Source organism: Chiroxiphia lanceolata, chromosome 1 (assembly GCF_009829145.1).
Source record: "Chiroxiphia lanceolata isolate bChiLan1 chromosome 1, bChiLan1.pri, whole genome shotgun sequence".
Taxonomy (NCBI): domain Eukaryota; kingdom Metazoa; phylum Chordata; class Aves; order Passeriformes; family Pipridae; genus Chiroxiphia; species Chiroxiphia lanceolata.
Window position 1 is genome coordinate 39,226,719 of NC_045637.1, and position 288,358 is coordinate 39,515,076.

The 288,358-nt window shown below is 39.3% G+C and overlaps 1 protein-coding gene and 1 long non-coding RNA gene across 7 annotated transcripts; one reads left to right on the forward strand and one right to left on the reverse strand.

Moving 5' to 3' along the window:
- Positions 1-4,771: 4,771 nt before the first annotated feature.
- On the reverse strand, positions 4,772-121,183 carry FAM110B (family with sequence similarity 110 member B). Of its 5 annotated transcripts, none has more exons than XM_032702653.1 (4): positions 121,094-121,183; positions 89,605-89,734; positions 22,694-22,760; positions 4,772-8,521 (listed from the first exon to the last, which is right to left on the reverse strand). In XM_032702653.1, the coding sequence occupies exon 4, from the start codon at positions 8,217-8,219 to the stop codon at positions 7,107-7,109; it is 1,113 nt and encodes a 370-aa protein (XP_032558544.1). In that variant the 5' UTR covers positions 8,220-8,521; positions 22,694-22,760; positions 89,605-89,734; positions 121,094-121,183; the 3' UTR covers positions 4,772-7,106. The 5 variants fall into 5 exon arrangements, with proteins under 5 accessions (XP_032558544.1, XP_032558553.1, XP_032558570.1 ...); XM_032702662.1 differs by lacking the exon at positions 121,094-121,183 and adding an exon at positions 120,357-120,655; XM_032702679.1 differs by lacking the exon at positions 22,694-22,760.
- Positions 121,184-121,395: 212 nt separating this feature from the next.
- Positions 121,396-124,512, forward strand: LOC116792100. 2 transcript variants are annotated; one of them, XR_004359001.1, is made up of 4 exons: positions 121,396-121,530; positions 121,948-122,070; positions 122,477-122,630; positions 123,378-124,512. It is a non-coding gene; the product is annotated as an uncharacterized LOC116792100 (long non-coding RNA). The 2 variants fall into 2 exon arrangements; XR_004359002.1 differs by lacking the exon at positions 122,477-122,630.
- The last annotated feature ends 163,846 nt before the right edge of the window (positions 124,513-288,358 follow it).

The following is a 288,358-nucleotide window of genomic DNA, read 5'->3' on the forward strand; positions in this document are numbered from 1 at the left end:
CCAGTGTCTCACCACCCTCACTGTAAAACATTTCTTCCAAATATCTAATCTGACTCTACCTTCTTTCAGATTAAAAACATTATGCCTTGTCCTATTGCTACCAGCCCTATTCTATTTGTGTTTATATAGCTATATATGCACACACACACACATTTCATTAGCTTCTTTGGCTCTGTTTGACTGTACAGAATTTGGGATGAAAAAAACCCCAAACCTGTAATTTCACTGCCAAATTCTCCACATTTGAACATAAACCATGTTCCTGAGTGCCACATCTACAAATCTTTTAAACATCTCCAGGGATGGTGACTGCCAAATCCCTCAGCAGCCTGTTCCAATGCTTCACAATCTTTTTTGGTGAAGATTTTCCTACTATCCAGTCTAAACCTTTCCTGGCACAACTTGAGGCTGTTTCCCCTTGTCCTGTCACTTGCTGCTTGGGAGAAGAGACTGCCCCCCACCTTGCTACAACATCCTTCCAGGTGATTGTAGAGAGTCATCAAGTACCACCTGAGCCTCCTTTTCTCCAGGCTAAACAGTCCCGGCTCCCTCAGCTGCTCCTCATCAGACTTGTGCTCCTTTACCAGATTCGTTGCCCTTCTCTGGACATGCTCCAGCACCTCAATATCTTTCCTGTAGAAAATTCACCAGATGGACACAAAACCATAAGCTTGCAGAAGGCATTTTCAGATGGGATGAGTGACTTCTGTGCCACATACATGTAAGCTGATATGCTCTGAGGTACGCAAAACAGGGATGAAGAAAATCAAGCCTTTGCCAAAACCCAATACTACAGTTTTCATGCAGACACATTAACCTGTACTTCCCCGTCTTATTTGTAGGCCAAAATTAATAAATAAGACTATGTTAATTTTCTATTGCCCCTCACAATCAATTTAAAATACAGGAAAAAACACCATTGCACAAAATTTTAGTAAAATTAAGTTTATATTCAGCAAAACACCATCCTATCCTAGTATTTAAGTCACTCCAAATCACTGCCTGTACATTTCTAAATGCTGTGTGCTCAGAGTAGCAAAGCTTTTACAGTTCAAAATAGCAAGACAGACTTCATAAAAGATTAATATACTTGAAAAGCAGGTCATTTATTAAAAGATTTTTTGAAAGCTTCCTTTCTTAAAAAGCAAAACTATCTGCCCACCTCCGCATCTCACCTGAAAATATTTGCATACACAGCTGTCCTTCAAATTTCAACCCTGTTTTCTTTCTTTGTTTTCATGTTTTAAGACATGAGTAGCAGGTATTTACTGAAACAGTAGCATGCTTCAGCAAGTGCTGCCTTCTTCCATACAGTGATTTATCCTGGCTCCCAGATACATGGATATCCTTTTCTCATACACAGGGTTGAACTGTTGGACCTTCAGCCCCAGGGCTGCATGAGATGGCAGTCTGGGGACTTCAGCTTTTAAACCTTCTCTTACCACAGTTGAAAGTCTCTTACAATAGCAGGTGAGGACAGGCTTTGCCCCTCCTGCATTTTCCACTGTACTCGTTTTTTATGAGTCTTTTTAGGCATTTGCTTTTTGACTGACTGCCTGGGAACTGTGCATGCAGTGCAAGTAGTCTGGATGTCACAGGTACAAGACACACAGCTACCCCGTTAACAAACAGCAGAAGGGAAATCAATAAATATTTCTTGGATAGTGGGCCTGTACCATTCTGTTCAGTGGAAATTATATGACCTTTGCATGCTGCAGTCCTCAAGACAGCATTTTACACGGAGCCAAAAAAATAGCAAGAGATATGGTAGAGCAAAAAATACAGACAATTTTGGACCAAGACATTGACATTTCAAGATATGCTCGACACCCTGCTCTTCACAAGTGTTTTCAGTTACTACATCTGCCTGAAGAACAACTCCTGTTTCATCTTGCCTGCAAATAGCATGACACCCTGCAAACTTGAAAAATAAGCCATTAAAAAGATTATTATCTGTTCAGGACATGGTAGCACAACTGTAGCCACAGACTTACTCTCTTGGTAACAGGCTGTCATGAATGTGGTGATTATAAAAGACAGAACAAGTTGGGGGAAAGTTGCTTTGGGAGGAGGTTAAGTGAGGAGAACATAACGACCTTGGTCATAAGCTTCAAAGAAAATATGATGAAAAAGCCAGACACCACAAGAGAAGGAACATGCAGAAAGGAAGAAGGAAGCTGGGAAAACTCAGAAAAGGCAAGACACCAAGAAGGTGGAGACGACTTGCTGTGCCAAAAGCAAGAAATAATAGCACAGATACCAGCACTCTTAATACTCTTGTCATTAAATCATCATGAAAATTACTTTAAATTTAGAAGAATGACATTTAAGAGACTAGTTTTTTGTTCTATAAATGACTGTTTTTTTTTTTTTTTTTAAAGTCACTAATTATTACTCAGTTTTGATGGGCAGCCACAACCAAATTCTTACGTGATCAAATGTAAAATATACTTGAAGGCTGTTCATACCTACCAGGGCAAGACAGATGGTGCAGTGTAGGTGTCTCCACTTTAGATTGCACTGCAGCCCAGGGGAGAACATCTGAGTATTAAACAGTAATGCAATAAGTGTAACAAATGGTAGGCTGCAGCTATTGATCACCATTTGGGCTTCCAGGGAGAAAAATAAAAGACATTCAGGGGTTAATACTTCTGACTGAAATGAGCTTATTTAGAGGTTCACTTAACAGATGCCATCATCAGGAGATAAAAGTCCTTACACTGAACAGACAATTTTAATGGCCTTTCCATTAAGCTATGGGTGACATATTTCAAAGGGCAGATTATTGGTGTCTTTCTGCTGACAGCAAGGAATGTCAGATGAATTCAGAATATCAGTGACTGTTTAAGCCTTGCTAACAAGGATTTTGATATAGAGTTATATTATAATTCAGGACAAAACACCTTGACCAATTTATTCTTCTGTATAGCACATTATGTCTGCATTTATATTCATCGCCAAAATAGGCAATGGACCCTTACTGTTCATAGGAACAAAGCTCCAGATGCTCTTATATTCTAAGCCTAATGTGCTCAGCTACTAGTGTGACACCATTAATCACACCGAACATGAGTTTTATAGCCTTGGAAAAATGGAACCTCCCAGATTTGTTAGACTACTCCGCTTAATAAAGTTTGTTATGAACAAGTCAGCTCTGAATACAACATACTAAATATTATCATCCCATAATCAAAAGATATCAGAAAGACTTTTTAAGGTTTAGTTCCCTTCCTATTCTCCCACAGACTGGAATTATTCAGCTCTGTACCGCAGAGCCCCATTAAGCACTTTGTTTTACATTGAATGACTGGAATCAAGTGCGTATGGCCTCCACGGATGGATAAGCTGCTGCAAAAAGAGGTAAGTCAGCAATACTGATTGGCTCTGTTGTCTGAGTGTGCCTTTTGATTTTTGAATTACTGCCAAACGCATCATCATTTTGTGTTTACCCTTCAAAAGCCCTCGGTCACTCAGATGGTGCATATGCTCACAGCAGAATGCACTCCCTTGCAGAAACAGTATTCAGAAAAAAGAGACAATTTCAGTACTTGAATTTGTTGAATGTAAATTTGTGGCACAGATCCTCTATCTCTCATCTTTCATGACATTGTTACTATACAATATGAAGTGATTAAAAGACCAGTTTTACTTTGATGCCCATCTCTTTCACTCAGACAAATGGTTTATCTCTGTGCAAAGCTGTATCTAGCTTTCGAAGTGTACTTGGCCACATCATTTTACTCTCCCATCCCCTCCCTGGCAAGTCAAAGTAACAGAACCACCATAAACCTCTGTGGTGGTTTCTTTTGTAATGCGTGTGAGTGGGAATTCATATTAATCACTGAAGACATACTGCATTTTTCTTCACTGCTGTAGTCAGGACTGCCACCACCAGGCTCAGTACCGGCTTTCACAGGACACCACAGACTTGAATCTCCCTCCAGAGCTGCAAAAAGAGCTGTTTCGTAGCTGTGAACACCTGCTGTGCACTTTGTACCTGGGTAAATGCCTGCTGGACACAGCAGAAACATGACCAGAACAGATCCCTGATGAAGCATCTGAGTTGGTTACAACTCCCCATGAATACAACATTAGCACTTGGGAATCTCCTAAGGCAGAGACAAATAACGGACTCTCTCGACATGACAGGATTACCTGTCTGCAAAGGCAAAATAGTTATTCCCATTTGAATACAAAAACAGATCAGATACCAATGATTTGGGTTTTACACAAATGTACAGGCAATAGCGAGAACATAAACAAATAAATCCTGTCTGCATAAATGGTAACAAAGTGACAAATGAAGGCAATTTTTACCTCCTTGTTCAAAGCCTTGTGAACATTTTGCAATCCTATGATTTCTATTATTGCACTCTCACCGGACTTGCAAGTTCAGCTGACTGTGAAGGTCCTGTAAAGTCTGTAGGTTCTCTGAAGTCTTATTCGTGTGAACATTGTAACAAGCAGCGACAGCAGAGGCAGAGCCTGTGCTGTTTCAAAGGTGCTGCCTAAGATCTCAGGTGAGGAAATGCTCTCTTACAGACAGCTCACAAGCCTAAACCCTTTGTGGATTAAAAGGAAATTAATTTGATTTCTCAAGAGCCTATGGTTTCCCAACAAACCTTGGGAAACCACTTCAGAATACTAGGATATGCTCTAATCCATTTTCTAGTTATAAAGGCTTCTTTATTACTGTTTTTGGCTGATAATACTTGAGATAGCATGTTTCTCATCATTCTTAAAACACTTGAGAGAGGACAATGTGAGTGCATTTTTTATTTTGGTTTTAACTTCTTTATTTCATTGCTGTACAGCTGCATTACACTTGGCTTTAATCCCTTAAGCATTATTTTCCTTGGCAAAATAGTCACTGAACTGAGTAGAACTTACTATTGGAAAAATATGCTTGAAAAACCAGTGTGATGTCAATGCCAACTGAAACCCATGGAGCTTGAAATGTCACAAATGTGCTTGTAGCTGAAATACAGAGCTCCTCATTTTTTTTGTCCAAGCTAGGAATGTTGTAAGTCTTAGGTTGTGAAGTCAACTGTAAAAATCATAGAATAGCCTCCTGAAACTGAATGTGTGCTTCCCCCCTTCATGAACAATCCTTTGGAGAACACTTATTTAAAACTGGATGCGGGATAATTCCATAGGCAACAAACAACTACATGGCTCCACTTCCAGTCTTGCCTGCATTAACTGTAGCTGTAAGAAGTTGGGCTACAGGCTTCTTAGAGAAAAGATAGAACCCGACTTTGTAAAATATCTTTAATATTCAAATATATAAATAAGCACTACTGAAGAATAATTCAGAAGACTGCAGTGATTCATTATGAACAGATGCTATAAACGGGAACAGTAACATTGCTAGGTAAGGAAGAAGCAAGCTATTTTAGGAGTCTTGAAAACCTCTTCTATTTCTTCAGACAGATCATGCTGCTATATAGTTATTTTATAAAAAATTATATTCTGAAAAGCACTTTAGTAAAAGAAACCTTTTACTGGAACTATTATTTAACCAAGACCTTCTACAGCACTAAAAGACACTGCAATTGAGTTCCTGATATAGCTTTAAGAATGGAAGGGGTCAAAAAAAGAACAAAAAACCTACCATACCTGCACCAGGAGCTATTTATTAGCATAACACTCTTCCTTTTAAAGATTTCGTAACAACTAAAGTATATACAAAGTCTTACAGCATTTACACAATAAAAAAGTTTCCTATTAGCTGATGTAGTATAAGGTAGTGCTGCAATTTACTTCAAAGCATGTATACAATAATAATGAAGCAGACCACTGTACTTTCAACTTCTCGACTACCACACCACCACTGTCAGTTGAAATGACAATGACAGTTCATTAAACCACTGGGAAGACACAGATTGTCAAAAGATTTGTAACAGGTTGATCTGCAGCACTAACCATGTTAAAGAGGTAAAAAAAAAAAAAAAAAAAGAAAAAAAGCTACATACTGTCATGTTTCTACACTTTCCTAGAGCTGTAACAAACCCTCACAGCCTTAGATATAACATATGCAAGACAACATAATCACATTTTTTCAGATATAGTTCAGCTACTGAGTGTATTTACTTCTGAATAGGAGGCGTTATATTGATATGGCTGTGTGTTTCCATTTTTGTTCATTAACTGTTCAAATAGGTCTACAAAAAAATTTAAAAGACAGCATGGAGTTTGTAGTCATGATGTGTTTTGACTAATAAAGGCATTCAATATCAGCTATAGGATCTAATTATTCCTGTCAAAAGTTTAAGACCAGGAATCTTTGAGTAAAAATTAAACCCACAAAATCCCACACCTGCGCCGTCTGTTCACTCTGACCTTCTTTAAGTTTTTCCAACAGGGATAATACAAAATCATTAAAAATGCTTCCACCAACCCAAATGCAAGACTCATTTAGTTTATGAGAGGTCAAGAAGATTCACTAGACTATTTCTGCTGTAAAACGGAGGGAGCTTACCTAGAAAAAAGAAACCTTTACAGAATAGTGTTTTACTACAAGTAGGGATATATAGTTTAACAATGATACATAATTTAAGAACATAGCATTCTTTGCCTTTTAGAAACAGCTTTCATGTGCCAATAACGCACTTCCTACAAGAGATAAGGCTGCTGTGCCTATCGTCATATGCCTAAACCTCTTTTTTTGGCCAACTTTGCTTTTCTTCCCCCCTCAGAGGGATTCTGTTTCAACTTAGAAACTAGTAACATCAGTTGACAATATCCGTATTAAGACAGAAAGTGACATATATAAAATCCACAAGGAACCACATAAATACCAAAGAAGTCATATAACCTTTCCATGTAAACACTTTGATTATACTGAAGCCCTAATCAGATTCTTGTCTTAAACTTTTGGCAGATAATGTGTATGCTCAGCCAGGCTTTGTAGTTAGTTATTGTTCAAGTGGAAGCCAGGTCAGCTCACATGTTGACAGGCATGCAACTTGGAAACATTGCACAACAAGCAACACAAAGAGATTTGAGAAGGGTACAAGACTTCAAGTAGACTTCACAACCCTTCACAAACTGAATATTCACAGACAAAGATACAGTCCTTGCTTTTTCTATGGTGGATTTCTCTCTCACACATGGGACACTTTCTGTGACTCTCTAGCTTGCTTGATGCTATATAACCACTTGATGATCCTGGCATTCCTTTCAATGGCTGAAATGCCGTATGGCACACGGTCATTGGCACTGTCATCATTTCTAAGGTCACTGTTGCTGTCCTGAGACTGTTCACAGTCTGAGCTAATCATGCTTGCACTGCGAAAGTTGAGGGATATAATATCAGAGTTAGCCCTTGCAAAGTTTTCCATCCCGAGGTTTTCAAGCTCTTCAGGATCCAGTCCGCAGTAGTTAAAGAATCGTTCAACATCTGCGTCAACGCGAAAGTATCGGTCACTTAAGTCTGATTTTGATCGCTGTAGGGAGGGTCTTCTACTAACTCCGCATCCAGACTCGACTGCCTCAATCTCTGGGGATTTCAGGGTGGCAATGGCAGCGATTTTGGGCTTTGGAGGCAGAGGTGGGGCTGAACTACTGCAAGGTATTGCTTTTAAGGGCTTTGCGCTAGTTACTTTCCTAATATCTGAAGAGCTGTGAGAGACATGCAAGAAAGTCTCTGCCGATTGATCTAGGAGCCTTCTGCTGACGTTGGAGCTGCTCTCCTGTGGGCTGCTACGACCCTGCGTGGGGTAAACCTTCAAAGATTCGGCGAATGAGTGTCGGTTCAGCTCTGTTGAATCAGCTCTGTGGGGTGGCCAATTTCGGGGACCGTGCTTATGCCCTGAACCTGAGCTGGAGCCTTCAGAGCTGTTGATGATGTTCTTCAAAATCTCAAGTTTCAGATTTTCCCTCTGGACGCCACTCTCAGTCTTTGCGTTGTTGCTGAAGACTTTCAAGGTGGGGCTTCCCAGTGCTCTCTTGGCCGCTGGACAGACCGGTGGCTTCGCCAGCACCGCCGGCTTCACAGGTTCCTGCTTGGCATTGATGACCTCCTGGCTCTTGACATATTTTGCCTTGTCGGCTTCTAGCCTCTCCACTGCGCTCAGTCTTTTTGGATTAGGCTCCGCCTGCCTGCGAAAATAGTCAGGTCCTTTGTTCAGGATGCGGAGAGGAACGGCGGATGTGAAAGTCACGGCAGGGCTGACCGGCTTCACCATGCTACCTGTCGGTAATGTTTCTGTAGGCATGTTTGGTGGTCTTTCCCCCGCAGCCGTTTTGGATTCTTCTCTGGGATCTCCTAAATGCACGGTGCAGAAACATGTACATTAAGCACAATGAATAGCCGATGAATCCTGGGATCTGAGCGTTAGCAGCAGTGCCTCATCTCACAGCTCATTAAATAACACTGCGTTTCTCTTTTAAAGGCAGTCTTTGTAGGGCAAGGGCACCCGACACAAGTCCGTATTAGTCTGCTCCGCTGACTCCTTTCTTCTCGCTGAAAGATGTGGGAGTCTCGCCGTTCCCTTTGCGCTCCGCTACCGGCAGTGATCTGAAATGCAGAATAACCAACCACACGTTAGTGAGAGTGCCTGACATCAGAGCGATAGCAACAGCCGCCTCCCGGCCCTCCTCTTCCACTGCTGGATGGGATGTGCTGCTGGCGCACAGCGGAGGCACAGTGCTCAGGGTGCCCAGGCCCTGCTCCCCCAAGCATCTTACAAGACATGTACTGCTTAATGTTTACACTCTCATTTAACAAAATTACACTGTAAAATAAAAAAAAAAAAATATTAAAAATTAGACCCTACAACAATACATCCATGCATTTCTAGAGGGAGAAAGGGAAGAAAAATGTGACAATTCGGAGACTTAGATCCATTTATCTCCTGATGGTCTGAGAAAGAGCACTTTCAGACTAATATATTCGGCTTTGATAAGTTGGTTTGTGAGCCTATTTTATCTCTAAAACCCAAACATTTTTCTCCTTACAGACAATGTACCCTATAAATCTCAGAAATTAATTGTATTTTCCCTATTCATTAAATACTTCAGAAAACTATCTGGTCTAAAATGCAGAGAGCAAACAGAGACATGTAACGTTTTACATGCAATGCACACCTTTCATCATTAATCTAATATTAAATCAACAACTAAAAAACAGGACATGCTGCTACAGCCACCAATGCCAGTTCAAAGTCTGTTTGAACATCAGTCCCCATAGCACCGGTGCTCCAGCAATAAAATAAGGCTTTTCAAGTTCTCATGATCACCTTACAGGCTTAACAGAACAACACAAAACTGCCTTGTTTTTTGATGAAAGATTCTGGGAACATGCAAAAACACTCCGTCTGCATTCGAAAAAAAAGAACTCGTCTTCAACATTTAGATTTAATCATTCAAGTTTTCTACCAAGCAGTAAGTACAAATGAAGATTACCTTCATCTAAATTATTTTAAGATTCTATCACTTAGATTGTCACAACAGTCTAAAATCCAAAATCATGGATGACATTACAAGTGCTGAAACAATTTTCCCTCCACAAGGTACTGAAGGGCACTTATCACAGAATCTACTTTTCAAGCAGTGATTTCGCTAATGGGTCTCATTTGTTTTATTATTGCCCCATTAATCTATGCTGCCCTTTTTAATATCCCATTTCTATTATCACTGTGTTCTTCAGGGAGAGAAAGAAAAGCAGCTGCTACTTCTTTACTCTATCCTAAGGAATGTAGAGCAGCATCCTTACCTGGGATGACTTGCTTTCGTGTGCACTGCCATCCTGTGTGTGCTCATCCATCAATACCCAACTTACTAATATAGCGTGTACATTGTTTTGACCAAAAGAAAAAAAAAATACCAAAAAATTTAAATTCCAGCTAAAGCTACATTAACAGTTAAAAGAAAACAACCTCAAGTACTGATGCCCAGAAATATATGATATAAACATTGAATATTCTCTCTGTATTATCCAAGGTCAAAGCAAGCAAATAGAATACACAAATGCCATAATGAGATTATAGGAAAAAGCTGAGCTTTCTCCTGAAGGCTCACTGTCACAAACATTCTTCAAATACAAACTAACACATTTAGGTGGGTGATAAACCAGACACAGATTCAGTGCAATTGAAAGGGTAGTGAAATGTTAATTAAGCTTCCCTTTCAATGTCGTTTTATAAATCCTAGTGCTAACTCCTCGGCAGTTTGACTTCCTGAATTTTAACTAAGTCTTTCTGAAAGAGAAAAAGCTTCCTTTCCTCATTTGAATCAACATATTTATTAGTACTGTTTTGAAATTAGGTATGAAATTTCCAAATCCGCTCAAGGCAATTCCAACATGCATCTGCACACACACATTTCTCTTCTGTACACACAAATCTTTCCACGTCACCAGCTCAAAGCTTGATGGCTAAGTGCCTATATAAATACTCTATTGGTGTGTATATTTAGTATTTCTACACTTGTGTGCAGAAATCAAATCTACATGAGAGCAGGGAGGAAGAAAACCCCATAAACAACCCGATTCTCTGTACTAAACACTGTCACTCAACTGAGTTAATACAACTTGAATAAGTGAGACCACTTTCTTGATGACTGTCATTAAGGGCCACCAAGGTCCTGCCCCAGAGGACAGCTGCCAACTCCATTATCCTCCTGGTGAGCAGCTCCACACACCACTACGGATCCTAGCTGGGCGAAACCAAGGCCCAGCCTGGAGCTGGGCCTGGAGTTGCTTTTGGAAGTCTTTGCCCAGCATTTAACAATTTCCTCGCTCTCGACAGCCCTGTTTAATTCCAGCAAGAATTGCTTAGAAGGCTAAGCATCCACGTTGGCTTCAACACCACACTTAAAAGGAAAAAAAAGAAGAAAAACAAACCCCACTGTGCATGCACGTTCATCCAAGAGAACAAGTGTGCTTGTTTGCAAGCACCTATGGGGTCAAGTGCCCCTAAGTCAATGGAAAGAAGCTGCAACTGGCAATGTGCTCCAGGAATGCCTAGAAAGAAAAGCAAAGACCTGGTGAGGAGCCAGGACAGAAATGTCCACCTGAGCCAGCACAGGGAGCCTGGGGTTACATGGCCAGACATGGAAGCTTTATACCTGTGGGGCTGGTGGTATAAATGAAAGAACATGCATCTATGAAAAGGGACTAACTTTTTGTGTATTGTTTAAATTGATCCATTTCACTGAAGTGCTGTATTTGAATGTCACCAGAAAGTTTATTCAGTACTCTAATCTCAGAGAGATAAAGATTATTAACCAAGTACAGTTAGAAAAGGAAGTGGGATGAAAGAGAGGTGGATGAATGCAAATTGCTAATGAAAAAACTTCTCCTGCCTGTGCTGGCTGCAGCATGATTCTGCTGCTAGCTAGGAAAGTCAGTTCAACTCCTACCAGCCTCTTTGCTGTCCATGGGTACCTGAAACACCACAGTGACATTAGAGGGGCTTGCTACTTATTAATTTCATTGGTAACGATAAAGGCTGAGCAGCAGCAGTACAGTGTAGTCTCAGGAATACAAAACTGTGCCACTTAGTTTCCAGTTGTGAAAATCATCATTGAAGCAAGAGGGGTATAGAAATGGCTTTCTTCTGGCTTAAACTCCAAAGAAACTCACTGCTTAGGCATCTGAATTCCCTGTTGGGTACATCTCTGGTACCAGTATTGCCCTGCAGAAATTCAAAGGCAAATAGGTTTTCTTCACCCACTCCCACTGTGTGAAATATACCTAGGGACCCAAGAAATGTTCCTTTTACTCTGTTTACATCCAAATGTCTGCTCTGTAGCTGTCATCCTTCTATGGACTGAATTGTGTTTTTCAGGATTCACTCTACATTTCCATTATTGCTCTTCCTTATAATAACTACTAGACTTAAGAGATTATTTAAAGAAAAAGACAAAAAACTTATGCACACATTAAACATAGTTCTTTTTAATACTATGCATACATTAATAAAATCTTTCTGACAGTTCTGACTAACTGAGTTCCTCTAGCATCCATTGAAGACCTGCTGAGTAGAATAAAAACAAAGTTTTAGGGTTTTAAAGCTGCATTTTCAGCCAGACAATTCAATTCAGGAATCATTTGAGACAGAGGTAGAGATTCAAAGCACTTAATTTTAGCACATTCTAGGTATTGTGCTCTAATCACTCTTAAGTTTGTCAGATATTCATATTTAAATAACCGATGCACTGTCTACATGATTTAGGGGAACATAACAGAGCCTAAAGCAGCAGTAGCTATACAACTAACATTAGCTACAAATAAATCCTCTATAAAATATTCTTTCCTTGATTTAAAGCCAAGACAGCAGGAGGAGATAAACTATGCAGAAACTTTGGAATTACAGGTCCATATATTCTAAATATGCAGTTTCTTAAAATGTACAAAAAATTTATGAGCTGACCTCATTCTGGCAAATATTTATTTCTAGCAGTATTATGAATGCAATATTATTGTACAATAACTGAGTTTATTTTTTCTCCCATACCTAAAACTGCATTCTAAACACAGACTGAATGATGCTAACCCACTTCCCTCCCCTGTTCTGTGCCCTGTTGCTCCTACACATTGGTCAAGTTTCAGCCAGTCTTTCCCTAAAAGTATCCACAGAAGAGCACTACTGCTATTTTGACAGTATTAAAGTTGCAAAAACAGCAGCAAAAAGCAACACGAAAATGAAACTAGTGAAATTTCTGTCCCCGGCCTCGGCGAGGACATAGCTTCACCTGACAAAGTTACAATGAACCTTGTATTCTTAATTCATCCCTCTGGGACAGCAGATGAAAGAATTGTACAAGAGGTAGGGTGAAGCACAGTGGATAAATATAATGAAGGCTGACAGCCTTTACTCTACTTTCCTTGATATTTAAAGGCCTGTGTCAATTTTATTTTCCAGGTGATAAAATATAACTACCACTACCTCAAGATGCACCATAAACATCACATAAATTCCAGCATAAGCAAGCAAGAAGTGATTGCAAAAGGACTCAAAGAGATCACGAAACAAAATTTGCACAGGAACATGGGACACAGATGGAAAATGTCTGGCTCTCCTAACAACTAGGTGCACTTCAGAAGTGCAGGTCACATTATGAAGATGCCAGTTTCTTAACAGTCACTGAAAAGCCTCTAAATGAGGGCATCACTGAGCTACTGGTCAAGGCACTAAGTTATACTAATGTGTATGCCTAAAATTGATACAAGTTCTTCTGTGGATAATTCTCATTGTAAACCTCACATATCTAAGCTTAAAAATACAGGTAAAGCCCAAGTAAACTTGGCTGAAACTGATATAAGGTTATCCATATCCAGAATGGCAGCAATATTTCATTTTTGAAGTCAATTTTAGATAAAGATGTGTATAGTGTGTAGACTTGGTCTCACATATTAATTGTCAAGATAAAGCACGAGGAGATGAAATAGTCTTTCAGATCTACCATGACTCAAAATACTAATGAAAGTGCCTATTTTCAACTCTGTTCCCCCCTAAAACATGAAACAGTGAACAGTAAGTGAAGAGCAATATCTGTTTGTTCAAGCAGACATTTAGGCCTTCAGAAGGTCATAAATAATGTGAACTACAGTGACCTAAAACCAAGAGTGGCAGAATTATGTAGACAAGGGAAACTTTCACCAAGTGGGAAGGTTAACAACTTTGGCAAAGGTGGCTACTTTTCAATGCTGATGTATTACTTCCAACCAAAAAACCCCAAACTACAACTAGCATTAACTTTGTATTAGTGTGCATAGATGAACATACAATGGGCTGATATATTTAAACTAATTCTGCTTTGCTCTTACATCATACTCAAAGACTTTTAAGACAAAACTCTCCATAAATAAAACAGTGACACCACTTAGCACTCTTTCTATTTCAATGTGCAGTGAAAATGATGAGGCTTAAAGCAGGATGGTGCCGTAACCAGAAATGCTAAAACTGTTGTTTTACAGAAATAGCTTCTGTAAAATCCATAGAGATACAAACATCTGGAAAGCAGGAAAGCAACCTAGCAGCTATACTTACATACTAGCTCTGTAATGTATGCCATCAGGAGCTGGATAGAGACGCCTCTTTGAAAGGAAAACCTTTAGAAAATATTTCGTTTCTTTCTAGTTCTGAAATCCATCACTGTTACATCTCCTACCCAGAAGCAATAATCAGCTCTCAGTGATACTTGCTTCTGGGTTAAATACTGCCCTGTAGATACCTGACACACATGAAAACTGGTTTCCTTCAACAGGCACAGACAGCTGCACAAATGCACAAGAAAGCTCAGAAACGAAATTTCCCTTTTTCCAACTAGACGATAAAAACCAATATAACACATCCTATTATTTAGAGTGATTATTACAGACTGTGTTTATAAAAGCTGTAGTGGAAACCAATTCTTTTTTCTTTGGACTCCTGTGTTGCTTACACCATATTGTAGTCTTTGCAAAAATTTCAGTCACTCATTTAAACAAAAAAATCAGGAAAGAGCCTAAAAAAGTATAATAAGGAATGTAATTTTTTATTAGGTTTGTAACTCTAGCCTTATGTGAATACTTTTATTTCAGTGTGCATTTTATGAGAGTGATGCTCTAAACACCTCTTGAAGCTTTAGAGGAAACATCCTTACTCTCTGTTCATCAGCCAGTGTCAATGGTCACAAGTCCAAACCATTTTTATCCTTTTAATTTTGCATCTCTCCATACCAACCATGTTTTAAGTTTATAGTCTCCTCCCTACAACAAGACCACAATTCCCAATTTATCCTGGGGTCTCCTAGGCCTATACAATTTTCCCAGGATCTCTTCTGCATTTTTAGAAATCAACACAACCCCCTTCTTCAATACAGGATCCCTGGACCTGGTGCTCTGTCACATTTCAGATGTTCATCAAACCCTGGGGTTCCTACTGTACCATGTCACAGCTGCTTGGTCCCTCCTCCCTAGAAAAAGGGGGACTTTTACTTCTCTGCTACTTCTTTACCTCCTCTTCAAACTGCTTCCCCATTGCACTATCCCGATTTGTAAGATGCAGTAACTCCTGCTCTGGTCTAGTTGAAGCAGCAGTGATATCTGCCTACACTTTTCCTTTCTTCTCTACTGATAGGAAAAGCTAGCACCTCATCTCTTTGTTCCTGGCAGCTGTCCTTCACAGCCATGCTTGGATTTGGCATCCTGGTAAACCACCTTTTTTCCCCACTGGTAATGTTTCCAATGTGTGGGGTAAAAAAAATTTAATTGGGGGTCACTGCTGCACACTGGGAGAAAACAGAGGGAGGCAGAACAACAAAATGATTTTAATTATGAAGCTCAGCAAAAATATTTTAAATGGAACACTACTCATTTTAGTTCCCATCTCAAATCCATGGTAATTCTTAACAAGTCCATTTTAAGAGTGAGATGTATTCTAAGCTAACCAAATCTTTGTGGCAATAGGTTCAGTAGAAATCATATGCACTTGTGAAGAAGGAAATAAAAATCTTCTACCTCAAAAATGCAGAGATACACCTTCAAAGCACTCTCCTTCTAGTATTACCACAGATACACTGTCTCATTAGCAGGATTTTCAGATTCCATACATCAGTCACCCACATGCCCCCCCCAACACTGTCAAGTCTGGTCCTCAACAACAGCATAAGTGTCATCAGTAACTAGGCAGCTGGGAAACAAATTCTGCAGCATCCTCACCAATATAATGATTACCATTAACTCACCTACAGAACATACATCTTGACAGCAGCATTTTCAAAATGCCAATTCTGAGCCATTTAACACACTGAGATAAATTAAACACAGTCCTAAATCCTTTAAATGAAAACTTCTATGAATGCTAAAGCACTCTACTGCAGCATACTTGTCACCACCAGTGCAGATACAGAATCAGACTTGGTCTTAACTTACACTACGAAGTAAGCCCTAAAACATTAATCACCTTGGCTTAAAAGAACTTCTGCATGTAAACGCTGAAATATTAAGAAATCAAGCCAGATTTAAATGGATAAAGTGAAAGTATGGATTTTCAAAATGAATGTTTATATTAAATGGTCTGTCTACCAAGACAGACTTGTAGCCAAAGACTTGATGACCCAAAACCAGAAGACTTCTGTAGGTTCACCTCCATAGCTACTGCAGCAAGGCAACATGACCTCCCTTGGATATTTGGCATTTTGCTTCATGCAAACCTATGAAAGCACCCTCAAGCTGAGTACTAAAAACTAATCAGCACTGAAATATGCACACCTAAAATGGCAGAATCTTTGGGAAAACAAAGTCTCTCTGTTCACCATTTAAGTGACAGCAGTGTTCATAAAATCTCGAGTATCTGATATTTAAGCTTGGATCTCACCTTGAAGCATATGTTCCTCTGCCAGTATTTTTTGCCTCAACTAATAAGTTGGGAAGCACTTCTGGGCTCTTCTGTCTGCATACAAGTCCCCAGCTATGTATGTCCTGAACATCATACCAAGTCAAAACCTGGACACCTTCCCCACGTCCCATATTTGACTTCCGTGGTTGCCCATCTCCCCTATTTATTTTCTATGGAAAGGAACGGTGAGAAATCTGGAATGAACTTAACCATGTAGGACAGAAGGGATGTTCAGGGGAAGAGGCCCATGGCGATGCCCTGCACACCCATGCCACCCAGCATAGGTGAAGTTCTTATTTCTACTAACAGACATGCACATAACTAAGACTGATAGTCACTCTCATGCTGCAGAGGAACCAGGGATTTCCTTGCCCAGCTTACTCATTCACACTATCTTACCCAGCAGGTACCTGCCAGCCCTAAAAATGAAGTCAGTGTTGCTGAGGATAACAAAGGAAACACTCTTCCTCCACTTGATTTTAGAGTGCAGACTAGAAGCAGCCCTCCAGGGCAGATACTTAAAGTACTAGGCTATACCTAGTATTATACAAATATCTCAAAGGTCAAGAGGATGGTGCCAGACTCTTTTCAGTGGTGCTCAGTAACAGGACGAAGAGCAATGGCCATAATCCAAAACACAAGAAGTTCCACTCAATATGAGAAAGAAATTCTTTACATTGAGGGGGGGCAGAGCACTGGAACAGGCTGCCCAGGGAGGTTGTGGAAATCTCCTTCTCTGGAGACATTCTAAATCCACCTGGACACGTTCTTGTGTAATCTGCTCTAGGTGACCTTTTCTTGGCAGAGGGGTTGGACTATACGATCTCCAGAGGTCCCTTCCAACTCCAGCAATTCTGTGATTCAGTATGCAGAGACAGTCCCTTCTCCAGCACTTCCTTTGAAAGGCTTCCACTTTGAAAGAAAAAGTATTTGCAAGCTTTCTTTAAATAAAGGAAAGAGTAAAAAAGACCACATAAGGTACTTGGCAAAGAAATTAGACTACTGACCCTGCTCCAGTGCAATTAAGTAATTTCTAGAAAGTAGGACATTTCAGCTGAAACAGGGAGACCAGTTTGGTTCTTCCTCGGGAGGTGGGAAACTTGCCCCAGAGCTTGGGGACTAAGGATTTGATCCAGTTTCTCATTTATCAGAAGAGTGCAGCAATCTCTAATTTTATGTACACAAATGCCGCTGCCAATTTATTCTTGTGGGAAAGGAAAAAATGTACCAGACTGTCATAAGAGGCCAAAAGCCCTGAAATCTCAAGTTGCCATGTTCAGACTTTTATTTATTGTCAAAACTTCTCTAAAATTGTTTACAATGAGAAATACATTAAAGGAACATAGTATCATAGCTAGGAACAGATTTTGTCTGAGAAATAACCATAAACCCACAAAGAAAACAGCAGTTAGACATTCACTTGCAGTTACTAACCCTGCAAAACTCCAGAAATGTTCAAATACATGAAGACCCAAAGTAAACAAATACAGTCCAGAAAAGAGAAACAATTCCAACAATTTATGTAGTGAAAAAACCAGCAACCATAAAGAGCTATTATAAATGGAAAAAACCATATCATACTTAAAATTTCCTTTCCTTTAGAAATTTAATTAGAAAGAGAATCTTTTAAAAATACTTATTTTCATAGTTTCAAAACAAAGCTTAATAGCACCTTTCTGAAGTTTCTTACATCTTCTGAAAACATATTTGAAAGAAACAGTGCCCAAGTATATGGAATATTTCTTATATTACTTGCCAAAATTTTACAAGCAAGAAACCAGAAAGTCATCTAGATTATAGATATTTAAATATTTTCTCTCCTAACAGCTTATCTTGTTACATGGAAAATTCTTTTTAATGAACTCTATACAGGAAAACAACTGTTTCATCTTCAGAAATAAATATTAAAATATAGCCAATTAATGTCTCTTACTGACATTAAGAACCTACAAGGCCACCTTTAATAGGTAGTACAGTAGGCACAATTGAAAAATGAGTATGGTAAAACCAGTACCTTTAGAAAAATGATAATGTTCAGCCAGGGCAGTACAATAGAGTGGCCTAATTCTGACAACTGCGGACTTTGAGCTGCTTTTCTGATTAGCTGTGGGATCTTTTTTGCCAAAGCTCTTTGTATTAAACAGCCTTTTTTGTAACATGAGCTATTACTGCAGTAAGGTCAGCATGGCTGTTTTAAAGTAATTTCTACAATCTAATTGCCCTGAGTTAACCATTTCTAAGCATTGAAACTTTACACACATGAAATATTGTACATTTTTTTTCTTAAATAAGTGTGCTATAAAAATTTTGACTATGTAAAAACAAATCAAGTCTTTAAAAACTAATAATTGGGAAAAAATCCAACAAAAACAAACCACACATGACTTACAGCAGTGTTCCAGGGCACTGCAACCTTCAGGACAACTCCATGAACGCTCTCTTATTTTTGACTGGTACAGCTATATTTTTCTCTAGAGAAGATGACATTTTCCCATAGCACAGAATAGTTCATTCCCCTTTCCTCCGGCCTCAAGACTAAAGATACATGGTGTTAGAAGTCAAGAAAGAAAACTGAGGGACTGCAAAGCACTACGTCTCAAAAACACGTCTGTATATTTAATACTACTTTAAGCTGATGGTTAAAAATACCAATTTTGGCTCTGAAACACAATGCAATTTAGGTCTTCTATGTTATGATGATGTTGCAATCAATGATATAGCTGTATAACTCAACGCAAGTGCTACACTGCATGTGCACAGCATGATCACACGCCTGCGTGTGTAACACCTCAGACTACCAGTATTTACTACAGTTGTTGAGGCAGAGATGTTAGAATACACTGAGTATATTTCCTTCTTGATTTCCATATGGGAAATATGTGCCCACAGAGCCCACATGTTAAAACCACAGATCTTCACAAACTGTTTGCAACCTATTTAACTGAAGATGAACATTCAGTTAGCTACTTGTTAATGGGCATCCAAACTTCTGTTTAATAGCCAAGTTTGACACTCGGAGTGTGTTTTTGTATTACTGTTTAAATTAATGACTCTTCACTAAAACAATGTTCTTAGAAAGTTGCATTTAAGAAATCAGACTCTTGAATAGTTTTTGCATATTTGTGGGGTCTGATGAAGTTATGATGGAAATTCTTCCTGACCACAAATTTTAAGAAACCACAAAACCCTCATTATCTTAAGGAAAACAAAAGCTGTATCAAGTCATGACCAGTGTATTTAATTAAATGAAGAGAGGAAGGCAGTGAAAGGAGAGTTAAGACATCCCAGTGCCAAGAAAATAAACAAACAAACAAACTAAAAACCCCTAAGACTGGAATTTAGAGTGTGTGGACAGACACAAGAAGAGCAAGAAATGGCAAGACATGGAGAGGTAGAGGAGAAATGCAATTACCAAGGAAGAGTAGAGAGGAAAAGGTGCTGGGAACAGAGAAAGGAGCACCAAATAGTGGGTTGGGAAGCAGGAGTAGATTACAAGGACAGAGAGGGATTACAGGAAAGTGGAAGAGACACCTCAAGGGCTTTTCCTTCCTCTCCTCTCTCACAGCTCATATATCCTGCAGGAGAAACAAAGCTGGCATGAAGATCCTCCTGAAGCAAAGTTCTTGCTAACCCAGACCACTTTAGGGTCGCAGCAAAGAGATACACCTCTCTGCTGCAGCCCCCGTGCCTGGGGTAGGTTGTCCACTGAGCCTAGAAGGCTGGTGGTGAAGGAGCTGGCAGTGGGGTGGTTGGCAGGAGGAGATCACAGAAGGATACCCGCCTCAGAGCCCTGTGCACTTTCAAGAGGAAAATGAATAGTGGAGTAAATGCAGCACACTTGGTAAATCCAGTTCTTTTTGGCAATGCTTCAGCTCCCTTTATGTGCTGATTGCATGATGAGATACACAATTGGTTTGTCCCTGGGGAGTCCTGAACTAGAGATGCTCTTGACCGCGTCCTCACAAGTGCCATAGACTACTGCTTAAAAAAACTGTTTTAACTATTCCTCCATTCCTACCCTCCCTTCCAGTATCAGACTACTCCATCATTGCTGTATATCCATTCTCCTCCAAGATTTGTGATACATAGCCACATCAACAGATCTCCCCTCTTTGTAAACGAAGATAAATCTCCAAACTGAAAATTAAATACACGATTGAGTATGACTGCCCAAAGTAACAAAAGAAATTTATTCCAAACCTAGAAATTGGACAGAGATATCCCAAACTTATAGCTACTGCTTTAACTTCTTGAGAGATGAGTATCAGCAAACTTTTTTAGTAGTTAACTGAACTAGAGTATCTCAGGGCTAAGCTGCCTAAGCCATAAAAATAATATGATGCAGCAACCAAGGTGCCAAGCCTCAAGTGAGGACACCTGATCTCCGTTTTTTCATCTGCTCATGCCTGCTGCATAAAGGCAACCTCTCCTGTCCAGCTGCCCTGCCAGCACACTATCCCCATTGCTGCTGGGGAACCACGTCCATCCATTGAAGACGTCCCTCGCTCACTAGCACCAGCTCATCACTGATCTGGACTGGTTCCGAGACATTCTTTAAAAGCTAATAAAAAGGGCTATGTCACTGCAGCCAGGACTGAATGCTGCTTTCATCATAAATCACAAATCCAATCTTTTCTGTTGGCAAACTGAGCAATATATTTCCAACAAAACTACAGACCTCCTGCAGCATCTGTATGAACACAAAACACTGAATCCCATTTCTAGGACGGTAGAAATAAATCCTATACAGAATGACATCAGGAAGGTAAAAATATGAAATGTGACTGTAAAATTAGTAGAGGTTAACTTGTGATCACAGAACCTAACACAGATCACTTACCAGGCTTTGAATGTTCCTCGTGTCAGCCCTTGGCACAGCTAAAATGGTTTTGCTGCCTTTAATTTTGTACTACAACATATCTGGAATTTCAAGTTCCTAATTTCCTCAGCTGACAGAAATGGCTTCTGAGATGATTTCTACATTCTGGGAACAGATTTTTACCCTTAAATTAGCCATGTGTACTCTCAGACTTAACATTTTTGTCTTTAAATAAAACAGCAGTGATAATTATTAATTTAAGACCCCACACGACACGATGCGAATTTACGTTCTCGAGCCAAGTATGGTGATTGAAAACAGATGAACACAAAACGCTTTCTACTGAGTGGAATTAAAACTAACTATTAGTGAAGTGTGTTGCTGATTTGACATATGACACATAAGACATTGATTACTGATTTTTCTCTTTGCTACAGTGAAATATCAGAAGTGCCCTATTGGTCTTTCAAGAATTGTACAACCATTGGTACAATGTGCTACATGTTCAGCTGGCATCCCCTCCTGCCCTTCTGGGTTTCAGCTGGTTTCCTTGTATTTACCAAGGATGAAGCTACTCTTTCCACTGGATGAGATACTGGATTTCCCCCTTTTCTTTAGGAGCTTTAGCGATGAATAAGATTTTAAGCTGTAATGCTCATCTCCTGCTCAGACCTTGAGATCAAGCTCAGCATGTTCTGGATGGACTTCTACCTGAGGACTGGAAGAAAGCAATCCAGCCTTCAAAAAGGCCAGGAGAGAGGACACAGGGAACTACCAGCCAGTCAGCCTCACCTTCATCCCTGGAAAGGTGATGAAGTGCCTCATTCTGGAGGTCATCTCTATCCACATGGATGACAAGAAGGTCATCAGGAGTAGTCAGCACGGATTCACTAAAGGCCCATCGTGGTTCCTTCCAACCTTACCCATTCTGTGATTCTCTGTGATTCCATGTTTTGAATGTAGTAGCAATAACCAAATAAATAACAAAAAGCTCTGAAGCACTAAGGCTACAAGTGCTCGCTTGAAGTGAAGGTCTCCTATACAAAAAGCTAATGCAATCTACTGAATGGAAAAATTGTAACCAAAGTACAGGTTGGGAATATGGGATGAGAAAAAGCCTGGTACTACTGGAATACTTCCAAAAAGGATTCAGATAAATAACAGGAATAAATAACAGCTCTGGAGGACTAAGGCTAGAAGTGTTCACTTACATTGGAGGTTTCCATCATAAAAAGCTAACACAACCTACTGAATGGTATGGCTGTAACTGAAGTACAGGTTGGGAATAGGGGGTGAGAAAAAGCCTGGAACTACTGGAGTACTTCCAAAAAGGATTCTGCAACACTGACACATAAGTTGCTGCATGACTGAGGCCAGCAAGAGCAAGCCTCAATCCTTCTGAAACAGTACTGAGCTATATATTTGCAGCTAATGAACAGAACATACTTCCCCAGACAGCAGAAGAAGACATGGTAAAGTCCTTCTGGAACTGCCCTCCTTTTATCAACCCCTGGGAAAAAGTGGCCATTTTAATTCAAAAAAGTACCTGCAAAAGCAGAATGCCAAACTCTTGTCCAAGCTCTGAACAGGGGAATGTACTGTTCCAGGGGATTCTGAAAAAAAGACAAGAAAACAAAATATGAAAAAAGGCATTAGAAAAACCAGAACACAACATAACAGTAACACTGAAGCTGCATACAGGTCAGTGTTGCTGTGATGTTGAAGGTCATGGAAACCACACACCAGGGTTGGTCCATGCCAGCAGAAGTGAGGGTAAGAAGTGCAAGGCAGCCACAACAGCAATCAGGATTATTTCACGTGAAAGATGAGATAAGTGATGAAATCAACGTGGCTGTGCACTGGAAAAAATCTACGAGCTGTGTAATAATAACAACTAATTAAAAAGTCATTTGGGAAATCTCAGAAAACAAGTTCACATACAACAGCATCTGAGGTGCAAGATAAATTGCATCCATGCTGTGGATCAATGTATAAATGTAAACAGGGTCAAATGTCTAAATGCAATTTTTAATTCACTTATGAAGGACAACACAAAATTCTGCATTTTAAGTTCTTGCTACAGATAAACAACCATTTTGTTTTGTTTTTTGCTATTTTCAAATGAAGAAGAGAGAAAATACTGTAAAGAAAAAAACCAAGCACTATTTTTATGACACAGCTTTAGTAGGGCATGGAATCAGTGTCAGCTACTTTGCAAGTAATAGAGAGAAAACATTAACATGTAAATGTTAGTGTTATTTCAGGGCAGCTGCTAGTTGATTTTGACATCAAAATATGGAATCTACAGTGATGATCTGTTTTTCCATATTCAGAGTTAAGGTCAAAGAGCAAAATATTTGTGTGCTTAAAAAACCTTCCACACCTCCCTGCTGGGAGAGGTGACAGGATATATTCCAAACTAATGACAACTAATGCCTACTATTTAATTTTTATAGGTCTACTAGGAATAGCTTATTCACTTTTTACAGAATCACAGAATTAGCTGAGTTGGAAGGATCAACGAAGATCATGAAGTCCAACCCTTAGCCCTGCACAGGACCATCTATTTGAAGTGATTATTGTATTAATGGGAGAACCATAGCGTTCAACTGGTGGCACAAAACTACAGAAAAAGTATAAATTTTGCTTTCTTTTTTTCTTAGTCCTCTTCCCCTTTCCTAAAGTACTTATTTTAGACAATGCTTTTTTAAACTATGGCAGTATCGTACTCCTTGCCAGTCAACCAATACATCTTTCATTTTATATGCAATACCTTCTCCTTTTTCTCTCCAAAATTATTAGCTCCTTTTTGAGGATTTAAACAAGATATTAAAACACACAGAAAAAAAATCCAAACATTTGTATTTTGTGTCACCTGCTAAAAATAGTTGTAAAAATAAGTCAGTATATTCACTTGGGAGGAAAACAGCTTTGCTGCAGAATGCAGCCTTTCTACACATCTTTTTATGTGCAAAAAGGCAGTGATGGAGTGAGGGAAGAAGCAGTTTTCCTCTCTGCTGTGAGGCTGATGACAGTCAGCAGAAGGGCAGAAATGCCAAGCTGAGGAAGACTCACCAGCACAATGGTTTTTAAGAGAACTCCAGAAAACAGACAACACATAAGGGCACGCACCAGAAAGTTCACTACTTCCCATACCAACAAGTATACAGTTTTATTTTTTTACTGAAACAAGTATACAGACATAAAAACTCACATACATGTAGTTTACTCCAATGCTAGTAATTCAAATAGACACATTTATGATATGACTCTCAGCATATGACTAACAAATAGTTATTGCATAGTGAACACTATACAGTGTATACTATGGTAAAAATGTATAGCCCATTGCATCTTCTAAGTGTTAGAAAGAGGTCATAGTAACAAAAGTGGAAGTATTAATACTGGAGTAGCTCTTGTACAGTGGGTTGCCACAATCCTCTGGTTCCACAATAAACAACTGCTTCAGGTCTCAAAGATTTCCTGAGAGAGTATTCATTTCACAGTATCCACTGTGAAATCACCAGGAAGGGACGCACTACATGGTCTTCACTGAACTTGTACCAGGACCCAGGACAGAAATGACTAAAGAAGATATACACACAAAACTCAAACAGATTAACGTTCTGCGGAGCTTTTCAGAGCATGACTGGTTTCAACATTCATGCTATGGAACAAAACACCAAAAATGCCATTTAGCAACTGCAAAAGGAGTGTGCACTGACAAAACTGTTAATGGATAAGGCTTATAGAGTAATGTGGGGTCAGACCAAGTACTACGAAAGTTCTTCAACATGTCAGCACAATATTCCTGGGATTATGCATCTCGTACATGGAACCATGAAGCACCACTGTGGAGAACCCTGTGAGGACTCATATCTCCACCAACAGGAGAGCAAATCCTTCCACAGGCAGCATGGGATTTTGTAGCTGCAGGATGAACAGCCCAAGGCAGAACCATATATTAACTGCACTGTTTCAAGTGGATGAACTGCTCTGGTAATAAATCTCCAGCAGCACTTCATCAGTCCAAGATAGTGACCTTCAGCAACACATTTCAGAGAAACTTCCTAATCAACCCAACACTTAACACAGCTGAGAGGGACCGAATACATTACAGTGACTATTTTTAAACATAAACATGCAACTGCAAGAAAAAGTAGAGAAAACAAAGAATGTAGCAAAAATTTCAGTGGAAGAACTTATCAGCATAACTAAAGGCACCAAATCCTCCTTTCCCAATTCAATACACTGTTTAGCATAAGAGATGTCATATAAATATTTCTCAAGTTCTAATCACTCATGTGAGTGTAATTCTAATGTCTTTAGAAAACCTTGTCCCTTTTGCAAGCACCATGCCAGACCCCTGATTCCCCCAGCTATCTACCTGTATGGCCCAGTCCTAACACAGAGCAACCCAGAAAGGCCACCACCAAGTTACACACATTTTTCTCCAAGAAAAGACAAAAGGAAGATGATAAATAAACAGGCTTTGCTTGTCCCACTCCTTATGTGGAATTTGCATTACAATATGTGGCCAGCCTTGCACTGGAAGAACCAACCTGGTTGGGATAAACCACTACCAAATGCCTGGCCTCCAAGAAGGCAACAGAACTTATGTCTGACAACTAATATAGTTGAGTTTTTGGTGCTTTTTAATTCTTTCTTGGACTTCTTTCTGGGGGTCCAGGATTTCATTTCTCCTGTAGATGTATGGTTCAGCTGAAAATACAGCAAGGTATGTTGCCATACAGTTTTATACTGTATGCAGAGTAGAGTTTGAAAATGTTTGTTAGCACATATGACCACTGAGAGCTCAGTGCTTCTTTCTGGTGCTCCCTGCAGGTAGGGTACAGTGGAGCACCCCTATCAGCATGGCTGCCATGGTGTGCCCTGACAGCGGTGCACAGTCACCATTCCATTTATTTCTCATTGCCACTCTTTCTTAGATCTTTGTTTCCATTTAAATAACTTAACAGGGCCAGCACCAGCAGATTCATGTCATGGAAACATAGTTTCAGTTTGGGTTGCAAGGGACCCTTAAGTTCTCTAGTTCCAACCATTCTACTATGGACAGGGACACCTTCTACTAGACCAGGTTGCTCAGAGCTCCATCCAACCTGCCTCACTTCTACAGGAAAGACTGGCCTCTACAGTACTTTCTTTTAGGAACAATAAGTGTTCCCACAGTGCTCCTCTTAAAAATCAACAAAAGATATGCTGATATAGTGCCAAAGACCTGGTAGATAAGATCTGTGCAAAGAACTGATTGGTCACTGGCTCCTACTAGACAGGTGAACGGAATATAGTTGAATTCTGGCTCCATAATGAATAATTAAAGCAACTGACCTTACCTTTTCAATTCTCTTTGGGGGGGAAAAAAAAAAAGAGAGAGAGAAAATAAAGAGAAAGAAAAAATAAAAAATACTTTCAACCATCTGAGATCTAAACCAGCACAAAGACAGCTGATGTCAAACTTCTCAACATTACAAAAATTCATGACGCTGAGCTGGTTTACTACCTGAGCTTCAGCTAGAAGCTTTAATCTCCTCTGTAAGGGCAGAAAATACCTAGCACCAGGACAGGAAGTACTCAAACCAAGGTAAGAAACTCTGGACTAGACACAGACTAAAAAAAATATTAACTTCTTCAATATTTTTCAAATGAACCAATTATATGGGTGTGAACCACCACATTCTCCTCTGAACTGACATTTCTCTTTAGTTATTTTTCTCTATAAAATCCCACACTCATTTAAATTTCTCTCCCAAAAATCTTTCTGGAATGCCTAGAAAAACACTCCACAATGGCTGGGCAGATGGCATACTGCAATGGCTCATTATCCTAATTTCAACAGTCTCTCTTTATCTGCTGGTGAAATCAAGGTCAAGTGAAAAACTTTAAAAACCACTATGAGATCTGAGGATCTTAAAATTAGGTTTGTAGCTAGATAAATTCTAAACATTTCTACCATTCTCAGATATGTATTTTTTTTATAATTTGGCAAGCAAAAGGATATGCAAACTGTTCAGGAAGGAGTGACGGCTCCTTTTCAAGACTGACTGACTTGAGGACATCCACATGCAGACTGGGTGCTGTCAGGACAGTTCTCCTTCCATCTGTGGTGCCAGAAGATTCTAGTAACATGACATGTTTAGAAGACTCATTAAGTAATATCTTAATATTGGGGTTGAGACCTTTAGAACTAAGAGTCATTGAAATGCAAGTGGAACATGCATAGCTACAGACAAGTAGTCCCTTTAGCTGGTCCCTTGTCATCTCAATATCCTTACAATAAAAAGCACCATGCTACAAGAAAAACAAACCTCTGAGTCTTGTGACTGACACTGCATATTCAAAATTTCAAAATCTCAGAGGAAGGTATGACCAACGTGTTTGCCCACGTAAGCAAGATCCCAGTGGGGAGTTTAAAACGGAGAAAGAGTCCAGTCTAACATCTGGACTTCTTCTTTGAGATGCATCTAATGAATGAAAGAGACATCTATCCCTCCTGGATACTATCAGCAGAGGGACATATCTCATAACAAATTCTCAAAGGCATTGTCAAAGACATATCTTCTTAAGCATCTCTTAACTCAGAAGCACGGTGTGCCCTGTGCCTGGGGTAAGCACACAGGCACCAAGGTGAGGATTCAGGGAGCATAATTGATTCTTCCTTTTTTTACTTGCTGGAAAACAGGGAGTTTGCTTCCTGAGCCAGAACCTCACTTCTCTTTAGATATCCACAACCTGAGAATTGCCAAAGTTTATCTCAGTTTAAACTCAGAGATATGAATCTTAATGAAGAATAATTAAAGCAAAGACTCTTTCCCCTTGATAATGGAAACTGAAACGAAAGAAAAATGCAATAAAATTATTATAAAACAATTCTCAGGAAGACAACATCATGCCAACTAAAAGCATCTTGCAGTCTGTCCTCCATATGAAATGCTAAAATATTTATACCTAAATATACTTTCCACAGCTGGTTTGCTTTTTGCCTTCATGCATGTTCAGAGAAGTCTTGTCCTTGGAACATTAAAATCACAGAAATACTACAACAGGAAAAGTGACAACCACACATGAAACTTTATTTGAACTATCTGGATGACAACAAATCTTAATTAGGAGACCACACACTGACATGTGCAGACACACAGAGAGGAATGCTGTGTGCCCACGCTGGTCAACCTCTAAATGAAGAGGAGAAGAAGCTCGAAGTTGCTGCTTGTGCTCTGGTGAGGAGTACACAGTGCATGTAATACAGCAGGAGGTTGGAACCACAAGTTGCACAACATAGGTTACTTACAACGTGTTTGCCATAACTGAAAACAAAAATTATGTTAAGTACCTCCCAAGCATTTCTTTCTTCATAAAAATATGAATCTCACTGCTTTTTTGAAAACAAAACTAAAACCCCAATATAACAGACGAGGAAAACAATACAAAACAAAACCCAAGACAGTTACAAAGCCACAGAAGAGAAACAGAAAATGTTTAAGTTAATAAAATTCAGTTCATCACTGACATTTGCCTGCATGAAACATGGGAAAATTTTGCTGGCTTTGGTACTGCCAGCATAAGGTGACTTAAAAGGTTTGATGGCTTATATGAAATACTCACATCTGGATGTGTCAGTGTCTTATCTCGCTCAAAATGTGTATCTGGTGTTTCCCATAAAGGAATCCTCTACTTCTCCATTTGCATAGCTGTGCTTTTTTGTGGGTTTTTCTTTCGGGTTTTTTGGGGTTTTTTTTTGGGGTATTTTTGTTATTGTATGTTGGTTTGGGGGGTTTTTTTTGAGTCTCACAATTATTACGAGTTACAAAAATTTGCACGTAACCTCTCATTCTGAGAGTTAACATTGAACAGATGTTTGAACACATGTAATTATATTCATCTTTGCCTAATATACCACAAAAGAAAAGCAATTTTTGAAATAAATAACTTAAAAGTTGGAGCAGTTAAACTGGAGCACATCTGATGTTTATTACCTGGCCCAACAGTTACCGTATATGTTAACAGATATAAAAACATTTTTATGAACAGATATACTTTTGCAAAATTTTTACCAAGAAAAGAAAGATGAAATTAGGTATTGAAAAAGTTAGGCTTCAATTTTTCATGCAAATGGTTAATTAAGCCTGAATTCAGAGATTCTGTGCATACTTTCAAGAGCTATTTAGCACCCAGAAGTCAAACTGAGATCATGACATAGGTGCTTGGTGTCTGTGAAGACCAAATTTAGCAATTCAAACTGGAATGTACAAAGTTAAAGACTGCCTTTTAAAAAATTAGAGTTCATGCACCTTTGCTATATGAAGAAGGCACCATGCAAGATGAAGGAATGCAGTCCATTCCTCCTCATATCCCTGACCCATCACCCTTGGTAGCAGATCACACGTGCCTATTACTAACACCTCTCGGTGAAGAGGAGGAGATGAAAATAGGACTTAGCTACATACGCGCTTCTAGTACCAAAAGAGGATTCTTGCTTCCTTTCTACAAAAGGATCTTTGATTTTATGCTGTTACCTAATTAAATTTCACTCTGCATACTAAGTTTTCTGATGTCTAGCTATTTTATGTTCAGCCCCAAATCAAAAGAGCACACACTCATAAATAACCCTTTCATTAAAAGAAACCAAACCAAAAGTTAAGGCAAGGTTTGTTGTATATAAAGATATCTCCCACTCTAGTTGTTTCCTCAGTTCAGCCAAGGAGAAGAGATCATGCACATAATCCTAACTAGGTCACAAACTCCACCTTTCTAATATTTTATGCATGCACCTTGTAAAGGGATGCACATTATGTCAAGTTCCAAAAGGAGCATCATGCTATGAGCAACAGCTTTTCAAGAGTGGTTCAATATTATGTTGAGATTACTTTATGGATGGAGAGACACATCCAATTTCTTTAGTCAGTGAGAAATAACAACATAAAATCAAGTAGTCAATCTCTTGACATACTACTTGCTTTAACTTACAGTCAATAGTTCCTTGATGAGTGTGTGGATTACCCCACAGGAATTCTCAAATATACCTGTACTGTCCAAAGTCTAAATTAGCCACACAGAATTCCTACATACATTAGACAATATTTAATGGTCAGCACATAAAAAAAGAGTTAAAAACCTACTGTTTCACACTGCATATTCTGAAAACCATAATGCTTTTAGAATATCTACACAGAAAAACTGTGTGTGAATTTTCAGCTGGGAGATAATGGCTATCTTCAAAAATTACATGAGAATTCATCAAGTGCCATAGCTCTCTGCTCATTAACCTGGATGTTTACAGTATGCCTTATCCTGTTTCTTAGGATCTTTATAATCTGATGTCTTCTTTCAGGCCAGTACTTGTTACATCTGATTCACTAAAATTCAGAAATTCTATCCTGAGATTTTCTTTTTTCTCTCCTGCAAGAAAATGTGAAATATCTATACCACATTCAGCATTGCTGAGAAAGAGAAGGGCCTTTGCAGAGGTTAAAAGCAGGCTCTGGGCACTGAGCCAGTCTGCAACTGTGCTTTGCCCTGCTAAACTGTGTTTGGATTTGCTGTAAGAGTATACAATATCTGTATACAGGCTCTTGAAATACCAGGGGAAACTTAATATTAAAAAAATAGGGAAGCAGCAGAAAAAACTATTTAAGAGCCATTTTTCCACTTCAATTGCTAACAGAATATGGTTTACACATAGAACCTTGACCTGCAGTAGCATTCACCTTTTTGGGTTGGACTGTTGCATTTGACTGCAAAATATTTAATTTTACTCCAGAAAACACATTTTAAGTTCTTCAAGAAAAAAGTCAGATCAAGACTTGTGGACAGTTGTAAAAATGAACAACACAATAGATAAAAGTAACAAAGTTAAGAATTAACAGTTATTTGTTGGGGTTTTTTTCCATTACCATACATAGATTTCGGTGTGACATCATACTATATGCAAGTGTCTGAAAATGTTACTTTCCGGGAGATGTTGCCCAAAAAGGTTGAAAAAGGGAGAGCTTAAGATCAGTTGACATGAAAAGAGGAACCAATCTCAGGGGTCTATTGAGGATGCAGAACAAGAAGGAGTTATTCCTGCAGACATGCTGCCTGGAGTGCTACAGGCTGCCCAGTGCCAGACCCACATTGACCCCCCAGAGCCAGCTGTAGGGCTGGAGCAGAGGAAGAGAGGGTGAGAATACTGTGTTTTTCAGCCCTGAAAAGAGAAAGTCACAGGGAGACCTATCCACTGTCTGCTACTGCCTGACAGGAGGGAACACAGACTGTCTGCAAAGGTACACAGAGAGGGAGGGGAGCCATTGGCCAGAGCTGCAACATAGGATATTCAGGCCTTATACAGAGAAAAAAGTCTTTATTCTCAGGGAGGTGAACAGTGAAACAGGAACCCAAAGAGTCTGCTGGACCTTCATCCTTGGAGATGCTCAAACTGTCCTGCACATGGCCCTGAGCAACCTGATCACACGGGACCCAGTCCAGTCAGCAGGTCACCTCTGGAAGTCCCCTCCAACCTGTATGATTTTCTGATCTCATCTTGCTACCTCTGTTTCAATGGCGCCAAAAGACAGTGTCTCTTTGCCTCACACTATCTTCAGCAGCAGATGATCCAGACATTGAAGGCAGAGTAATAAATAAGCACATGTTTAAATTCATCACCATATATATTGACCTCTTTCTATCTCTCCTTTTTTTCCATTCTTGAAAGACTGAGATATTTGCTTCTCAGTATGTACCAGGCATTTCCTCTGCTTTTCTGCTTTTTGCATCTCTCAGTGATTTACTTGTCAACAGCACACAAAACAGGAGGACTTGAGAAAATCAAGAAAACACAAGGAGGAGGAGAACAAGAACTACCTAGACAAAGAAAAGTATGATCTCTCCTTTTTAGCAGCAGGCACCTATAACATATTCATCAAGACAGTGAGTTAAGAGGCAGTGCTGTGCAGGACTCCTTTGTGTATACAGCATTACAGAATCAGTTCAAGAAAGGGATGAGAAGGTCAAAAGCTGCTAATGCCAGCATTTAACTGTCAGTAGGGGCTAAACAAGGGCTGATGGGCTGTGCCATTTTATGCAAGCCTGGTTGGCATGTTGTAATACTGCACACGGGCCCCAAATACACTGTACTCGAGATACAGGTATGCAGGGGTACACAGAGGAGACAGAACCAAGTGATGGGAATAACAAATATTGCTATTTAGAAACAAAGGAGATGTTCTCATGCCACAAAACATATACTAGGGAGGGAAATTGCTGAGGGGACCCCATAAAGTTCTGTGGTGCATATCACATTGACTGAACTAGCCAGCTCAATAATAATGATGTGATCTGCTCCTTGCAGCTCATGGAAGATCACGCTGAGGTAGAACGGTGCAATGATTTCATCAAAAGAAAATAGAGGACATGTAAGCAATCTTGAGTTAGACTAACTGTTTGGCTCTCCCTAACGTTTCTACTGACAGCACAAGCAAGAACATACAAATATTTGCAGTGATACAATTCAGTAGCAGTATTCCCAGCAGACACTGAGCAACAGAGATCACTGAATTAATTTTTTTCTGTTTAGTGAAAACAAATAATAGCATTATTAGAAACTGGCAGAGAACAAACAAACTAAAGCAACTCAGCAAACCCACACAGAAACTGGGCAATTAAACGCCCATTTTTCACAGCAAAGATGTCTGGAATCTCAACACTGTAAAACATGCAACACTCTCCCCCCATTCAATTTTCCTTAAATCAGCTCTTTTTCTTCAGTATTCCAATCAAACACAAACTACATTTTAAAAACATCCATTTTAAGAGATGAGCACAACTCCAAAATGAAGCTACTGAAATCAATGCACAACCACAACATGGTACTTTGTCACATGGCTCCCACGAGTTACTAAAGAAGCAAGTCCTCAGGGGCTTTGCGTCTTAAAGGTGTTCAGTGCAAGATCTCAGTCTGGATTTACAGCTATTTTACCTGCTAATTACCAATGCAGAGAAGCAAACTTTGCAATGTTAATATAATGTGCTCACCATCAAACCTCCAAATGGCTTCATACTGCAGATGATGTCCACGCTGGATGTAAGTCATGACACTACAAATGTGGTTTAAAGTTGGTGAGATTTCTAACCAGTGTCTCCACACCGCCAACAATCTCTTCTTTGGTTCATTTTCTCATCATGTTGTCCACATTGTCATTATTCAATGAGACTATTACAGCAGTATACCAGGAACCCGCTGAAAAGGAATACTTAGGAGGGTGGAAATGTTTTATTTTTAATATTTCCTATGAAAGAATAAATCTATATAGCTCCCACCACTGCACCTGTTCAGGATCCAAGCATTATTAACAACTGTTTTGATAAGGAACTTACTATTGTTTTTAGACAGTAAGAGGTAGTGCTAAGGATTAATAACATATATGTAATGTTTATTAATTTCTTAGTGACAATTTACTTCCACTTATAAGCTACACCTCAGCTACAAAGACAGTATAGTTGCCCTTCACTAGTCACCACAGCCACATTGCTTTCATCCTACAATCCCTCTATGAAAGCTCATGGTAAAGAAACACATGATCAATGTAAAACACTTCACTTCTGAACCGCTGTTTTATAAGTTATGGAAATGCTATGGAAATCACAATGTATTAACTGCAAAAGACTACACCTATACTGAATTCTCCTTCAGCCAACTGCATACCTGGTGGAGCCAAACACTACAGCAGCGATAGGTGAGGGGCAGCCAGAAGCAGAACATGCCCTCCCAGCCATTTCGGCTGGTCAGGATGCTGGTGGATGGCTCACCTGCTGGATGAAAGCAGCTTAGAGTAGGATCACTCTGGGAAGTGGCTGTGTGACAACAGCTCTCAGCACAGCCAACTGCTGGAGTGTTCGCTTTGCAAGGGTGCTCGCTGGTGTGACTAACTCTGGAGCAGGTCCCAGAAAGCAGGAGCAGAGAGGGGCAGGGCACCCCAGCCCAGCCCAGCGGAAGCGGAGGGTGCTGTTTGCACTGCAGGTCAGCTCCTGTTCCCCTGTCTGACAACGGCAAATATCTTTGTCACTTTGCAGTTCTGGGAACAGAATATCGTCTTGTGAAATTACATCGCTGTTTTAATACTGCCATTATTAGCATTGTCTTCAGACAATAAAATGTTCTGTTGCAGTTGCTGTAGGCTTGCAGCACTGAATACACACTGAGTCACCCCACTTTAATTTAAATGGCATAACTGTGTGAACACATGTTCTTTAGTTAAATCCGCACACCCCCAAAAGTAAAAATAAGCAGATCTCCAAGGAAGAATTCACTTTCTACACAATGCAAAAGCAATCCTTGCTGTGTGCTTCTACAACCTCAACAAACGTGACAAAAGGCTTAGTAAGACTACTCCTGTTTTCTAATCTTGTAGTAGACAAGTACACAAAGCCATCCCAAAACGATCATGCCATTAAAAACGTATGTGCCTAAACACGGCTTTATTCAGTGGCCTTCACAACTCAAGCAGAGATGGCACCCACAAGCAGTCACTCTGCATCACAATGCCGGCACAGAGAAGTTTCCACTCCCCTCCTTTCCCTTCAAATAAGAACAGTACCTCTCAAGAATAATCACTCAGATGCTTTCCCATCATATGTAATAACATACCCCCCAGTTACATTCAACCCCATTCACAGTAGAAGACATCCAGAAGATTTCAAGTTGGAACACGGGGAGAGTCTACTGCCCACACATTCACTCTTATCACAGGATTTGCTGTGCTGCCAATTCACCATGCACTGCTGATACCAGTGAACATAAAACCAAAGCAAACAACTGATCTGTGTTCAAACTTGTCTGTGCTTCTGCCCTGTAACTAAACCCTCCTAGGAACAGAAACTGCATCAAGTAAGAGTTTGCTTACTTTGAAATGAAACTACAGAGGGCACAGAGGGTTAAAATGAGCAAGCATTTTTTTTGTATTACACCTCTGAAACCATCCTCCACAGTCCTCCTCACACCAAAGCTGCACAGCTGCCTGCAGGCACATTATTTTACAATTCCTAAAACAAAACTTCCTATGTCTAATGTGTCTAACACACAATCAGATATACTCCAACCAGGTGCTATCATTATAAAAGGATTTTGCTGTCATGCATGCTCACAACATTGGGCACTTGAACAACTGTCCTGCCTGATAGAGCATGACTTCAGTACAATATGAATTCAAAGGATGCAAATTGAGGCAAATAAAGCATTCACACCACCAAACATACCTCAATGTCCTTCCTTTAGGAGGAGTCCTGATGTGCTCACCTGAAGTTCTTGTCCCTGTCTTCCTTCTTGGGAGAACTTCTTTTCCAGTCCAGTAATTCCTCACATACCAGAGCTAGGGAAAAGAAGTCCCCAGCTGCCCTAGCAGTTTTAAGCTCAAATTTGAAAACACAAACAATGCAGCATACAAAAGTGCTGAAGTGAAGGTCTAGCTATATAAAGAACTATACTAATAAAAAAGCCTGTTTTTTTACCACAGAGGATATCTAAATGGGACTTAGTTTCAGAAGTCCCCTTAGTTTTCAATTCTTCCCTCCCTACCTTGAAACAACAGCACTTAACGGAAAGAAAAGTTACTTTCTTGCCTAACTGTAAGGAAAGCTGTGGACTATAGCTTCTTAAATACCCAGAATGAAGGCAATACCTAAAAATCTGAAAAGACACTTTTATGCTCATGTTTGAATCCTTACACAAGTTGCTGCAAGTGCGTATAAAGAACAACAAAAGACATTAGATAAACAGCCAGCAGTCTTAAACTGTACTTAAGGTCATGTTGGAGGTGGATGGGAGGAGCTGACAGCTGGCCACCTCATCAGGGACAAAGGTCACAGGACATGCTATCCTTTGGAGCTGCTTTTATTCTATGCTGATTTCCCCTTCTTCTCCTGGCAGGTCTCATGTGCACCTGCGCAATGCAAGCCTGATTGTCAGTCCAAATGAGCCCAGCCCAGCCCACAGGGTCCCTCCCAGTGGCTGAATTAGAGACAAAACAACAGTGTGCCCTTGTCCAAAATGTGCATTGTCTGCCAGGGTTTGTGACTGCTGGGGCTCCTGTGGGTCTGCACAGCATAGTTTATGTGGTGGGCAGACTCAACAGCTTCCTCAATTCTCTCTTCTTCACCAAACAGCAAAAAAATCCAATGTGCCCTGTGCATGGAAACGGCACAGAATAGCAATGCTTAGGACACAGCCTGGTGAAGGAGGATAGCATGCTACTGCCACCAACCCCTGACCCTCAGAAAGTTTATTATACTTCACTTAGTAAACTAATGTGATCAAGCCCACAGATGCAGGGGAAGGAGAACAGCTGAGAGAAATTTGCAGGTCTTTGTTCCAGAGTCCCTCCTGCCCTTATGTTTATTGCTCTTGAATGGATTTCCTTTCTGCTGACAAGGCCATTGAAAGCCTTGCAGGTCACAGGTGGGCTGGTGTCACCCTTGTATGTGATATTCCACTCTTTCCAGATTAGACAAGGTAGCCAGAAACAACTACTTCAGTACTGAACACAACTAGCATGAATTACAAAGTTGCATGGGGATTGAGGGAAATGTTAATACAGTATTCCTGAGCCTAAGTTTTCACTGTTCTCACATCACTACTGCACAGAGAAGGGAGCAAGGTTTCTGGGAATGTTATGGTAGCCCTGCACTGCCCTGAACCACGATCACCTACATGGCAAAGTGCAGCACGCTGATTGAGGGCTAAATTCTCCTGTAACTTACCGCTGCTTATGCAGAATCAAGATGTATATTTTAGATCATGCTTCCAAACTGTTTGCATTTTCATAGTGTGTTGCCAAACAGGTGAATCCTTCAAACAACACTATGCAAAAACTACGTGAAACCTCAAAATTTCAGGTCAGACAATTTCCTCTCCTGCTTAAACTCAGGCATTTCAAACAAGGAGAGATGTGCAGTGCACAGGGGCAGTCCTCCAGAAAAGCCAACTTTCTGGGGCTTACAGCTTATCCTCTGTAGCTCATGGAAGGCTTATACTTAAACCATGTGAAAACGTTATCACTTATTATTACACTATATTTCATGCTCAATATTTATGCCCTTTTCTCCAGTGCCAAAAGCTCATGTTGATACCTTAAACTTTACTGTGCAGACACAAGACTTCTATGTCTGGGATGCCTTATTCTTTTTTCCTTTGCTTTCTTCCCCCTCCCCCCTCAGACATGAAGGTAAGCTTTAAGATTTATTACAAAATTCAAGAACAATGCAATTTTGGTGAAAAAAAAACCTAAGATGACAAAATACCCTGAGCATTAAAATATATTAAAAACACCAAATTTTTTATTTCATACATTCAATCCTAGAGTGATTTTTATTAGCCTACAGAACATTAGAGCCTTGTAAAGTCAGATTTACAACAGAACTTGAAACAGCCCCATCTATAGCCTATGAAGTGCTGTTATAACACAAACTTTAAAAGTGTCAAACTTCAGTGAATTATGAAACTTAGCACTTCGCCTCTTTTTAGCTGTAATCTTATATGAAAAGGGGCTATCACAAAAACTGCCTGCCCTTGTGCTGTAATATTTATTTATTTATTTATTATTTATTTATCTTACAGCTGTTATAAAAGTGACAAACCATACGCTAAATTGCTGATTTTGTGAACCTTTTCGAAAGCTTGAATTTCGCTACAAAATATAGGGTTAAAATATATGGATAAAAATATATGGATAAAAGCAAAAGGATAAGACAAAACAGGAATAAGTAGGTACATCAAAAAATCAGGGGTTTAAGCCTCATATTTTAAAATGTACGGGAGGCAACAGCCCACAAGAAAAATCTGTCAGAATCACCAATTTGGGGAGTATTTAAAATAAACAACTGCATATGCTTTTTTATTCTTTCTTCCTAGATTCTTTTAGTTTTCTGTAACTGCTCCAAGACTTCAGTAAAAACATAGAGTATGAATATATACCTGTTTTCCACAGTGCACAAAGTTGAACAACTACTGCTATTTCTGAAAAAAATCATGTCAGTAAATGTGCAAGACCTAAATACCTACGTGCATTTCTCTTTAAGTACATAGAAGCACAATAACTTGGGGTAACATCCCCCTAAATTGCTAAATAAATCTGTCAGTGCTACATTTTCACATTACATCAATGTCGCAGACTGCACCTTTCTCACGTGATGTCATGCATGCTTTGGAAGATAAATATATGCCATGCTGCCACTTCTTTAAAAGTTCACTCATGATCTTTTTTTTACTTTACCTTATTAATCCTTATAAAATAGCTTTTTCTCCCTGCTTGAATTCATTTACCTTCTTTCATTCACCATCTGTAGCTATAGTAGAAAATGAGTAACTGAAATGTCAAAATGTTGCCATTAATTTCAGTGTTGCAGGAGAAAGCTTAGAAGTTGAAAAGAGATAATTAGAATCATAGAATCATTAAGGTTAAAAAAAGACCTCTAAGATCAAGTCCAACCATTAATGCAGCACCACCATGTTCATCATACTAAGCTGTATCCCCAAGTGCCACATCCACGTGTCACACTTCAGGGATGGTGATTCCATCACTTCTCTGGGCAGCCTGTTCCAATTCTTGACCACCCTTTCAGTGAAGAGACTTTCCTGATACCCAATCTAAACCTTCCCGGGTGCAACTTGAGGCCATTTCTTCTTGTCCTACCACTTGTTACCTGGGAGAAGAGACTGACCCCCAGTTCACTTTCAGGTAGTTCCAGAAAGCAATAAGGTCCCCTTATTGAAGGGAGTCTCCTTTTCTCCAGGATAAACAACCCCAGCTCCCTCAGCCACTGCTCCTAAGACCTGTGATCCAGACTCTTCGCCCCATCCACTGCCCTCCTCCAGACTCTCTAATTGGAAATATTAACTTCTTTATATTACATATATGTGTATATGTAGTGAGATGATAATTTTAAGGAACTTGGGGGGACAACCTAAACGTTCCAAAATCTGCCACAGACCATTTTTGCTCACAGTATCAAAAGCCTTGGTGAGGTCGACAAAGGTTACATAGAGACCTTTGTTCTGTTCCCTACACTTCTCTTGTAGTTGTCTGAGAACAAATACCATGTCTGTGGTGCTCCTGTTGGCTCTGAAACGACATTTGACTTTCAGGTAGGATTCCTTCTGCTATGGTGGGTATTAGTCTGTTCAAGAGTATTCTTGCCAGGATTTTGCCTGCAATGGAGAGCAGAGTAATACCATGGTAGTTTGAGCAATCTGATTTAATTCCTTTCTTCTTATACAAAGTGATGATGACAGCATCACGAAGGTCTGATGGTAGTTCACCGAGCTCCCAACAGCGCACCACAAACTCGTGAAATTTGGTGTGGAGTGCAAGGCCCCCATGTTTCCAGACTTCGGGTGGAATTCCACCAACCCCAGCTGCCTTGCCGATTTTCACCTGCTGTATGGCCTTGAGGGTTTCTCCTAAAGGGGGGGCAGTATCCAATTCATACTTTACTGGTTGTTGTGTGATGGACTGAATCAGTCCAGCAGTTTAATTACCTAGGTAGCCTCATCTCCTTGGATGGTAAGATTGACGGAGAGATAGACAACAGGTTAGCAAAGGCATATAGTGCTTTTGGAAAACTCCACAAAAGAGTTTGGCGTAATAAACATTTGAAGAAAAGTACCAAAATCAGTGTTTACAGAGCCATAGTGCTGTCTACTCTCTTGTATGGTTCCGAATCATGGGTCATCTACCGCCACCACCTGCGTCTCCTAGGACGCTTCCATCAACGCTGCCTCCGCACAATCCTAAACATCCACTGGTCAGATTTTGTGACCAATACATCTGTTCTAGAGCAAGCAGCAGTCACAAGTATAGAGGTCATGTTGATGAGAACACAGCTGTGATGGGCAGGGCACGTCTCCAGGATGAAGGACCACCGCCTCCCTAAGAGCTTGCTTTATGGTGAACTTGCCACTGGCTGCCGCATGAGAGGAGCCCCGAAGAAAAGATACAAAGACACCCTGAAACAACATCTCAGCCTTGGCCATATTGATCACCATAACTGGTCTACTCTGGCCTCCAATCGGGAGGTCTGGAGACACACCATATATAATGCTGCTGTCTCCTTTGAGAACACATGCAGGATCACTCTTGAGCAGAAAAGGCAACGCAGAAAGAACCGTGTCTTGCAGAATACACCATCTAAGGAGTCTTTCTGCTGTGCCTTTTGCAATCGGACATGTCTATCTCGTATTGGCCTCATAAGCCACCAGCGTGCCTGTAACAAATGTGGATAGAGCCTTCCCAAATCCTCGTTCGCGAAGCCCAGCCATGAAATGATGTGTATATGTGTGTGTATGTTTATAGTATTTATTTATATATTTTGTTCTGAATGCCAAAAAAACCACTGCTTTCCTACCCTGCATACTTTTCCAATTCCCGCAGAGAAGGATGAAAATCCTAAGCAAATGTCACTGTTTATAATGCAAAATATTTTATACAGAGTAAACACAACCTACCTCATGGCAGGGGGAGATAAGAGTAAGTGGAAAATGTCAGAAATACTGTCAGAGATAGAGAGCAAACCTATTCATTAAAGAAATTATTTAGTTCCTAGATCAAAATACCAAAGAATAAAAATAATAATGATCACCATCCCCACAGATTACTAGGATTCAGAGAGAAGAAAAAAAAATCTCTTCTGGACTAACTAAAACTACAGGATATCAAATCTAGTCATCACATTTTGTGAAAACTTTTCAAATTTTCCTCATAATGCAAATTAAATCTCATTCTCCCCACACAAAGCCTTCTCTTTTAAGATATTTTTCTGGATCAGCTCCAAGGGAAGGGAGAAGTGCAGATGAGTTAAAACAAGTAACCCAACTTATCAAACCCACTGCAAGGCTGGATGCATATGGAAATGAAATGTATTCCCAAGCAGACAGACTAGATATGTCAGTATGTTTTTGCCATCTCTGATATAAAAATAGGTGTCAGCAAAAACCCAGTATAAATTCTTGCAAGCCCCTGCGGGAATGCTGCTGTTTTCCTCTGGATTGTTCAACCAGCACAACCACCCAGAAATTTCTCATAATCAAGGAAAAAAGGTGTGGGAGAGAACCCAACCCAAACCTTCACTTTTGTTGTGCTCAAAACCCTATCAAAACCCCAAAAATTCTCCAGATTAGTTAGACAGACCTTGCAAAAAACATTCCTGAGTTTTCACCACTGACCCAGGGTTTGTCCCTTGTCCAAGAGGGAAGGGCAGGATTCCTTCCCTGGGGTACTGGTGCCATCACTGGGCATCAGGAAAGAAGTCAGGAGCATTTTGTGGCCTAGAAGGAAACCAAAAAAAAATGTATCTGCTTTTAACAGCAAAAGCAACGCGAGGCATGCTCCTACAAGCTTCACCTTACTATTCCTCAGGAAAACCTCCCTGGCTTTTTCTGTTCTGTATTTTCCTGTGAGCAGGCATCACATTCGGCATGTGTGGAGGCTGTTGCTGAGTGTTCCTAAAACTCGCACTCCCACATCTCGGACGTGTGTGTCCCGGTTCATGCACACCTAAAAGACAGCGGCAAACTGTGGCAGCCGTGACCTGAAGGAAGCACCAAGCACCCTCTGAATCAATCTATGCAGACTGCACAGATGCTCTCCTCCAGCATCAGTGTGGGCAACAGCAAAACATACAATAAAAAAGGAGCTTTCTTAAAAAAATGAAACTAAAAAAACCCCAAACAATTAGAAATGCCTTTAGGCAGCTCTTAGTTTCTCCTCCCACCCAAAAAAAGCTAATGGGTTGCTTTTGTAATCTATTATTAATTTTAATATACATAAATATAGAAATTTCATGCCTGTTCTAGAAAATTAACAAATTGAACTGCTGAAACACACTCCAGCATATGACCAAAACACAACTTCTGCTTCACTCAAACTTCTCAATTACAACTTCTCTTTTTCTGCATTTCTTTCTCTTGCTTTCACTATTTCCCTCCATTTTGCCCCAGATTTCTAAACTCCAAATTTTAGTAAATTAAATTGGTGGAAATCTTGCTCCTCAACAAAATTTGTTCTTAGTCTGCAACTGCAGAAGACAGACAGGCTGCAGCCTGAGGACGCTGGATCAGCCACGGAGCACAGACCATTTTGAATTTAGGTCGCTCTGACCCCAGTGAACAGCAACGGTGTATTTTTCCACACTTAACTGTTTTCCTGCTGACCCGCATCCTGAACAAGACAACAGTCCCACTGCAATTTAAAGAACAAAGTCAGCATAGGAGACATTTTATGACAAATATGTCAGGAAATGGCAAAGTGATTAGGAAGAAGAATTCACTTTCCCAAAGTTTGCTGATGGAGACTGAAGTCCCAAACACTAAGACTGCATGAGGACACATCCTTTGGCTGTGTTTGCTGCCTGCATGACTGGGATACAAAGGGGGAACCGATGGCAGGCAGAAATTGTCACCATGTGAGGAAAAGCAGAGCTGAGCCAGCAGCACACATGATAAGAATTATCTCTGCTGGAGGCTTCTTGTTGCCGTGCCGGCACCTCGACCCAGCGCTGACAAACGCTGGGGGGGAGCTGGCACCGAGGCCAGACCTCCCTGGTGATAAATACAGCACTTGGGGCGCTGAGGCTGTCAAACCAGCAGACTACCCACCTTTCTGCAAAGCCAACCCTCCCACAGTCGAGAGAGTAAAACTCGAGTAGCTGCAGGAAGGTGAGAAATGTAGCTGGGTCCCATGTTAGTGGAAGGTGAAAGGGAGGAAGCCCTGACTCTTTTCCCTTGGGGCTCTGCTATTCCCTGGAGGGCTGGAGCTTGAGCTTCCCAGCACCCAGTCTCCTGCAGTGGCTGAAGCTGTCCCAGGCAGGGCAAGCTCCAACAGCTCCTTTACAACCACACCTACTCAAGCTGATTTCTAGCTGTCGGACTCAACATTTGTATTTTTTCAACTGTAGTTCTTAAAAAAAAATAAAAAAGGGATTATACACTTCACGCAACACAGTAACTAGTCTATTTATATAAAAGAATGGCTCTTGCACAACTGTGTGCACAACTGTTCAATTACACATGAATCCAGAGGGGAAAGGCTTAATGGATAGCAATTTTAGCTTGCCCCATAATTCTTATCCTGTTGGTTCAAAACTGCAGTGCTCCCCCATGGACACCCTCGAGCACAGGTAGCACGGGCAGTCCAAAGTAAGGTAATCTGGGAGGATTTTTTCCCACTGGCTATAGGCTTAGCCAAAGATTAACAGAGAGCTCACCAGAGAAGCAAAACCCACTGAATATTCACTAGCAAATAAAGCAGCCAAGCTTGCCGTAGAATCATTGCAAACAATTCACGAAGGGGAAAACCAATCTGGACGGGTCCTACTATGAGAAGGAACTTTGTTTTAACGAGTTTTGGATAAATGTTACTGGATGTTTTACCTGGAGCATGACCAGAAATAGCATGGCCAGCAAGATTAGGGTAATGATTGTCCCTCTGTACTTGGCACTGGTGAGGCCGCACCTCGAGTCTTGTATTCACTTTTGGGCACTACAAAAGAAGACACTGAGGTGCTGGAGAGTGTCCAGAGAAGGGCAACGAAGCTGGTGAAAGGTCTGAAGCACAAGTCCTGCGAGGAGCAGTTGAAGGAACTGGGGTTATTTAGCCTGGAGAAATGGAGGCTCAGAGAGGACCTTATTGCTCTCCACAACTGCCTGAAAGAAGATTCTAGAGAGGTGGGGGTTGGTCTCTTTTCCCAGGTAACAAGCAATAGGAAAAGAGGAAATGGCCTCAAGTCACATCACGGGTGGTTTAGATTGGACTTTAGGAAAAGTTTTTCCCCAAAAGCACGTGAACAGGCTGCCCGGGGAAATGCTTGAGTCACCATCCCTGGAGATACTTAAAACATGTGGAGATGTGGTCCTTAGGGACACATTAATGGTAGCTTTGGCAGCAGTAGGTTAAGGGTTGGACATCATGATATTAAATGTCCTTTCCAATCTAAAGGATTATCTGTTTTTCAATTTTAGAAAACAGAATAAGGTGATGTGTCAGAATAGATCCAATCTGGGGTAAAAAGAGCCCCCACACTTCATGTAAATGGACATACATTACATGAAAGACCTGAGAATGAAATTATAAAGGGAAGAAAAGCCAGTATCATCTTTGTATCATGCCAACAGAAAGCAGATCTGTCACAGTAAGTAAAGTTCATATTGTCTAATTTAGTTAATAGGTTTCTAGAGAAAGAGGAAAGTTCATTCATAGGACACAATTTTTTTTCACTGATGAGAGATCTGCAGGAAAATCAGAGAGACAGACAGTCTTCCCATAACTTTCATACATATAAAAGTCTAATAAGCAATTAGGAATTACAGACGTTAGGAAAAGCAGTTGATCCCTTCTCCAGTCCATTACCCAGACAACTGAAGATTATTCTCTACCATCTAATGGCTTGTAAGATCTAGTACTAGAGACCACAAGTGCTAGAGCCTTTTCCCAATTTCTGTAGCAGACCATTCTCTGGGTTTATGCATCTACGAAATGAGTACTTTTATGTTTTTCTCTGTTAACTCATGATTCTTGTCACATCACCTATGCTAAAAATTTCTTTTGTATTTCAATTTTATTTTGCCTTCAATTTAATTTCTCACATTTGTGCTTTTCTTCCCTGAAATCCTTCAAATATTGTTCATCTCCCACAGGGGATAAAGCATCTACAACTGTCTACAAGTCGCCTCTGCAGTATATACAGTTGGGTACCTTTACATAGCCAACAGCTGTAAGGCTCCATCCCATCGTATTTCAGACCCTTGATAGTAATATTCCCAAGTATTTTATGGCATTACTCTTTTTGAGGTTTCTCTATAATGTGCAATAGTTTTCTTTGGGATTAACTTTTGTACAGTTAATTACAGTTTTACATTTTGTTTCTGACCTCTTTAGATTCTTTTGAACTTTGAATATTTGTCTAGACATGTATTTTCAGCTCTTCATAATTCAAATGTCATTCAAACAGCATCTGAATCCCCTTCATATCATCAGCTTAGTTTAGAAAGTACAAAAATGAAGCCTTTTGGAGAGACAAAGCAGGACAAAGTTTTTCAAGAAACACGCACAGCTAAATCCTGTTTTATTACACTACTCATCAGATTACTTTTGCTGAAGCAATTTTGAGTGAAAGTCGTAAAATACTGGCAGAAATTATATATAACCTATTTTGAAGACAAAAACCCCCGACAACCCAGAATTAAAGTTATATAAGCTTAGACTGAACTTCTTTAATAAAGCAATGGGAAGCTGCAAACTGAAGAGAAAACATCACTAACAGATCCATGGATCAGAGATTATATTGCCATATTGGAGAAAAACAGATACGACAGAGACGCCAATCTACTGGGAATACTAAACAACTTTCGTGCTTAAAAAGCAAAAAAAATGCAGAAATTGATTCTTTATAGAGTTACAGCTAGGTTATTTTTAGCAGCCGGGGAGTTATTTTTTTATTTGCTAGTCTAAGAACAACAGTGCCTCCTGCAAACAAAATGCAGGAAGTCGGGGAAGAAAAAGAAACAGTTTGCACTGAAGATTGGAGCTTGGAAATGGAAGACTGTTTTCAATAATTTTTCTGCGGTAGATAAATATAGAAGAGAAAGGTGATGTAGGGACCATATGGCATGTTAATTCCAGTTGTGACAACAGCTCTGTTCTCTGTCTATCCCTTTGCTAGACTGCTAGAAAACACGCAACTTGTGTCACTGACACCAACTGCAAAACCCAGTCTCATCAGGCATGGCAAACGTTAATGTATAGGTAAATAAAAGCTTGGGGCACTGGAAACAAAAACTGTGAATGACCAGTCTTGCAAGCCATCTTTCTCCTAGTGGGGAGCATTGCTAAATGCACAAAGGACCACAGTAGTGACTTCTTAGGTGTTCACGGAAGTTAGGGTAAACCAAACAAAAATAACCCTGGAGCGAGGAGAAAACATGCAGCCTTTGAAAAAGAGCATAAAAGACAACAACAAAAAACCCCATCCAAACAACATGCTTGGAAAAGGAGTCTGGGACATTCTTCTATAAATCCAACCAGTCTGTACTGCACTAGCACAAAAAACCAAACCTTAAGTATCAAACATGGTGCTGGCACAGGAGCTGTGGGTAAGAGCACCCCACCTTTGTGGGAAGGGACAGCCCCAACAGCCCAGTGATTATACACCCACATCTTCCTTCCAGGTGAAGGGATGAGGAGAGGACAGGGCTGTCCTATACTGGCACTTCAAAAACAGGCCCACAAACAGCCTGCATCAGGATGCTGGGAGTGGGCATTTGGATATGGGGCATAGAAAGAAACAAAACAGCCTCTGTTTTCACATTCTGTACTACAGCATGGCAGAGGGTGGCTGCTTCTGCTGGAGGGAGACCTCGGCTTTGTCTTCACCTCTTAGTCTCCTCAACAGGCAGGCAGGCAAGTACTACACTTAAAGAAAACAAAACAAGACAAACAAACGAAATAACCAACACCCCAAAAACCAAAACCCTCCCAAAACAAAACTACAACCCAAACAAAAAACCCTCTCCAACCACTCAATATATAAATAAAAGAAAAAAGAACACCCACCCACCCACCCCCAAACCCTCCGAATTCAATTAGATTATGAGTACCTGCTCCCAGAATCATGTAATCTATTTCAAGCTTGAAAAACTATAGGATACTGATTCTCTAGGAACCACAGATGAGAAGAGCCTCTCAGACATCCAGAAAAAACATTTAGTAGCAAAGAGATGTGGAACTGGTAAAACTGAACAGGATGCTTGGGCAGGACACAAATTCTTCAATTAAGCAACTGGTTGTCAAATTATATTTCAGGCAGGTAAATCCAGACACACTTGGAGGTTTCTTTATCTTTAGGTAATTTCCAAATGTTATTGCTGCCATTACTGAGCTATAAGGAGCAAAGCATGTGAAAAAAGGAAATTGTTCTTGCTAGGTAATGTAATTCAAACTCTAAATATTTATTTACTCTTGCAGGGGAAAGGGAGCAGCAGGCAGCTGAAGCGCAGCTGGGATAACTCAGCAGCAGGAGCTTCCCCGCACCATGGCATCTGGGTGGGCCGGCATGCTGCAGGGGAAGGGGGAGCACAGCCAGGCTGGAACACACCACAGCTGCGGTCTCAGGGGCTGAGGCTCACTCTTGCCACCAAGCATGCAAACTCAGCCATTAAGACATTGCCCATGTTCCACCCATACTGATGAGATGAGGCAGTGCTCCTCTCTTTGCTACACCCCCCTGAAAGGGTCTCATGGGTGTTTGCCACAACCTTACCCCAAGATCTGGTCAGGAGTCCATCCCAGTCTGAGACCAGCTTCCTTAGGTACTGTTTGCCATTGATCAGTAACCTCTCTGAATTAAAATGAGGCCATTTTGGCCCAGCAGACATCACAAGGATGCTGTAGCTAGTGTGTCTGGGGCAGGGTAAGGCTGTCCAAAGAAGAGGCATGGTGATGAGGATGGGTGGCTGCAGGCACCCTCTGCACTTGAATAAGCTGTACTCCAGCAGGAACATGGCTTTGCCTGCCTCTTGTGTGGTAGGAAGACCTTCCTCTCTCTTCTGAAAAAGCCCTTGGGTTACATTGGTGGAAGTGCTTGTAGGGGTGCAGCAGAATCAAGATTGATTCAGGTTAAAAATAATGTCCTTTCCCCAAAAGGAGGTGGGGAAGACATGGAGAAGCACAATTTATAGCCTAGTTCAATTCTGAGTGCATTTAATGGTGAGAAACATGGATGATTTCCTTTAGCTTTGTTCAGTTTTGCTTTAAAAATCGTTTTATCTACTTTATTTAATAAATATGACATCCCCTGCTCACAGCACTGATTACTCCTTATAAATTCATACCTGCGCAACATTAATCATGATGGGAAAGCTTGAAATCCTGGCACAAACACAGTATCACGTTGTTTTGGTTTGGGGTGTTTTTCCCCTCGAGCTGCAGAGGAGGACTGCACATGGGAAGACTCACTGCATGTTCAGATGAGAAGATATAGCAGCCTTCAGACACAGGCTGCAGTTGTTCTGCTTCAGAGTCAACACTCTCTGAGGCTGGCATGGGACACAAAGCACCTCTGAGCTCTGGGTAGTACAGAGACACCTGAGAATCTGAGTGCTTCAGCTGCATTCTGCTCACAGATTTAACAGTAATCCTCATGACCAGAAAGGCTTAAAAAGCCCTTTTTATTTTGATTTTTTTAAATAAAAGCTCAGGATCTAGTATAGCCTCAGTTTTGGCCAAATTAGTGTTGTGATCTAATCTTACCTGTTGATTTCCAGATCTGTCAATTTAGTACCACTTAAAAATTAAGATAAAAACCTACCTGTACTCCCCTCATAAAGATTTAAAAAATTATCAGGAAATAAGAAATATACCAAGTCACTACAAAGCAGACTTGGCTAAATATACTTCTGCAAAGAGGTTACTGTTCAGTCAACTCTGTTTTAACTGTATTTCTTGATATTCCAATCTTTTTGTCACTTATTTTCAGGCAAAAGTCTTCTTTAGACTGCAGAATTAGTTGAACTGAGATCTAATAAATAATGCTTATTTCCCATGCTAAGATTAGTTTTTCTTAACTTTACTGAGTTAGGTAAAGAAGTGACAATCCAGTTGTGCACACATAAATATTGATATGGAACAGAAAAACGCGGTTATTTTCTACTGTGAGTGAACAATTGCTGCCAAAAATCCCCCAAATGAGATCTGGTGAAAAGGCCATACCTTACCAGCACCCCAGGCATGCACATGCCTTGATAGTCCCACACAAAACTCCAGTTCTTGCCAACTTTGGATAGAAACAAGGGCTCACAGCAGCCTTTGAGGGTCTTATGAGAACAGGTCCAAGGAACTGAAGCTACAAGTTACTTTACCAAATAGGAAGTTAACCATGACAGGAAGTAAAACAGGCATGCTCCCTACTGCTGGCAATTTTTTTGGTTGTTGATTAATGGAGAAGTAGTACGGCACGAGTTATGTAGCACTTCAACAGATTTATTTTTTTCAAATATGCAGAAATTAAATGGCAGTAAAACTCACCAATATAGGTCCAGCTGATACAATTCAATGCCAGGCCAAAAAATCTGTGACCGTACACAAGTAAGATGATGCAGAATCTGTCAATATCCAGGACTTGAAGTGTAATATACAGTCCACATATCAAAAGAATGAAGCACCTACCCCTAATAACAGCCCCCCCTGTAGCTGAGGGACTAAGCAGTTGTATGTAACTCAGCTTTCACAATGGGACCCCAAAAGTCCAATTCTGAAAAGCAAACAATGATTTAATAACAAACTCAGTGCAACCATTAAAAGAAATGAATATTAACTTGTTTCTGGTTCAGGTATGTGAATACTAATAGCAGTTTTGGGGAAAAAAGTCCTCATGGGCTAATCCTAAACATTTAGCAGTTACTTTGACAATAAGTCTTTTCATATTTTGGTATACTAATGCAATGTCCGTGTTCTCAAAACCAGCCTGAAGGGTTTCTAAATTAGTATGTCAATGTTACCATGGTAACATAATGTACTACCAAAATGCACCACTTTTTATACATCCACTATAATCAAGTTAGTGACCAAGCAAGTTATAAAAATTCTTGCTTTTTCAGTTTTGGGGCTTTGGAGTTTTATTGGAAATTTTTCTTTGTGTTTGTTCTTTTAACTATTTATTATTAGTTTTGCTATTCTTACAGATTTTTAAAAATGTTATTAAGAATGTATTTTGTTTATCACGCAGGAACAGATCCTATATAAACAGAAACAGAATCATCACCACCAGCAACAAAAACTAGTTCTTAGGAACTGGTAAGGGTATCTGTAGTTTGAGTTCCCAGGCACATAAAGGTTCAACACCCCATCTCTGGTTTTACTTTCGCAGACTGCTCACAAACAGAGACATTCTTTCCTTGTCACAATACTATTTAAAACACAGTGACACCTCACTCTCAGAACTTCTTACACACCAGGATCCTGCCCATCATGCTGTTTCAGCTGCCCTGGGGCATGCTAAATGGCACTGGATACCCTAAAAGTCAACCTGCCATCCTTGATCAGACAATCTTCAAACTGAGAATATTCATGTTAAAAACATTCCCATATGAAGTTCAGTGTTCAAAAGACATCATCTTCACAGTCATCCAAACAGACCAGAGTATCTGTTCTACATTTACACAAATTTGTTAAAAGTATGAGTTCCTTTGTATCTCAAAAAGAAAACCATCACCTGGGGAATAAATGCTCTCAGTACAGCCATCTCTCACTAACCAGTGCCTTTGTACAAGGGCTACTATAGGACCCCATGGGGACAAGGAGCCACATCCAACCCAGCACATTTTCACACAACGGTCTTTATTCAAATAGCATCAAGTATTTGAAATAAGATCTTGACGGCTTGTATTTGGATATTTTCTATTACAAGATATTTCTATCTCATCGTATATTTTTTTATCATAAGCCTGCTGCAACAACCTCCTTGGGGTATTCCTGGGGTCTTGCTGTTTATAAAAAGAAAAATTATAAAAATATTGAGATTACATGAACTTATATCTGACTCTTGCTGTGTTGAAATAAAAGAGAAAAAAAAAGTCATTGGTTCCTCCTGGTTGTGTCAATAAGAGCTTGATGTCTTGGTTTATAATATCACCTACCGATAGCACTAACATTCTAAGTTGATCTCTGAGTTCAATGATTTGTAAAGTTAGATTTTTTTATTATGAAAATTAATAGGAATTTTTGGTCCCTTTATTAGTGGGATAATACTTTTGATCTGGCTGACTAGTTTTTATTCTTCTAGATGATGCAGTCATTTATACTTGAGAGGTAATGCCAAAGCATTTTTGATTAATCTACTGAAACAACTGGCTATATTTTATATTCCTTTCAGAAAGCTGGAGAGAAAGGAAGAAACAGTGTCTGAAGACACTATGCAAATCCCTCCAAAAACACTTATACAAGCCCAGAGTTGCTCCTTGTCTCTCTTAGCCCCACGAAACAGCAGTGAATGAGCCAGTAACCTGGGATTCCTGTACCACTCCACCCCCAGCTTTCCAAAAAGTCACATTTGGAAGACATAAAGGAGAACATCAGCCAAAATATAGTATATATGTGTGTAGTGGCATATATATATGCAGACACCCCACACAGAATCTCTCTATGTATGTATATATGGCACTACAGTTTAACTCGTGTGATTTCTAATGTGGATGCACTTATTTAGGTATGAGTAACTTCTTGCTGTATGGGCAGTGTTTCGGGAAAGAGTATATTATAATCTTTTTAAAAAACACATATGCATGAATGGGTCGCCAAAATTAAATTACACATAAAGCTCAAATGTATCACTGTCCACCTTTAGCCTGCTTGACTTCCTGACTTTAAATGGCTAGTTTAGCAGAACTGTACAGTCTGCAATACACTGCAATAATTTGTGTGTGTGGCTTTGTCTCCTGATGATTACAGTTTATAGGCTATAGCTAAAATAACAGGTGGCTCAGGGATTTTTCATATACAGCACTGAACACATACCTGAGCAAAAAAGTAAAAAATCCCACAATCTTATTTTCATTCACTAAAAAGTAGAAAAGCCCTGTATCTGCAAGTGCTCCAAATGTCACAAGAAAACTAAGTTCAAAAGCATTAGCAATTGTACATTCCCCTATTATGTTATAAAAGATGCAGTGTGAAAAATCCTTTAGGATAATCTTCTCCGAATCATTAATTCTCTATCATTTACATGAGAAAAGAAACACCAGATCTTTTTACGCAGTTTGTCACAAAAAACACAGCCTGGGGTACTTCTCACTAAACTTTGAGGTCTCACAACCTGCTCTTTCCCCAGCTTTTTTGAAGGACAGATCCTTACTTTAGGATTATCCCACTTACATCATTAGGTAAAATAATCCTCTCACACTCCAGAAGTCATAACAGCTGCATCTTAATTGGAAAGAAAAACCGATAAGGACCAGAACCAACAACTGTTACTGCAAACTAGTGGCTCTGAATGCCAAGCAGCTGCCTTTCTGCCAAGAAAACAATACATGAGTTGTAAAAGTAAGGTTCTTGAAAACAAATCAAATACCAAAACTGAAGTACTGCCAACAAGGACATTGTATTCTAATGATAAAAATGCATGAAACATCAGCCAATTTCAAGCTCCAATCATTTGAAAATAATTCTTACATGTAAGACATAATTTATAGGAAATAATTTGAAATACCAACTGTAGAATTTATGACTTAATAGTTGGAATGCCAAATGCTAAAATGGTTCACACCTTGTTGTTTTTATACCATGTGAATTGCTGTCATGGTGTAAAAATTAAAGTTATTTTCACTGATGACCATGCTGAGAGCGTGCCTGCCCTCTGAGGGTGAAGAGCACTTGTGGGTCAGCAGCAGCAGAGCTCTTATTTTATGTCCCTTTGCTGCACAACTGATTGCCTTCCCTAACACAACTAAGTTTCACTGGAGAATTTTGCTCCTTGTCAGAGGAACATTTAAATTATAGTGTCTTCTCTTGTCGAGGGTAACATTTAGGAACACGAAAAAAATGAAATTTCTGTGACAGTGTAAAAAAGTTGCTAATTTGCAAGAGGAGAGTGGTACAGGTCTGGGTGCTTCTCCATCACCTTAGCAGTGACACGTGGAAGGAAGGAGAGTGGCTGCTGGGCTGACACCCCCTACTTCACTCCTCGCTCCCCCTCTCCTCTACCTGATGCAAGGACAGTCCAAGCGTAAGGAAGAAAAACACCGTTTTGAAGTGTTTTGCAGTTGCTTAGCAACTGCTATAAAGCCCCAAGAGATTTCAGTGGATGAACTGGCACATATATCTCTCAACATGGTGACAGTTAAATGAAGAACACCACCACATCGCAGACCCAGGATGGCCCCAGCCCCAACAGCAGCATGTCCCTCCTCACCTTTCAAACCTGCTTCCAGTTTCCTCTTACTCATCCATCCCAAAAGTCCCAGAATCACAGAGAGGCAAAGCAAAGCACCTGTGTGCTGGTGATGAGATTATTTTTAATTGCAAAGAGGCCAGCTACACCCTTTCCTCGGTTACAGCACACAAACAAACCACAACTGCCTCAAAAAGCAATTGAGCTGGAAAAGCTGTTCCTGAACTTGCCTTCCTGTGCTAGAGACCAGGTTTCTTCCCAAGCCATGCAATGTATAGGCAGTGACCATTACTGGCAATTTTCACACCTGTTACCAGTTTCGCTGGGAAGCAATGGCCAAATTGCACAAAACTTCACTCTTCACGATGACACACCTTTGTCATGCCAAGTGTTTTCAAATTTTCAGACTTAATATATATGTGTGTGTGTGTATGTGTGTGTGCATGTGTGTATTCACAGATTTTGATGTGGAACAAAAACTCTTCCACTGCTCTTCTGTAAACTGCCACTAGCTACATATAATTTATATAAACTTGAAAAGACGATACAAGGACGCTATGCTCAAAAAAATTTTTTGTTTTACAGATGCTTCACTCCACAGAAGAGTATATATGGAGAGAAAAAAACCTCCACACCACACTGCAGTGCAACAAGTTTGAAGTTATCAGTATAGAATATTATGCTAAGTAAAAGTAATATTAATGCTGAAAATTAAACCATTTCTAACCACTGTAGCAGTTAGGTTCAGAAACAGCTTTCTAAGGACAGCAAGATAGCCAACTAAGTGCAGCCACATATAAGCTGTCTATCCTGTCCCTTCCACAGTTGGTAGAGGAGAAGGACCACCTCCACCACTCAAGTAGGTTGGAGAAGCCATACCCACACCTGCCTGTTTCTTTTCACTGATGGCAATGGGCACTGTGACAACAAGGGATTCCACCTTGAGGACGAGCTGTCCCAGAGTGTGAGGGGTTGCAGGGGCCATTCAGGGACCCTTCCCTATTCAGCTTCCCACCTGCAGTGCAGGGAAAAGGCCAGAGCTGGGAATCCGTCTGGCCCCAGTGGTTTTGTGTGTTTTCTGTGAACCTTAATAGTACTCATGCACTTCTCTCATGTGTTACCTTTAAAATAAAATAATTTTAATAAAATGTTGCCCCTAAGGTAAACCCAGAAGAAACATGCCATCATATTTCTAAGAAACAGAAATGTTCAGAGTCCATTTGAATTTCAAGGTGCATCTTGTTTACTTATTGTAAATAAGTAATTTATTTATTTCAATGCTTAAACCAGGAAATTCCTTAATTTTAGTCTTTACCTCCCTTAAACTAGTACCCAGTACTTCTTCAAAACTTATCTGCTCTAAGTTATCACCAGTGAGTTTTATGTCTGACAATGTGGTGGTACCAAGTAGATCTCTGTGACAGTGTTTCACAAACAACTCACTTGGCACATCTGAGGGACTCATTACATTCTTCATGCTCATAATTCTTAGTATAACAGTAATAAATAATACTTTCTTAATTCTTAAGAAAGGTATTGTTTGCAAATCTTGCCTAAATACCTAGTAGCAGTTAATGTTCAGAAGTTTTCTGATTTCTTTTAACACTGACCCAGTGATTTTAATAGCCACACACTCCTAAGTGTTTTTACGTGAACACTGGAAATACAGGTAAAGGCCTCAATAAATAGGTTTGGTGGTATTCTTTTTTTTTTAAAAAAAAAACTTTTATTGTTGTTCTTTTTTTGTTAACAGCATGACCACACAGATGCATTGCCAATTGCCTTCAGTGGGAGCCAATGAATGTAGCACAATTTTGAATAATCTGGCAAACAAAACTGGCCTTAAGACTTTCTGGCATCTGTTAAAAAAACCCCACCACCAAACCTGAAAGGACAACAACAAAACCCCCTTTGGCTTTCCAGGATGGTATTAAACAGTTACTTAACTAATACTTGGAACCATGACACAGGTTGGACTCATGTCACTCCTGTTTCATTCATGAAGAAAAGCACTCAGTCAGTGGAAGAAAAGTGCAACAATTATTGCAATTCCTGGCTCCTGAAGGTAGGTTGCATTCCCTCTGCCAGGCCATAATGCAATGCTCAAGTCTTCCAAAATGACATGGCTCCCTTTGCTCCCACAGTCACAATTACTTTGTGAAGCTCCAAAAAATACATACTGAGTATGTTTAGTACCTTCAATACCAAATAGTATCATAACAAGTTGTATTTCATTTCATCATTCTTTAAGCTGCCTTTTATCTTATTATTCTTTTTTTTCCTTCCCTGTACAATTTGCTTTTGTAACTGATGATAATTCTTATTGCATACAAATCCATTCATCTAGAAATGCCACTGGAATAGACTTGTTCTCTGTGATCAGTGACTCCACAGCAAGTCTCTGTTGCATTACAAGCCTTTCCCTACCACCTGCATGGAAAAGTCTTCCCAGCAGATATGATTCTGCAGATGCCCTATAACAAGCACAAATAAAGGTCCTTCTGAAAAGATCTTCTTCTAGGCCTTGATAGAAATGTTACTAATACTCATTTTGAAAGATTGCCTGGTGATACAAGGTAAATTAAAAGAAGACCAAAACCACAGTGGAGCACACTGAATTGATTTAAACAGTATTAGCTCTTCACAGGTGGAAAGGATGCAAAACAAAGCAAAAAGATTACTGTTTGAAAGTGTAATGACAAGGTGACTTCGGATGGCATCATGAAGACAAGAAATCAACATTCTGATAATAAATAAAAGATGACAGATAATGTTAGGATATCTCACCAAGAGTTTCAATATTGGGTACAACAGAGAAGAAGGAACCAACAAAAATATGTAAAGACAGATGATATGATCAAAGCCACAGGCTTGGGAAATGCTCTTTCAAGCAATATTCAGAATTGATGTAAGTGGGACAAGGCTGCTCTCATCCAGGCTAGAAAAACGACAGCACAGTACTTCAGTAGTAGAATGAGATACACGGATGGCAGATTTCACAGCATGGGCAGATAGAGAAGCCTGCATCTCAGACATGCTACACTGGGAAAATCTTCAAGATATGGGCTTCCCCTGCTTGTGAGGACCTTGAGAGAAATAAAGCAGGGGCAGGAAGGACTTGTCAGTTTTTATTCCACTGCTATAGTATGTGATGACTGCTCTTTTTTTAATATGTTCATTTTTCATTATTATTATAAAAGATTAACAGGTTTAAGGCAGAAAGAAAATTATATTTTCTGATTCAAGTGGATTGCAGAATTTTTACCTTAGGGAGAAATTATGAAACTGGTCTCAGTGCTACTTTGTCTGGAAAGATCATCATAAAGGTTCCCTAAGACACAAGGCTCTCAGTAGACTAACTTGATAGAAATTGCACTAGCTAGACAAGAAAGTGACCTTTATCAATAAGAAATATTGGAACAAGTCAGGGGTTTAAAAGGCCCTGAAAGCAAATCAAAGATTCCAGCTGAGCAGAGGATGACTTAGAAGAGAGACTAATGTTAACTCTGTTTTCATGTAGTTAAAAATTTTACAGACAAATCCCATATCCATATGGAAATAAAAGTTGTAATCTAACCATACTGAAGGCAACACAAGCATTAAAAACTTTTGCAGACTATTTAAGGACTTAGTTTCAACAGAAAGTACATTTAAAGAAGCACAAATCATTTCAGGTGACAGCTCATATGAAATAGGGTTGTTAAGAAGATCCCCCTGGACTCCAAAACTATCCTAAAATCATGCTAGGTACAATAGGCAGTGAAACAGAATTACACCTAGTATGGTTTTGCTCTTTGGGAAGGAAAAATGCAATTACTTTTTCGAGGCTGTATCAGTTCTGCATTCATAACTGGGCCACCTGACTTCTCCTGCAAGTGTAAAAAATGGAAATGAACCAGTAGTAAAAATTAACCTCACTGGCCTGTTTCTCAGCATTAGCAACTTATTTTCTGAATGCAATAAGCAACTTCATTTTGAAGACAAAATGCAAATGGAGTCCCCAAAGGCATCACTGTAGCTGAGTTTCTGCCCTCTTTACAAAAACATAAAGCTTCCAAATTTTTCCATTGCAGAGCAAGGGCACTGAGGCAGTGGTGCAAGGTATATAGTCATGCTTTGATTGGTACCCCTGGCTTGAAGAAACCAAACACTGTAACGATCTCAAGCTACGGCAACAATCTCAGGAAGTCACACCTCTGTCGCAGTGTTCTGCACAAAAGCACCTGGTGCAAGTCAACCTTTGTGGAACTTGCAATTGCTGTTTCATCACCACTGGGCTTGGTGTGACAGCATCCTCCAACTGGCAGACTTCAGGAAGAAAACATCCTAAAAAATTAGCTCATCCAACACCTTCACACTTAATGAAAACTCCTTTCCAGCTGTGAGGAAAAGCAGGAAACTCCTATCCTGGTACATGTTGCTAAACCCATTCTGAAGATGTGACATTAAGTCCCTAAAGAAAACCTAGTACACTGCTAGTAAACTCTTCCTTGGGGAACACCATGTAAATACTTCAAATAGTTGAACAGGAACTTCTGACAATTCTATTGCCTCTTCCCTGTGGAGTTGGGAAGGGCAGAACCACGCCAGAAAGCGATGGCTAAACCAGTGACAGCCCATGCTTGCTCACTGCTGGCCATGCTGAGCCTATTTCTGGGTTGCTGGGCAGCTTCAATTACAGGCAGGCCCTGCCCTTATTGAAGAATTTCACATCAAACATTTGCAGCATTTCCAGATATATCATGAAAAGGAAATGAAAATCAAGTTTCACGCTTTAAAATACAAACAGGACTTTTTCTTCTTGTTTCAGATGGCCAAACAGTCCTTGAAATTGAAAATCACAGCACATGTGAGCATTACAGACTTTGGAAGAAAAAGAGCTGGAGGAAAGACAGAGGAAGGGATGATTTAAAAACACAGAGGGAAGAAGGTAAAGAAGAGCAGGGAAGGGAGAATGAAGCTGTCAGTACAAACTTATTTACTCTTCACACGTTTGTGATACCTAAGAGACAACTTCTTCACTACTACTGGATACTTCTAAATGATTTTCAAGAGACAATTGCAGGGACCCAAGAAAGGAATCTATTCAAGTGTAAAAAGTGTTACCACTAAACTAAAGTGAATGGTACAGTTCATAAGGATTAAAGGATTTACCAGATTAATTTTTGAAAATTCAACAGCAAAAAAAGTTTCAAACTTCCTAGTGGCTGCAGTTGAAGCTGATGTGTTAAGTGTGGAACTAAACAAGTTCTCAGAAATAGAGAACTGTTTCTTCCATCTTCCAAACAGATTTTATTATTACTATTGTTATTTTTGCAAGTGCATGTCTAAGATGTTATTTCAAGATCTGTCAACAAACAGGAAAAAGTAAACCCCACAACATATTTGAACGTGAAGCAACAGAAGAAAAAACATGGCATTGCCATGTACTTTAACAGTAAAAATCAAAACGCTTATGGGAACAAAGATAACGGGTTTTGCAACTTCATATATAAAATCTCAGGTCTGAATGCTCTGTCACTAATATTGGTCAAGATATAAACGAAGAAAACCTCTTCAACCCCCCAAAATATAATAGTAATGATGGTGATCATTTAAACAAGGGGAAAACTGACTTTAATGGGGGCTATAAGGCAAGATTCATGGCTTTGAAGGGACATGATCAAGAGCTGTTCAAGCGTCCCTTTTTCCCCACAAAGTTATCAAGTTCATTACCAAGGATGCTCACAGGCAGCTTCCTCCAACACTACCCCTGAGGATCACCTGGTGGTTTATTTGCATACACCAAGAGACTACATATAATTTTAGCAGCCATCTTTGTCCAGCTTCCTAGTTTTAAAGAACACCATCAGACAGACCCACACAGCTATCGTGGGCTGTAGAATCAGGGCTGAATACCAGCAAAGCAGGAATTATGCTCATACAGGACTCCAAAAAGTATTTGCATAAATACAAAGTACTGAGTCCTCTATACACATACATAAACTCAGGCCAGTTTTTACATGTTTACTGCTTAATCTGGAGCTACCTTTTCAAGAAAGAGGAGTTCAGCTGAGGGTGAACCCTCCCTCTTCTGACCCAGAGCCTTTTGCTCTCTGCTTTCTCTCCTCCAGATCTCCTCCTGGACGATTTGTGCCCACTTAAACATAATGTGCACTGGAACAAAAATGTAATTATGTATAAGCAGCCCCCAAGAGAAATCATCTAATAAAAATAGCTTTATTTAAAGCAATTTTATCCCACTTTTTTTTTTACTATACACAGGTAGCATATTTAAGTGTAAGGGAAAAATATCTCAATGGCTCCATGAAGCACAGAAAATCAGTGTGGCCTGTATGAAATGGCATTAGTATATTTAAAAAATATATATATATATAAACATTCTGCTCCTCCCTTTTCCATCTCTGATATTTTCCAGCTTGTCCTAGCCCCCAAGTATGTTTAGACAGGAGACAGAAACAGGTAGGTATATACATACCTATACACGTGCACATTCATATCTAGGCATAGGTATAAAATGTTAACTATTTGGATAGCAGAATTAATACAGAAAAAATAACTTGCCTAGAGTTGCAAGGCCTGTTTGGTCTGCTGTTTGGAGGCTTCTAGTAACAGAATCACAGAACAGCTGAGGCTGGAAGGCACTTCTGGAGATTGTCTAGGTCAAGCCCTTGCTGACAGCAGGGCCACCTATAGTGGATTGCCCAGAGCCATGGCCCAGCTGGGTTTTGAAAATCTCCAGGGATGAACACTCCACAACCTCTCGAGGCAACTTATGCCAGTGCTCAAGCATCCTTAGAGTAAAATTGTTTTCTTACATTTAAATGAAATTGCCACTATTCCAGTTTATGCCTGTTGCCTCTTGTCCTGTCATGGGATACCACTGAGAAGAGCCTGGCTCCATGTTCTTTACTCATCCCCATCAGGTATTCATATACACTGATAATTGCATACTTAATTTAAGTGAAAAGCAGGAGAAGAAACCAAACAAACTCTGTATAGGATCCTAATGCTTCAAACACTACGGTCGACAAAGCCAGAAGTAAGAATCACTATAAATGGCAGAAGTACATATTTCTTGGAGACAAGAAAAGTATCAATCCAGTTTCAGCAAGCTTGCAAAAAAAAATTTAAAAATCAATGGTAATTCAACACCAGATGGATTTAGTATCTGTAGATATCTTCTAAGAACGGATGTTTTAACAGTTAGTTGCAGACTTGTTTTTGTTGCAAATTTAGGCTTCAGAGTCATGGTGAAGTAACATACGAAAGTATAAGTTGCTTTATAGCATAAGGAAAGAGAAAACACTTGCAAAAACTCTGGCTCTTTAGACAGCTAAAAATCAGAGTTGATAGTAAAAAAGCATCCCAGGTTTTCTACACATACTATAGAAAAAAATCTCATCAAGCCACGCCAGAGATGAAGAACCCAAATCTTGTACACTTTAGCATGGGATGGGAGCAAAATCTGCTTGGCTCCCAGTGGAGAGCCTGTAGCAGGATCCTTTAGGCACCCAGTGCAGCAAATCTGCCAAGAGCCAGTAAAAAAAAAGAGCAAAATAAATGTGACTTTAAGCAGTAAGCACCTACATGTCTTAGAGCCCTTCAGGCAGCAGTGAAGCTGTCAAGACTTAGGTCAGTAACGTGCCACCACTGCCTGAGACACCTCTGAAGAGCAGGAGAGGCAGAAGCAGCTCCCTAAGTCAAGCTCTTAGAGAAGCATGGCTGTTGTGAGGTACCAGCATGGAGATATGATGGAAAGGAGCCCTGTTTGCAGAAAGTGGTCAGCAAAGTTTGTAAATCACTTGAGAAATGCCTGATCTAGAAACGACAGAAAGATGAATGGAGATGCTTGCTTTCAGTAAAGAGGTAACAGGCTGAGAGAAAAAAAGCAGATATGTCAGATTGAAAAGGTCAGGGGTAAGATTTATATTTGTCAGAATGAGCTTTCCAAGCAGAACCCAAGGACATCTTGCTCCAACAAATAAATAAATATTAGCTAAAAAAAAAATCAAGCATCTTTGCTAAGAGAACTTACATTCTTTACCTGTGTGCCATCCTGGGCACCCCTGCCTAATTGATATTTTTGGACATTGTCATGGTTTAACCCCAGGCAGCCACCAAGCACCACGCAGCTGTTCACTCACCCTCGCCCCCCAGCAGGACTGGGGAAAGAAACAGAAGGGTAAAAGCTAGAAAACCCGTGGGTTGAGATAAAGACAGTTTAACAGGGAAAGCAAAAGCCTTGCACAAAAGCAAAAAAAAATGAGGAATTAATTCATTGCTTCCCATGGGCAGGCAGGTGCTCAGCCATCTCCAGGAAAGCAGGGCCCCATCACACATAATGGTTACTTGGGAAGACAAATGCCATCACTCCAAACATACCCCCTTCCTCCTTCCCCCTCCTTTACTGAGCATGATGTCATATGCTCTGGAATATCCCTTTGGTCAGTTGGGGTCACCTGTCCCGGCTGTATCTCCTCCCAACCCCCCATGCACCCCCAGCCTCCTCACCAGTGTGGCAGTACAGAAAGCAGAAAAGGCCTTGGCTCTGTGTGAGCGCTGCTCAGCAATAACAAAAACATCTCTATATTATCAATCCTGTGCTCAGTGCAAATCCAAAACACAGCCCCATACTAGCCACTGCGAAGAAAATTAACTCTACTTCAGGTGAAATCATCACAGGTATGCACCCTCCAGAAAGGGAGGGCTGGCTGCAAAGATGTCAAAGAGCACATAGTTGAATGGTGGGTAGAAGCTGAAGGGCAGAGAGACAGATTGGAGAAAGTGTGAAAAAAAAATAATTATTTGAATGGGAAAATGGAGCAGACAAATTTAGAAAGGTGGTGGTAGCAAGGAGAGGAGAACTGTGGGGAAGAGCAACAAGAGGTACCATATCACTGGAGGACGATGACACCATCATATTTTGAGGTCCAATTCTGTTGCACCCTCCATGCTATCTGTCTTTCAAAGAAAATTTACAGCAATTGTATTGCCTCTGATGGGCTTTACCCAGTCCATGGAGAGGTAGGTCCAAAATAGCAACTTCTGCACTCCACAATATGCTAAAGGAAAATAGTGGGCAAGACATGGGACAGGACCATGGCTGATGTAAGAGTAAGGGAAGAAGGTAATATGTAATTTATCAAGTCCCTCATACATCTTCTGACCAGACTGCTGTTGTAATGTCACAGTAGAAATACAAGCTGCACACTTATTTCCAGATGACTGCAATGTCACTGACCTGCAATGTCCAGATGACAATTATGACACACTGAGACAGAAGGAAATCATCCTTACCCTGGGAAGTTTGTACTGCAAGTGCTTATGCAGACAGGAATAGTTACACTGATCTTATATTTTTCACTCTTTCTAAAGTCATTTGAAGTAATGGTTTATAATCCTGAAGCACAGACTGTTCAGCCTATCTTGCAAGTTGACAGTTTGTGGTCACATAAAAGATAATTCATCTTTATTGACTCTGTTTCTCCCTTCCACTCTAGGCTTTTTCTACCTAGGTTATACAGGTAGGAAACACTTTGGCACAGGCACTGTATCATATTATCCATTTGCATTATAGGCCAACATACCACATCGTATTAACATCTCTCATTCAGTAATACTACATGTAAAACCAGTACCAAGATCTTAAAAACAATTATAACCATAGACCCTAAATAGATTCAAAAGCCAAATATTCACAAACTCATGAAAATATGAATGTCACTGTAAATCTAGATATCCACATTTCTCTCTAGTTAAACAGCCGTAATAACCCATACAAGTTCTATTACACACTGCATTACTTTGCTACAGAATGTGTTTCTACAGCCTTCCTAATCAGGGAGAAGAACAACCTTTGGCCTAGACTACCAAATTTCAAAATGCCAAGCTACCTTAAAAGAAAGACAAGAATTTAATATCTTTCTTTGCCATTAATTGGGATTTTTGTAGTATACACACTCAGGAAGGTATGAGTGACATAGTAAAATCATTCTACAATACCCAACAGATATGTTGCCAAATAAATAGATGGTCATAGAATCATCATGAGTATACATAAAACATCTATCACAGAAGTATGAGACAATTGCGTGACAGGGCACAAAACCAAATAACAATTCATGCTTAAAAATGACATATTTACAAAGCAAGGATCTGGGTTGGAAGCTTCAGGTGTTTCATGGAAAGACTGCAGCACATATGCGTGCCTACAGGTGGCTGAAGCACATCCATGAAAGACAATGTGAAATTAAAACAGGAATCTCATTATCAGGATTATGCAGACAACAGCATCCAGGATTATATTTGCTGGTTGTATTCTACATTTAATCTATCAAGTCACACTTAATACTGCAGGTAATACATTTAAAAACAATTAAAATTAATCATAACAGGAGATTAAGTGTAAAAAAATTAATATCCATTTTGTTTTTAATTCACCATAACACTGCAGCTGTGAGAAGTGCAAGAAAAAGACACTGCCACTTCCATTGCCTGCTCTATGAAACACAACTTGCCCCTCAACATTGCAAATGTTTTACACTCAGATGCCCAAAGCTAGGCATATTTCATCCACTGTCTAAGTTTCTAAATCCACATGGTTAGTTCCCAGGATAAGTGCCAGGTGAGCAGAGCCCTGTAGGAGGAGTGGGCCAGGGCAGACCTTCTCCACCACTGACCCTTGCCTGTGTGCAGTCCCTGAGCGTGGGAGCACATATGTCCCTGAACTGGAGCAACAGCCATCTGCATACAGAGAACATGGTCACATTTTTGACCCTCTTGGTTAGTCCTGCTGCATCAGTGTGGGAAGAGTGTCAAAACAATAAGGCCTTCTTAAGTAAGGTACACCCTGCTGAGCTCAGAGAGGGAATCTCCACTGAGAGGGCTCATCCTGTGTCTCCACACCACACAGCCCCAAAATCTCCAGACTGAGAGAATAAAATGACCTTTGCCCAACGAAATAGAGAAAACAGGCTATTGATTTCCCGTGAACTCTCAAAGTCTTATAATAACCACTTACAGATGGGCTACTGAATGTCTAGACCATTTAAATAGACAGTCATTTTATCAGTAATAACTGGAGTTGGTTCCAAAACCAAAGAAAAAGCAAAAAGGAACTTCAGGACACAATGTCACTTTTCCCATTCTAATGTAAACCTTCATGCATATATCACTTGCTGCTACCCAACTTAAAAACTGTAAGTACAAATCCTGCAAAATAAACACTGTGGTAATATTATAAATCCCTATGACTTTTTCTGGAGTATCTCTTTCACTGCTAACAGGCTCCAAAAAAAAAAGCATTAACCTTAAGTTATCATCTTTCCCCTTTAGACTTGGTATGGGTTTAAGTAATGCAAAATTCACTTATATGCATAGTAGTAAAAAGACATAATATCTTAATAAGGAAAAGCTAGTGTAGCACTGTTTATTATAGGTACTCAGTTTACTGCATGAATCCATCTCCAGCCAGCAGCCAAATCTAGTGTTTCTGACAACATTACTCTTCAAGGACTATTTTTATGATAATGAGAGTATTGGTATGACATTGAAAGTGTTTTCTACACCAACATATATTAGCGTTACATGGCAGAATATATATATATTTCATACATATTTATATAACTACATAAATTAAACACTTGAGACCTTGATTTTCACAACATACTTTTGTGCCCTTCCCATACACAAATATACATACAGTATTCTTTTTCTGAAAGAAAAGTTTCCCTTTCATATAACAAAGGACTTGGAGATTTAACTACTGGACAATATATAAGAAATGAGAAGAGTTCACAAAGGCACACAGCAAACACGGTATGCATACATCTCCTAACAAAGAGTTAAAAATTTTTACATCAAGAAACTCACTGACAAAGCTTGAATATAAAATCTCATTGAGAATAATCTGAAGTGTGTTACATTTCCTGTAGGAATACACTGCTTCTAGCTAAAATATGCTTATATCAACAAAGATGACAACTTCTTTAGAGAGTAATCCACACAAACTGTTGCTTCAAGTTGTTTTCTTAGTTTACCCAGAAGAAAAATGAGGTTGTAACAAAAACAGAAGCAATAAAAGTAGCTTATTCCTTGCTGTTAAGGTATTGCAAATTTAAATTACACTGTCACCAGTTCTAATTTCACAACTGTCACCTTTTCTGGTGATGCTTGCACAGATCATCACAGCTCTTTCTGGATGCAAAGGCATCCACACCTACATAGCTGCTGGTGCAGCATTTCAGTTCCAGTGGGTGGTGACATTACCTGTATCCACCACCAAAAATACACAAACTTTTACAGCATTTTTCCAGACATGCTTTATGTTACCTACAAATAATAATAGCCCAATAGATGGAATAGAATATATCAGACTCTTGTCTCTTGAAAACACAATCTGGATATGGTAGATACGTAATTCAGCTGAGGATATTACTTTCTACGTTTCATTATTACTAACATTGCTGTTAGTTACTCCTTCATGGGATGCTATTGCAAAGGTCATAAAAATGCAGATAAATTACTTAAGGTAAGTCTCTGCTAAAAAAGGCAGAAGGTATAAATCAACCCAGAACATCTATAAAATATTTTTGGTTGGTAATTTGGAGCAATGAGAGAATATGAAACAGCCTGAGAAAACAACATGCCTTTACATCCCGAGTCCTCCCTGTTCAGGCTTAACTGTTACAAAGCAAAAATGCCATTTTCCAAGTCTACATAAAAGGAAACAACTTTGAAAAACAACTTTTGGAAAATGGCAAAAAAATTTGCTGTTGACTAAAGTAGACACCAAGGTAACTGTTATTGTCAATAGCAAAAATTCAAAGAAACTGTTAGGTACCAGCTGTGATTAAACCTCCCAAATACCTTTCTGTTTGCATATACTATCACAAATAATAAAGCTCGTGTCTTTGTTGTACCCAGAGCCATATGAAGCTGGTAACTGAATAAATGCTCACATTTAAGGGCATCTACTCAGAAGGTAACACAGTTTCGAACCACATACTTTAAAAGAGAACAACTTAAATTTGGCTTTGGTTTATACAGTAGAAATAACCTCTTCAAGGATAAGTGCAGAGGGAAGAGTGAAGACTAACACCAAAATAGCTCCTGTTCCTAACACCTTTCTGATCCTGGCTGAGACAATCCACTCGTACCTCGGACGCATGGTGGCAGCCAGCCAGCCAGATGACTGGTGACTTAATATACAAGTTCATGTGGGCTCTGGAGTCTGACACAGACAAGGGCATTAACTCTGAAGTCTCACCAGTCAGCCTTAATATTCAAAAGTCATCAAATGAGGCATGACTACATTATGAGACATTTTTGAATACTTTATGCTTGCTTTCTTTTGTTCTGAACAGCTTTCACTGTAGAATGTGCTCATTAAATATGCATGCTTTTTATAGGAAAAGTTGTGATCAATTGATGTGCAGGTCAAGTATGAAAAGAAATGAGTATGACGCTATGATAAATACTGAAATAGTCTCAGAATCACAGTTTAAAAGACTGGCATATATATATCTTGTTTCATTCTACTGCTGAAGGCAGTTCTGACAATAAACAAGGCTTTGGGCCAAAATTCAGCCTTTGAGAACAATAAATACGTATAAAATACATGTATGTGCAAGCAAAGAATATACTGAAATCTACCAGGCAGAATGGCTTTAGTTTCATTTTGAAAGCCACTTAAAATAAAACCCAGTGGATGAAACAAAGAATCCACCCAAACATGAAGGCTCCAGCATCTTTGTTGAAAGAACAATAGCATATTACTCCTCATCCCTCTACCTTGTTGCAAGAGAACCATCAAGTTATTGCTGTGATCATATTAAAGAACACTTCACAGAATTATTCTTTAAATTAATCACTATTTATACAGATTTATTTTCATATGCCAGTAGTTATAAACGCTCTGATTCAACTGCTCTGCAGAAAACATTCCAATAAAAGAAATATTTCCATTAGCATAACAAAAGGCAACCAGTAAAATCACTCCCATGCACAGGCTCAAAATTTCAAATGAAAGCACTATTCCCATATAAATACACTCTATTTTTGAACTGAATCCCCTCTAATGATATGTTTTGTAATCTGATGGCTCTCCCACCCGAGTATACATGATATTAATGAAAGCAAGATCAAATTAAACAGATGACATGATTAACAGTATTCATTTCATGCATGACTGTTTCACCGGAGAGATAAAGACCTGAAAGTAATTACCACCAAGTAAAACTCCTTCACTGACCTCTCCGCTCCCGGCTAGCAGTCCTTAAGTACTGATGCTTTGCAACAAAGACCGGTGCCTTTCATCTGTGGGCTCTCCTTTACGCTACAAGCTGAGCACCTCTCCCCTTGCAAGCACACAGTACCTCTGTATCTATGTCTGTAATGCAGCATAAAGATTACTGGGGAAACCTATCAAACCGGCAGGCAGCAACCTCGGCCGCCAATAAGCGCCAGGCACATGCAGAATCCAGCACATGCTCGCTGAGGCTCGCAGGCTGGCACCGCTGCTGAGCAGGCTGCTCATCTAATTATAGCCCTTTGCCGTAGCACAGGGCTGCCGAGGCACCGCGAGCGAGGCAGCGAGAGCCGGGCAGATTACACCTTTCAGCCGAAAGCATCAACATTTGGGACTGTTATTTGTCTGGGCGCGTCAGGGTAAAACTCCTGTTTGGGATTTTCGCTGCTGTTGTTTTTTCCAAATGATTCACGTATCAGGGGGTTTGTCTCCATCTCTGGAAAAAAAGGATATATTTAGGTGTGCTTTTTGAGTAGCTGACCACTTGGAGTTTGCTAGGACTATTTCGAGGAGACAATAAGATGCAGCAGTTTATTCTGCCAGGAGGACTTCTTGTTTTGAATGTACACATTACCAGCATCAAACACACAGTAGGTCTGGGATTTATACGCTACTACACAGACTACAATGTAGACCTCAGATCAGCGAGGCACCACACGCATGCTTTCAGTGCACAGTAGCCCTACAGAAGTCAACAAGACCCCCTGTGTCCTTTATGTTTATCTGTGGGCAGATACTTAGATGATCAGAGGGCTTCTGTGTGCATTGGCACATAAGGTCCTAACCAAGCTTTCATGAGGCTATGGTACAAATGCCAAGGAAATTTTTGACATTATGCAAAACAACTTAATTCATTTGAAAAATACTTACAGTAAGCAAAGACTCAGACATATGGTGAACTAACACAAGTAAGCCCAACATCCTTACTTATGCTTATCTTAGAAATATCTAAGTCCTCAAAACTAAGGAATGTTATGACCCAAAAGAACATTGTGTATTTGAAAGATTCTGACAGCTTCTACAATATCAGGTAAATAATCATGAAAAAAAGATACAGGCGCTTGTTGTTTAGTCTGCCTTGACAGTACGTTTAATTAATCTTCACTCTGACTAGCACAAACAGAAAAACACTCTTCTGAAGTTTCCCGTGCTCGCATGGTTCATATAATCACCTAAGCTCTACAATGACCAAAAGGCTTTCAAACGTCAAAGATGGAAGTACACAGCCTGATTATCAGAAGTGCCAGTGCCAGTGTCAGCTCTCTCTTGTGAGATACAGCACATTTTTCATGACTGATGTTGCAAAAATACTATAATGCTACAGCATTATGCATATACAAACTACAACAAATTTTTAAGATGTTTCAGTAAGTTACACATGAACCATATCCATAAACATTACAATAGCAAGATCCTGAACCCCATTGCAATAATGAGTTCTGATAGGCCCACACTGGCATTTTTCCTAATTCTTTACTCTTACCACCAGCACCATGCAGTATGAGGCACAATGCAAGTGCATGATATTAAAGGTTGTCTATAAACATTTTTATCTATTGTACTTAGTTCAGTACAAAAATTGTATTTTCTACTACATAAAATTTTACTAGTGGAACAAGAATTCAATATGGTAACAGCACAAGACCATATTTACTGACAGTATGTAAATAGCTATGTAGAGCTTTCTTAATCTGCCAGTGAAAATTGCTCAGAAAGAGTCACTCTGTGCTACAAGTAGACTTCATCTCTGTAAGAAAAATATTCTTAAAGCTATAAATGACTAGAAGTAAAAAAGAAATGCAGGAATAGTGACATTTTTGCTCCTTTATTCAACGTTCAGTCAACATTAAGTTTTGTGTTGCAATAAATGAAGGAGGTTGTTTTATTAAGTCTTCCTTTTTAGATTACATCATCTAAGGTACTCATCAATTTTTATAAACTGTGTTTCTTTAAAATACTGTGGAATATTCCAATTTTCTCAGCCATACTACTTGAAATGAAGAAACTATATATTTAATGAAGAAAGGCAAGGGAGGTGATTATACAGGGGTTAAAAACTTAATTTTAAGTGCTCAAGAGGCATATAAAAAAGAAATGCACAATCATTTGTTGATCAGATCCAAAATGATGTTTTTCTAACATTTTGCCAAAGGCAGAAACAGGGGAATAAAACCAGTAATAGTCTTTAACCTAGTCCTCTGATCCAGCTAGTGGAAATGCTCACATTCACTAAGCAAAGGAAAAGATATACACGCAAACAAAAAATAAAATCAAAGAGACTTAAATCATTCTTTTGATCTGATCCACATTCACAAACCACCAAGACACATATGACAAGAGAAAAAATGACCAAGAAAACTTAAACAGGAATTAAACGGGCTGCAGCTGCTACAAGACTATCAGTTTTGGCTTCCTCCCATGAAAACTCTTAAGCCCTACATGTCCCCCTCCTCAGCCCAGCAGCTCCCCAAGTCCTCGCTGCTTCATCCTGTTCAGCTCCAGCACCCCTCCACAGCAGCCAGCCTCCTGCCTCCTCCTCACAGAGCTGCTGGCTCCAAGGGCATGTACAGCCCATGTCCCCAGCAAGGGCTGCCCGGGCAGCAGACTCTCAACGTACCATTGCAGCAGGGTGTTTATTCCAGAAGTTGCTTTCTTTTTAAAATCTCATGGTAGCAAGCTGTAGTTGAAGGACCATTCAACTGCTGCCACACTGAATTTCAAGAAACACCTACTTGTCTCTGGAATACAATCAATATTCACTAAACCTGCTTAGCTTAGAAGGTCAGTCAGAAGAGTCCCAATGTCTGTCTCAAATTTAACACTCATTTTTAACCATTGCAACGATATGCTGGGTAAGGAAGATATGAGGAACTGCACAGCAGGGCTAATGTTTGGAGCCAGCAGTCGTTCACAAGAGCCCACATTTGGCAATGGCAGACAGCTTAAACTCCAACTGAGAACAATGCAGAGCTCCATCAGCCTGCCCTGCTACCTGTGGTGACAGCACACGAGCATTTGGACCAGAGACAGGATACAGCCATGTATAGGTGTGCCAGCAAAAGAAGCCAAGAGAGGTTTCATAAGGACGCAGTCGGAAGGGACTCCTCAAGTCCCAGAGAGGGAACACAGGTTTCATGAGGACACAGTCACAAGAGACTCCAGCAAGTCTCTGTTGGAAATGAACAAATCGTGAAAGGTACACAAGTTGGCCAATATTCGGCAGACTTTCATTGAAAGCAAAAGCCTGTCTCTGGCACAAGTTACCCGCCTGTGCTCAGCTTCAAGTTCCTGCTCCTCCACATAGAAACAGAAGGTCTCTACAACATTTTTAGAAATTATAAGCAAGTTACGCTTTCTCTAGCCCAATTCCTTGACAGGAGAATTTCAATTAAAATTTTCCAAACCCATATGGTCTGAGGCAGATGCCCATCACAGAGGGGAGGAGAGAGGAAAACCTATGAGGGTATAATGAATTCATCATATGACACCAAACCCAGCATCTTACAGTGAAAACTGCCTAGCTAGCACATTAATGAATGTTACACTTCATTTAGTCATATCTAAGTGAATTAATAAACAGATGACTATTTTGGGAACAAGTAACTTTTCACTATGTTATGATCACTTGTGTAAGTACTTACGTATGCAATGATTTTAATACAAGAATATTTTAAAAATTTCTGATGTGTCTCGTGTGTCTTGCAACTGAACACCTTTCAGTCTGGATACCACTTAACCTTTGACTTAAAAATATACCAAATATTCCTTGCAAACTGTTACTTCAGTTACTTAATTAGATTTTGCAAAGTACAGTAAACATATGGAATGAAAATGAGTTGAGCAAAATGGCTGGTGAAACAACGTGCTGCATTTCTAAAGGCAATATAGTGTATATGTAGTATAGGGTATATATTTCCAAGCTGTAACCTTGAGAGGTTGAATTGAACCAATTACTCTAATGAATATTTTACTTGGCTTGATGCATTCATTAGACTTTTAGAAGTAAGCTAAACTATTCCATGGTTATGTTTACATAATAACAACAAAATCTTAAGATTTTTGGGTGGTACTTCTGACATTTACCCAAGTTAAAAGATAAGGGGACAATTTTCTCTTCCACAAATTTTTCTACATTTCAAGTTTCCTTCCCAAAGAAATTTATCTAGCTTTTTTTTTTTCTTCTTCTGAAAGCTACCTTTGACTTCACAATAGCTATTTGCTGGACTCTTTTTTTTTCCTAGGAAGTATTTGGTGGTGTTTGGGAAGTCTGCCAGCTGTTGTCAAACTCATCACTAGACCCATCATCATTTGTGGAGGAAAATGTGCTTGCTATATAAACTAGTGTTTACTATATAAACTTTTCTCTGGAAGTCACAAATGCCAGGCCTCAAGGTCGGCACTCAGAATGAACAAACCTATTTTCATTTTGTGGAACACAGGAACATTTCTTGGATTGATCCCAATTCTGATTGGTAAGCAAGCAGTTACCTGTCCATGTGTGCATAAATGTCAATGCTGTTGATCATGTTTTGAAGTTGGACAGCTAACCGGAAACTTCAAGTTGTTTTTTTTTCAAAGATGCTCATTATATCCCTAAACATCCCAGACAGAACTCTTCTAGATGCTTAATAACAGGCAGAGATGTCTCTATTTGAATGCCAGAGATTTGCTGCAGGATGACACTAAGATTGATTCCAACGGATTATTTTTTATAGCATTCATATTTACTTTTATCTCAGAATCATAAAAAACCCAAACAAAAAAATGCCCCACACCCACCTCCACAGACCTACACATTGGCAGTATCTTCACAGTCAGACCAAACTGACTGAAATGATGGTCCATCATTGCCACCGTGGAAAATGAGGCAAAAAGCAGTTAAGCTGTCAGTGAGGTATGTTTCATCCTACTGCTGATAGATGTGGCAAAGGCGAATCTGAAGTAAAGCCTGCAAGAGGTTTACTATTCTGAGCACTCACACTTTGGCCACAAAACCAAACATGGAAGAACACAGTATTAGTCTGCTGGTACTCGTAAGAAAACACAAATCCCAAATGAAAGGTCATTTTAAAGACTTCACATAACCCTGAAACTTGCTTCCCTTCACATACCACTCCAACACATCTCCATAGCAATGTCAACCTTCCATTTCTCCTCAAGTTCCTTCTACTTTTCCTTCAGCACAATGTTTTCTTCCACCCCTTATACCATGTTTCAGCAATCACGTGAAACCATACAAATGTGCTCTTGTCTTTCCATCCTACTTATTTTCCCTCCACTTCCTTTCCTCACAGCTACCAGCAGAGATGCTGTATGAGCCGTCCATTTCAGAAGGCAACACACCTGTCAGCACAACCAAGAACCTCTCGAGACCAAAACATGTCTTGAGTGCCTCCTAGCCACCACTTCATGGCCTCTGGCTGACCAGATAGATGGCCACAAAGTTGATGAACCACAGAGAGGGACCACACTGTTTACAGCAAGCACAGAAATAGCCTTAAATAGCGCATCCAGGACATGGACCCCATATAATGCATGACTGACTCACATAAAATCAATGGTCATGACCCTACCGAGTCAGAGACTGTAAAACATATTATAGAAAAAAAAGCCTCTGCTTCCAACCAGTCAAGGGTCAGTCAAGGTCCACATTTGCGGACCATAACAAACAGGTTTAAAAAGAGAGTGCAATACAAAAAAAGCCAAAACATGACTGATGTAAGATGCTGAAATCCTAACACAAAGTATAATGGTGGCAAAATTCAACTGCTCAGGAGGACATGGAGGGTAAAAACTACATTGGAACAAACCATAAAAGGGCTTTGTAAGTGAAGATACATTTTTTATACTTGCTGTGGTGGAAAATATGGACCCTGAGAGCATCACTTAAGCCAGAAAGCTGACAGACAAGTACAGATTTCCCTCAGTGGAAGAGCAGAAAAAAGAGTTTGCAATATAATAAGTATACTTCCAGCACCTCCACATTATTAATCTTCCTCACCACTGCTGGCATTTTCTTCTACTCTATTTAGTATCATATTTATTATGACCAACTTACTGAAATGGGTGACACAATCTGATGCTGAGTATACCTAACTGATATATCTATAAGATTGGCCTAGGAAAACTTTAAATACAAGTCTTCCATTAGAGGACAGGTGTAATTTTTAAAAAATGCTATGCTGCAAAGAGTGCAAAGTCTGAAGGATGAAGTGTAGCATTCCTCCCTTTGAAGGAAAAACTCTGTCAGACTTACTCACTTCTGTAATTAATAATGTTATTTCCAATTCTGAGTAGAAAGTGCAGCTCCAAGGTTTTCTTTGATCTTGCGTGATGAGAATGAAGACCCATCAAGCACTCTAAACCCCATTGTGTTTTTATTCTTCAAAGACTGTTTTCTACTCTCTTACGTCTCTCTATGTGAGAAGGTGTTTATGTTGAGCTGAAAGATGCAACTAGAAAGCAAGTCAAGGTGCGACTGTTGGAATATGATGTGGTTCTTTGCAGACGCTAATGCATAAAGGCACTTGCACAAAACACTCCCCACTGCCAGCCAGCTCTCTGAGAGCTCAGAGACTGCAAACCTTTGAGACTTCAAGTCTCCAGTCCACACCCATAATTCAGGGTTTCAGAGCAACTCTCAGATCTTATTACTTTACACCAGAACTGAAGATATTCAGCACAATGAAGCCCAGAAGAAAACTAGCTTTGAATGCAGTGGCTTTGGTTACCACAGAAATCAAGGCTAATGAGTTTGAAGACAGCCTACTGAATGTCAAGCTCTTTCAGCCAAAAGTAAAATAAATTTAGATTTTAATCTTCGAAAGATTGTAATTAAATGACTAGAAACTGTGTCCATATAAAACCAGCAACCGTGACTCGCCATACCGGAACGCAGTCTCACGGTCTTCTTACAAGAAACCAGAAGCATTTTGCTGGCACAGACGAAAAGCCTCTCCAGGAAGAGAGGCTTAATTATTTAATAGAGCAAGCCAAAAGCCCTTTTATGAAAGAGCCATCAGGACTCTTATTCCATATAATGTTCCTGAAGAAGAGCATATTTGCATCTCAGGCACTCTGTAGACCCAGCAAGTTAAATATTTCAGGGCTGATAAGATCCCAGACCCTTCTTCCAAGAACTGCTTGTTGTTTTTGCCAAATCCTCTAACGCAAAATAAGCACAAAAATCACATAACAAGGGTTATGAAAAATTAGCATAAATGGGGACAGACGAGTGCTCACCCCTCAAGCCTAGAGACTACCACTCCTTGTTTTCCACCCTTTTCTGAACATTTGAGCAGACACTCCCCTCCCTGCACCGTGCTCCAACTAAGGTGAGGGGGAGAGTGATGATCCTACTAACACTAGCATGAAAGCTAAGGAGTGCTATGAAGAAGATGGGAAACATGCAGCAGGGGAACTCTGTCACATTGTGGGGACAAATTACTTACTGATCTGCGTTCTCAAATATTTCCTGGGCAAAGCAGCAGGCATTTTCTTCATCTTCCTTTCCTAGGCCTGGGGGCAAAAAAAAGATGCCCAATTTCTCCACAGCACGTCTTCATGGCATAGTAGCTTCAATTAAGTCACCACTTATAATACTATTGCTGTCAATAACCAAAATTTCTTTAGGTGGCCATTCTCATGAAATGCCCAAACTAGATGGAACCTTTCAGATCTTTGTCCTAGCTGCAACTCTGCAGCACTTCCAGAACAGGTTTCTAAAAGCACAAGCATCAGAATTTTCAGTTTTAAACTAAGCAAAATACAAGTACATAACAACCTTTGTCTCACAGGCACTGTAATTCAACACTGCTTACACACACATCAGTTTTGGTGGGTATTTATTATTTTGTCCAGAATTTATATCAACATAAGATTAGGAATAAAGCAGGGTAATCGTTACAGGTCTGAACCTAGTCTTCAGTGTGAACTCAGATACAGTTTGTGAGCACCAATATACAGCAAGTATACCTCAGCTTTTCTAAAAAGGCACTCAGTGAAGGACAGTAGATTTTTAAGATCATTTGTTTCCCATTACATCAAGTGGGTGACATGTCAGCAGTGAGTCTTCAAGTCCCAAACATGTCAGAGGTGAAAAGGGAAATCAGTAATCCCATACAATGCAACCTTAACAGCATAACAGTAATCCTTTTTGTCCTTACAGAAACTAGGTACGAACATAGGAAAATAAGGTCAAAAGGTGAGCACTCAAAATTAAGTGAAGTCAGAACTGGACCTTTCAGTCAGTCTCAAACATGTATCTCCTGCATGTTCTACAATAATGCAGTCTTTACCAATCTGAACCAAGAAAGCCTCTTCTTGCTCCTGAAACGTCTGCCTTAATCAGAATCTAAAGAAAAGGCTGCTCCAAAACTAATCTGCAAATAAAACAGACACTGATATTTTCAAAGCAAATTCCAACAGTCTGTAGTCAAAACATAAGCAGCATTACCACAGTAAAAGGGCTGCTAGAGAAGGGAAATACGAGCAAGTTTCAAAGTTGCCTGCGTGTTTAACACTGACTTCACTGCCCGTATTATTTTATAACAGAAAATGCAGAACTATGAAAAACACTGCGTAACTTGAAAAAGTCATAATTTCTATATTCAGTTGGACTGCTGCAGGCAATACCACCAGATCCCACCCACTAGCATAAATATTCCTATTTGGAAGGACTGAGGTAATGTAAATAACACACTGATCAGTTCAGCATATAGGCTGCAGCGTGTGCATGGTTAACCCGCAGAATCTAACCATTTATCTTACTTAAAGTATTCAAGCTGTTCTGAGTACTTACAGCTTCCCCATTTATATAATTCTGTATCCGTTTCATTTAAAACAAATTGAAATAGCTTTGAAATATTGATGTTGGGAAGAATTTAGAAGGCTCGTTTTCTCTTTGAGTACTTGGAATATAATAATCTTTTGTGGTAAACTAGTACACTACATCAGGTAAAAGTATCTTCTACTATTGTTTTGCATCACATCAATAAAATGAGATCAAACCCCAACAAAATTAGATTTACGATTTCTTTTTTAAAATTCTACTTTATAAGTTAGAGCAAAGAACTATGTTCAGAAGTCTGTATTCATTCAGAACTCGGGATTTAAGACTGACTTTCACAGATCTAAGAGTACATGAAGGAAAAGTTTGAAAAGTATCTTTCATGTTTTGCAGTAGTCACATAATTTTTTTATTTTTTAGGTCTCTGTGTACATATTATTTCCACTCCCAAAAGTAGTAAAGGAAGAAATTTGGAGTAAAACCAGAGACTCCTTAAAGTCTTCCCAATTATGTTATATACTAGAATATTTCATGTCTCCCAACCCATGGCATTCCTCCAGTCTTACTGCAGCTAAGTCTGAGTTAATGCTTGGCAGAACTTACAGGTAACTTCCTCAAGAAAATAAAAATACAAGAGGAAAAAGTACTAAACTAAACTGACTGGGGATATATGAGATGGCCAGGAGATTAAAAAAAAAAAAAACCAACAAACACTAAAATCTGTAGAAGCTGCTGGCGGTGAATGAGATGCACGTCTGCACTTGAGAAATTCACTATGTCAGAAAAAAGCCTGAACAGAACAAAACCAAAGGGAAATTAAAAAAGCATGTATCTAAAAGAAAGTGGCAACAAAATCTACACCTAACAGGTATTAATAGGCAAAGAAATCTAGAAAACAAAGGATGCCTCCCAGGTGGCAGTACATCTTCACTCACCTCATCAGCTTTCAAAGCCTGCTGGAGGCAGATCTACAGAACTTGTGAGGAAAACAGTAAAATTGTCATTGTATACATTATTTGCATCTCACTACTACAAATCTCAGGGGAACATACCTGTAACTGCTTTGAAAAAAAAATTATCCAGGCAAGATCCTTCCCAGCAGCAACACAAGCAGCAGCTCATACTCGCCACCTATATTTCTTGCAGTGTGGACCTAACTGTTTTTACAGATAGATTTAATTTACATAGTCTTCAAGGCAGTCAGATGGAAAAACAGTATTGATTTCTTGTCTGAACCCCTGCAATTCAGCACACTGATACAGTGAGCTAAAAAGGCAGACACCTCCACCTGTGGTTACATACTGCAGTCTCTAGCACACAGCAGTTCCTTGGCAGAGAAGAAGAAATGCAGTTAAGGCCAGGGTCAGGCCTTGGCAAAGACCAGCCACCAAAACAAAGGCACCACTGGAGGTAGCAGAGAGAAGAATCTCTTCTTAAAAACAGTATCAGCTCCAACTGAAAAGTGCAGCCTGTTGGCAGGTGGAATTAAGTATGTTGTGTTTGAAGGTACTGTGAAAGAAGACAGAGAACTTATCCTCCATATGCCTTGACCATCCCAAGAATAAGCCTGCAGAGGCTGTATTCGTGAGAACACTTGGGTACACTTCCCACATTGTTTTGGGTGTTTGTTTTTCTAAACATTAATTAAACTCCCTGTAGCTTACCACTGAGAAAATGAAGCTAGAAACAAGGATAAGAAGATAGAACAAAGCTAAATATAGGTATAGTTACCTGATGCTTTAGATAATCAGTGATTCATTTCAGTAGAATTGAAGTCACTGCAGTAGAATTAAAGCATCTAAAAATTAAAGGCTGCTGCTGCACAATCTATAAAAGAATGGAAGACTACATTATGTGTGTATCCATGCTACATCTCACAGATCCTTTCTCCCCCCCCCTTCCCAAGATTACCTGTATTTTATGTTACAAGATGAATCATTTTGTTCTTTATACACAAGGAGTACTGTTAATTTGAAGAGACTCAAAATATTACGCTAACAAGATATGGAGCTATCATCATTCAGGACTCTATATAAACACCTTCTCTTGCTTACCTTAACACTGGTATTTAAAATGTTGACTGTAACTAAAATAGGTGAGTGCAGCAACTTAGTATAATCATGAGCAATCACTCAAGGAAATGTGATCTAATACTTGTAATTTAAAATTATCTTGCAATCTGACTTACAGAATAAAGAAAACAAAGATATCATTCAGCTGAGTCAACATTCTCATTACAGGCTGCCTATCATGGTGAAAACTCAAGTGAACGAGCATTGCAGAAGAAAATGTTCCTATAGAAGTTATTAAGATGTAACTTGAAATAGTCGCAAAGTAAGCATGGTGTATATAGATTTATTAATTTCTTTGAACCTGTTCTTGAGAGTAAAACAGAGGAAGGGAAGACAGACAACAAATAGAAAGCTCTTCAGAAGACAAAACCCTACTGGAACAATCCACAGGTAACAGAAAACTTCATTTAGAACTGATGCAAATACATCAAGCTTGGAAATCAGACTGATTACATTCTAATGCCAAACAATTCCAGATAAAGACAATTTAAATCACACTGAAATTACTGATTTTTTGCTTAGTCTTTACTTGAGCAGCTCACTGTAGAGTGCTTCTGATCACATATTGTTTATCTGACACAAGAAAAAACACTCCTCTGAAAGTTTGGAGCACCTAACCTAGTATAAATTACAAGTTGTGGCTGCAACAGGTAGCAGCAACAGAAGAGACAAAAAAATGTTTTTTTATTTTTTTTTTTGTTAAACAATATTAAGCAGATCTATGCAGAAACATGTCTCTAAATACATTATAGATCAGAAAGCTACTTTGAAGATGTTGACACATACATGTCAGAGAATGCTAATTTAGGTTCCAGACTGTGCATTTATCTAGCACAAGTATTTATACTTAAGTGTATTAAGAACTCTATTATTAAGAAGCTTGCTATTGTTGGGAGTAACAAGCTCTTCTTATTTCATGCTGCCATTGTAGGAAGATTCAGGGACAATAGTGAAAAAATAGAATCAGTTATGAAAGAGTACACTGAGAATTTATTTTCTATTCCTTGTACTCGTCAGACTCCAAGATATCACAGAGTCTAGTACTAGTTCCTCTGGAAAAATTAAATAGGGATTCTTTTCATTCAACATACCTTCTAAGAAACAGGCCTGAATGGAAGCATTTAATTTCATTGCATAGCAGGTAATTCTGAATCACCCACCATGACATTAGCTACCCTTATGGAAGAATAGCTACATTTGGTGGCATGATGCAGCTTCTGATAAACTAGGAGACAACTCCAGAACTGGCAATGACAGTGGCAAAATTTCAGGACTGAAGTCCTCCACTGGAAGTTCATTTAAGTCTCATCATGTTGCATATAAAGAGAGCTGCTGCCCTTCACAAAGAGCTTTTCTTTGTGCAGAAAACATGCAGCCACTGCCTTCTACGTAGCTCAGTGCCCCGTATCACTACTGGTCAGTGCTAACCAGGGTTAAGTGAAAAATCCACAGTAGGCATTTAATGCTTGAGATTAGCAGTCAATTGATTAATGTGACCTACTGGCCCCATTTCGTACATCAAGTCCCTTATGCAGTCATATCTGGTAGGTGTAACAGGAGGGCTATCCCACCAAATGCCTAAATTCTGTAAACTGTCTCACTCCAACAGGGCCCTAAAAACCTTTGTCTTAAGCAAAAATTAGACTGACCACAGGAGTAAAACTTCTTTACAATAGAGAGAAGATTCAAGGTAATCAGAACAGAGAAAACAATCTCTCTCCTATATTACATGTTTTTGGAATATTCTTCTTCATAAATTTAAGTTAATCTTCCTTTTAAAAATTTTACAAACTCCAAAATTTAGTTGTTTTTAGGTTTTATGGCTCATTCTAGGAAGTAATAAAATCACATACCTAATATTTTGACAGTGTACCTCTGGCAATTAGTGTATCTGAAAATGTTAGCATCTCTGAAAATGTATCCACCAAAGAAACAGCAGGAACACCTAGGTTGTTTAATTATTAGGGAGGGGGGTGGAAGATCTGTGGATCTTCTAGGAGAAAAAACTTTACGACTGTCACAGCTGAAAGAAAAGCTTCCAAAAGAACAAAGCCTGCAGCTCATACTGAGTCATTTCTGCATGTCAACACTGACTAGTAGCTTGGAGCTTACCAAACTGTTGGTTGTTGTTTTGTTTGTTTTTAAAGAGCTTAACTATAAAAAATAATCAGAAGAAAAAGCTGAGGCAATCCATACACTTCTGCTCCTCAAGTTGCCTCCTCTAGAGAAACTGATAGCAGAAATTCCAGTTGACATGACAGGATGTAAAAGCCACAAAACTCCTTTATATATCTGTGTGGTCAGAGCCCAGTGCCCAGAGCCACCTGGGAGACAAGGGACATTTCCAAACAAGGACCACAAGAACTGTGACAATGAGTACTTCACTGGACACTGTACTCCAGTGTGAATGCATCTCTCTCCTTCAGTGAGCAGCCACACAGAACATTAATTCTGATCCCTGGACACTCACATATGTGCTCAAGGATTCTTCTTCACCATATTGGCTTGGAGAGGACTACTGAAAGGTGGGACCTGACTGCTTTCTTATCTCTGCCTTTTACTAGTCAGAACTTCAACATTATATGATGGAAAAGGCTAAGATCACACTCCTCGGAGTTTGGGGCACCTTAAGGCTTGAAGGTCACATACAATGCAGGCAAAACAGTGCTGGAAAAGACAATTTATATCTCTTTCTGCAACTGATGACCTTCACTTCACTAATTCTCTGAGAAAATGCAGGAACTCCAGCAAGGACCTAACTAAAGCGCAGAAATATCTAAAGAAGCAGCAAGAAACGGTGAATTGATGTTTTCAAAAATTTGTGTAAACTTAATAGAAGTGTAAGACTTAAGAATGACAGTTCCCTAGGTATGACTTCATGGCAAAGAGACTCTCTTATAGTCCTTGGAGTGCAGTTGTATATAGCTATACACAGAGATGTGATTGCCATTCACTGACCTCTCTCAGGATCACAGCAAGCTTTGGGGTCCTCTTTTTCCCCCATCATCAGTTTCAGATACAGTTCACCAATATCACAGTAACATGGCTGGGTCTGAAATTCTCTGAGAAGTGTGAAATGAGGAGGCACCAAACAAAAAAAGGAAGGAGATCACTCTAGCAGTGAAAAAATGATTCATCTTACAAGATCTTGTCCCGTTTCTCTGCCTCTTGCAACTTCACATTTCTTCACTTGCTGGCCCACCCACTGTCAGGGGGGGATCACCAATTTGGGTGCTCTGTCAGAAATACCCTGCCAGACTCTCTCGTCTCACCACTTCTCGTAAAAGCATTCTGCAGACCTGCATCCCTCTTCTTTTCTGGCCTTTCTGCAACACGAACCACACTTCAAAGACACAGCTCAGAGAGTCCTATCTCCCTCAACCACTTCACATCCACATGCTGTCCACGCCAGGCGCTCCTCTACTTTTGCCTCTCCACCAGTGTGTCTGCAATGCTTTCTCCTGGGCAAGCTTTGTTGTCCCTCCTTTGTTTTTGTGGTCCTACTCAACCTTATGGTGATCTGCTCCCTCCTCTCCTGACCTATGCCTGTTCCTCCTTCCCCAAGACTTCCTGTGTACACCAACCCGTGTGCCCCAGCCGCTCTTTAACACAAATCTCTTCATGAAGCAGCTTCCAAAGATGGTTCAGTAGTGCTGCTGAGCAGCACAGCAACTTCAGTCTCACCATCAGCCACCTTCTACCTCCACTTAGCCTGATTTTTCTAGATAGTGGCAGTGCATATATTTAATTTCTAAACTCTGCTACTCCAATTATTATGAACTAGAGTAGCAGAAACGGAAGGAGTAGTAGCAGCATAAACTGCAAGTCCAATAATACAAAACTCTGCTAAAAATGGCAATCATCAGCTGGAAAGAAGAAAAGAATAAAGACCATCATCTCAATTATGAGCTGCTGTTATGAAACCACCTGTGATGGGGTTCTCAAGCAAAAGGTATCACCATAAGAGAAAAACATACCACAAATTATGAACTTTCAGTAAACTGGAGATGCACAACCTTTTCCTCTAAGAAACTGAGCTAAAAGAATAGCAAGACATTTAAACCAGTTGAAGAAAGAAAACCACATTTTCAATTACTTCAGCAGGCAATCAAAATGAGATCTTGCACCTTTCAGAGATGCGCACTGAGTGAAAACCATATTGTCAAGAAAATGTAGTTTATTCACCAATATTTTTCCTTCGAATCACCAGGGACATAACTGTTCAAAATACAGATTGGAGGAAACAGCTGTTCATTTAGAAGAACGAGATTTCTACAGCTCGTAGAAGACAGACATCAAGCCTATCACATGTAACACATGACGTGGCATGTACTACCTGCGGCATAATCAGTAAGATGAGTATACACTAACAAATTCATGCATCACTATTCTTTGCATATATCATGCAGCAGAGCTGCAGCACAACATAAGAAAAGTTGGTGCCAGCAGAGGGAGGTAGTTGCTCTCCAGGACATGCATATTCAGATTCCCTGATGCACAGTAGGAAGCCAACAAGTTTGTTTTTCTGGAAGTGAACTCACCCCTCAGCCATTGTGTAAATGTGGCTTTAAATCAAGCTGTAATTAGATTTTGCTGTATTTAACAAAACCCCTCTTGTGCTCCTCTTTTCCAGCTCTAGACAGGAAATAAATGTATTTGTGAAAGAAAAAAGGAAAAAAACATTTATGCTTCTTCCCAGAGCATGCCCTGGCATGCATGCAAAAGTAAGTACCAAACACAAAACAATAAGCTTACGGGACACTCAATCTTCACAATACATAGGAACACAAGGATCTCTCAGCCAGTCCACTGTTAAACACCGACTCATTATTATCAATATTTTGCTTCACCATATTAACCTTGTTAAAAGATACTAACAGTCCAACACTTGGAGTTTAGCTTTTCTCCATAAATTCAATTTACTTGGCAGAAAACAGAAGTGGAAAATCTCTGCTAAAGACTCAGGCAAATTAAGACTGCCACGTATTCCTTCTAAGACAGATCTTTTCTTCCCCTCTTATTTTAACTCTTATAGTCACAGTATTCCCAATTTTAAGCAAATAGCTTTATCCCCCACTTGCAGTCTTTGTATAGACTAGTAGTCATAAAATAAAACTGTGTGTGTTTTCTTCAGATCCACTTTACTGTAATACATGTGGTGTATTACAAAACAAGGTGGTTTTATTTTGTTTAAATTCTTTATGGACTAAACTGCATAATTCCACTGCACTTTACACTGTCATGAGAAACTGCATAGCAAATGAAGTTGAGTACACTCAGAAAAATAAACAGTTCCAATTGCATTTTGATTACAAGGTTTACAAAGAATTTATGGTGGTGGCAACAACAGTGGGTACAATGGTAAACGGGTGCAAGAAAGTGAGGAGGACATGCCCAAGGCCACACAGCAAGTCAGCTGCTGATAAAAGAACAAAAAGTTTCTGCTCATTATCTAGATCTTCCCAGTGAGTCAAAACTTGGGATAACTATCTGGTCAGTTTCAGATTCTTTAGAAGAAAGAAAAAGAGACAACTGCTAATTACTTACAGACATGCACCACTGCTTAGGATTAAGTGATTTACAAAGTTACTAATTTTTAGGAGAGTCTCAAAAGCATGCCTTTTCAAAATCAACTTATTTCAAGAACATACACTCTTAATACCCTAACTCTCTAGAAATCTATTATCCTGCAAGTTTTAAGAAACCTAGGGCTGGTTTAGACTACTCAAAAGATAACCATGTTGTCAAGTCAGTTTGCAGTTTTATCTCTAAACAGAAAAGATCAAGGCAAAAACAAATATTGGGAGTAGATTATCTTCCTACACCTGTAGGAGAATTCTTAAATTTGGTTGTTGTTGGTTGGTTGGTTGTTGGTTTTTTTTTAACAACCGATACTAGCTCTTCCTGAAGCAGGACTATGAAGTTTGGCTCAGTACCAATCCAAAATGACAATTCAAAAATTTTTATTATGTGCACAGATTTTCTGCTTTTGAAATATATAAATCATCTGAGCAAAAGCTCACAGGTATTCAGTATCCTAATCCTTACTCTATCTCTACTGATAAATAAATTAAAAAAATAAACATCTGACATAAAAGAAACCTAAATTTTCCATAATCAAAGAGAGTACACATACATTAATTTTTTCTCATCTTCTTTGACTCACCAAAAAAAAAAAGAGCCGGTTTATTTTTCTGGAAGTCTGGAAATTGGCACAATATAGTGCCATACACAACTGTGTGAAACATTTTGAAAATTAATGTCTAACTGAGCTGGCAATTCAGAAAAAAAAAAGAAGGGACAGAAATCCCATAAAGCAGGTAGCCAATGGTATGGTGCTAAAACTAGGAAAGGCAAGTGTCTACATTACCTCTGAAAGTAGAGGCATACAATAGGATTAGCTTTATCTTATTTAAGTTTCTTAATAGCAAGACTGCATCTTCCTGACAACATTCTGTTTCCAACAGGACTCAAATTCCAAGTAATTCTTAAAATAAAGTAGCAATAGCTATGTCTGGCAGAGCTGGAACCATAAGGACAACATGAACGCCCAAAACAGTTTATTCAGGTTTGACTCAAGAGGAAAAACTACATTTCAGACCCAACATACCTAAAGAAGCTTCCAGACTACCATTTTTAGGTCATGCCCTGTACTTCTTTCTGCTTTTCAAATCATATTTAGGAAAGTCAGATCATAAAGTGGATCACATTGTGGCATTTCAAGTGAGGTTATTCTCTACATAATAATTAGTGCCTTTATTCTCATCACTTGCATACTGTTTTGCTACTCTGAGAATGTTATTTTTGTTTATTTCTGAGAAGCTTTTTTTAATCCCTTCCAAGTACCAGCATCCTCAGCGCAGCTATCTCATGCTCCATGAACTTTAGTGCAAATGCTATAAGTGTTTCTTTTCTTCTTAACAACTTCATTACAGTGCTTACACAGGAACACAGTGCTTGTACTGTAACCATGCAAAGCAAATATTCTGTAGTAAATGTAAGCTTTATTCAAAGTGTAGCTTTAAAAGTCTTTATGGCATACTCCAGCCTGGACTGCCAGTGCTAGTATAGAGAAAATGGCAAAAGGAAAGCTAAACGACAGACCTTTCATACTAACAAGAATTTTGGAACAGTCAAACAGAAAACCTATGGGCTAAACATATTGCCAAAATGTGTCAGCCTGTTTGCTGAATTTAATTGCATTTCTGTTTCACTTAGATAGTCTGAGTAGAAATGGTTGAATGTCTCTTCTTCTTGTAAAGATTTATGTGTTGTTCCTTAGAACACCATTCCTTTGAAAGATGCCCTTGCAGGGCAGTATCTCCGGTAATTTGATATGCTGCAACACAAGACATTATTTCCCAAATAGCAGCCAGGGAGACATTTATGATTGTACAAACACCAGGGATCCAGATTTGCCACCCCAATTAAATGAGGCATTTTGTCCATCTTCAGGAAGCATTTCAGAGAATAAACTTAAGCTGTTGAAGATTGTTGGGCAATATCTAATAGCTGAAATCTTTATTATGTCTAAGTTAGAAGCAACTGGATATATGTTGTCCTTATATTTAATAGAAAACGTGATAATCACACTGTCACCATGTATTCTCCCACTCTATGCATCTTTAAAAATCAGTATTTATACCATGAGTAAAACTATTCAGTAGTTTGAAAATTTACAAAATTGTATTAAAGAATGTTTGAAACTGCACTGAAATTTGTTACAAATCTCTGTTTTCACTTTTTTCCTCCAAATAAACCAAACCATTAATATTTGTAATTTGGATTCTATGTACTTCTCTATCAAGTATCATATGGTAGCCTTTTCAAAGAAAATAATGCAGCTATCAGCAACATTTTTTCTCATCTTCATTGTATTCATCTCAGGAAAAAAACCCTCCAAAAAACCTCCAACCCCAGACCCACACAACTCAAATCCCCATCTTCCTCTTCACTAACCCACAACATCCCAAGCTATCCCTACGAAAAGGATCTCAATTCGTCTCAGGCTCTTTCTTCACCGTGAGATTGTTACATACAAGAAAGAGAAAAATGAATGGAGGATTAAAAAAAAAAAAGAATCAAATTTATGTGAGAAACGGAAGTAGAACTTTTCTTTTTTTAAAAAAAGATTAAATATACTTCTGGCAAGCTAGCAGGAAAGTATCAAGTCATGATTTTCCTTCTGGTAGAAGTAAGCATGACCAGTACACAGGCCATCAGTGACAGACTTCTCAAAGAAATACATCTAGGGAGCAAGGCAGCATCAGGGATCCCATTCTAAGGGCTATTTTAGAAAAGATGAAATCCCATTAAGGTAAAAAATAAGGAGAGAAACACCAACAGCCTCTTACAGCAGAGACCTGAAATAAAGTCAAAACCATTAGTGGAGGCAGTGAGGAATCGGAAAGGAAACAACGGCATCATAAAAGTTTGTGCACTATGAAAATCTGCACTGTTGGCTTCACTTATTAAATAAACTCCATAGTTCTGTTTTAAAAACTATTTGGGACTCAGCTAAAGAACACTTGCATTTTGCCTCTTCTAGCGGGAAAAAAATCAAACAACATTTAATGTTCAGAGCTTAGTCTGTACAAAGTGGAAAACGACTATGTTAGCCCTTAATGCTCACACTGAGTGGAGGTCTGTTTTTTTGGTGGTGTTATTTTTCTGTTTAAGGGAAAAAAGACTCCACTGAAAGGCACACATGGCCATGTACATAGATCTCCTTCTGCTGATATCACTGCCACAGACCTAAGTACTTTAATTCAGGAAATGTAGAAAATCACTGAATGATTTAAAAAAAAAAAAAATCACAAACCCACTGAACTACCTATTTTGAAATTCAACCTAGCATTAATGGCAATAAAACAAAGAATAAAATCCAACACCATAATATCTCAAAGACAGAGTGATGCCTGAATAAATCAAAATCACCAGTTTTGGTTTGCGGTACAGAAGTTTACATTTGAATGCAGCTGGATCGCAGTCAACTAGCCAGCTCCCATAGCAGCACTTCCAAGCTGTATTGATTTCCAGGGAAGAAAAGGCACTGTAAATCTGCTTGAGCAGCATTGCGTCATACTTTTGGTTGGCCTGAAGAAGTAAATTAAATGTTTTCCATTAGTATGGTAAAGAAGCTATACAATTTTGTTTTTATTTCAAATAGAGTCTCAAGTTACAGAACACTTTAGCTAAGTCTGTGGCAAGGACTACATGCTTCGTGTTTGTAAAGCCAGCAATTCATGCTTATGTGAAAACAGATGTGCGCACTGCACAGTTCCCAGGGCTGTGGAGGTTTTTTTAAATGGGTTGCTGTTGATTAAAAAAGATCCCGCTTTTCAGTCAAATCATGGAATAAACTGAAGCAGAAACAACATGTTCTTGCCAGGAAGGGGGAAGAGAGAAAGAGCAAAGGGTCGGGAGCAGAAGAAAATTTTAAGGGAATAAAACCCACACACACAGAGCAGGGTATGAGCTATGCTGTAGTACAACAAAGAGCAGCACAGTTATGAGAAGTAATAAGCATAACATTATTTGAGGTAACAAGAACTCCTTGATCAATTATTTATATAATTTACAACAACAGTTACAGCTGCACCAATGGAAAAAAAAAAAGAATCTAGGGCAAATATAAAATCTTCATGGCTATGAACTGTTCTTGATTTTCACCAGAACTTTTGGCTGTCTCATATAATGTGTTTCTGGTTAGCAACAAACCCCTCCAACAAAGGGAAATGAGACAGAAAGGCACAGAACAAACTGCCTTGCTGGAAGCAGTGACAGCATTCAAGGCTGCATTTTAATCCTGGATGCTGTGCACTGACAGTACACTAACATTGTTGTACATGAAACCTAACCACCACCACCCTACTTAGATACATCCATGCAGCCCATGGGATTATAAGGATACTTTCTAGGAAGCCTTTACTCTCTCAATGCATAAAACTGGACTTTTAAAATAAATAAACGTTTAAATAACTTTCAGAGGAAATACTATATTTTTTTAGTCCATGGTTATCTCAACTTGCATTGTTTCTTGTACTCCTAAAGCAGATGTAACAAAAGGAAACATTATGGAGATAAGTATTTCTGGATTGGGTTTTTTCCTTCAGTTTGAAATCAGTGTATAATCATCATCATCAGTTTTGCTGTTCTGTCAACTCAGTTGAATAATGAGCATCCTCAATTGTTCAAGATGACCTTGCCAGTAGACTGGAGAAACACAGTTGCAACTGAAATCAAAGAACTGAGAAGCAGAAAGAAAGGGCATGGTGTAACAAAGGGATGAGGGGGCCTAAATGTGCTTGGTGGTCTGACTCCCAGGCATGTACAGCAGATCAGAAGGGAAGGTTATGAGCTGAAAAACTGATTGTGCTACTCGCAAAACTTTTGATTTACTCTACGGATGGTAGGACAATGAACTTTTTTCTAGTTCAGAGCTCTAATTTCAGCCTAAATTAGAAAGATCAATAAAGGATTAACTGCAAAAATCTGCAGTTCTTTTTGGATGAATCGAGAAATATTTATTTAAGAACCTTTCCAACATTGAAGTTAACACCTTGCAACAGCTATTTTTAAAAAATAGAGAAGTTGGCAGACCTTTAGAAGTACCTACGTTTAATCTTGAAGACATACGTAGAAAACATTTCCACTACTACTCACTTTTTTCAGCCAACTCTCTACACAAAGTTCAATTAATCTTGTCAGTATGAAGGAAAGATTCTGCATATATCATCACTACATTCAAAATCCTGGCAAGCTAACAAAGCCATAGCATAGTCAAATCTCCCAGAGTGCCTGGGACTATAGCATCTATAGGTTCAAAAAAGTTCTTGGGGTCACATTTCTTTTTCTTCCATCAGCATTTGTCCTTTACAAGCAAGAATGGGTTCTGGATGACCATACTAAGAAATAACTACAGTGCTGATAAACAGAAATTCATGACATGCAAATCTTGTCCTTCTCCCATTGCTGAAGATATCAGAGTGTGTTTTCATATTTTTGTGGTCAAAGTGAGCTCTGAATATGACAATTAAAGTGGGATATGTTTCTAAAAACAGAGTGTGCTGTAGAGCTCAGAAACAGCCTGTTCCCTTGTGAACAAAGAACTGCAAATATATCTTCTTACTAATAATATAAGGAGTTACTTCTGGCTCTAATCAACAATGCACTATGTTGTCTCCCACTCACCCCACTCCAGCATTCGCTACTACAAAATTTGTAGTAGGTAGCAAGGAGGAATACACACAAAAGGAGAAAGCTCAGAGATGTATTTCTGTGTTTATTTAGCAATAAAAAAAAAAATCCTTATTTTGAAAATTGTATCAGCCAATTCAATTTGCTTGAAAAATGAATTGTTTTACCTTGATGTATGATTTCTGAGTCCTGCTAAGGCTGTCTGGCCTGTTAGGAGGTCTTCACCTTTAGCAGAGGTCTCCAGATGAAGACAGATCTCTTCACCCTGGAACTCCCAGAGGCTCCCTGTAGCAATACCTGGAGACACAGCAACAGAGAAGGCATTTAGCTTCATCACTGCGCATCATCAAAGCCACAGTTTGAAAATGGACAAGGGTCCTGAAAGGCTGAACTTTGGCTTAGACAATGCAAATTTCAGAAATCAGAACCCTTCATCTTCATTTGGAGACTGAAAGCCTGCAAACAGGTAGTCAGCAGTACCGGACAGCTGTACATCCAGTCAGCTGTAGATGGTCTCTAGCATTTATATTGCCAGTCCTAACAGCATAATCTCCAAGCTCTGAAGTTTCACAGGTGACCTATAGGTATCAATCCTGAATTTCTCTCATGTCATTATTTTCCCCATGTTGTCAGAGATATGCATGGGGAATGCTTCAGAGCAAAGAGCACAAATGTGACACATCACATCTTCTCAGGGAAGTTGCAGAGTGCTGTGCCACGACAGGCAAGAAACACAGACTGCAAACCTCCCTGCACGTGACTTCCATCCAGCTGACAAAGCAGTCTTTGTTAAATATCCACTCCAGAACACTGTCTTATGCTCAGAAAAATTAAAACTAAAAATCCTTAAATTTCTCCATCAGAAGGGAAGGATAACAAGAATGCCTTCCTGAAATTAATGTGTTTCACCACTGCTTTTCACATGCAAAACAACCATACAGAATTTGGTAGGTCACAAGACATGACCTAAGTCCCTCTTTATGTTCTTTTTTTCAAAATGCCACCTGAGGTAAGATCAGCTCTAATCATACAGAAAAGTACTTGGGTACATGAGATTTCTAGGGTTTGCTTTTATTTGACAGTATGTGATCAAGCACCCTTAGTGGCACAAGCAGATGGCACAGCAGCTTCTTTCAAGCAAACCATTCTGAGCAGTTGCAGTTGTTCAATTATTTTAGTTTTCTAATCAGCTATTCAGTCTAGAAACAGGACTGCAACCACGTCACAGACCATGTGATGAATCACGGGGTCCCTTTAACAAAAATCTCAGAAATATGTGCGAAAACTGTTTAAGCTTGAATTCAAGAAAACAGGTGTCTCATACAGTTAACACACCAAACGGGCAGCAATATTTGTCAGATATCAATTACTTTGGGCTTCCTCCCTCCCAGTCTTTAGGGAACTTGACTGAGTTTGGGTCTTGACATGAGTACAATGGGGTTTGTTTGTGTTGGGTGGGTGGATGAAGTCTCATCTTGGGACGCTGGCTGCCTTTGAAACTGGTACAACAGAAATGGGCAACAATGGAGGGATTTCAGAGAGATGGGTATCTTCATGTAAATGCTTATAAATTAGAAATAATAACAAGAGAAAAATGAAGGCATAAACATATTCAGAGTGACGTAGCATTACAGCTACTCCGTTATTACAGGCCTGCTGTAGTATTGTTATTCTGGTATTCAGTAAAGGAAAAAAAAATTAAAACATGGTAAGAAAAAAAAGATTTTTCCAACCTTGCCTCGTTTCCTGCAACAAAGCACAACAAGAGACTACCAATCAGAAACACACTCTTGTATTATTACAAATTTTTCTGATATTCCAAATTACTGTACTTTACTCAGTAATTCTGAACAACACTCATTTCAGTCTAAAAACGAAAGCAACTTTGCAAGCAAAAGGATGTAGCAACTCGTAGTTTGAGATCCCTGTAAGTTCATATTTGACAAGTCAGAGGGGAAAAAAGTGAATGTGGTCATTAATTGCAGCTAGTAAATCTGTTCCAGACGTATTTCTTGGCCAACAGCTTCAGCAAGTTCAAGTACAAACACTTTTATTTCCAAGTTGAGTGAAAATTTCTACAACTATCAACTGGTCAAGATAGAAGACATCCCAAAAATCCCCAGAAGGTTGTTAGATGTAATGCTTAAAAAGAAAAACTTGCGACAAAATACTGTGGAAAAAGAAGTTCACAACTTTTTGTGTAGGCAAATATTCAGCTTCACAAATTCTTTCCCTTCTGCCTGTTGAAATTGGACTCCCTTCCTTTTTATTTCTCCACTAAGTTGCTGGTTTAGAATCTGCAAAGAATATGGTTTGTAGCTCCCAAATTTACATCTAGTGCTAGTAATGTTATCAGGCTCCTACAGGAAATACTTGTCACTGAGTTGACTATATTTATGTTTACAGATGAAAGTATGTTATGAATGTATATGTGTGCATGCATCTGTACCAATATATATATTAAGGTAGCTGAACAGTTATCAGTCAGCTTCTCTTCTCTAAAGTGCTCAGAACTGCATTTTAAAAATATTTTTATGAAACTGTTTTGTATTTATAGACTACATCCTGAGTTTCAGCCTTTATCCAACAAGCTGGAGCCTTTTATGACACACGTAGTTTCCTGCTTCGCTGTCCAGTATCAACAAGTCTTTGGGGTTTTTTTCTGAAAAGACTTTTCATCCTCACTTGCTATGTTCTTCCTCTCTTTCGTTCTCTTGCTCAGTATGAAATCAAAGTTTTAATACTTACAAAAATACACAGACTCTCACAGAAGAGAAGCCAAACCTGATTTAGAAGGATTCGTGAATGAACAAATGAATAGGCTCCTTATTCTAATAACCCCAAAGGCATCGATCTATATTCTAATAACCCCAAAGGCATCAATCTAAACCTTCAAACCTCACTCAAGTCTACCATGAGTTTTCCATAATCCAAACTAAAGTCTTTAAAAATGTGGGATTTATTTACAAAGAAATAAGCTGCTATAGATGCACAGCAGCAGACGATTAAGCATTTGATAACCTGATGCCTTGATAAGACATTACTTTCATCACTGTCACTGGAGGAAAACTGAAGTAAGGAAACTGAAACTAGAAGATAGTGGAAGAATCTAGCTATTCAAATAAATAAGATATACTTTCTGTGTCAAAAGAGATATGAAAGCTCTCTTCAGCCAAACATCTGTGAGAGAATAAAGTTATTTAACAAAGCAGAACAGGTATAGAAGATCTCAGCCTTCAACTAGAAACAAGGGAATATTTACCAATGCGTATTGTGCCAAAACTATTCAACCTGTTTCATGAAGACCTAAATTTTCACAGGCAGGAGGTACAGACTCACTACTCTCACATCTCCATAACTTTCAGGTAAAAAAGCTCACATCAAACATGATTTGAAAGGTGTCAATTTAGAGAGCACAATTTTCAGAAACATTAATTCATGGAGTTTTGTTAGGAAGGGGCCATATCCACTAAATCCAGCAATTTCTATACCTGTAGACAGATTCGTTTTCATTAACAACAACAATAAAACTAAACTGTAATCTGTTTGCATGGTCAGGATTAAGCCACTGAAAAGGTGAAAGAATCAAATTAAACAGAAAAATCATAAGTTGGGCAGTTCCCACAATTAACATTAATATGTTTGCATTTTGCATAGCATTACATTAATTATTACTCTATATTACTTTTGCTGGCTAATAAAAGCATAAGTATCTTTACTATTGGAGGTTTTACTTCTGAGATGGAACAACATTCGCTTTTTCTGACTTTATACACAGTTGTTAAAAATATTCACCCCAACACAGATCAATAGTAATAAATTTCATTGCAAAGTAAAACACCTATAAGGAACTAAGAGGAGCCTTATTCACCACAAAGTTTGATGAAAATACTGCTAATTTTCTCAAGCAAGAGTTACATCAACTGGACAACTGAAAGGTAGTAACATTGTTAAAGGTCTCATGGTTTCACTACCACTATTGCAGCTGTGAGTATTTCACTAGGAGACTCTCGATCAGCACTATATATTATAAGGGAGAGTTACTGTACATTTACAGAAGCACAAAGTGCACTAATCTCCTAAATGTTAATTATATTGACACAAAGCTTCAATTAGAAGTAGATTACCAAGTCCAACACACTAATATTTTTGTTTGCTGGTGTGTATCATAGCTACAAGAAGAGACAAAAAGCAGTTTATCTTCATTAGTTTTCTCCCCACATTGTCAAATACTTTCTTTTCTAGTCGTTAAGGCCAAGGGTTTCATTAAAAGTTTGTATCATTTATAATAATATAAAAGGAAAAAAAAGGAACACAGAGAAACAGGTTTTCTGGCCAGCACGGTACCTGGTTCTGCAGGATAGGTTTTGTCTTCTAGAGTTAAAAAATAAATGAAAATATGTATAGACATCACAACAGAAAAATTAGAGTGGGCAGCGCAGTAAAACAGGACTCCAAAGATGAGTAAAAAGAGATGGTTGTTCTCTTCACAAAGAAATTGTCTTAGAGGAAAATGAAGGGCAGGAAGATTAAAGTACTTGAACAAAGCAGTAGCTTTGTTCTGTCCGATGGGTTTCCATCCTGTCACTTTCTTTGTGCACGCAAGGAATGCCAAACAAATTAATGATAACAAAAAAGCAATCAGAATTAGGTCTGCTAAGACAGGTGGTTATCAAAGAGGATAAACACAACTGTTACGGAAAACTATTCCTTCAAGAAACTCCACTGAAAAGCAGCAGATGATTGAAAGCACCCCCCAGCTGAAAGCACAAACACAGTTCAAGGGGTACCAACTAAAAACTGAAACTGGGAATTTATGAACTGAGTTCATATACTAATGTACAATCTCCTACCCTCTTCAGTCTCTGTGAATATACATCTCTTGCCATGGGACTTGAAAGAAGAAAGACTGTACACTTGTGAGCATTCCTGGGTTCAGTGACAACAGCCAACTTAAGAGTTCAAAGACAGACCACAAACGGTAAGGAAAACAAGGTATATGACGAAAAGTAAAATTATTCCAGTGTGGGGTGGTGTGAGAAGCAGAAAAGGCCCTGACACCATGCAAGCACTGCTCAGCAATAAGAAAAACATGACTGTATTATCAACACTGGTTTCAGCACAAATCCAAAACATGTCTCCATACCAGCTACTATAAAGAAAATTAACTCCGTCCCAGCCAAAACCAGCACAAAGTGACAGGAGAAGATAGATTTAAGAAGGGGCCTGTTACCATGATTCATTTTAAGTAAATAAGACTCAGAAATTTAATCAGAACAATCAAGGTTCTTAAGTTTTCCCCGTGAAAGGGAATAGAAAAATACCATACCACCTTATTGCTACAAACATTGCAGAGAACCATAAAACAGGGAATGGAAGTTGATACTAAAGCAAAATAAGAGACCCTTTGTATGAGTCTTTGGTGACTTCTCTGTCAGTTAAAAAAAGTCAATTAAATGTCCTAAAAATGACATCATTAAAGCAGTTAATTTTCAAATTTAAAAAGAAACCAGTCTACTCTCTGAGTTGCTATTGATGATCCAGGGAAGATGTCAGCATATGCTATCTCAAAGAGTTATTCCCAAATATAAAGGTTTCTGAATGTCAGCCAGGGTATAACCCCAGAAGTAAACTAAATTCTGAACTCTCCTCTTTTTGAGTTTGCAATTTAGCTTTATCAATTTTTCATAGTCCCCACAAAAGATAACCACTTTGTTGTTCATAAGATGCAAGCTAAGTAATTGGTTTGACTTTAGAACAGACAGTAGAAGCATCCATATGCTAGAACCATCTTTGACTGCTATTTGGGAGAAATCTTAACACATTGATGCAAATATACATGAGAGCAATTAATTATATGCAGCTGAAGAGGGAATCGTATATTACACTACCCTGCCTGCATTCTCACAACAAACTTCTCAGAAATCAGCCATACTGATCTGCTGGGTAGATTTGGAACTCTAGTAAGCATAAGAAAAGCATGGAAATACAAGCAAAACTATGAATGAGACAGATTTTAGACCTGACAAGGTCTCTCTGGCTTTTAATAGCAACACCATTACCATTTTAAGAATGATACTCTGGAACGCACAGACACTTCCAAAACCCTTTCTTTGCAACATCAAAGTTACACAAATGTACCTTAATGCCTTCAACAGACTTGGACTCATGACTGTTTTTGTAGCAAATCCAGCCACAATAAGAGAAGTAGATTTTTACGCAAATTATAAAACAAATTTGCTGCAGCCTCTAATCTTTCTGTCATCTTGGCAGATCTGCATATGACAAGCTGTGCAAGAGACACGAGAGTCCTAACCCTTCCATCCTGATACTGAACCCCCACATGAGATGTGTTACTTCTCCCTTGGATGTGACCAATGGACAATGACCCACATTAGAAACAATAAAAGTGACATCCAATCTGATTAAACGATCAGATCAAAACAGCTCTCAGGTTTTCAGGACACAGTTAGTTAGATGTTGAAGTAAAACCTGCCCAAATAATTTTGCCAGGGAATGATGCCAGGGAACTGCAGAGTGGTTCTCCAAAGTACCTGAATGACTAGAGGCAATATGGCACTTTCATCAGACCTATGGGAAATTGGGAAGTAGGAAAGTTATTGAATACCAAGCCATGCACACCTTTCAGAGATGTTTTAGGTCACATTTGTTTGCTCACTAGCCAACTTAACAAGAACCAAATTTACAATATAAGCCTGAGAACTAGAACAAGCACAAATTATTAATAATGAGACATTTGCAAATGCAGAGGACAAAAACACCCACCCCACCCAAAACAAAATCCCACCAAAAAAAACCCCCCACCACACACATCCCAAACAAAAAAAACCCAACCCAAACCAAAAAATACCCACCACCACCAAAAAAAAAAAAAATCAAACAACACAACAAAACAAAGAAAAACAAAACAAAAAAACCCACAAAAACAAAACCCAAACAAACAAAAAACCAGATCCTTCAGAAGAAATAAGAGACAAGTAGCAGGACGAATCAGCTGAGGCAAATAGTCATTGACTTATTGATTCATTATGCATGACCAAAAAACAGATGGACATTACAGCCTATAAAGGCAAATTTTCCTCTGGCCTGAAAGACTCTCCAGCCCACACTTCTACATGCAAGTTTCCAGGTAAAGACTGTTCATCAGCAAGTTATTAAAATCCCAAAGTAGCAAGAATTCATTTTAATCTCTATTCATTTGAGGACAACCACTTGCTTACCCTGCTTCATACCCAGACTGTCATTTCCCTCTTCACAACCCAGTGTAACCAGGAAGACTAACTTGGTTCCTGATTATTCAACTGTAATTGTTTGTCTTCAGATGTTTTACAAGTGAAGGAGAAAAGAAACAAACAGGTGAACCCAGTTTTGACTTTAAATCAGTCAACAAATGAAATGTTAGTAATAAGAGACATGAAACAGATACATTATCCATGACAGGAAATACTAAGTCTACAGTTTGGCTTCAAAACAAAACCCCACAGTCCACTTTGCTCGGAATAAGAAGATATACAAACCTTTGACTTGGAGTCAGGCCATGGGGTCAAACATACAAAGAGGATATAAAGGAGAGATTATTTCTAAAACTTACTTTGCAAAGCAGAAGACAGTGAGTACTAAAGTATTTATAAAAACATATCAACACTGAAAAAAAGGCAAGTACAAGGGCGTATAGATGTCAGCCAGGCACAGATGTGCTGCCTGCTTCAGCAGTCAGTCGAATCCCTGTCACCAGCCAAGCCTGGGGACCTGGCTCTCACATCCAGGTTTTGTCTGCATCAGACCTAAAGCAGGGGAGCTTCCCAAGACCCCACACCAAGATGGGGACTTGGGAAGGCTTAAGTCAACACACTAAAAACTTTTCCTATAAATTACATTAAAGCATGACTGCTGTTTATTAAATATACCTAATATTGGACTGCAAGAAATTACAAGGAGTTTAATGCTTTCCTTTGTGACCTGTTTCAATATTTCACTATCGTCATTGATAGGAACAATAAAACAGTATCACACTTGCAGAGAAAAAGAGTGCCGGGTATAGGATATCGATGATTTAACTTTAATGAAGCAGCAGAAGGAGTCCTTGCATCATGCCCAGTGAAGCATGGAAATGGGATGTCTTACCAAAAGCCTTCCTCCCTGGACTACAAGAAGTGGAGCCCATCTCCAGGCCATGGGCTCAGTGCTTCGGACAACAGCAGATGGTTAGAAAAGTAGGAATTAAGCATAACATGCCAGCTCTGCAAAAGTCTACCTTCATCAGAGGCATTTAATAATAACTTTTTCATGCTGCACACCACAATTTTGAGAAGCAGAGAAGGAAACAGCTTAGAAACAGGTCATTTGAGGCAATTCTGTACAGAAGTAAAAAATACATAAGATGGCATGACTGCTTACTTTTCTTTGTTTACAGCTAATTATAAAAAAATGTTCACTGGTTAAAAGATTTTAATGAAAATTATAGACAGAATTTCAGTGCAATGGTACAGCACTTCCATACTACAGAAGTAGCAAATCCAGGACCCTGTTCACCTCCAAGTAGCAGGAACCTGGCAAACAGGCAAGGGGCAAGCAGCCAAACCAACCACTACAGCTAAGAGCAGTATAAATCAACAGTTTGAATCAAAAGGCTTTACACTTCTCTTCTGAGGACTTTGCCACTTATTGCTCCTTTTATAAACATTTATCAACCTTGTATTGGGTCACTGTGGTAAGGCCTGAAAGGGGCACCAGTTGCAGAATACTTCCATGGGTTTGATCTTGATTTGGGCCACTTGACTGTCAAATGTCAAACCTCAGGAGTAACCTAAGAGACTACATTCTCACTGTGTTCTGACATAAACATAACTTAGCATAACATAATGTAACATTTTTAAGCTTTTCTTACACCTTATAAATAAAAATATCAAGCAGTCATCATGTCACTAGATGCAGGGCAAAAAGCCACAGACAGGAGATAGGGCATTTCCATGGGTTGCCACGTTCATAGTCTTCCTTTGATAACTCTTATCCTCACTTAACAGCACTGAGGCCAGGGAAGAAGGAAAGAATAGACAGTATTTCTAAAAAAGCTTTCAAAGCAGGAACAGAATTCACAAAGCAGATAGTTATTTCAAAGCACCAGTCATAAATGAAAAGATGCACAGGAACTTTCAACTAGTCAGTCACACATCACCAGTCCATAAAGGAAGGACTCTCTTCTACCCTGAAGCCAAAGGGTAACTGAGAGAGATCATCCTATCCTGTCACTGATTCTGAAACCACCTAGCAATTCTTTTTAAATAATGGAGATGGACCTCTAACACACTGCTTAACCTTCAGAATTTTAAAAGAATCCACAGCTAAAGAAATTATACTGGTCATTTTGGTGACCAAAAAAAAAATCTTCAAAAACACAAGCAACATTTTTCTATATCAAAATATGTATTTTTCACTGGAGGTAATCACATATTCCTAAAGATGTGCATTTTGATGATTCCATCAGATTAATAAAATATTATATGGCATTCCTCCTTGCAAAAGTTGACAACATGATGTTCCTGCAGAAAATTTTGTGCAAGTTATCTACAAAGATAGGCACCCAAACAAGTACTAAACCCCAAACATTGAATTTGAACATTCTGAAGTTTAATATATGAGGCATCTAAGGAGGTGCCTGTGTAACATACAAAATTTAGTAATAAAAGCACTACAGACAGAAGGAACAAACTTTTAATTAAGTCCAACATCGAAAGAGGTATCTATCTTAATTTTTATTGCAATGCTATAATTTCTACTGCTACATTTGCATACTGTACAAACAATGCATTTAAATTTCCAGTTATCCTCACAGGATCATAGAATAGTTTGCATTGGAAGGGACCTTTGAAGGCCATCTAGGCCAAGCCCCCTGCAGTGAGCAGGGACATCTTTAACTAGATCAGGTTGCTCAGAGCTCTGTTCAACCGAACCTTTAACATTTCCAGGGATGTGGCATCTACCACCTCTCTATGATAATACAAAGGGGATAAATTTTCAGAAGCATGTTTTCTCAGTCCCTGCTGAGAAAGTGTTTCATATAATGCAATTCAAGCAGAATGTGTTTCAATTTGCTTAACACAAACCAGAAAAGAATAATTTTATTACACTTTAAACAAAAAGTAGTATACCAAAAGTCACCATTTGGTCACTAACTAAAAAAAAATTAAAATAAAATATGTGGGATGTGAACAAAATTCGATAGGTATTCCTAAACTACATTTGACATTATTCTGTCATGTTTTATGCTTTTAATGATCTTGATTATCTTTCCTCATTTCACAGGCAAATAACCTAACTCTGCAAGTTAACTTTTTAATCCATCAAATTTCAAGTGATTTTCAACATCCAAAGAATTGTTGGGAACAAACTTTCTCTGTATTGTCAATACTTCAGCACTTAGACAGCATAGCAATTTAATAAGGATGTTATAATTTAGTCCTGTGTGGGTGTCAACTGATTTGCTTCAAAGTCTGCTTCACATCTACAGAAGTTATTCACCAAGAAGACACAATTATATTAGTCACATGGGCTGACTACAATGTCTAAAGCTTCTGCACATCTCCCTTTGGGAAGTTACGACCTGCAACTCCACACATTGGAAGACTTTTCCTAAAAGTGATAAATATATATCTTGATTTTTGTCAGCTCGAACCCAAATTTTCCTGGGCAGATAGGTTTAATTTGACAGGACCTGTAGCAGCAGACAGACAGGGTTTCCAAACTCTGCCACATCCACAAGATATTGGGCAGGAATAGGAGAAAAGGAAAGTGTTGATACAGGAGTCCTGAACACAAACTTTTTAATTAAAATGACCTTTTCTGCCTCAAGTTTGCACTCCTTGATACATTGTTAGACATGGAAATACAAACTAGTTCTAAACCCTCACATTTGAAGGAACTACTCCAGAAACAACTTCAAGATGCCAACAGGGATGGCATCTAATTTAACCTAATTTTTTTTTGTCAAGTACAACATCCATGGATTACAAACTGCATTTTTTAAGAGAAGACTCTTACTTGATTTACAGAACTTGCAAATTGATGGAAAATTCATTACATCCCTCTGTGTAAGTTGTTCCATGATTAATTATCCTAATTTAACTACCTTTGCTTTCAGTTCTACAGTGACACAGAAGCTTAAGCTAAAATTAAAAGGTTCATACAACTATTTTTCCTAAATTTGTTTCAATATCTAATACAGTAGATTACTGTAGCTGGAAGAGCCAAGAATTTCTCTATAATTCCAGTTTCCTTATTTAACAGCACTCGTCTCAGTGTTTCCAGTATAGATATTTAACACCAGGCCAAAGCACTGGTGCTGTGTAGATAAACACGCAGGGCAGTGGCTGCTGAGGAGGAGAAGCAGGAAAGCTACACAAGGCCAAGTGAGGGATTTCACATTTTAGTATCTCCCAATGAATTAAAACAAGAATTGTCAAGCTTCCATATTTATTTATTTTGCTGACAGGGATGTTTTCAGGGAAAAAAAAAAAAATTGAATCCCGTGGCCAAATGTTGTTATATCGACACCACAAGACTTCTTCTGGGTGGAACATGGTCACACAGGGGGCAGAAGGCAGAGGCAGCGCTGGAAGGCTGGGGCCATGGCATGGGACTGAACTGCAGGCACACATGGCCAGGGGAAATGCCCAGGATCCCCAGCCCCAAGCAGGGCCCTGCACTGAGAAACACACAAAGAACGTGCTCCTGTGAGTTTTTATGATGTGATCAAAAATACACGGGGGAAGAAAGACATTGGGGTGCTGGAGTGTGTTCAGAGTCCCTTCTGACCAAGTAACAAGCGAGTTATGTGAAGGAAGGTTTATATTGTATATTAGAAAAATTTCTTCATCGAAAGAGCTGTCAAGCATTGGAACAGGCTGCCCAGGGAAGTGATGAAGTCAGGGACATGTTTTAGCGCTACACGTGGCAGTGTTAGGTTAATGGTTGGACTCAATTTTAGGTCTTTTCAAACCTCAGTGACTCTGTTTTAAGGTGAACATGTTAACACGCTGATGGAAAGGGAACTGTTCCCATCCATGTTTCAGAGCAGCAGGCTCTTTCCTCACCAGCGTTTCCCCAGTGAGGAAGCTTTCTAGTCATGGAGGATAATTTTTGTCGAATAAAGCCTTAAGTTATTAATAAGAATAAAATCTCTTGACCTAGATTTTCTCCAGCTTAAAAAAACCCAGCATATACACACACAACACAGCCTTCCTCTACAAACACAAACATATTATACTCAATATACAGCAAAGCACTTCAAAACAGATATTTCACAATGAAAACAAAAAAAAGCTTTTTGTGCCCCTCCCTTACCCAGTTTTGTCTAAGAACATGAATACAGATGATGTCTGATTAAAACAGAAACCTGAACCCCAAGTTGAACGTATTTACTTTTCAAAAGCATTTTACAATTTTATTTTCTTCTTGCCTGCTGTGATAATTGATGAAAACTACACAGGGATTAAAATGAGCACAGGTGCACGTCTACACAGTTCAAAGAGATTTGATCTCAAATGAAAATAATAATAATAAAAAAAGCTTGAGTATTTTTAGGAGTGGATTTAACACAGCCTAACCAAATAAGCCTAGATTAAAAGTAGGATTTTACAGTCCAGACTTCATGTTACTAACATTATGAAATACAGATTTTAAATTTATCAAAAACTTTTGTGAGCAATACCTGATTTACTGGTGTTAACAGTCCTCCATATCATAAGTGTCAGAGTGGATCCAGATTAAAAAATAAAGGCACAATAAACAGCAAAGAGCACTAAAATACAATACAAGGGCATGTGTCACAACAGACACTTGGCACTAAATCAACACTATTTTTAAATTTGTGAGAGGTAAAAGGAAAGTCTATGAGCTGAGAATATCTTTCTGCCAATATACAAATCAGCACAAAAACTGTGTTTATTTTCTTTGCCAAATTTATACTGCTACAGCTGGATCACAACTTCCTTGCACCCATGAGGTCAGGAACTGTTTGAAAAGAAATGCATAATACCGCTAATCTTTGTGTCAGCTCATCATATCTAATGCAAAAAACGTGAATTTCCCCATTTTTCTGTCCCAGCCTCCTCCAGCAAAGCTAACAAGCACATTGCTAATCCCAAATTTGTTGAACTACTTTGTTAAATAGATTTAAAAGACAAATACACACAAATCACACAGGATAAAGAATTTATTCTGTGCTCAAGGCTTATTGCTGAGCTTCTATTAGAATTGAAAACAAACAAACAAACAAAAACAACAAAAAACCACCAGAAACAACAGCACTCAATTGTATAGAAAACAAATTTATTTGTCTCAAAGGCATGCCAAAGGAAGACTCTACACTTATTTAGGTATTTTTATACAAGAGATGCTTTCCTGCCTAAACTACCTCTATTCCTCCACTTACATATATCCAATCTTCTTGAAGCAGAATCCAATATATTTTTAGGTCTCTGAATAATAACAATAGGAGATTACAAATATATGGATCAGAAATGGAAGAACTCATTTTTCTCCTTTCCCTCCCCATGCTGGGGGGCAAGCTCACAGCTCCCTCATAAGGGACACAAGAGCTAGGAACCACCGGTTCCTCCAGATAGGCTTAATTTTCACTTAAGTACCCTTTTGTGTAGTAAGAATGAGAAAATGCTGGCAATCATTTTGCAGAAACACATCAGTGAAATTGTCAACATCTGAAGTTTTTTCTCAAGAGCCTTGTAACTACATTTACCTCTACACATTCTCCTGTAAGTCTTACCACGGATTTTTACTTTTGTAGCATCCACATATACATTAACGCCATCTACACATCAAAAATCTTACTGACTTAGAGGTTTGGAAAACCCTGAAGTTTTGACTAGATTTTCACACAAGCAACGGAGGATTCACTAGGGCACCAAGCCCAGTCCTTCAACAGACTGGTAAAGAAACTGAAATTAAGACATGAAAATCTTAAAAAAAAATTAACACACTACAAACATATGCTTCTAGCACTTTTTCTTTAGTCAAAAATCTATCATGTGCCATTATTACACGATTCAAAAATATTTCCTTTCAATTTGTTAGAGCACCAAGAAACTAATCTTCCTGTTGCTTAAACCAGCTTGTATGCTAGCTATTGTTTTAACTAATGCTGACAGATGATTTAAATTGCTCCCTAAATACAAAATTTTCAAGGATAAGCAAAAGAAACTGCATAAGGAGAAAACAGTCTTTTACCAACTTCTTGATCCATTATATTGCTGAACAAATTTAGTTGTAGGATATTTTCCCGGCCAATATTAAATTTTAGATGCAGTTCAATTTGCGTAAACCACATTTAAAACTGCAGGGATCATAAAAGTACAAAAAGCAAGACCACTAAAATAGTGAACAAATGATTTTTCACATTTCACAAAATCCTGAATGTCAGTTCAAGCCCTCAGGAAGACAAAACCTGTTATTTTTAATTATAGCATACAATTCTGTACATAAAAACCATATATATTTACTGTAAAGTTTAAAAGTAACAAAGAGGAGACTAAGGCATTAATTGAAAAAAATTAAGACTTCATATCCTAAATAATTTAGATACTCTAAAATAATCTAAATATAAACCTGCTGTCATTTAGTTTTAAGTAATAGATAACCAATTCATTTTTCTGCACAAACTTGCATAGCACATGGCTAATTACTACTCTGTGAAGAGTCTGGGAAAAAAGAAGGCGTAACATTTTACATAGTTCATCCATAATAAAAATCAAAATACCACTCAGTGCCTTTTTTTGGGGAGCGAGCAAGTATAAATAAAAACATGCACTTTAAAACATAGGCTACTAAACAGGAATAAGACTGGGAAGCGAATCTGCACAGGAAACACAGGATTAAGGCTGAAACTCTATTCTAATCCTTCTGTTCACAGAAGCAGCAGTCACCAGGCAGCATGTGGTCTGGGCACGCACCTGCAATACACAGGCAGGATTTAAAAGTGCTTACAAAGAGATCAAGCTTTGCCTGAGAAAAGTTTCTTTTTGGCTTAGGAAGTAGAGTATCTGCCTTCTTCAAAAAACAAACAATAATCACACACCATCAGCTTGTCAGTGATTTTGCCAGAAATGATACCTGGATGTGACACGTGCACAACCCACCATTTCTGGGAATTGATTTGACAGTGAGGAAAAAGCTCAAGAAAAGAGAAAAAACTCCCTCTTCTTGTGAACATACTAAACAGTTCAAGTCGACACAGTCATACCACACTACTGCTCTGTGAACTTTGCATTACCTTTATGTAAATTCCTGGATTAACCAGTGAAGTCTACGCATTTGGTAAAGGTCTTCACAAACTGAAGAGTGGAGGAGGAATCCTTCAAACACAATGAATTCCTCTAACAATTAAATAATAGTATCATTTATCTGGTGCTTCAAAATGAGTAGTAAAAGAACAAGGTTCATCTTTAAATTTCATTTCCTTTTGCTTCACACAATCTTTTCTGATACTTTTGTACTACAACATGGCATTAGGTGTTACAGTGGGAAACTTCCAGCTGGGCTTGGGACCTCAGAAATTCCTGCTCTTTATCTGGGAGCTCTTCTGGTGCACCTGGGAGCTAAATGAACATCCAGAAGTCCACAGACCCATTTTGTTTCATGGAAAGACTAGGTCATTACTAAAAAGTGCATGGGGAGGGGTTTTCTAAATCCTGTGATTATAGGTTTAGCATAAAGTGCAATAAAAAGAGAACCACAGAGACCAATATACTTTCCAGTGCAGCAGCTTTGAGAAGTCTCTGTTGTCCTCTGAAACCAAAACTACTGCTTCCAGTTCTAAGTCATTTTGTCATAAAAGTTTAAATTCCAAAGGAGTAAGAGACATTTTGCTTACATTTGGTACTGTTTCTCTTGAAGTTTAGTAGAACTGAATTTATATACACATAAACTAGGTGCATCTCTTACCCCACTAGTAGCCAAATACTGACAATAACAAAACCACAATTTAACAATGGGAAGTGGAAATGTCTGCAGGCTATTTTCTGACCCTTCCCCTCAAGCATATATGACAAGCTGATTGCTATCTGGAGTGGTATAATACCACTTCATATTCTACCACTAGGTTTCTCTACTGCCTGAAGAGTCAGCCGCAGTCCAACAGTTATCACAGAACAAGGGAGAACTTACTTATTCCTATACACTATATGCATGCTTGCTAATTTAAAATGAAGGTAAAAGGAATTTTAGGGTAATCATTATTATTTTTAAGCAGTCCGGTATCAGCTCCCATATTTGACTATGTCGAAACTGTCAGGCAAGTTAACAAGCTCCTAAAAACTGGCACTCACTGAGCTGATAGTGAAAGATACTTGGAGAAATAAAAGAGCATTTCAGCTTCCAAACTAAGATGTTTACATAATTAAGATATGCAAATAAGGATAAACAAGGGGAAAAAAATCTTAAAAAGCTCTGACTATATCGGCAACCATTTTCCTACATATAAAGCCACAGCCTTGATATCCTGCTTAGTAAGAGCAAAGGCTCAGATAGTTATTTTGTATCTGCTAATTTCTGAATATTATTACACCATGCTGTTACTGACAATCAAGTACTAATACTAATGGTTATTTAAAAGTTCATGGTAATTATAAAACTTATCCTTTTAAACAGTTTACTGTATTAAATACTAAACAGCTTTATCCTGCATAAAAATCAAGCCAAAATATAACAGAGCCTCTTCACTGTAATTCTCAGTTTTCTATTGAAAAGCAAACTCATTATGTTCTATAAAGAGAATAAAGTCTCGAAAAGAAGACTAAATTCGTTCTTTCGCAAAGGCAGGCTCTGAAGAGATTGCATAAAAAGATTTTATTCTTGGCTCAAATAGGAACATTTGGGAATCACTGCTTTTGAGCAAGGACTCGCCCTTTTAAAGGCAGGAGAATTTATTTGGAAAAGCAGTGTGAAATTTCAAGGAAAAAAAAAAAAGCACATGTATTTTGCACTTCCCAGCTTTTGGTACTTTTCCAATTAAGACAAAAATCTCAAAATAACCTCTTCCCCATATAACCACTTTCTCATAGATGTTGCCAAGTTACGTTACACCACCAGCAAGAACTTCTACGAGAAAGTAACTATTTCCAGACAATGCAACTCAGAGGATTGACAGTAAGATAAAAGTAAGAGCATTGAGATATTTTAGGGAAGAACCCGGGAGAAGGGCCTGGGGAATACATTTCACTGGGTGCCCATCTCATGCTGCCTTGTCACCAGCCTTCAGAAGATACACGGGAGCAATGCTGTAGCTCAGGACTCACAGACAACCCTTCCAAGTGCAGGGCAAGACACGAGCTTGAGCCCAGCCCTCCCACTAAGGACTACGTTCCTACCATAGCTAATGGCCTCTGAGGAGCAACACTTCTCCTTTGGATGCAGAACATGTACTGTAACTGTTTCCCCAGATTAAGTTCAAACCAGCTGCAGAAAGGGAAAGTTCATCTAGAAGATTAGATCAGGTCCCTACAGAAACATTTAGGATTTTTAAGCAAAGAATATTATTTGTGTGTGTACACATGTGGACACCATCATGTTACACAAAAAAATACCAAAGGATAGAGAGGAAGATTCAGCCTTTTGTCTCCAAGATGACTCAAGATTACCTGCAGACACTGTTGAGGAATCCTGCAGATCCCATGGTCAGCGGTGAAAATCATAAACCAGAGCTCCTCTGTCAACTCCTTTTCCCCATCTCATGCATGCACGTTTTCCTGGGAACACTGTTTTGCATATTCTGATAGTGTTTTATGTGAAGGAACTGCTATTTCTCTCTACTGAAAATGCAAAACCTTGACTACGACCTACGAGTGCACTGCACAGTTGGACTCCGGGCACATCAGCCCTTGAAGTGAGCTGTGGTTCTCCTGTCAAGAACCCCTCACAGAACTAGAGGTAGGGGACACCAATGGATTCAGAAGGGATGGCTACGTAGATCCTATGGTCCAACCCAGAGGCCAGCCATGCCCCACTTCCAGGGGAGAGGCAGGCCAGGTCATGTACTGTGGGCTATTGCAAGAAGCCTGAACCTGGGGCACAGTAGGGACATTCTGTGCTTTCCAGGGGCTGCCTCTTTTCAAGAATATTGGGGAGCATGGCCATGAGGTGCACCCTACTGCCAGGACAAACCCAACACATGCAGCCTGCCTTCAAGACAGAATGGAAGGCTGAGGAAAGACTCTGCCCCAAGCAGGTTCTTGGGCTCCACCCTACTGCAGGTGTGTCTCCACAAGCTGCCCTTACAGTAGGGATGGGGGAAAACCAGCATCAGATGAAGGCTATTTTCATAGCTGCCCTCCTTTCACAAGTATCAGTCTCCAGATACAACTACTGCACCAGGCACCAGCTCATCTGTTCTTTTCCCTTTTTATTTAAATACCCACATGCTGGCATGTACATAGAAGTAAATTAAGGCACTTTTATTATATAGGTCAAGTCCTGACCTGTTCATCTACATACATTAGTATAAAGGTAAAAAGTACTACAGACATCAAAAATTAAGAATTTAATTGTTAGCTCAAATACACATCCTAGAGATTGTTAGAAGGGGGAAAAAAACGTAACTGAAAAGAATTTAAGACAACAGAAAAGTAACAACAGAGACAATAAGGCATTACTTAATTTGAATTTTTTCCCAAAGAATATTTTCCCTTCTTAATAGTTAGATATATTTTATAAGCAGACAACATAATAAACCAGACATCTTAATTTTATGTCGCTTTACATTTTGTACTTATTCAAGTTGAAGACCAACTATATAAATCAAGATAATTTAGATGCTTAGAAATGTATTTTTAAATAATCTGAAGAAGTTGTAGAATACAGCCCTTTTCATGAAGAACGAATCCCTTTTCTTCCCAAGTTGGAAAAGAATTGGTTAAAACCAAAACCATCACATAATTGAGAACAATTAAGCAGGTATGTTCTGTAATTTCCCACCAGGGAAAAGAAGTTCTCCTATACTTTAAACTGCCAAAGGCTGTGAAGCTGTGATCAGAGACATCATAATATTAAAAAAAAAAAAATAAATGAGACACTGGACAGTAACCCAATGGCACACTCCCTTTTTTCTCAGGAGCCTTCAGAGGTACAAAGCACAGCAGCCACAACTAACCCAGCCATACTCTAGCACTGTAATTCCCTCCTCCATATCCAGCCTCTGCCTCCTTCCTTATCTTTGGAGAACACTTACTAGAGGTGTCAGTGACGTTTAGAGAGTGGTGACCACAGAGTTTCTGACATTCTCATTTACACTTTTATTAATTGTTATGCCAATGAGCTAGTTGATCATGGATAAAAATTATAAGAGCTGTTTGACTTGGTGAACAAGATAAACAGAACTGAAGTGAGGTATATTTCATTGTCAGAGACCACAGTCTTTGCAAGTATGAAAAAGTGAGTTCTGACATTGACTTCAGAAAAATCCCAGCCTAGGAATATCTGTGCAGCAATGTGTAACTCTGCAAAACAACTTCAAAGAAAGAAAAAAAAAAACCAGTGTCCATGTGACTGTTCTCCAGAAGAACAAGAGGCTATTTTCTCCACTCCAACATATCAGTTATTCTCAGAACACTTTAAGTGGATTTTAGAAGTTTGGTGTTCTATATATTGCCTAACAAGAAGGGAAAGTATTAAGGAAACAACAGGAAATCCACTGTTGCAGCTCCAGAAATGCAACGCAAAAAGGACTAAGTGCAGAACTATTTTATTGCTTCTTTCAGCACAGTATATTATGGTACCAAATTACACTTCATTGTAGAAGGACCTCATGGGGATTGACAGCATTCTTCAGTCTAGTTCAATGTCAAAAACAGCTGATTTAATTTTCAAATATTACATGGCTTTCACAATTTGCACTAAGTTGAATGAAATATTCCATGAAAGCAAATCACACTGATTAAGGAACAGGTTTTGTTTCTCATTAGAAATTCAGCTTTAAATTAGTAGAAGTTCTAGGCATGGGAAAGACGTAGGAGAAAGACTGGAACCTCACGACAGTCAGCTTTGAATTAGACAGTATCTGCACCACAACTGCCATTACACAAGCTGCCTCCTTGCCTTCCTGTCCTACTCATACTGCAGTTCCTGCAGCATTAAACTGCAGTAACAGCTGACACGCCACAGGCCTGCAGTGCTGCAATACTAACCACATCCACTGTAAGGGCTTTCCAGATATCAGTCTTTATCCTTCCAGTCTCCACATCGTCCCACCTCAGCTGCAGCACCTACAGAAAACTGTTCTTGGAGAAAACATTTTGGCCCCACAGCAGAATGGGAACGAAGAGTACTGCGAGAGTGTACATGGGTCTATAGGGTGGGCAGTTCTGCCGCTCCACAGCTCCACTGATCCCCTCTGACCAAAATATATACTATCACCCTGCTATTCAGCAGTAAAGCAAGCCTACTGTATTAGTAGCATTTGATTAGCATTGACCGTAATGACAGCGCACGAGGCAAACACTGCTCTCTACTCTCTGGCTCAGTAGTGCAGCCCACACAGTGCAGTAAAATATACATAGGAGATGGAGTGCAAGGATCTGATTTCATAGTGGGACAGGGCACCTTATAAAAAAATCTTTTCAGTAACAGTCATCCAGAAGTAATATGGAAATCAAATTAGTTGATTACAACAATCTAAACAGCATTATTTGATACCTTCATAGCAGTTCTTGGATAATGAAAGTTTAGAAGGAGAAATCCTATCTTTTATTAAGCTCAGCATAGCTGGGGGACAGGGCCTCTCCCTATAGCTTTTGCCTACTCCATTTTAGGCCAAGTAATGAAAACATTAATGCCGCTTAGCCAGCAAAGCACAAGTTAATTCAGCTTCTATAATTCTCTGGTCTAGTCTTCCTGAAGAGCACTTAAAAATGTTTCAAATATAAGGTGAATGTTCATATAATCATCTCTGCACATGCCTGTTTATGAGTGGTATGGATGCTACTCCAGAAGGCTTTTCAGAGTGCCCAGTTCTCTTCCCAGGCACTGGAAGGACAAGCAGGTGTACCTACAAGGTTAGGATATTAAAAAGTAAGTCCAGGAAACAACATGCAGGTTTCACCATCACATTATGGACAAGCTAGTCACAAAGACACAGCTGTTTCATGGCTGCACAGTATCAAAATTACCTTGATTGCAAAGGTTCCACATATAATGGCAATGCAGGGCACCAACAGAGGCAATGTCAAGCAAAGTTCAAGAGCTGCCCAAGATGTGAGGTGCCACTGGATCCCAGGGAGGCCACCATATTCCAAATTCTCCATAAAATGCTTACAAGGATGTCCTCTAGGACAGTCCTATATCATTCTTTTAGTCCAGCGTCTGATTTCCTACTCTACAGAGCCCTTACCTCCTGGTGTTAAGGGAGGCCTCCTTATTTTTTCATTCACATTCAGCATTTACTCAAAATTTTCCTTCATCCTTGATCCCTTCAGCCTGTATAATAATACAGGTGATTGAGAACAGTAGGCCACTGACTCAATTTTGCATCTTTATTACATTTGGGAGAAAGTCAGCTGCAATAATCTTGTTCTAGCTCATCAGCACTCCTGTCCTTTGGTACAGTTTCTGGATAAAGCCCATGCAAACAAATTAGCAGGGTGGTACTTCATGTAATTCTTTGTATTTCTGGTTCAGCCTCTCACTTAAGGCATGTTTCCTGTCAGTTGCCAGGTTCCTAGATCAGGAGAGGGTTATTCACACATCTGCCTAGCATACCAGGATGGATGGCTTCACAACTGGAGCCACAGTATCAGAACAGCACAAAGATGTAAAACCAAGACACTTTTAGGAATATATGGTAACAAAAAAGAAAACAAAATCAGAAAGGCCAAAGAGCATTTGATTCACCTCTCAGAGCTGCGAAATATCCCATTTAAAATTCCACTCCCACTGACAGTCCAAAGAAGCTTCAAGAAAGGTATGCCCTGCATGCTACCAATTCTACATTTGCGGAGTGAAAACCGTATGTCTATTTGTGTGCATTTCTGCAATTGCACTTTTCATTCATTAAGATGAGAAATTGCTTCTTTTATGCAATCTGCTACTATTCAGATAGCAAAACAAAGTAATGTCTGGTAGCAGACTTGCTGTTTTTGGCTTTAGGAGGGTGTTTTTTTTTTTTCTCTCTCTTCCTGTGAGAGGAAAGCTTTTCCCAAAGGATTCAAGCAATTTCATAAAACAAATGTAAAAACAAAGACACTTTTGTTTGAGGACTGAAGGTTTTGTTTTGTTTTAAGGGGGATTGAGAGGGAAGGAAGAGAGAAATGACACTGATCATCTTTCAATTAAACAGGAAAAAAAGGTTATCTCTTTCCTAAAAGAGAAACTTTATAATAGCACAAACTTACTATAATAAACAGGCCATCAAAAAAAAAAAAAAACCACAAGATTTTTTTTTTTCTAAATACTTTGTTTATTAGCATCACAAGGGAATGCCTGAAATGGCTACAGCAAAGATAGAGGAAAACAACATTTTCTCTCCAAATTCAAGAGATAACACTGTCCATTCCTATACACTGTGCTTCATTAGAGTCAGTTTCTCCTCTTCCTCACAGTCTATCAAACAGAAAGAAAGGGGGGTTAGTGGAAAAGACCTGAAATGTGTGGTTTAAAATACACAAAGATTTGGGGGATTCACCTCAGCTATAAGCATCATTTCATTTGCATGAAATAGGACACAGTACTACAACAGGCATAAACCTCAAACTCGCACAGCAAACAGTACAAGCTGCAGACAGCACAGTAACAATAAATACAGACAAAATTCGTTGAAACATCTGAAATCCTTTAGCAAAGCATTTATGGAGGTCTTGTAGGAAATCTCAGCGAGCAGACCTTCACATCCGCAAATATTCCACAACCATTTGTACAAACACATTGCAGAAATCTCACATTGCGGAACTGGGATTCTAGTTTCTGATTAGCAGATACTAATTAATGAAATTAACTGACTTACTGGTAAGTACCTACATATTGTATCACGTTTTATTACACAGAGAGAAGATCAACAGCCGCAAGTGATCTTCAGCGACAGAATAACATCTATTCAAATAGAGCAAAAGCTACCCATGAAATCCCATTCACATTGCCTACCATTTGAGTTCATTCAGGACTGACATTCACTTGCAATTCTTCAACACCCAGAACTAACACACTGGGAGAACTCAACAGCAATATAATTCAGTAATATTGCGGCTCAGAAAGGCAAAACAACAGATAAGAATCTTGCAATTAAATACAACATGCACGTGAAATCTATCACATTACCTACTTGTACTTATATGAGTAATTTAAAAATGTTAGTAATAAATCTGAATTGTTCCAAATGTAGTCTTGAAGTACGTGATTGCATGAGCAGTGACAAGATACTCCTAAGTAACAGATTAAAAAAAAATGGTCTAAAACCACTGGAGGTAGACAAGAAGAGAAATACCAGTCTGTCAAACAGATCACAGCAATATGAATTTTTATATACATGAAATAAATTACAAATAAAATGTACGTTATCATCACAGAATCATAGAATCAGCTGGGTTGGAAGGGACTTCTGAGATCATCAAGTCCAACCCTTGATCCACTACCGCTGCAGTTACTAGACCATGGCACTAAGTGCCACATCCAGTCTCTTCTTAAAAATCTCCAGGGACGGAGAATCCACCACTTCCCTGGGCAGCCCATTCCAATGGCTGATTACCCTCTCTGTAAAGAAATTCTTTCTAATATCTAACATAAACCTCCCCTGGCACAGCTTGAGACCATGCCCTCTTGTCTTGCTGATAGTTGCCTGGGAAAAGAGACCAACTCCCACCTGGCTACAACCTCCTTTCAGGTAGTTGTAGAGAGTGAGGAGGTCTCCCCTGAGCCTCCTCTTCTCCAGGCTGAACAGCCCCAGCTCCCTCAGCCTCTCCTCACAGGACTTGTGCTTGAGTCCCTTCACCAGCCTAGTTGCCCTCCTCTGGACCTGCTCCAGGACCTCAATGTCCTTCCTGAACTGAGGGGCCCAGAACTGGACACAGTACTCCAGGTGTGGCCTCACCAGAGCTGAGTACAGGGGAAGAATCACTTCCTTGGACCTGTTGGCCACACTGTTCCTGATACAGTCCAGGATGCCGTTGGCCTTCTTGGCCACCTGGGCACACTGCTGGCTTATGGTCAGCTTCTTGTCAATCCAAATTCTGAGGTCCCTTTCTGCCTGGCTGCTCTCCAGCCACTCTGTCCCCAGCCTGTAGCGCTGCATGGGGTTGTTGTGGCCATCATCATCATCATCTCAAAAGTGCTCTACCCAACGATTACTTAAATGATTCTCCTCCATCCTAATTTAAACTACATATATCTATATATGCACACACACATATGGGAAACAGTTTAGTTTCTCATGGCCACCTGACCTCCCAGGTAGTAGCACACACAGATTAACTTGTCAAATAAAGAAAGACAACATACAAAGGTCATTACAAATCCAAAGGTCTGGGTCCATTCATGAATTTGGGTAGTTACTTAAAATAGACTTGTTTAATACTGTGTAGAGGTACTGGATGAAGAAGATGACTCTTCAATGATCCCTTCACAACAGAAGTGCTCCTATTTGCACAAAAAACGTACCATGTGGAAATCTGAAAGTTAAACACTGCAAGGCTGTAGAATTTTCTTTACCCATTCTTCGACCTGCAACTCTTCTTTTTCTTTCTTTTGTTTTTGAACTGTGCAAGAGACCATGTAATTTACAGATATATCTAAAAATTTCTCCAGCAGTTTATTCTAAGGTTCTGCTTGGCTTTTCTAAACAGTGCAACCCAAGTAGTTAATAGATAACCCACTGTTACATCACAGAGATGAATAAAACATGAGGTTTCCATTTAATTTGGATACAAGTTAATGTGCATACTAAATTCATATGTAATACTGAGTTCATGTGCAACACATAAGCTTTTCTGCTTCATTCTCCCCTTCAACATTTTGTTCATTCACAGTCTTTCCATACTTCTTGCTTTCTCAATCACATTGCCTTTACTGTACCCTTTTACATGTGCATGTTTAAGGTTTTACCTCCATCTCTTATACCACTTGCTCCTTGCTCCAATCCATTTCTTTGCTTCCCAGCCTGATCATGCTCATCACGAACAGTTCCTTGACCTATTAACAAGAAGGATATTCCTTTTCACTTCCTTGAAGTGCAGACAATACTGGATTCTACTGTTACCTTCCCTGTCCAATAAAGTCTTAAAACATTTCCTCCCATTTCTTAATGCAGACTTTTCCAAGACCTCAAATTGTAACAGGAAATTATTTGAGTGATTTTGTTTTTAAAGAACACAGCAAAGCATCAGAAGACAAGTGCTCCACTCTCTGATTTGCTAGACTGTTTGAATTTAGGTTTAATCTCTCCCTTGTAAATATAAAATAACTTTTCCACCTCATGCATTAATATCTGGAACTTTAAGGCTGTCAAGTGTAAGATGTTATCCAAATGCAAAGCATAGGCCTAGTCTCATCTTTTTTAATGATACACCCAACACTCGTATAAAAGAGCAGTAGGAGTACGTGAAAAATCACAGTAAGTGAATAGCCTAATAATGCATGCTAAAAGCTACCAGGACAATAAATTCAATTTTCTCTGGGATTGTTAAATTATTCTTCTGATGGCTCAACACACTCTCTTCACAATTACTTCCTATGTAGGATCCTGACACATTGAGCTCATTACACAGCTCCTCTTTAAAAAAAACACACATGCATTTAAATCAAACACCTAAAATTCAATAGTTCAGATTTTTAATAAACTATGCTGCAAAGGAGTTTGCAACTGGATTATTTCTAAGGAAGTAAGACACCTGCCTTATAAATTTGAAATAAACAGACATAAAGCAGTATCAAGACACTGATCTTTCTTTGCTGTACAAACACACTCATAAAGCACCTTATTTTTTTCAATGGTTCTTCTCAAAATACATCCATACAGATATCATATATTCTTCTTTCTTTTTGAAGAGTCATCTCGAAACTTCTAGAAGTTTCACTGGGCATGCAGAGATCTGCTACAGGAGAATAGTCTCTGATGCTGTAGCAAAGGTCAAACTAAGTCAACATGGTGTAGCCTTCAAATCACATATGGCATCTTTACACTTTCTGTGGGGCACATGACTCTGCTGTGTACCAGTCACATCTTCAAGAGCAAAGTGTCTCAACTGGAGCAGCTCATACTTCAATTTCTTCCCAACAGTTAGGTTGTGTTGGCCTTTGTATAGCTCAGCCCCAGCACCTGGTTCAGGTACTCACCTGCAAAATGAAGCCACTGAGAAACACACACTCTTCCAGCTGGGAGCCCCCACCTCGGGTCTTCAACAGCCCTGCACTTCCTCTACTGAACAAGGCTCTGCTCAAGTCCCCTCTGCAGGAAACACCTCCCTACTCCTACTCCCAGGAGCACAGTCCTCAACAAGAGGATGCAGCCGGTACCATGAAACACTCCTAAGACCAGGGAGCATGAAATCAGACTGAGGATAAATAGGGGCACACACTCAACAGGAGAGCACAATCCTTTTATTTATTTATAGGTTCAAGTCAGCCAACCTGACCCCCAGCCTGCACATCCATTTATGCATTTTCTGTCCCACACATATTAATTTGTGGTCATCTTTAATATTTTATGAGTCAAGCTTGATTCTACTCCATTATGCACTAAAAGGAGAAGAAAAAGCAGCAGCTACTAATGTCATAGATGAGTGTTTTCACTTGTTATAAATTCCATTCACCATGAAGTGACTGGACAACACACACTTCCCAAAAATAAGTGCTTCTGCTCATCGCACTTCCTTTACTGATTTCTATTTCTTTTGATTACATGTGAACACCAAAGCATAAAATATGGTAGCTTCAGTAACTTGAACTGCTCAATTCATTAACAGTCACATGCAAACTTCAACACTTAGCTGGTACTTAGGAGACCTACAGATAGCAGGGCATCTAAAATCTGACAGTTAGGAAATTCATTTTGAATTCCTCATGTACGTTATTCTAACATTCATTAAGCAAGCCATCACATCATCCTTCTGTACATCAAGTTTTTAATCCAAAATCACAGAACAAACCTTCAGTTTATGACCCTTCCTCTTCTCCAAAAGTCTGCCCCAGGGAATTTATAAGCAGTTGCTATCTCCCATCTCTGCCATTATTAAGCCACAAAAGCCAGAGTACCTTAAGTCTTGGACTCTCATGTAACTCCAGACTCTTCATACAGCATCATCTTTGTTCCTTTACACGTTCCACTAGAATTTAATATTTTCTGTACATAAGTGCCTAGAACTATGTACAGTATTTGAAGTCTCCCTAATACCTTGCCTATCGCCACTGAAGAGCTCTCACTGAGGATCACATTTGCTTCCATTTCACACACAGTATATCACATAAGAGTACCCCTGTTTGACTGTGGCAGTCAGGCCTTTTTCTCCACTCCTGTTTTAAGGGATGACCTGCCAGCTGATAGTAGACTTGTTGTTAATACTCATTCAGTAGATAACTTTGCTTTTAGAGCTATTTAACTTCCTGTCATTCCTATTGCTTCAGTCATCACAGACATTCAATTCTTCCTGTGCAGTAATCCAACTCACCTCAGTGCTGACTAGGTTTCCTAACTTAGCCTCATCAGCTAAGTTAGCTAATTATCCTTTTCATACAGTTATCTCAGCCAGTATGGTGCAGTAAAGAGACCAGTTCCCCACTAATACTGATCTAGATCAGTAATTCCTTTATTCACGCAGAGTCACAATTTCTCCTTCAGGAGACACCTCACCATTCTTCAGCCAAGCCTCGCATTTCCAGTTTAGTTATTTTCAGTGTCACGCCCGCCATGGTGTGTACACATAGAACTGAAGCCTTCTGCTCCTTTTGTCTACAACATTCAGTATTTAACCAGTAATTATAAGATTTTAGTCTTCCATGACCTAATTGTGGCAAATCCATGATGCATTTTATCCTGTTTTCCACTTATCTTTGTATACTTAATTACTTTTTCTGTTCCAAATTTGTTCTAAATCCTTGAATACTATTGAGACCAGAGTAAAAGGTGTAAAGATTTTGTTCTCTTCTCCTTTTAAAATAAACAGAACTATGTCTTTTGCTATCTTACTATCTCAACTGCTACATTCAACCTGACAGACAACAACCAATCCTGAGGGTTTTTTTAACCTGGCTCCAGTGTTCTGTGCCAACACTTTCAGACTCCCAAAACAGAGACCATTTGCTGACTTAGTCTGGATTCTGGAAGCAGGCGTAAGATGTTTATTTTGGTCATTTCCATGGATTTTTTTATTTCTACCCTATCTTTCTTCCCTGTTCAAATCTTTATCCTTATCTAAAACTGGTTACAGTTGCTAATTTTAGAGGCAGCAGATACATTTTTCAACTATAGCCTGGTCCTCACAACAACATAGCCAAGTTCTCTTTTCCTCCTCCTTTTATTATTTTTCCCCTCTTCATCTTAAATTTCTTCATCCTCTAGCTTTTGGCAATTCAGATCCTGTTCCTGCAGTTTCTGCTCTCCAACAGTCAATCTACTCCTTCACTTTGTTCCTTTTAGGTTTTCTGGTAACTTGCAGTATCTTACTCTCACAGCAAGGTCCACAGCCCCTCTTGGCAAGCTTTCTCTCCTCCTTAAAATGCAGTTTCCAAGCAGCCGTTGTACCTTCCATTTAAGACAGTCCAAGCCTTTTCTTTTTTCTTTTTTTTTTTTAATTTTATTTAAACCTCCAACTCCTACAGGTCTTCAACCCTGTGGACAAATCAAACAAACTAGTTCTTTTCTCAGAACGTGCCCTGCTAAAATGAAACTTCCTTGAAATAAAAACACTTTGTAGCTGACATATACTTACCTTTCAGTTTAATTCAAAATTAGGAGCTCTAATCTAGCAGTGGAAAGCAAGAAACATTGTCAGCCAGTGAGAGACCAGAGATGTTCCAGAATTTAAAGATATACCCTCTGGTTCTGGGCAGGCTGTAAACATGACCCTTCATTTACTCTGCGTTCCATCACAATTAATGGCCAAAATCTACCCTATGATAATCCACTGTACTGACTTCCAACTTAGTCAGCACTGGGAAATGTACTTACAAAAGCACATTTGAGAAACACCTTCCCTTTATACACTAGCACAGTATCTAAAAGCTGCTCTGTAGCTCTGAGCAACTGTAACAGGTTTGCAAGGCTACATTCTACAATTTGACTGAGTTTTGCCTCACTAAATCAAACTTAGCCCTCCAGATTTTGAAGCACAGCATGAACCTTTAACAGAAAACCATCTCCCTTCCAGTGGAAGACTGCACCTATATTAAGTGCCTCCAGTAACAATTTGAGATTTCCAGCATGCCTACCACAAGCCCATGAGGAGCAGGAAAGGAGGGTGCTTTTGGCCAAGTGCTACAGCAGGACACATGAACTTCTCTAGCAAAGTGACGGTGAATGGTCTCCACATGAATATGGGAAACACTGCTGCCCTCTTAACTTTCGCTTGCTACATGATTTTTCTAACATGGATGCACTGGTATGAAGGTAGTCTGGGCCTTCTGTGCAACAGAGTGAACTTGCTGGCACAGGCAAGTGCAAGGCATCGAGGCAGTAAATCACACAAACCACCACATTCCTGGTATGCCTCCATCTCCACTGCGGTGCACAGGCACCTGCCTGCTGCCTCCTGAAACCCAGAGGGGAAACTCAGTGCCACAGCATGAAATATCAACTGACATGCTAAGTTACTAACCCACATAAAATGAGTGCCCTGAAAGGGCACACAGCTTGTCAGCTCCAACAGCCCCACACCACGGCAAGGGCTGCCCACTGTCCCTGATGGTGGTCTCTGCACCCACTTCCCTTGGCCGCCGTCACCATCATGTTCATCTCTTCAGGGAGCACCTTCACACTGCTGGTGCCTTCTGCTCTCATGACCCATCTCACCAGCTTAAGCCGAGCCTTTGCAGCAGCGGGGTGGGTGTTTTGCCACCCTTCAAATCAGGGATCATAGCACTGGATGCTTTGAAAAACCAATTCGTTGTTAGCATGAGGAAGTAACACCCTACTTTTACTCCAGAAACGCTTAAAAGTGCTTTATCTTGTTAATTCTAGGTCAGTTGAGCGCACGTGAGGTATGGATTACACTGACCTTTTTAGAGCTCCCAACATTTTTAAATAAGTAGGACACTTAACATCAGACACAAGCCAAGCTGCACACCTCCTGTACACCACACACTGAGATCTGCCAGTAGGCTTCACACGCAGAACCAAGGAACAGTTACTTTATAAAGCCTGGCTACTATGGCACATTAGTACAAATGTGAAATAAATTATAAATGCCAAGTACCATATTAAAACAATACAGGTATTTTCCAAAAAGAAATGCTTGTATTTGATGAACTAAAGTGACCTTTGCAAAGCCAACCAACAAATCAGTGGCAGATTTACAAACAGAGCAAGTATTTACAGCTGAATGATAAAATAGTCTACATTAAAGATAAAAGCTATCTTGCTGCTTACAAAACACAACAGCATTGTCATTTCAAACACAACTGAGACATTTCATCCTTAAATATCTGAACACAGTATCTGCAGACTTCAAACACAAGCAAGGATCAACACGCAAATGACCATAAAATTCAAGTTTAAAGAAATTAATGCTATGATTCACTGGAGATGTTAATTTGCCAGTGACAGGTCTTTGAAAGTTTTAACCTTCCTCTCTGCACTACGAGCTGCCATATACACTGGACCCTTGGACACAATTCCATTCTTTTCCTCCTTTTCACAGAGGCCTTGTCTGAGAGAGGGAAGGGAGAAGGAAAAAAACCCCAACATGTTTAAGTATATTACCTTTGGATCAGCCTCCTCCCCTCGCCCAGTTAAAGTTTTCTTGAGGTCAGATTAGCACTCTGAAAGGAGAGCAGGCGCCGGCAGGCCCCGTGGCAGGCGGTGCTGTGACAGATGCGGGGCAGACCCAAGGGAGGCAGCCATGTGCTCAGCCCCGCATCCCCCGAAAGGGCATCCCGGGAGGAAGTTCTCACTTCGCACCGACCCGGGCAAATAACTCGGAGGAGTTCAACAGCTATCGCTTCCAGCAGCTTTCTCCTGGGCCATATGTTTTCCCCTGACATTAGCGAGGCATTTCAGAGGAGCCAAACCGCTCTACCCGCTCTGCCGCGGACCCGCTCGCCAGCTGGGGGTCGGAGCCGCCTCTCCCGGAGGCAGGGGAGAAGCCGGCCCGGCCGGCGAGGCACCCACCCGCGACACCCCACGGGGCTGCTCTCCGTCCCCGGAGGGAGCTGCCCGCCCGCCGACCCCCGGCGGCGAGGCAGGGCTGGGCTGGGCAGGGCTGGGCTGGGCGGCTCCTGCCGCAGCGCCCGGAGGGAGCGAGCCCCCCGCCCGTCCCCGGGGCAGCGCGGCGCCGCCAGCACCGCACCCCCGCCCGCGCCGGAGCCCCTTCGCCAGACGCCCGCCGGGGGTGGTAGTGGGGGTCCCGCCCGCCCCCGCTCCCCGGGGCCGCCCCCGGCCAGCGGGGGCACCGCTGCGGGACGGCGCCGCGCTCAGCCCCGAGCCGACGCCGCACTCACCGTCCTGGCCGGCGCGGCGCGGGAGCCTCCCGGAGAGGAGCGAGGCGAAGCCGCGGAGAAGCGCCAGGAGCCGGAGCCGAGAAAGCCGCCGCCGCCACCGCGAGGAGGAGGCGGAGGGGGCGGAGGATCGGCGGTGGAGGGGCGGGAACGGGCGCGGGGGCCGGACCGAGCCGCTCGCAGCCGCCCGCCCGCCGCGCAGCCGGCGCTTCCTCCCGGCCGCCGCCGGGCCGGGCTGGCGGGGCGGGGAGCTCCGAGCGGGCGGGATCGCCCCTTTTCCTGCCCGCGCCGCACAAAGGGGACCCGCCGCTGCTGCCTTTGTTCGGCCGAGCGGCGCCGGCAGGGGAGGGCGGTGGGTGGCAGGCTGGACGCTTCTCCCACACGAAGATTGTTCCTCCGCCACTGGCAGACACGGAGTAACTTCGCCGAAGTTAATTTATGTCTGTGATGAAAACCTCTTCACCTGTGCCAAGCGCTGCTCGGTATCCAGCACTGAAGTCAGCCTACGCGCGGTGCTTCAGCTGCCTGTTTATGCCTCAGGAGCTGACTCCTGTTAAATTAAGGGTGGGTGTTTTATTGCTTAGGGTAGATGGGATCGTGAAGACTGGTTTCTTAGCATTCTGTCCTTGGCAGCCACCAAGAACTACTGAAAAACGAGTTTCAGATGCACCTTTACCCCGTTGTCTGTGGTAGGTCACAGATCTTCTTTCAAACGTTACCACTCATTTGCCTATTGTTCTATTGTCCAGTTGCTCAGTGACCATTGAGGTACCTTTAAAAGCACTTTTTTCTTTTTTTTTTGATCATAGTGCTCTAATGCTCATCCTATAAACCTCTCCCAACCTTATCGATTTCAGACCTTCAGTTCAGGTACTTGAGGTCAACACAAGCAGCCCTGTCATGGCAGTTAAAAGGATAGAGGGAGGAGAATTTCCCCTCATTCACATCTCGCTTAGAAGAGACTGACAGACTTAAAAATGGTAAGTATGATGCCTTCTCTGAAGGGTAGCTAGATTTCAGCCATTTGTATAGAGGTGGAATGAGCAAAACAACTCATTACTGTATATTCACAAGGGACATTTTAAGAAGGCAGTAACAAAACTAGACTACTCTAGGGTTAAGACCAGATACAAACTTGATATGCTCTCTAACTGAGCAGCCCTCCTTAAAACTCTTTCCCTGTCACGTTCATTAAGCCCCAGCAGTTAAAAGATCCCACCCTGGAGCTCTTACTGTTTGCCCAGAGCTCAGCTTCCCAGACAGAGCGCTAATGTAGCACTGCTCCTTTGGTGCTAAGCCAGCTCCTCAAGTTTAGTACTAGACCAGGTTGCTTTTTTGTGCTCCAAAGAAGCAGGTGGTTTGTCAGTTCCCCTACCTATTGCCTAGACATTTTCTGTGTGGTCCATGAGATGCCCGGGGAAAGATACAGGTAATGTGAGGAAGGAGGGAAATGTGCAGCATGTGAGCTGTTCCACATCATCAAGGACCTTCTGCTTCCTAGATGTGGTAACATGGCAGCTTTAGAGAAAGAGAATCAAAAGTATGTGACTTTTAACCTTTGTTCCTGTAGCTGGGTGAGGGGGAGGAAATAAATTTTTTGTTTTGTCTTAAAATTAAAAAAGGATATGGTTTGGGGTAAAAAGTCTGAAAATATAAAACAATGTAATAAGCATGGAGAAGCCATCAGGCAGCCTTAAGTAAAGCCAGTGTGCTAGAGCTACATCATACATGCTAGGTACTATTGAGATCTGCTTGCTGCATTATGCACTAGGGACAGAAGCCAACCACCAGCCCCGTAGCTTCTGCTGAACAAACGCCCTGCCCACACGAAGGGTACTTAATTTGTTCAGTACACAGACACTCCACCTCGTGTGACCAACTTTTACTGGACATGCATTCTTTATTCTTTAGGCTGGATGTCTGTAGTAGGGAAGGAGTAGTAATGTAAAACTAGATAACTTGTTCTGGCCAGAAAACTTGTCAATTCCTAGTCAAAAGAGAGGTTTGTCAGTATTTTAACTTTAGATCAATGTACAAACATTTGCTAAAGCCTAGGCATATTTATAGTGGTTCTGCTGTGCCTTTAGTGACAAAACGAGGACTACAGAGTTGTGTCTTACAGTACTACGTGGTAAGTTTTTCACATCCAGGCATCATGTGATGGATAGCTTTACTAAATTATGCCGCACTGTGCAGCTGCTCCCTCTGGGAAGAAGTATGGAATTAAAGTCTCACCTTTTAATTTTAATATAACTACTAAAATATGGTCTTTGCTCTCACCATCAAGACAAGTGACAGCCCAGCCTCTGCCTCAGACAGAAGACCAACCCATTGAAGCAGTGGTGAGAGATCCTCTCACTGCAAGGCAAGCTGCAGCCATGAGCTCATCATGCACATCCATGGACTTCATCATTTTCCGTATCTCTCTAATGTAACCAGCACCCTGGCCTTAGGATGACATTTAGGGGTACCTTACATGATTATCCTTGTACACAAATCTATGCATTTTGAGATACTGATTTATAAATAAATAAGCATATAAACTCCTGATTTATAAATAATATCTAAAGTAAGAAACTAATTTTATAAACATGGTTATACCTGATTAAACTCCTCTGACTCAATAAGACTGCTCAATGGGAGTAAAAAATGTGCATAAGAAATTGTGTTGTCTGGAACTAGGTTAAGAACTTCTGGAAATGAATATAAAACTATTGTATTCAAGACTGATTTCTTCTTTATGCTTTCCAAAAAACATTATTATCAAATGCATTAATCTTGTCAGTCCATTAAAATATTTCACAACTTTTAAAAGGTGTTGAGATTAAAAAAATTAAACCCCCACCTATTGATAATAACTGTCTTTCTAAATCCATATTCTTATAAGACCTAATCAATAGGTTTACTCAGAAACAGCTGACACCACTTAAAACTGTGTTAATTAACACAGATTCTCAAGGTCCAGTTCTAATGGAGACAAGCTCTGTCCGCCTTTAACAGAGCCTCATTATTGTTCACGCTACTTGAATCTGCCATTAACAGTAAGTCTCCATCTCACAGCTGCTGCTAAACCTGTGGTCTGCTTGCATTCAAAGAGGATTTCAGTTGTATTTTGGCATGACATATGATATTCAGAATATCACCTGTAACTGTGAGTAAGAATGACTGAGCTGGTTATCTCTAAAATCCTGTCTGTGGAAAGTTTGGGCTTTGCATACATTCTCTTTATGTAAACTTATGTGTAAGGATTTAAAAATGCAGACTGCTGCCTGTATTACTGTGGCACTCAGATTGAATTAGGCACAGCAACTCAAATACTAAGTGGTGTAGCCTTCATCCCTGCCCCTACACCTGTGGGATGTATTTAGTTCTGAGGCCCTCCAGTCAGCTGACCAGGAGGTGTGAACTGGATCAGCAACAAGCTCAACAGACCAAGCTGTAACCTGCACCATCGCCTACATCTTCTAGTGTACTCAGCCTTGGTTAAATCCATTAGTGAGGCATGTGCATCATTTCAGATGGTCAACCTGATCTGCCTGCTCAGCCTATCCAGCCATCACCTCAGCCGAGGTGGAGATGAGATGGCTGGAAAAAAACACCACTTTAGCCATCAGCTGGATCAGTCCATACCTGCACGTTACTGAGCTGCATGAACACACTGAACAAAGCTCAGTGAGCAGTATTTCACAAAAAACTGGCTGAGTCCTCCATTTCCACCCCTCATGTATATCCATCTGCTTGCACAAGCTCTGTAGTCTTTGTGCACTGGACAGTATTATGTAAGTTTGGGGTTTTTTTTTTACTTTAATCATAAGCTTTGTAGAAAATGTGTAAGCAGTGTGTTAGTAGAGGCTGTAAATGGTGCAGGTATTTAGAAATGCTGGGAAAAGTACTTTCTCAGTATTGTTTGAAGCAGGGGACTGATGACAAAGGAGAAGTGTTAGTCATGCTAACCCATTCTTCTGGTGGTCAATAGTGTGGTGAAACAAACCAGAAACACCCTTCTCAGCTCCCTGAAGGTCTCAGCACTACTTAGAATGGTTTGTGCAAGAGACCCTTGTGTAAGAGACCCTTAAGATAATCTAGTTCCAGTCACCCTGCCATTAGCGGGGACACCTTCTACTAGAGCAGGTTGTTCAGAGCCCAGTCCAATCTGGTCTTGAAACTTCAAGGGATGGGAACCTGTTCCAGTGCCTCACCACCCTCATAGTGAAGAATTTCTTTCTTATCTAATCTAAACGTACTCTCAGTTTAAAGCCATTACTCTTGTCCTATCTTTAGGTCTTAGGAGGCTTTACTTATGAGATTGTTACAGCTGTTTATTTTCCAGTTTCGGAAGGCGTGTGGAGGAAATCCTAGCCAAAATTAAGGAACTGAAAGGTGTGAGGCCACAACTACATCACTTGACATCTTGCCTCAACCCATGCAATAAGAGAAATAAAGACATGTCTGCCCTTATTTCCTACATACACCTACTTAGAGAACACAAACCCATTAAAGCTGAGCCAGACAGTTATCAGTTCTTTAATTAGCTTGTCCTTTTAAGTGTCCCAGGAAGATTATTATAAGAAATACCATATGATTGCCCAAGAAGAAACGAGATATGCTTTTAAACACCCTTTATTACTAACATTGCATAAGCATTCCAACAATCAAATCTAACAGTTTGTTATCATAGTTCCAATCCCTTTGGCTTAGCAGCAGCAAAATGAATAGCATGTCATATCTCTTCTCAGCAAATAGCTGCCTGCCTTTGTAAACAAAACTGTCAAGACTGATTCTCCATACACATTTGCAAATTATACCCATTGGTTATGTGTCTTGCGGCATATTTAGTGTGCTGCCAAGGGAATGCTACCCTCACATTAGTTTTTTTATGTTACCAACACCATAATATCGTCAGGGAAAAATTGTAGGTACCTTGCAAACTATGGCTTAAATTCACAAATGTCTCCTACAGAACCCTGATGACAAACGTATTTATTAACTAGTTAAAACCATTCAAACCTAGCGGGTAAATGCACTTCAAGAGTGATTGCTTGATTGCTCCAATAAACAAGAATCATGCAACCTTATAGGAAGTGACTAAGTGACTATATACTTATTTTACTCCTGAACTTGTTATAGGTAGTAAGAAACTTTTAATTACAATCTCTGAACATTGTATTTTCTTTCTAGGTGTGTATTGGTAGTTACAAAACACGTTTTCACAGCGACAGGTGGTTTACTGTCCTTGCCCTCAGTTAAATCCATGAGTGAGAAGCGTATGTGATATCCTGGTATTCAGCCTGCTCAAAAGTGCAGAGCCCTCTGTCCTTATCCCCCCACACCAGCATTTTACTTCCTGTCTGACCACCAGGAATTCACTTCAATTCTTTGTCTCTGTTTAAATGTATGCAATATGATAATAATATTATTTACTTCAGGGAGGAGGAGAGTAAATTAGTTAATGTGTACCCTGTGCTCTAAGAATATGTAGCAAAACATTATCTTAATGCTATAATTTCAGGGCACCCCCTTGGGCATTTCATCTTTTTGAATTTTATTTAACCTGCATAATAAACGCAGAGGACGAAATTGATAATCGCTAACATATTTTAAAGGAAAAATTCCCTTTTTGTGATTTTGGTGTGATCATACACCAAATGACCATGCCTCATTAACAATAATATAAAATATATTAAAATACTGATAATAAAATTACTGTAACTTTGTTGCTTTCACTTAAAAAAGTAAGCTTATTTTTCATATAAAAATAACTGTCATGCTAGTTTTGACATGTTATGTTAATGATATGTAATAAAGTAATGTCATTTCAACAGAGATTCTAATTAGTTGTCAGTAACACAATATAGTCGTGTATAATTACAAATTTTGTGTGTGAGGAGAACTGCCTTGTTTACAGGGACTAAAACCGCAGAGCATCACATTTCTCAGTATTCTACGAGAGGAATATAAGAACAAACTCATGATCGCATTAGAGAAGGGCACATAACAACAGAATTAGTAACAGATAGAAAATGTGATGACACTAAAGTGCAGAACATAATTCATCCATGGAAAAAAACCCCACCCTACTCCTATGCTCACATCAGCCTGCAGCTCTCTGGCTGTTGCACAGCTCTCAAACACTGGGGCAGGCATTTCTTTTCTTCAGCTAATCAAGCCAGCATGGGAAGTGATGCTATCAGGGAAGTCTAGATCAGAAGAGGAGAAGAGAAAGATCTAGCAGATCCTATAGCACACAGTAAACACTAGGGGAGAGGGACTACAGGAGTCATTCATTGCCTGTTGCATGGCTTTCTCCTTTAATTCCTAGGAGCTAGAAAATTCAAAAGAGGACAAGATTGCTGAGTGTGACTGAGTATCACCCAAGCCAGACGAGTTGCGGTGTGGGAATAAACCCAAAAGCCGTGAGTTCTGATTTCAGGGTCTCTCCATTATTAAAGTGTTGTGCGAGGTGCAGAACTAGCTCAGAAGCACATGGGGAAAATGACAAAACAACACACCTAGTTCTCAAGAACTAGACATGGTCTGGATTAGTAAATTATTAACCCAGACAGTAGTGTTCATTTTTTTTGAAAGAAAGTTGCTGTAGCCTTTTTTAAAGATGTAGTAACTTATTGTTTTCCTCAGAAAAGATGGTCAGCTTTACAAGGATCTTGGGAACAGTAAAGGAAAAAAAGAAGGAATATTAAAAGATGAGCGTGAGCTGAATTATATGTAGAAATTAATAACTTGCTATTTAAACAACTATGATATATCAAAGATAAATTAATCATAATGTTTATTTCATGCTATCTTTTGTATTTGTACAATTTTTTAAGTACTGGCTGCTTATACTGAAGCACTTTGCAATCACAGTAACACGCTAATGTGACAAGCAAAAGTCTTAATGAAAGGCTGAAGTATAAGGTTAACACATGAAATCTTGTATTACCTTTATAGTTATGTACATGTTTTTTCTCCTCTTTGGTAAAGCACTCTACTAGTAGGAACAGATGCCACTTTCTCAAGAACTTCATCTGCAAGAATTGCTGCCCTGAATCAGCTCTTTCCCTTTTCTTTTTTTTTTCCAGTTTACATGAAGAGGGGTGGCAGCAACACTCCCTGCAGAATATGAAACTACCTGACCTTCCAAGCCTTGCTTTTTCTTCCTCACTTGGCTTCTCTGCCACGAATAGCTCATCCAGCAGCACAACAGGCAGCACAACATGGCCTTATACATTGTCTAGCCCCAAATGTGCAATACCATGCTGGCACTCACCCACAGTGTTCCTCCAGTGGAGCTGCAGGTGTGTTCCAGGCACTGCTACCTCCAGGACCTGCTTTGAAGAGTGCACCAGATACCCTGGCAAGGGGAGGTTGGGAAAAAAAAAAAAAAAGAGAAAAAAATCAATCCATGTTACTACTGCTTTGGAGCTACTCATAAAGGGCCTCCCCCCACCCCGAGTTATCAGCTCTTGCTGCTAGTAGGTATCTGATCATATTTATATAGTGCATGTGGGTAGTGACTGTGTCCCTTTCTCTGTTGGCTGTTCTGAGAGCTTCTTTTGACAACTGATACATGAAAAGATTTGTTGTTTTTTGAAATGTAGTGGTAGAGGTTTTATACTTTGGGCCAGAGTGTCAGTGAAGGTTCTTTAGTGATGTGTGCATTGGAAGTGACAAGCAGTGAATAACTGACATCAGGCATAAGTAATATTTGTAGTCTGACTTTGATATGTTATTCTTAAAAAAAATCCAGTCTGTAAATACAGTCTACATTTGTTAGCTTGAAAGGAAGGAAAGGGGATGAGTGCAAATACAGAAGACAGAAGTGAAAAACCATAACAAGAAGAAAAAGCAAGCAGAAATAAGCTGATAAAGATAAAAAGAAGTGAGAGTATTAAAAGAGAGAATAGAGACATACAAATGGATCAGAACTAATACAAAATTGCTGAAAAGTAGGAGAAAAATTGAAGATGAAAGGAATCACAATGTAGCAGATCAGATAAAATAGTGTTTGTAAACTCTAATCTGAATTCCTATATACAATCAATAAGGACTTCAGCACCCTATGAAATAAATGTGCTTTTGTAAAACAGGTATGTGATGAAGTCCCATTGACTGTGAGACACTCTAGTTTGCAAATAAAAAGGATTCTGTAAAGTTATTTAAAATACACAGCAGGAGCAGGTGGGGTGGTTGGTATGTGTAGTATAGAAGCAATTTGGATGGTGATGAAGTCACACTGTAAAACAAATATTATGTTTAACCCCCATAAGAACAATGCAGTTTTTCAGCAAGAAATGGGTTATTCCAGGGAAGACATTTGAATGAACTTGTGGGGCTCTCTCACTGACTTCAGTGAAGCTCATGACTGTATTTTCATTCAGACATTTTGCTTTTCTTTGTTAATTATCTGTAGACTAGAAATGGCAATGAGAGCAGTAAGCCATAAGGTGGTATGTACTTTTGATGAATTCTTTATTCACATGTTGCCCATTATTTTCTTTGAGAGTAGGAAAAGTATAATCTAGCAGGGAACAAATCTTTAAAGTCATTGAAGTATTTTCCAAAAGGAAATATTTTACGTCAGAAAACCAGAAGAGAGAGAGATGAGGGGCTTCCAGGATAGGTCAGTGGCTGAAGCAGAATATCAGCTCCTACTTGGTGGTCTCATTATCACCCCCAAACAGCACTTTTACATAGAAGAGTTGTCAGATAAAACTTCACATCAGTCAGCACACTTTTTCAAAGTACTGAATGTAATAACAGGAAAAGTATGCAAGTCAACATGTTTAAATAGCATAAATCATAGAAGAGACACATTGTCTATCCATGAGAAAAAAACCAAAACCAAAAAACCGAACGGATTTTAATATTGTATTATGGAAGTGGAGCATCAACTGCCTTCTTTCTTTACTTGGCTGCTCACAGGACTTAGTTGCAGCAGAAAAGCCATACAGTAGGCTTTTAGGAAGGGATGGAGCCAACACTGCACTCAGCTCTACTTCCAGAGAAGCCACAGGTGCTAAACAGCTTCCAAATGCTTACCTTTCCACAGCTGTGAACAGAGATGCTACCTTTGTGCTTCTGTTCTAGTAATTGAATAAATATTTATTATTTCTTCATTTCACATGGCCTCTTCAATTTTGTGATAAAATGTGTAAATTGTTAGAAGATCTTGGCTAGAAGGAACTACATGCAGCTAGGCATGTAGTGCCTTGTTATATAATAGATTAACTAAAGGAGTAATAAATTGCTTAGTCGATTGCTAAGTGCAGCAATGCAGGAATGTATTTTACACCAGACAGATCTGTTGTAGATGTTTTTGGAAGTGGCAATGTCATCTAAAATTGTATTTAAAAGGGTGTGCAAAATAACTATAAAAGAGTGGGGTTTTTATGAGGAAAACAACACTGAAATGATACGGTGTAGCATTATTGTTACATTACAGAACCTGAAAGTATAACTTACAAGAAAAACTTACCCATAAAAATTTCACTCATTCTTTAAATAAATATATTTAAATTTTTAAATTTTACCTATTCTTTCTTGTCCAGAGTTTCTGGAATTATTTCTAAACTCATTCCCAGCTATTCAAGTGGGAGATATTTTATTACAGTTACCATATACTGGGACATATCCTACTTTGTTCAGCAACCATTTTTCACTAACAACAAGGAGATTTTATGTGAATGAAATGATGGGAACTGTTGGTGCATGTAAAGAAAGATTGGATTCTTCTGGTTTATATCCCATTAAAAGAGCCCTAATACAATTCAGAGCTTCAGGAAAATCACTGTGCAATATTTAATGGCATATTCTCACAAACAATATATGGAACTTTACTTACAATTGTAATTCCTACCTTTACAATGTTTAACACAGATACAAAGCGCAACCTGAGTTCAGAAACACGAAGCATTCCTTTTGAGGGGTGCCTCCAATTTAATTTGTGTTTAGTTCATGCTGTCAGTGATAGACTTCAGCTACCACTCAAGCATTTCCCTGATTTTTGACTAGGTATATGTAATATTCACAGTCTATTAACAACCTGGACAGAACACTGTTAGCCTTTAGGGAAATATTTGTTTGTTGTTAATGCTGCAGATTTAAATTTAAGCATATATTCAAGACATACATTCACCTTCAGGTTTAGTGCTACGTAAAGTTTCTTCAGAGATATGTAAAATAGTTAAGAAGGCTGCATACAGCTGATTTCAAGGAGAAACATGAACAAATATTCTTGTCTATTTAAATTTATGACATTTATTATCTGCCTCAGTATATTATGCTCTACCTTACTTAGTTTTGCAACGCTGTTATTAATATGTTTTATTCATAAAAGAAAGTGTCAAAACTATGTTGGTAATCCTCCTGACTCCATAATAAATCATTGCTTGTTTGCTGTACTATAATATGTATTTTCAATAATGCAGAAGCAAGCTTAGGTCCTTAGGCAATAAAAGTCTTCATATAAAGCAACTGTTCTTTTGCAAAAAAAAAAAAAAAAAAGGGATCTCAGATCTCTCTAAAATCCCTAGCACTTTGAAAACTTTTGGGGATTTCATGTGTAAGCTTTGCAGGTGCCAAACTGTTTCCCCTCGTACTTAGCACGTTGCTGTGCAGGGTCTTCAGACCAGCCAGGGACAGCTTGGTTTTGTACCCACAAAATGAAGGATGTGGGGAGCAACATGTGCTGTCCTCTGCCTTTTTGTTAAACTCGAGTTGATTTGTAGCAACATCTACCCTGTTTCGCTAGAAGGAATTTGAATATACCAGGCAGGAAAGGTTGTCCAACTGTCAAGTATATTCTGTTTAGTCCCCAGTCAAGTTTTGAGAAGCATGAAGCACATTATGCTAAAACTGGATAATAAGCTAAGACCTTTTTAAATTTTTTTTCTTGTTATTATATTGTACATATGGAGTATGTTAAACTTGATGTGTACTCTTGCCAAATGTTCAAAACACAATTTAAAGTAAGAATCACTCATCTCTGAATCACCATCCTGCATTATGCTACAAAGTGCTATTGTTTGTAAGAAATCTTGTATTATGAACAACTACCCTCCTAGGCCTCAGGTGACTTTTAATGAAACCATCTATTCCCACTGTGTATTCCTGCAAATCTTTGCCAGATGTTATTCTTCACATTTTGAAAGCTTTCTTTTTTAAAACTTCAAAGTATTTTGCAGCACTGGCTGTATAAGAATGCTTGCTAACTTTAAATTATCCATATTTCTAATGTTAAGTCTAATGTTAAGTCTACCACTAGTAGAAAGAGTGATGGGAGCTCTCTGCACCTGAATTGTGTTCAATCATAAGAAGGTGCTAAATCTCGCTTGACCAAAATGGACTACAGAGTACATTTTCCTGCACAATGAGTCCAGGTCTGCATTGGCATATCACCTGAGTTTTTCTTGAAGGAAGGAATAGAACAACCATCTCTAGGAAAACAGTGAATCAGATATAAACTGACTCTGCCCTCAAGCAAGTGGTGTTCTGTAATTACCAGTAAGATTTCTAATGCTAAAAAGATTTTGCAGGTGAAACTGTTGGCATTCTGCAATATTACCCAAGAAGCACCTGGATGTTACAGTATGGATGTAACAGTTCCTACCTCTTTAGTCAGGTCCTCTAGAAACACTGTAGATACTTTGATTTCCTCTTCTTTGTTTCCTCTCTCTTAAGAGAGTCCCTGGTAAGAAAACACATAAGGAGCTTCCCACATTCCCCCAGTAGCAGAGCTACATTCGTGCTGGCAAACCTGTGTCCTCAAGCATCCACTTGCACAAGTCCTTTGCAACTCATGGTGTGGCTGAACAAAGTGACACTACAGAGCCAGCTGCTGGCCACACAGGAGACCTTATCACTATGGCAGCCCAGAGCAAAGCAAAATACTGAAAGGGGGGAAGAAAATGTTTTCAGCCTCCATTCCTCTGGAGAGCAATTGGGAAGATTATACCTATAGTTAAAGCAAGAGAAAGCACCAAAACAATATATTCTTCCTTCTGAAAAATCACAATTGTATCATGGCAAAAAAATTAGAGAATGAGAGAAATGCTCCTTTGCATATCTTTTCTCCATACACTATTTATTGTCATTACAAGCTTGAAGAAATATTTTTTTCGGGAGCTGCCATGTCAACTCAAGTCCCAGTGACTTCTTGGTGCTTAAAGTACTTTTGAAAATGAGACTACGTAATAGATTTTCTACTTGGGGATTTAAGAAAAATGTTTATTAGGAGGTATGCATCTGAGTAACGTAACAACTTCTGAAAATTTTACCATGAAACAAAGAGTACATATTTATGAGATTAGTTCACTTCTCTTAACATACCATAGTTTTCCTTGGATATCATAAGAAATCTGAATTCCGTAACTTTGTAAACAACAGAAACTGCAATTATTGTAGAGCTAAATAAATTCTTCATATAAATGTTTACTTCCAACATAATATGCAGTATAGCTGGTTTGTAAGTAAACAAAAGTGATGCATGTGTGTGTGATGCTTCATATCTACATCTAGATTAAAAGATAATATGTGAAATATGCTAATATTGCAGGAAAACATTTTCTAACAGGAATTATTTTTTCTCTTTTATGGAATGAATGTAGTGTATATTTATCATCATTAACCATTCACTGTTAAATAATGTAAAAAAAACCCCAAAAAAAATCAGCACATCAAAACAAAACTATACTTATGTGTTTCATTCAAGGTTTCTGTTTCAAAAGATGGGCTCTGGGAGTTAATGAATATACTTTCTTCTTATCTGAAACATTAATCTGAGACTTGTTATAGGAGTATTTGGGGGGAAATTACTCCATAATAATAAAGCTGTTGCTAGGAGGCCTAGAGAAACCTAAACCAATTTGACTTGGAGAAACAGATAATCAGTGTCTTAGTACTTTCTTTCTAAAGTACCCTCGTGCTTTTCCCCGAGAGCAGGAAGTCAGTGACTGGAGAATAAATCTCCATTCTGATTGTTTACAGAGTATAATGAGGGCCTCAAGCAAAGAAATGCATCATTTGCTTTATACCTGCAGCTGAACTGCGACGCATCCCACTTAATACCCACCGAATACCATTCCAGACTTGGAACAAAAAGCCATCATTTTAGATAAACACACCCTTCCCCTGTAAGGGTATAATTCTTTGGAGGAAAGTTTAAAACAGTCCATCTCACAAAGCATTTCTGGTCTTTTAAGATTTTGTGACGACCTCACATTCAGTTTTCACATTTTCTTGTTTGTTAACGTCTGATCCAAATGTAATTTGCTACCTTTATTTCTGTTGTCTACCCTTTTCCCAAATCTTGCTTCTTTTCCTTTTTCTCCAATTTATGTCTCATTCTGGAGAGGGAGAACTGAGACTTTGACAGCATCCCCTCTCTCCCAACTCCATAAAAAATATGTTTCCTCTGCTTTCATCTGTGATCACTCAATAATTGGATTTTCCTGGATGAAGCTTCTCTTGGGGCCTCAGTGGCTCCCTGGGCATCTCCACCTTGTATTGCTCACCACTCCTTGCTTGTGGCCTGGCTTATTCTCGTTTTATTTCTCCTCTTGGTGCTTCTGAACCTCAAATTCAAAATCTTTTTTTCCCTCTCAGCATGTTGTACCTACATGTGTTTCTCCACTACTGTCTCTTGGATGACCTGTTGTTTCTCAAGATCAAGCCGCTCTAAAATGGAACTTCTCTTACTTCTTCCTAAAATGCCATTGCTTTATCACCAATTTTCTCTGCAGTGTTGAAGCTCAGTATTAGATTTGATCTTTCTCAGTTTATTCTCCTCCTCACATTAAGACTTCCAGTGATTCTTTTATTTAATCTGGAACATTCAAAATAACAACCTTTTTTTTTGGTGGGTATGTGATAAAAAATAAAAACCATGACAGTGATCATCTCATAACTGGCATTAAATCACTTCCTACTGGCCTTCTTTTTTTACCTATACAATGTATACCATTTCAAGTTAAACTTTACTCAACCTCAGGTTCACTCACCAGAGTCCCCATACATCTTCTTCATGGAATTCAGGCTTCCTTACAATCATATGTAAGGCTCTTTGCAGCTTTTATCTGACAATATCTCATCTGACAATACCTCATTCACTCTACCATCCTCATCTCTCTCTAGATAATGCTTAAAATTTTCCTTCATCCCTCTTTTTCATGGTAATCTTCCCTCTCCAAGCAAGTTTATTTTTTCTTCCTTCCTTGTTGGCTTCCTCTTTTTGCCTCAAACCTCTGAAGTTATAAAAATTACTTTATATTGGAATCAACAAAACAAACAAACGAACAAACAACCCCAAATCTGGTCAGATATATGCCTTTGACTTCTGATACTTATAGGTCAAAAGGAAGGCAAGAAAGATAGCTGTTGTATTTCAAAACAAGAAGAAAATACATTGCTGTTTGTCTGTTTTTGTACAACGTACAAGGTACCACAAAGGATTTCTCTAAGTGGTATTACCTATGCTAAATTCCCTACAGTTGAGTCCCGTCAGTGAAACTTTAATTTCTCTGTTGCAACAGTAATTTTCTTAAAGCCTTGATCCAACAAAGTACTTAAATGCTTGTGCTCAGACTTGTGAGTGACCTCACTGCAGATACCGGAATTGCGCACCTCATATACTTGCAATTAAGCACACGAACAATTATTTTACTCAATTTGTGCTTTAAGCTAGCTTAGTAGTTTATATTACATTCATTTTGCATCCAGGACATAAAAGAAATCATTTAGAGAAACATATATTTTGCAAGATGCTGAATTTAAGCAGTTTTTTCTGGTTTTAAAGTATTTTTAGCTGAGACATTGACTTTATTCTTCAGACTAAGACATTAGTCTTCTGACTTTTATGGAAGCTCTCAGTTAAATAAAGAGTATATTAAAAAAAATGTGAAATCTCCTTATACTAACACCTAAGGATGAAAATGATTGCAATATCTTCTTTTCTACCTCACGTGAAAAATGCTTTACCATAATGACACATTTTAAAAGGATATTCCTTTTAATAAATACTGTCTTCCTCAGAAATAAAGATATGAATAAATGGATGTGGAAATGTAAAAACATATACCATAAAGCATTTATTGATGAAAAAAAGGCTTGGTGTTCTTTCACAGATACTACTCCGAGTTATTATAGCATTAAAAGTGGTGCAAATACTGCAAAATCTAATTACTTTGTGACAGATTTTCACTACTCCTTCCAGATATCGTTTTCCAGAAATTACTGCATTAAAGCATCAGAATCTTCCACTGTTTCAAAATATATATGACACTGAGACAGTAGTTCTCAAGGTCACTTCCCAGAATCTTTTCTGTTGATCAGCACTAAAAACTATTATATATCTGTCTGGGTGAAAGCTTGTTAGGCTACTGCTAGCAGCTCCTGAGGGTTTAGTCTGTTTTATGGAATAGCACACGTATAAATGTAGGTCTCTCCTCCAGGTATCCCATCTCTACATTTAAATATTACATAAGGTACGGGCTGGGAACAAACCAGGAGATTTTCTCACATGGTGCACTGTTAAAGAAGAGTACAAAAAGCTGAGCTCTGCATGCCCTGAGTGTGCTGGCCGGGAGTCAGCACAGCTCTGTGCAGCCAAGATAGCCCCTTTCATATGTGAGATCAGAGGTTCAGCCTGTTTGCTGATCAGACCACTACAGCTTTTAGCAGGGAAATTTGGATTTACGTTTGCAGTTTTAGATATCCTCATCTGTGCTTGCTGCCAGGTTAGGAACAGCTCTGGGTACAGGGAGGATGAGCGTTAAGGAAAGGTGTTGAATTCTCACACATGTGAGGAGAGACGCTGGTGTGTATTTTCTGCCCTGCTCAGGAGAAAGCATTGAGGAAGGACAGTGCTCTGAGATCAGCCTGCTGTGAGCAGGCTCCCTGACCAATGCCATCTGCCTAGAGATAGTCTTCTCCCAAATCAGTTTTGAAACCATCTTCCCTCTTGCTGTGGTGATGGACAAAGTGCTGCTAGGAATTTCCCAGTTTTTGTCAGAGCAGATGTTTCTGTGGTGCCACTGAATTCAGGCTGTGGGTAGTTGGCACTTCTGAAGAGGAACTGTGTATGATTCCAAAGATCATCTCTGTTCCTATAACGTAGGGGGGGAAAATGCTGTGCAGTTAGCTTTTCGGTGCAAGGATTAAAGCTGCTGACTGTTTTCTGAACTGGGCCCCAGTTCCATCTATACACGTGCAACTGACACTCATGCACACACAACTCACTTAATTGAGAACTGAGTCATTCCTCCTACATTCAAACCCGTGTTCCCAACAGCTGCTCCACGATGTCTTCTGTAGCTTTTAGGGTTTGGGTTTGGGGTTTTTTCGCTGGAATTTTCTTGTCTATACTGTGTATTTCTTGTTAAATCATGGTCACAGCCCTCCACAATCTTGACATTCCCCATTTCTACTGGCAGGGCATCAATAGCTGTTCTTCCTGTTGTCAGTTCTACTCTTATAAAGATGTTTCTGGGAGTTTTGAGCGGTTTGATTCCTTTAGACAAAGACACCAGCATCAGCCTGGTTTCCATGGCTACCAACTCCTCAATCTCTCCTCAATACGGACTTTTCAGCCACTCTCATTCAAAAAAATAGTAAAATAAAAATTCTTCCTTTATCTCTGGACACTACAAGTTAAATTTCAGCTTCCTCCTGTTATTCATGCCAGCAGCAAGAAACACTGAAGAAAAAGCTTAAAGAAAAACAGGAGTGTAAAGACTCACTTTGACTGTTACATGCAAGGCTACTGCTGTCACAAGCACATCATGCAATCCTGTATATAAATCTGTCAAGCTCCATCATAAAATAACTCCTGGGATTTTTTCTTTTATTTTTTTCAGCTAGAGGACTGAGTAGATAATTCATTTTCAATTTCCCTTGACTGCTTGGTTAAAATTTTGGCACTCTCAAATCAAATGAGTAAAATGAACAATTCAAACCAAAACGAGAGTATTCTGTTCCCGGTTTTCACATTGAAGAACAAGGCATGACAAATTTAAAACATTTCATTTTCAATGAGGGCAACTTTAACAAATGCAAGTAATAGAAAATGGAGATGTAACTCTGAGAACCATTTACAGAAAAAAAAGAGAAATTTAATTTCTATTCTCTCTTCCTCAGGCAAGCCAAAGCCCACTTCCCCGACTAAACTAGAGTTTTTTGCCTTGCTTCATTAAGTCTTTTAATGACTTTTCACAAAACCTAACTTAGCTTTCACAGTTTTCTTCCTGCACCATATAGTGTTCTCTAGTGGGGTAGTTAAAGCAGTTTCCTCAAGTGCTCTTCTACCATGAGAAGACATCAAATTCAGGCTTTTCAGTTCCAGAAAGTGTCCCAACCCATTAACTGTTCAATGAGGATTTCTTCACTTCTTATTTATAAATCTAGTCATACACATGGGCAAGTGTACAACTGGCTTTAGGTTGAACAAGCTTGCATTGTTATAATTCAATAAAGCACTTTTAAAGCTCTAGTGTTCTAGACTTTTACCAAAACAGCAGTAGAGTTTCAGAGGAGATGCAACTAATATCTTACAGTCAAACATTAACATGTTATACAACATGGCCCAAAATACCTGATTCGGGTGTAACTGAAACAGAAACAAATCTAGAATGTCTGTGGTTTTCATGCTGATTTACCACTGTATATATTGCCCAAACTGCACAAAACTGTAGAAAACAGAAAAGCTTCTGGTGGTATGATATCAGTGGCAGCTGGTTGAAACATAGGTTGAAACTATCATTTTACAAAAAATATGATCCTTCTTTTGAACTATGGTTTAAAATAGTAGCACAGTAAATAAAATATTGTGCCTTGATTTTTTTCTTAAACTGATTCAAAATATTAGCTGAAATGAGGAAAAGAAGCCAGATTTAGATGCTAAAAATTGATTAGCTAACAGAAAATATATGTAAATTCAATTATACTGGCAAATCTTTCTAAAGACACAGTTACTTTTCAGATAAATATGAGGTGAAATTTCAGTGTGTAGGATTCCTATATGACTTTCCAGTTTGTTCTTTGTTAGGATCCTGGAATAAATCAACCCTCAAAGTGCTTTTTCTGCAGTGACACGGCTCTGTTACACCAAGTGTCTGCCATCATGGTAGTTTAGCTCACTGATCCCTCTGAGGATGACAGTAATGGTAGGGCTATTTAGTATCTGGATTCCCCCACATATATTCCCATGGCTCTCTGAAAGAGCTGCATGGTGACATGTAAGGAATGTGTACATTTGCCTGGGATTTATGGATAACAAAGAACCAGGCTGGAATAGTTTCTTCATCACAGGTTTCCTACTATGTGAAGATCAACTTTTCACCATGTGTGTGACAAGGCTGATGTTTCGGGAAGGCCTCAAATCTCCTGCCTATGTGTGGTACAAGTGATCTCTGTGCACATTAAATACACAATCGGGGTCACTGTGGACCATCTGTGCAGAACACATGGGGAATCTGACACTTTCTGTCATCATTAAGCATAATATTACTGCAGTACTCTCACAGGCTTAAATAATGGTCAGAGCAAATAAAGTAAATGTAATCAACCCACAGCTATCCACACTCATTCCACACTGGGCTCCTCCTGAGAAATCTCTTCTTCCCAAAGCTGAGAGTAAAGGTGGGTTTCATTTGACCATTTGACAAATTCATCTTGCTAGAAATATGTATTTCTGGGCAATTCAATCTCTCCTCAGCAACACATTAAAATAGGTCAGATGAACTGCTGCTTAAGACTGCCTATTTCTCTCTCTTTTTGACAGAGAGCCTAAAATGAAAACCTCATCAGTGAACATCCACCTGCCAAAGGCCATTACAGCTGGGTAAGAAGCGCCTCACTAAGTGTTTTTCAAAAAGCTTTCAGCTAAATCTAGGTTCTTCTAAAATGCTTTGTGCCTTTCCAGGGCTGCCTGCCATTGTATCCATCCTGCCTTCAATCTGCTTGCCACTTGCAGGAGGACCTTCGGGCAAGCTGGAGGCCAGCAGCAGGAGCTTACTCCACTTCCCCGGTTTTCCTCTGCTTGACCATCTGGCTCTCAAACTTCTGTGTTTTACACCCAGACCTTGTATACCTCTTCAAGGTCTCCTCAGCAAGTCTCCCCTCCCCAGACCTGATTGTTTAACTAACAGTTCCCTTCCAACACTTGCTATCAGCACCATGAAGTGACTGCCTGAGTGCTTGGCATTCCTGGGCAGAGCTAAAGGAGAATGAATTCAGGAAGAAGTTAAGAGATGATGAAGCTGGGTTTGTGCTATTGAAACAGGGAAACTAAAGACTGTACTTGTAATGATGAAATATGTCCTATGTTCATGTTAAACTTCCATTGGTGATGCTACTACGTTTCCCCAAATTAAAAGGAATTTACCTTGGAGGGGGCTATTTTGCCTGCTGTCAGACTCATGGATCTGGACCTTGGTTTAAATGTGATCATTCTACCAGGGACTGTTACACCAGCATTTTCTCTGGGTGAAGTGGAAGTGAAATTTCGCTCATAAGTCAAGCATGTATCAAAATGCAACTAAAAACTACTCTCTCAAAATGAGCATTTACACTTTTCAAATCATTAACATTCCCTTGGATACCAATTGCAGTAAACATTTAAAATTACAGTTTTTCTCAGAATTTTCATTACTATAAGGTTTACCTCAAAGTGAAACTGCCTATGATTTCAGGCAGATTAGTGAAATCCACCTTATGCCAATCTATTCAAGAATGTACTCATTGAGTACAACCGAGGGAAAAAAATGTTTAATTCTCCAGAATTAGGCTTCTTAAAATCTTTCAGGTACTGCAAGTTAAATTTTGCCTACTGATCAAGAACAGACCTCTTTCCTGCTATATTTGTAAACTCTACCAAAGCTTTTCATCTTGCAAGTGTGCAACTGAAGTTTCAGTTAGATCTATTATGTACAGTCTAATCTCCGTGCAACACAACAGGAAATTTTCCATGATCTCCATGGCAAAAGAAGTACTAAGAAATCAGCAGAAGAACTACTCACTACATTTCTGAAGCATGTTTTATTATCAAAGGTATGTTAATCATAGTCTGTTAAATCTGGTAACAACTAACCTCCCATTTAATTGTTCCCTCAAGAGTCATTGTTCTCTCATATGGTCACTTAATAAAAATAATGTACCGATGAAGTAATTAATATGTGTAACACAATGTTTATTTATAAAATGTTCTCTGTATAGTAAGCCATTCTGATACACTCCTCGCTCTGAAGGTCTCATGAATTAGTAATTAAGGAGGATATATTTTTAGAGTTCTTCATTTGGACAACACCTTCAGGCACATGGTGTGATTCTTGGCGTGTCCTGCTCAGGGCCAGAAGCTGGACTTGATGATCCTGATAGGTCCCTTCCAACTCAGTATATTCTATGGTTCTGTACTGACATTTTTCCCACATCTCATGAACTTAGCTGTGATTAAACCCTAAGAAGCTCTCATTTCAAGGGCAGAAGTCTCTGTTTTCACTGACAAGTGGGATGTTAAGGCTGTTCTCCACCATAGCCAACAAACCTGTACACATGGGCATGCAGAGCAAAGAGCACAGTCCAAGAGGGGTGGTAACCCTCCACGCTCTTCGGTAGCTCCAGATATTCTAGGAGATATTTTGTGTCTTCCAGCTGCCCATCTCTTCCTTGGGAATGAGCAGTCCTTGCTTATTCTTGAATCCTATTCAGCCCCTGAACATCATGACACTTTGGCTGGAGCAGACACTGTCCTTCTGTGATGGCCTTGGGTGAAAATCACGTGGCTCATAAGAGCTTGGTTGGAACTCTGATATTTTTCTAGTCCTGATCAATTCCTCCTTACAACACTGTGGCCACTCATAAATATTCAGGAACCATTTATGTGCTCCAAATTTTTAGTATTCTGCAACCAACTGAGCTATGTAATCAAGTTTAATATGTTAACTTTGGGGAACCCACTTTTTTTCACTAAACTTTTTCTTTATAAAGCTGACATATATCAGACTCATTTATATTACCCTTCAGCTCCATGGTGTTTTGTACATTTCCTGTACTATATGTTAATTCAAGATCAATATTCAGCCTTGGTGTTTTGCCTTAGAAGAAGGCTGACACAATGGCACTGAACCTCCGTAATATCTGGGTTACAAATACCAGAATTTATGGGGCCCCTATGGTGTAGTGATCTCCTTTCTCTTTCTCCACTGGATGGTATGTGCACATTTGTGCTTGATTAATCTTCTAATCCATAGTGTGAGGTTGAAAAAACGTGCGATTGCTCAAGAGGTTTGTAAATGACAGGTGACACTTTCAGAACTGAGCTTACATTGCTCACCACCACCACCATACAGCCTTGCATTGCTCTACAGGCATTCACACATTTTTCTTTCTCTATTCACCATGCCTCCATTCTGGTCTATTGGTTTATTTATCCAATGAAAAGCATGTTATATTTCAAAACTGAAAAATTCTGTGTGAACAACTCTTGTTTTGATCAAACTTTTCCTGACTTCAAAAATACAAAGAGATTAACTTGGTTAAGGTATTGGTGGGAGAGGATTTTGCATCTCTCACATTTAAAAGATTTGTGTGATTGTTACTTTTTATTAGAATGCAAGTGTTATAAAAATGTTTGTTGAAGAAGCTATTTTGGCTTCTACCTCTTTGCTCTGATAGTGCCTTCCACTGTGTGAAGTTGTATTATACTCACTGAAAGACACAAATGGAGCATAAACTAATATAGCAATGATTAAACAGCCAGGATGTGGTTGCCTGAGAGATCCCGTCATATATGCCCTTCTTGATTCACTGACGGTAATAGTCAGGCGAGATGCTGATGTTTGACCTCCATTTCAATAGGACAGAGTGAACTCCTGACAGATGTTGACCTTACAGGCTTGCAAGTCCGCAGTGCTTCCCTACCATTTGCCCAGAATAGCTTTGATTAGCTCATTGTCAGATTGTGCTTCAGCGCCCGTTTGTTTTGCCTGGGTCTTGGTAAAACACAGTACGATCAATCTGGGAAACAAAAAAAAAAAAAAATCTGTTCAGTTGTCAGTTAAGTCATTGGCAAACAGTTGGATTTTGCACACTTTTTTACATAGTGTATGAGATTAAGAAAAACAAATACATCACTTCGTCATGTAATTTTGTATATATTCTGCATTTTTAATAATCTTTGAAACTGAGGCTCCTTCTTTCATACCATGATTGCAATAATCTGGATTTATTTTGTTCCTAGTAATGAAAGAAAATGGTGTGCGAATTCTATTCCCAGACCAGCCAGATTAACAACTGTAAAACCCTTGAACCCTCTAGCTGGCAAATGATTTATTGACATGACATTCAAATGTGTTTTGCTTCAGCGTTAATGACAGGAGTTCCAGAACTTGTCACTGAGGTGATAAATGGATCCTTATACGTACAGCCTTGAAAAACTGGGAACGGTGCCATTTTCCCCTTCAATTTATTAAGAATCACATCTCTTTACATTTACAGGAAGTAGCAACTTTTTTTCTCCTTTCTGTGGTTATAATATATCACCATTTTGTTTATGAACAGTTAATTACTTTGTTCAACCTAGTGTTATTGAGAGGGTATAGGTTAGTACACAGGAAGAGCACACTGAAAACAGCTGTTGCAGGACTGATTTTTTTTGACCTTGAAGAAGATAACTGGAATGAATAAAGCAGCCTAATCAAATGCAATAGTAGTAAAACCGCTATGGTCGTGAAACGCACTGACGGCACATTTCCTAATGTGTCTGGTTTAAGCATATCTGTGCAAGCTTATAAAAATGAGGAAAAGAGATTCCCAAGGACAAGTTGTTCCCATACTGAGAAAAAAAATTAACCTGCACTCTATAGCAGTTGCTAAAATATTTATAGAGATGAAAAATAAAAGATTTAATCACGTTGTTATAAAAGTTGGAGCGCTCTGATTTTTGCAAAAGAAAGACATGAGAAACAGTGAGTTTCACACTTACTCAAAGAGCAAATAAAAATTGCATTTATTTTTTATCAAAGATTCAAGAGTATTTGTGAAAAAGGAGCGATTTTAGTGAATTTGTTTATGGGATTCGGTTTTGCAAAAATGTTGTGAATTCAACAAAATTAATTCTCTTTTCAAGCCAAAAAATTCAGACTGTTCATTCTGTGATGGGTGTTATTTAGGCATATTGATTTAACTTGTAGGAAAGAAAAAAGAATTGTACAATGTTTAAACAAAAATGAAACACTTTTGTGGTGAAAGCTTTCAATAATTTCCACTCTTTCTTGTTATTAAGAGTGACCAAGTTGAGACAACCTTCCTTATTTCCTGTTTGACCTGGTTTGGGTGAGAAAATTGATTTTTAAAAACTCTATGGTTTCCAAGGACACAAAGACCATTCTCATTCTTGTGTCTTAATAGAATTTTGTAATAAACGCAACCTGTTAATATTGGTATTTTGAAAATATTTTGCATTCAGATGTCCCTGGTAGGTTCATACCCTTTGCTGGTATGGCCAGACAGCATTACACCAATAGGGTATTTCACAGCTCAGTCACTGCACAGCTATCCTTGCATGCTGAAAGGATCCAGGTGTCAGACTGCAAGAGCAGGAGAAGGCAGGAGTGAGAATCAGTGTTGACTGCCCCAAATTCACTTCCTTACAGCAGGAGCCATGTCAGCCTCCTCAACTCACTGCTTTAAGGTGCCTAAACTGAACTACTGTCATTCAGATGAAAATTAAGGCTGCTCTGCCAAAGAAAGCAGGAGTAAGCTCAGTGTGAGTGTATAACTTGTTCTGATCTAATTTTTGCAGTACAAAAGCTCAGTACAAAGCACTATCCAGACTAGCAACAATGTCTGTATCTCTAGCACAGACCATCTACTACAAACCTAACAGTCCAGTCACTGTAATTAATACAGTGCCAGTCCTTTTTAAATGCAACTGTACTTTATCACTGCTCTAATGTGAAAAATTGGATTGAAACTCCTGGGAGAACCAACTTCTCTTCCTCCAGTGAATCTGCAGCTCTTGTGCATAGCAATCCTCCAATATTCATGCATCTGGAAAAAGGATAAGATGAAAGCAGAAAGTGCCCTTGTATGTAAAAAGCTTAAGAGTAGCAGGGAATTAACTGAACTTTGATGTACTCCGAAAATGTTTAATGGGTGAAATCTCTCAAAGCATTTTTTTCTTAAACTTTTTCCCCCATCCTTCGTAACAGTAGCATAGCAATAGCTTTTTTAATGGCTGTTCTATAAAGACACATCTTCAGCTTGGACAAACTCGATCAAATTCATAGTTGTTATATTTCTGAATGCCTATTTGTTCTGGAAGATGAGGGCTCTTCCCCAGGCAGTTAGATTTCCGTGTAAAACTATCTGCTATGATTCCCAGGAGCTTTATTCCATGTGAAAGGTTAAAGGTAGGTTTTCCAAGTCTTATAGGAAACACTCCTACTGTTCAATAGTGCAGGATGCAAGTTAAGGTCACCATTAGGTAAGAGGGAAATATGAGCTGTTTTATACTTGAACAGAAACCACAAGCCTTACAAAATACCAGCTAAGTTTCAGTGCTGTGAGAAAAATGATGATGCATTTTTTATTGTTATGAAATGCCTGATAAAGACTGAAATACAGTCATAACAGAGATTTAAATAAAGTTTCTATTACACTGCTTCCTGGCATTTAATCAAATCAGATGGATGTAGACAAGGTACAGTATTATCAACATCAATCCTGCATTCAGACTCTCCAAACATCTGAAGGAGTGCATGGGGTTTTTTTGCTAATTTTTCAATACCTATGGTGTAAACTTGAGACATAATGATGCTTATTTTGATAAGAGGTAGCATCTTACCTTGCTTTTAGCCTATGTTGCTCATCGTTGGCACCTTTAAGGCTGGCTTTCTTTGAAGTGTCAGAGAAGTGCTGATGATTCGATGTGGTCCCCAGCGAAGCTGGCTGTTGTCTTCTGTAGCCTCCTGTGACTTGTTTTCAAAAAGAAGAGCAGGTGGGGAAGCAGCGATAAAGAGAATGGTTTAGATCAGGATATGATACATCAACTTGTTTAGGTGTATAATGTTTATTATATATACTCACACATGACTTGGAAGGAGGAGTGATCACAATGAAAAAGATGAGTCAAGATGACTTAGAAGAACCAGAGACCTGAGGAAGAATTCAGACCTCAGCTATCCAGACGAATGATGGTAAGTGAATTTCGTGCCTGTTGAAGAGAAAAGCATGAACTACCCAGACATTGGAGAATTCTCAATTAACCTTATCAGCCCAGCAGAGAAGCTGGGCTCTCACATAGCGCCATGAGGGATCTGCTGAATGCAGTCAATAAAAGGCAGGATATGCTGCAGAGATAAGAATGGGATGATAAACTCTGTAGAAGGTATAATGTAGTAACCAAGTGTGCAGCCCCATCTAAAATACAATGAACAGCACGGGAGAGAGGAAAAGAGCAAGTTCAGGAAAGAGTGGTGAAAAAACTGATCTGCAAAGTGGAACTCACTACAACAAAAAGACAATGAAATCAGGAATTTTTAAAAGATTTAAAGTGGTTATGAACAATGACAGTTGTTTTGGGAAACAGTGAGAAAGTCTCGTGCATAGGTTAATCTCTATTGGATCAGGAGAAGATATAATGATAAAGGACTAACCCACCTGGACTTACTGAGAAGTTCTTAAGCCCTACATTGAAACATCTGTTGGATAGTAGTTGAAATTACTGGACTGCATTTCTAGTGCAACAATTCCTGCACTCATACATTGGTTGAAAATTAAAGAGGAAAGAATGGAAAAGAGTCACTAGTATAGCTGCCCACAACTTTAGCCCCTAAAACACCTAAAAATTATTTTTCAGACCTCCTTTGAATTTCTATGGAAAGTTACTGTGTACATGCTTTCTTTGTACTTGTTCAGCCATAATAAAAAAAGAATCTTTCCATCAAAAGATCAGTGTAAGACCAACCTCTGAATACTAACCTCAGAAAAATAGTCTTGTGCTGCTACAAAATTAAACACTTCTGTGTCTCTGCTGTGAATGAGTTGTTAACCTTCACCCTTTTCCCAGCACTAGCAGAAATAATTATTGCTACTTATCGTTGTTACTCATTGTTTTCAAAACACATGGTTAGCCCATGTGTTTTGAAATCTTTGCCTTCAGAAGATTCTGCAAAGTTGTGGTATGCACAATTAAAACTAAAGAGATATGAATACTCTGTAGTTGATAAACTGCAAAGATCCATTTGAAATAGGACTTTTAAGATGTGATATGAACACTATGATAGAGAGCACCTGACGTGCGAAAAGGACTAGATTCAAGAAAAAACATGATAAAAATAATGACAGCCCATTAGAGAGGGAAACACTGATGTCTTTGTTCTATACCTCTACGTTGTTATTTTTTAATTCTACTCCCACTGTAATCAAAAGCCAAACTTTGTATATTTCCAATTGATTTTCCTTTTCATGGTCCAGTGAGACTTCCGGCACCTTATGTTCAGTGCAACTTCTGAAAAGTGCTCGCATTCACAGTATCTAAACTGGGCTGGATTTGAACCCATGTTCTTGGGTCTGAAGAATGCCTATGTTTGGCCAGGTGCCCTCTGACAGGAAATTGCTGAAGAGAAGCAGAACTGACAGTTTCTTTGGTTTAAAGGGCCAGGGTGACCCAAGCTGTCTAATCTAAGAGCAGTTTTTGATCTGTGAGTCCAGAGGTAGCACTGGTTACTCCATTGCATCTCAAAATTAGGCCACACAGAGGCAGAAATAAGTAACTTTCTCTCAGCATTTTCTAAGAGCTAGTTTGGGTATCTGTCACCTCGGTGTGCTTCCTGTCCTGAATCCCACCTGAGACAGCCAGCACTTCTCAGGCCCTGGAGGGTGAGCTGCAGTGTCCAAGCCAGGGCATCAGATTCCACTTGAGGAAGACACTAGGCATTGCAACACCTCCTGGGAGGCACAACTGCATTCCATCCTCTTTCCATCCTCTAACTCAGCTGGGAAGAGCCTGATGGGAGTCTGCCTCTTCCTTGGACTTCTGAGAACCCTTGTAACAAATAACAACAAAAGTAGAACAAGGAGTTGACATAGCATCACTTGCATGTTTTTGCCAACCTGGCATATGAAGATCATGTAGTCCATAAATAGTCTGATAGAACAGAAGGAAATACAAAAATCATGTGGTTCAACATTCAGGACAGCACATGTCAAAAAACCTCAGTGATTTCTGCATAAAGATCAAAACTTGTGGTTGGATAGAGGAGGACAGATCTAACCTGCTGTGGAGACTTAATGTCTTCACTACATACAGTGGCACACTGTTCCAGTGGCTAATTGTCCACCCTTGCTGCTGGGAATGTGCTATTTCTGGTTTGATTTTGTTTAGCTTCTGCTCCTATTTCATCTGCTTTTTTTTTCTTTCTTGTTTTCTTCTCTCTTTGCAAAATTAAAGAGACAACCACAGCCAGTAATTTTTTCTTATGTTGGCACTATTAGACTGAAACTGAATTATTGCTTAGCCAAACTAAGACTATAATTGCTTAGAAAAATTTGGGCTGAACACCTCAGATTTCGGTGCCTAAGTCAGATTTTCCAGGGCACAAATAATTTCTGTTGCTCTTTCTGACTCTGTTTTTATTTGCTGTGACACTGGGTTATTCTTTGTGACACTGGGATTGAGCTGTTCCACTGCTGGACTTAATTTTCTTGTACACCTCTCTCTCTGCTGTAGCTGCTTATTGACCCAAAGATCCCAGTTGGCAGGATGAACAGTTTCTCTTTAGTCTGTGCTGAGTTTGGTGGAGTGGTGCCATCGCAGAAAGGAGGGAAGGGATAGAAGTTTCCTCAGGCCCGTGAAGAAAAAAGAGTGGCTGTTCCCTCTGGAAGAAGGTTGGGGATAGAGTCCCATATGCATGGGACAAGGCACCTTATTGCCAGTGTAGTTGGGCACTTACAATTACTGTACCATGGGATCTGCTGCCTGTGAAAGCCTGGGGTGAGAGATCAGGACAGCACAGCAACTTTTGGCTGAGCAAACCATAAGGATGCATCTCATGTGGTGCTGGACCTTCACACTGTCTCTAGCTGGTCTGGGCCATCCTTGAGGATCATAGTGCAACCAGAGAGCATTCTCCCCAGAAACACTTCCTAATAGCAATCCTATCAACCCTCACCTGCTTACACGTTTTCTCCATCTCTCTTTTCCCTAACTCCTTTGTGTCTAACCACAGACATGCAACACAGAGTTTTCATCCTTCTGACTGCTGCAGATACCCTCTTGATGAACATGAAAGCTGTACTGGTTGTGTAGTGGCTGGAAACAGCCAGCTTTTCACTGGATGAATGTCTGTGAACTTTGATAACTTATTGAATTTGGAATGTCAGTGTTGCAAAATTCCTGTCTAACCTGCAGTGACAAGGTACATCAACTCCTCTTGATTTTTAAGAGGAAAGGTAATGTGACAATGTTTTAAGTAAATGCCTCTGGGTTACTACCTAAAACTGCTTTCTATCAGAATTGAGAGATCCTTTATAGTTATAGTCCTTTTGCCTTCTGTACATTATCTCAGTTATATTTTTAAATAAAAGTATTCAAAATTGTTCAACAGGTGTTTTCTTCACATATATTTCAAACTACTGCTTATCTAAAGGAGAATAAAGAAATGAGATGTGCCGTCACTTTTCCTGAGGTATGAGGGTAGTGGGTTACTTAAGTAACCAGCTATTACTTCCATTATGGGATTGAATGAATCACATTTTTTTAAACAGAAGGAAATAAATCCAAGAGATTTCCAGATAGTCTTTGTGGTCATTAGAATTAAGTACCTGGTAGCATTAGTAATTTTACTGTGTGTTATCTGAATCTTTAGGCTTTGAATCATCTCTCAATTTGTCTGTATGTGCCTAAGCCAATTTTGAAGAAGGAAATTAGGCTCCTAACTTTGAAAGCTGAGTGACATCAGGGTGAACTAGGCTATAAAATCTGGCTTGATTCCATTCACTATCTGTACCATGATTGCAAGATAGTATAAGGCAGCCATGCCTCTGCAAGAATTTGTTGCTTCTTATTTTACGCTGAAAAAGTTCTCCTAAATACACAATGTATTCAGCCATGAAATTTGCTAAGGTATTTATATGCTGTTATGACATAGGCATTTTTAATTAATAAGTTACAATTTCTTATTAGGTCCCTACTCACTAAGTTGCATGTGACTCAGTTAAAAGGAAATCACGAGTCGAAGCTCTGGTGACTGCTTTAGAAATACCGTAATGGCTGCACTGCAATTAATGAAGTGTTAGAGATAATCCATTGCCATCTGTCTTTATTTTGCTAAGCCACTCAAGTAGAGACCATATTTGGGGGGAGAAAAGAAAATCCAGAGCTAGAAGAATACTGCAAATGAGTATTCGCCAACATTTGTTCCAGTTCTGAGCAGCTGTTCAGTGTGATCATGTTCATACCTCCTTTTATTTGCTATTCATGATCATTCTCACAAATGAGGTTATTCATCATACAAATACCTAATTGCAAAGGAGCACATTGCTATTCTTCTATTCACAGTTCTTTTGCCTCACAGCCAGGGACCCAAATCAAACTGTCTGACTCCACTGGTCGACAACCTGCTGCTAACAACAACCTGTGAGGAGTTCTGAGGTGAGACTTGCAGAGAGGGCTTTGGTGCACAAGTCCCCAGGACTCCTTGTTTCCGAGCCTTAAGTGAAAGAGAGAACAAATGCAGAAATGACTGAGACTGTCAGGAACAGCTCACTAAACCTTTCGGCCAGCTGTAGAGTTTCCTAAGCTCTAAGCTGGGCTGCAGCCCCAGGGGCTTCTAAAGGCTGGTCCGAAGGTAGGAAGCTCTTTGTCTTCTTTTTACCAGTGAAATACAATGAAGGCAAAGATCTTTTCAAATGGCCATACACATATATGCATATTTATATGTACAAATGTGGTGGCAGTGCTGCATGAGGGTACAGATGGAGTTCTCTTGTAGCTGTGCATCTCAGGAATCTTAAGTGATTTTTTTTTCTGGTTCTGCTTTTTCCCTCTTATCACTGGGACTCACCTCTCTGTCCTATTTACCCACCTTGTTTTCATCAAATACAGATACAGTTCAATCATTAGGATACTTGCACCACTCTGAAGACAACCAAGTCTCTTTTTAAAAAAAGATAAATTAGTGTTTGTCTGGAACACTGACCTACCAGTCAATCCTATTAATCCAAACAGAAAATGCACATTAATATTTAGAAGTCTGCAGCTCTCTCCAGGCAATGATTTTTATGATAATGAAGCCAAAAACTCTGGTAAAATCAGAAAATGGTCAGATAGTGTCTTTAAAACAGTGTGAAAAACACTGACCTTTATGAGTGTTTATTCCACTCATTAAAATTGTCCAAATTAAACACTGACAATTTTATCACCTAGTGGACTGTAATAAACCAAAATTCAATATTCTTGTTTCAGTACAACTATTATTTTGGAGGATCTTGAAAGATGATGTTCTTCATGTCCAGAAACATAAAATGTGGTAATTCAAGATACACCAAGCAGTTTGCCAAATAGATTTTGACAAAGGTGTTTCATCAGTATTTTACTGAGAATGGAAAATGAACATCTCCATTTTATTTATTCTCTCAGGAGCCTACCAACCTCTCACTATGCTTCAAGGGACAACTCTGCACTTCTGAAATGATAAAATCTTTCTTGAAATCTTTTAAGAAGGCTTCAGTGCCCCATGTCCTTTAAAATTCATTTACTGTTTTAATGGGAGCTTTTCCTTGAACTCATACCTGGCATATTTTTGAGTAGTAATCATAGCAAAGCAGTGCCTTGGCTGCATAGGTATTTATTCCTGCAGAGATCTGCATTTTGATTTTATCTGTCTGTGAAATGAATTCTGACAGCTCAGCCTGTCAGTAAAAATGAAGGGTGCTTTTAAAAAATTGTTCTGCTTGTGTACTCCCCAGCTAAACATGCTACAAAAGTCTAACAGTTTCAGTGGGGAGAGGAAGCCCCCCAGTCTGCTGGTCTCCATTTCATAACTTTACTGTAATGGGTGAAGTAGTTCAAAAAGCTGAACAAGAAATGAAGACTTCTCATTACTTGATGATAGCCAGCTATTTCCACTGTTACTGTTCATGAGCTTTTTATCCCTGTTTGATTCCTTTAAGGGAAATATGTGCACATGGTGGAGGGCTAGATATTGCCAATTACAGGCAATTGCAGAATTGTAACCTAAGCGCTCTGAGTGGCTCCTTGGTAGCTCCTGTCTCCTTTCACTGACAAGCTGGGGGAGAGGATACATCAAAGGAGATGAGGTGGAAACCTTCCTCTGCACCATGAAATGGGCCATTCTCTGGAAACGACATGCCTGCCTGCAGAGGCACTGGGTGCTATTTGGGGCTCTGTAATGGCAGAAAGCAGGACTTACACCGTTCTTTCCTTTCTGATGGTTAGAAAATATCCTTTGACTGACCTTAGTCCCATTACTGTCAGTGATTTAATTTATAATGATACCTCTAATATTTTGCATAGAAAAATATGCAGTATGCCATAAACCTCTGGAAAGACTGAACAAACACATGGCTCAGATCAAAAGCGGGTTTTGGTGCATCATTCTGCAATGGAGATCTCTCTGCAGCCTCTTTTTCTGTAGTATTTCTCTTTAAACATTTTCTCAGTGTCAGCCTGTTGGTCATTCCATCACAGAAAAGAATTTCCATCACAGAAAAGAATCCTCATTTGTAACGTGTGATAAAGCTGCAAGCACACATAAAACATCTTAGATCATAGAGATTTTCTCAGAAGTGACTGATAATCAGAGAGAAAAACTGACAGGGAGATAGTTGATGTGGAAGTAAGGCCATGACATAAATCTTTCAGAGGAAAGGGAATAGCTGGTTAAACAAAATGAAAAAAGAATGTCAGATATTCAGCAAGTTGGATAAAAGTCTAGTTTACAGTGCACTTGCACGTACAGAATATCTACTTTGGGAGGACAGTGTGAATAAATCAAAGCATCCAGTCTCCCAACATTCATGTTTTAGTATTGTTTTGGTGTGCATTCATGGTTTGACAGGGTTAGCAATTCATTGCATCTAAATGCATGTTTGTCTCCTTAAATGATCTTTCATATCATGTTTACTTGTTTACTTCAGGACTCAGAAGCGGATGCATGTCGGTGCACTCAGTGAAAACTGGCTGCTGTGCATTTTGATGTTACAAGATGCAAAGCACTGCACATCCCTGTATCTGAGGGCACAGTTAAGCCCTCAGAACAGCTGAATTGTGTCTTTGTACAACAGGGGATTTGATAATTGGGCAGATGAAGCATGAAGGAATGCAGCTAGAGAGCTGGTGGCACAAATTCCAGGCTGAATCCAACAAATTGCATCATAAGAATGATTTTTTGTCTTTAAAACATCTTTATGGCAGGGCTGTAATGGAGATAAAGCAAATGTTATTTACTGCTACAGTATCATTCAGATGTCATTCTTTCAGCAGCATGCTATACTGCTTGTAAGCAGGCACAGGGCAGCAGCCCAAGAGTCTTTGTGCTGTCTGCATTTATAACTGTTCCCGCTGAGCAAAATCTAAGGCTGCTCAGTGTCTGCATGACATGTAGCGGGGATATGTCAAAACATCTATCTAGCTATCCTGTTATGTTTGGGGTACAGTTAGAGACAATAATAAGTTGGCTTATAGTTTTAATCAGCAATGATTAGATGCATCTCTGCCAGGTATGTAGAAAAAACATTTGTAATATTCATGTCAGTGTTGCATCTGGATTCCTTAGTCAGCCATACATGGGAAAAGGCTAGTGAAGTATTTTAAAACATTGCCAACACATGGATATTAGGTTATTACTTTAATTGACTACATCAGCAAATGCACAGAAGTATCACTTACCAGACAAGTTTCTCTTGGTTAGTCTCTGATAGTAGATTTCTATTCACATAAATGGAGTTTCTAGAGCTTCCTAAGGAAAGAAAAATGAGGAACAGACATCCCATTTATCATCCTTAGGCCACTGGGGACATTGAATATTTTAACTAAGTTTTGACAAATTGTGTGCAAGTTGGCGATCTAGGAAATGAAGTTCTGGAAACCATTGGCTATACATTTGTAAAAACAAGTAGGAAATTTAATATCTTAGGAGCCAGATGGAATGAGTATGCCAATGTCATGCAGAGAGAAACTTACACTTGAGAGAGGGAATAAACTGTAGTCATACTTGCAGAAAAAAATTGGCTGTACTGGAGGATGTTTTGTCATTGATTTCAGAGAGAATAGGATTTCATCCAGAGCATGTACGAGTGAACAGTATTTGTTAGGATCATATCTTTGAGACAGAGGCAGGTATAAACTAAAACAGAGATGCCTCAGAGTGAGCAGTAACAGTTAGGAATAAAATTACTTTCCCTGAACAATGAACTTTGTGTATGTTTTTGTAAAAGTATTTTTGTGCTCTGGAGGGTAATTTATGAAAATATGTTTTGTTCCTGGTTTTTCTTTAAATTTGATGTTTTCAAGCTGATTTATGGAAAGAAAGAAAGAAAGAAGGAAAGAAATAAAGAAAGAGAAAGAAAGAAAGAAAGAAAGAAAGAGAGAGAGAGAGAAAGAAAGAAAGAAAGAAAGAAAGAAAGAAAGAAAGAAAGAAAGAAAGAAAGAAAGAAAGAAAGAAAGAAAGAAAGAAAGAAAGAAAGAAAGAAAGAAAAAAGAAAGAAAGAAAGAGAAAGAAATAAAGATTCCAATACTCCGGCAACCACTTGCTGCTCTAGGAGAAAAGATTTTGACTTTTGCCTTATGTATGAATGTAGTGACACAGAGTGCCAATCCCTGGAAAAGAAGTTTCACATCAGCACAAAAGTTGACAGTACTCTGTATGTGGATGCCAATTTTGTGCAGGGTTGTCATCTATCACCAGCTCTGTAGAAGAAGAGCCATGCTTCTTCTTCCCAGACATGTCAGCAGGTCCTAAGGACACACTTCTCTTAGCTGAGCATTCCCATGGCACACTGTTAAAAAAAGCCTCTACTAGTTCCTGACCTGAAACCTCAACACAATACAGAATGCTTTTTCACAATACCTCTAGTTTAAAACCTGTAGGAAGCATTCTCATTTTACTTGTTGTGCAGAGCTATTGTGCAGAAAGGAAGACTGCAAGAGGAACTACCTGGACATGGAACATACTCTGCCAGTGGCAAAACAGACATTATGAACTGCATTGGGGTATAAACCAAAGTTTGTTTTAAACAGAAAGGAAAGTACTAAGGGCCCATTCTACTCATTCCAGATCTGCCTGGGGTCCCAGAGCTTCACAGACATGAAATGCCAATGGTTCTGTGATGCCAGTGCTTGAGGGACTGTCTTTGCCCAGGATGATACCTCATGAAGAGGATATTATCTTAGCTGGGCATTGTCAGCTGTGTAAACTCAAGACCTGAAACATTCTAAGTACATCATCAGAAACTGAGGAAATCTGGTGTATCCTGAGACACTTCAGCAAGTTTGCGAAGTTTTACCTTTTGTGCTTCTGTTTCCATCCTGGATAATCAAAAGTTGGGGAAAAGAGGTATTTTACTTTATATTATAGTGTTTTCAATCCAGAAATTCAAGGAATGTGGAAAATAAATGTACAATAAAAGAACTGATCCAACTCTGCCAGAACCTCAGCCAAGATTCAGTGCAGCTGTGGCTCAGCAAGGGGAGATGGGTCAGGAAATCTCTGTATCATCCATATTGGTCTGGCGGTTCAGAATATCAATTCTGCTCATTGCTGTCAGATTATACACTGAGGAGAAGAAGAAAATTAACTTGCTCTCTGGAATGCAAGACAAGGAATAGTTTTTCTGCCCAGCCTAACATTTTTGAATGGTGATTCTGCTGATATCAGCAGTAGTCTGCTGAATCATCTTTCTCTTCTGCTGTTGCTTTGGTCCTCTTAAAGGAAAAATAACCACAGCAAAGCAAGATGGAGTAAAATGCAGCTGAACTTTAAAGGGACTACCATTTTTGCACCAGGGACAGAAGATCCACAAACTCACTAGTGTAATTACAGGGAACAATAATTTTAATTGTGGATAGGAAGAGGTATGGTCTCATACAGTGGAGTGACACTTATTCATACAGAAAAGCCAAAGAGGAGAGATTTTTTTGTAGGTTTTGGCCTTCCACCCAAATTTTCAGGTGATATGTGGCTATACTAAAATTGATGGCTGCGTTACCACTGAGCATAGTGGAGTCACAGGTTGAATTGGAATACAGATATGCCACACTTCAGTCTTTGGAGTAGTCATTTATATACAATGAGTATAAACAGATTCTGCTGCTCTGAAATGTGAGTTTCAATTGTTTTGATACAAATATTCCAACCAGAGATAGAAATGGAAGCTCCAGAATAGCACAAAAATGATAACACACACACACACATACACACACACACACAAATATACTTCTAAGCTTTCTATTACAGTGCCAAAGCTTGGCTGCAGGAGATTGTTAGGTCAGTTTTTCAGGCTTTTTGATCTGTTTTTTGCCTCATTTCTAGTAGAATAATTCCACTGACTTCAAGAGATGTGGTCCTCCCTTATCCAAGAAACATACCACAGTTAGGCCTGAGAAGTCCATGTAACTTAAACAGACAAATTATTTTCCAGATGCTTTTCTACCTTCAGTGAAAAGTTAGGGGTTTAGTCTTGCCTGTCTAAACATAACAGTAAAGATTTGTTTGCTTTCACAAATGAAAAATATTCCAAGTTATTTTCTGTGGGTTTCCATTGCTATTTCTGCAAATATGTGTTTTTCTTCTGTTATCTTTATTTATTTTTTTTAATAAATAACAACATACAATATTTAGTACTGGCACTGTTTATTAAAGTTTACAAAAATGTTTAATCCATATCATAGTTTTAAGGCAAAATTTTCATTTAGCCTACGTGTAATAGGACTGAAAATTGATAACAAAAATTGTGGATATTCTAATTTCTAGACCTGCTATTTATTAATCACGACTCTGAAGGTGCATTTTCCTATTATCACTTCAGTGAATTAGCAATTCTAATGGGAAATTCAGTTTTTTAAAATTGTCTTGGTTTGTTTGGTTTTTTTTATGGTTTGGTTTGGTTTGGTTTGGGCTTTTGTTGTTGTTTGTGTGAGTTATTTCAGATAAAATATCTATGTTTCAGGATTTTGTGTCCAATCATCTTCTCCCAGCCTTTGATAATATCACTTCAGGGGTAGGAGGAGTGCTCATAACTAAGCTTTGTTTAGTGCTTCAAGTGAGCACTTAGCCTAGGACTCCCTGTGCCTCCCTGGGATATACATTTCTTCAAAAGTTGATTGAGGAAGGCAAAGCTGGACTTCTACTCTGAATCTGTCTTCCAAAACCCAATCCTTCTCTGTTGATACCAAGGTAATTTCAGCTGCATTTCCCGGTGGAATATTATCAAATGGATAAGCAAATGGAGGAGTTGTTTAATCTTCACATACTTTGTGGTGGTGTCTGGTGTCCATGGGTCTTGGTCAACTTCTGGCATGTAACAAGGTGGTGCACAAAAGCTGTAGAAGGTCCTGGCTGATCAGTGCAGGACTGAGAGGAGCAAGTCTAGTGGGATGGCCCCAGGGTGACTCACTAAGCCAGCAAAACTCTACCCTGTTTTTCCCCTTAGTTTTCTGATGATTTAGTAAGTTGAATCATCTTCCTGGGAGGTCACAGCAAGGTGAGAATGGAGAGGAGAAGGAAGAAGAGGAAAAGGGAGGAGGCCTGTCCCCTTCAGCCACACCAGTCTCTCCAACTACTCTCAGCCCAGCTCGGCTGATTGCTGTTTGGCTCGATCCACGTGACATATAGAGATAAATTTAGAAAAACTGTTTGACACTCAAGACCTACTCATTCACCACCTCTACATGCCAGTGAACAACACGTTATGCATGCACAGTTTCCAGTCACTTCATGTGTATTTCAACACTAATATTCTGATGTCTGCATCTTGGGTTTAGTCCTGCTCAACAAGAAACAGATACTCAGTCTCTGTCAGGTATACAACTTTTCTGTGTGAGTGCCCTTTTCAGTGTGGTCCATTCAGCAGGAACTAGTTAATTTACTTGTGAGTTAATCCGGAAAACCTCTATGGCAGTCTGAAACAAAGAAGGATTGATGAAAAAACAGGCACAGCAGTCATTTATTTGGTGATGTGGTCTAAATAAGAGACGAACAGTAACGGGTTATTTAAACAAGACTGCTTTATTGTCTTTGTGCTAACAAGATTCTGTGACATTACAGAGGGAGAGCATCAAAAGGTCCAGTAAAGTTCTCTGCCCTTTAGTGTAAAATTTCACCAATTTCCTCCAGGCAAAAACAATCTGCTGACTAGTGACATCTGTCCTGTGCTGCAGAGGCTCTTTTATGGTGAAAGAAATTGTACTTCCTTCCACATTGCACTAAGGGAAGTGAAGGAAGAATTGCTACCAGATATATATGCATGTGTTTATATATAACACTACCTATACATGCACATACTGAGATATGTTGATTGTATTCATTATATATATATACACGTGTATATACATGCTTATAAGTATATGTATGCATAGAAATGCCTAAAAATGTTAAACTAGGCTTACAAAAGTATAGAGTTTAGAGTTGATCAAAATGTCAAAGCAGGAAGTAAGTTTGTACATTTCTGCTGCTGTGATCTCTCCTTAGGTCAAGTATACTGGCAGGAGGAAAAACATCGCCTTGTCAGCCTGTATCTGCAAAAAGCAAATACATTCTGGTCGATGCCATCTGCCCTATTACTGTGACTTAGGCACATAGGATGGGAAATGCCAGAATGTTTTAGCAAGGCTGTCCTATCTAAGGCAAGTGAAGATATTCAGTATTTGATATGTGGAACAGTTGGAGTTATGGCAGAAAAGACCAACAGAGAGAGATCTAGAAAACACGACCTATGAGCAAAGATTAAAAGACTTGAGCTTGTTTATCCTAAAAAAAAGGGAAGATTAAGAAGACAAAATAACAGCCTTCAAATAAAGACAAAACCAGAAAAGGAATAAATTGTCTCTATAACTATGGGGAATGAGATAAGGGGGGATAAAATCAGATTGTGTGAAGGAAGATTTAGATCAGAGACTATGAAAGGTTTCTACTGGGAGCAAGTGTGTATGCACATAGGGAGGAGATGTGATTGCAAGCACTGAGGTCTTAAGAATAAAGCAGAAAAGAAACTATTGTAAGGGGCCTGGATTGTCATTTTGTGCAGAGGGCTGGAGTTCTTAAGGCTCCTGCCAGGCTCATTTTCTGACTTTTTGGTAATTTTCGAGCTATTTTGTCTGGTTCAATGCTTCCTGACTAGAAAACTGAATCAGCATGTAACAGGAACCCTTGGGATATGCTAGGGAAAGGCTAAGACATCTGAAGATCATGCATCTGCTGCACAAGTGTGATGTGCCCAGACAAGAAGAACACAGATCACGAATGCATCTTTTTCGTGTACTATATCTGATGGTTGGAGACACTGAAGTTGGCTTTGTGTGCACAGGCAGTGGAGACAAATGCTCCTTTATTTCCCCAAACAGAGAGAAATGCTTTAAAACAAATGTTCTGGGTTAGGATTAAGCTTGACAAATCCAGGAAACTGAGAGTTAAACTTCTCACTCTTTCTCACAACTGAAAGCTGTTGTGCTTGGTCCCTGATACATAGCTTGAATTTTTGCATAGTTTAAGTAATTTAGAGGATTTAGGAAGGCTTGCTATAAATATTATGTAACAGTAACATTCTGTTGTATTAAGAATGAATACCAGTGACTTCATCAGAGACAGGACGTGAAGTTTGAATCGTGGCAAGGGGGTATGTAGAAAATTATGTTGAAACAGATGTAGAAGCAGTTCAAGCATACTAATATATGTTAATTTTTTTTTTTTTAATCTTCAATTGAGCCTGCTTTCTTCTGACCCCCTTTTCCAAAGGACCAAACTATGTTGCAAAACCAGAAAACCAGGTACTGCAAAATACTTCTTGGACCTTCTTGGATGTGTTAACTCAAGACTGCTTATGACTTCAGTGGATTTGAATCTTATGAATGCCTGATTGCAATGCATGGTGATAATGTAACTGGCAACAGGATTTATGTTCATAGTTTTGGAGGAGGGGGAGGAATCATAGAATATACTTCTTTGAATAGGAGTGCATTGTATTGTCGTAGCATTTTACCCTTTCAGCACCACTATCTGTCATGTTTTGAACAAACCAGATAAAATAGAGTAGGGGATGAGGCTTATACACACGAATGACAAGATCCATCAACTCTTTTCCCCCAGCATGCCCACAGATTGCTCATGAGGTCGGGCTACTACCCCTGGAACTTTCCAGCCAGAGATTTTGCAGGGGAAAAAAAATCATTAGAAATAAAATCAAGTAAGGAATGTGAACATCAGACAGAAATGGAACAAGGGACAAAGTGAGTCTTCAAGAGCAAGACTGCTAGCAGTGGGACAGGTGGAAGCCAGTGAACTGTCTCTCCACTCACAGAGCAGTATGTGCAGCTTGCCAGCTGCAATGTGTCTCAGATCCTCGATGCTACAGGTGTTAGACACCTTCGGGGAATGGTTATCCATCAGCAGAGGGATTAGCCAGGAGATGAGGCCAACCCTGGTGTGCACAGTGCTCTCACTGACTGTCCTCTAGCAGGCAGAGCTGAGTGCTGGTGACAGGGTCCATCAACAGGCCCCCCCAAAACAAGTGATAATTCAGGATCCATCCAGGGAGACCAGTTGTGAGTAGCAGAAGAAAGGACTAAAGACAGGACTGGAAACAAGGCTGCAACACATGTTCAAGGTCTGTCTGTGAGACTGGGTCAGAGGTAAGACCAAGCCTGAACTGAAATGGGGCTCCTGGGCCCAAGGACAGAGGTGGGATGGTACTGTGGTGGTCACAATCCCACATGATACTGTGAGATGCTGACCAAAATTTAGAGAATTTTATACAACACTTGTTCACAACCAGGGGGATTTATAGCCCAATCCTGATGACACTTAAAAAAATGGAGATTGGCCTGTTTGGGATGATATGAATTCCAGGTGGACTTTGTTAGTTATTTGATTATCCATCATTTCAAAACACTCTTTTTGATAAGGAGCACTCTTTCAACAGTCATATTAGATAATGCCACTTATTAGATGCTCATCCTCCTTTTAGAACTCAAATCTTGCCCAATTACCAAAACAGACAATTTGTATCAGCAGAAGCCTGTTACTGTGCAAGGTAAAAAGGGAGGGCATGTAATTCTGGAAAGGTTAAAATGTAGGAAGTAGACCCTGCTTGCCCCAGTTCTGACCTGAGAGAGTGGCAGAGAAAGGAAAATATAACTTAAAAACTACAGGTAGTGAATTTGGAGTTGTATGTGTACTAAACATATTCAGACAGTGTTCTCTTAGCTCCTTCCACTGGTTTGAATCAAGCTGTGTTCCTGTGAACTTTTTTGAGCATCAAATATCCAGTCAAATCCAAGATTATCAAGTGATATGCATATCCCTTAACCTGACAGAGCAAAATTAGGTTTGGACTGGCTACTTGACACTGTGAATCAAGCTAAAACAAGTGTTGCTTTGTTTCCTAATCACAGAAGTCAGAAGGAAGCACATGCTCTTGCTAGAAGAGAGGGTTATGCACCAGTCCTGTCCTTGTTTATGCTGCCAGCTGATGCCAAGCAGACACTAGCCTTTACCATTGCAAAATTCACATCTTGGTGAAAATCTAAAATTCAAGAGCCATCTTTCTGTGGCTGCGAGCATCACAAAAGTGATTCCCCGAACAACAGCTAAATTGGTAGAAAAGCAGTCACTGAATTGTGAGTAAACAGAAACTGAGCTAGGTTTTGGTACATCCTATGCAATAAATATTTACACAGCTCTTTAATTTTTCAGCCAGGAAGTTAAATGCTGTGGCCCAAGTTGTTGAGTTTTTTACAGTGACAAAACACCAGTAAGGTGGGTTAGATGACAACTGTGGCCACTGCCGAGACTCCAGCAGTCTGCTGATTATGTTGATGAAGCTGTGGGTTCAGCAGTCAGAAACTTCAAAGACTTCTCTATATTAAAGCACTGGCTGGTATAAATCTTCCATCTCCTGTGGCTAAAAATACAAAATTAGATGGGAAATCTTGCGTTGTCTGCATTCCATGGAGAAGGCTTAGCAGGGCTCTAGCTCCTGATTTTGCAATCTCTCCTCATGTCTCTGATAATGTAGCAAAACCTTAGCCTAACTGTGGTCATCACAGCCTTGAAGACCAATGAAGAGACACATGTAAGAGAGCTGTAGGGGAGCTAGCACCCTCAGAGATTCCCTTCTGCTAGAATTCTCCAAAGGTCCAAATGGGAACAGCATCTCACCCAGGCACTCTCACTCCAGATCTATGCTTTCCTCTACATTAGTCAGAATCAGGGGTGATGGAGTCCAGTTGTAGTATAGACACAATACTTCAAGAAGAGTGGAGACCTTTTTAGTCAAAAGGACGATGTGTAGGGATGAAAGTTTCTTTTGATACACAGGATGGGATGTTGCACTTCTGGCATTCTCCTTACAGACACATATTTCTGATTCAGCTTAAAGTGTCTGGTAGATATTTCATCAGATTTGTGTCTTAAATAAATCACAGGAAGAAAACCTCTGAAGAACAAGCATAAACTGTCAGCAAGTATTTTCTCTGACACTGACACACTACTATTTGTTCCACAATTTCCTGTACACAGTAGACAGTGAATATACAAGGAGCAAGCATTTGGAGTGGGTTCAGAAGCATGTCTTGCAAAAAAAGGTACCTGTAAGATCACAGGGCTCTTGTTTGTTTATGCTGAAGGAGATGGAAACAACACTTCTGTCTGAGGAAGCAAGAAATCTGTTTCACACCAGTAGTGAAAACTGTCACCTCCCCAAGCAGCTGAGAGCACCTAGAGATGTTACAGGACAACAGCCTGTTCACACCTCCTGGGCTGGAGCTCTGTGTTGGTGGCAGAGTGCTTACTGGAAAAGTCAGCTGCTCCCACTGCCTGTTTTTATGCTGGTTTTCTTCACTGCTCATTCCTTGGCTTTTCAGCAGGCTCCATGGGCATCAGAGCATGTGCTCACCTGGCACTCACCAACAGTGTTTGCAAATAGGGTGCTGACTTCCAGTGAAGCTGGGTGTTTTCTGGCTGGCTCCTGGGCTCCGCAGCCACCTACACTGGGCTCCAAGCTTCCTAGCCCCTCAGTCCTCCTCACCTAGATGGGATTATGCACAGTGTTCACAGTACTTCACGTATCACTCTCTGGGCTGTGTCTCTAGCTCTTCTGATGGCAGCTGAGGAAGATACTGACAGGAAGATACTGACAAGTCTGGGCTGGCAGAAGGGACAGGGAGAAATGATGTTTATTTCCAGTGTCCTAGGCCATTCTCCTCTTTCTTCCCTGATCCCATGCTCAGCATACATCTTGTGTCCAAGGGTAGCAGTTTTATATTACCCTTTTTTTCATTTCATGTTGTGTTGGGGCTGAAATCGCCTTCTCTCCAGCTATTTCCTACTCCTGCCTTTCTGCAGTGGCTCTGAATATGGCACCTATTGCTATTACCGCTGTCAGATACCCTGAGGAAAACTTTCAAGTCCTAAAATTCCTGAGGCAAGCATGATTATTTTATAATAGGAGGGTAAGTAGTGCAGTCCAGAGAACAAAAATATTGACAGAGACTGTGACTCAAGGCTTCAATTTGAAGTTAGCTTCAGTGACCTGAAGCAAGTCTCTGGCCTCATTTTTTTCACCTCTTGTACTGAGACTGTAAACTTAATAGTCTCTTACAATGTGTTTGCCTAGACAGACTGTACCAGATCTTTTTTTTCTCTTTGGTGAGCCATGTAAGTACCATTGTAATGCAAAATCAAATGGTTTTATAAAGCCAGAAGAGACCACAGCAATCAACAGGTTGCCATACATAATAATAAAGAAAAAAATAAATATGTGAAGAAGGTGAAAAAAGTTTAATTTGCCTCCATATGTACTTCTCCCTTTGGACTGTGTGATGTGAGTCTCTTGTTCCTTATTTAGAGAGGTAGAATATTTTAGAGAGTTTGAATGCAAAAAGCTGACTTACTGGTACCACGCTTCAAATGACACCTCAGAATTTGACACTGTGCAGCCATGAGTAGTTACAGCTGGAATATTTCACAGCACAGCAGTCATAAAGTTATTTCTTAACATTTGAAAGTTGGATGATCGAGAACATTTGAAAATATTAATGTGCCTGTATATTGTGGATCCCTCTCTCTTATGACTGAAGACAAGATAAGAACAAATAAGAACATATGCTGATATTTCTCTTTTGAATTTAATTTTACCAACATTCTTTAAAAAGTCTGGTCATTTTCATGAAGGCCTTAAATGGAACTCAGGACAGATATCAAAATTACTTTGACATGTTAGAAAAATCCTTTTGAAGTATTCGATTTTCCCCATGTTTTTATTGCTGTTTTCACAGTCCTTTATAAGCCTTATAACCTTATGGTACCTTGCTGACCTCTTGTTCAGTGGATAATTAAAAGGCCATCAAGTTTCATTGGCAATGACTGTCAGATGTCCTTTTAAACACATGGTTGCTGGGCAACAAGACCTTACGCTGCATTCCTTCCTTGAAATATTTGTCCTATTTTTTATATATTCCTACCAGTAAGTGTGTCAGCATTCAGCCAGTGTGCTGGAGGGCAAAATGCTAGCTGGAGCTTTTTTTATATCCTGTGGTATTTCCAAAAGGAAAAATAATCAGAACAACCAAAGAGCTCACATGCATTGTGCTGTGAAGGGCTGCATCAACTTGACTTCCACTTTCATACCATATTTTCCTAGCTGAATTATTCTTTGAATGGAAGTGCTTAAGGACTTTTACTCCCATTTAGTAGTTCTTACTTTTGAAAAGCCACTGAAATCTAAAGCACAACTGGGTATACAAGGATGTGGCTTGGCATGTCTGAATGACCTTTTGGATCATAATAAGGGATTTTTAAATGTTCCAATTCCTGATGATGGCGAACAATGTATTTTGAAAAAAAGAAAAAAAAGAAAGTGAAGTCAAGTGAAATCAAATGACAATCACGTGGAGTTGAGCAAGGATTTTGCAAAGACTCTGTTTGAAGTCTCTTGGGTATACTCCAACAGCCTTGAAACATCCCCAATCCCTTACCCCATCCTAACAGCCCATTATGGTGCTTTTTGTGTGCATATCTTATGATAGCCTCTGTTTGGCTGTCTTTTAAGGAAATTTGCTTCATTTATTAAAAAAAGAATAACAAACAAGCACAGAGAAAACTGAGAAAGCCCAGAGAGTAAAAGGCATTTCGGGACATATTCTGAACTTGTTCAAATAAGTGGGAAATAAAAAAAAAATGAAAAGAGGTAGAGCTTTGTCATGAGATGCTGCACTTACAAGGATTAAGTAACTGACTGTACATCTTTCTACCAGTAAAGAAAAGAGAGAAAGAAACACAGTGTCTGTTCCAGTAATTCCCTCAGGACTTTGCCTTTTTTGTAGATGTTTTGCTCTCAAGGATTGTTTTTCTGTTTTTCTCTTTGGTCTCCCCTCAGCCACTAAGTGAGCTGGTGAGAACAAACTAAACAGTGTATAAAGGCTGAGTACTGAATATGTTAAAGCATGCAGCAGATAACAGGATGGAATAGGGTTCCTCCATCAACTGCATCATCATAAAAAGCATAACAAAGTGGTAGCTTATTTCTGGCATTTTCTGTTTTAGAGGAGCTCAGCTTTATGACTGTGATGCTAACAATCTATTTGATTTAAATAATAATATTGGAATAAACATCCAGTGAGAGGGAAAATGGGTAAGAGAGCAAATATATTTGCATACAAAGCGTATACAGTGTACTCATCATCATTTAATGTATACTGTGAGCTAAATTCTCCAGTCAGATACAATGGTACAAATCCAGATCAATTTTATTGACTTTGATAGAATTAGTCTGGATTCACCATAACAAATGAGGGGAGGGAGAATGTTTTTATGCAGCAGCTTCTTATGAAAATTGCTGCAAAGTTTGTGAAGTTTAATCAAGATCTTCTGTGAATGAAGAAATTCCAAGCCATTTCTATCTAAAGCCTTTAAAAGACATATTGCTTATTTGCTTGTAATCCAATAATTCAGCAGGAAACCAGCAGACAATGCGAAAACATTCTGCAGGAGGAAAAAATGTTTTACAGCACTTAGTGAATAGATTTGGGAAATATATCTTACTGATTACTCCTTCTGTGCTCCTGCTCTGAAGAAGAATACTTGTCATGGCTCTCAGGGGCAGTTGCTCTAGAGCTGGGTATAGTGCAGCACTTGAAAGAACACCTTCTTTCTCCATATCTGAGGTATTTTTATGCTCTCTTCCCCCGTGGAACTGGTCTTAGGTATCATTTGAGACGCTTCAAGTGCTGCAAACATAGCTCAGGCCTTTCTCTGACTTTCCAGGGAGGGCTCCTCCAGCATACGGCAATAATTTGAGTCCTCCAGATGTTCTCAGGTCCAGAGGAACCCACAGGCAGCTCTCGCCTGGTACCAGCTGATGGCTGTTGCTGGGGGAACAGCTCCTGAAGCACAGAGAGCAGATAACAACCTCCACAGCTGCTCTGCACATCCAGGACGAGGAAAGCAAGGTACAAACAAAGCGGATGAGATGAGGGGAAGCTGAAGCCAATAATTCTGCTCTGATCTTGATGGTGGTATGTTGCAATCTGAATTCAAACACTGACTATCTTTTCCCATTTCTGCTTTTCTTGGTCACTGGGGGAAAATTTGCACAGTTTATGCATGAAAATGCAAAGTACACTAGAATTTGCAAAGGATGTGATATTACTAAATGAACTCTGGATGTGCTTATTTAATTAATCTCATAAACATGAACTAAAAGACGATGTTTAGAAAACAGTAATTAGGGTTGTTGGTATATGGGTAAATGATATAATTAATTCCAGATTAAGCTTTTCCAGTGAAAATTTCAGTGTGTGTGACTGGACCCTCTATTTCCTAAAGTAGCTTTACATAGGAGAAGACTGGATGAGGGAGAAACTATCTTCATGGTTACTAAGTCTGTGCCGATTTTACTTTCTGCTGACCCAGGGTGCACAAGACCCCATTTAAACCCTTTCTTAGCTTTAAGAGAAGTGAGCTTGTATCTCTTACAAAAGTGACCTAACACCAGCTTTATTGTTGTTCCGTTGAGAAATTCCGTGGACTGTCACCATTTCTGTTGACAGAAATGCAATTGTTGTAAACCTTCAAAAACAAGCAGGACAAGTAGTAATGTTGCAGAGTAGAATTAGATGGTGGCCCATTACTGGAGCACAGTGGTTGTAATGACTAAAGAAGTAACAGCTTTCAGTAAACTAGAGAATTTCTTCATATTAAAAAAGCCAGTCTTAAAGTTCTTACTCTAAGCAACCAAGATGGAGGTTGTAATGTTCCCTGTTTGTATATCCAGTCTTTGTTAAGAGTTAAAGGTTGGTTGGTTTAACCTGAAAAAAAGCTGATTGTTTCACAAATTTTGGCTCCACTATTAATTTTTTTTACTTTAAGAAATGTCCGTTGTAAGAAAAATAATTTCAATTCTTTTGTGCTTGGATTTACTTTGCTAATTAACTGAACAAAAAGTTCTAAAACCACCAGGATATATAGCCAAAATCTCCTCTCTAGTAACTATTTTTGTCCCTTCTGCTGGCAACGGAGACCAATGTATTTTTCCTTTTCTTCTTTCAGTCTTGTCCTTACTTGCCCTTTTTTCCCCCCTGACATTTTGTTCTGGTTCCTCACTTCAGCTCTGTTATTTGAGGGTTATTCACCCTCTATTTTCCCTGCTCAGTAAGAGTCTTCATGCTTCTTGAGCTGCCAACATCAAAGAGGCTGTAGCAGCTCAGCAGAGCCTCGGGAGAGCAGAACAAAGACATTAGGACAAGGATGCCACATGCAACAATCTTTGGCCAGCCTCACTGCATCAAGCATGGGAACAGGGATGAAAAGAAGGACAGTTGCTTCCCAGGGACTAACAGGGGCTGAGTTTGCACCTGAGTAAGTACACAACTATTCTAATAACAGAAGGTTTTGGATTTACACAATTGCTTTATTTTTGTTTTCTTTCTAGTTCACCCCCTTATGGATTATTTTCCAACAACTGCCTTGAGAGCTTTTCTCATGTTCTACTTCTCCACTCAGTGAAAAACAAGATAATAAACAGATCTATTGGTTTTATTTCATTTTGTTTACTTAATGATATGACTCCAAATGATCCAGTCTTATTGGTTGGGCTTTAATGGATTCATGTCTCTGCAGAAAAGTTACTCATTTCATTTTCCATCCTTACTGTAGAAAAGCAGAGACTACTTCCATAGGAAACAAAGCAGAAACTATGTCCCAAATGATAGTATGGAGCAGAAGAATGTCTTGAGGACAATGCCCTCTACTCTGCACCAGGCATAAGAAGACCCTTTTCTGAGTGGGTCTTTAAGTTTTGCCATCAAGATTATGGAAAGATCTGCAGAAATATAGGTCCATCACTATGAGAAGCTTCAAACAGAAGATAGCAGGGACTTCACAACTCCCCATACCTCTCTCTTTCCGTGTTACGGTAGTTGTGGGTAGTCTGGGGTGGGGGGGAAAAAGCTGAAGTTTCACTGTCTTGCATATATGTAATGTCAAGAGATCCATAAGAGCCAAAGGACTTCCTGCTTTCTCCCCAACCTCTCTGGTTGGCTGATCAGGTTCTAGTTCTCCAAGGTATATCTCTGGGTGTGTGTGCCAAGACCTCTAAGGGAGCAGTAAAAGTAAAGTGCCATGTCCTGCCTTCTCCTTATTAGAGGCCATGTGAAGGATTTGTGCATAGAAGCTCTCTACAAGAGAGAGATTAGAAGGTGGGGATCACAGTCAGCTAAAGCAAAGGAGATCTGTGTTTGGAATCATTCCTCAGTCAACCATCTTCCAGCATGAAATTTGGGTATAACCTGGGGTGGATTATACCATGTGTGGAATAAACATCATTGAAAACAGTTGTTTCTGCAGGGAAGATGAGTTTAAATATTTCTTCTTTTAAAAATTAATAGAAAAGAAAGCATTTTCAAAGATACAGTGAACTCTACAAAATTAAGGAACCTTCATGCAATTACAGTATTCCTTCAGTGCATGCTGTTCTTTTGCAACTTCCTTTCTCCTATTTGACCCAGAAAGCCTAAGAGATACATAAATCAGTGGGTGTTTCCTATGGTGTTCTAGATGCAAACACAATGAAGAACTGTGACAATGAAAGAGGCTGTAGGGTTTAATAAAAATTAAGAGATTCATAGAAGTTGACAGGAATACAAGTAACCTAGATACAGTCTGGCCTGCATACAAATTCAGCCTCTCAGAAGATATCTACATTTGTTTGGATAATAATCACTAAAAAATAACAGTTAAAAGTTGTACTCCTCACTCTTCCTTAAGAAAATGTCATGAAATCTGATCAGAGAGTATAAAATGAAGTATATACAGAAATCATGATAAAACCAGCAAAAAAACCCCAGGACAAATTCAAATTTACAATTATTTTGGAATAATATTTTATTGAGTGTTCAGATAGAAATGTGTTCAGTTCAGGGCATCCCAGTACAAGAGATATACAGAGATATTGGAGAGAATCTGACAAAGGGCTACAAAGACAATTAAGGGACTGGAACACCTCTCCTGTGAGGAAAGGCTGAGACAGCTGGGACTGTTCAAATGGGAGAAGAGGTGGCTCGGGGTATCTCATCAGTGTGTGTAAATACCTGCCAAAGAGATGAAAGGAGGACACAGCCAGACTTTTCTCAGTGGTGCCCAGCGACAAGACCAGAGGTGATGAACACAAATTGAAACTCAGGAGATTCCCTCTAAACATCAGGAAATGCTTTTTCACTCTGAGGGTCACTAAGGACTGTCACAGATTACCCAGAGAGATGGTGGAACCTCTGTCCTTGGATATATTTGAAAGTAGCATGAACCTGGTCCTGGAAAATTGCCTGTAAGTGCCCCTGCTTGATCAGGGAGATTGGACTAGGTGTCCTCCAGAGGTCCCACCCAACCTGAACCCCTCTGTGATTCTGTGAAGGGAGTTACAGCCCTACAGCTCATTGGAGCTGAACTGTAGACAGTGATGGTTCAGTGAATGAGTAGAATGCTATGAAAAAAATATAAGGCTCATTCCCCAGTGAAATCAGCCACATCTTCTCAGCCTCTTCTTCAGTGGAACGAGGATTGTTTAGTAAAGAAGATCAATCAGCTGTTAGGCAATGACTCCCTGCTCTGCCACACAGACAGCACTTCAACCACTTTTTGTGCTCTCAAGGGTATAATTTGCATAAGCATTGTTTTCACTGCATTAACTTACTGTTGCAATCTGCAGATGATAAAAGTCTTTAAGGGGAGGTGGCAACCCTGGAGATAAGGGAAAATGGTGGTATTTCCTTTACAGCATTGATTACTTCAGGAGAGGAAGGCTGTAAAAGAAAGACAGAGAGGCCATCCACACTAGGTGGCCTCAGGGAACTTCTGGTACACTCTTTCCTGCACCTCTGTTGGGAAAGCACCATCCAAAGAATTCATAAACTCTCCTGAGTTTTTGTCCTCTTATTTTTGGAGACTCATTTATTGTGCAAAAGTCCACTTCAAAGGTTTCCTCAGTTTCCATGTGAAGTATTCCTGCAGCAGTAAAAAGATAATTATTCCAAACTCAGGATGGGACAGGGGCCTGGCTAAAGGGGCCTGGATGAAGCTTGGAAATGCACTTTACAGGAAAAAGAAAGATTCAAACTTCTGTTCACTCTGATTCTCTAGCCCCACTATATTGGTGCCAGGATCTCTGCCTGCCAGTACCTGCTTTACGGTTTTCATAAGGCATACCAGAATATTCGGGAAAATTACATTTGTTGAGTAGTGTATAATCATAGCAACAAGGAAGAATATTTAAAATAAAATTTTAAATACAGAATTCTCAAGATCTTTAAAAGTCAGATTTTCCTTTACATCCAGCTGTCTGCTGGATTTTGTCTTTATTTGAATTGGAAGCAACAGAAGTGTGATTCCCTGCACTGTGGGGCTGCAGTTGCAGGATGCTGTGGAATGAAACCCTATGGCCAAGAACAGACTGCTGTGTGAAGGACTGAGGGTGTTGGCAGTTCCCATAAATGAAAAAATTATGACTGGGTTCTAGTCAGGTGGTACATGGCTTAGGTAATATTTTCAAAGTATGCTTTGAACAGAAACCTACTTTCAGCTGGAGTGAACTGAAGATCTATGTGGAGAAAAACAAATCATTAGTCTTGTACCAAGATAAATGGCAAAAAGAAAAAATGTCAAACTCTTGACATTTCGGGGAATTTTTTACCCTTAAGTTACTGTCTAAAGGTGTTCCTCCTGCACCTCCAAGAGCATCAACTAGCACATTAGAAAATGCATATTTTATTTCACATAAGCTCTTTTTCTGCTTGATCGCAAAGGGAGGTTTAAGAAGCATAATACCACACAAGAGAAAAGGACATCTTATGATTAGCATCTGGAAACTGAACATAGGTGAGAAACAGTATATACAGAAGGGTATTGAGGGGTATACGTAGTACCTGATGGTGTACAGCCTAAAGATTCAATTTAACCCCTTATATTTTTAATATAAGCTGTTTTGAAATGTGTGAATTAAAATGACATAAATAATACTAAATTTAAAAAAAAAAAAGCTCTAATTTAATAATGGACCTATAACAGACTGTATTGTTAATTTGATTAAATAAAGTGTTTCTTTTCTACATTTTCTCTGGTTTCCACCCAACATGCCACCACATTTATCACAGAAGCACTGATAGCAGAAGTCGGTCTCATTTGATGTATTGGCTTGTATTCCAGGAGACTTCAAATTAGTTCCTGATTCATTTCTAGTTTTCCATAATCAGAGCATGCCTGAGTTCTCCAAAGGATACATAGAAGTGATAGCACCAATAACACTGCCTTTGTCTGACCTGTCTTTATAGTACAGTGTTTGGCACTGTGCTCTGTCTCACACAGAGTCCAGTCTCGCTAATAAAAATAACAGCCAACAACTTTATTGTGTTAATAAACCCTTGGTGTTAATAAAGAAAATCTCTAAGATGCCATTGTAACTGAAGATAAATTATGATCATTATAAAAAAGTGGAACACAATTCCCACCTCCCTCCCCCTTCCTCAACAGACTGCATCTTGGATTCACCAAAGCTGTCTTTCAGTGGATCACAATATAGGGCCCATTCAGTCTGGAATGAGTGTTGCTGCAAATCCTCTAAATCTCCAGTGTGACATTTGCCCTGCAGCCATAGACTATGGACATCAGAGACAGCCCTGTACTGGCATTTGCGAAAATAATAGGCTATCCATCAGACAGTAATTTTCCTCACTCCAGGGTCCCAAGCTGAGAAAAGGTTAGTCCTACAGGCCTAAGGAAAACTGCTGGGCACAATAGAGTTCACACTGCCACAGGATTGTTATAATTTCTTGAGTTGATAAACACTGTTGTTGTTGATAACCATCTCAGTTTCTGAGGAAATATTATTAAGTAAGCTCAAAGCTTGACACTGAAGAAATTATTTATTTTTGCAGGGGTACTGTGTAGCTTTATCTGTTTTGCTGTTGCAAGTGCTAAATTAAACATAATAAAGGCAGAATCTTGAAGCCTCAGGCATCTATGACAAAATGCAAATTTCCTGCTGCTTAGCTACAGCCCCACTAAACTGTTTGTTGGGAGCTCTTCACTCTGTAGAGAAGACAGAACATTTGATCCTCTTTCCCTTGATGTCAATAGGGCTTTAACTCCATCAACAGCAGAGGCAGGCCCATAAAAACCTTGTTTGATAAGTTGTTACTAAAAAATTTTAGCACAGTATGATGAGATTTCTCTGCCTCTGGAATAGCCCTAGATGTTCAGGAGCCCTCCTCAAACCCAAGGTAGTTGTTATGAACAGAACTGCGAGGCTGGTCAATGAGATGCTTAATAAACAGCTTTAACTCCAGGAGCAGCATACTAAATTGCTCTTACACCCCAAGTGCATCATCATCACTGCTACTTGCCTCTGCTCCATTCAGCTGTTTTTTCTCTGTCCTCAGGAGACAACGGAGGGTAAAAGGAGTGAGTTCAGCAGTGAAGTCACAGCTTCACAGTCTTAGATAGAGAAAGATGAGAGCAATTTTCTTCTTTCCTATCAAAACTGCCTCTTGTACATGGTCAAGTGGCACTACAGGATCTGGAGACTGTGAGGGTTATTCATAATGTCTCTACATGTTTAAATTGTTCATCTGGCTTATAGATCTTCGTGAATCCTGGGCATCTTTCCTAATTATTCATGTACTGAAATTTTTGGAATTGCTGCATTTTGTTTCACTTTGGGTTAAAAAATTACATTTGGACAATATTCCAATCAAAGCCTTTAGAAACAAAACCCATAATGTTTTGAGTTTTAAAAAAATTAGCTATCACTATTTGCTAAGTTGACATCAGCTCACAAAAAGTTTAGCTCCAGTGGGGCAGGTTCTTTGATTGTTTGGAATGACTGTGGTTTGGACACTAGTTCTGGACATTTCTATTTCCTGAAGGTTTCAACTCGATAAATTTAATTTGGTCTGTTTGGTAAAGCTGGTGAAATTAAAAATATGCATTTTTGGTTTGAAGGCTTTTTCTTTTTTTTACTCCAGTTTCTTGCTTGTTGTATGACACTTATTATGTGATTTAAAACTCATCAGTATCATACGGCAATAAGTGTCTTCAGCAAATCCATGTCTTCTGTGTTTCATGGTTTCAGTGTCTGAGCTGTGGCAGATGTTTATGCAAAGCAATACCAAGAACATAAAGCAGACAAACAAGAAGTTATTTGTGCCATAGAATGTGTCATTTTTATTTTACTGTAAGACACTAGAGGAGATACAGACACCAAACCAGAGTGTACTTGGTCAGCAAAGGTGATGAAAAATTTTGTTGTCCATTCTTATTTAGCTCCAATGGTTACGCTGTTTCAAGTGCATTAAAGAACATTTTCTATTCCATTGTACATTGGATTTCCAGTGCATATTTGATATCTGTGGTCCTATAAGCTTTCAAATTATAACACAGTAGTCTGTTTTTTTCTTTTTATTTGTTATATGCCTTTTGATTTGGTAATACTTTGATGAAAACAGATTTTGGATAAACATTTGTTTGGATTAGTCTTGCCATAGAAAGCAACAAAGCACATATCTGCTTTTGACTTCACTTCTGCAAATCACTCTCTAAAAATATGCATCAATGTACTTGGAAAATATGTTTGAAGGAGTTATTAAGAATTTGTTATCCAAATTTAGCAGCTACTTTTCAGGTATGTGCATCCAGGATAAGTACTATTTCTATACTACAAGAAACAGCAGAGAATGCAACCGCTACAAAAAGCAAGAAACTTTACCCACATGTGAACATTTACCATATATGCTGTTAGAGCAGGGGGTGTGTCTTCAGAGCTGTTCGGCTGGGAGCAAGCACAGCAAGGGTTCAATTTTATTGTCATCCTGTTGGAACATGTGAACACAGTACTGACAAAAAAAAAAAAAAAAAAGGTGTCTTTAACTTCCAACAGCTCTATCAGAGTAGATCGGAGTAACAAATTTTATCCTTCTGTTCCCTATGAACAGGATGGATATTCCCAATCAATTGTAGCTGTGTGACTGCATTAAAAGCAATCAGATTTCACAGGTATCACAGAAAATCAGTGCCTGAATACTTCAGTATTTTTGATGTTAATGTTCTTTATCCCTGCTGTTTTTGCAGCTTTGAGAGAACTCTTCTATTTCTATGAAGATATATTTTGTCATGAAGGGATGGATTCTTCTCCTCATGAAGAACTCTTGTAAATTCATCACTCGCATCCAGAAGTTGTTCTGTTTTGCTGAACACTGAGTTGATAATATAGAGATGGTTTTGTTATTGCTGAGCAGTGGTTACACAGAGCGAAGGCCTTTTCTACTTTTCATACTGCCACACTGGCAAGGAAGTTGGGGATGCATGGGGGGTTGGGAGGAGACACAGCCAGGACAGGTGACCACAACTGACCAAAGAGATATTCCATACCATATGACATTATGCTCAGTATATAAAATGAGGGGAAGAAGGAGAAAGGAGGGGACATTTGGAATGATGGTGTTTGTCTTCCCAAGTAACTGTTATGTGTGATGGGACCCTGCTCTCCTGGAGATGGCTGAACACCTGCTCACCCATGAGAAGAAGTGAATTTCTTGATTTGCTTTGCTTGTGTGTGTGGCTTTTGCTTTCCCTGTTAAACTGTCTTTACCTCACCCCATGAGTTTCATAGCTTTCACCCTTCTGATTCTCCTCCCCAGTCCTGCTGGTGGGGGAGTGAGCAAGCAGATGCATGGTGCTTGGTGGCTGCCTGGGGTTAAACCACAACAGAAGTAAAAACAAATATGGAACAGAAGTTCAAGCCCTTTCTGAAGATGGAAGGGACTTGTATCCCTCCTGGTCCTTGGAAACCCAGTGGGACTCAGCAGCTCTGCAAATAGTTTTGCAAACCTCCTCTCTTGAACATTGCTGTGGGACATGTTCAACACTACTGAGGCTGCTCTGGCACAGGATGATCAGTGTCCTACACTAATGACTCTTTGTCCTTGGTCTTATTTGGAATCTCCACTGAGACTACCAGTAAGACTGACAGTGCTTTTTACTATGTAGATCACCTGATCCCTGAAGCTTGAATTGCCATGACTTAAACCAACCCATTCTGAGTGGGCTGCAGAGCCAGCATGCACTGTGAGAAGCCTTTTAAGAGCCACTGCCATGAGCCAGATGCAGAGCAGACAACGTGTTCATGGAGCAGATTTGGGAAGTTCAGAATTATATCTCCTCATACATGTTTGTTCCCCAAGTGTCTCTCAGCAGATCAAGCAGACCAGCCCTGGCTGCCTTTTGTTTGCTGCCATTGGAGCAAATTTTCTCTGTGGATGTTCAGATGAAGTGCTAGAGTGGTGATTTCAGCTGTTCAGAGCAGATTTGTTTTGCAATGACCTTATCAGAAAACTTGGTCCTCAGAAATTTCATTTTGGCACAAATGGTACATTGCCTTTTTAAATTTTAGCCCTTGTTAATGCTGTTCCCTTTTTACAGAAGAGAAAGGGGATGATAACTTACATAGCTGAGCTGGCCTTTTCCTGTGACCTCCAGTGGCCGACCACTGTGGGTTCACATCAAGGTTTTCCACTGCAAGTCCTGTCAATCAAATTTCAGCTTAGTCAATCATATATTTGAGAGGCCCTCAACTTTATTTTAAAACCAAATGTTTCTAGTCTGTCCTTCTAAAGAGAAATTCAAAGCTCAACACTGCTTGAATGATTAAAATTTATGAAACGGGAAAGGAAGCAAAAAAGACAAGTAAAGCATTTCCCTCACAGTTATAGATGTTTGGAACTGGCAATATTTGCAGCTTAGTATTCCTTAGAGGTGTTAAAAAAAACTAAATATCTGAAGATCTGAAACTAGGAATATTTGCACGACTGCGCCTTCAGCTTTAGTCTGAAGCTTCATTTACACTTCTGATTGCTCCTGAGTCTCCCACCACATTCCCCTCACGCACAACGGTCCTTACTGCAGTCATGAGGGTTCACAGAAATGTCACTAGTATCCTACTGCTAAGGGCATGGAGATATAGGAACTGCTTAAAAAAAAAATAAAAAAAATCAGTTGGACTTCTATGCTTTCCTGTCAATATCTAAAAACTCTTGGCCAGGTATAGATTGAAGAGCAACAGTAGTGTGGCTATTGGATCATAAAATCTGCTTTCTTTTTTCATTTCCCCTATATAGTCTAACAACCCTGGAACGCTTGAAGCAATTCTTGCTTCTTCATGCTTTTGAATTTTAAAGAGGCATCCAGTGGTATCTTTCATAAAAGAAGCCAGAAGGAGAAGGAGGGGAATGCAAGTGATGCCAGCAGAGGACCCAGCAATAATCGGGGAACTGATCTTCCAAAGAGATTCTCTCCTGTCTGTCACCACTGTCTGTGAGGAACAACGCAGCACTAGCCACAAACGACCCTCTAGATTGTTTCTGCTTCTAGATCAATAAATAAAGTCTCTGCAGTTCCCCTGGAAGGTGTTCTGCTTTCATTGTGGACTGACTCTAACATATTCAAGTCAAAGTGAGATTAATATCTAACAGCAGCCACTTAATCATGAGCAACAGTCACCCTGGCTACTTTTGGATCACATTTTTAAGTCATGGAGTAGATAGAGCTGCTGAGCTCTTCACCCAGAATGCAAATGTATGGTAATTTATTAATATGGAGTCAGATCTAGAAAAACAAAAGTTATCTGAAATTTTTCTTTTGTAATGTAGAAGATTTTTCCTTTATGGAGGATTGTCCATTGCCTAAGACAGGGAAAGGCAATTGTACAAGGCCCTGAACACAGAATTAAATGCAGTAAAATCTGAAATTAAAAGAAATCCTTGGTGTCCTGAGTTTCAGCCTAAAACCCTTCACACAGTTGATGATGTCTATTGACATTGGTTACTTATTCCCTCAAAGAACTTCCTGTGCAACAGAACTCTGGGGAAAAAAAATAAAGAAAGAAAAAAGAAAGAGAGAGAGAGAGAGAGGAAACAAATATGTAATCATACAAATCTGCAGGCAGCCAGGATTCTATGTGATTGCACATGTGGAAGCAACAGTTTGGGAATCTCCTGCTTGTTGACTTTTGTTTCAGGTTTGAATAGATAACTCAGAAGCTGGTATCTCAACTCTTATTAATGCAAAACTTCCATGAGAGTTGGTCTGACAGTCCTTAGGATTATTTAAATAAAAAAGCTGAGAAGTTGTCTCTGTAAGCTTGTGAAGAAATTTGTGTCTTTCGTGCTAAAGCAGTTTGATGCCAAATGAACAAAGTCTAGGCTCCACAAGCAGAATTTAATTTTCTCTGGGGAGCATGAACATTTGGCATCTAATTTGGTCAAGATATCTATTTCTGGTTCCTCCTAAGAGGCATTTAGAGCTTCAAGGTCATGAGTCTACTCTGACTCAGTCTATGAACCCTCTCTCTTTCCACCACACTGGAAGGTCATCAATAGAGAATAACCTACCTTTTGTGTCGAGGTCATGTGCCCAACACGAGGACATTCTGATGATCACAGAATATTCGAAGTTAGAAGGGACCCACAAGGATATTCGAGTCCAGCTCCTAACTGAATGGCCCGTACAGAGATCGAATCCACAACCTTGGTGTTATTAACACCACTCTCTAATCAACTGAGATAATCTCAGGGTCATGCTCTTCTTGTCTTACTCAATTTCCATTATTTTTTTTTTTTTTTTAAGCCTGTGAAATGGCTGGGTAATTTTATAGTCACTTTTTCAATCAGATAATGGGTGGCCTATTCAAATTTATTTCATTACCCAGAGATCTACCTTTACTTTCAGTGGAAAAGTGACAGTTTGCACACATGGGAGTATCTGGGCCATCACTGCATCAAGTGGACACATCAGTGAATAAGTGACTGCTAAAGATATTGTCTTTTTTCTGAGTAATGTAAAAGAACAAAAACTGATCTGGAAGCTTGTTTTATTTTTTCGTCTTCACTCTTGGGAAGTAGTTGTTTTGGCGTATTTACGTGGCAATGATCTGTTTCGTATATTCTTTCACATCTCATTCTGGTTTTGTGGTTCTTTGGCAAGTGATTGAGCCCTTTTTTACATGCAGCACAAGCTTCAGTTGCCACCTACCACATCAGTTGAGTTTATGGAAATGAAGGTTAGAGAATTTGGTAGGATACTCTGAGGCTGTAAAAAGCACTAAATTAAGGAATGTAAGATGCTTTCACAGACTGGAGAGAATTAAAAACCAAAAAGAAACAAATTATTAGAGGGCACATTGCAATTAGAATGTTCTAAGACATGCCAGCATTAAAATTCACTATGGAGTGGACTCAAATTTAGAATTGATCTCAGTCAGAGCAAGATGATTCATAACAGTCTTGTAAGATGGAGTACTCTCTAAAACTGGACAGATTCCATACATTGTTGCAACCCCAGAGACCTGAGTAATAAAAGATGCACAATGTTTAATTGGAGTTGGCAGTTAAACAAAACATTGCAATGCTGTCATATTTAAATTGATGTCATTTTAAATAATTGCATGGTAAAAGATTTCCCACTGTTTATCTGGAGATATTCTACAAAAATAAAGAAAAATAATGACTGCCATGACCATGGGGCATAGATTGCTATTTTTTCCTTCTATTTACAGCACAGACCATAGGAGGGAAATTATGCAAGGAAAGTAGCTCATCAGTTTTCAAGCCAGGGGTTTCAATCACAAATGCAGTGTGACAGCAAACATTTTCCTCTGTCAAAAAGTAACAAAGTAACTCAAAAGAAAGAAAATGTGGCCTGCAAACAAATTGGTGATTCAGGAAAAAAAGACAGAGTCAGTGACCAGGAAGCCTGAGACGCTGCTGTGTGTGATGAATGCATACAAAATAGGAGGGCCTGGTCACTGCCATGCTTTTGGGTTTAATCTGTTGACCAAACAGATATTCAGGGAGTAGTACAGCTGCACTCATCTCTAATGGTCTGCATCCATCCAGCTCACATCCCTTCTGAGGTGCTAGGGCATAGATGTACCTGCATGCTTGGCAGTGCCAGCTTTAATTTTTATTAAAGGTGATACAGGCTTCAAACTATCGGGTGCCAGACGGGAAGGGCACTTTCTGATCTATACTGACATGCTCAGATTGTGTATATAACACCTGCCTGGCAGCAGGACTGTCTGGCAATATACACTGAAATTCAGTCTTGTATCTCAACTTACTCCTCAAGGGCTTCTTAAAATGTTTTTATGAAGTTCTAGTATCTCCTCAGTAGTGATTGTGGTCTCTTCAGTTGCTTTCTTATGTTTTAATAATACATGGCTCACTATGGGTGTAAGTAACCCATCGGAGAACCTGAAATATCTATTTCTATTTAGATGATTTATTAATGTCACTCTTTTTGTTAGCATCCTGAATACGTCTGAAATGCATATATATAGGCAGAAAATACCTACTTTTGAGCCAATTATGATGCAATAATTGTTACTGGGTTGAGGAAACTCATGTTCCAGACAGCCACAGGATAAAAAAGGAAAACCTTTTCCCCATTATTTGTTTATTTTTAGCAAGCAATAGCATTATAATACATCTTCACTGAAGATAATTAATGTTCTAAGTTCTCTGTCAACAACATACAGCAGAAATGTCCATCCGAAACATAGTTCTCATCAAGAAGGTTGAATGTATCAGAGAGTAATTAGATTTCTGTCCAGATAAACAATGGCACTTCCAGAATTTGATACTTGATGCCTAATTGATTTGTATTTCAAATCATTTGTGCAGTGCTGTACTGTACTGGCAAAACCAGACATGTGATCAGCTTCATGGCTTTTTTTTTTTTCCATCACAGAACTAAAAACAGGTTTATCAAGAGCTTCTTCTTCTTGCCAGTGGACAAATTACTCAGTTATCAAATTTTTTGAAAGATCTGGTTATTCTCAAAGATCTGAGGGGGAAAAGTCATTGTGCTGGTTTAAAAGTAAACTGGCAGGAGAAATGAACCTAACTCAAGAGAGATTACAAGTCAGAGCTACAATTTACTAAAAAAAAAAAAAAAAAAAATTACAATAAATACAGTGATACAGAGAAAAAACTGATTTTAACCCCCAAAGACAGATGTATAACCCCCCATCCTGGGATAAGAACAGAACAGTGTTCATTAGCCCCTGTACTGAGCACCGTGTGGACCCCCTGGGTGCAAAGTAAAAGGAAAACCTGTTGATCCAGATGATGGTCACAGTTCTGTCAAAGTAACAATTGCAGTCTTGTCAAGAGCAGCAGTCACAGTACTGCTGTTCTGATCCTTCTCTAGATCTGACAAATGGTACCCAAAGTCCCAAAACCCCAAGATTATATATGCTCAAATTCAGGTGGGAATGCCCAATACCTCCCCCAGGGCAGGGAGTTTCACAATGGGTAATTTAACTCTGTGAATCATGGGATATTTTTAGAATTTTGATGGATCTAAGTCCTTGCAGCTGCCTATTATGCCAGGCCATTATAGCCCATTAGTTGAGATGATCCCTCAGGCTGGGTGTGAAGGTGCTAATGCCTCACACACACATATACCCGACAGAGGGGAGTTATCACAGCTGAGTCGTTGGTGTGAAGACAAAGAAGTGCCCCACTGCCCAGCTTGTAGGTGTCAGGTGTGCCCTGGGCAGCTGCTGTAAAGGATTCATTATTAACAGTCAATCAGAAATGACATGGAGGATGTAGAATACATACTTTTGGTTATACCCACATAGTGATAAACTGGTCCTGGCCCCTGTAACTAGGACAGTTGTTAAGGAAGAGGCCACAGCTTTATCCTTATCTATTGAGACAGGGGTGTGACTGGGTAAGCTCTCTGTCTTGCTCTGTTGCCTACCTGGTACAGGACAACATTCAACAGACTTGTTTTGTAAAATCACAGTCTAATGTTCCAGCTGGTCTTTTAACAAGTTACAAAGGAAGAAGGTAAACATCAAGCTTTTCCCATGTCTGTGACAAAATTAGAAGCATTCTATAAGGGTTTACAAATACTGTGGGCTAGTTCTCACCATGCTCACTGTATGACTGTATTGGCTTATTTTACCTGGAAATGTGAAGAGAAAAAAAAAACAAGCAGAAGAAAAACAAAACAAAAAACAAGCAAAAAGGGAAGAATGGGCTGAGATAAGCCACTTCTCAGCAAACACTTAACAGTTGTTAAAAGACAATGTCAGGACAGGAAAATGCCTGGGTGTTCAAAGATCTAAAAAAAAAATTAAAAAAAGATCTAGCAGACTTGAAAAGGAAGTTTTTCTCAAAATAAATACTCTTTGGTTTTAAGAAATCTTCTTTTTCGTTATTGTATACCCATTACCTCTGACTTCCAAACGAAGAATGGCCAGGGCAAACATGGTCCAATGTGCTGTTTAAACACTTCTGATAAACAGCACACTGAAACAGAAGGAGTCGAGGATTTGAGAAATCTCAGCTTCAAATGTAAGCACCTAGTCAGAGACAGTCTAATAAGAAAACAGAGAAGGTCCAACTGAACAAAAATGGCTTGTAGAAAAACTGGATTTGTTGGTAAACTAGTTGCTCACTGCTTTTCAAAGGAAGGCTCAGTCCTCTGTGTTAGTTGATGGAACGGAAAAGAATGTTCTTTTATTTCATGATTTGCATCTTGAAAAGCTGGCATATATAAAGGAATAAAAATATTCTAGTGTCATAAAAAAGAAATCTTTCTCACATTTAGCTTCTTCATTTTTTTACCACAAATAATTTATTCAGTTATTCTTTCTCTAGTACAGTCTAATACAAGAATACATAGCTCTTACAACAAATTGAAAACACCACACAACTGAGACAAAAATAATAACAAATCAATTGCCTTTCTTGCCTTTCACAAGAGGAGCCATCCCACAAGGAACAATCATCATCATAACCTTCATATCCCACCCAAGCAACCTCAAGGATGACTCAGTCCAGTTTAACTCTCTCCCTCCTCTCCCTTGTCTGCCCAGACAGAGGAGATATACAGTGGGCAGTCATAAGAGCCTGAAATAACCTGATATCCCTCTTTGGCTGCCTATCTTCTTGTACTCGATCTTGAAATGAAGTCATAGCGCTACGTTTGTGACATCCCATTCATTTCCATGGAAACAGATTACCAGTTCACAGGCATGCGTTTATGGCTTCACTGCTACATAAAGAGAAGGAACTGATCTCTGTGAAAGAAAACTCTTCCTGAAAACAGCCGTAATAGACATGATTTCAGATAGAAATAGACGTATTATCACATTTCTCATTTCCCTTTAAATTCCAATTGACATGCCTGAGACTGGATGCATGGCTGCACTTATATCTTTGTAATTAGTGATGCATTATTCATGGCGATCCATACCAGATCTGAAAGATGTTATTTCAAGGCTCCATTCTACCTTATTTCCTCTTACTTCTCTATTTTCATTTTTCCCTCCTTCATAAGATATTCAAGTCCCACAGCAAGCATCCTTCCCCACCTTCCATCTTAATTTTTTTCTTGTCATCCATCTTAGTGCTAAGAATCCTCTCCAGCATTATTCATCCCTCGTGTCTTTCAAGGATCCTTTACAAATGTTTGTTTTAATTTTGCATCTTATGTTTTTTATCCTAGCTTACTGAAAAGCATTAAGATATGCAGAGGAGGCAGATTCCTGTCGTATCAACCAAAATGAACTTGGTTCTGCCTAGTTCAGTAGTTTGGAGTTTGACCCAAATCTTTCAGTCCCAGGGGTTATCACCAGCATTTTTCTTGGATTTCTCTTTCCATCTTTCCATCGCTTGGCTGAATTGCTGTAAATTAGGGCTGCCCTCAGGCTGTTCTGATTTGCACTCAAGCTGCCACTAGCCCATGGAGCTATTTGGATACGTTAATGCTGGATGCAGATAGGCTCACTCCAACTGTTCATCCCCATCTTTTCATCTAGAAGCCACAGGACACTGAATGAGAATAAATTTGAGGTAATTTGTCTTCATAATTACTTATAAAGGATGTGGGTGGTCCTGTGCAAGTGTCTCAAAAATATCTCCCCTTTCCCAGTGACTCTGAACAAAGTCACCTGGTGTGAGCTACACCTGTGCTCTCCTTGCGTGCTTCTTGGCTATAAGTTTTTTTCCATTTTCCTTGCTGCAACTGTTCATGCTGCTGATAAGAAGTTCGACAGGGCAGAACCTGCTGTTGTCTAAAATCAGACCCTAAGTGACCTACCCTCAAAGTCAGGCTGTAGACAGGATGAACATTTTTTTCTGAGATCTGACAGAGGGACAAGAAGGCATTGATCTAACGAGTCTTTCATCTGAGGAAAGCTGCCCAGTGGGGAGACAGTGTGGGATGACACAGAATCAAACAAGTGTCTGAGCTTCAGTGGAAGGCAAGGGAAAGGGGATATTTATAAATCAGGAGCAGCTGCATAGCCCTCACTCTGTCCTGGAGCCAAGCACACCTGCCCCTGAGTCATCCATCAGTATGTAAATCCAGGCTGATATTCTGTGATATTAAGTTCAAGCCAAGAGTGAAGTTTGGCTGTTGTGTTACCTGCTTTCTAGATGACAACCTGCAAACAGCTCAATGACACAGTGAATGTGTCCAAAGAAAAGTAGTGATGTGGATGAAGGCTCTGCAACACAAGTCTTATGAGGAGCAGCTGAGGGAGCTGGGGTTGTTTAGCCTGGAGAAAAGGAGGCTCAGGCAGGACCATATTGCTCTCTACAACTGCCTGAAAGGAGCTCATAGTGAGGTGGAGATTGTTTTTTTTCTCCCAGGTAACAAGTGACAGGACAAGAAGAAATGATCTCCAGGGGAGATCAGGGGTACCAGGGGAGGTTTAGATTGGATATCAGGAAAAAATTCTTCACTGAAAGGGTAGTCAAGCATTGGACCAGGCTGCCCAGGGAAGTGGTTGAGTCATTATCCCCAGAGGTATTTAAAAAGCATGTAGATGTGGTGCTTAGGGACATGGTTGAGTGGTGACTTTGGCAGTAATAGTTTAACTGTTGGGTTCAATGATCTTAAAGATCTTTTCCAGGCTAAATGATTCTATGATTCTATGAGACAGACTCAAGGGAACAGAGGTAAGAACAAAAAAAGTGGAAGAGCAAAGAAAGTCACAACCTGTGAATGACTCCTCTCTTTGTTTCTCCCAGGAATGCGTATTTTAATGCACTCATTATCAAAGATATGGAGATCTGCAGTACCTCAGAACACATTAAAATATTACCATATACAAATTTTGGAAAACAACTTTAAATAAAAGATAAAATATATATCAAACTAATATATGCACAGAAAATATGATAGCAAAAAAAGAGACCATTCTATTGGTATAATATTTATCAGTATGCTGCTTGTTTGCTTTCTGTTTAAAAGAGTGGCTTCTGGTCATAAAAATTCATCCTAAGAAAGGTCGTGGGACTACTTCTCCGTGTAATGATTGCAGGTTTGTGCTGTACTTTGGTAGCCCACTTTCAGCCCCCATTTGTTTGTTTTATCAACAAAATAATTCATGGATGTAACACGAAAAGCTCATTCATTTTGCTTTTCATTTTGAATCATGGAAGCTTCTCATGACACCTTTTCACCTTATTTCTTTCTTTAGAAGTTTCCATCATCAGGTTTCACAAAAAGCATAAATAGTATGTTGGGCCTTGGTTCATTATGCAGCCCTGGTGTGAGGCTGCATGCCCATGCCATATCCTATAACCCTGTAGTTTCCCTTCTTGAATCCATTTGCCCATAAGGTGATATGATATGCAGAATGGCACCCCTTGGCCCACAGACATACCATGAGGAAGCATGAGTGACTCCTTTATGCTGTCTCGGAACCCAGCCAGGGTGTACTTCAATGTACCACAACATGGCCCAGACCTAAAAGCTTCTCACACTTCAAGAATGCTTGAAGTTTTGCTGTAAATGGACCCAGAGTTTTCACATTACACTGCTCTGCTCTGTGTGGACATACTGGCCTGGATGGGTTTTGTGTTTTCTAAAGCAGTGACAGCAAAATTTGAGTGGTTAGGTGAGTATGGCAGAGTTTACACAATACCTAAAAGTACCTAACATGCAGGTTATACAAGTGTTCAGATCACCACTGAAGGTCTCCTGACATGTATAAATGCTGGCATTAAGTAATTTTTGAGAAAAAAATCTGGAGCTGTTGATGCTGTTAAGCAATCTCTATTACTTTACTGGACTTACCTCGGGCAAGTGTTAATAGTGATACTAAATTATATATTGACAGAGATACAAAGACATAAATTTTAAAATAAATAATTGTCTGGACTAATTTTGTCTCTTAAGAGCAGTCTACAGTGGCATCAGAAAGTAGTACAGATCTTAGAGCAAACTAACACTTGGCTTACCAGTACAAAGGAGTTGGGCATTGTCATGTTCTTTTCAAAGCCAGGAAAAGTAGAGAGATCAAGACCAATGTTCTCAGTCAGTGTTAACTCAGCTCAAGTACTTGCATTAGAAGAGTTTAAACTGAGATTAAGCTCCATATCTTTACTACAATACCTACAATACTTTTCCAGAAACATGTTACTGAGAGCCACTCAAAACACCTCGACTGTTCATCATTAAGTATGGAAGCTATCTGCTGTCACTCAAAACACCCTCTAAATGCTCTTCTATGAGCAGGAGGGCTTGATTTGCTCTCTTGTTTGTATCAATCATACATGTCGTGGAAGAGATCTTCCATGACACCCTTAACCCAGATTTTTGTTTGTGTGGCTTCAGTTAACTCATTTGGATAAAAGCAGCTACATAAATTACCTGCTTTAGGAAAGTTTTGAACATCTGTGGTATCTAGTTTACCTTAGGTCTTCCTGTACAATGCCCCTGTGCTTGGTCATTGGTGTCCCAATTGAAGAACTTTAGAAATAAAGAGATACATGGTAAAGGTGTCTGAAATGACACAAAAGAGTAAAAGAGACGTGATCAGCTACAGCAGTGGATCCCTGGTAGATGGAAGACTTGCTGAAACAGGGTTCTCTAGATAAACAGCAATGTCTGCTTTCTGCAACCTACAACAGTTTTATTTTCCCAATCACATTGTCAGTTCAAACTGTGGGAGATAAGTGCAACTGGCAAAATATGGGGTCATGACTTCTCTCTCTATGGGAAGCATTACATTTAATAAAGCGTTTTTTCATCCACATAAACACCTAGTGTACCAATAACAAAGACCCTTATGTTGGTAGGAATTAAGCAGCTCTAGCTGCAATTCCTACCACTCTGTTGCTGTGGAGCTAATCCTAACACGGGAGAAAAGATTCTGCCTTTTTGCTTTATCCCCTGGACAACCATCCTATATAAACAAACTGCTACCTTATTCCCATTGATGGAAGATGGTCCTTACCAGTGGTGTCAGAAGGGCTCAATTGAGCCTGTGCCAAAAGAACAAATGGTGTCAGCACATTTTTTAAGAATCCAGATGACAACATCACAACAACACATTAGCCTTGATATAGAAACACAAAAACTTCATTATAATTGTCTGACAGAAATGTGCACAGAGGCAGATTCGATTTCTGGGTCATGAGGGGCACAAAACAATATGTTCATAGCACAGACTGCATTTTTTCTCTTTTTGTCTACTGCTCATGGCTTTCATTCCCTTTGACTTAAGTATTTGTATTCCTCCTATTCTATTCTTTCTCCTCCGAGCTTCTCTCCTCCTGGACAGTTATGTCCAGCTTCACGAGCTCTTCAGTTCTTTCCATCCTCATCTCCCTTTCCTTTAATTCAGATAAATCTATTTGCCGGGTCAACAACATATTTATCTTTCCTTTTGTATTCATAGTGACACTAATCTTTATCACCTTTCTTTTTTTGCCATCTTTGATTTGTTTCTCAAAACTACTGCTCTCCTTTTCATAAAGTATCCCAACACCTTCAGAAGAAAAATTAATACATGATCTTTCTCATCTTACTTCCATTCCCACCGACAACTCTTTCTTCCCTCTCATCCCAAGTTTCTCTCCTGCTTTTTTCTCCTTATGCTTGCACTGTTATAGGATCTCTGTAGCATGCCATTCACGATCTCCTTAATACACTATTTTTTGCCTTTTTTCATGGTATTTTGACTTTCCTAATTGCTTTTTCCCCCTCCTACTGCAAGATTTATTGCCTTTCCTGTATTAAAAGTACTCTTGACTTTCCCTTGCTCCTTCAACTACTGTTCTATCTTCTTTCTTCCTTTCATCTCTAAACTCACTGAATAATCTCAGGTAACACGTTTCAGTTCCATCCTTGACTCTCCAAGCTGGCTTCTTCCCCTTGTGTCCATCTGCAGCCACACTTAATGAAGTCTTCAGAAATGTCTTCTAATAAAAATTTTAAAGAAAATACTCCATCCTTAGATATGCCAGTCCCTTTTGTCAGAGGCAACCCTGGTCTTTTTCTTAAAATTGCACTTCCTCTCACCAGTTGTGATTCTAGTGTTCCCTGGTCTTCGTATTCTCTTCAGCATATCTGTCAGAAGCATGTCCTTGCCTTCCCTTAGCTCTCAGTGGGGATCCCAAATATGTCTGTCCTTGCTCCCATTCTCACTCATCTTTATATCTTACCTCTGTTTAATCTCATCAACAGAGCACAAATTCAATTATCCTCTCAATACAGATGACCTACAAATCTCTTTCCCTGCTCAAGACCTCTCCTTTAAAACCTTAGCTGAGTATCATTGTAGCACCAAATTCTCGTTAGCTGCAATACTGTTAATCTTGTTTGTAAGTTCTGCTCTGCATCAAACATTAACTGTCAATTCCCTGAAATCTCATCATGAGGTAGCACGTCCTCGTTTTTCTCTCAGTCAGTGTGATGTCTGTGAGCTCCCAGTTCCAGCTGGTTCCTGGTATCACTTTACAGCACTCATTTATTATTAGTTACACATATTGCAATTTAATTTTGCTGGGAATTAAAAATCTAGAGTATTTTCAGAACTAGATTTAAGCTTGCGGATACTTGTAAGTTTACTTCCCAGCTGAGCTGCAAGCTATGTGGCATTTCAAAATAAATATGGTTTATTTATTGTAAGATATATATTAAAAATATACATCCTCTGTCATTTGTGATACTGCCTCTTATTCCACTATCCAACACTTATCACTTATCACTTATCACTTATCATCACATCTTAGTCAGTTCAACAAAACTTTCTTAAGCAAATGCCTTTTATCATCCAGCTGGATCAGATGCCAATTTTCCCAGTGCAGAGCTCTTCTTGTGCAAACCCTTACCTTGCTGTCATCTCTGTTATCCTCTTCTGCAGAGGTCCTAAGCATTCTCTCGGACTACTTCCATCACACCTGTTTTTGCTTCTAATCAGCCCTGAGCACTTGCCTTTTCATCATCTCCTTGTTCAATTTGGAAACAAATATTTCTATGCTGTCTGCTAGGCAGCCCATTACACTCAATGAACAATCCATAGGTATGCGCAAAAGATATTAATTTTCCTCTAAAAGCTATCTTAAAACATTCCTTTCCTGGGTAGTCTTGGAAAAAAACACTCTAAAGCACAGCCAGCATGGTCAGTAGCATGGACCAATATGCATTGTTTCTAAATTTGTTGACCTATTAATTGTGTCATGACCTATACTTGACTGCAATTTTTTTGGATCAAAGATCATCTGTTCTGTCCTGGTACGGAATGTTACAAAACAACATGGACAGCTACCACTTACCATGTGTAGGAACATCATTCTTAGCATGTTTTCCTGCTAATATTATTCATCTTATGTAATGTAAATGAAGAGCAGTCTTATAGCAAGTTTATTTGTAGTCTTTGGTAAAGGAAAAAATGTTTAAGTGATTTTCATGCTGTTCTCAGCAGGTTCCCCAAGATAACAGTCCTTGATGTGCAAACACTGTTGGTTAGAGGCTGAGGGTGCATTTCCAGCCTCTGCCTCATGATGCACTCAGAGGTGAGGAAGGCAGATCTCTGCTTATTTATGGTGCAAGCAGAGGTGATAATTTAATCCCCAAATCCAGTGACTTTCACTTGTAAAATAAAAAATAGATATATATATAGAGAGAGAAATGCTGTTTATATAAATGAAATATCTGGATATTAGCAGCAACATGGGTGTTTTCCACAAGGGCAGTCAAGTGTAACAGTCACACAGAAATCTTTAGCCTCAGTGCTTTTCGTTGCACTCAGTTGGTGGTCTCCTGACATTCAAATAATTTGGATGACAAATGGCACTTTTTCAAGCGTGTGTGTCACAATTATCTGGCACTATACCCAGAAGATTCCACCGAGGATAAGCTGCAGAATAAGAAAGATGGACCTAGAGCTATGTTATATTTTCAGATAACAAGAGACATGATTCCTCTGAATAATTTCAAAGAATATAAAATAGCTTTTTTTTATTATTTTGAAAAATTTTTTGTTTAAACCCATGGAAAAGAAAATAGACTATTTACTTGGGATCCAAACACTTTATTTTCCACACAGGTTTAGATGTCTAGGGGATACACACCTTTTCCCTCTGCCCTGTAAAACCACAAACTAGTACCAAAGAACTACTAATACAAAAATGTCCTACCTCAAGTAAACAGCCATAGCACCACATTTCTCTGAAATGGTGATGATTCGACACTAGTGGAGAAGAGGGCAAAGCTGTGATGCCACCTCTGATACATGTTGTTGAGCATCTCCTCTAAGGGTAAGAAATTTTTGTATTTCTCAAATTAAAAAAAAATTTTAAAAAGTCTGAGAGAAAAGCTGTACGTGTACCCATACGTGAGATTGGATCTGTAGAGTGAGATTATTTCAGTTGTTTGCCATTCAAGATGAGTTATTGGCAGCCCTAGCAGAGTGGAGTTCCAGCTCAGCGCACACCAACACATTCTGATAATTGGTCTAGAGAGAGAAGGATTACAATCATAATTCGTTATTTCATTGTATTAGTTATTCAAATAATGTTTCTCAGTCCATCTTTTGTATATATTTTACATGTAAATAGTTCTGGTTTGTAGAATACATTTGATATATATATATATATCTCCTAGTTAAACACTAGTCAAATATGCTAGTTAGCTTAACGTTAGTTTAACACTATTTAAAGAACTAGTGTTCATTTTGGTGTTTCTCTGCCATCATTTCAGTATGAGATGTTTTCAGTTTGGGATATCATTCATTTGAGTTCCTGCTAAGAAAGACAATAAAGTTAGGTAGCAGCAGGTCATTAGAAGCTTATATATTTCATATTCAGTACACACATGCATCTTAAACCTAAATAAATTATATTAATCACAATTTAATTACATGGCTGTCCTATTAAATTAGAATTAGGGGCTAGAGTTGACAATGAAATTAGTCTGAGTTTCACCATCTCTGAGTTCAGGCTTTGCATGTCCTACCGGGTATTTTTAAAATATTTAAATTTTAAAAGTAATAGTCACCTATGGATATTTAGAATACCTCTGGTGTTTGACACTTATCCCCTTCCATTGTCTCTGTAATTTAGTCATCACTTGTCTCTGTAATTTAGTCATCACTTGTCTGTGTAATTTAGTCATCATTTAGCGAAAAATTATGGAAAAAATATTTTTTTGGTAGAGTAAAAATGAATGGTGTTAGTTTCTGGCACGGAAAGGTTCTGAAGACTCATGTCTTGACACTGTCACACACAACATCATTATCTCTAAACTGGAGAGGGATGAACTTGACAGAGGGACTGCTCTCTGGGTAGGGAATTGGCTGGATGGTCTCATTTGAAGTGTTGCAGTCAATGGCTAGAAGTCCAAGTGAAGATAGGTAATGAGTGGCATGCCTCAGGGGTGGGTGCTGGGTCCGACGATGTTTAACATCTTTGCTGGTGACGTAGACAGTGGCATCAAGTGCACCCTCAGCAAGTTTGTTGACAACACCAAGCTGTGTGGTGTGTTTGACATGCTGGAAGGCAGGGATACCATCCAGGGAGACTTGGAGAGGCCTCAGAGGTGGGCCTGTGTGAACCTCATGAAGTTCAGCAAGACTAAGTGCAAGGTTCAGCACCTGGGGCAAGGCAACCCAAGGCACAAATACAGCCAGGCAGAGAATAGATTGAGAACAGCCTTGTGGAGAAGGATGTGGGGGTGTTGGTTGACAAGAAATTTAGTATAACCCAGCAATTTGTGCTCATAGCCCAGAAAACCAACTGTGTCCTGGGCTGCATCAGAAGAAGCATGGACAGCAGGTTATGGAAGGTGATTCTTCTCTTCTCTACTCTGCTCTCGTGAGACCTCACCTGCAGTTCATCTCTTGGACCCCTGTCCTAAGAAGGACATGAACCTGTTGGAATGGGTCCAGAGGAGGGTGAGGAAGATGATCAGAGGGCTGGAGCTCTTACGGCAACAGACTGAGAGAGCTGGGGTTGTTCAGCCTGGTGAAGAGAAGGCTACGAGAGACCTTCCAGTACCTAATGTGGGCCTACAAGAAAGCTGGAGAGGGAATTTTGTCAAGGGCATGTAGTGACAGGGCAAGAGGCAATGGCTTTAAGTTGAAGGTGCATTTAGATTGGATATAAGGAAACAATTTTTTATGATTCAGATGGTGAGGAAGTGGAACATGTTGCTAAGAGAGGTTGTGGGTGGCCCTGGAAGTTTTCAAGGCCGGTTGGACGGGGCTTTGAGCAACCTCATCTAGCGGAAGGGGCAATGGAACTAGATGATCTTGAAGGTCCTTTCCAACCCAAAACATTCTTTGATTCTATGATCTCTCATTAGAAGCCTGGGATTTGCAAACATGCCAGAATTTACACAAGCTATTTCTATGCAATGATCAGATGCTGAATGTTGAAGTATCAGAAGTGGATGCAAGTTTTCCATATACTGAAGGTCTGATGCTGTCATCAGACAAAATGCCCATTAATTTTACTGAAATTTTCCTGAATTGAAATCTAAAAGACTAGATGATATCTCTGCATGCATGAACCCTCAATGGCTGTGGGGCACTTTTTGTAGCAAGTATGAATTTTTAGCTTTCTGGAGATAGCCAGATAAAGAGATCCATGTGGGAGTGGCAGATGTCACTCAGGAACTCTGGGAGACCTGTGTCTTTCTGAAGTGGCAGCTAGAGATGAAACTGTACACCTTGGAATGTATCAATGTATCAGCTGGCAGTAAACGACTTCAGATAACTAAAGTCCATTCACGTTTTCCACTGTTTATTCAAACATGCATTTTGAATGTGTAAAAATATATAAAATAGTTAGACCTTAGCCATCCCCCTTGTAAATTGCTCCTTAAAAACTAGAGAGATGTTTCCCAACTTCACATGCTCAGCTGTCCTTTTTTAGGAGTCTAGCACAACTTCACTGAAAGTTTATTCCCTCTTCCCTCTGGAAATGGAACTGAAACTCAGAAAAACTAAGCTATGTGTGAAGTGTTCTGCAGAATTTCAGTAATCCCTGGTATGAAATGAATCTCGCAGGTCAGGAAAAGAGTGCTCTTTTCCTTCACTGTACATCATTATTTTTATTACTGCTCCCTACTGAGTTATACATTTCCTTCTGAAGGGTTAACTGAATGTTGAACTGGCTTTAAATCATCTCTGTCTGTAGTGAGGGGATACTGTTAAATTTCTGTATAGAGGGGAATATTCTTGTTTCTTACAGGTAGGGGGGAACTAAAGATAAATAGAGAGGGAAGTGGTACAGGTGTTATTACTCCAACTCTCTTTTTCCATGAATTATCTTGAGGATCTCCCAGAGGCCAGGCACAGCAACTTTTAGATCACCTAGTGACTGGAATAGGGGAGGAGAATATCAGTGTAAAGCAGCTGAAAACCTGGAAACTAGGTACTTGGGATCATCTTAATATAAAAAAAACGTGTGTGGGCACAAAGCCCACACACAGCTGGGGATCAATAATCCTCAGCCTTAGGAGAACAGAATAAATGGAGGCTGTAAGCAGGGCTACAGCATCATTCAGCAAACGCTGGGCAGCCATTTCCATTTGAGAATCAGGATGCTATATTTGGGGAGCATTCCAGCTGCACATGGTGGCTTTTATTTGTATGGCTTTGGCAGTATAGCTCCAGCAGTCTGCCTCCCTCATTCCTCAGTTTGGTTGCTACTGCATTGGTGGATTTGTTAAGGAATCTTGTTTACTGCTTCCAAATGCTAGATGATTTGTCTTCAGTGAATGTCAAAACACTCTTATTGTTACTTCTGCTTTTGTCCCTTATGTATGTGACCGTATAGTTGCCCATGGCTGCTCACACTTATTTGTGCTCTCGTGTTTTGAACCAAAGGAATACATTAGAGCACATCTAACTTGAAATATTAAGCTTCCTACAGGGAACTGATTTTAGATGGTCAGGTCATTCTGAGGCAAAATTTCCCTAGTATTGGCTACTTGGTAAATTGACCTGCTAGTTGCATCTAGCCAATGATCAGATCAAAAGGAAAGATGCAATCACATAAATATACAGACTACTGACAGATTTAGGATAACACTATTTTAAGGAAGAATATGATTTGTGTGAAGAATATGACACTGCTGCTTAAAAAACATGAGCTGCTAAATACATTTTAAAACCTTGCATGATCATGAGACCAAGACATGGATACGACTGATATCTCCTGTTTATGTGATATAGGGTACTTCCATGACTTTTCATCTTTCATTGCAGTTTGATGGACAGTCCTGGGAGATATTTCAGGGAACATGGAAGAGGAGATGTGGCATGTGCAGAAAAGCATCCTTCTGATTTAAACGGCTATTACAAGGTCGCCAAGATCATCCTTCTGATTTAAACGGCTATTACAAGGTCGCCAAGATTGAAGATCTCAGTTCTCTCTGTTTTGTTTTGTTAAGTGTTTTTGCAGAGTTTGGTGGGCATGCACTGAAACAGGAGAAGTTTGCAACGGATACAGAAAAAATTTGTTTCACTGTAAGGAGAAGGATATCCACTGGGACATGCATTGGGACAGATTGCCAGAAAGTTTGTGCCACCCCCATCACTGAACATCCAGCTGAACAAAGCCCTGGAGACCAGACCTATCCTTACAGATGACCTTACACTGACCAAGAGGATGGACTAGAGATGGACTCTGAGTCCCTCCCAGGCTGAATCATCATGAGATTCTTTGAATCTGTAGATTGCTTCTTTGAGGTAACACTTTAGAAGCAAGTCCTTTAGAAGGTTTTACATAAGGTACCTGTAAGGACTTGGAGAAAAAGGACAGGCAAAAAGTGATTAGCTGGAATGCAGGAGTAGTTACAGGTGAGAAAATTCTCTGTTTGTGTGAGGTAGGCACCTCTTCTCCCTTCTTACTGTTCATGTTTACTCTTGCTTACTCTAGTAGAGATTTAGCTCAATTGATTGGAACATGGTGCTAATAATGGCAAGGTTGTGGGTTCAGTCACTGTACGGACCATTCACTTAAGAGTTGGACTTGATGATCCTTGTGGGTCTCTTCCACTTCAGAATAATCTGTAACCATTCAAATTACAAAGGGCATTTTCCTGTAGACAAGGTAGAGAAGGTCCGTAACCACTGATTTCAAGATGGTGCTCAAAAAAAAAGGTATTTTCTCTTTGTATAAGTGTTCAAACACAGCAAAAGCATTTAAGCAAGGAAAAAAGTGATAAAAACCCCCACTATTCTTCTAGTGTTATCTTTAAAGACTATTGTGTTAATGATTTACAGCAGCTGTGATGCATGCGAGGAGGGTGAACACAGTCAAAATTATAATGTCAAACAAATTCTATTCTTACGTGCAAAAGGATGTCTGTGAATCTTAGCTCCGGTTTCTGTCACCTGATGGAATAGAAAATCTTATTTGGCTTTCCAATCTGTTTGTCCAGGACCCAGATACGTGCTGTAAGATGCCCAAAGATAGGACCTATTCCCAGACAGGACACTAATTCAAGGAGCTGCCATTATTTTACCTGCTCACTTTATAATGTGGGGTTTTTTTTCCTATTCTCTGTATATCACACTTTAAATTTTTGTTAAAATTTTTATCATTATTATTATCAATTGTTTCACCATCACGTTTGACTTATTTGGTTTTAAAAGACATTGGCTTATAGCCCATATAACAGTGTCCATTAAAAGTAAGGGGAATTAGCTCAAATGGTAGGGTGTTCACTCAGTATGTGAGAGGTTGTGGTATTGATGCCTACATCCTACATTTTGGACCACTCAGTGGATAAGGAATTGGCTGGATGGTCACATTCAAAGAGATGCAATCCACAGTGCAATGACCAAGAAGAGACCAGCGACAAGTGATGTTCCTCAGGGATTCATACTGGGACTAGTATTATTTAACATCTTTGTCAGAGACATGGACAGTGTAATTGAGTGCACCCTCAGCAAGTTTGTAGATGACACCAGGCTGAGGGGTGTGGTTGACACACTGGAGGGAAGGGATACCACCTAGAGGGACCTGGACAGGCTTCAGTGCTGGGCCTGTGAGAACCTTATGAAATTCAAGATGTTGACAGCCCAGAAAGCCAACTGTATCTTGGGTGATATCAAAAGAAATGTGGCCAGTAGGTCAAGGGAGGTGAATCTTCCCTCTACTCTGCTCAGGTGAGATACCACCTGTGTTCAGCTCTGGGACCTCCAACATAAGAAACACATAGACCTGTTCAAGGGGGTCAGTAGGAGAGCAACGAAGATGATCAGAGGGCTGGAGTAAAGCCTGAAAGCGTTGGGGTTGTTCAGCCTGGAGAAGAGAAGGCTTGGGGGGGTACCTGAAGGGGGCTACAAGAAATCTGGAGAGGGACTTTATAAGAGTATGTAGTTACAGGACATGGGAGAATGGCTTTAAACTGAAAGAGGGTAGGTTTAGCTTAGACATAAGGAAGAAATTCTTTACTGTGAGGGTAGTAAGGTACCAGAATAGGTTGCTCATAGGAGTTGTGGATGCTCAATCCCTGGAAATGTTCAAGGCTGGGTTGGGTCTGGCTTTGAGAAACCTGTCTCTGCTTGTGGGGGAACTAGGTGTTCTTGAGAGTCCCTTCCAACTCAAACTATCCTATGACTCTATGATTCTGTGATTCTATGAATGTGTTTGCACCATTAGGTGCAAGATAGGGATGTTTCTATATTCATACACTCTAAGAAAATGTGGAGATGTGAGATACAGACTAATTGAAAATCTTTTATAATGCACCCATCTACACATTTTGAATATCCAGTAACACAAACCATTAAGAGTTGGCTTCCTCAGTGTGAAACTCATTTTGGGCTGCAGTGGGTACTACTTCTTGTGCAGTCTTATCATCTTCTGTCTCTCTGATCTTGTGACTTTTGAATATATTTTACATGAGTGCTTTAGGTTACTTCCTCTTTTGAAGGATTTTCCACATGCCTCAGTGCTAAGGATTATTACTTTCCTGTTCCTTTGGTGTCAATCCATCATCATCTGAAGTGTAAGTTATATGTACTGTCTTCTGTACTTGCAGAGAAAAGAGGAATTTAATTTCCCCAGACCAGTTTCCTCAGACACTCCCTTAAGGACACCGCTGCTGAGCAGTACCAAATGCGTTCTGTGTCTAATACCTAAATGGGAGATTTCCAGTCCATAGACTGTGAGCACAGAGAGACTGTCAGTATGAAAAAGGAAGGGTTCCTCAGTATTCCTCTTGCGTTAAACTCTAACCCCCTCAGTTCCGCAAACAAATAAAGATGGGTGTTGCAGGACTATTTATGGATCTAGAGTTCAATATCTGACATAGACTAGAAAGAAAGGGCACATATTGAGAAATTAGTATCTACAGAAAGAAACCTGGGAATGCATGAATTGTTTGAAGTCTCTGAACTTTATATGTGCAGTGCCCTTCTCTCCACTAACTGAAATTGAAACCTGAGAAGTGCTAGCTCTTGGAATCAAACCCTGAGAAACCAGGAATTCCTAAAGGTAAGATAGTTTTTCTACTTTAAACTTAAATATATTCACATCACTAACAAAGAATCACTGTTTTGCTTCCAGAAATAGATTGACCAGCTTATTAGTGAAGCTAGCTATGCAAAAGACACACTTCCCTGAGACTGCTGAACAGTAACTGTACATAATGTAGCTGAGGAAGTTGCCATATGGGGAGAAATTGGAAGCCTGGCACTGAGTGTGAAGTTGTGGTGTGATATGATAACTGAGATGAATTACTTTTGGGAGAGAGAGTCTTGCAAATACAGGGTCAGAATTAATGATGCAAATAGTGAAACTCCTGGCAGTCATTTAATTCCTATTTAGAGAATCTGTTTTACTAAAGCAGGGTTAAGCTAGTGCAAAATCTTTACATAGCAGTTGACTTTGAATTAATTAAAGCATAGATTTTTGTGATTGCTAATAAAGTCATGCATATATATGCTCCATCTGTACTTAATACTAAAATTGTTTTAAAGTGATAGGGATGTGACTATATAGCACACTTGGTGCTAAAATTATGTTTCAAATTTAAACACTGAATACTTTGCCTCCAGTATTTGTTGTACTTTAGTGATAATATATACCTAGAATAATATAATGTTAAACAATAGTGTTGATTTAGCCTTGATGCTGTTCTTCACCCTTGCACCTTTTCATAACTCTTTGTAACAGGAACAACCCATTACAAGTGCATAAATGTTGAGGTTTGTATCCTTTTCCCCCAAGCAGATTTTTCTGGAAAAATTGCATTTAATTACTTGAAATTACTGGTCTCTAGATTTACTAAGCTACACATTCATATGCGGAACTTAAGGATATGATAATATGTCTGAAATGTCCTGACCTTTCATGTGGTCTTCTTCAGTGCTAAGCAGTGTGAGACTTCCTGACAAAGTCCAGAAACTGTAATGAGATCCAAATCCCTCATAGAAAATAAAAAAATTATGAAAATAAACATCCCCTACATTGAGATCCACGATGAAACCCTGCTTCCAATGAAGCTTATGTACAGTATAGACAAACTGAACCTCCAGAGATCCCATTGAGGTCAGGATTTCACTCTAGAATCATCCTCTGCCAAAACATTTTCCAGTAATATTTTCATCCATAGAAATTTGTTCATGATTTTCAAACGAAGACCCTAACAGACTTTTTCTCTCTTATTCCATCTCTCTTCCTGCTCACTGTCTCCCCATCTCTTTTTCGCTTTTGAATGACTCCAAATATACATGAGTGAACATTTCTTACTAATACCCCCATAAGAATGCTTTGGATAGCAAATCAGAGAACAGAAAGTACTGGATTTACATGAAATTAGTTAAGAACATGCATTGCTTGCAATACCAACCTCACCCTCAAAAAAACCATCACCGCCTCTACATCCCCAAACTTTTGATTTTCTGGTTTGGAAAATCAGCAGGTTGAGTAAAAAGAATATTTTCTAAATAGAAATTCTTTAGAGAAAAGGTATTGTAGTGTATTTATTGTAAATATGGGGTCCTGGATAACACTGAACCCTTACAGATTTCTGGACTTAAGTTAAATTAATCTCTATTAATACCTACCCTCTGGGATAAAATAATTGCATTGCAGCTACACTACTTTGAAACTTTTTCAGTAAAACCTAGAATCAGATTGAACTCAAATATCATCTCATGTTTTCATACTTACCCAATACTTCAGCCAGGTTCCCCACAGTTTATAGAATTTTTAGTTAACTTGGACAAAGTTTTGAGCAAACCTGGAGTTAATTATTACTTCATGTAGAAACCATGATAAACACTGTGGTTTTGTAGAATTTTAATTCAAAACTAGGCAAGACTTGTGGGTTTTGGCTGAGCATCACTGAGTTTCAGTTGAATGTCAACCCAAAGCTGAAAACAAAAATTGCCTCTGGTAATGCTTAAAAAACATCTAGGGCATTGAAACTGCACACAACTGAGTTTAATACACTTCTATTTGCAGCTTGGCAAGCTCTCTCATGACTTTCTATGAACACCTGGTGACAACTCTTCATGCCAACAACATGAACTGCTGTGCTATTATATGATTTTTGTTCCTTGTGTCTTGAATGTTGCACAGGATCACATCGCATTTTGGGATTTTCCTGTTAATATCTGGACCTGTAACACACCAGCATGACATATGTTGGTCTCTTTGTGCTTGAGATATATACCTTTAGAAAAAAGTAGTAGGTCTTTCAAGTTTCAGAGATAAAACTTCCTTCTCTGTGCACAAACTCAGAAAAAAGGGAAGGGAAAGAAAGGAAAGGGGAAAGGGGAAAGGGTGGGGAAAAAAGGAGGGGAAAGGGGAAGAAGAAGTGGAAAGGGAGAGGGAAAGGGAAAGGAGGGTGCAGAACAGAAGGAAAAAGGAGAAGGGAGGGGAGGAAGAGAAAGGGGAGGAGAGGAGAGTAGAAGGGAGGTGAGGCGAGGCAAGGAAAGGCAAGAAAAGAAAATTCTCGACATTCACAGAGTAGTTCTTAATATCTGGTTTCACCACAACTGTATCTGGAAGAATTTACTTCAATAAAGCTCCCAGCTGGAGCTGTAATCAAGTCCATCTTCTATAAACAGACTGACTGACAAACCAACAAATAGCATATGTTGGTGTCAGTGAGACTGGTGATAGCCGAAGAAATTATCCTGTGCAAATACAAAACTGAGATATTGTTTGTACATAGTAATTGTCTAAAGGAATTTAGAAATACAGCAGTCACAGCAAAACCGTCTATTGAGCATATATTCAACTAGAATAAAATCCCATTTGGGACAATATGACTGAGTTATATAAAGTCTGTATTTCTTTATCTATTTAGTACCTCAAGGTTCATATGATAGACACTCTCATTCCGATGAGAAATCTGTGCCATGCTTGTCTTACTTAAGAGCCTTCATAATGTTAGAATTTATTTAAATTTTACTTAGTATTTTCATATCTACAGTAGCAACATCTCTTTAAAATGCTCATTTTTTAAAATATGCAATGTTATTGCTGATATATTCTCACATTGTTCTTGCATAATATTAAGAGTCGATTGGCTTTGTTTTGATCTTCACTTTTCATATATTGAAAAAGCATCAGTAGAGTTTTCTAGCAGCAAAATAAAGCTGACAGACTTTTGCGAGGAATTGTTCTCATCTCTGTGGCTATGGCTTCACAGCACATGCTTGCCTGGGACAGCTATGAGGCATCTTGCTATCTTCAAATGACTCAATATAATGCCAGACTAGATTCTAAAAAACTTACACTTTACATAGATGTCGTGCTCTGATGAGGTGAGCATGCCCTGGATTTTCTACTAAAATTATTGTTCAGGACCATCCTATGCTCTCAGTCTGTCTCCAGTCCGACTGGGTATCCCTACTATATGCTGTTTTCCCTCCTTGGTACTCTATGTGTTTAAAGACTGATTGGCAGAAGTAGTTTGGCTGTGATTGCACATTGCAGCATGGGCATTCCTGAAAAGTGGCCAAGAAGAGGAGAAGATAAACAAAGGGACAAGAAAATAAGCAAAGCGACAAAAACAATAGTAAAGACAATCTAGGTGAATGAGAGGCAAAGAGTGTAGATATCTCAGTGGATATCTCAGTGGAGGAGCTCTGAAGGGCTTGTGTCTGTAGAAGAGATGAAACAATTTATTTATAAAAGGGGGTGTAAAATGTAAGGCACTGGAATCATCATCTGATTTTTTTTTCCCATTGAAAAGCATGCTAACATATTACTTGCCAAGTTTTTTATTTTCATGTGAATCTTAACCTCACCACTTTTCCCATGTGTAATATCTTGATGAAGTTTTGTAAATAACAAAACCAAAATGCCCCAAAACTCTGAAGCAAAAAACAACAACAACCAACAACAACCCAACCAGGAATGAAAATGTTACTTCTTCTGTACTCTCTATTTTTACTAGAGAAACTGGCTTGTCTCAATTTAAAAATATTCTGTAGGACTACCTAATAATATTTATGAGATAACGAAAGAGGAATTTGATTCAGATGCTGATCTATTTTCAAGGACTATTATCAAAGGAGAAAAACAAAACTCAGAGGCATATTGACCACCTACAACTCCAGCCTCTGATTCCAGAGACCACACACTCCTCCCCCTAAACCACAAGGAGATGAGACTAGGGATCAAAAGAGGACACATGGTAGCTTTGTTCTAGTTAACTCATAGAGGTGGGTGGACAACTCAATTGCAGATCTTCACTGTTCAACCTCAGTTTTGCGCTGATCATGGTTTTCAGGAGTAATCAATGCTCTTCAGTTTTCAAGTGTTTGACCCATTACAGCTTAACAGTTTAAAACCTCTGTAAGTTCAGCCCAGAAGTCCCTACAGGTTCAACCTGTGTTTGCTATAGCTGACTTCTGCCAGCATCAGTTGAAGGGAATTCAGGGAGGGCACCAGGCCTGACCACTTTCCGTGACTCATTTCTCTGGTACTTACCCAGCAGTCACAGTCATGGCATTATGGATGTTAGAAGATGCACCTTTGTCTAGTTCCTCACTGTCTCTTTATGTTACCTTGTCCCTTGTTGAACCTGCTGAAGATTGTATCTCTGTCTTACATTCTCACAGGTATGAGAAAAATAGGTTTTATTTTGGAGTGACATGCCTCTCTTCTGAGAAAAAAACCTGTAAGACTCACCCAAAAATTGTCAAGCAGGCATCCAAAAATAAAGGACCCCAAATTGTTTCTAGTCACTTAACAGTGAAAGAAAGAACATTAAATATGTACTGGAAATAAAACCTCCAAGGCTGGGGTCAGTACTTTTTAATGAATTTGTGGAGTGCTCAGCATAATGCTCAGTCCCACAGATCTGTTGTTTCTCCCTGCAAAATAAACACCAAGACAATTTTCAGGACCCATGTCTCAAGCTAGTCAAACAAATTCTCCTTAGGACTGAAGGACCAACAAAACCCATCTTGCTTTTCTGTCTCTTCTTCCTTCATTTTGTCTTTTAACATACGTACAGCAGTGATATATCATTTGCACAGTAATCCAAAAGGTACAATAAAATGAAGGAATTTGCTTCATCTATCTTTTCAGGAGAGGATAAACAGGCAAAACACACTTAATGCAGCAATTCTCAAAACTATGTCCTCTGTGCCCTCTGCTTTCTGGAGAGTGTGATCTGCTTGAGTGCTTCCCTCTCATCAAACACACTTATAACCCGTGGCCTGTTCTGCTCCAGACCCTGACTGTTCCAGCCCCTTACAGGGATCAAACCTTTGCAACTCAAGCTTCAGCGAAAGCAGCTGTGAGCCCATCCAGCCTAACTCAGCCAATTCCTACATTCCAGTTTAGCCTCTCATTGGCTGCTACATCAGCCCTGAACTCCCTCTGCAGACACTGTCAGCTTTGCTCAAAATATTAAAGAGGAAAGATCTCTTTCTCCTTCACACCACCCCAGCTCCTCCTAGCTTGGTTCCTGGCTTGCTTTGGCTCCTTCTGGACAGAAAATGCAGCAATATTTTCCTCCTGTCCAAACTTAATATAATTTACCATTTTACTTGGAATGAAAAAAGTCTGAGCTTGCAGCCAGCCACTGCCTCACATACCCAGCATGGTCAAGCCCAAGGCACAGCCTTCAGTCCTCCTCAATTCCCACCAGCATCGTACCTGGCTACAATAATTATGCTCCCTATAAGGCTCCCAGATGGGTAGGAACTACTGCGTCAGAAGAATGGAGAGAAGGTGAGCAAACAGAATGAAGAGAGGAGAAAGACAAAAGATAGATGGACTTTTTGTGTGAAGACTTGTCCCTCATCTAAAGATACATTCTGGGCTCCCACAAGGGATTTTTTTCACCAGTAAGAAACCAACTGGCTTGAAATATGCTTAGAAGGTAATAAACAAAGATGATGGTACAATAAAGAAGAACAAATCTGTAAGTAACAAATATAATGAAAAAATTGAAAATCCTTAAACAGAAATACTAAAAAAGCTGCCCGGATCAGAATTAAATTTAAAGAAGATGGGAATCACTGTGACTCAGGCATGAACGGGAGAATATAAATAGTTTTGGTGGGAGATTTTTCATATGTTCTATTATGAACTATTTATGTTCCATTCGATACATGAATGAGATGTCTTACTTTATTATAATAGCAACCTTGATTGAATAAAATTATCCTCAAAGTCTTGTGGAATGAAAGGCAAGAGCATCCTCTTGTCTTCCCTGCAGCTGAGAGTCTCCTGCCCTGATGGCTTCACATCCTGCAAAGCAACAGGTAAGGAGAGTTGGCATAAGATCTGAGATGCTTCATGCCCAAGCAGAAAGTGCACACAATGGGTTGAAGTCCAGCTACTGCTTCAGTCATCCTATGACACCAGCTGTAATTCTCATCCTTCCATTAAAATGACATGCTTTTGGAAGTAATTTCCCTCAGGGCAGCACTGCTCAGACAGGACAAAAGCCTGCCAGACCTAACTGATGGGGCTCAGCAGCAACCAGGAGCAGATGATAAGAAAGTCAAAAGAAGGGAAGCATATGCAATAGCAGTCCCAGCATCCTTTCACATCTGCTGGCATGCTCTACTTCAGGGACATTTGACCTGCAGGATGCAGCTGAACCTCAATCTGCAAACACCCCTTATGTGCGCAAAGATAATAGTAAACAAATAGTACACAAATATTTATCAAACATCATGGACAGTCTTCTGTAAAAGAGGAGAGTTCATCATAGCCAGAGGAAGTTCAACATAGCACTTTTTATCTTCTTGCTAAAGCCTTAAGTTTTAGCTGCTTTTACCATTGGCGAGAGTTGGACCATTTGGCTTTCTGTAACAAATCTGATATGCTTTCAGGGGAATTTTCAACACATAAAAATGGTTGTTCTGGGTGAGAGCAAACCAGACATACAGGAAGCTGTGTGAATGCAAAGAGTTCATGTAGTGTTACATGCCCAGAAAATTCCCTCAGCATCTGGTAATCTAAAGCTCAGGCAAACACGGAGATGGGGCTCTTTTTATTTTGTAGTCATCAGAAGACCTTCCTTACAGGAATTTCCCTAATCCCTTTATGAACTATTGTGAGCTTTTAGAGTCCCCATCACACTAAGGAATTTCATAGCTTAGCTGCTCATTGCATGAAAAATGTTCATCTGTACTATTTTGAGCTTGACTCCGGCCAGCTTTGTGAAACAACCAGTCCTAACATAGGAAGAGACCATAGAAAGAGTCATTATCCTCAATTTTTGCAGCAGTTTTCATAGGTTTTGGTCATCTTCTTCCCAGGCTAAAGAGAGGGATCACACCATATCTTGACACTTTTGATCATCATTTCCCACCTCCATGCCTCTTCTCTAATCCTGCTATTTTCTTTCCTATAAGGGGTGAGTGGAGAAGACCACACAATGTCCAAAACGTGAGTGCATCATGGAGATATACAGTAACATACTGCTGTTTTCTAATTGCACCCTATTCCTCTCATTCTCACCTTGCTTTGTGGTTTGCTTTGCTTTCAGGTGCTACTCTTTTTAACAGAATTATCTACTTATAACCCAAAATCTTGCTTAAGCATGAAAACCATCAGGTCAGACTCTTTTGCTGGGCAAGTAGTACTGGGGTTCTTCCTTTCCGTTGAGTACCACTTAAATCATCGCTTAGATAGTACAGGTATCCGTTTCTCTGATGAACTAGTAATTTCTTTTTAGGTAATTTTTTATAAAGGAAGTTATCTGGAATAATAAGAAACACATTCAGTCCTGTGTAAATGAGTGCAAAGGGGAGCATTTAGCACTGTCCTTATGTCTCTTTGTGCCTCTCTAGGAAGATTTGCCTTCAGGATCACATTCTGATGCGTAGTGACCATAAAATTGTAGCTCCATGCAGCAGATGTCTTTCACCCAGATCCTAAATGGGCACTACCTATGTATATCCCACTTCATAAAATAGGACAGAATAAAGCGAGATGTTATTATGTTAACTAAAGTCAATGTAAATATAAGAAAGGAGTATTTTAAGATACCATTTGAAATATCTATGAAGTTCCTCGTATGGCCAGGAATGTCATCATCAGTACAGCACAGCAAATCCTAACTGTGTAAGAAACCCTAAATAAGGGTTTAAGGTTGTGTATCAATATTACAGGACTAAGTACAAGCATGAAAGCTGGAATATCTGTTAAAAAGCAGTAAAAAGGAAAGAGGCATTCAGATGACTTTCAGCTATTTAGTGAGCTCCTATGTTGTATCCATATTTTTAATAGCAATTGATAGACTTGTCTTCCAGTATTTTGCTAGCTTATGTTGCAGTAAAGTTTCCTATTGTTTAAAATTTTTTACATAGTGCTTCTCTTTTTTCAGCTCAAAGATGATAATGTCATGGAGTGACCTCTAATTTTTTTACTGAGCCATTACACACTCACATTATCTGTGCCACCTAGGAATTATGTGATCAGAGCTGGGAAAAGGAATCAAGACACTGTTGTATCGGGGTGGTATTCTCTGATTTCAAGACTGAAAGCTGAGATAAAATGACACTGATCCACAAAAGCACAAAACACACTAGTGAATGACAAAATAAAAAAAAAAGCAACGTATTACATGTAGAAGGTGTCCCTGCTCATAGCAGGAGATTAGAACGAGATGATCTTTAAGGTCCCTTCCTACCCATAAGCTATGGTTCCATGCTTAGTTGTTAACAGAGGTTGAGCAAAAGTTCACTATTTTAAGACTGGTGTTTCCATACACACCTTTAAAAATAAACCCAAGGACAGCAAGGAAAAAACAGGCTATGTTGTGCTTTCAATGATATTAAAATATCCTGACTGCTTTAATAGCAGTTCTTACTTTTTTTTTTTCAATTTTTTTCTCTAATGGGTTTGTTTGGTTGCGTAAAAATATGAACCAACCTGAATACAGCAACCAACAAAACTGTCAAGTGAGAGCCATGATATTTTCTATCCAAAAACTTCTTTTTCACTTTCCCAACATCTAAAGAGCATAAGGAACACCTGAGACATCATCTGACCTTTATATGAAAAAGGTCTCAGAGTGATTATAGAGGGCAGAGAAAGGGGCCAAAATCTGTGCATCTGCCATCCATCAGAAACACATGTGTTCCAGGTGGCTGTAATATATGGCTATGTATGCATCTAGAGAAATAATCTCGCCTCATAAACCACCAAACTGAAAAGCTGCCCAAGACAGAGAATAATTCGATACTGGTATATGCATTTTTTACTGTCTGGAAGTCATTGTAAATTGTCTTGCTCTGTGCACTGAGAAATGAATGGTGTTCAAGGTGAGAACTTGGAGACATTAATTTGATACTGTATCTAAAATATTGTACCCTCATTGCCATTAAGTGATCTATAAAGGATTGAGTAGTTCGACCAAATAACCTTGGTTAACTATCAAAAATTATTGTTCATTCTCTCATATTATGGCTGAAGAATAAAGCTGAATATCTTGGTAAAGTTCTTTACGTTGCAAGAACTGTGCAGACCCTGTTCAAAAGGCCATTACGTGGAATTCAGCAAACTACTTCTATGCTTATGAGAAAGCCACAAGGTTGCTTGCACCAATGCATGGAAGGACTTTTATTTGGTCTCAACTGAAAGATGCTGGGAAGACATGGAGACAGATAACCCTCAGCTCCTTACTGTACAAAAGAAAGTTTATGGTCTGTTAGTCCGTTAGCAGCCATAAAACCTACCAGCTTGGCTGGATGTGTGCTTTTGTGTGGAGGGGACATAGTGTTGCTGACTTTCCATTTTGGCCCCTCCCATCACTTACATTCTTCCCTTTTAGCAAACAAAATGGAAAACCTATCTCCAGGCTGACAATCCCAACTTCTAGGAGGCTTTGGGTTATGGCCTCCATCTCCAGTCCCTCCAGTTCCATGGAAGGGAGTAAATACTGTATATGTATTGGTAAACCGTGTTGGAATGACAGTGTTTATTTACTAGGTAGGTAATTCTTGGTGTGCAACAAAAAATTAAAGGCCAAGGTATGAGACCATGTTTAAATCATAGAATCATAGAAAGGCTTGGGTTGGAAGGGACCTTAAAGATCATCAAGGTCCAACCCCCCTGTAGGGACACCAGGTTGCTCAAAGCCCCATCCAGCCTGTCATGGAACACTTTCAGGGATGGAGCATCCACAACTTCTTTGGGCAACCTGTTCCAGTTCACTACCACTCTCACAGTAAAGCTTTGTTTCCTAATATCTAATCTAAATGTACCCTCTTTCAGTTTGAAGCCATTGCTCCTTGTCCTTTCACTGTATGCTCTTCTAAATAGTCTTTCACAATGGAGAAATATTTAGAGAAAAATAATCAAAGGAATAATGGAGAACAGATAATGAGTGACACATGTCATGATGGTAGGTAGGGAGGAAGGGGATAATTTATTTATTTGTGTTTATTTATGAACACTAAGGTAAAGTGAGTATTAGAAGAACAGTAACCAAGACCTGGATCAAGACCTGTAGGAATAGGAGATGAAATGTTTCAAAGGACTTTTACAATTGCATCACACAGTAGATTGAGCAGCAACAGCTGCAGCTAGCAAAAGGACAAGATGATTTATATCCTGTAGTTCAAGAGAGGGCAGTGAAACTAAAACAAGTATTAGTCAAATGTTTTTGATATCCAGTAAGAACAATAATAGTGGTGTTAGAGGACAAATAGCTCACATTGCTCTGGGTTCTAGCAAATAACCACTGGACTTGGAGCCTAGCTCACTGTGGTAAACAGCAATAAAAAAATATGTTAAAGACGTTATTCAGCATAACTAATATTGATAAGCAATATTTGACAAGGACTCAAAGAAGGACATCAATTTCAGAAAAATGTGACCAGCAGCTTTAACAAAAAATGCCTAACCATAATCTAAACAGGCAATGCAACAAGTTTGAGCCAAGGCACAGAAGCATTGACTCTCTTTCTTGGAGGCTGATGCTGAACTGAGGCTTGAAGGGACCTCTGATGGATCTCACTCTTTATCAAAGCAGGGCCAACTTTGAAGATAGAAAAGGTTCCTTATGGTTGTGTCCAGTCACAGTTTAAGTATTTCCATGGGCTGAGATCTCACAGCTTCTATGTGCACCTGTTCCAGTGTTTGACTTCTTTCTCTGTGAAATGGTAGTAATCAGGAGAACATGCAGTTTACTGAGGCTGGTTTCAAAGCTATTTGACTGCAGGGAAATCGGGAAGAATTTTGGTCTGAAGGCTACTGGCAGAAGGGATTGCCCAGTATAAAGACATCATCTTTTGTTGTTTACCAGTTTCCTGCCATTACATAGAAGACATTTGCGATATTTTAGAAATTGTTTTGGGTATGGATTGAAGGGGTGTCTTCCTCTGGTGCTTTTTGAAATAACTTACTTTTGTCCATTGCATTTACCTCTTGATCTTTTTATCCTTCCAACAGAAAATCCTATCCCTACACAAAGTGAGATGTTTTCTCGCTGTCTTCCAGCACTGGCACATCTGGAAAATGAGTTGCCACACAAGCAAAAATCCTAATGAAGAGACAGAGCCAGATTCAGTTATAGGTTCCATGGGAAGCAGAACTGTGTGAAAAACCTTGCTTGGCTCCATTCTACAATTGACATAAAGTTGGCCATTTAGGCAAAGCTGAATTAATGAGAGAGCCAGACCATGCATGGGAAGGAACATTTTGTGGTAATAAGAAAGGACCTTCCTGGTAAGAAAGCAATTCTGGACTGGGGGCTGTTTCATTGAAAACTGGAAACCTGAGCAAATCTGGTGGAATACAGTTTTAATTTGTATAAAGGGGAAAGCAGAAAGGAAATACATAAAAACCTGTTGCATCCTAGGTCAGCAATTTTTATGAACTGGGATGATGCTGACGTCATACCCTAGGTGCTTCCATTATACATGATCCACAGAGGGAACAAACCTCCTACAAGCCTGACTGAGGCTTTTGTTTTGCAGAAGCAACAGCTGCCCAGTCTGCCAGCCCTGCTGCTGTGTAATTCTGTCCCTGAAGATTCACAAAAATAGCAAAAAAAAATCAAAATAGCATACCCTGGACTAGTTCGTGAAGAATGAACTGCAGTACCACAAAACATGGGACCTAACTTTTACTGCATGGCAAGTCATATAGCTGATCCCACCACAACTGGTAAAAAATTTGCACTTCTCTTTCCCTCACCTTTCCTTGATACCACACAGCTCCTCTGTTTCTCTAGTGTTAAGCAAAGCAAGACCCCAGGTCATACAAGGAACTGACTCCTTACTGTAATAGGAATGAGAGATAATATCCTGGGTGTAAAATCAGCCAAATGAACCAAGGGCAAAGCAGATACTCTCATTTCTGTAAAAAATAGCAATTATTCTTGTGTTTCTCAAACACACATTTATATCCCTCCTTTTTCTTTCTTTTTTTATTAGTAAGTGAAGTTCCATGCTAGGTGTTATTGCTTTGCCAATGATGTCTGGTTCTGCCTGATAACATCAAGCTATGTAAAACAATGTAGTATTGTCTACAGCCTCTACTATTATAGTAAGTTAACAGTTACTGTAAACAGAAGAGCTCTTCGTAAAGAAGATGAACCAAAGATATATTTTGAATTAAGCACAAAGCAAACACTCCAGCTGGCAAACATTGCAAGAATAGTTTGTTCTTTCAAAAGGATTGCTTTGGGTTTGCACTGCCAATAGTATACACAGAGTCATTGTTTCAGTCTCAGCAAGAGAGTTATTTATACACTTTCAATGAGTACTGCTTTCTCTAAAGCTTCTCTTAAACTTCATGAAAATAATCCATTAAAAATCATACCAAAAACATGAGGTTTTGTCCTAATGTTTGAGATTCATTTTCTCTAGTGGGTGCCACTGAAGCTCATTTTAAATAGATTTTAGGACAGAAGGGGAATATTAGGTCACACAGTCAGATCTCTTCTATATCATAGGCCATAAAATTTATTCTAGATACTTCTGTGTGGAGCCCAATGGCTGACATTTGGCTAAAGTGTGTGCCTGAAAGGTTTGCAGCCTTGAATCTACCACTTTTCTCTGTAACTGGTTCCAGCAGAAATCAACCTTAATATCAAGCATTTGTGTTATACTTCCATTTGATTTTCTTTGGCTTTGATTTCCATGCTTAGGTTCCCATTGTGCTTTTCTCTGATACTTTAAAAGGCCCTTTAGTAACTGTTGTTTCTTTACCATCCAAGAACCCTGAACCATCTGAATACTGTGTGGTTTTGGTTCATTGGTAGTTCTGAATAAAGCCAGGACAGGGAAGGCAGAGAGGCAGTTTTGCCTGGAATCCAACTATATTGTACTTACATTGTTGGCTTTTTTTTTTTTTTTTACGTTATTTCAATTTAAATGGGAACATTTTGCTGTTCAGTTTTGCTGTTTCAACTTGATATACCTTTCCACTTTGCAAAATATGTCTATCCAGAAAAAAAAAAAAACCAAAACAGAGAAGAAAGTGCAGTAACATTAATGTTAATTTTTTACATTATCCATTCTACATTTTTTCACTAGAATGGTTCCAGACTAACAAAACTTATCTTAATCAGTACTTACATATGATAAGCACTTCAATTTTTAGTATTATGGTAACTTTCCCAAAGTCTGCTACAAAGACTCTGCCATTATTCTTAATTGAGTATATTTGGTGTAAAACATAAAATAATCACCACAGAGGAACATTAGTTATCCTTACTGTTTTGCCAGATGTATTTTCAGTGAATCAGGAAGGGTTTCTTGAGGGTGTTATCCTGTATTTCTTGAATGAGGATTTTTAAAAGTTAACTAATATGTCTTCAATACAAAAAAGTTGACTGAGCAGCAGGTCTTACAAAAATACATGTGCATCTGAATTTGTAAGAATGTCTTTACAGTCCTCTCACACAGTATCTATTCAGCAATAACCAGGCAAAAATATATAAGATGAAATTTAGCTATTATTTAACTCTAAAAAATATCTCTCCATGATTTACAGGTAAGACCACCATTAAGTAAATATCTTCATTCCAGAAGATCTCAATTTTCCTTACTTCTGATTTTCATACATGTTGCACAAACCGCTACAAATGTTCATCTTTGGCTTGCTATTCTTGCTTTCATTTAGGAAGATAAATCTAACTTGCAGCATGGGAGTATCAAAAGGCAAAATAGCCACTAAATTGCTATCAATGCCATCTATGTAATTTTGATGGAAATATAAAGAGCAATTGCCATCTTTTCTGCACTCGTTACACAAATTATAATATTTTCAGCTCCACTGATCTCTTAGTTTGCCTTGCTATTGGTGTTACATCCAGCATTAACATCCCTTTATTTATGAGGGTTATGGTGACACATGACTAGTGAAGCTTTTATTTTAGCCAGCATCAGCACACTGCAATCAATATAGTCTTATGACTTTTGTGATCCAAATAATTTTACAGCTGAACTTAATTGGCAATCAACAAAATTGGCATGATCACTAGTCAATAGGGATCCTCATACATTCTACAAGTATTTGCTTTAGGATCAGTGAAAAAATAGGAAAGCTGTAAGAGTTTTCTGGCTGTCAGGTCTTTGGAGGCTTATGAAACTTCTCAGACTTCTCATCTTTCAAGAAAAAAAAAGTCAGTTTTGAAAAGTTTATAAAGGCTACAGTCTTTATGGAGCTTTGTGATAATTTTTAGAGGGAGCAATTTCCTATTGGGAAAGAAAAGTCACACAGATAATTTTCCAGGTAACCTTCCTAGGCTAGGTAAAAACCTTCACTGTACTGATCTCAGCTTTGCCATTCTCTGATGTACAAGTGTCCAAGTTCCCTTGTGCTTTGTTAGAAATGGACCAACCAGACTTTCCTGCTTGTGCTTCTCTGGGAAGACAGGCTTCTCCATCTGATGGTGGCATTAAGCAAGCCTGTTTCACCCAATCTGAGAATATTTTCAATGGTGAAGAAAATCTTAATAATGATGTTGCCTTGAATTACTAAATGTTTCTTGTAGTCTCATAAGCTGGATGAAGGAATCTCTAAAACTGGAAAATTCCAAGACCTCACAGCTGCCAATGAGAGCTTGAAAAGATGAAACAGCTGAATGAAAAGATTTCAGCAACAGGAAAGGAAATCAGAACAAATTTACTTCCATCACACTCCAAATAATTTTACTGAGAGAAATGTATTAGTTTGTTTGGCTTTTCTGAATACTGGATGGCAGCAATACAATGCAGCACTAGGAAATACCATTGCATCTGCATAAGGCAAGCAAGTGAGCAGGCGAGCTAACATTTCTTTTATCTCTCACTTTGACTGAAACAGGAATCTGGCTTGGCAAATCAAAGTCTCATTGAAACAGAGACACTGAAAATATAGAGGAAATCCACTCTCAGACTAGTTCTGTCACTCCAGATCTTTTACTTTTTACGTAAGATTTTATATGAAGTGTTTTTACCTTATAAATAGACAAAAAGACACAAGGGAGGTGCAAGAACAGTTTAGTTATTCCTAAATAGTTCCTCTTCCTCTTTTTTGTTTTCCTGATGTACTCCCCCAATACCAGGCTGTCAGTAACACTCAAGCTTTGCTCTGCAGTCAGGTAGGCTGTGCAGCACTGCAGCACATGAAGGCTTTTCAATTAGCGCGTGAGTCAAGAGGTGACCTGAGAGTATGTCGTTCAAGTCTAATATTCCTTCCTTGCAGGGTGCTAGTCCTTCTGGACAAATTGCTTTCACAGTCTAAAAGTAATTTCTTCAATTAAGAACTAATTTTCCCTCCACTGAAGTCTTTTTAGACTATCATATATGGTCCATTATGGCCCACTAAGTATGATGGCAAAACTAGTATCCACAAAGCAGTGGAAGCTGCAGAAAGGGCACCGCAAAGGAGTCTCCAGTGACCACGTATGCTGTGCCACACCAGTTCCAGTGGAATGGGGGCAATTCCCCCATGAACAGGTTGGAAGTGTGTGTACCCTTCAGACCTGATAAAATACAATTGCTTTTTCCCACCCCATTGTTAACCAATAAGAAATTGCTTTACTGCAGATGAATGTACCCAGTGAAATTATTTAGATAACAGCAGTTGATAATTTACTAGAACAGATTCTTTGAAAAAGGCAGAAAAAATCAATAAGAATATCTCTAGTGTATTGATTAGCAGATGGGTATTCATATTACCAGAGATACAAAGTGATTTAAGCAAAGGAGTAAGAATTGAAATGGGTTGATATCATTAATTAAGCATGATGCAAGAAGCAGAACGAATTTTGAGCTCTTTTAAGGAAACAGCTATGTGTCTTCTAGTTTCAAAGTAGAAATAAATGGGAATTTTAAAAAAAATAAATTCAGTTTGTTTAAAATTGCTTCAGGTTCCTGATACAGAATTACCAAAGTGACAAAAGGACACAGAATGGTGGCCTCAGGACAAAATCGTCTCATGATGACTGCAACCAGTGTCAGAGTACCCCAAATGCATTGGGGCTGTCTACACTGATGAGCGTGTAGCCCCAGCTAGGATCCCCTGAGGAGGCAGTGGGCTGACAAGCCAGTGGAGATGAAGATGGGAAGTGCAAACACCAGGTAGCTGGCCCAATCTGAGTGGGGTCCATGCTGCAAATGCTGGGTGCTGCGTTCCTACTGTGAGAAACTTTGCTTCCCCTGGTGAAGGAATCCATAAACCTCCATTTTAAAAGGGAAAAACTCTGAAACTCCCTCTCTGGATGTTACTCTGTGGAAATATGACAACTTAATAAACAGAGCTCCGATGAAATATGGCCCACATCTGTAGTCATTTTATAGCTGACCAAATGTGCAGCCTGGAGTTTGTATTTGCTAGAGCTAAGATAATAACAGGCCTAAGAACTCCCAGCAGTTGTTTGCTTTGATTTGAAGAATGTTTGTTGCACCGCATTATAATCAAAAATTGGGTATATCCGCTGGTAAAAATCTCATGAGTTACAAAAACAAAGCCTGTGCCAATGTTGCTTTGTATTAAAAAAGGGAAAAAATTAACAGATTTTTTATGAGGCAGTAAGAGGGGATTTTTGGCTGAAACATCCTATGACCTGTGCTAGGACCCAATAAAAAAAGAAAAAAAATGGTGAGCTATAATCCATAGCATGCTTATCACATTGTTATCTATGATTCAGATTACCAGACTCCACAATTTTGTAGCAGGGTAACTGCTTTTAAATCAACATCTTTTCTACCTGAATATGATTAATATGATTGAAATCCATCACAAGGAGTTCCTTTTTCTAAAATGATGTTTTTAGGACGATATCTCACATCTACAGAGCTTGTACTACAGCAGATAGCTATGATCTGTTCACAGGCCAATAATATTATTTAGATGTGGCTACATATGACTAACCAGAAACAATACTGACATATCTAATTTAATGGATATGATTGCAAATGTGCTTGTGCCCATTATCCTCTAGCAGTTAAATCATTTAATACCAGATTAAAAGGAATTAGTGACAGAAGTTTACAGGTGACGGCAAAAAAATGGGAGAGAACCAAATGAAATATATTGGATGGTAAATTGCAGAAAGGAAGATAATACAGCAATATGCTGTTTGAGATGTTTGTTTAATGAACAGACATGAGAGGCAAACAAGAGAGCATAGGTCAGCATTAAACCTGTGTATTAAGTGGCACCTGAAATTGGGTGGGGCAAGTGACAGCTTCTTTTTCAGAATAGACATAGGGCATGTTAAACAACTTACCAAGCATGTGTGTACTGCTTTCAGAAATTAGATAAAAGTAATGTTGTATGAGGTAAAGAGGAAAAGAAGAGAGTCCATTCCAATGTGTAGGTTGATTGAAGGATCAGGGTATGAGCACCAGGCAATTGCAGTGACTGGGACAGGCAGTGCCATACAACCAGGCAATGGGAGGTTTAATTTCCTAGCTGCCCATCTGTACAAAAAGCAACACTGACCCAGTTGGCAATGTGTTCACCCCGGTTTGTTTTAGAAAGGCTTTGGAAGTTGCTAGCAGTGCAGGCAAATTTTAAATACATTTATGACTAGAGAACAGGAGATGGCTGCAAATTTGATGGCAAAATGCAGGTAGAAGAGGCTGCAACAGCAGTTAGTATGAGAAAGAAAGGAATGAAAATAGCAGAATAAAGATCTGAGAGTCAACAAAGTAGTCATGGTGTCTAAAATGCCACTGATTGACCATTATTGTTCTTTGTGTTCAAAAAGAGAAAAACAAACAAATGATAAATAGAAAACAATAAGGTTAAACTGTTACACTAAATTATAAGGATAATTCTTCCCAGAGGAAAACCAAAAAAACAAGTGGTAAATGTCAAAAGCAGGAGGAAAAGGAAGGTATACAATAAAGGATGACTGTAAGGAAAATAACAAAAAATATATAAAAAAGATCCCAAACAAATAGGAAAACTCTAAAGTTTTTGTTTCAGTTTGCTGTTTGTTTTCTTCTTTTCAAAATACAATCCTCTAGAAGCAGCAAGGCAACGCGAAAGTGTTCAGGAGAAGAGAGAGAAAGACCTCAAAGAAAATCTATTACTTCATAAAAAAGCTCAGAAGTCAGGTGGTAAAGTGAAAAATGAAGTATTGGGTGCCTGCTTTCTTTCAGGCTGCAGAAAGGAGATTAGTCTTCACCAGATACTGAAACAAAGTAAATAGGGAAATGGAGCAACACAGACCAGAGCAGGGTAAAGAGTAAATTAAAGGGTGTTTAGACCTTACAGATGTACTGGAGTCAGCAGTGCCTGATGAAATCCATGTCAGGGTACTTAAGGAACAAAGCAGCTGAAAAAGATGTGAGATCCCAGACAGACCAGGGGAGGCATGGGAGGACATAGTCTGAAAAAAAGGAAAGAAAGAGGACAGGGATTACAGGGCAGTCAGTCTAATTTTTTACCCAAGAGAAATATTATCAAACCCCAATGCTTTTACAGACACCTGTGGAGCAACAAGGCACAAACATGAAGATGCAGTTACCTACAGTTCACTTCAAGCTGAAGGGAATCTCACGCTGTGAGTTGCAGGAGGTCTCTACTGCTTAACAGTTACTTTCCAGTTAAGAACTTTCTGCTCCAACAGAGGATATGTATTCAAACTTCTTTAAAAAAAGCAAGTTCGGGATCCAGATTCAGCTCACACTTGATGAATCCAGGGATGGGTGGTCTGGAATATTTCTGATTAAATTGGATGAAGATAGATGCAATAGGCTATGCTGCTTGAGGAAATCAAATGCACAAAGTGAGGAATAACGGGCTGGGAATTACCCAGAAGGAAAACAAAAACCAAAAAAAATGTGAGACCTGTAGAGCCTCAGAATATATCACAGAATGGAGAAGAATTCCAAACAAACCAAGATCTTATTAAAACCTTGCTAACGTTTTAATCACTTAGCATATATGTAAGAAGGAGATTGAAAGTGTGGGCCAAGATAGTAGAATTATGAAGAAACAGAAGTTTCCATGCCATACAGACATGGAGAAATGGTACAGAGCTTTATTGGAGAGATCCCTGAGGGGTCTCTAGAAGCACATCTCAGCTGGGTGTAGCAGCTTCTTCAGTCCCTATTCAGTCAGTCCAGTAAGTACAGATAGTCCCTTCCATGACAGAACACGAAGATGAATTTAAGCCATTGCATTGGAAACATTTTCTGAAAGGGCTGAGGAGCACAAACCATTGGCTTCAGGTAGCAAGGAGGTTAGATCCTGCAGCATGGGTACTGTGACACTATGCTACGTATCCATATAGTCAGACTTGGTGTCCAAAAAGATCTGTGAATAGGAGATGCTGGAAATATGTTACGTTAGTACCCAGGATGAGGCTTACCTTAGGATGAAGATCTCAGTCCCCTAACTGAGTACACATTACACTAGATGCATGTCCAGGAAAAGAGAAACCCAAACACCGTATTTTGAGAGGTATTAGCAGAACTGTCACTTGCAGGACTCCAAAAGTAAGTGTTCTGCTCTGCTGCCTGCTTTGGGAATCTGAGAGGATCCGTAGGGTCCTCTGCGGGTTGTATATCGCCTCTCAGGAAGTACATAATGAATCAGAGAATAAAGAGGAGATAAACAAGTGTGAAAAGGAGATTGAACAGATGAAATTTTGAGGATAATATAGGTCTTTGTGAAAGCAGTTACAAAATTTTCTTTCTATGAGTAAGGTGCCTTAAAAAAATACAATGAAGATCAGTTGTTCTGAGGGTAGGTGATAAAAGATAAGGCATAATTTTACGGTGAAGTTGATTGAGGATTACGTTAGAGTAAGGTCACCAAAGCTGTAGGATGGCATCTCATGACAGTTGCCTGAAGAGCAAATGATACATTTTAGGGTGCACAGGGGGAGGAAGAGTGCTCCAGCATGCAGAGCTTTCTGACTGACTGAGGGGTAAGGAGAATAAGAGAGTGCAGCTTGGTGGCAAGACAATCATCAGTGACACAGATGACTAACTTGCCTCTTTCTCAGGTGATAACAGAATCTCTGTCATTTAGTCTGTCCCCTTCGCTCCATATTTTTCCTAAATCACATTTCTACCTCCTCTGTCTTTTTCTTCTCTGTCTCTCTTTCACATTCCCTTCTCCCTAAGGAGACCCCTCACTTCCAAGTCACATTTTGATTGTCTAGTTGTGGTGGATTTTTTCTCCTGTGGCTCAGTTCTATAGCTACACTCATTTTCACTGCAGAGCTATTCTGCCAAGGAAAACATGAACTTCTCTGAACTGCTCAGTGCTAGGAAAGACCTGTCTAAGGAGAAGCACGATGTGGAAATGGAGAACCACGGGAAAGTGTTCTTTAACATGTAATATGCCTAATTCAAGCAGGAAACTTGGCAGACCTGATAAAGAAAAGCAGGACCGAACTACCCAACATCTACTCAGAATTACCTATGGGCCAGCAATCGAGAGATGCTAACATCCAGCACACATTCATTATTGCTTTTCAGGAAGAAACCAGTTCAAATCCTCTCAGGAGCACCCTTGGTGTCATGTCTTTCCACCATGGCAAGCAACAAGTCACTAATTGGATCACCTGCCTGGAGGTCTGATGAGTGCATTGATGTGGTAATTTTAGGAACTTCAGCCTGAAGGAGGAATTTAAAGAAAGAAAAAATCATTTGAAGAGTGGTGTGGCATCTACCAGGTCTCAGGAAGAAAAAGGAAAATGAGGGATAGGTACTATTAACAATGAAAGAAATCAGATATGCTATTACAGAACAGTTCAAATGGTCAGATAAAAGGCTGATTATGTGGTCTCTTAGAATGAACCACCATGTAATTTCGATCATTACTTACCACTTTCTGTCACAGCAGATAATTCCTACTTGTGAGACATGACCAGAATACTTTGTGACAAACATATCTGTAGTCCAGAGTTCAATTTTAATCTTAAAGTGATCTGTTTTCAAAAATGGCATGTCATTTCACAAAGTGCTTGGACAGAAGCAAGTCAGATGGTTGGATGCCTACAGTGTGAGACTGCTGCCTACAACTCACTCAGACATTTTATAGAGCCAGAGAGAGAAAGCCCAACAAGGAACTGCAGGACATTTTACTGCTGGGTGGCTGCCCTGAACATAATAACAAGGCAATTCACTCTTCTTTTGCAGCTACAAAAGTGATTGATAACCTAAAGGAGAGGTAGAGAACAGTTTCACCATAATGTGTTAAAATGCATAGACTGAGGTGGTCTCTGCATGATGATCATGAGCGATTTCTTTGTTCTCCTACATTTACAGATGCATAAGAGAGTATCTGAAAACTGAAGAAAGACATAGTTGTTAAGAAAATCCCTTGGATATAGGATTAAAAGAGTGCTTATTGAAAATAAGCATTCACCTTATTTTCAGCCTTAAGGTGAGACAAGGGAGATTCAGATTAGATATTAGAAAAATTATTTTCACTGTTAGGATGGCCAGGCATTGGAAGAGATTGCTTAGCGAGGTGGTGGAGCCACCATCCCTGGAGGTGTTGAAGAGGGACCTGTATCTGGTGCTGGGTGACGTGGTTTAGGAGTTTAGGATTACAGTGGTAGTGCAGGGTGGATGGTTGGACTTGGTGATCTTCAAGGTCTCTGATTCTAAACTTGATGATCCTATGATTCAATGAATATTGCAAGCATTTGTCAATAGAATATTATTTCTACTGGAGGAACTAAAAAAACACACCCTGAGTGCATTTTGAATGTAATGCTGACAGAGATAGGAGAAACAGCTACTCTTAAAAGCAGTCTCTGTCTGCTTGCCATAAATCTGTTGGGCAACTTGAATTGTTAGGGTCTTCTGGAACACCTGAGGGCTATTGGAGCCCTTTTCCATCATATACTGTTTTGTAATTGCTCAGTTGTTCAAGCTGAGTGTGTCAGTTTGCATAACTATCCTTAGAACTAATCTGAAATAATGATGCAATAATGGTTTTAAGGATAGTCCTCTTTGCCATATAAATCTTAGGTTTTAAATTATGCATTGGCCCAGTGGCCCTTTAGAGCTCTTGCACTCCCTGATTGATAAGATTTAAGTCCTTGAGGTCCATAGTGTAGCATGCATTATGGCTGCATCATATAGCAATTTTATCAGGAGTAGGAGACACAGCAGAATTGCACAAGTCTGGTGCTATCAATAGGAAGTGATGACTCACCCAGCTAGTGCTTTCAAAATGGCAATATCCTATGCACTGAAAACATCTTTTGAGGGTTATAAGTGTCCCCATTACCAGGAATAGGTGAGTGAGTGTTAGCAGCAAGAATAAGGAAAATAAGTCTTTACACATGGCTTCCTACACTTCTGATATTTGTGGAAAAATTCATTTGGATTGTGAATCTGACCACTAAATTGTATAGAGCTTTTTGAGTTTTATTGAAGTAATTTTTGAACTGAGATGTCATCCTTACAAAACAAGGTCATGTCAGTCTTCACAGAGCCCTCTGACAATAGTCTGATCATATAAACACAGGCTGATACAAGACTTGGGATGTGTTCAGAGGGTGTTGTGATAAAAGAACAACCTGACTCAAATGAATAGTGGATAATGTTTAGAACAATAGGTGAAAGGTGCTCAGGAAAGTTAAAATAAAGAGTTCTTAGTACTCAGAATGAATCCTAAAGAGGAATTACATGATTTGATTGTGTGCAAGCCTATCTATTCTGCCATTCAAAGATTTCGAAGACCGTTTATATGGAGCTCCAGAGACAGTGTTTGATAACCTTAACAATCCATGTGGCACCCTTCCGAATTTGCGTGAGGCAACGGAAATTCAAGTTGCTCTCAGTTTTCTAGAGAATAGATTGGATGTTAAGTAGAGCAAGGCAAAGCAGGTTTCTGCTATATGTCTAGGCTTGGATGGTAAATGACTTTTTTGAAGGTGCATTGATTAGAAAAGTGACTGCTTGCCCTTGAGTCACTGCCAAGCTCAGACTGGATCTGTATCGTTGATGAATACTGATGCAAGAGGAATGAATAAACTTCTGCAACAACATTAGGTCTACACTGTCACTGAGAACTTTTTGAAAGGAAGAACACGTGGATAATCCACTTACCTAAGGGAAAGGCAAGAAGCAAAATTGCATTTTAAGCTATCTTAACACATAATATTTGAAGAGTGGTGTGGCCCACTTCAGTGGGCTCTACAGTTATTGTCTTCTGATTTTGTATATATTTATGTATTTTGTTTGTTAACAGGCTGATGTTGATTTCTAAAAGATTATGGGTTCAGATTAAAGATTCTTGGGGTTTTGTGCTGTTTACTAGACTTTTTCTCTCTCAAGTTCCTCTTGTTTAGCAGCATGTATGCTCCATAGGAGAAAACCTTCCCCTGACCAGCATTCACTTTTCTTTATTACAGAGTCATTCTTTTTCTTCTATGATTCTTACAGGGATTTCGATGCTCTTTTTGAGAATTTCAGACCTTTCCATACTTGGCTGATGTTGGACAATGGGTTCAAATGTCATCAAGTCCCTGGAAGGCCGAGCACATACACACAGATCGAGGGCAAGTACATTTTGTCTGTGTTAGAATTCAGCAACAAAGGGGCTCCTTGAAATGCTGGATTTGTCCCTGGCTTTTTGCTGAAACTGTTCTTCAACCTCTGGCTTTCCGTCTAGTGAAACAGAAGAATGATATAAGAGAATTCTAATTTCTAAACTGCAAACATGAAGAGGGGTATATTTACAGTCTTTATGTTAGGTAACAATAAAGGTAGCAGACTTTTCTTTGGACTGGAGCTTTTACCAGCTTGCTTGTAATTCATTATGAAAAAGTCAGTAAAAAGCTGCAGTGCTTACTCTAGACTCACGATTCAGATCTGTCTCCTTAGCCTCTTCTTGAAGGACACAGGAACAATAAGAGCTGAAGTAGTGCAAACCCAGGGAAATGACAAATACATTTATTTAAGAAGGATAGTCAGAGAGTGCAAGCAAGATAAGAGCAATGCACCAAATAGAGATGAGGCAAATACTAGGTCCCAGCTCCTGTTGAAACCACCTAAAGGGCAGACTGGCACTGTCAGAAGGATTCATGTCTCCCGATTATCTTCAGCTACATGTTCCCATCACCAGTCCTGTGCCAATGTCTCTATGACATGAATGAATCAGAAAACTAGTCTGGTCAGAAACTCATCACTTTTTATTATTTTTGGGCTGGTTTTCAGGGAGATCAGTTTACTGAACCGGTTCACTGAGCATCAGAATGAGTAGTAGAGGTGGCAAAAAAGGAGAGTTGGGAATGTATAGCCAAGGTTAGGTGAGACAGTTTCCATTTCTGTTGATTTAGGGCCATCATAAAATCACAGCCTAAGCTGTAAATACTTGAAAACCTGGTAGATATTTCTTTCAGGAAGAAGCTGTGCAGGACAATTCACAGGCAGTGAAACATATGGACTTCTGGGTCCCAAATAATTCTGCTGACAGGGTAGATACAACTCTTTAGCTAAAGAAATTCTCTTTGATATTAATACAAACAAATTAAAGCATCAGAAAAATGACTTAAATGATTAGCAGCCAATTTCAGTTGCACTAAGCGGAAAAAAATCCAGAATAGAATCTATTCCCACACCTTAACAGAACTGGTCTCAATTTTCAACTCAATAGAGAAAGACAATAGCCTCCCAAACCTCACTTCCTGGGAGGTCAGTAGTGCAGAATTCAGAGAAGGTTTTGTCTGTAGCATTAGCAAAACACTCTTTTCTAGGAATTCCAGCTAGTGGGACAGCAAATGTGACCTGAATCCCAGGAGTTTCTTTGGAAATAGTTGTATATGTACAAATATTAGAGGCGTGAAATTGAGTAATTCCCTCCAGGTTTTCTAAACAAAATATAAGAGCGAAAAACAAAGGTGCAGGGTAAGTTGACCAAGCCATCTTCTAAATAAATGTGAAAAAGCTGCAGATAATGATAAATGGTTACACAGCAGATCAATAATTCTGCGTTCTTTTCTTTCTTTTAAGATAACCCAACATATGCATATATTTGATAAATTATATCTGCTGTTTATGTAGCATGAAATTCTGAAACCAGGAAACAAAACATACCTGTTGTGGTGCCTCTTTCAAGCTGCTTCTTCAGTGCCTATGATGAAACTATCTTTACTTGAAAACCAATCCCTGATAAGGCAGTTTCATCCAACTTGTTATTTCTGAAGAATGTAGTTTCTGAAAAAAAGATACAAGATATCAGGAGATAGAGCCATATTTGTAAATTATGACCTTAAATCCTATGAACTCTGTGAACTAAAGGATTCTACTAGCAATTTCATATCATCCATTTATTCCCTGCATATGTTTCCCCTATAGATGGAAACAATTGTCAAAGTAGGCTTAAGAATATTTTAAAAACAAGCAGTATGAGAAAGAGCATAAAGAAAGCACTTTTCTGATCTGGCTGAAAATACAGATTATGTGGCTCAATTTTATTTCTTTTTCACTTTTTTTAAGTTTTATTTTTCTATTTTGTTATCTTGACTGGAGTGATTTCTAATCAATAAGCTATTTTGTCTTGGTGTTTTCAATTTTAGTTTGTTGATTTCGGTTTTTTGGTTTTTTCTTCTTCCTACATACTGTGCAATGTGTGTCTTAAAACAAATGTTTTTGTACTCAGGAAAGAACATCCTCCGAGACACAAATGCCATATTTAAAACATATTATATCTTGATGCTTCATCTACCTAACTGATAATAGAGTTGAAATACCACTTTATGGACAAGCTTTTGATCTAAATATCATTGTTTAATACTACTACTCCCTTTGGGAAGAAGAAATAGAACAAAACCAAAATTCTTCAGCTCACCTTGAGGGGAAGTATGTTATATCTCGGGTTTTTTCAAACCAGTTGTATGACATGGAAATGACCTTAGATTTTGTAGAAAGTTTTGATTTCTTTTGCTTTATCCATTTCCATTGTCTCCTATCTTTCACCAGCATCAATCCCTCTTTCTTCTTGATAATCACACTTCCATTTAACTGCTAGCCCTTGTCACCTCTACAATTAAATGAAATATGAATAACAGTGCAAGATGTCTTGAAAATAATGGATCATATTCCATGAAGGAACTCATAAATGAGCTATCTCTGCAAAAATAAATATATACATAAATAATGGCAGGATGATCTGGTCCCTGTGCAGAGGAATAGATTTGTTCCAGGTCATTGCAAATTTGTCCAACCTCATCGATTCCTTTCAGTATCTAAAAAGTTATGAGTCCAGGTTTCTTCATATTTGAATACTGATTAAAGCTTCCTCTTAGCTGGATCTGCAGCTGTCCAAGAAAGATCATTTTACAGCCTTTCTTTACAGGTTAATTCTCAGGGGTTCTAACTTTAGGAATTACAGTTAGAAAATGAACAGATCTAATCTTCCCCTTGTGCTGTGTATTTCCCAAATTGCAGGAGAAGGTATTTGTCTTCAACAGATATCTTTTGGGTCCTGGTCCCTAGTCATGAAAACTAGGATCTGGTCACAATCTCCTATGGCATCCTTCTGCCCTTTTGCCTCATTTTTCTTCCATTGGACACTGGGCTGCAGAAGACTATGATGTGCCTGGTTCTGAACAGTGACTTCAAATGCATGTTTCGAAATATAGACATGAATGTCATCAGTGAAGTGGCAAATGAGAGGAAGCTGCACTGAGAGAAAAGCACATGCAGCTATAATTTCCACATTGGACACTCTTGTTTTCATAAGAAATTAATAAAAGATGAAAAAATGTACAAGCAGTCTGAAATCAGGTAAAAAGTGGTGAAGGTGGTCAAGGAGGTAAATGTAAGACAAAGGAGACTGGTCTTTCAGTATAAAAGTGCCTGCTACCTGTGCTTTATGGATAAGAGAACAAAGTCATAGCTTGGTTATGGTTTCTGTCCAAGTCTGGATTACCAGAAAACAACAGATAGAGAACATAGCCTTCTTCCATTTCCCCAGTGAAGACCTTACCAGTTATCAAGACATTTATCTCTTACAGATGAGGAAAAGACAGGTTTTCGTATCCTGACTTACATCTGTCATCTGAACATGACAGTCCTCGTTCTCAGTGGAGCATCGCATTCCCAGGTATGCAGCAGGAGATGAAGTTTCATGCTCTGGCCTAACTGAACAGACAGTATGTATTGTAAAACCACATTATCATCACTTTTTGGCTTGGTCGCAGTGTACATCTGCTGCTTCAGTTGGACACAGCTCCTCTGTAGGCTAATGTGTTTGTTACATGTACTCAAGACTGTTTCCTGAACATCTCAAGATTAGGGTTATAAAAGATCTTATAATCAAAATATATTTTTTTTTTATCAACTACAATTCTATCAAGAAACAACAAGGTAATTCCATGTCTCTGAAGTAACACATGAAAAAATTATAAGATAAAAATCTCAAGAGTTGAGATATGACAGGCTGCGAGTAGTTCAGTTGTTGCTCACAATTAGACATGGTCTTGCTCTTGGAAAAATCTTCTATCATTAAAATAAGATGCTTTTTGATTTGAAAAATCTTTGAAATCCATCTACCTATAGATCTGTCTGCCTACCTGTGTATTTACCTACTTACCAACCAGTGTGCCTATCAATCACACACATTATGTTTCACAGGCTTTATTTGTTATGAAGGGGAAAAATAAGCGTTATATGATGTTCTGAGTTGCTTGGTTCACCGAAGTCTAATTGGAGACAGATTCAGAAATGAATAGCAAAAAATGAGCCAGTGAAATCAGAATAGCTTTGGATGAATAACAGAATAAGCAACTGAAGTTGGCTATTCAACTAAAATGTGCATCAGCTTGTAATACTTGATACTTCTCAACAGGAAGAGTTCTGCTACAATTATGGGTAGAGCTATATTTGAAAGGCTTGAATACATCAATCAGATTGTGCAATTTACAGGAAAGACAAGACTGAATATCATGTTTTGTGAAGGTGAGACAGCTTTGATATCAAAACTCTTGCTGCAAGATGTCTAGAACAGCAATGCTTGAGACAAAGTGCAACTGAAGGAGTCTACAGCCTCTAGACAGCTTTTTGTGTATTGCTGCCCATCAGCATACAGTGTTGCAGGAATGACCTATTTCTTACTGTGAACAAGTACAGACAAAGGCAGGAAAGGCACAGGTGGTCTTCAGCAGAGTGCTTCTGTCCAAAATTTTTCCAGACTGATGGCGGTACAAGTTAGGAGATAAGACAAAAGAAAGTGGGGGGGAAATGACAATGATGATGAGTAAAGCAACAAAGAAAAGGAGCAGCAATAACAGAAAAACAATTATGGTATGTGTATTTTATAGCTAGTGTGAGTAGGAGTGTTTCTCCCACCACACTGGCAAGAAAGCAAGAAGAGCATCTCATGCCAGGGAAGTAGCAGATGGAGTAACTATATTTCATGTGAAAACCTGTGCTCTGGGACTGTCAAAATGCTGTGGGAGTTGCTCAAAATTGGTGTGTCAGCATCACTGCTGCAGTCCGTGACTTATATCCCAAGGACAAAAAAGCATTTTGGGTTACATTATCTACAGAAATACAGGTTGTGCTTTATTCTCCAAAAGTTGTTTTACTGCTTTCTTTACTGCAGGTTCAAATATTTTCTAGAAGGGTTTTAGCTAATCTCTGACATGTGTGAACCATTTTCACATCCCGTCTCCAGAAAAAATTATGTGTGCAACAGAGAAATTAGTTTCTCTTTACATATAGAAATGTTGTTAAGGAAAAGTTCCCCTTGCACGATTAGAGGGGTGTGGGATATTCTGCAGCAATCCATGTGATCTGGGGACTTTTGGGAATGTCCAGATGTTATAGTGCAACATTGCAGCCTGACCGGGAAGTGTCTACCACATCTGTAACAGGACAGCTTTTTGGACAACTAAAAATGGCAGCCACTTATCCACAAATGCCTCTCCCATGTGGCAAACTACAGTCTGTGAAAATTCCTGAACCTGTATGCTGAGTCGATTGATGTAGAGATTTATATTTGCACACACAGAAAGAGTGTTATGGCCACAACCTCCCACAGAGCTCTCTCCTTGACTTTCAGCATAAACTGAAGATTCGCTGTAAATGCTTGGTTTCTTTTCATCCGCAGACTGAACTTACCCAAGCAATGGGTCGCACTGACAGTAGTGGTAGCCCATATGTGATATAGATGGCAAACCATTGTCTGCCCACTGACTAATTTTGGTTAAGAGCTGAATCCACATCATCTTACAGGATCTTCTAACAACTCTTCGTACATTCTATACAGTGCAGGCTGGATGCACAGACTCCATTTATGCAAAATGCACAGCTGAAACTTTTTCGAGAATGTAGACATCCAGCATATTTCTTCTGCTCTGCCTTTCACATTTCAGTGTTTGAAATGTCCAGGGAAAGGAAAACAGAATAAACTCCATTTCAAGTAGGCAAGAATGCAAAAAAAAAGCTTTAAACCAAAGAATGTTTTCTAAAATACTGTCCGGGTTTTAAGCCCAAATATCTTGCAATTAGTAGCTCCATTAAGAAACTGCAGGACTACCTACATCACAGGTCAATTAGCAGCTTCAACTTGCTGAAGAGCAATTTTCACATCCGGTTCTTTGATAGATTATCAAATTATTTTTTCAAAGGAGGAATTTATGCATAATGATAATGGCTAGTCAAATGACATGAGCACAATTTATCAATGGATTTCTTTCCTTGTAGAGGACAATCTCAAAACTGCAACAATTTCATCACGGCTTGAAAATTCTACAGTCATCTTTTTGTGTTTCAGTCCAGCAGGAAGAAAGAAGAGATGAAAAGTCACTAGAAAGGTTCCTGGGGGTTGGGAAGCAATTCTGTTTATTTAGCTCATTTTTAGTATAAATATTTAGAAGAGAAATGTAGAGAGAACAGGATGAGATAAAATTCCCCATACAGCTTACAAAAAGTTCAAGTGCAAATAGTCAATGTCAAGATAGCAAAGTAATGACTGAGAAAAACTTTTACAAAAACATAAGAAAAGCCTTGGCTCAATGTGATCATATTTCAGCCTTGGACATATGCTGTATTCTTGGAATACAGGAAGCTCCTCATCATGCCAGCCTTCACACAAATACAATGAAAAGAGACTCATTGCTTTTAAAAGCTTAAATACATCGTATTTAGTAAAAGAAACACCCAAAGAAGAAAAGACAGAAATATCTCAAGCTCACATATGAGTGCAATTACTTTTCAGAAAAAAACCTCAATTTCAAAGAGCAGTTGAAGATATTTAAAGAAAAGAACTGATCTGGAGGCTGATTTTGCATTACTCTCATAACATGCAATCTATAAAATAGAATCGTGCTTCATAACCCACTAGCCCTAGTAATGTAATTCAGTCCAGGAATTTGCATGTATATTAATAAGAGAAAAATGAGGTACTACAACCAATTGTGAAAGCTGAAGATTTTTAATGTTGACAAATCATATGAAACTAATGTAATTTATATATATATATTTCAGGTGTCGCAAATATTTAAAGAACACAATAGTTTTAAGAAAGTACTGTTTACAGATGAACTAATAGTCATACCTGAGTATGAAATGACATATGACTGGCAATTATAACACATTACTGCCATACAGTAAGGTCTATTTTATTTTTTCCAGGCACTGAAAGACTTTGAAACTCTTCCTGGTTTTTCTCTTAAGAATAATTCCACTTAAACTAATGATGAGGTGTATAATAAGGATGAATTTGCCTCCAAGAAAGTAACTTAGGAAGTATCTTAAATTGGCCCACTTCTGACTCTGTGAACATTAGATTAAGGCTTGTAAGATTATCTACTAGCTTTTTAAACAAAAATCAAACCAAAACAAAAGGGTGATTTTTATTTAAAACCAGGATATTTTCATCCTATTGGTCTTGTTGGACACTGCTTTTTATTAAAATGGTAAGAGTAAGACAGACAATCAGTATCTTTCAAACTCTTTAACCACCTGAGATGTTCACAACAGCCTGTGAGGGCAGTTCTACCATATGAAAACATTCATTTTTTGATACTTTAACAAATGTTAGGGGGTAAAAAAATCTGCCTAATGTATTGAGTTTGGTTTTGTACCTTTGGCAACTTGTACTTTTAGGATTGGGCATAAAGCCACAGATGGCCAAAGGCTGATGACAGTGTAAACCAGGTCTTGCTTCAACCATTGTGCCCAAGGTCTGGGACTCCTTTCGAGACAGAGCAATGGGGCAGGCTCTGAACAACACATCACTTCAGATCCAAACTGCTGCACTTGCCTTTTCTGATTATTTCCCCTGGGACACATTCATTAAGAGCTTAGGCATCCTTTTATCTCCTATATATATATATTAGTTTACACATACATTCCATATTCTACATACAGTGTCTTTAAAAACACCCTACCATATCTTGAAAGTGAAATAATTGTATTGATGTCATTGATGTCATACCTCTGCAATCTTACCAAAAGGTTACTGAAAATGAGAAAAATGTATGGAAAATATGATGGCTGAGTTGTATGGCTATCTTCCTTATATAATACGGTGTTTCGTATTGTTCATGCTATTTTCAGGCATTATTTTCTTCATGTCATTTAAAAGGTTGTGTAGTCCTAAGTCTTTGTATATTCACCTCTCAAGAAAAGACCTTGATAAGTTCATTTGAGGTGTTCCTGTTTTAGTCTGTGATGGTCTGGGTAGTTTTTTAAAGCATTGTTCTGAAATCATACAGGAAAAAACTGTTACAATATGCTTCAGATATTAACGCTGTTGACAGAACAGTGTTTCGGAGTGAGAACTGAATCAGAATTCAGTGGTCCAATCTATATGAGTTAGGTGTTTTGTTGCTGAGCTTTAGTAGCAGATGCATTTGTTATGTAAAGTTAAACTGTATTTCCATTTATTCCTTTCACAGCTGATCTAGAACTACCAGTCCATTTTCTCCCCTAATCTCTGGTTTTGTCTTTGAAGTTACAGCTCTATTAGACTATACTAATGCAATTTATTCATATGTTTCATAATATTTAAAAGAAATTACTGCTTGGCATGGAGAAAATAGATGGGTTTTTAGCAATTCTGTTGAACAGGCTCATCTGAGAGGTTACATAATTGATATTTACTATTATTGTCTGCATTTTCTTGAATTTTTCATATGAAATTTAATCAACAAACCAATGAATAAAATGAAATTAAAGCAAACTAAAATATAAATAGATTCAACACCTGGCAGCTCATGTCAAAAGGCAATAATAAAGGATGTTCTCAGTTAAAATATTTATACAAGCAGATTTTCTGAGACAGTAAGTGTTTTTTATAAAAGGTCAATTTACAACACATCTTTTCTAAACATAATGACTTTCCTAGGGCTTAAATAATTTCATGAATTACATTTATTTTGACATCTTAGGAAAGTAATTTATAATGAAGAGATGCCCAAACAAAACCTCCTACAATAAACTGAAGAAAGTATCAGCCTGGCTTTGATTGAAGAGATAGGAAAATCTTTTTCTATGTAAAAGGAGTTTATCCTTCAGCTGTTTTTTTTTACAAATATTCTTTGTGTCCAAGGAAAAGCCCAGCCACTTAGTTGAAGACCAGTACATGTTGTAGCTCAGTTGAAATGAATAGAGAAATTTCTACTGACTTCAGTAAGAAAGAACGTATTTCAAGGCCTTCCAGTGATTTAAGCCAGCTGAAATGATTTAGTCAATTATCAAAAAGGTGGACTTCACACATCCTGTCTCAGCAAGGTATGATACACTAATTTCCATGAAAACATTTAAATCTTAGAAGTACCTAAATGAGAGTATATGTTCTTGTGTATACTAGAAAAACTGAAAACCATGAAAATGCTAAAATTATATTAACATTCCAGAAAACACTCTCCTGCAAAAAATCGAAAGCAGAAAATATGTTCCTTTTAAAAAATATTCTTCTTCATCACAAGAATAAAATGCAGACACCTAGACCTTAAAGACAGAACAATTCATATGACTTTCTGCTTTTGTACTACTCTTCCTTAAGTTTCATCTATGCTAAATATAAGCAAGAATGATTTGGGACATATCTCCCCTTTGGAAACACAAAAACAGTTGGCACCCAGATTTCCCATCTCATTTTAGATATCAACTATTTCAAGATTCTTCAAAACTTTGTATTACCAACAGGAAATTAATTGTTTGGAAGAAGGCTGTGCATGACAAATAAATGTAGATTTAATAGTATCGTACTAAGTTACAGTTTATGGAGTATGTGTTTTATGGGGACTTGACAGCACTAACTAGACACAGCTGTCTGGTGATTTCCTTCTAAGACTAGTTTCCATTACAGAGGTCTCTCTATGTTATGGTTTGTGCTATGTCTTATTTTTAATAAAACATATAAAAATTATAGGGAACCTTTCAGTATATAACAAGCCACGACTAATAATCCTTCCAGACATTGTGAGATAATAAAAATCATTGGTATCTACTTGTGAATGCAATGCAAACAAGGGCCTTCATTGCAGCAGGATAGTGAGTTGACTCTGGCACAAAAATGTGAAATGCAACTGCAGGACTGATGGGAAAAGAGTTGAATAACAAACCCATGTCATTGACTGTACCAAAGACAGGGGACTTTGTGAGGTATAGTTGGCTTTGGAAGAAAGGCCAGGTGGATGCTACCTCTCTGCTTGTCCTTGGCTGGTGGGCAGGAGAAGATTAATGACAAGTTGTTACTAGCATAGATGTGACTTGTTGGAACAAGGGGCTATTTTACTCAGGAAAGAAGCCTCTTAGACAGGTAAGAGATGGAAGGAAGGGATTACTAATGATAAACAAAAAAAAAAATCACCCATCTAATTGAGTGCACAATGATTTGCAGCGATATGAAGACATGAAATGTGTAAGATTAACAGAAAATTTACCTTCTCGGGAATCAAAAACACACTGTTAAGCCACAGTACTGAAAGCTTGGGGAAAACTCTCTGCTCAAAACAGAAGTAAAATGTAAGTTGTTTAGGAAAGACAGAGAGGGTATAAATGCAAAACAATGTTATGTAGAGCCCTCAACATACTCTTGCTTTGTAATTATTAGTAATACAGGGAATATTCAAGCATTCACAGATCACTTACGGTTCAGTAACAAAACCAGTGCAATGTTCTATAAACTACAAACCAGAGCAAGTTACTTTATAAGCACTTCTGAGTAGCATATGAAGAAGAAATCATGTTATTAGTGTCATCAGTCCAGGAAACTCTTAATGAGGGATTTGTGCAGGGCTCCACTTCTCTCCTGTGATGTCTAACAATGGAAATTACAAAACAAGGAGAAAAAGTGCTTCTGCTAAAATTTAGTGGTTTTGAGTAATTGGTAAATAATACTGAAGACAGGGAAGCCACACAACACAATCTCTCTTAATAGATGGAAAATACCAACAGAATGCAGTGCTGTACCCTGGAAAGCAGAGGATCCGTAAAGCATTAAAATTCTCAGCGGAGGAAACAATCTAATTAATACCTCTGAGTGACATGTATTAGTGAAAAAGGACTGTTTGAACACTTTAATCCATGAAGTAAAAGTAATTTTATCCCTGTGTGAAACATAGGTGAGGCTAGTATTGAAATACAGCATGCAGTTTTGGTGGCTGCATTCATAGTGGGGCTTAGAAGCCTCAAGAGAGCTCTGGCGATAACCACAGTACTTATTCTATTTTCTGGAGAAAACATGTTGCTGTTAAAAGCTTAATGCTTAAATCTGGTTAGCTTATTAAAGGGGAAGATTGACGAATTATTTGATTACAGAGTATAATGCCTTCACAAGGAGAAAACAGAGGGGAGTACATAGTCTTTTATTTAGTGAAAAAGGTATAAAAAATCTAAGAAATTGAATCAGATAAATTCTAATAAGAAATAAGCTACTAAACACAACACTCCAAAAGATTATTTCCTGAATAAACTGCTTAGAAAATCCATCGTCTCTTAAACTCTCCTCATCCTTAAATAAAAGCAGTGCAATTTGCTTTGAAGATGTGCTATTCAAAACACGAAGGTCATTGGATCCAGTAAAGTAGTATGTGATGTGTGATACAGGTGATCAGCCTAGCTGACTGAGGAACAGCAAGGGTTTATGCTACCGCTTGTTGGAAATCCTTTGAATTCAGGAAATCATCACTTTCTAAACCCCTCAGTTTATACATGCTCATTAGGTACTGGAAGAACTTTAACAAGCAACTGTCAGGAGCACCCCTCAACAGTGAGTAGGCTCCATCCACACACAATGCTTTGGTGGCATTCCACCCCTCACTCAGCACTTGAGGAAGCCCTTCCTCAGAACTGAAGAACTTCAGTCTTTGGACAACTCTTTAAATGGCTTCCTGCCCTTGGAAGAAAATAAGATGTGGCACCATGCTATAAAGGAATGTGATTACACACTTTCCTGCACTGCAATGTCTTGCCATGCAAATGTTTTTTCAAGTGAAGAGCAGGAGGAATCAGCCCCTCTAGACTATAGGGTCTTACATGTCTATGTGGTAAGAAAACAGTGTGGGTAGACAGGCAAACCTGGCAAAAAGGGCTGAAAATGTCAGAGAAATAAAGATTAAAACAAAACCTAATGTGCACAGGAATAAACTGTGTGAAAGCAGAGAAGAAAGTCAGAAGATACATTTCTGGAAAGTGAGGAGGTAAGAGTGTTGCATATAGAAAAGGGGCCATTTCCAAGTCGAGCATCCTAACCACAATGACTACTGAAATTCAGGATTGGAAACGTGGCAGGAAAATAGATAATCTGTACTAAAAGAGTCCACAGAATAGACATTAAGAGATAATGTCAATGGACTGTAACACTGTGATTCAAATATATGAAAATATAATTTTAGACAGAAATACAAGACTTATGAATTGCTAAATACTGTGAATGAGAATGCAGTTACACAGAAGGATAAAAAAGAAAGACAAATGCTTCATAAAATATATTCTATACATTTAGAAGAAATAGTCTCATTATTACTGAAATAGTAAATGCTGCAAGAGAGAGGCTCATCCATACAGTCACAAAAATGAAATTAGCAATGAGAACGCTATTGCCATGATTGCTATTGTTGTAGATGCTACATGAGCAATAGCTCTGCTATTAAATCTCTGAGCACAGAGGCAAATTCCTGGCAGTAAGTAGTCAAGGGGGGTTGAATGTTACATTCTGCCTGGTTCATTTTATATTTAGATTCACTGGAAGTTTATAGGGCAAAAGGATCATTTCATAAAAAGCCTGAAGCAAAGAGGAAATGAGAACAGAAAGCCAGGTGCTGTGGAGACCCCTCCTGCCTCCTAAAAGATCAATGAACAGTTTGAAATAATTCTCGTGAGGCAATAAAAAGTAAATAGTACCCATATCCACCATTTTGCCCTGCTTGTAACAGCTAAGATGACTGCCCTTCCTAATTCACATACAGATTCTGTGTTCAATTACCACCTCTCACTCAGTCTTTTTCCCTTTGTTCCTCAGATCACTTTACTTCCTGATCCAAACAGCAAGGAACACTTCAGATATCTAGACAAAAATGTCAGTAATTTTGTTTGAGAAGTTGTGGGATTGCTGACAAAAGCAAGGGGCCTCTACTTTCTGTAAAACTTTTCAGTGCATACTTTTAAGACTTCGCTAGTTTTTAGAGTAAGGTTCTTAAAGCTGACAGCCATCATAAAGCAGCTGTTAGAACAAAATATTAGAGGGACTTGGAAATCTGTAAAGAATTGATGAATCATTACCTATGATATTTGAGGAACTGAAATACCTGAACAAGTGTCATGAATCATATTTCTCTTTGTCATCACTGTGACTCACTGTTTCCCACTTGAAATAAGATGGTTTTAACTTTTTTCTTTTATAAATATGGCATATGGGAAATATTCCTCAGGTAACTGGGATGACCTTTCTTGAAAAGAGATGATCATCCCTAAATAAGGAAAACTTACACAGCTGCAAGAAAAGTTCCAAGGTCAAGATTCCTATAAATATCAAGTTGCATATTAATTTTTAAACATAACTTAAAACATACGTGTGTACAGCCTCACCCTGGAGGATGAGATGCATGTGGCCTCAGAAATGATAAATAACAGGTGTGCAAAATCTCCTAAAAGTTTGTTGACAGCTCTGAAGAAACCACCTGCTCCCAGAAGCCAAAGTGTTGACTGCTGCACCAACAATTTACAAAACTCCCTTTAGACATTAAAAGAGAGGGCAAAAGAGTACATTTGAAAACATCCAAGAGCTCTAGCGTGAGAACTCTGATGAGGGTTGAAATATGTTGGAGATTCACCCAGAGATAACCACTGGAGGTAGAAACGGGAGTCTAGATGCTTTGAAAAGACCAGCTTTCCCAGTTCCAGGCAGTCTCCCTGGCATGGAGGATGGCTTGCACCCCAGAGCCGCTGTGCCATGCTCCTCTCTCTTCCTCTGCAGAAGTTTTTTCTTGCCATCACCTCTTGTGAAAGGTGAGATTTATCTGGGAAAGAATTCAAGCAGAAATCTCAAGATAAAAACATGACAGAGCTTTGTAGGTTACCATGTACTCTTACAAATTCACTTTCTAAAATATTTCTTTTTCAACTTCGAAAGCTTTTTTCAGATAATGTTGCCAATGATCACTTTAAAGGTTTCTTCCCCTTCTTCATATTTACACTTTTCTTAGGTTTCCAGACAGGGCTGTTTGAAGACTATTTTTTCATTAAGCTCTGCTATCCACTCCTAGATAGTGTTTTCATTGATATCTTGCCCTCCTTTCAATTTTCTCAAGCTGAAAGCACCTTTCTCTTTTACACTCTTGTCTTTGATTTATAACATAATATTTCTGTATTTTCTCTTCAGAAAAGGTGCTTGCTGTTATCTAGGTCCCATATTACTTATTGGAGGACATTATATCCCCAGAGGACAACTGAAGTAACACCAATTTATCTAGCATTTTTTCCCCAGAAACAAAATGAGGTCTGAAATATCTTTCAACAACTGTAAGCAACATTTTCCTTCTGAGATGTCAATCCCATCCATTAAGGGTATATTTAATTTAACAACAGAAAGAAGTGTTATGCAAATAGCATTAGCAGTGACCTAATAGCCTAATAAAGAATTTCTCAAAGCTTGTGTCCTGATTAACAACACTGTTGTACCAGGGTTGTATTACTAACTAAAATCTGGCATCTAGTGATGTCTTGTTAGTTCGTTACTCAAGTCCCAGGAACACAGGACAGGGAGATGGTGCCAGTAGTCTTTTTCTCGAGCAAGGCTGAGAGTTACTTGGCACTTTGAAGATGTTCCAGTACAGACAGATACTACACACATGTTTGTGAGATTGCTGTTGAGGAAGTCAGTAAGTGCTCCCTGACATAAGGCCATAAACCCTGCATGCATCCTACCTTACCATCAGAGAGGAGAGCAGCTCTGGACACTCTCTGGACACTTCTTTTCAATTGTCTTAGGATAGACTGGATAGGCATTTAACTCAGATAATAAAACATGTTTGGTTTGGGTTTTTTTCTTGTTGTTTTTTTTTTTTTCCCTGCAAGGCAGCAGGCTCCATCATTCACAGGACTCCCTATTTTTAATTTCTTTCTCAATTATATCATTACATGGTGTTTGATTAGGTTCTCATTCCAAGTGATGGACTCCATGTCTTTACATGTATTAATTAGGAAACATTTTTAGAAGTTCATTAAAAAATGGAAAGGTGTAGTAGAAATAGGAAACAAGAAAATCCTCTTTAATCCCAACTAATGAGATCTTTTAGATAAATTTCAATGTTTCAGTAACAAGATGTGCACAATCCTTAAATGATAGGAGATAGAACTTTTTCGAACATCATCATCTCCTTTGGGATGTTTGTTTATATATCTCTTTGATTAGACCTTTGGAAGATAATTTAACATGACAGTCCTGTGTCAGATAAATTTGTAACATAAACATTAGATGAAAGTATCTATAAACCTTGTTAATTGTTTGAGAAAATACATAATTTGTATCAGCCTGCATTGCAAACGATGGACTATTTCTTGTGCCTTATTGTAGACTACAAGTAGACACTGAAGTGACAAATTTCTGACACTTTTACAAGTTCAGGTCACCATTAGGAAGATATAAAAAGTATGTATATATATAAATTGTTGGAAATAACTCTTATAAATGCCAAAGCAAATTAATTTAAAACTGTGTCGGTCACATAAAAGCTAAACAAAATGATCAGAGAACCTGAAACTAAAGGTCTGAATGTTCATTACCAGCTCAGATCTGCATATGGCAGATGAAGATTTGTTATTGCAAAATCTCAGAAAGTGTGTGAAATGCATTTTCTGCCTTTATTTTAGCCTTTCACAATAGCAGTGCTGATATTATTATCCTCCCTCTGCAATTTAAATTTTGTTTTTACTTATTTACTAAAACTGCTTGAACATTATCTCAACCTCTTCTGACATTTATGTCTTCTGAAAATAAAAGAACTTGAAAATAGACTTTTCTTCATTGGCAAGTAAACACAATATGACTATTTATGTGAAAGGTTGAGTTAAACAAGCCCCAGGGGGACCTGAAACGTAGTTTAGTTTCTTCCACGAGCCATCTGCTGTCCCTATTTCTACAGAAAAGAAAACAGACTTCACCTTATGGCTGCTTTACAAAGAAATGTAGGCAATGTAACGCTGAGTCACCGTGGAAAAGGCTGGGTCACGCAGCCTGAACTAACCCCTGCCAAACATAACTTGAAGGTTGGGAGCAGTGAAAAATGTTTTCTTTTGGATAAATTGTTTCATAATCATTCACAATGAGTTTGTTCGCTAGAATCCAATATCAACTCCTTATCTGATCCACAATTGATGCTATACTAGAAGGATCAAGCAAAGCCAGGGATTCCTGATAATTTGGGGGATCTGGATCTGAAAATGATTTTAGTCTTCTTTGCATGGATATATTTTCGTGAGTGTCCTGAGCAACAAGCTGGCTCAGCTTAGAGATTTAAACTAGATTTAGCAAAGGAAGGAGATGGAATTCTAAGCACTCCAGAAGAGCCAGGGGCTGCCGAGGCATTAAGAAGCAGCAGGGAAACAACTGTGAATTGCCTCAAGAGAATTAAGGAGAACTCCTCTAAAAAAGAGGAGTCTCACTATTCCTCCATGACTAAACTGTTTGCAATTCCACTATTACTTACCTGATTTTTCAGTAATCTAAGGATAAAGTTTGACACGTGTTTGATGGATGAGATAGAGTACTTCTGAAAGAACTAATGAGTTTCTTTCTTATTCAAATCAGAGACTTTACCTCTTTTTTCTTCTAGTGTCAGTTGCTCTAGTCTCCTTTTTGTATTGATCATTCTAGGCTGGTGCCTGGGAAACTGCCAATGCTCAGATATTTTAACATTTTTTCAGAAAAAATATCAGCAAAAAGCATTTTAAGGCAGAATGAGATTTTGCCACCTTTCTGATCTGCCTTGCTTTCCCCATGTATATATGAGAGACTTCTTGCTGGATAACAAGACCTTGTGTTGATGTACCCTTTTTCTGTATATCAGAGTTGCTTTGACTAGTATCACATAAAGATTTTGAAGTTCTTTTTTAGCAAACTTTCATGTTTTGCATAGCTTAAGGAACAGGAGATAGACATTCTTTTCTTTCCCCTTTCCTCCTAGCTTCACAACTTGCTGTGAATATCAGAAATGAATGATTCTTCTAAATGTGAGTGGGCAGTATGTAATGACGGAGATAAAATTTATTATTTTGTAATGCAGAAGATCTATGTAGCATCTGGTGCAAATGAGCTGCAATGGTCTACTCTTGATTATTTATCCTTACATAGTGTCACTAAAATAAATCGCATTAATTGTGGTTTGAGCATCTACTTTAAGTTCTCTCTAGCCAAGTTACCTCATCTTCAGAATGACTGATAATAAAGTTAGATTAGTTTCAGCCTTAATTTCCATGACAAATACATGAACATCTCACAGCATCCCACAGCATTACTGTGAGTGTAGTGTGACAGTGGAAGAGGTTCCTCAGGCAAGTTGTGGATACCCCAGCTCTGGACATGTTCAAGGCCAGGTTGAACAGGGCCCAGAGTAACTTGGTCAGGTGGATGGTGTCCCTGCTCATGGCATGGGTCAGCAGTGTGCCCTGGCAGCGAGGAGGGCCAACATGTCCTGTGGTGCGTTAGATAACAGCATCACCAACCAGTCAAGGGAAGTGACTCTCCCATTCTGCTCTGCACTGGTGTGGTTCACCTTGAACAGTTTTGGGCACTGCAATACAAGAAGGATGTAAAGCTAAAAGCTTCCAAAGGAGGGCAACAGTGAAGGGTCTAGAGGAGAAGTCGTATGAGGAACAGCTGAGGTCACTTAGCCTGTTCATCCTGGAGAAGAGAAGACTGAGGGGAGACCACATCATGGTCTAGAGCTTCCCCACGAGGGGAAGCAGAGTGGCAGGCACCAAGCTCTTCTCTCTGATGCCTGGAGACAGAACCCAAGAAAATGGCATAAAGCTGTGTCAGGAGAAGTTTAGGTTAGATATTAGAAAAAGGTTTTTTATCCAGAGGGTGGTTGGGCACTGGAACAGGCTCCCCAGGGAAGTGGTCACAGCACCAAGCCTGACAGAGTTCAAGAACTGTTTGGACAATGCTCTCAGGCACATGGTGTGATTCTTGGAGGTGTGCTATACGGGACCAGGAGCTGGACATCAGTCATCCTTGTGGGTCCCGTCCAACTCAGAATATTCTTTGATCTGTGTTTCTAACTAGATGATCTTGAAGGTCACCACAGATGATTCTATGGTGATCTTGCTCATTACCCTGCCAAAAGTGATTTCAGTGGGCAGCTGAGGTGATCTCAGCACCATTACAATGTGCAGCAGCTAAGTGAAGTCCACATTGTCGCTTCAGGTAAAATAAGGAATGGAGCAGCCAGTAAGGCAATGAAACTTTTTCCAGAACAAGCCTTTTCATTCTGGAGATCTTTCTTTAAGCCTGAGACTGAAACATCATCAGCTGCATACTCTACAGCCAACTCTGCACAGCTACAGAGAAATGCAGTTACTGCACGGGAGTGGGGAAGCTGCTAAATAGACAAAGAGTGAAATGGCTTCTCCTTGTTCAGGAAAATCTCCCTTGTTTTTTTGTTTTAGAAGTGGAACAAGGCAGATGTAATATATCACAGCCCATATACCTCAGCCAGTTACTCTCCCTTCCTAGTTCCCTATTACACTTATTAGAGGGCTTTCAAACAATAGAGGCAATATTTTGTGAGATGGAAACAGTCAGTTAGGTCCCATTACAACATCTGCAATCATGAGTAGAAGAAGGATAATCCTGGTACAGAATAGGATCTAAGACCAATGAACGAGCATTATGTGTTGTGTTCCAAGACTACAGCTGGCAAGTCACAGAAACTTCATCTGCCTCTGTTTAAAATGGTCATAATGATATTTCATAGCTGCTAATGTAAACATTCAATATATTGTCTGATCACACCAAAAATATGCATGATCCAATCATGTATGTTATGTTTTTAAATAAAATAGCTGTAACAATCTTCAGAAAAAAGACAGTACGTGATGGTGACAGAGAAGAAAACTGAGGCACAGGTTACCCTGAGCAGGGAGGGTTTCTTGTCTGTCCTACACTATATCCCATTTCTCAGTCAACTCCAAGGGCATTTGCAGTGCCTGCATGTCTCTGTTTCTATCCTTTCCCTCTGTCTTTAGAAACTTTAATATCCTGGCCTGAGGATACAACCCTGGACGAAACCAGAAACCTTAGGGAGCTAGTTGAAAATAGACTAAACAGTGAAATAGGTTTCCCAAGCACAGATTTCCTTTTATTTAGCAAAAAACTTGCCTTTGAATAGCTTCCCTGATTGCACATGCAACCGTCCCTTCATTTCAGCTGGATGTACAAGCCCATAATTTGATTTTTTTAACTAACATTTGTAACCTTCACTCTCTGTGTCTTGTTATGGGACATGCTATAGAACAACACTTCCTAGCCAGCGGAGATATGAGTTTCCAGTAACTGAAGGAAGGAATTGAATGAGCAACATGGTGCCTCCAGGGAAAGAAAGAGATAGGAACATTCACGGTCCACCCCTTAAAGGGGAGCAAAGTATAACATCCCTGTTACACTAGGTTTTCTGAGCCAGGCTCTTGGGATAAAGCTTAAAGATTAACCCCCCACTCACCTGCCTGCTGAGAAACTGCTTTGAAGTGTAAATTACATGGTACCCAGCCCCACTGCACAGTTATAGTATGTTATATTAATCATTCAGTGAAAGGACTAGAAGCTAGCTTTTCTGATCCTCAGATGGTGGCTCTAATTCCTAAGCCAAAAGATTACTCTTTCCCCTGTAGTCAATATTTTTTCTTATTTTCTCAGTACTTGTAAGGCAGACTATTGAGAGCACACCTGACGATACAGACTTGTCCTGGGGCTTAAAACTATTGCAGAGGGATGGAGCCTGGATTCCTGGGTTGCTGTGCAAGAGGAGTACTTATGCTACTGTGGATAAGGACCCTGTCCTTCCCCTTTGGAGTGATGCGAAGTCTTTCCTCTCTTTGAAAACAAAGATACCTAAGCCTTTATTTTGGGTCTGAGATCTAAGCAGTGAACCCTGAGCAGCAATAAGTACATCTCTGTCTCAGAATAAATCACACACAGAATTCTTCTGGTTTATGTAGTTTCAGTTCTCATTTCTGTCTTTCTGTTATTTGCTGCATGCCTCACAGGAAGCCTTTATATTTGACTCTGGGCCCCATCGCAGTGCCAAAGGCCCTCTTATGGATCTCCTTCATGTCAAATGCAAATACTGAAACCCTCAAACTGACCAGTTAGGGTGTTTCTCTCCCCTTGCAGAACAGCTCTGCCATCTGTGGTGTACATACACATCCGTTTACAGCTCCCATATAGAAGATTCTGTCCTCATACATACCAGCAAGCACACTGTGGATATCCTGCAGGATTTAAGTCAGTGTTTCTGACAGCAGCATCAGGTCCAAAGGGCTTTACATCATTTTGCTTGCAAGTGGGAAGGCATAAAAATTAAATGCAATTAAATATGTGTACATAAGAATGTGGACAATCATTTGTATATTGGAAAGTGATTGAAAGATAGTCCTCATTTCCTCCGTACATACCATTTCCAAACACAGTTGCAAGTACTGAAGTCCTTGCTGTAAAGGGCCTGACACAAGCTGAAGTCAGATAAATCAGAAGATGTTAGGTTATTTCTTTTTCTCCTCCACCTACAAAGTGATAGAGTGATACTCAGATCCTTCAGGCACAATGCTAGTACCATTTTCAATTGCATTGTGAGAGGGCACAAGCACAACAATACCAAATAGTCCTGTCTGTAGTATTTGCACTCCATTGATGCCTGAACATGGACCAGTTTCAGTCTAGTAAAAGAGACCCTGCATGAGAAATTTGTAGTCTAAATAAACAAGATGGAGGAGCTATTTCAAGAGACCTTGCTGAGGGATTAAGGGATGTCAGACTTTCTGGCAGGAAGCCTGTGGGAGGTCGGGGAACAGAACTTAGAGTTGCAAACAACCAGCAGCATCAACCTCCAAATTATTCTTTACCTGGCAGCTGCCTGCCAGAGGGACGTGGTGATTGCTAAATGAAAAGCAGATGGAGTTAAGTTTAGTTAAAGTAGACAGTCATAACAACAAAGAGCTCTCATCTAATCACCCAGCGGTAGTAGGGCTGAAAATGTAATCAAGTTGTTTTCTATAAATCATTTTCACAAGATAAGGGGCCTGGCTATCCAGCATGGCTCACTAAGTATTTACACTGTAAACTTTCCTGCCCTCAGCACTACCCCTTTGCTCTGAATTATTGCTTTAACGAATTTAATCATGAAATGTAACAGTTGGATAATAAGAACCCTGTAAACTTCCCCCTCCTTTCCTTTTAAATTAAATTATATACTGGTAGTAAAAACATGATTATTTGAAGGTTGCGTTTATGAGAATTCTTGCCCTCTGAGGAGGGTTGTGAGGAAAAAAAAAGAATTAAAATTTTCACTTACAAGAGAAAACAACTTGTGGAAATAATTACACAGCTTGTGAGCCCTGCACAGCATCTTTATTTAACAAAATTATATTCGAGTCTGTAGAAACAGGTGAGTAGTCTGTCTTTCAGACAGTTGAATATAAATGTCTCAGTTGTAGTACTAATTTACTAATATATTGCCAAGATAAAGTGATTGAATCTGCTGAAGAGGAGGGAGAGGACACTGATAATGTCTATTGTAATGAGGAGCAGTAATAGGCATAGAAGTTTATTAACAAACTCCACAGGTCACTGCACAGCAACTGCAGAGAAGCAGTAAAAGTGAAATTCCATCATGTTCTGTTAGAGCTCACAGCATGCACTGAACCTCCTCATTAGGTGGGTTCACAGTTGTCTAAAGGGGAAAGGTCGCTAGCAGATGGGAAAGTCAGGGAACAGAGCTCTGCTGCTTCAGCTGCACCTCAGCCTGGCTCCAGCTCACGTTCAGACAGCTCTTCTAATTTCCTCTGTTTGGGGTTTTTAAAGATTATCAAGATTAACATGTTTTGGTTTACAGTCCATATTCCCATTCTGTTCTAAGTTCTTACAGGCTGGCCAGACAAACTGCTTTTCCTGCAGCCCCATTTCCTTACACCGAAGGCAATTGAAAAGAATTATTCACTCCAATATTAAATAAACTTCTGTCCAATCAGGTCACTGCCTTGGCCTTAGGAGGATTTAAAGTAAATAGAGCAGTTGGATAACAGTGCATTTTCCTCCTACTTTGTTTAAAGTTGTAGGTTGTTTTTTCTGGAAAGACAAAGCACTTTTCCTTATTTTGAGTTATTGCATTTCAATGATGCTGGAAAATGGTGGTTTGCCAGACTGGCCTGTTTCCTGCTGCCAATATCTTCCTGACAATGTTTGAATGACTTCATGGATGGACATGCTCCAGAGCTGCCCTGCAAGCTCAGGTCTATAAGAAGACAGAAACAGGGTTAGTACTTATATGAGGTCTCTCATATGAGTTTTTCTTTCTAACTCACACACTCATTTTAATTACACAGCTTGCTGCATGGAGCCCTTCTAGCGTGGGCAAAAGAAGCAAAACAGCAATAGAAAGGGAGCAATTTTAATAGCTAATTTTCTGAGGATTTAGAAGCTTGCCTCATTTGATATCTAGTATTTGATGCCTGTTAAAATAGATGATTAGACAGAAGCATCTAAAAAGTCTTTGTTAAGCCCATTTAAAATAAACTGCAACAATGAAATTCAGCCTGTGCAACAGCCTCATTTGGTGCAGTAGTTTCTATTTTTCTCTCCTACAGTTTGAAATCTGACAATGCTGCAGCAAACAGACAGCAGATGGGATTGTAACAGGGCTTTTAAAATAATGAAAATCTGTAATTCTGCACTAAGACTCAGCCTCTGCCCTTGGACGGCATCTAGGATGCTCGTAATGCCACTAGCAGTATAAGGCAGACTGCTGTTTTTCTCACACACTAGTGAAATACTATCAGTACAGTGTGCAGGAGTATACCGATGTTGTATATCAAGGGTAGGAGTTTGAGACAGAGGAGAGGGGGGAAAAAAGGGAAGTTGCATGAAGACATCAATACAATGCTTGGCCAGAGCTGTAAATCCTTGAGTTGGGGTTTATGAGCTGTGGAGCTCAGTGCTGCATTACACGCTCCCAAGGCTCTGGGGCAGCCCATGGAGGGGCCTGAGAGAGGTCTTGAGTTAGCCTGGAGTACAGAGAGAGAGAACCTACCTTTGTCCAAAACCTAATGAGTATCTGTCATCCTGCCAAGAGGAAAGGAAGGAAGTGTTAATAGATGCATCAAAGTCCAGTTCACGCAAGCATCCCCCTGGGGTGTCAAACCAGCTGTGAGAAACACTTCCCACAGTCAGTCGTGTAGGGCTTCACTCCCTCTTCTCAGGGCTGTTTGTAGATTTTATCTCAGGGAGATTTCATGTGAAAGGTATATTTGTTCTAGCCAGTCAAATCCAGAGGCTTCTCCCCAGTCCTCCAGGCCCACGGCAATAGGGTGAGTCTCCCCCAGAAACTCTCTGAGTGACCTCCTGGGTCTTGCCTTCTTGACTGTATTTTAACTTCCAGCTTCCTGAACCTCAGCAGCACAGAACACCTATACCTGGGGACCCAGCACTGGGCCAGGCCCCCTCATGCTATACCTCCAGGGATGAGCCTATGATGCACTCTATCACCAGCTCTACTGGGCTGTCTTCCCAAGATATTACCTGAATAAACAATGGAAACAACAAACAGTCTAAGGTGACTTTGCAGGTTTGTAGACATACCTGCCTTCCCCCAAGGGGAATTTAAACAATTATACCTAGCAAACTGAGCTGCTCAGCTAAAAATTCCGGGACTGTGCTTAGGCTGGCAGTTAATTAGAGGGAATGCATCTCCCTGCATTATTAGAAGTAACAGACTACTTTGGATTTTTTTTTTTAATTTACTTTTACTATTTCCTTTGCAAATTGCTAGGCATTTCTAAACACAAACCGGTTTTGCCTTTTCAACTTTCCTCACATTACAGCCCAGCTAACTCCATTAGCAAACAAAGTAAATAGCCAAAGCACTCATGAAAGTCTAAATTCCCTGAAGGTAATAGCTGTATAAAACACATAGGAGTTGTTATTTCAAGGCAAAGAAATGGAAAACTTTGAGTTTATCATTAAGCTGGCTTAGTATTTTGATAGACCTTGGCACTATTTATTAACAATTTATAAAGTCAGAGTGGGGTGAGTCTACGCAAGTGATACATATTTTTGTACTGAGATGCGGGATTAATGCTATTTGTCCTGACACCGTGTAAACAGTGTTTAATGAGCTCTGACTTGGCTTCTCCCATTAAACAGTTTGCCTGTATGCAGTGAACTCAAGTCACTGCAAGTTCCTACAAGAATTCTTCTTCAATGAAGTACCTATGTCAGGAAGCATCTTTCCAGGCAGCCATTAGTTCAGAATTCAATATTTAGAGGGAGTTCCAGTATGAGGATCTTTGGAGTTCTCACAAAAGGATTAAAAGATGTTATGTTTTTATTCAGGAAGGAGCAGAGATGAATGAGTGAAAACAAAAAACACCCCACAAAGAAGAACAAGACATTGTCAGGGATATGATCCTATGGGTACCTAAGTCCATCAGCTTGTGGTTCAAGGCCGTGCGGGTTCCATCTTTTGCCTGATGTATTTTCTAGCTCTAGCCTGACTTTTCTGTTTCCATCTTTTAGTCCTTCCATTCTTTGTTTGCCTCAATGCTCTTTCGTATTTGTCAGTTCCAGTGCTGCAATTAACTTTTACAGAACCCTTTTTATGTGTGTATTGTCAATCTGCTGAGGCTCACATCTTTATTTCGGAGGAACCAGAGCCCTGGGAATGGATGCATTGATCGTAGGCCTGAAAGACAATGTATAAAGTTATTCTGGGATTACATATAGATTTAAATGAAATAAGGCAAATCAACAGCCCATGAACTTCCTGTTTCAGATTATTTCATTTCTTATTCTTTGTACTCTGTGTGTACTGGGACTGCTCAAGCCTGGGATGACAGTTATGAGCAGCAATTAGTGGAATATGCTGCCTGTTAAATTTGTCACAGCCTCTGTTATGAAGCACAAGCTTCATACGTGAGAAAAACTAATAATTTAGTATCTTCTGTATCTTTAGCACTGCAGAAGTGCCAGCACTACTGCAGTAATCCATTTCAGAAACAAAAATTGAAATGGCATATGTAGAGGGAGGAAAAAACCCAACCCTGTTTATTCTTCCCTTCCAACAGGACACTGCAAGGGCAGGAATTCTCACTATATAGATATATGTCACAGAGAATCACATAATCAACCACTTTGGAAAAGACCTCTGAGATCATCCATGACCCAACACCACCCTGCCAACTGGACCATGGGACTAAGTGCCACATCCAGTCTCTTCTTAAAATACTTCAGGGACAATGAATCCACCACCTCCCCGGGCAGCTCATTCCAGTGTCCGATTACTCTCTCTGTAAAAAATTTCTTCCTAATATCCAACCTAAACTTCCCCTGGCAGAGCTCAAGATCATGCCCTCTTGTCCTACTGCTGGTTGCCTGGGAGAAGAGACCAGTGCCCACCTGGCTACAACCTCCTTTCAGGTAGTTATAGAGAGTGATGAGGTCTCCCCTGAGCCTCCTCTTCTCCAGGCTAAACAGCCCCAGCTCCTTCAGCCACTCCTCATATGGCCTGTGCTCCAATCCCTTCACCAGCCTCACTACCCTTCTCTGGCCACTCTCCAGCACCTCAGTGTCCTTCCTAAACTGAGGTGCCCAGAACTGGATACAGTACTCAAGGTGCGGCCTAACTTGCGTCGAGTACAGGGGCAGAATCACTGCCCTGGTCCTGCTGGCCACACTATTCCTGATACAGGCCAGGATGTCATTGACCTTCTTGGTCACCTGGGCACACTGCTGGCTCATGTTCAGCTTCCTGTTCATTAGAACCCCCAGGTCCCTCTCCATCTGGTTACTCTCCAGCCACTCTGTCCCCAAACTGTAGTGCTACAGGGGGTTGTTGTGGCCAAAGTGCAGGACCCAGCACTTGGTCTTGTTGAACATCATACCATTGAATTCAGCTCATTTATCCAGCCTCTCCAGACCCCTCTGCAGAGCCCTCCTACCCTCCAGCAAATTGACACTCCCCCCCAAACTTAGTGTCATCTGCAAATTTGCTAATTTTGGACTCAATCCCCTCATCCAGATCATCAGTAAAGATATTAAACAGGACTGGGCACAACACTGAGCCCTGGGGGTACCACCAGCGACCGGCTACCAACTGGATGCAACACCGTTCACCAACACTCTCTGGGCCCGGCCATCCAGCCAGTTCCTAACCCAGCACACAGTGCCCCTGTCCTAGCCATGGGTTGCCAGCTTTTTCAGGAGAATGCTGTGGGAGATGGTGTCAAAGGCTTTGCTGAAGTCCAGGTAGGCCACATCCACAGCCTTCCCTTCATCCACCAGGTGGGTCATCTGATCATATGATATGGTTTGAAGCTGGCTCCCTGCCAAGCTCTCCAAACCTTACCACAAGAAGTCCCCAACCCTCCCCCCCCCCCCCCAAAACCCCAGGGAGAAGAGAGAGAAAAACAACTAAGAAAACCCAAAAAGAGAGAGAGACAGCTAAAGTGATATATATAAATATATTTACACTTATGTTACAATTATATACAATTGAAATATATACAATTTCACAAGGGAAAGGGAAGGGGGAAGGGAAAAAGGAACAAAACCAAAATAAAATATATATATATATATATATCCCAATTAGTAGCCCAATATCTATCCACTAAAAGAGTTAGCAAAGAAATATCTCACTACTCTCCTTGGGACAACCGAGAGTCGCTCTGGAACAATCGCCGGCAACCTCCGCCTCCCAAGGTCGACAAGGCCCTACCAGGCCTCGCTCCCCAACATGACAGACTCAACAGCAGGGAACCTGCACCTCCAAGCTGCCGGAAGGAAAGAGAGCGAAAGCCTTTCCTCCTTTCTTCTTATAGTCTGGCTTACGCAAAAATCGTAGGGAATACTGGGTAAATCTGGGCCCTTCCTTGGCTACAAACTGGTCACCAAGGAAGGCCTAGACCAAACTACCACATCATAAAGGGAGATCAGGTTGGTCAGGCAGCACCTGCCCCTCCTAAACCCTTGCTGGCTGGGTTTCATCCCCTGTCCGTCCTGTAGGTGTTGCATGATTGCACTTAGGATGATCTGCTCCATAACCTTGCCGGGCACCAAGGTCAGGCTGAGAGGCCTGTAGTTTTCTGTGTCTTCCTTCCAGCCCTTCTTGTGGATGAACATCACATTAGCCAGCTTCCAATCATCTGGGACCTCCCTGGTTTACGTGTAATACAAAACTTTCATTTCTATTACAAATTTCTTTTTCCAAAGTCTATTTTTGTAAATGCATTGCAAATTTGAAATGCAAATAGAATTAAAGATTTGTAATATTGAAAGTTCCTCCTCACTTATTGCCCATTTCTCTCCAATGACTGCTAAAGGAACCAAGATGATTAGTTCAGACGTAGAGATGTGCATTGTAAGTACTTCTGTTCCGTCACAGGCTTTTCATATTCCAGTGAAATGGAAATGACTGGACTGAGTTTATTGAAAGCAGACTGCTGTTCTTCTCTGTTTCTAAAACATAGTAAGACTGAACCAAGACTGTTTCACCAGCCCCACACTGAGGACTGGTGTGGTTTTGTTGAATTTCTCTCTTTTTAAGAATGTAATTTGTAAAGTAACTCTCAGTTTGCTCCTAAGCAGGTTTATTTTTTTGATACCTTCTATCAGATTGTACTCCCCTTAGGGAACAGAAACATAATTTCTTTCCCAACCTACTGTTCTAAACACACTTTTTCCTTTCCTTTACTCATTCAAGGTCAGGTCTAGATCCAGACATCTGATTTCAACATCATATTCTGTATGATGCTTCTCAGATTACACTCTGTGGCAACAAGAGTGGGTGGGATGTGAACACTTCACAGAGTATTTAAAAAACCAGTTGTACCTTTCTTGCATGTTGTTGCAGCCAAATTCCCAGAAATCTGTCCATTTCCAACCTAAAGACCAGAAGCCACTTCCTTTGGAAATGTGTGAAAATATAGATTACTTTGGTAATTTGCTCTTTAATGCAAATGTTTTCCTGATAAAATATCACAGGTTTTCCATGAATGCACCCAGACTAATGAACTCCAAGCTTACTGAAGTTCAGGAACTCAACTCTATTATCATGATTGCTTGATGGTTTTGCTTCTTTAGGCTAAAAGCTATGAAATTTAGTGTTCGCAGGAGATAAATAGCTATGGCTTTGTGTCTGATTGTGTAGTCAAAGAATATGACATGCATACTTTTGGGTGCAAAGACATGGCATGCAAAGCCAAGCATCACTTTCCTCTTTGTTCCCCCTCTACTAGTAGATATAAGAATGACTAGCTAAACCTCATTAATACTAGGTTCTTTACAGTGGTCTGGTGTTCAGAGATAATATTCTGGTGTTCAAAACCTCATCAGAAAGAATACTAAGCCTCATATTAAAAGCCTGAAAAGGATCTTTATCTGCGTAAACAACCCAAAATTTTACTTGATTTTTTTTATATGAATTATACCATTTTCTCTTGACCTGCAAACTTCTTCATGAAATTCTACATTTCATATTTTTCCCCACTCCCAACCATTAGAGGATTAGAATTAGAAGGTCAACCTTGTGGCACATTAAAAGCTCCATCCATCATGCACTCCTTTTCTAAAAGAGGACTTTAGTGGTGGTTTTTGCTTGCTCAGGGAAATTCACATACCACCTTTACTTAAGAAGTATTTGCTTTTGAAGCCCAGCAAGCTGCCTGAAAATAAGGAAGGGGAAACAGGCAGCAAAATCGTTGCTAAAGAGCACAATTGCTGTTAGGGTGGAGGACTCAAGGTAGGGGAGGAACTCCCCTTAGACATACAGTGTTTTCACAGTTACTTATACACAAAATTAAGCTCAGAAGTGCTGGGCACAATCATTGAAAAGCAGTGTAAGTTGATGGTGCCTTTTCTCCTGCTCCCTGACCTGGAGAGGTGAGCACCCACTGTGATCACACCAGCCCTGTAGTCCTCCTGGCACCAGCAGTGGGATGCCGAGAATGGGATCACGTCCCCTTGGAGAGGCATAAAATATGTTTTACCATGTACATACAGATTTGGTAGGAATGGTGAGATCCAAAGGGAGTGAAAAGTAGCAAGCAGAAGTTTTGAAAGAGTAGAAAGCTTTTAAGACTCTCCTGGCCTTCAGAGCAGCCACTTACAGTGCTGCCTCCATCCTGCCTCCCTACTCCGCAGGGCTGGTTGTGCTAGCCCTGGCATGACCCTCCTAAGCATAGCTCTTCTGGAGTGCAGCACTGGAGGTTGTCCTGCAGTGATTTGGCATTCATGCACCCCAGTTCTACTGCTGTGAGGGTCACAGCACATCATGATAGTTCTGCATATAAAGGACAAGGTGATGCTCATTATTTCATATTTTTCTGACGTCTGTTGCACAAAAGAGCGAAAAGATACAAACTTCAGTGCAGTTCAGCAACACAAGTATCCTACAGTGCCTTTATCAGGACTGAGAATTCCTGCAAGGTAGACACTGACTTCCAGTCCCCTTTCCCACTCTGACATTTCCATCTTGGCTAGAATAGTAATGAAATTATTATGAAGGACAGAAGGATTGCTGAAAGAGTTGATCTATATTTACATGAAATTCTATTGCATGAGTTTTTTCAGATTAAAAATCAACTGTACTCACAGTGAAACAAAATTATTTATTTTTCAACCATGGGATGGGAGAGGGGAAGAAAGGGAAAAATTATTATTTAGCTCCAAGCTAAGAAAAATATGTAGTAATCATATAGTTTGTTTTTTCCTCTGTTACCTCTTCCCCCACTTTATCTTTTTCTGGCAGGCCTGTTTGGATGTCAGATTTTTTTTCTTTCTGTCCCATAGTGTCATTAACAAGAACTTCATCAAAAACTCCACTTGATGCACTACATGCATTAATATATTATATGTACACTGCATAAAAATAAAACATTAGATATACATTATATACAGTAATAATTCAGTTGCTTTCGGAGTTTGTAAAAATGCCACCTTCCATGCCAATATTGGCTGCAATATCTTTTCTATAAAAAGTCATGATGCTGTTTTGCACCACGAAGGAAGGAAGAAGCAAGGAAGGAGAAATAGGCACTTAACAGCTTTTCAGGCAGAGCCACTAGCTACCAATGATAAAAGATATCATCCCTTTGGAGAGATGGTAAGGGCAAGGATAGATCCTCTCTGTAGTGCTTGTGGGTGGCAGTGCAGATGTCTGACTGCTCCCTTCTGCTGCACTCTCAGGTAGATACCTTTCACACCCTCCACTAATCAATACTAATCCCAAATGCCATCTGCCAGATGCCCAGATTACACAGCAGGATGGGCACTTTCATCAGTGCTGGCTGAAGTGACACACATCTCTTGTGCCTCTGGAAATCAGGCTGTTCAACACCCAAAGCTTCCTCTGGGTGCAGTGAAGTCCTCTGACTTGGGAACTTGCTGCAATGGCTGCCATGTGGTCTTTTGGGCTACTTGCCAGCATCAAAGGAGTGACCAGGCTTCCCAGAAGCTTTCCAAGCATTCCACAGCAGAGGTGTCCTCTAATAGTATCAGGAACTTTAAATCTGTGTGCTGCTTAGATATGCCACTGACAGAAAAACAAACACAATGACATTCCTGGGACAGGTCTCTGTTTCCACAGGTAAGGTGCAGAAAAGCTACCTGAAAAAACAGGTTTGAAGCTCCTAACACTGCAACCTGACCCAAGAACCTGGGTGGCATCCCCTCTTAAAGAATAGCTTATGCCTTAAAACAATAAATATAATCTATGAGTATATTTGAGAGCAGAATTCATAAACTAAAGTTCATCTAAAGCCCTTTAAACCTTCAGCTTTACATTTTTACCAATTTTATGAGTCATTTATATTCCTGCACATTCTGTGGAGAGATAAGCATTTTTTGTTACATGCTGTAATTTACAGGATCATTGTTCAAACACACCAGTGTTTCTATAAATGTGAGAGTCCAGAATTTCTGGTTTAAAGGTTTAATAACTTCATTTACTACAATACTCAAATTTTTCAGTGCACATTATATGCAACTTTGAAGCACTGCATAAAATATTTATATCATGCCTAGATGTGGCAGCTACATTTGTGATTACATTTTTATTCCTGTTAATTATAAATCAAACACGCAGGGGTGATTGGGTTTTTTGTTCCCTTGGTAAGAATATTTGCAACAAAACTATCCTTTTTCAGAGTCCTTCTGAAAGCTCACCAGTAGCATCAAACTCCAAATTATGAAGAAAATTCCCATACAAAATCCATGAGTTTTTATTCTATGATAGTTTTCAAGGTCTCCTTCAGGTTTACCACTTGAATTTGGCTTTGCATAAATTGTGAAGCCCATCTGGATGGTGTTCATGACAGGTAATGGCATCATAACTCTTTATCAGTACTCTTCTGGATCACCCAGTTTTCCTGCTAGAGGCTGTCTGCAGCTCAGTCATCAGCAATACTATCTTTGTTTGTGCAGTGATACACTGACACAGGCAGCAAACTTTTGGGTCAAGGCTATAACTGTATTCTACTGAAAACTAACCTACTTGCTTTGCTAAATAAAGTAGGGATTGCAAAACCCTCATGTTGAATAGTAATCTTTACTCTCATTCTTCCAACCCTGACATCTCAAAAACACCCATTCCATCTCTCTCTGTAAGTGTCCGAGGGACATTTAGCCCTGTTAACACATATAAATAATTTTCTGTGCTATCCTACAAGTTAGGAGTGGTACATTAATGTAACTTTACAGCCTGTTCTCTCTTTATGACTGATTCAACCTAACAGAACTGCAAACTGCTCTATAAATTATAGAGAATGACATCTATGATAATGCTAGTGTACTTGTTATAAGTAAGTCAGCTGAATTCTTCTGCACAAGCTTCAGAGCTATTTCTCCTTGCCCTAAGTGTGCACTGGCTCTACATCTTCACACTTGTAAAGCTGCAGAAGAAATTGTTTAGTCAGATTTTATTCTTTTTAGTAAACATGTACAAATGAACCATCCTATACCCACTCGTGCTGAATAGCAACTAAATAATTAATGTAACAGTGCTAAAAGTCTTCACAGTACATGTATATAGAATTGGATGTCATCATTTTAGTAGCACACACTTTTATACAGTGTTAGTACTTCAGCTGAATTCCTCATCTCTTTGTGAAGTTGAATGCCCTATTACTTTAGGACATAATTCTATTAGAAAAATAAACTCCTACAATGAAATTTTAATGAGGGTTCCTATTTAATTACATGAATTCTGTTCCTAATTGGAATTTTTTAGTAACTCAATTACTGAATATATCTCATTTATTTCTTTTTTTTTTCAGTAACAAATTCTGCAAACATATTGATTAAAAAAATTCAATTAATGATTTTCACATGCAAATCATTCATCAGCATTTCATTATCGGTGTTTGTTACTTCAAAATCATCATAACAGTTGCTTTGTTTAGAAACATGAGCTTCTGTACCATAAAAGGCTTGATCTTGATACCAATCTTGATTGGATAAGCCAAATTCATAGCACCACATGTCATAAATAGATAGTAAATAAAAAGTTCATAAGCACTTAAGTGAGACCTTAATGGACTTTTCCCCTCAAACACTATTTTAGTGTTACTGTAAGCAAGTGAAAAGGCAATAAATAGATGCCTGATGCAGGGATACTCCTTTTTTTATTCAAATACATACAAAAAAATGAAATTCCATTTTTTTATCCTCTTATGACTAAAAAAAAAAGCCTTGCACAGCAGACATCACTATTAACAAAAACCAAAACAAATCCTCAAACTCCAGTGGTCATTGATACAATGAGAACAATTTAGGCAATCTGAAGAACAGTCACTAGTGAAACCACCTGTGGTAGTTTAGTCTGGGCCTTCCTTGGTGACTAGTTTGTAACCAAGGAAGTGCCCAGATTTACCCACTATTCCCTATGATTTTTACGTAAGCCCGACTATAAGAAGAAAGGAGGAGAGGCCTTCACCCTCTTTCCTTCTGGCGGCTTTGGAGGTGCAGGTTCCCTGCTGTTGAGTCTGTCATGTTGGGGAGTGAGGCCTGGTGAGGCCTTGTCGACCCTGGGAGACGGAAGTTGCCGGTAGTCGTTCCAGCATGACTTTCTGTTGTCCCCAAGGAGAGTAGTAAGATATTCTTTTGCTAATTCTTTTAGTTGTTAGATATTGGGTTATTGATCGTGTATATTTTATTTTGATTTTGTTCCTTTTTTCCTTTCCCCCTTCCCTTTCTCTTTTCCTTTTGAAATTGTATATATATTTCAATTGTATATAACTGTAATATAACTGTAAATATATTTATATATATGGATTTAGCTGCCTCTCGTTTCAGTTCTCTTGTTGTTGTTTTTTTTTCTCTTCTCCCTTGGTTTTTGTGGGGAGGGGGAGAGTTCTTGAGGTGAGATTTGGAGACTTGGCAGGGAGCCAGCTTCAAACCACAGCACCACCTTACCGTGTAACCACAGTCACCCCACTCCATTATAGTTTTAGGCTGAAATTTCTAGAATCCTAAATAACTGTGAAAATTGGAACACCAGACTTATTGCAAGTATTTGACCGAAATTCTCTAATGCAAATCAATGATCAAGGCTGTGTTGCTTTTCAGCTTGTTTTAGTAACCAGTTTTATTCAGGCTCTGAAATAGCATATATTGACAGAATTCATTGAACTGACTTTGCTCTTCTCAGTCTCTGAACTAATGAGTTGATGTTGGATTGTAGATTCATGAGCAAGAAGCTGTATGGTAAGTATGGCTGCAACAGAGTATTCATTCTTTTAGAGAAAAAAAACAACCAATCAAAGAAAACAAGAAAAGCCAGCCTATATAAAAAGAAAGGAAAGAATAAATAACCATGAATTAAAACGGATGTCCCAGAGGGAACTAGCTCCACAAACTGTCCTTTAAAAACATGATGTGTGATAACGTTTTATCATCAATAAAGGCAATAAAATGCAGCCTTAACACTGAGTTTTAAGTCCCCAAGCCCATGTTTAATACCAAAGGTTTATTTTTATGGAGAAATCTAGGTGAAACTTCTCGATTTTCTAAGTCAATATTTTTACAGACAAAACTACTCAGGAAAAAGAAAAGAGAATAACAAAATACCCATACTTGAAGGGTTATTTTGAAGGGTTAAACCAAGGTAACTTGCAGATGAGGCAACCCCAGCTACCTAGGAATGCACCTAACAACCTCACTGATGCAATCAGGATGGAAAGGGTCCAGGAGGACCCCAGGTCCAAACCGTGTTTGCTGTTGCCCCGTGGTGTTTCATTTGGTCTCCCTTCCCAGCCAGGCTGGGAGACAGCCCTGCAAGCCTTCCCAAGGACTTTCCCATGCTGAGTGGTGTCATAGGGCAGGAGAGTATCTTAATAACAAGGATTTTAGCTGGGGAAAGGGGTACAAAAGCATTTCAGAGCAAAAAAATAAAGTTAGCATCATCCAGGAGGTACTTCTTAGCTTTTGTGCCGTTGCTCAGCAGGGGCAGAGCTCACCCTCAGAAAGCGTAAAACTGCTGTCTCCACTGAGGTCAGAGTTGTGCCAGATCAAAACATCTGAAAACCTCATTTGGCGTCTTAAAGCTGTCACCCCAACTTGTATTAATAGGAATTGATCAAGAACGTATTCTGTACCTGGGTGACAAAAAAGACCATGAATTCACTGCTGTTAAAAAGGACTCTTTACAGCATGGAATTGTCTTTGCATTTATTTCAGCTGGAAGTTTCTGCAGCTATGCTGTGAAAGGTCAGGATAATGACACCAGCATGATATTTTACCCTCTGTTCTTCTGTCCAGCTACTGCTTTTTCCTATCTGTTGCATTTATAATGCTGAGAAAGGGTGACCTTGTTCTTACCCAGCTGAGGGCAGAGTGTTAGCTGTAGAAAACAAGGCATTTTGCATGGTGATTGCGTGTTATCTTGGGGATTAAATGCTTGAAGAGAAACATGTACCCCAGGTGTCTCTGGGTGGGTAGAGAAATGACAGCTGCAGTTGTACCAGGTTCCAAGTGCATGTCATTCTAAGAAAACAGATGTAGGTATCATGGCTGCAGCACTAGAAAGAAAGGTAATCTTACAGCCAGGGAGACAAATTGATCTTCTACTTTCCCTTGCAGAGAAGAAAGTCTGTTCTTAGGACACTTAATTCCTGGATTTCTAAAAAATAACTATATTATAGAAGAGAAAAAAAAATCTCTTCATTGATTAGCTAATTAACATTTTCAAGTATTGAGGGCAACAATAGAAGAATGGATTTCTGAGTCAGTTTTGATGACAATTATGGGAAAAGGAGGAGGATACTCAGCATTCAAATAAGCTCTACTGGTGATGTCAGTGAGACTGTTCCTAGTCCTGCCTAATGGACAGCAAAAGACACAGCTCCAACAAAGCCCTCCAAAGCACTGGCAAGTAGGGTTTGCATTTAGTTGGAAATTCATACATTTAACTTTCTTCTATTAGGAAGACAAGATGCACAATCAAAAAACTATGTACTGTCTGGAAAAGAGCAAATTCCCTAAAGGAGACTAATATTAGTGAGGAGAAGACTTTTATCACCATAATTCTGAGCTATGTCTGTCCTCTGCCCTCACTCCAGGCCTGCATGGGTGTTTGCCAAAAGACAGCTCTGCAGCATAGCACTCATCACCTGCACAGGAGGACAAAGTGGACTCTAAACAGAGAAGGATCTGAAGACAGTATGTTCTGCTAAGACTTGAAAAAAAGGACAAGAGAGAACAACTACCAAAATAACCCCAAACTAAGCCAATCAAAATCTCTTGACCTTTCAAGAGCTGGGTTAAGGGTAAGGGGATAAAAGCAAAGCCTACTGGTACTTACCAATATAGCAATTTCCTTGCCAACACAGTAATTTTGCCAGTGATTTCTAAACTAGATTTTGCCAGTCTAAAGTGCTGGACCATATTCCCTTCATGAGGACATTTTGCTTTCCCCACCTCTAGCTGCCAATCTCATTTTGGTTAAGCTGTTTCTTTCAGAAAGCTGAAGCCGTAGCAATAGCCATTAAAGCAACGTGTGCTCAGCACTTGAGAAAGGGAGGATACATGTGAGCTCTTCAGTTCATATTTAGAAACCTTGCTTCAGCCTCCAAAAGCCTCTTGTAACCCTACACAATCAGTCTGACCTCCCTCCACACTGGTCAGCACATCCTGTCCTTTCCTCCAGCGTGTCCATCCTCTTTCAAGTAAAACAAGCATCTGCAGTGCCAATGCTCTGCAGCATCACGGGGACTGTACAGACAAAGCTGCTCATCTCTGCAAGCCCCCATGCACCTCTTTAAGCCTGCATTTCAGAGCCGCTGAAAAGGAGGCTAAGAGATAAAACAATGCCTGTGAGAGCAGACAGCACACAGAGGCTGATGTAATTTGTATGGCTGTAAACACAGGAGTCTATTTTTCACACATTGCACAGAACAAATCCCTGAAAGACAATGAAACAAACACCTCCAAATAACATTTTTGTTCTGTATGGAAACATCTTTATTGCTACTATTTAGATATATGAAACCATCAGCAATAAATATTTTTTCTTTTTTCAAAGAAAGACCATTTCAGCTTAACGTGGTTTTGTCTGTAAACTCAGAAAAAAGAGGACAGAGACCTCCTCATACTTTTTACCAGCACAATATTCAGTGTTTATTCGTAAATCAAAATCAGTTGCCTCATGATTTTGCCATTTCCATTATTACACCTTAGAGGAAAGCACCTCCTGGATTTTTCTGTAGCGCCTTGTTTTGCAACAGCATTGATCAATCAGACATCAGTGATGAAAACTGGACAAAGGATAAACTTGAATGCCTGCCCTTATCTGGGACCTTGACATTCCCATTAAAAGCATAAAATTAATTTTCTGTTGTAAAGCTTGAGAAGCAGACAGAGACAACAGAGCTTTGCAATGGAAAGGGAATCTTATTCGTAGCCGGTCAAATTATCCAAGTAAATGCCAAGTTAATGTTTGTTGATCTACCCAGCCAGTCACCCAGCCAATATCATTCCTAGTGCCAGTCTGTATGAAACACAGGCTCTGAGAGGGCAGAGGAAGACTGGCAGTCTAGGGAAGAAACAACCTTTGCTATAATGATGCATGGCACCTTGTGACACAGAGGAATAACATCAAGTCTGGAAGGGACTTTATTAGAAAATTAACAGCTTATTTCAACTTATCTTTATAAAGAAAAGTTGCATTGCTGGAGGCATTGCTGGAATAGAAGTTACTTGTCAACTTCTGTTTATCCTCAGGAAATTTAAGTAGACAACAAGTTTCCTTGGTGCTTACCATGAGCTTCCCTTTTGTAGCACAGTTTCTTCTTAACAGTGTAAGTTATTGACATACATGGAATTCATAACACAGGCCTCATTTTTTTTTAAATGAAGAATGCAGGATGCAAAAAAAAGTGTCTCAACACTAGAATTTGAAAATCCTGATGCAGCCTGTTTAAAGTTAATTGAAAAAAATTCCAGAAACCGAGGAGGAACTGACTGGGCTATTTAATCTTCTACTGTCACTGTCTAGAGTCAAGAATTGCTGTCCATCATGTGTTACTAGAATGTAAATTGCACATTAGGAGAAGTAACTGAAATCCCAAAATATGTGAGCTGACAAAAGCTGCCATGAGAAAAATTGAAGGAAGCCGATTAACTGCAGAAGTCTCAAAATGCAAAACTGTCCTCTCATAAAAAAAAAAAAAGAAAAAAAAGAAAAAAAATCAGTTATTTTCTCGCTTTCATATAGTGTGTCTTTAATAAACTCCAGGAAGCTGGTGGGGAGGGGGAACTATCCACACACACACACATGCACACAGAGCTTCAAGCTTATCTTTTACTAAAATAATTAATTGCTTTCAATCCATCCCCTACAGCATGACCCATATGCCCAAGAACAAGGTACAGGAGCTGAGTGGGTTTCCAGTGCTTGATTGCTTCTTAATCATATTCTGTGCACAAAATGCCTTCAGAAATCTATTTTACTGTCTATTATGTTCTCTGTTCAGAATGAACAATTAATTCAGCACCAGATTAGTACCTGAGCAAGTAAGAGTCCTAAAACCCTCTGAATGTAGCAGTGCAGACATGCTAGGCAAAAAAACCCAAACAATGTATTTTGAATGTTAAGTCCCTTATATGAATCTGCAACATGAAGTCATTCATTATGTTTCAGAAGCACACACAGAAACTTACTTCTTCAGGTTACTAATTTATGTGTGAAAAAAAAAAGAAAAAAAAAAGAAAAATCCAAATACATTAACTCATGTGGATATTCTATTTGTATTATTACAGTGTTAGCTCATAATTTGCGGCTTTTCCAGTTATATTTCAAGAACAAAAATTAAGTTTAATCATCTGGCAGTTAGCTATGGAAATCTTCCTCGAATTAAAAACTAACAGTAAGATAGATACATCTCATCTGTTTAAATGTATGCAGGACACCAGATGATCTAGGAGTGTCACTTTTCACAATATGTCCCTTCAAACAGTTTTTGTTATATATTAAAGGGTGGCACTGCTTTGTTTAAGAACTCAACTTTCCTCAAGATTACCATAAAAAGCATCACCTCTGTTGCAAAAGGCATAGCACACCATTAACGGAGTTTTCTTGTTCCTTGTTTGGTGAAGTGAACGTTTACAATTATTGTACTTTTGTTGCTATGTAATTCTTTATTTTTTTCCCCAAATTTCAATCAGATTTGCATCACTTCCATTTAAGATGCTGATAATAGCTCATGGACTGGAAGAAATTGATAGTCTCATGTAAGGCACACATATTCCTTTCTGAACAGACTACAGCCCATCCCAGGGTAAGTGACTGCATGTGAGTTATATCACTATTCCATCTCCATTTTTACAGAAAAATGGGAAGATATGAGCTGTACCTAGAATCATAAAACCTTACTCTGAGAACTGTACATGAGAATATCCTTTAATACTGATTTCGGTCAAAAGTTTTACACAAGAGAGAGCGAGACTCACCAAAACCTGAACTGTAAGTAGAATCTTAGGAGTTTTCTCTATAAAGCCACTTCAACCCATTGCTTTTCTCAGTGGGAACCGAGTAGAAACAAGAGACAGGTCACCTCTCACCCCGGGGCTGCAGTTCTTCCCTTCTTATGACAAACATCTGAAGGTCCCCAGTGACCATCCTGACCAGGGCAGCACTTTAACAACAAGTCATGTCACTCTGCCTAAAGGAACTCAAAACATTAAGAAGGTCTAAGAGTCAGAGGACAGAAGGGAGGAAAAGGTTTTCAGGAGGGGAAGTCTGGGTGGGCAGGAGGGCAAAGGAGCATTTACTGAAACGCTCCAGTACAATTCTGGTTTAGAGGATGTTCATGGGCTGGGGAGTGATGCACATGACACAGATGCTTTATATGCTTGTGTTCCCTTTTCTTAAAAGCCAGAACTCAGGCAAATTTTGAGTGTCTTTCAGGTTCACAGTATATTTTCTTTAGTTTCTGTTTTTCCTGTGAGACTATAAACAGCTTATAGAAATTTTAAACTCAGTCAAGCAGGATTTAGGTGCAGAGAATATATCAAATTAACCAGAGCAAAAGAAAAGATTATGCTTTTGCTGGAGGATAAAAGTGTCATAAAAATATGTCTGTGTGTATGTATGTGAGTGTAGTGCTTGTATGCATATCCATATGTATGGATATATGCACAACCATATTCATTTCGTAAGCCCTACAGTGAAACTGGGAGGTTAACAACATTCTGAACACATCACAAAAAGCAGTCCAGGAATTGTGGATGTCATTTGGCCATCCTATTTAATATGCACTCGGTGATGTTTTCTGTGTTTATCAACTTAAAACAGTAGCATGTGAGATTGAAAAAAAAAAAAGATAAGAAAAGTGAGATTATTAAAAAAAAAAAAAAGAAACAACCCACTGAATGATTATTTTTTGGAAGAAAGGGTGACAAACACTATAAGTAGTTCTTGGCCTCGTAATAGTCCTTCAGTGTCCTCAGATTGGTAAGGGGAGCAGCCCTGCCATTGAGAGAGAGTCCAGCATGTTCCATCCACAGACAGAAGCTACCCAAGGAAAATGTGTGCTATGGGGGGTTCTGGCCTTATCACACTGCCCTGCTGCAGGAAGCCAGCATTACTGGTCAAGATACATTTTTGTGCCAGGTTTATGGAAGAAGTAATGTTTAGGTGGACAGTTCAAATTCTGGAGGAAGGCCCTGAGGGACCTACTGCATGAAGTATGGCTTAATATAGCAAGAACACTTGCTGCGTTTTCCAATGGATTTTATTTTAGCGTTTGTAGCCTCTAACTTCTCATGCCACCTTCCTTATTCTAAGGAATTCTTGCACATAATTTACCCACCTCAAGACATTTCTTTGTGTCAGCTGTCTGACCTCATTCATTCAGAAATTAAGTGCCTACAAAGAAAACTCACTATAGAGATTTTATATGAAATTGATCACGTTTAACATCCCAGGTTCATCATGGCAGGTACCAAATTAAATTTGCAAGTTCTTGCTCTTGCCCTTATCTGTGACCAACTACTTCTGTCCACATGTTGCAGTTTGTTGTCCCTTTGATTATTTGGTTACAGCCCAGCTTCTCAAAGATTCACAATAAAAACAGGACTTTATAGAAGTGGGAAAGTATATGTATGTAAGTGAATGCTCTCAGTTACCATAGAAAATGCATGTTAAATATGTCAATTATTAGCTAAAGTGCAACACTTGAGCTGAAATTTTCCCTTCTCACATCACGCTTTAAAATTAAACATAACTGCATGCAATACAAAATGTTCAAGTCATGTACAGATTTTTCGTTACTATAAATATGCATAATTGGGCAGTCAAGTATGGCCAAGGAGTCTGAAGGTCTTAAACCCTTTTACATATCCAACAGAGACACTTTCACGAAGTTGCTGCATGAGATGGAAACCATGCTCAGATTTTCTGCTTGTCATGTCCCCTCGCTATGCTGAGGGGTGCAACGGGCACTCCTCTCAGGAGAATTTCTTCCTGGCACTTCTGAAATCCCTCTCGCACTGTAAATTCCTGTCAGCATTCAGTCTGGAGGGCTTCTTCTTCCTGTGGACTTCTCTGCCTCACATCTGCCTTAAAAACCCACCGGTGAAAAAGGCAAAGTGATTCGCAAAGCGAGTCAATGTAGAGAGGTTGGTGAGGGCAGTTGGGGTGCACAGGGACTTCACCAGTCAGCAGCTGTTCCCTGGTGGCTCTAACTTGTTTTGGGGAGTGTTGTAAAGCAGACCTCAATATCTGATGCTCAGTCTTGTGAGAAAGTCATAATGCAGTTGTGTTGGATTTTAAAATTCTTGTTGTTTTTCATAGAATTTACATAATCTCAATAAATACATCCACTAATGGTGTTGTACCTTTATTTCATTTTTTAATACAGAAGCATGGCAAATCAAAAATTTTATTGGACAATACATCCTTTACTCCTGAATTACTTAAAAAATTTAAGGAGACTCTGGAATGTTGAGTTTTAATGAGATGCAAAATATTCAGGCTGTATTAGCCATTCCAATATTATAGCAATGAAAGCCTAACAACAACCACTAACTTTAATATAATGTGTCATGTAACATGCAGCCAAAATATCTACAGAAGACTACTTTTTAAATAGTACACTCTCAGACTGAACCCTTGATGAACATTTTAGCATGATGTCAGTGACACTCAGAAGAAACCAAAGGAACTGCACTACAGTTTACATAAACTCCCCACTATGTTTTTTGTAAGTCTGTATTTATTACAGAAACCCTTGCACATTTAAATATACTAAAATCTCCTTTAAAATACTTTCAGTTCCATTGAAATCATGTTTGGATCCTTTCTTACAAATCTTTTCTGATGAGATAGGACAGCATAGGAGTCTCTCTCTGGCTGTCATGGCAATAGAATCAGTCTGGTTCTGTGGGATACTTGACCATTTGCTTTAAATTAACAGATAACTGAACTTAAAGTAGCATTTACATGTGTACAACAATGGTTTCATGTAAATACCTGAGGCTAGAATCAGTCATGTAACTGTGCCTGACACGAAGGAAAGCTTTTGGTCCTCTTGAAGCAACAAGACACCCCCAAACTGGCTCTGAGCAGTACAGTCTTGAAGGTCAATACTTTCTCTCTGCAGGTGCCTCCAGCAGGTGCGGAAAGTGTGATGGTTTAAGACTTTCCATCCCTCCGTGATCTAAAACAATGGACTTTCCAAATGTAAAATATTTTTCTCCAGAGAAAAGCTTTTGGGATCCAGGACTAAATGCAGCCTGCTGTTGTCATTGCAGAGGTATATTATGGGGTGGAGGAGGAGAAAAAGCTTTTCTATTTGGAGGAGAAAAACTTATTACCTGACAGTAAGATAAACGCATGGACTGCGGTGCTGAGACCAAAGGAAATGATGTAAAATCTAAGATAAAAGCATGATATTATAAGGAAATTGCTCTAAATGCCATGGCTCTGAAATCTGCTGTATTTGGAGAATGTGTCTTCTTGTAGCACAGCCACACTTTTGTGTAGGAACTTGTGTCTGCTCTTTCACAGCTCCACAACTAGGAGCAAAGTGAAGAGGCCTTGGCCTGGGGATTGGGCATATGTCCTGGTTTCAGCTGGCATAGAGTTAGTTTTTCCCTGGTAGATGGATTGAGCTGTGATTTTAGATTTAGGATGAGAATAATATTGATAACACACTGATGTTTCAGTTCTTGCTAAATAGTGCTTATCCTAAGCCTAGAAATTATTATTATTATTATTGCCACCTTTATTTCAATTATTAAGTTGTTCTTACCTCCACCCATGGCTTTAACTTCTTTCTGAACCTCCTTCCCATCCCGCTGAGGGGTGGGTGGGGAGTTGAGCAAGCAGCTGTGTGAGGCTTAGTTGCTGGCTGTGGTTAAACCACAACAGCATAGATTTAAAATTCTGGGGAGAAAGTCAATAAAACAAACTGGAGTACACAGGCTCTACTCAGGCAGCAGTAAACCTCTTGTACTCTTAAATCCTATGTAAAATATTATCCTTTAAGGGATCTGAACTCCACAGCAGCCTCTGTCATGCTTTAGCATGTTCTCCTGTTAACAATGGGAACTACACTATTCAACTTAACCACCCTTTTCACTGAAGTGCTGTATAATATATTAAAAATTATAAAACGCTGCATCACTGTGAAGGTGGGGGAAGAGCAGATCCTTTAGTAAATGGTAAGTGGCCCGAAGAAACTCTTTTTAGTGTCTCAAGGCGGGAAGGTTTACGAGCAGGTATAGTAAAAGCTGGCAGGAGGCACTTTATTTCATGTTTCCATCTGCCAGTTATATTTCATGAAATGGAAGATTGTCCTTTCACCCCATAAATTCACCTTTTTTACTGCAGAAATTTCACGTTAAATACTAATAACATTGTTTCAGGGGATCAACTAAATGACATAACTGGCAATTAAACAGCTCCAATTGTATAATAATTTTCTGTGTCGACTTATTTCAACAGATTACTGAATTTCTATTGAAATGATATTCTAAAGGGGCTTAGCAATGTTTTAAGCATATGTTCCAGAGCTACAGTCCCAGCACTGAATATTAATAACACAGTTTGAGATGTGTGCTCTCCTGTGTCACAGATATCATAGTTTCTGTTCATTTTCCATGAATTATTGAAATGAAGAATTATATCCTGTTTTCTTTATCAAATAAACACTTACCACCAACAGCACTGGAAGGAGTAAAATCCAGGAAATGTGCTGCAGTAGATAAGAATTGAAAGCAGTGTGTGAGGATATTACCTGTATTTACATATTTGTATTTTATTAAGTAATTGAAAGAACTTGTCCAAGTTGTATAACTCATGCATCATAAATAAACACAAACCAGATAACTGGAAGCAAAGGTTTACACAGTAGCAACAATTCATACCTCCCCTACAGTGATTGTCTGGGCTGCTCTCCACTTTGCCTTGCAAGATTCCCGCTACCAAACTCCCTTAAGGATTGTTCCAGCTCTCTGAGAAATGGTATACAAGGTCTCCTTAGGATCAAGAAATAAAAACAAGATGTACAAGATCGTATACATATTCAAAGGTTAAATTTAATCTTAGGAATTTCATTTGTATACTGAGAGAATTTCTGAAAAGCAGGAATATGAGGGGAAAAGTGGTGAATAATGGCTGTTTAATAGCCAGTTAAATTAGGCTGTACACATTTCTAGAGGCATTGTGCAGTTATTTTAAAGGTGCTCATGGTTTTAGATCACCTGCTTGTGACTTAAAGAGGAAGCCCAAAGCTAAGTGTCTAAATCAATATGTAGCCATGTAAATCAGTGCCTTCTTTAGCTTAAGGCATGTTAAAGAATATGGATGTATCTGTGTGGACTGTATATATGGGTATGTAGAATAGAAAGAGTTCAGAACAAAACCTTGCACTTTGCATGCTGCTCTTCTAGGGGCCAGCATGGAAGATGCCAAGAGGAGACAGTTGTTAATCAAGTTTTCCAGTACCTGCATGGGACTCCTGTCTCATGTGATGAGTTCAGAATGGGGGTTTGGATGGAGCTGGATTTACATCAGTCTGGAATATTTCACAGTTCTGTCCAATATACACCACAACTTTTGAGCTCTCTATACTGTTAATACTTAGGCAAAAGAAATTAAAATATGCTTTCATTTAAGAAGCAAACAAACAAAATAAAACCTAACTTTTTTCTTTAAAATAAATTTAAGACAAATTAATTTTTATTGCACCTGCACTGTCTATAACAGATTGCACATACTAGAGAAAAATTATCTTCAAGGTGTCCAGATCTTCTGTCAAAATTTCTAAGGGCATCAAACTGGTGAAAAGCCAAGCTTAGAACCTGAAAAAAAAAGTATGTTAAGGTGATACAGTGGTTTCCAAGAACAGCTTATCTTTTGCTGCTCTTGACCAATAATCATCTTTATTTCAGTTATTTAGTCTAGGCCAGTGCTGTAGCTACATCATATGAAATCCAGAAAGCAAGGGCTAAGGAAATTGGTTTTCCACTCCCAAACTATCAATAAAAACAACATATTGGAAGTTGAGATATACTACTTCTAAAATTCTGAAAGATATGGCAACAGGGAATAAAAGCCTCAATTCACTAAAGAGCAGTGAAATTTATTTATTAAATAAAAATCATTAACTGTAAACCACAGTCAGATATACCAGAAAATGTATTTTTCCCATATATTTATTGTAGTTATGTTTAATTAAAAGGTGAGGGGTGGGGGTTTTTATGTTTAATTCCAACTACTATTAAAAAGTTTGATATAAGTTAATGAATGTCATCAATAACAATTGCAACTTTATTATGTCACATAAAAATTAAGCATATGAAAAGGGACTCTATAATAGGTTAACAGTGCGTAAGGTACTCTCCTTTTTGGCAAAAGTTATATAATTTTTTGGTATATGAGCTGTACTTAATTCCATATTGGCATATTTTAATGGATGTTCCCCAAAAGAATCAATAACTCTTACAGAAATTATCCAGTAACTACCACTACATAACAAAGTTATTTAGCATACCTAACACAAGGGGCTAATAAATATTCACTTGGATGTTAATGTAGATTATCATTGAAATGTATGATTTTAATATTTCATTTAAATATTTATGACCTGAACTGAAAGACAGTCAACTATTTAGGTATATTTTTAGGAATTTATTTATATCCATACTTCTTTGCTAGCTTTATGGTCTTACTTTTAGTGTATAACAACTTTCCACTGTACCACTAATTTTCAAATTCAAAACTAAATAAGAAGGGGGGTGCATTCATTTTTTTTCTCTTTTGTTTTTTTTAATGTGTATGGACAGCATCCCAATGACAATCTTACTTAGCTGAAATGATTTTTAATATCTGATCCAGTCTGCAATTAAACTATGCATATCGATAAAAAAATCAATTTTTTAACACTCTCTGGAGGCAAAAATACTTTTCCAGACTGGCCCACATCAGGATAAGAAAACTTCCTTTCAGACTGCCACAGTTTTCCACAGTTTTTATAGGCCTGACATACAGAATCTGTGTTCCCTTCATTTTTTCTACAGACAGTATTTTTGAGACCAGGTTTGCTTCAAATTGTTTCTGTGTCTCAGTTTGTTTTCCTTTTTCTAAAAATACAATTCCCATTTTTCTTACCCCTCATTTACAAAATCTGACTCACCATTTTGCACTCGCTCATAATGCAGCATGACAAAGAACTACCAGTAGGAAACAAGGATTAAGGGCTTGACTTTTCTCAAGTTAGATAAAAGTGAATATTTTATTCTCTCACTCCAAAAAACCACAAGCATTTACTATATATTTTCCAAGAATACCAAAACATTTCATCATGTATTTTAGACAACTATAAATACATTTTTTTTTCCCAAAACAGTGGATGTTTCTTCTCCTGAAACCATTCTGGGCTCTTGGTTAAGTTTATATTCAGGTATTCTTCAAAGAACCCATTTGATTCCTTTTTTAAAAAAAGAAAACTTATTACAGAGTAAATGTTTGCCCAAGTTTCTATATTTATGTGAAAATTGAGTTTGAGTACAAGAACCCATTCTAATACAACCTAGGGATTTGTGTTTCAGGGGATATTTTTTGAATGTTTCTACTATATTTGCATAAAGAAGCTGGGCCAAATTTACAAACCTTTAGGCTTAGGTAAAAATAAATATGACTAGTCGAGACAGAAAATGCCTTTCTCTGCAAATCTAGAGAACACAAAGTTTGACTCATAACTCAAAAGTACAGGCATGCATAGAAGAGACTTCAATTAAACCTGACCCTCTCTAGCACAGGGGTGACACCACAGCTAATCCTGCACATGGTCTGTACTACTGGCAAAGGCAGTTGCTACTCACAGGCTGGTTACCTGGGTAAAGTCCATGTCACAGAATGAAACCACACGGGTTTTGCTGTAGACTGGGTAGCATCAAATAATCTCAGTGAAATGAAAGAGCTAAATGAAGTGACTGCTCAGTCTTAATACTCTCAAGTATTTTGCCATTTCTTTGCGACAGAAACATATGAGGCCAGATTTTGGAAAATATGAAGCCAGTAATAAAAGAGCAAACCTTGAAGATTTTCTCACAAAAGCCCAATTTACCTGAGAGCTTTCTGTGTAAAAATAGCTATTTATTAATATTCTACATCAGGGAGTTTGAGGTATTTGTAGTCTTTGCAAACAGAACTAATTTATTTTTCACAGAGTAAAGAGAAACCTGAAGAAATTCTTGAATGACTCTGTTGGGCTTGGCTGGGAATACAAAATTGACTTTAACAATTATGGTTCTGGAACAGAAGTAAAGATGGCCTTCGTAATTAAACTGGTGCCAAAAACTTAATTTCAGACAGCTTGTAAGTCTTTTCTTGCAAAGTCTGATAATTCTCCCACCTCTTTTTAATACAGCTTTTGTATGTAGATTCAAATGGTCCCCTGAGCACAAGGAGCAAGGTTCAATTTGTAGTATCTGGATATCCGCTTCTCCATATTCCAAACATCTGTACAATTCAGATCTTCATTACTTCTCACAGAGATTCCCTGCACTAGAATAGGAGGGAGGTGCCTTGGCAGAGTCTGTGGGACAAAGGAGCACTTGAACATATTGCACCAGTGCTGTTAAGATCTTGACTTCCTAAGTGCTGAGTTTACACAAACTGGTAACACTGCCACTTTATCACTTGGCAGCATCTGTAAACTTAGTGTTCCACAATGCCATAAATCATGGTACCAGTTACCAAAAATAGCATTCACACAACCAGTCATGCAGAGGAAGCATTTCTACACCATGCTCCTGACAATCCAATTGCATTTTTGATTATTTTTCAACCTTGGAATCAAGTCTTGCTGCACAACCCTCTTTCTGTATGGTATTATCAGCCTCTCCAAGCCAGAAGTCATTGTTGATCTATTGTGCTATTTGACTGGTGAAATGTGGTGATTCCGAGCAATCTCTTAATATGGGACATTGCAGGCTACCAGGGTTCTCAGAGATCTTGAACATGTGAAATTGCTTCATTTCCTGATATGTCATGGGCAGTTGAACACTCAGGCTGTTGCTGCTGACCCAGACAAAATGTGTTCTGGATAAGCAGCTTCCCTGAAATCCAAGACTGATAACAGAGAGACATCCCAGCAGCAGCACAGCAAACTTGGATTTGCTGCTCAACGGCATTTTTTTTTTCATTTTCCAGGCTCAAGTTTCAACCTCAGTTGGCTCAAACTCCCAGATCTAACCCGCAGTATTAAGAAGCCAACAGGCTTGAAAACAGACTTTGAATAGGAACCTTGGATTTTTTTCCTCCTTTCCTAGCTCTCACAGATGGACATACTCCACTTGCTTATCCAACAGGGCTTCTTAATCCAGGAAGCATTAGGTCATTCCTCCTTCACCTTCAAGATGTAGAAACTTGGCCCAATTTGTTTCATCTCATTCATTTTTTTATTTGCTCTATGAGCTAACAAATTCTCGAAGTGGGCTTTACAGCATCTCATTAAAAATATATAGAAGTAATACATGCATATTCACAATTTTTATGTACTATCATCAAACCACAGGCAGCTTTGTAATAAGTCTTTTAAGAAAACCCCAAACAACAAAAACCTAGATGCCAGTGTTACATTGTTAATGAGAAAGATAATCACTTTTCCTCTTCTAATTTTTCTCCTGTTTGTAGGATTAATAATATTAGGATGAAGTAAATGAAACAGTCCTCTACATAGCTAGTAGGTTGTGGAACAACAAAAATGCATTATGAAAACATTAGTTTAAGCAAATAGTATTTAGAACACAGATGAAAAGCTGTTTTAATTTCCCATACCCAGGGATAATATTTTTGGACAGAAAAATAGAAACATGTGGCTTTTCAGTATAGATGGAAAAAAGGACTCTTCCAAGTACAATATTCATTTCAGTTCTAGCCATACCAAATAATAGTTAGTGATTTATTGTCAGTTTGATTTATGGTATGAGCGGTGTCCTGCCAAATTACCAGTTCCTTGAACTGTAGTTTCCATTCATCTCTTCCACAGTTCACAGGGAAGTACAGTTCAAAAGAAGTGATACAGTGCCTAAAGGGACTTGGTGTAAGAGAAACCAGGAGATAGTGGAGAGCAATCTGCTAAGGAAGAAGAAATATATCTTGGCAGGAAATGCCCAGAAAATGTGAAGCAAAGAAAGACTGAATCAGACTGGAAGCCAAGACTGTTATTCATGAAATCAAGCCTAAATTACTGCATAATGTTGTGTCTTCCAAAGTAAAGGAAAAGCACATGCAAGGAAACTTGCTCAAAATAACCTTGCTTCTCTGTTAGTGACTTCCTCTCCTGAATCACCTACTATCCTGAGTTAGCGGACAACCTGAGGTATTAAATGTACATCCATGCATCATAATTTAGAGCTACAGTTACATTCCTTTGAAGATTTATCACTGTTTGTTGTGAGAAGGCAATTAAAATCTATGTCAAGAAGCAGAAGTCAAATGCAAGGATAAAATCACATAGAGGAAAACACCTGCTCTACACACTTTACAGAACATAATGACACAATGTCTTGGAGAGACAACTGCTTCACTTTAATTTTAGAAAATCAAAGAAGTAATGATGACTGAAAAGATGTAGCATGATTTATAACACAAAGACAGGAAAGAAGAAATTGTGTCTAAGGCAGCACTTAGGACAATACTTCGCCTGAAGCCCATTCTCCACTTTCACAAGCTTGCTGTTGTGAGAAGGTATTTAAAAGTAAATAAACGTTTATGTAGTGTTTTGAATCTGAGCAGATAAAACCTGATAAACAAGGATTATATTACTAATATTTAAATCTTGAAAAATCTTATAATCGGGAAACTTGGGGTTCTACTCATAAGTAAATTGTGAGGTCCTAATTATTAGTAACTTTAGTTCACCCTCATGTAGCAACTAGGAATAAATTTCAGGCAAATCTGGTTTCTAATTTGACAAACACCTTTTCATTGTTATGCTGCATGCAGTCAGCAGTGGGGTGAACACTTGGCAGGTGTAAGGGACATGTTCCTGCAAGAGTGAAGAAAGGTGACAGAAGTCACTCAGTAGAAGTGACAATGGTAACAGATGGGGAACCCTGTTAGAGTGGGTCCAGAGGAGGACCAGGAAGATAAACCAAGGGGTTGGAGCACCTCTTCTGTGAGGACAGGTTGACAGAAGTCTGTTCAGCCCCAAGAAGTTGCCAGAGATACCGTGTAGCAGCCTTCCATACCTAAATGGGGCCTATAAAAGAGGGAAGAATGACTTTTTACATAGGCAGATAGTGCATAGATAAGGGGGAAAGATTTTAAACTCAAAGAGGGTAGATTTATATGAATATTGGAGAGACTCTACTGTGAGAGTAGTGAGGCCCTGGAAGAGGTTGCCCAGAGAAGTTGCGAATGCCTCATTCCCAGCAGTGTTTGAGGCCAGGTTGGATGGGGCTTTGAGTTACCTATTCTAGTGGAAGGTGTCCCTGCCTGTGGCAGAGTGGTTGGAATGAGATGATCTTGAATGTCCCTCCCAGTCCAAACCATTCCATGATTCTCTGAACCCAAAGTCATGAACAAAACAGCTCTCTGTGAGAAACTGATGTAGACTTACCCATGGTTCAGACAAAGTTGAAGAAAGAGCACTTCCCTGGTAGATAACGTAAACTGGCAAAGGATCTGAGGAGAAAGTGCAGCAGCACCATCCACCTTTCATTAAACTAAATTTACAAACAGGTTTTCCATTTCTTCCCTGTACATGTAATTTACAGCCCCAACAGCTTTGTCCCTCTTACCCTTCTTTTTTTTTTTTTTCTTTTTTTTGCTAGTGAGGAAGGAATTGTCTGTTTCCTTTTTCAGTTTTTTTCCCACATACCCTTCTTGCAACATAATTTGGCAATGATTTATTGTGCGATCCTGTTCCAAACAGGTGTCTGTTTTCTGGCTGCCCCTGCAAACTCAGTTCCAGAGACCAGATGGTAATAGTTAGCTGTCTTCTGCACCTGCATGGATGAGAGCAGATCTGAAGAACCTCTGCTGTATGTTGAGTAGCTCAGAGCAATATTTAGATGACCTTCTGGTGAACAATAAGTAGTTAACTGTGTCTGTCTTGGCATTGACACTGTGGTGATCATTAGTGGAGCTGAATTTAAGACAGAAAATAGGTTTAGGAAACTGAGATAAGGCAGGGCAATTTGGCACATAGTCATCCAAAAAGGCACCTCAGGAGCACCAGCATGAATGAACAATACCTGCCCTCATCTTTTTTACCACGTTACAGGATTTCTCGCAGTAATCACACAAATAAATACATTTACTCTATTTCAGACCAAATCCAGCTGTCAGGAATCAGCTAAGGGTTTGGGGACTTCTTAATTAAATACATTAAAAGAGAGTTAGTTTTCTAAACATGCGTCAGCTTCAATTGATTACTGGACCAATCTAAACTATAACACTGACACAGGAGGAGGAAGTTGTGGGAGACATGGACTTGAAGCCCGAGTTTTTTGAAGGAGATAATCAGCATGAGAATGAGTGAGCTAAAAAGCAAGGGGAGGAGAGAAAAGAGAGAGAAAGAGAGGTGAGGACTAAAAAGGGAATTGAGAAATGTTCTGCAAATCCATGTAGTATGTGGGAGACAGTTATTGAAAAACCACCAAAATAAAAAAATACCAGTGAAGAGAAAGAAATATTGAGAAATGATCATTCAAAAATTCAGCCTAGAGAAATTCTGTATAATGGGGGAAAAGTTTATTTATTCAATAGCTCTTTCTAGACATATTTTGAGACACAAACTGAAACAGGATGTGTGGCTCTGACTCTGGTGTGGATCAATAGCAATTCTAGGCATCAGGTCAGGCATTCAGCTGCAGGGTAGAAGAGTCAAGCTCAGGAGGTTGGGAAAGTCCCATCTCTAAACCAGATCAACAGGGTTCATAGGAAAAAACCTCCAACCTTCACAGGCAGACGCTTATTTCTCTACTGAAGCCTTTGCCAGCTCTTGTGTGCTGACCATGAGCTCTATGAGCCCATTCAAGGTGTTAGCTTCTTGGTGGGATTTCTGCTCCCAAGTGAGGAGAAACTCTCATTTGTAGAGCTTGTTAGGAACTAGCAGCAGTGTTGGATACCTTACTGGGTTCTCAGGGTCTATGATTAGAGGCTTTGAGTACTATTCCTGCAAGAATATTATGACATCAGTATGTCAGCAGTTCTCTGTGCAGCATGAAGGACAGCTCTTCTCCAGCACATATTTTTTGTAATTAGAAAGAAGAATGAAGCATAAAAAGACCTGGCAAGTAAATAGAAATATGTGATCATTCTAAGACACTACAAAACACCAGTAGCTATTCACTGCCAAAAGTATGCACAGATTCATTAATGCAGAGTTGAACTTTATAACTCAAAGGGCAATTCCATAAAAGCCAGTACTTTCTCCTGACTGCTACACTTTAGAAATTCACTGTGAAAATAATCACTCTTTAGGTATTTGAGACTCACATTATTCAGTGGGATAAAATAAATCTCTTTAAGAGTCCTGTTAGCAGAGAGGAATTATAACTCTTTAGAGGTATTACTGATTTCAATATTAATAACACTATTCTGCAAATCTATTTTTCTAATCAGTTTCTGAATATATGACCAAAATTTTAAGTCAGGTATTTTCTTTCAGACCTCATAGTTTTCTAATTCCAGGGAGAGGAGACTCTGACAACCTCTCTTCAAATCCCTGTTAAGAATCACCTCACATACAGAAAAAAAAAAGTGTCTTGTAAAGACTGATAGACTTAGTTTTTCCACTTTTGAAGTTGAATAATATTTAAGACTTTCTTATCTGGATATTACTCTATATCATAGAAAATCTAAAAACTGATCAATGAAATACTATTTGGGTGGAAACAAGCAATTTCACTCAAAAGTTTCTCACACACTCTAAAACATATGCATTTTTCTCCATTTGTTTTATGTAAAAGTAATGGTTATTTTTAACCTACCATTCACTTTATTGGCACACCTAAATAATAAACCTTGTGGTTTGGGTTTTTTTAGTGCACTTTTTATGCCAGAAAGCATGGCTTAAGAGTAGATACTGCCCAAGAGTAATTTGAACATCATGGAATTTATGAAAAATTCTGTTGGAAAGGGCAGGATACTAATATGATGAGTGGGCTACAAGAATCTGTAAAGACTAGAAATACAACTGGTAAATGTGTTAAGTCTCAGACTCTCAGGAAGTACCATTTATTTATTTCTTTTAATTATTACAAAATTACTTTAAATATTTTTTTTCTCCTCTGCCTTGTGTTTACGGTGTCAAGACAACCTGGTCTGTCATGCAATAAACTGAATCTGAGGATTCTTGGTTTCATGGGAAACACACAGCTATGAATAAGACCACACATTTGATCATGGGTTAAACCAAAAGGCCAAGTGCCTCTTGAAAAATGTCAGCAGAGGCTTTTGAAAGGACTAGGAGAGTGAATGCAATGGCTTCAGTCATTCATCTTCAATACCTCCAATCAACAGTAATCTGGAAATGTCTCTTTAAGAGCAACTCCTATTAGTATGTCTAATTTTATGAACCTTTGAATTAACTGATATCCAGCGGACAGTGGCTTTTTGTCATGCACTGTGGAAAATATTAAATAATACTATCATGCCGGATAATACATGTTATATATCTGAGATAGCTCCACTTATGTCTAGTTTTGTATTGATACTCCTTCTCTGTGTGTGACCCTGGCATATAACGGCCAAAGGCAATTTTCGGTTTAGCAGCATTTGTTTCAACTTTGGATTAGCAGGTAATATAAAGGTATGTGTGATTGCCCCTCTTTTGCAGTGCTTCTCAAGTAGGAGAAGAACAAACAGATCACCAATAATTGGCAAAAGAGATGCAAGGTAGAGGGGGATAAAGTTGTAACAGAGTATGGAAGAGTCCTTACCTTTCAGCCTTTGCCTTTCAGTCTTCATCTTTCAGCTCTTCAGAAGACTATTTTCTTCCCTTCCCTCAACTTTATGCACTCTTTTTCCCCTCTTACACATTGTACTCATGAAGATCCATGTACCAAAGCTTCAGCATTCTCAAGGAGGAAAGATAAAGCAGCAGAAGCTTCTTATTCCTTGAAGTTCTGTAGAAGAGGAGTTGGATCACAAGCCAGAGGCACATCTACCAGAGTTGTCTTAGGCCAATACTTTAAGGACCAGAGGACTTAGAGTTGCTGGCATATGCCCCTACCCCTTCCCTCCCCACAAGCTTCTTCTGGCAGTGGGGCATTTCCTCACCTCTTCCAGGTGAGATCTGACTAGCCATCAATTTTTTCTCCCCGCTACCATATCCCCCTTCCTCAGACAATGGGCTCCTGAACCCCAGCTACCCCTACTCCACCCCAGTTATCACCATGTTTCAGTCACGAGGGAAATTATTCCTCTAAAATATGAGGCACTGGAGGTGGGGGAGAGCACTTACAGCTCTATAAAGTGTTTGGATACAACACAGAATAAAATGCACTTTTCCTGTGGTGATTTGGGGCCAGAACTTGCTTTTGACTGAACTGATACCAAATGAGGTCAATTCAGCTCATACCAGCAGTGCTGCTCCAGGCTGACACTTGTAGGACCAGAAGCAAGATTCAGGGCCATTATGTTTACTTTTCTGGCTGAAATTATTAATTATTCAGAAACTAATCTATCATGCAGAGTATTTCCTTCAATTAATTCAAATTAACATTTTGTTTATAGCACAGAGTGAGCCTTTTCCTTTTCATAGTTCAAAGAGAACCCTGGGGGCTCTAAATATGCCTCCTGGTGATTTAATTAAAATATAAATATTCATTTATAAAAAGAAATAGTACAGAAAGAAGGAAAAACTACAATTAAAAAAGTGGTAGCTATGAGGAAAAAGAATCCACCATATAAGAAGTGAAAAGGAAAACAGAAGTGACTAATAAAAGAATGTGTGAATTAGAAGTAAAGAAGAAATTAAAGAAAACAGCTTCTGAATGTGAAGAGGTGTAAAAAAGGCAACAATGCTCAGGGAATATATTATTTTGAACACAAAGGTGCCATGATCAAGCGAGGGACAGATTTGTCAGGGCTCTCAGTTTGCTTTGTAGGGTGGAGGAGCAGAGTTGTAGTTCCCAAAATAGTTGCTGTTCCCCAGAATGTAGGACTTCAGCATACAAGTCCCATCCTATTTCTGGGTGACAGGCTAACCAAAGCAAGATTATTACCAGAGTCAGGATCCCAGCTAATGAACATTTGGAAGCCAGTGCCAGACCTCAGGTCTGCATGAAAGTCATATGTATTTCTTGGTGTCTACCACACTGTCACATCAGTGCAAGTGGAGTGATATAGGAGACACAATGGAACCTTATCTGAGTGAAAGTTACAGCACATGTCCTGATGCCAAAGTCTGTCCCTTGGGCACTGCACATGGCACAGGTTGATCGATGACTACCACAGGGCTTCACAACCTACTTGCTGAGCTTCATATGCCTGTGAGAGAGCAGGAACCATGAGCAGCACCAGCCTCACATTGGGGTGCTGAGCTAAAGCCGCTACTGTGCTGCCTGCAGAGCTTGCCCACATCACAACAACCACTACCTGTGCCAGCAGCAGGACATGGAGAGCGTCCCTCTGCTTCTGCCTCTGCTCCCTGGAGAGCTCCAGGTGCTCCATCACGAAGCATTTTCCTGCTGCCATAGCTCTACCACCACAGCAATGCTGCTGCTGAGTCAGCCAGCCTCCAGTTCTCTCTGGTATGTAATTATAATTGCCTGTAATTTCAAATGACTATAGAAAATTGTGTTTTTGCTGACGATACAAGTATGAAGTAAGTGTTCTCCTAGCTCACATTCTTTTAACTGGTTAGTGTAAAGATTTTGATCTCTTTAAAACCACATCTGAAGTCCTATTATTTCATATTGACCATTGAGTGTTCACAGAAGCCTGTTACATTTCACAGCTTCCTGATGGTGCAACTCCCTGATGTCCTGTCTCTTTTTTTTCTGTTTGGTTTTGTTGTTGTTGTTGTTGTTGTTGTTGTTGTTGTTGTTGTTGCTTGCTTTGTTGGTTTTCTGTTTTGTTTTTGGTTGGCTGGTTGGTTGTTGTTTGGTTTTTGTTTGGTTTTGGGGTTTTTTGTTTGTTTGTTTTGTGGGGTTTTTTTTGGGGGGGGGTGTTTGTTTGTTTGTTTGGGGTTTGGTTTTTTTTTTTTCAGTCTCCAAATTCAAACCAATCTTTTCAACTTTAATGTGGTACTGGTACCAAAATGGGCAATTTTCAAGCACCAGTGGTAGTAATAATTTTACACTCAGTCTGAGTTCAGGAAGCTATGACAGAAACACATTTTTTCTTCCTGTATAGCATTTTCTACTGCTTAAATTAAAAAATTAACTGCAATTAAAAAAACTGCAAATGGAATAGAACGGATATATTGGCAATATCAAATTACAGTGGTGAATCTGGCATTTAAGCCCTTATCATTGGCTTAATCCTTTTATTATAATCACTGATTTTTAAGTATGGTGGGTTTCCATCTGTCCCCATGACTATTGATGACATTGACTAGATCCAGTGCATGATATTAAGCTCTGCTGCACATGCTTTCTTTTGAGATTAGCTGCCTTAAATACAAGTGAAAAAAAAAAACCTATGGATTTAGAAAGCTGAGGTATTTCTGGTCCTGTTAGCTGTCCAGAGACTGTACATTCTGTAACTGGTTTTGGATTAGGTCATCAAGCAGGCTTATTTTCTGATCATTTCCCACAGTAAGAAAATGTTTCTTCCAGAAATGCAATAAAATGTATTAACAAGGAAGAGCCTGTCTAGCTGAATATTCCCTTCTCTAAAACATTCTTCCACAAGGGCACTCATAACTTCCATTAACATCAGGGGAAGTTAAACACATATGGACACAAAGAACTATACAGCCTAAAGAACTGTAACATGCATCCACAGCTATTTGTATGCTTGTACTTCATGCCTCCACCCAGGAAAAGGAAATTTACCACACCAAGGATATTAAAAATCATAACTGATCTTGTCAGGAACTCCAGACAATATTTAATACTCCAGCTCTTGGAAGAGAGAAATAGGAAATAATTTTATAACTTGGGTGGGGAGAAACTGTTGGATTGCAATAAAGATTCCAGGCTGATGAAACGACTCGGCGTTTTTGAGTTCCTGTCTCACTGGTTATGATGTGGTTCTGCTCAAGAAGACAACCATAAGTCTCAAAGCCTTGGGGTTGTTGCCAAGGACAGTGGAGTTTCCTTAGACAGAGAAAGACAGAATGTGGCAGTCTCTAAAATTCATGTCTTCAGCCTCACTGCTGTGACTGCAGGAGCTGGTGGTATGGATGTACCCAAGAAAATCAAAGACTGGAACCCATTTTGAAAAGATTGGTTTAAGCATGAGGGACTGCTACAAATGCAAGGCTCAGATTTATCTGATAAAAAAAATTAGTCCCTGAACAACCTAAACCTGAATTGCCAACAAAATAAATAATCTTTTTTTCCCAGAAAATGTCACTTTATCATCCAATAAACAAGACCTTAAAACCTGAATATTCCAAGAGAAAACAAACTTTATTTCATTCAGCAGTTTAAGTGATTCAAGCTTTCATTTGCCTAGATGAGTCCAAATCTTCAGTTGAAATATATTTATCTGACATCCTTTGAGATTCTCTTGAAACATATCCTTCTTTTTCCCTATAAACAAAACAGTGTTGCATCAAATATTTTTTTTTTCTAAAATTTTGGCCTACAGGAGGTAGAGTAGGCTTTTAGGTACCTGAAACAGAACTCTGATAATCCCCATCAAAATCTTTTAGCTTTCTACCAGAAGTCTGGATGAACAGCTACACAGCACCTTGGAACTGCTCAAAGGCTTTTGCTAACTCATACTATAAAGATCAGAACCAGTTTGCCTAGAATTGTATTCAAAGGAGAAGATACACATCAAATCCAGACAGCTGGAAAAAATCTCTAGGCTGTATAAGTAGAAGCCACAATGCCTGAAGCAGCTTTTCACATCTTTCACCTCCACAAAATTTTCTTCAAAATTCTCAGATGCTGCAGTCCCATGGAAACATTTATTTTCAAATTGTATTTTATGGTCAGTCTCCGCAAACGAAGATTTTGGGAAAGGTCTTTATCCTTCGAGCCTGCGCAGTGGATTTTTTAGGTGAGACACAGTGTGCACTGAGCTGAGCCCACCCTTTAATCCTAAGGTTCATCTGCCAGGGCCAAGTGAGCTTGGACAGTGGCATTGAGGTCCTGAGGACGTAGGTTTGTTTAGAGTGACCTTCTCTTAGACAGATGGCCTTACAGGGCTGACGAGCTCCATCTGCCTGGGGGAGTTTCCCTGACCAGGAATCAAACCCGGGCCGCAGCGGTCAGAGTGCTGCATCCTAACCACTAGACCACCAGGGGTCCCCTGAATTTCAAATACATATTTATATATCTACCCTACCAAGGGTAATGTTAGGACTCAAAAAGAAATGGATAATCATGCACGTTTGAATTTATTGCCAGTTTTGTTGAAAACATGAAGAAGTAGTTTTCTCTTTTTTGCTATTTATTGTTGTACCACTTTTGGCTGGGGTAGCATTAAGTTTCTTCACAGTAGCTGGTATGGGGCAATCTTTTGGGTTTGTACTGATGTAACAGAGGGATGAGTTTGTTATTGCTGAGCAGTGTTTGCACAGAGTCAAGGCCTTTCAGCCCCTCATCCCATTGCACCACGAAGGGGGCTGGGGGTGCACAAGGACCTGGGACAGCTGACCCCAAGTGACCAGTGTGATATCCCACAACATATGCCCCCATGCTCAGCACATAGAGCTGGGCGAAGGAGAAAGGGGGAATAGCATTTGTCTTCCCAATCACCACTACACATGATGAAGCCCTGCTTTCCTGGGGATGGCTGAACACCTGCCTGCCTATGGGAAATGGTAAATGAACTCCTTGTTTTCTTTTGCTTGTGCACACAGCTTTTGCTTTCCCTATTAAGCTGTCTTTATACCAGAGAGGAAGTGAGCGAGTGGCTGAATGAGGCTTAGTCGTTAGCTGGGGTTAAACCACAACAATCTTGTGTAGACATTTATCATAACAATGGTATTTATCCTGAAGAATCCAGGTATTACAAAATAACATCCTTGCCTTCCTTTCACCTTCACTTCATGGAAAAAGCTATGGGATTAGACATAAGAAAAAGTACAAGGAATATTCATAATATGTCAGTGATTTAAAACACCTATGGTGCACTTTTGAAAGTAGAAATGAATGCTGCTAAAAATTGCATGCACAAGATGTGTGGGGATACTGCAAAGTTTTACTCTTGTCTGTGATGGCAATGCAAAGTATTCAAACTGCCTGAGTCTGCTGAAAATGATTTCTTCTATTTAACTAAATCTGAAAGAAACTCTGTGGCAGTACATGCATAATAGATATTTGTGCATTCAAAAAAATCATACATATACATTACCTAAAAGGCAAACACGCATCAGCCAAGCAAGGCTAACAATGATTAATCATATTCTAATTTCCATCTATCTTTCAAGTTAATATGGTGGCAACATTGCTATTATCAGAAATTGAGCTAAGTCCACAACGCCGTCTGCTGTGATTATTGATGGGCTGCAGCTTGATAAATTTTTTAACTGTTGATAAGGCCCAGTGCACCCTGAATTTTAATAACATGCAACCTTTCTCAAATCTTCATAAAAAAAATCCTTATGTGGGCAAGCAACAGCAGCTCATGAGACTGTGTACAAACTCTGATTCACTAGTCAGACACAGCCAAGCAGTGCGGGGCAGAAATCTGCTCGGTAGAAATACCATTGCTCTTCTCCAGAGATAATGCAATTGAGATCACCTTGAAGAGGACTACTTTGATCACTATGTGCAAATCTTCACCTCAGTGCCCTGAGAACACTTTAATGCTTTCCACTACATTTCCAGCATCCAGATAGAAAGAGAGAGAATGAAATATTCTGCCACTTCACTGGGAGTTATGTTTGTATCCCAGCACAGTGAGATCAAGTTTCCTTGGTCTGAGTAGCTGTAACTCTGTCCTCCTCTTTTAACTGCTTTGTGAACTCCCTGGTAGCTTTCTGCAGAAATGCAAATTGTCAGCTAAGGACCATCGTATTCCCAGCACTGGCACTGACCACTCAGTAGCCTGAGTGAAATCCCTTGCTGGAGCTCCACTTCCAGTCATCTCTGCAGTGGTATGGGGGTGAAAGCAAACTGAGCAGCTCTGCAGAAGTCTGGAAACATGTTTATGCCTAGTTTCAGCAGATACTGCTGAGTAGGTCTCCTTTCAGACTTCCACAGCTCTCAAGCAACACTTTTTTGTGCTGACCACATAATGTGCTGCAGGCAACTCCTTCCCCTGAAAGTTTCCTTGTGAAATCCTTTGCAAATTTCAGAATTAACTTCTTTATTTCCTGTCTCTGCAAGCAATGTCAGATGCCACATAAATAACTTGCTATGGGTTGGGGACCATGACTTTGCACAGTAGGGACGTAGGTACTCTGCATGCCTAAATAAAAAATAACAGCCTATATGGGTGCCCAAGATTCATGAGACCACAGCAGATTTTCAGAGGGGAGAATTGCCCTGAGGCAATGCAGGTTACTTCTGCAACTCAAAGTATTATGGGAAAGTATTATTATATCCTTCCCATGGTTTTATATTTTTTCTGATGCCTTTCTAAGGGATGGGATATCACACAAGTCTACCCTGATGCAACTCTCCATCCACTGCTGTCCTGCAGGCTGAGGACATGTGATCTCCTCTGGCTCTCCTATGGGAAAGGACTAGATGATGACTGTAGGTCTCTCCCAACTGGAATAGTCTATTCCAGCCTCAAAAGGTCCCTAGGCTGCAAACTGGTATTTGTCCCTTGTGATTCCCCTGGCTAATTTCCTCATAGGCCCTGATCCCTCAAACTCTGTCACTACATAACAGGGCACCATTAATGCTTCTTGTTTCTCCTGGACAGAGAACTCATTCTCCAAATTCATGTCTTTTCAGGATAAATTCCCTGTTTCAGAAATTAGAAATGAACCTTGATCAAAAATGAAAATCTGGAGACTCAGTTGCTGTCATATACAGTATGCAGCCTCAAAATCAGATGACATTTTCGAACACCTATTCATGGCACATCAGTTTCACAATGTCAACCAGAACTCATAAGAAACTTTCCAAATTGTGGTAACTCCTTTTTTTTTTCCAAGAGAGTTCAAGAATTACACCCCACTAAAAAGCTTAGCTTGTAATATTTCAAAGCATTTTATCTTCCCTGCTATATAGAAACAAATAGAGTATACCACATTTTCCAACAAAATAAGTTAACTTCAGCCAGAAAAATGAAGTATGTCTTTAGCAAAAATAGTAATTTCCTTTTGCTCTATATTAATTACCTGAATTCTAACCAAACCTCCAAAGAATCCAGTGGCTTGCATAAAATGGGGTAGTGATTGTGTTTTGAACTCTATTTCTACACAGCTGGAGAATATCTTCTTCTCTTTTCCTCATCCAAAAAAATAAAAGACAAATTCAGAAATGCCATCTCTGATCTCCTGCTGTTTGTTTCATCGGTCACTCACATTTGTGATAACACTAGTCGACTTCTTCAGCACGGTTCAAACAACACAGCTTCAGCTAATTTCGCTATTCACAGTGCAGTTATAAACTCCACTTTATCCAGATGACAGGATGAGGCTGTTACAAAGTACTTATTTAGCCTCCTGACATCTATAACGTCTTGATGGCATAGGACCAGCATGGATAAATCTACGTGACCCCAGTTCCTGGCACAAGACTAAATACTGTCAGGGGACAGAAAAAAGTGTTGCCAGAATGTACTTCTCTCCAACAAAGAGAGCTAGTCAGCAGGTTTGGCTTGGTTTGTTGTTTTTATTTTGTAGAAGAGTCTCTGAAGAGAAAATAGACTTCTAAAAATGACTGGAGAGGAGACGTAACATCAATTTCTCTATAACTTTTTGACCTACCACTAAGAAAGCATTTTGCCCCTAAGTTCCCATTTGTGCTCAACATTCTGGTTTAAGTCAATTAAAAAATAACGCGAATCTGCATGAACTACTGTCCTGTATCACAGGGATGGTAGTCTAGATCCCCCTGTACTCCCTTTTCTAAAAACAACAGTGCTCAGGGGAGGATACAGTCCAGATTTCTTGGTCCACAGGAAGTGGAAAGGGCACGAAGAACCTGCACTACAGTTCTGATGCCAAAACTCAGGTAAAAGTGTTTAAAAAATGGACCAAACTGAAAGCATTTGAATACAATTTTTAATTTTTTTTTTCATAATCACTGCCTTTTTAGGATTTTTTTTGGTCACTCCGCTAACAGTTTTAGAGATAATTTTTACATTTTTCGCAATCTAGGGTTAATAGGTTAATTACAGTATAAGGGCTGTTTGTTGTTTTAGAGAAAAATCTATTTTACAGATCTGTTGGTAAATCTCAGCTTCCTTATAGCCAGTAAAGAGAATCGTGTTTTCCTTAGGTCACAAACTGTACTCCTCCAGGAGCTATTGAAATTAGGAGAACATCTAAGTGAGTTAAGGATACTCCTAAGGTAACTTTTCTATACTGAACAGCATTGAATAGAATTTTAATGCTGAGAGTAGTGTGAAATAAAAAAAAAATTAATTCTAATGACTTTTTTTCCCCAAAAAATATGCCTGTCATAGTGGCACATTTCACTCAGTCTAGCTGTTTTCCAAAAATAAACAAATAGTTGCACACAAAATCTGCTTTGAATTTCAAAAGTGGTGATGGAAAAGAGAGGAGAGGACTAGATACTCTATGATTTTGCATAGAACTGAACATTGTCTAAGAAAAAAAAAGCAATACCATTAAGGATTTATGCCCTTGAAAAAGGGTATACATTTCCAGCCATTTTTGAATTTTGTTTGCGTCCCAGACAGTCCCTAGTCTTAATATGTTGATTTTTCTGGACAAGCGGTCTTTGTACACATTTTTTATAACGCTATTCAGTATCCTGGTGGGCAAATAAAGTTACAGAAACAGAGTCAGAGAGTGAGATAAAGCAAGAGTTTTGTATGGGACTAAATATTTCCACACAGACAAATCATTTAACACACCAGAATTCAGATTTCCTCTGACTCCAGAAGAGCTAATGTGGCTAACTCAAAATAATTTTCACTAACCGCATGAACACTTCAATTTTGTTTTAGGATAACTTGAGATAGTTATGTGTGAGCATCCAAGAGTTACTATTTATTACTATAAAACCATATTCATACATGAGGCAATTGCCTTGAGTTGAACTGGATACACTCATCATATGTGGTATTAGGAAACACAGCTGAAAGTAATGATGTTAATATGAACTGAGACAATAAACCTGACATTCGACAGACATCGTGCCATTTAAACTTATTTTCTTTTCTGGAAGATAACAATTCCACAAGAGGATGCAAGGTTTTTTTCACTGGGGTGATATTAGTGAGATGTGAGAGTTCAAATTTCAGACTTCTCATCATAACTTTCCTGCATTTAATTACATCACGGGAAAATTCAGGACCTCTGAAGGTCACCTAGTCCAATATACTACTCAAGTAGTGTAATTTATTAATTACATCAGAGTAGGTCACTCATCCTGTTCTATTAAATTGATTAAATACAGTGTATAAGCTTAAAGAAGAAAAAAAATTAACTTAACTGAAAAAACAGATTCTAACAAACTAAAAGAACCTCAAAAGTAGCAAAACATGCCAAAAATGTGAAAGCATCAATCTATATTAAAGGGGATGTTCTTTAATGGCTGCTACCTTTGAAATAATTTTGTGATGATGCCAATTGCCATTACTTTACTGGCAGCTGCGGCAGGTCCTTTGCTATCTGGGGCCTGAGGTGAAAACTTAAACTGTTTTTTTCTGTGCTGTCCAGGACCAACGACAGACAAGATGAAGCTGAATGGTGTGTTTTTGGGAAAACGGCTTGAATGAAGCTTACAAAATGAGAATGAAAGGAGAAAATTACATCAGAAGTGTAGCACTTTGAAAGCTTCCAGCAGCATTAATTCAGTGTATGGCAGTCCTGATACTATTCAAATGCATGCTGACTAGGGATAGATCAGATTCCAAACATAGAATTCCCACTAGGCTAATTTTATGCAACATGGGGATCTGAAATATGAACCTGTCCTGATTTGGGAGTTAAGGGGTTTCTAGGACGTGCCCCCTTTTCCTACTTGGACAGAATTGACCAGAACTGGCCAATCCAGCAAAGTTAACAGCAACATAAATGTTTAATTTCTGACACTGTGCTATGAAAAGTTAGCAGGTTTAGTTATTGGATATCAGCAACCAAATTCAAAACCTGAATTTCCAATTTTAGCTCTCATTTGCCCTCAGCTTAAAGCCAAATGCCTGTCCAACTCTAATATAGCTGAAAATTTTAGCTGTCCTCCAAACCTTCAGTATTCTACGCACTCCTGAAAAATAAGTTGCAGCTTCCTAAACTTGCAACAATTATGCTGGTTAAAATGTGCACTAGCTATTTGCCATTCAATCCTTCAGGTAAGCAGATCCTACAGCATTTAGCTTGAGGTTTACAAACACAGCTTTCTTTTATCTGCCCTTAATGCACTCCTGCATCTTTGTGCAGCTCTATAAGGGTGCAGCGTGTGCCAGCTAACTGTTTCTCCTTTCCCACTGCACATGGGAAATATGTAGGTCTCCTCATAGAAAATGATGTGTTCTGGACTGTCACAGGAGATAGAAGTAAGTCTCGCTTCAGCCTGAAGCATTTCTTTCAGGTACAATAAGGCATTTAAAAGTCAGGCTCTCAGAGCCCAGCAAAAATTTTTTTTCTTACCACAGTTCTCTCACAGTAGCTACGGGTGCACAGTTAGTCCTGAGCGTCCACACATCAGGCATTACAATGCTGCCATGTGTGCAGATGCTTGCCTTGGGGAATCAATGTGCATCACCTGACCTGTATTCTGCTGGTGAGTCTGACCAGTCTGACCAGTGAGAACCACCCACACCGTCACTGAGCAAACAGATAAAATCCCATGCTGTCTCCCTTTGCTTTGTCCCTCTGAGCACGGGGCACCCAGACGGAGGAAGCTCAGCAAAAGCACTTAGCAGAGGCAGTAACATTAACAGAGAGCAGCTCTCAGGCCATCCAGCTATGCACTTTCTGAAGCATCAAGCACTTCTCTGGTGAGAGGTGGAAAGAACATGTGCCATACTTTGTTGAACATTGGTATAATAGAGGAAGAGATTTTTCTGTTAGCTCTCACTTCACTGTCTTGGCAGGCTGCAGCTGTGGTAATGAGTTGATTTCAAGGTGAAAGAGATGCTAAGAGCTTTTGAAAGTCTCACTGAGTCCTTATCTGCCTACCCTTAAATATGTGGCCCAAGGTCATGGGGCCACCAAGCTGGTAGACTTCCCCTGGAGCTCACTTCTGAACCACAGTCATCAAGCACCTTTGCTGGGGAGGTAGGTGAATAAGTGCTATGCACTGTCAGGGTGAAACCATGGTGATCTTAGAAAAACTGTCCTACAGCAACCACCAGCTCCTCAATTCATTTTGTGTTAGAAAACACATATTCTTCTAGCTGGAGAAATAGTTAGAAAGTAGTGTGGTAGTAGAAATGAGTAATAAATTGTGTGCATTTGTCAAAAAGTGGAGCTTTCAGTTTCCTTGGAAACTGAACATTTTGTGGGTCTATGGTACTGTACTCAGCAGAGACTGGCTGAGACCTGTGTAAGTATGTACATGGCCAAAAAGGCCAGGCTCTCTTGTCTGAAGGTTTCAGTATCTATCACATGTTTGGTAACAAACAGCCAAAAGAATTTCTCTGACTTGGTAATTCAGAGACCATAATGATGGGAAATGTTTTTCAGTAAAAATAAGTGCAGTTAAAGGAAAACAAAATTATTTGAAATCTTCTCTGCTTAGTCACTTATGGACTTAGTATTTTATTTTATTGCAGAATGAAACTATGGTCAGAATCCAGGTTTGGGAGTTCTGTGGTCCTCCTCTAAGTAGCCAAAATACCAGCCAAACCCTCTTCTTTCATTTTGAACAGAAACAAAAACTAGGACTTAGTAATTACAGCATAATCATACCATAAGTAAGACAAAAATTATTCTCATTAAAATAATATTTAAAGAACTAGCATTAGTAAGACCCTCAAAGTCAGGGACAGGACCCAAAGGCTCACAGGAATAACATCCTGGCACCCTTCATCTCCTCAGGGCCTTCCTTATAAATCCCCTTCATTTCCAGTTATCAAACAAGATGGATCTAGCCTACGGATTAAGTATTTGCTTAGAACTACTTCTCCCTCTAAGGCTGCAACACCTAAAAGCTGTCAGCAACACTTGTCACCAAATATTCACTACACTCAAAGCGAGAAATATATTCAGCTTTAACAAGGGCCAGCAGCAGTTTGGGAAACATTTCTCTTGGCACAAGAGCACTTTTCCCCAGCAGCTGTGCAACCCATGGTGTCAAATAGTTTTTCCTAGTACCATGTTAAAACCTAAAAAATACAATTTTTTTTCCCATTAGTTTAGGTCCATTGCTTTCCCATGCAGTGTTTCAGCCCGGTCTACAGAAAGACTTTGAAATGGAGGTTTCAGTAAAATTAAGATTTTTAAGCCTGAGGGGCAAAATGTATAGTTAAAGGTTGTGACAAGGGAATCATA

Coding starts and splice junctions, on each gene's coding strand:
- FAM110B (XM_032702679.1), bottom strand. CDS start 8,219: ATGCCTACAGAAACATTACCGACAGGTAGCATGGTGAAGCCGGTCAGC.